The sequence below is a fragment of the Hemicordylus capensis genome, chromosome 3 (assembly GCF_027244095.1).
Source record: "Hemicordylus capensis ecotype Gifberg chromosome 3, rHemCap1.1.pri, whole genome shotgun sequence".
Lineage (NCBI taxonomy): Eukaryota > Metazoa > Chordata > Lepidosauria > Squamata > Cordylidae > Hemicordylus > Hemicordylus capensis.
The window spans coordinates 78,262,839-78,551,196 of record NC_069659.1 but is presented as its reverse complement, the minus strand read 5'-3'; the positions used below and the strand labels follow the sequence as shown (position 1 = coordinate 78,551,196).

Here is a 288,358-nt window from a genome sequence, read left to right as displayed (position 1 = left end):
ATTGGGTTTGATGGGATATTCAGAGATATACTATTTACAATCTTCTCTGCAGTGGGGGTAATGATATTTTTGCTTCTTGGCCTTGTTTAATCACTGGTGCCTCTGAAATCCCATCTGTAAACCTGTATGCATACTGATAATTATCATAAACTCAGTCCTATATTGCTTACTCAGTAGCAATTTATTTCTAAATCCAACGATATTGAGTGGTGCTTATTCCAAAGCAAGTGTATATAGATTGTAACCTTGAGATATCACTACAAGATCTGGTACACATTTGGAACATAGTTCTGTTTCAAGTTTGAACATCAGCTCACCTCCCATATCTGTTTCCAGGAGAAGGAAAATACAGACTTGAATCTTAATATGGCATCTGCAAAATGAAATAAAGGAATGAAAGTACATATGAATATTTGGAGATTTAATTTCTAGAGACTCTGGTAAGGAAGTTGAATCCTGAAGCATGACAACTCTAGAACGTCACATGAAAAAAAAATGAAGACATCCTCAAGAGGCAACAAAGGGACAAAATAGAGACAGTAATTTAACAGCGACAGAGTCCAGAAAATAGGTACTGTCCCTGGTAAATAGGCTGATTGATAAAACAGAGAATAATCTGCAGCCTGATCTGCAAGACCAAATGGCTTACTTCTCTGCCCTGCTGTCTTCTGTAGAATAGGGGTCTGAAACTGTGGCCAGGGAGCAGGGAAATGCTTGACTAACAAGCAAAAGGTTGCCGGTTCAAATCCCCACTGTTACTATATCGAGCAGCAGCGATATAGGAAGATGCTGAAAGACATCATCTCATACTGCATGGGAGGAGGCAATGGTAAACCCCTCCTGTATTCTACCAAAGAAAACCACAGAACTCTGTGGGCGCCAGAAGTCAAAATCAACTTTACGGCACACTTTACCTTTACCTTTAACACTTGCAAGGCTGCGGTTTGAGACCCATCATGTAGAGGGAGGAGCTGAGCTGAGCTAATATGTGTTGGTGTAAGGACAGAGAGGCTGAAGTTCAGCGTGGAGAAGTTAAACCCCAAACAATGAGCTTCTAGTTAATTACCACTCTATAATATTTATGACTTTTTAATACAGTTGGGATCCCTTTTGGATTTAATTTTTAATTTAACATAATTTTTAATTGAATCATTTATAGCCTATCTCTACCTTTTAAAATAGAAGCTTACTCCCAGGTAAATATGCATAGCCATTATCTAATGAAATAAACAGCTGTGCTGACCTCAGTCAGTGCTAGCTAAATTGTGTTGATGCTGAAGACATCATTATTGAATGTGTGCATGTTGAGTCACAAAATAGACTCAAAATGCACACACAGAGTGGAGGGTGGGGGAAGCAAGAAAACAAACTCTAGAATGGATAAAATGTCACCTGTTGTTCCCAAAATAAATGAAAAGATTCCAGCTTTGTACAAAGTACCTTGTTTGTACTATGCTTGCTTTTTCAATGAAGCAAATAATATGGGTTAACTTCGTCACACAAAACGTTTGTGTGATTAAAACAAAAACAAAAATGTTTACTTTGCTTATTTACTAGTTCTTACATTTATTTCTTTTATTTATTCAATGACATAAAGTTGTGATAAACTAATTCCAGCGCTGTTGAATATGGTAACTTATAATTTTGCTCATTAAGCAGATGTAAAACAAATGTACTTGAAAGTAGGCAACATGAATTGTATCCTGACTACTTTGAACCTACCCCCCACCACCTTAAAAAGATTTCTAGGGTCCCTGCCAACATATAGAGAAATATAGATATGCAGACACATATTTACATACAGATCTAGAAATATATTTTTGTGTGTTCTTATAGTTATATTAAGCAACTTACTGATTAAATTTCTGTCAGACTTGTTATAAGCTTAATGACTGATATACTAATATATATGCATTAGTTTTAAACAAACTTGGCTTTGTGATATCATATATCAGTGGATATTGCTATGCGTGTGTGGTGTTCTTAATGAAGAACATTACCTCACCTCCCTCCATTTTCTCTGAAGTCCTGGTAAAAGAGGAAATTAAGGGAGACAAGCTGAACTGTGGTGCTTAGGGAGTCCCTTGATTTGGTCTGTCACAGTTTTAAGCCTGTTTGGGGCCTCAGGGGAGTCTGGCCTCTCTTACTCCTCCTCTGCCAACCAGACAGTAACGGCCCACTGCTTTTATTCATTACCCTCAATGTAATGCACTAAATTTAACAAGTAACACACTCAGTGGGAATTTATTGGCCTTTTGCAGCATGACTGCAAGGTACGATGTGGATGTGGATTCCAATTACTGCAGATCCCAGCAACAAAGTCCATAAAGGATTTTCATTAATCAGAGGGGATATTTTGCATGAATTAAAGAAAATAATAATAATAATAACAACAACAACAACATTGATAATAAAATTCAGCCATCCCAGGTCCTTGGGAAGGACTCGATATCTGGATAAAACAAACCAGTCAATAACACCTGTCTGACTGTGTAAACAAGAAATAATAATAATATAATAATAATACAAAGATCTACAAATTGAAATTGAAAGGCTGTGGCAGAAAAAGACCAAAATAATCCCAGTGGTAATTGGCGCCCTGGGTGCAGTTCCAAAAGACCTTGAAGAGCACCTCAACACCATAGGGGCCACAGAAATCACCATCAGCCAATTACAAATAGCAGCTTTACTGGGAACAGCCTATATTCTGCAACAATATCTATAATAATAAAAGCAACAACATTGACAATAAAATTCAGCCATCCCAGGTCCTTGGGAAGGACTCGATATCTGGATAAAACAAACCAGTCAATAATACCTGTCTGACTGTGTAAACAAGAAATAATAATAATAATAATAATAATAATAATAATAATATAATATTAATAATAATAATAACAATAACAATAATAATAATAATAATACAAAGATCTACAAATTGAAATTGAAAGGCTGTGGCAGAAAAAGACCAAAATAATCCCAGTGGTAATTGGCGCCCTGGGTGCAGTTCCAAAAGACCTTGAAGAGCACCTCAACACCATGGGGGCCACAGAAATCACCATCAGCCAATTACAAAAAGCAGCTTTACTGGGAACAGCCTATATTCTGCGACAATATCTATAACAACAGCAACAACATTGAAAATAAAATTCTGGCATCCCAGGTCCTTGGGAAGGACTCGATATCTGGATAAAACAAACCAGTCAATAACACCTGTCTGACTGTGTAAATAAATAAATAAATAAATAAATAATAAATAGAGTTTGTGAAGTTACCAAAGATTAATGGGTTTCCATCAAATATGATTATCAACTGTAGAATTATTAACATAAATAAATCAAAGGACAATAGAAAGCTGATTTTAAATTATATACAAGAGACAGACTGTAAAACAAACACAGGGTTTAGTCCTGCTTCATGAAAGTCATCAGAAATTTTCTCATTCACTTATTCCAACTTACCCTTCTAGATGGTAGGGATGTGCACAAAACCATTTGGAGGTGCTTTTACAGACCTCCAAATAGGTTTTAACACTGGGAGGTTCGAAGACAAGGGGGGTTTTGGACATTAAATGCAGGGGAGGGTACACTTACCCCTCCCTCTGCTTTCCCCCCTAACAGTGATCAGTTTTTGTAAAGTCCTTCGGGGCGACAGCGTACTTTTCTACTGGCCCAGCTCCTATTTGGCCAGAAGTGCCTGGCACAGGTGTAAAGCCCCAAAGGAGCTTAACGTCCGTTCCAGGCAAATTGATGGAAAGCATCCTCAAGGATAAAATTGTAAAGCACATCGAAGAACAGGGCCTGTTGGGAGAGAACCAACATGGCTTCTGAAAAGGTAAATCTTGCCTCACAAACTTTTTGGAGTTCTTTGAGAGTGTCAACAAGTGTGTGGATCAAGGTGATCCTGTTGACATAGTGTACCTGGACTTCCAAAAAGCTGTCGACAAAGTTCCTCATCAAAGACTCCGGAGAAAACTCGGCAGTCATGGGATAATGGGACAAGTATATGTGTGGATTGCTAACTGGTTGAAAGACAGGAAACAGAAGGTAGGTATAAATGGAGAATTTTCACAATGGAGGGAAGTTAGAAGTGGGATCCCCCAGGAATCTGTACTGGGACAGGTGCTTTTTAATTCATTCATAAATGATCTGGAAGTAGGGGTAAGCAGCGAGGTGGACAAATTTGCAGATGATACCAAACTCTTTTGGGTAGTGAAATCCAAAACAGATTGTGAGGAGCTCGAAAAGGATCTCAAGTGTAAAGTGATGAACATTGGGACGAAAAACCTCAACTTCAAGTATACGCTGATGGGATCTGAACTGTTGGTGACTGATCAGGACAGGGATCTTGAGGCCATGGTGGACAGCTCGTTGAAAGTGTCAACTAAATGTGCGGCAGCTGTGAAAAAGGCCAATTCCATGCTAGGGATCATTAGGAAGGGGATTGAAAATAAAACTGCTAATATTATCATGCCCTTATACAAAACTATGTTGCAGCCACACCTGGAGTACTGTGTACAATTCTGGTCACCACATCTAAAAAAGGACATTGAAGAACTGGAAAAGGTGCAGAAGAGGGCAATCAAGATGATAAGGGGCCTAGAGTACCTTTCTTATGAAGCAAGGCTACAACACCTGAGACTATTTAGTTTAGAAAAAAGATGACTGCAGGGAGACATGATAGAGGTCTATAAAATCATGCATGGTGTGGAGAAAGTGGCTAGAGAGAAATTCTTCTCCCTCTCACATATCTCTAGAACCAGGGGTCATCCCATGAAATTGATTGCCAGGAAATCTAGGACCAACAAACGGAAGCACTTTTTTACACAATGCATAATCAGCTTCTGGTATTCTCTGTCACAAGATGTGGTGACAGTCAACAACCTGGATGGCTTTAAGAGGGGTTTGGATAACTTCATGGAGGAGAGATCTATCATCGGCTACTAGTCGGAGGCTATTGGTCATCTCCAGCCTCAAAGGCAGGATGCCTCTGTGTACCAGTTGCAGGGGAGTAAGAGCAGGAGAGGGGGCATGCCCTCAGCTCCTGCCTGTGGCTTCCAGTGGCATCTGTCGGGCCACTGTGTGAAACAGGATGCTGGACTAGATCGGCCTTGGGCCTGATCTAAGAGGGCTGTCCTCTTAAAATGACTTTGTAAAGTCATTTTACAAAGAGGAGGGAGCGGTAAGTGCACCCTCTCTCACCCTTAAAGTCCCCCCCCCCACACACACACACGCCTTCCAGCTACCGCTGCCCGTTTCCGTGCACATCCCTACTAGCTGGAATGAGTAACTACTTTATGTTAGCATCATTTATTTACTTATTTACTGTCGGATATAACCATACGCACTTGTTTCATCTTACCAGTTCTGTAGTAGGACAAAATCAAAAGTAGCAGCGACAGTCAGTGCTTTCAACATAGCAAATTTCAGTCTGATACAGGCCATTGGGATTTTACCTTACCCTGGTGCTCATACAGAAGCTAACCTTCTATACTAGCAGTAGCAGTGGTTTCACTGCTACATGGCTGCTTCATGACACAGCTGTAAATGGCTACTCACTCTTTAGCTCATTTACTTTATAACAGAAAGAACTGAGACAACATATACCCCACAGGTTGCCACCCAAAGGCATCTTCCTAGCTTTACCTAGCAGGTGGGCCAGGTGGCACATGACCCAGGCATCAGCATCCCTCCCTGCTTGGTGCCCTGGGTGACTGCCTAGTTTGCCTAATGGATGGGCTGGCCCTGGCCAGAACCTTATCAAAGCTGTGTCTCTAAAAGCCCTCAGACTGAGCATCTGATAGAGTGCAACCCTATCAAGAACAGTTTACAGTCTTTATCACCAATTAGCTAACCTACTGAGCACAGTCACCTCATCTTGATAGCCCCATTCTTCACAGCCTCCAGTCCATCACAGCCTCCAGATGCAGGATATTCCTTGCCTCCCTAGGTTTTGATGATATAATGAGATAGAGCTATGTAGAATACTGTATAATCTACATCATGATTAAACTGAAGCTCCTCAACACTTTCATGTAGATATTGAACAATATATTGAAGGACCCCAAAAGCCAGAGCCCCCCAGTGACACCCTCTATCTCCTCCCTTCAGGATAGGATTAGATCAAGTCTGGATCTCCCAGCTCCAGGACCCTGCAGAAGGTTACCATGGTTGATGAAAGCAACTGAGCAGTGCAGTAGAATCAACTGGGACCTACTCTCATTCTGTAATTACTCTACCAAACTCCCTTGCAGCCTGAAATAAAAAGTACCTGTCAAAGGGTCATGTTTCCTAGGGGCCAATATAATTTAGTACTACCACTGGGTAAGTCAAACCATGTGTTGTCTCCAAGCTGATTTTTTGGAGTATTTTATTAAGTTGTTTAGTTAACTAATTAATGCTCTGGACCCATTGGAACTTTGTTGCCATTAAAAGTGTTATACTTCACCCCACACTATGGATGAAGTTGGGCCAAACTGCAGGCTACATTAAATGTGGCTCTACTGTGTGTGTGGATTTTATTTATGTTTTAGTTTCAATGGCAGCCATCAGGTCTCCATCAGGACTGAAAGCATGGCATATAGAAAAAGGGCAATTAACCCTTTCCCCCATTGCTGAGATCCTAACAAAATGCCCCCAAAGCATCTAAAAGTTTTTATTATAGTTTTCATTGGCATCAAGGCTCCTGAGGCTAATAGCTTGGAGCAGGAGCATTGAGATTACAACACAAGAGGAAAGGTTCTAATAGCCCCATGCCCACAGCTTCTATTTATGCTTTTTAAAAAAATCTATCATCTGCTAGGTTACGATCAATATAATATCAATATATTATTTCCTTAGGGGTATATCCAGTCGACAAAAAATATATGTGTTCATGTGGACAGAAGTAATATGTGAAATTAAAATAAAATGGGAAATTACCACTCTAAGATGTTACAGATAACTATTTCCCCACACCATTTACTTAACATCTCTGTCTTCTGTGTGGTAAAATTCTCCTTACTATCTGTTAGTAGGGATGTACACAAACTGGTTCAGCGGTCCTTTTATGGACCACGAACCGGTTTGGAGATCACACACGTGCCACTTCCGGTACATTGATGAATGGGGCTGCAGGGAGGAATGCAGCAGCCCTGTGGCACAAGTTTTGGTGACAACGCTGGTGGGGGAAACTGGGGGAGGGTCCCTCCCTGCTCCTTAAAGGTAAACCCCCACATCACCAAACAGGCTGAACACAGGTTCTTACACATACCTAACTGATAGTATGATAAAGTTTCTTTAAGTACCCAAACCACCTTAAGTGATCCAGCAGACAAATGCTTGACTAACAAGCAGAAGGTTGCTGGTTCGAATCCCCGCTGGTATGTTTCCCAAACTATGGAAACACTTTTATTGGACAGCAGTGATATAGGAAGATACTGAAAGGCGTCATCCCATACTGTGTGGGAGGAGGCAATGGTAAACCCCTCCTGTATTCTACCAAAGAAAACCACAGGGCTCTGTGGGCGCCAGGAGTTGAAATCAACTTGATGGCACACTTGACCTTATTTACTTGTATGGACTCTTAGGCCTAATATACATTTTCAGGCATGCCACTTGATTAATGGATTCACCACTTCCCCATGCATATTCATTTAATTTGCATATTTGCCGTATTTGTATATTGAACAAGGAAATGGGGCTTTACTAACACTAACCCTAGACATGTGAAAATGTGTGTTTGAAAATTCTTTGGATTTTATATAATGTGACCATTCTATGAGGTTATATCTAGAGATGCTGGTGAAGTTGTATGAGCTTGGTATGGTGTGTAGAACCAGTTCTGTTCAAACTGGGCCAATTTGACTGGTTCAAACTTGAACTGGCCCAGTCCCCAAAAGGGGGTGCCAGTTTGAGTTCAAACCGAACTAAGCCCGGTTTGAATTGAACCGGTTTGATGGCTCAAATGGCCTGGCGGCCACCATTTTCTCCTCTTTATTTACAGCTTTTCTCAGTTGCTCATTGGTTTTCTGCCTTAATCCTGGTTGGCCTGTTGTCATTAATCTCCTTGATCCTGGTTGTCTTGTTGTCATTCAAATCTTTGTGTTGTTAGGGCAACTCTGTCCCCATTGGCAACGGGGGAGGGATGAAGGAGGAGAGAACAAAGAATAGGGAGTTTCAAAGTGTATTTAAATCCAAGCAGTGTCTTCCTGGATTTACTCTGCCGCTAGCTTCTGGAGGAAGAGAGTGCCTTCCTTGCTGCATTGGTGCTGCTGCCTGCTGTTTGCCTTATTGTTGCCTTGTGCTGCTGCTGCTGCTGCTGCTGCTGCTGCTGCTGCTGCTGCTGCTCTGGACCACTTCCCTTCCCTTTTTGGAATGCTTCTCTGCCTGTGGAGACTTTCACTGCCTACCCTGAGGACCCCTTCCCTGCCTGCCCTGAGAGCCCTTCCCGGCCTGCCTGCCCTGTGGAGACCTTTGCTGTTGCCTGCCCTGCAGAGACATTCCCTGCTGCCTGTCCTGTGGAGACCTGCCAGCCCTGTGGAGACCTTTTCTGCTGCCAGCTCAGCAGAGACTTTCCCTGTGGCCATCCCTGCTGAGACCTTTCCTGCCTGCCTTCCATGTTTGCCTTCCCTGTGGCAGAGGGAGGGGTGAGAATGTTAGCTGGGGTGGTGGATGTGGGCAAGAGCAGTGAAAGGGGCATCCACCTACTTCTCAAGTCTTTGGACCCACTGAGACCTTTGTGCACAGGCTCTCCTTTCCAGATTAGCCTGGTACCACAAAGCAGCTGCCTGTGGCAGCTGAGCTGGAAATGGGGGAGAGGTTGGGTTCCCTGTCAGGGAAGAAGGTCTTCCCTTGGTGGAATTGGTTTCGATGGCTGCTAGCCCAGCCAGACCTCTCTTTCCATCCTCATCATCACTAATCCCTCCTCTCAGTGCAACACCCACCCAATTCAGGATCGAGGGGGACCAGGAGGAAGTATTTCCTCTTGAGCCTTGACCTTTTTGGCCCCGAACAGTGGGTGGTGGGGGTGCTGGTGGTGGCCAACCAGCAGGCCCAGTAGTACCACCAGTATCCAAATGGTCCGGGACTGTCAGCAGCAGCACCACGTGGGACACTTTGAGCGCTGCCATGGTGGGCCTACACATGCTGCCTGCACCCACTGTAGGGCACATGTCAGCATGGGCAAGGATGCAAAGCACCCAGGCATGTCATCACAGTGTGGTGTAGTGGTTAGAGTGCTGGACTAGGACCGGGGAGACCGGAGTTCAAATCCCCATTCAGCCATGATACTAGTTGGGTGACTGCTTCTGGTGGCATGGCTAGCACATCTCATGTAGTGAAGCCCAGGTGGGCTGTGCTGCATGTGTTGCTGCTGGACACAGACCACATGGTGGATGAGCTGTTGGATACCTGGTGGAAGAATGACTGTCTAAGCAGCCAAGACTTCTTTGAGGTTTCCTGGTCACTGACAATGGGGCCAACATGCTGAGGGCAACACACCAGCTGCAGTTTGTGTCCCTGTACCTGGTCATGATGGATGCACTTGACTACAAGGAACATAGAGAGCTCCTCCCTGCAGGGCCTGCTTCCACCACGGCTACTCTTGTGGACAAGTGCCACAAGATAGCAGCTTACTCCACTGTAAGAAGGGTCGTGGATGCTCAAGAAGAGGCAGCATGAGCTCGGCCTGTCCCAACACACCATCCCTAGGAACTTCACCTCAGACATCCATGACCACTGGGGAAGCACATGGCCTGGTAGGTCGGTTGAGGACTAGAATGGTGGATTGGCTCAGCAGCAAGTTGGGTCAATTGGGAGACTATGTTTTGGCCTGCCTTTGTGACCCAATTTTATGAAGGGCAATGCTGTCACCCTGGCGAGCTTCCCAGGTGGAGGGCCCTCATGGTTCAAAAGGTTAGGTGGGCAGGGGAGAGGAGGCAGGGGCACAACCAGGAGGAGAGTGCTGGATTGCCTTCAAGTGCACATTCCATGCCCAGCAGCATAAGCACCGCCTCCCAGTAGGGGTGTGCAAGCTAACTTGGTTAGAGCTGGCACAATGTTGAGCCGGCTTGGCTTGATGTGTTCAGGTTCAAACCGGACTGGCTTGGGCTGGTCCGAGTTCAAACCAAGCCGGTTCATAACTCTACAGGTAAAGAGGAATCCAGTGAGGATACCCCTTTATGAGTAACGGGACAGGCAGGGGGCTTTTCTAAACCTAGAGGAGTCAGGAGGGAAGTGATGTAGTACTTACCAGTCCTGGGGGCCAAAAGTGAGCCAGGCCAGATCAGTTCGAATCCAAACCAGATTTGAACTGAGCCAGCCTGGCCAGTTTTGTGCACATCCATAGTTCCCAGTCCAGCAGTGTGGTGTCCCTGGCAGCACTAATGCAGCTGACATTTCCATCCTGTGGTTCATACGGGGGTGCCTTGTGGGGGGATGGGAGGCACTGCCCATGCCCTGTAGTAGTGCTGAGCAGAGCAGGAGCAGGTGGTGGCAGACCCAGAGACAGATCTGGTCCAGTTTGGTACAACACATTGCTAAGTCTAGATGGACTTGGCAAGGGTTTCCAGATGGTTCCTCTCCTACCCCCCAACCAGTCTCCAGAACTAGAGGGTCTTCTCCATGACACGCACCTGGATGCTGGTTTGATGGAGCAACTGGTCTTTCTTCAAGACCATTCTCCCATTGCTAGGCTATCCTGAGCTGGACATGGAGGGTGGTGAGTGACTGATGGCCACCCTCATCCACTGCAACACCATTGTCAGCTCACTCTGGCCAAATACCAAATGTGTCATAGTCTGACTGTTAGTGCTGCTGAAACATGCAGAAATACATGCACACCACTGGTCTGGTCTAGTGGTCTCTGTGCTCTTTCAAGATGCACACACTCAGTAAAAATGTAGCTGAGGATGAAGAAGTTGTTGTTCTGCTTGAGTGAGCTTTGCTTGCAAAAAGGTTACTGCTGCTGCTGTTGCAATGGGGTCATAATTGTGTGTCTCCGTTTGTGGGAGAGCAACTTGTGCCAATGATGCAGCATGGGCAGGGCACCAGGCACTGTGTGGCTGGCAGAATCTGGGTTTGTGTCAGTGATTCTTTTTTGGACTGCGTTTTGTGGCATCTGGCACTGTGTGGTTGGCAGAATCTGGGTCTGTCTCAGTGATTCTTTTATGGACTGTGTTTTGCACCATGTTCTGTGTTGGGATTTGGGAGATTCCCTTTTTTGGGGTGTGTGTGTGTGTGTGTGTTTTCACTTGTTTCTGCCATAGAAAATAATAGGGATTCGAAGTGGCCCATTATTCCCTGTGGGTAATGCCTAGAGATATCAAAGCGGATGGTAGGGCATGGTGGATGCTACCTACTACCCAACTCACAAAGTAATCCATCAATAGGGTGATTTTTAATGAATTTTTGAATTTTTTCTGGGTTGGTAAGTCAACCCTATTTTTTATTTTATTTTTCAAAGAAGGTTGGCTTATTTTCTGAGCCAACGAGAAAGCTGGGAGGAAGCTGCCAACTATAGTTCTACGCATCTCCTGAAACTGTAAACAGAATATTGTGCAAGCATGGTATAGGAGTGTTTTTTTTCTTTGAACTTGGTTGCTTTGTCTACTTTTTCATCTACTTTTAAGTTAAAATGAAATTGCTTTTGATTGGGGATACAATACAGCATCAGCAAATTGAAACTTGAGTATCCCATTTCTATATTACAATATGGCAGCCACAACTAAAAGAATTGTAAACAAAAGAGAGTATGACTGATCCTTGAACATGAAAGAATACTGATGCTGAAAAGGTAACCTGTAATGCCCTTTAATGTATAAGAATATATAATACAATATTCAAATTTGTCAAGTTGTGATATAAAACATAGATATTTTGAAACTGCTTTATAAGGCATTGTTTTAATCTGGATTTTGATTATCATTATTGCAGATTAAAATATCACTAATTTAATATAGCATTGATATTCTTTAGTAATCTTTTCAGTTCTTTGTTAAAATAGCACAATCTGGATTTGGACTCAAGAAAACATCCCTACTCAGCCAAGAAATTCACTTGGTGGTCACTGATATCAGTGTCAAGATCCTAACACTTAGCAACAAGCTGTGTATATATTATTGTGTGCAAGCAGAATCAATGTTGTTGCATTCAAGGAATGATGCAACTAGTGGGTGCAGATGCTTGGAAACAGCCTCCATCCCATGAGGTCTCAGACCTGAAACTGCTCTATTTGGACTTTATGCATATGCTGTATGAGCATTATTTCTCTACTAGGCCTGTGCACATTCAGAAAATTAGGATTTGGATTCAGATTTGTCCAAATTCAAATTTGACAATATCAGATGTGAATTCTATGGGCCCTGGCAATATAGGATATTGGATTGGATTTAGAATCTAAATCTGAATTCTGACTTAAATTTTGACTCCCCGCCCCCCACTTTAGGGTTCAAAGGAGAAATTAAAACAAAATCACTCAAAATTTGATAATTAGCAGTTGGCCTTAAAGCCTTGAAATATGCCACACATGTGGGAAAGAAGGTCAGGGCTCTCAGTAGTTAATATGACAAGAATTGGTCAATCCTATTATTTTTGGTGTTTTTGAATTTTTTGGAGGGGAAAGGTGGGAGAGGCAAAAAAAAAAAAAAGATATAATCTGGTTTGTTACAAGCTAGAACTTTACAAAAATTTCTGAAAATTGAAGACCCTCCTGGTATGATTATTCCACCAGTATGTAGAAGAATCTTCCCTTTTTTCTTAATGAAAAGGGGTAACAGCATGCTTCACCTTTTATATTTCCGGAATGGATAGGCATACAGTTACAAAACTGGGCACACATGAAGTCCACATTCACACAATTCTGTGTAATTTTGTTCAAAACTATGGCCAGTCCCTTGATTTTTGGTGAATTTTTCCTTTTAAAATGGCTAAAAATGGTGAACTCTGGCTTGTTTCAAGCCAGAACTTTACAAAAGGTTCAGGATAAAAAGCCCTTCTTTGGACTGTCATTCCACGCCTATGTGGAGGGGAAAGGACATTCCTTTGATTTTAGATTATTTTACCTCTCTCCTATATGCAGGAATAGGCAGATCTTTAAAAGGGATTAAAAGGACTTTACACATTTTAATCCCTTAATAGCTAGATGGAAAAGTGAGAAATTCTTTCTAACCCTATGGAGGGCTTCAGATCCTGAATGTTTTGTAAAGTTCTGGTTTGAAACAAGCCAGATTTCACCATTCTTAGCCATTAAAAAAAAAAAATTCAAAAATTCACAAAAAAAATCAGGGGATTGACCTATAGCTTTGGGGGGGAAATTACAGAGTCCTGTCAGTGTTGATTTCATGTGTGCCAGATTTGATAACTGTATACCCATGCATTCCAGAAATATAAAAGTGGGGAAAGGGCCTGCTGTTACCCCTTTTCATGAAGATAAATGGCAGATTCTTCCACATGCTGATGGAATGATGATACAAGGGGGATCTTTCATCTCAGAAGTATTTGCAAATTTCAGGTTTGAAATCAGATTTCACAATTTTTAGCCATTTTAGAAACATTAAAAAATTCACCAAAAATCAGGGAATTGACCAATTCACTTCTAATTCTCTACAGGGCTCCCTGACCTCCTGTTTTCCCACATGCTGGAGAAAACTGTTTGGCAAGTTTCAAGGCTCTAGGACCAACCAGTTATTTTTAGTGATTTTTTTTTTAAAAAAAATCCCCATTCACCTCTATGGGGGAAATCCTATTCTATCTTGATAATTCTAAAATTCTGAAGTATTTCTGAAATTAATTTTGGCATTATAGAATTAATTCCAACTTTACTGATCTATTTTTTTTAAAAAATCTGATTTGGATTTTAACTATTTTTACCGATTTGTGGCAATTTCAGATAAAATCTGATTTTTTTTCCCAAATCCAGATTTGCACAAGCCTTCACAGGGGCCTTTTAAGGGGAAGAGATTGCAGTCAACCTTCCTTTGTTTCAGACTATAGGTGTTACTTCCTCAGAGCACCTATATTTCTGACTATCTTACTGAATGTATACATTTAATGATGGCAGACAACAATTATATCCACCTCCACCTATGCATTTAAAGTATGAAGGCAGAATCACTTTGCTTTAAAAGGTGACTTTAATTTGTGTTGATAAAATTTCGTTATAAATATGTATAAAATTACAGCAGCTCCCTTAAATACTGTGTCTTTTGCAATTTAATCTAGAACATATGCAGGAACATACCTTTGAACATCATTAAAATATTTATTCCCCTGGAATTGCTCCCTCTAGATACTGGTTATGTTCTCCTTGCATCATGCAGTATTCTGTCATGAGTATCACCACAACTGGATAATCCATACAGATCAGAGTAGACATACAACTATTGCTGGATTAGAATACATATTTCTCAGCTAACCTAACATACAAGATTGTGTGTGGAAAATCAAAAGCATTAGTATATACAGCAATAGTTGCTAAATGATTAAAAGTAAAGTGTGCCATTGAGTCAGTGTTGACTCCTGGTGACCACAGAGCCCTGTGGTTGTCTTTGGTAGAATACAGGATGGGTTTACCATTGCAATCTCCCACGCAGTATGAGATGATGACGACGATGATGATAATGATTTACATTTATATCCCGCTCTTCCTCCAAGCAGCCCAGAGCGGTGTACTACATATAGCTTCTTTTCACAACAACCTTGGGAAGTAGGTTAGGCTGAGAGAGAAGTGACTGGCCCATAGTCACCCAGCTAGCATCATGGCTGAATGGGGATTTGAACACGGGTCTCCCCGGTCCTAGTCCAGCACTCTAAACACTACACCACGCTGGCTCTCAGCATCTTCCTATATCACTGCTACCCAATATAGGTGTTTCCCATAGTCTGGGAAACGTACCAGCAGGGATTTGAACCACCAACCTCTTGCTCCCTAGGCAAGTTACTTTCCCACTGCGCCATTAGGTGGCTTGTGCTAAATGTTACTGCTATTGAAATTAGGTTTTGCATAAAAATATGCAAATCAAAAGCACTCATTTGATTTATACAAAAGTAAATATCAATTAACTTTTTTTCTTCAATAAAGTATCATAAGATTTTGGTAGAAAGATTTACAAATGAAAGTTTACAGAAGTAAACGCCAGGAAATATCATGATGTTAATCCACACTGTAGTTTTAAATATGTGGCAATGTTCCAACTAGTAAGAGCCAAATACCACAGCTCATTCTATACTTTCACATATTATTTATTTATTTATTTAGCATATTTTTATACTTCCCAAAACTTACGTCTCTGGGCGGTTTACAAGATAAAAACAATATCAAAACATTGGTTAAAAACAAAAACAAGAAATTTAAAACACAACAATTTAAATTTTTTAAAACAATATTCCAAAACAACATTAAAAACAGTCAAAACAGTATCAGTTAAAAGCCTGAGTGAACAGATGTGTCTTTAAAGACTTTTTAAAAATTGTCAGAGATGCGGAGGCTCTTATTTCACTAGGGAGCGCATTCCAAAGCCTCGGGGTAGCAATGGAGAAGGCCCGTCCCCAAGTAGCCACCAGACGAGCCGGTGGCGAATGCAGACAGACCTCTCCTGATGATCTCAATGGTTGGTGGGGTTCATGACGAAGAAGACGTTCTCTTAAATACCCAGGGCCCAAGCTGTTTAGGGCTTTATAGGTTATAACTAACACCTTGTATTTTGCCCGGAAACATATCGGCAGCCAGTGTAACTCCTTCAATATGGGAGTAATATGGTCTCTCCTAGATGACCCAGAGACCCGCTTGGCTGCCGCACTCTGAACCAACTGTAGTTTCCGGACTACGTACAAGAGCAGCCCCACATAGAGCGCATTACAGTAATCCAGTCTGGAGGTTACCAGCAGATGTACCACTGTTTTCAGGTCATCTATCTCAAGAAACAGACGCAGCTGGCGTATCAGCCGGAACTGATAGAATGCACCTCTGGCCACTGCCTCAACCTGGGACACCAGGGAAGGACTTGGATCCAGAAGCACCTCGAGACTGTGTACCTGTTCCTTAAGTGTGACCCCATCCAGAACTGGCAAATCAAAATCGTCTCCAGAGTTTTGACCTTGCACAATGAGTACCTCTGTCTTATCTGGATTCAGTCTCAGTTTGTTATCCCTCATCCAGCCCATTACCAACTCCGGACAGGCATTTAGGGAAGTTATGCCATCTCCCAATTATGCTGACATGGAGAAATTGATTTGGGTGTCATCAGCATACTGATAACACCCTGCACCAAATCTCCTGATGATCTCTCCCAGCGGTTTCATGTAGATGCCATCGGAAACAATATGGAGCCCTGAGGGGCACCATACAAAAGTTTAGGTTTTGAAAAACAACAGTATCCAAGGGACACCATCTGGAACCTGCACGAGAGGCAGTAGCGGAATCACTGCAGAGCAGTGCCTCCCACTCCCAACCCCCTCAGACACTCCAGAAAGATTCTATGTTTGATAGTACCGAAAGCCACCGAGAGGTCCAAAAGGACCAACAGAGTCACACTTCCTCTGTCAATTCCCAGTTGGAGATCATCCATCAGGCCGACCAAGGCAGTTTCCACCCCATAGCCACCCCAGAAGCCAGCTTGAAATGGGGACATAGCTGCACTATGCAGATCTTTCCTAAATGAGCCAATATGAACACTTAGACGGATATCGAGATAGAGGAAATTTTGTCATTCAGATGTGACAGCTGCAAGCCACATTAGGATTTTGCCAAATGCTTTGTAGTGATGACCAATTGGAGTAGCCAAAGGAGTGAATGTCACAGTATGACCAGCATTGGTACATCTTCATGTGGGTACATTTGACTGCACTTTCAGGTTCACAGAATAATAAATTACCTATGGGTAAACTGCTAAGAGGAATCTTGTTGCAACCTTTCTGTTGGTGGCTTCACGCATATGCCATGAAGAAAGTAGGAGAAAACCGCCAGTTTCTGGCAAGCATGTGCTCCTAGTACTGCCAGGTGGAAAATGTAGGGTGCCCAGACAAAACACAAAAGAAGAGTTTTGGTATATATGAACCCAGTCATGGGGTTTGTTCATTTGATTTTGGTAAATATAGGGTGCCCTCCACCACCTAACCTTTGCCCAGCATGTGCAGCCAACATTTGAAGTTGGACAGAGAATGCTGGGCAATGGAGTGACTCCAACATTCATCACCCAACACTGGGGATTTGGGACATCATAGAAGAGTTGGCTGTATTAGGAAGATGCACTCATCAGGAACAGGCATTTTTCTCCTGCTTACTTGCTACCATTATATCTGAAGCCAGCCTATGTTTGTTTAGGCTGAAAGTCAGGTGCACTTTAACAAATTTCACAAAAATTGCTTTCAATGACTGCATTCTCTTGAGTGCATCCTTTCATGGAAGAACAGAAAATCAAACCATTACCAGCAGTTACTAAACTTATATGTTTATCCCCCCTATAGCACATAAAGAAAGATCAGTTTGCAAACATACCGAAAGAAAATAGGATTGATTGTGAGAGCTTCCTCAGAGAAGCAGACAAGGAAAAACAAGAATTGAATATGGTCATATATGGCTGGTTGCTCAGCTGTTGTCTTTTGGCAGAGTTCCATAATCATTTTGATTCAAGAACAGATGTCTATTTTTCCCTTCTTATTTTTACCTTATTGACAGATCTCCAATCATAGTTGCTGTCTGGTACCAAAACAGCCCCTCTCTTTATGTACTCTACCCTGGGAATATTACTGTGGTTTGTCTGCCTTCACGATCAGGATTAGTCTAACAAATGAACCGAAAAATGCTCCTGTATGATTAACTAAAATGTGCTGTGCCGAAGACTGGGGAGAAAGGGCTGGAAACGACCACCAGCAGCTGCCAATAGGCTTACAGCAGTACTGAGCCTCAGAAGGGTTAAAAGTTTTGTCTGTGACACTGAAATTGAGGCCAGCTGTAGGTCATATTCACGTCCCAGCCACAGGAAAATGAACCTGTGAGACAGAACCTAATTATCTGCTAAACCAAAAGCCAGTCTCAGTTCAATAACTTACGACAGAGCTGGCAGCCAGATATAGGGTTGCCATGACAACACAGGGGGGAAAAAACCCTACTGCTGCAGAGAAGAAGGAGGCAAAGGAGACTGTAACCCTAAATGTGCTGTAGCCATTTGATCTTGGGTATGTGACTATGTCTGAAGTCCCAGATTGCTGCAAGTGCCCATCTACTTTAATATCTTCTCTCATAACTGAAATTAAAGGAAATGCAATTAAAATGGTCTCAAGGCTAAAATCCAGAAGTAACTGCCTAACTGGGAATTAATTTTCAAGTGAATAACACCAGCTACATTTCTTCCCAAAAGATAATGTGATGTATGTGGAAGCCACAAAATAGGAGGGTCCAGTTACATAGTAGTTTAAAAGGACTTCAGGTCAGTTAAGACTTTGGTTCTATTTTGGCCTTTCTTTTCCAAAATAGTGATGCTCGTAGAATGGAATAAACCAGTCTTTGGGGATATCTTCTGGCACGTATTAATTAAAACCATGAGTGAAATGGCTTTAGAGGTATCAGTGGCAAAGGAACTATCACTTAAACAGAAAAGGTAGATCATATTACAAGTAAATCAAGGACAGATCTAAGAAAGCTTCCCCTGCCCCAGTAGTATTGGTTTCAACAAGCAGAACAAAAGAACGTTGAGTCATTATTATAACCTCTAGCTTTGTTATTTATTTATTTATTTATTTATTTATTGAGCACCTAAATGAAGGAGCAGTTGTTGTACAATAAATGAAGTAGATATGTCCTTGCCATAACCTTACAATCTATAAAAAACCATAAGTCGGCAGGGGAAAGGGAGGGGGCATACATTACAAACATCATACAAAGACAGCTAGAAACAGCCTTAGCACAAGGACTTGCCCCTTCAAAAGATGTAGCACACATCATTCTAGGACCTGGCAAGAGAATTTCCCCAGCTGCATCTTCTACATCTGGGAAGTGGTAGCACTGGGATGGAAACTTCCCACCACTAGGTGCCAGAATGACACAATGACAATGGCAAGTGGCAAAGGTAAGTTATCAGATGCAAGATGCTTCTTTGTATGATATCTGTAATGTGTTATTTGGTCTCATTAAGTTTATTTAACAGCGGTCCTATCCATTTCAATAGCATTTATACAGGTAAGTATGCTTCAGATTGCAGCCATGGGAATGGTAGCATACATGACTAAACTGAGAAACCACTCACATGAGACGTCAGCATGAGATGATGCCTGAAGTCAACACATTTCAATCCAGTTTTTGGGCTTGCCAGTTAGCTGCAATGGAGGCCTAGTTCCACAACTGTGGCTGAAATGGCTTGCTTCTTAACTTCAAAGTGGAGATGGGAGCTTACATGATTACATGAATGACCTAACATACAGCACTGCCGCCACCACCTGCATATCAAGCTCAAAGATGCCCAGCGAGAACACAAAGACAGAATTCTCCCTTCAACTGTTCTATAAGCAGCAAATGTTTGTATAGAGGTGTGAGATTGTAAAAGGGGTGTTTTTTTTAACCTACTGTTTGGTCAACTTCTGAATTTGGAAAAGCTGCTTCACTTCTTCAGTAGGGGATAAGAGTCTCCATTTAATTACGATATGATCTGCATTTTTTAAAAAAATGTTTTGCTAACTGTATGGCACAGAGATATTTATACACTTCATGGAACATTTTCTCAGTAATAAGACACAAGGAAAGATGAGTTACCTGGAAAACTATAGGGCAGTCAGTTGCAGGAAAAGGGGGAAATATAGAAATATTATGTTATAGGTCTGTGAAGGCCCAGTGCGGCATGCTTGAGTTCCTATAGAATGTATAGTTGCATTTTCAAACTGCATCTTTACTGCCATTGCTGAAAAAGAAAATTATCTTATATATGACCATCATTTGCTTTAGCCAATTGCTCTTCTCCTTGGTCCAACAGCAGAATGTAAAAAAAGAATTTTGCACGTGATCATGGTCTTGTAGGCTCAACAGAGGCACATTGGATTGTGGTCTGTGTCTTGTTTCAGTTGATAAAGTGATATAATGTCTTTTGATATGTGGAACAAATAAAATATATCATTTAGTGTTTTAATACTGGAAATTACAGTCATTAGTTTCCATGAGAGAAAGATTATTATAATATTTTTCTATGGATTATTTTCTATAAATTTTCTGTACAACACTCAGGAATTCTAAAATAAACAAGAGAAATATATTAAACTTTTTGACATGTGAAATGAATACCACACTCTGCCCATACAGTGTGTGTGTGTGTGTGTGTGTGTGTTTGTGTGTGTGTGTGTGAAGAGAACCTCATTGTAGAGGTGATAGTATTATATTATGAAAGTCTGTGTTTGCAGATTATCAGACACATGAAAATCAGCATCATGTCATTTGCACATACACTTTCCCCCAGCTTTCAATATATCCCATACACCTTCAGTAGAGTTACACCTAAACATTAAATTCATAGTATTGCAGAAAAGTGTAACAACAACTATTCATAAAAGCAAAGCCCAGCAGCAGCACTATCCTTGTAGCACTTTAAAGATGAAGAAATCTATCTTGCCATAAGCTGAACTCTACCACTAAATGTACTGACAACATGTGTGTGCTGATGGTGTGTGGATCTTTTTGAATGCACACTGTCCCAGCCTTAAGTGGCGCAGCAGGGAAATGCTTGACTAACAAGCAGAAGGTTGCCAGTTCGAATCCCCGCTGCTACTATATTGGGCGGCAGCGATATAGAAAGATGCTGAAAGGCATCAGCTCATACTGAGCAGGAGGAGGCAATGGTCAGCCCCTCCTGTATTCTACCAAAGAGAGGAGAAGAGAGCTGGTCTTGTGGTAGCCATCATAACATGTCCCCATAGCTAAGCAGGGTCTGCCCTGGTTGCATCCGAATGGGAGACTTGATGTGTGAGCACTGCAAGATATTCCCCACAGGGGATGAAGCCGCTCTGGGAAGCGCAGAAGGTTTCAAGTTCCCTCCCTGGCTTCTCCAAGATAGGGCTGAGAGAGATTCCTGCCTGCAACCTTGGAGAAGCCACTGCCAGTCTGTGAAGACAATACTGAGCTAGATAGACCAATGGTCTGACTCAATATATGGCAGTTTCCTATGTTCCTATGAAGCTGGAAGGGGCAGCGGAGAGCAGGCCTGCTCTCCTTTTTCTTAAACTTCCCTTTCTAATTTTCCTAAAAGTGCTCAAACTGTGTTCAAACCACAATCTGGGCACATGCCTAGTCTTTTAGAACTGGAATAGTTGGGAGTGCAAGAAATGGATTTTGCGTTTTTGACTTTGAAACAAAATTCAGATGGCTGACCAGTTGTTTCGATGAAACAAACTCAAAAGATTTCTAGTGTTTTTGCTTTGGGGAACAATGGGGGAACTCATGGGGACTTGGGGGGGAAGGTTAAAATGTTGAAAATCACCTGCTTGCCCATTTATTTTCTGGGTTGGGTGGTAGGTAGCATCCATCATGCCCGAGTTTGGTGTCCCTAGGACCTATCCATAGGGAATAATGTGGTGTTTTGGGTTTCCTCATTGTTCTCTATGGCCGAAACAAGCACACTCACAGAGTACACACACGTTTTGCATGTGTTGCATGCATTTGCAATGCATTTTGCAATCTTGCATTGAAAATCACTGCAGAAGCACACAGTAAAAGGAATCTGTTCCATCCAACACAGAACATACACTTCAAAACAGTCCAAAAATAACCAGAAGAAGAAGACTGACCCAGAATACACTGCCAGCCACAGTGCCTATGATGCACTGCGTTAATATCATTGGCACAAGTTGCTCTCTCACACACAATTATCGCTCCTTACATTACTTGCTAGCATTGCAAAAGCTGCCACAGCAGCACCCTTACAAGCAAGCATAGCCATAAGCTCAACTAGAGCAACTTAAGCCACATTTTGACTAAGTATAACTTGCAATGCAGATTGCAAAGCAGAACAGAGCAGTGAGTCAAGACCAAACATGGAGCTTATCACAGCAATCTCCAAGATTACAGAGAGGTGGAGAGGGAGATTTGCCACTGTCCATTCCTCACCACAACACTATCTCACAAATAAAATAAACCACAACTAAAGGAAGACACACACCCAAGATCAATCTGAGAACCAGCAAAACTAGATAGTTATAGCAGCAATAGAACAGCATATTATAGTCAGTGGTGAGGGGAAAAAACCCTTTTCCCACCAGGAATAATCACGAGGGCATTAGTAGCTCTGAAGCAATAGCTGTAATGCAATACAGAGACAGGACTTGCTAAGGATCCAGCCTATTTATATATTAAAGCTAGAAGATTAATTATTTTCAGACATCAATGGTAATGCAGTTCTAGAGCTAGACCTCTAGTGCTATATGCTGCCAGAAATCTGTGAAAAGATAAATCACAGTCTTTGGCATCTGTTGAAGCCTCTATATGGTTTTCAAGGACAATCAAATATACAAGGAATTGCATTGTCATATCTTGTCATATCTCTGGGTTTACAAATAACTTGAATGCCAGCCTACAAATCTGAAATCTGAAAGTATCTGAAAGATACTTCTGATTATCACTACAACCTCAAGATGCAAGATCTCACCTTAGTAAACAGAAAAGACTGCAGCCCAAAACTGATAAGAACCTGCATCCCCTTTGAGCCACAGACTTTCCAGCTTTTATTATATCTATCTTGTTTATTATATCTCTGAAGACCAACTCTGAATCTTTAGGGACAAAATAAGAAAGTGAATGAAGGAAAGTGCCAAAGCTATTATTCCTTACCCTTCAGCAAGATTTCAGTGGAAAAGAAGCTATATAGGCTTCTTTCTGCCTTACACATCCACACTGACATATGATGCACATGTTCTGCCTTACACATCCATACAATATATGATCTAGATATATCTCTGGAATTGTAAGATGTACATAAAGAAGTGAAATTCTTGCAACCAATCCCCTCTCAAAACCACAAGATCTTGGAATAAAACGAAAAGAACATGAAGTAGTTTGCAGTACCACCCAAAGATTTGTGAAATGAAATTGATTTTCATTCCAATCAGGTCTTTTGCTCTTCTTGAAAATGTCAAGGTGTCGGCCTTGGCTATTACCAGCCTGTGATTTATAGTTGAGACAAAGCAATAATACTCAGGTGACTGTCTGGAGCTGCTGCAATGTCTGGAAAGTCTACAGATGGCAGCCATCTCCTTTCTTAACCAACTTGTATTGCTTATCTAAGATCAGGGCTCTTTGTTTTCATCCTTGAGAAGAAGATGATGAAACACAGGCCTTGATATTTACTTAAGAGCTGGGGAAAGAAACAAGCACTGAGAAGAATAAGAGTCCAAAGGCCAGGTTAGACACTATCTCAGTTTAATTCTATCTCAAATTTGAAAATGTACATTTACAATACTAGACTAAGCAGTTTTGATCTTAAATTGCAAGACACCTGCCTAAAGGCAGGACGTACTACCATTCCTGCTGCATATGTTATTCTGACATGATACAGAAACAGAATACAGTTTTGGTCTCTTTTTGAAAGAAAAAATGAGAAAAAAAATCCCTTCAGAAAAAGTTGGTCAGAAACACAATGAACGATAAAAATGTCTTCTCTGCACCCTTTTCTTGTATTTGGGGCCTCCCCTTCTTCTCCCATTTATTTGTATTACGCCAGAAATTAGGTTTCAGACATTCATAATTCAGTCTATAACTCAATTAGGAAGAAGAACAATGATGCCAACCCAATTGCAGCCAATTACTTCAGAGGCTGTATTCACATAGTTTATATTAATTGAGGTTGATGAAGTGCTCTGAGAGGCGGCCAGTGAGAAGTGCTACAGGCATTGAGTGGGCGTGATCCTGGGTGGGTGTGGGCTGCCCTCTCTATGATTATGGTTCCAGAAATTTCATGAAACTGCAGTTAAGGCAGTGTCCAGGTTTGGACGAAATGCTGCCACCACAAAACCTCAGTTTCAGGTGGTGAATCTAACTACAAATCAAAGGTTCAAGTTGGAGTTTGGTGAGGCAAACCACATGTAGTGTTTGCCATCAAACCACGGTTGCACACATTTGGTCATACAGGTGTTCCAATCTCTGCCCTATTTAAGTGCAGTTTTTAGTTTTGTGCAAATGCAGCCATTGTGTGTTGGCAACACATCTAACTTTTTAATGTAATGCCTACTGCTGAAGAAAGATGCCATTCCCTTGCTGCATTCTCCAGCATTCTTTCACACTTCTGGTAGAAAAAAATCTTTTAGCACACACCTGTTTCCATTTGTGTAACCATAGTGGCAAGAATGTCGTAATGTATTTTGTCCTACTTATGATACAGTTTTTGGACACTGTGTGACCGAATGAGTGAAAGCTAGAGTTTAGTATAAGTTCTTTAAGTATAAAATGTTAAACAACTAGATGGAACGGAATTTTAAAATTATTATCTCCATAGGTATTGTGTTAATTTTGAATAACGGTTATTATAAGAAAATATTTATATGACTCAACGGTGTCCATAATTACTCAGTTTGCCACAATTTTATTTTCTATAAATTAATACTGTGGTAATTTGATTTTAAAAAACACCACATAATAAAAAGCATTACCTCACAAACAGTAAATGTATAGACATATGGTAGTTTAATCATAAATTGTAAATTTATTCTATTTGGCAATTGAAGATGGTTTAGGATACTGCAAGGCATAGATTAACATTTCATTACTTATAGTAAGTGCTCATCATACATCAAGATAAACTGCTTTGACTATTGATTATGGGAGACCTGAAAAAAAACCTAAGAAAATCACAAATATTTTCTATCAAACTGAGCACTGCTCAGGCAGTAAATGTTAAATATGCTCAGGGAGATTTATCCAGTTGACACATTATAGCTAAAACCCTTGACAATGATAAAAGAAACAGGGCGGGGGGGATCCCAAATGAGGGCATACATATATAATTAGTGTGTGGATCTTAATGATATCATGATTAATCTTCGGTCAGACATGGATTATTTGATCTAGAAGTACAGTAATCATCTGTACCTTTCAGATTCCTGTTATTTTCTGCTCTGTGGCAAAATAGAGTTATTCACACGTTATGTTACACACACATACAAGTGTCTGTACATGCATAGATGTTTTCATGCACATGCATTCATTTTAAAAGTCATTACTAGAATCAGGTACTGGATCCTTCAGATTGTGTATATTGCTACATGTGCATTAAATATAGTGTGTGAAAAGTTACACAATACAATGAATTACATAACAAGATGAAGGAGCTGTTCTATTTAATCAGCCAGGAGCAATTTCTCCAGGGCTTGAGAAGAGAGGATGAAGGGGTCAGAGGGCTCTCCCAGCTGCTCTTACGAAGTTCCTACTTGCAACATCTCCCATAACTATAATTTTTCTTGGAAAATTGAGAGACAGAATGCCCAGCACTTTTAACTCTCACCCATGTGCCCACCCACAGTTTGAAAACCTATGACCTACTACAAAAGTCATATGAAGTATATCACAGTTACTTGATAAAACATAACTGTTCAATCACATTAAAGAGAATAATGCACGTAGTGTAAGACAAACAGATGAAGAACTTGTACTAGCCCCTTGTGTACTAAACTAGTGAATGTGTCCAGGTTCTCAAGTACAGTTAATATATGGTTTTGAAATATATTAGTAGGTGGGCAGCAAAGCAGTGGCTCACATATTGTGCAGCAAAACACAGACAGATATTGATCTGCCCACATTGCTTCAGGCTCAACAAAGCACATTCACACTGCTGTGGGGGCAGGCTGTTCGCTTCCAACTAAGCATCCTACAATTGCAGTTGTGACACTACTTCCACTGGAAATAATGGGAGTAGTGTCACAACTGCAGTTGCTCAATGGTTAATAGGACTGGAACAGTCTGGCTTTGCTGCAGCACAGGTGGCCCTCTGATCATCCATATGTGAGCCACTGCCTCTTTCTCCAGTCACTGCATGTCAAATCAAGAGTAACAGTTAAAAATCTACCTTGTTAACATAGGTTCTAGAAGCTTTTGTTCCACTTCAGGTGATGCAATATTTTTCTCAGAATTGTGTACATTTCCTCCCCACCCCACCACCACCCCAATTCTTCTGCTTGACAGGAAAAGGAGGAGGGTGATCATGCTGCTTTCCCTGACAAACCAAAAATCAGAGAACAAGTCCGGCTAGCTGAATGAGGTTAGGCGAGCATTTCTGACACATCTGCTTCCACGACAGTTGAATCCTAGTTTTCCAGGGATCAAAGTCAATGTCTGCTCATCAACGACAAGAGAAGGAAAGAAAGAGTTTTGGGTCTAATAACCGAAGGTGAGAAAATACAGGGAACATGCTAATACAGGGAACACATTTGGAAAGAGGTACAATGTACAGAGGTTATATGCAAATTCTAAACACTTGTGAGCCAAGATGGAAGACCGGAAGTATTTGGTTGCAAATAAGAACATAGATATAGTGGGCATAACAGGAAGCTGTATGAAAGAACACTAGATTATTATTATTCCTTGATACAGACAAACTCTATAGAGAGGACGAGGAGGCACACTTGGGGTGGTATGTCAAAGAGGGCAGAGAAACCAACAAGCAGTACTTTCACTTGATCTTGATCATCAGCTTACAAAAGGGAATTGTCTTTCTTTTGTGAGAATGGACCGGGTTACCAAGAACCCTTTGCATTTAGTTGCTACAGAAAATGCTGGTTAGTCACTTAAAGATGCAGTTGAAAGAAGTGGGAATGACAAACTGCTTGTCAAGCTTTGTTCATCCATTGATCCTCAAGATGCAGGTGCTATTGACATTAATACCACAAATGGTGCTTGGCAACACATGTAACAAATGTTAATTGTTCAGCACTCAACCCACAAAAACCAAGCAAGGCGAATGAGGTCGCAGCCGAAACTGAATTCCTTAGTCTGCTTGAGAATACATTGTTGGATGGGAATATGGTCACCATGGCTCATCTTCAGAAGGCATACACAGTAATCCTTATAGCAAATGATGTGGACAGCCATCCCAGTGGCAAAAAATAAAGCAGCTTATACAGCATTATATACCAAGTGTAAAATTCCATAAGAGATGCTACAATTCAGTTAGCAGAAGAGAGCAACACTGACTGAAATGATGACATGAAAATACCCTATGCTGCTGCTAAGATTCTACCAAAAAATATATATATTACCAAAGCCAAGAAATGGGTATTTTCTGGTTCATTTACAGAAGTTACAGATTGGAATGTTCCAAGTGAATTGTATAGCTTCTTCCACTGGGTTCTCAAAGGACCAAACAAAAGCCTCTCCAAGGAAAAAAAGACTGTGAAGTCAACCAGCATGCCATGAGTTTAGCTCAGACTACAGTGTCTTTGTCTCTGTCCCAGGACCAGGTCCAAAACAAGAAATCACAGACTCTAAGGACTACCCATGAAATGCCTCAACAACTGGGAATTGCAATAGCAGTTTGCCATGCTTTTCAGAGCAGGAAGCTTATCAAGATGCTGCATTGGTTTGGCTTGTGTGCTGACTATAATAGGATTTTGAAACTTGAGGTACAGATAGGTACAACTGTTGTAGAAAGAATGCTGGTCAATGATGACATCTATTTGCCTCCTGTTGTAGTTGGAGTTCAACTAACTTCCTGTAGTTGAAGGAAGATTCATATTCTTTGCAATAGACAATATTGATTTCTCTGAAGATAATGCTATGGTAAACAAACCCTTCATGTAACAGCAAGATGTGAGGCTGAAGATGAGGCACCAATAACTGAGCTAACAGGGAGAACTCAAAAATGCTCACTGAAGAAGCTCCCAAGTACAATAACTAAACTTTTTTTTCCAGATTGTCATAAACCATCAGCAAAACCGAGTCCATTATATACCTTGTTCAATTTAAAAGAACACTCCCGACCACAATTACTAGAATCCTGTCTTGCAGGCATTACCTGTCTTATGAGACACTCAGTGGTTAGATCTCACAAACTGAATGTAAGCAGCGTTCCTTGTACAGGCGAAAACAGTGCAGTAGGTAATGAAACTAATGATGAAGTAATGGACTCTAGCAAATGCAACATTTGCACATGGTTTGGATACAACTCACAGTTAGAACATGGACTTTCAAAAACACAAGGTGGCACACCACTATAAATTGTAGCACCTGCACATGAGTGGAAGACATTACTGACTATACTCATGCAGGCACAGGATATCAATGCAAAAGTCATAGGTCCTGACCGTAAATTGGTCATCTCACTACACATGGGTCTCTACAAGCCCCCAAAGCAGTTCCAAATGGCTCGAAAGGATTTGGATAATATTGTACTCCGACCTGGAGAACTAGATATAGTGATGGCCCAGCTATGTTCTATTGGGGCATATATTGAAAACAGTGGACTTGACCTATGTTGGACAGAAGCTAATCTATATGAACCACTCACAGTAAAGCAGATAATCAAAGGCAAGCATGTGGAAAGTACAAGCAACAAACAAGGGGGCTTCCAAAATCAACATTCACTCATGAGACACCGATGTTTTTGTGCTAGCTCTTCAGCGGTACCCAGAATTATGCACTGACATGAATGTTGTTACTGGGAAAGGAGAGTTGTGCTGCACTATTTCTCTACTGCCCATACATGAAGCTCTTGGACCCAGCAAGGTTTCTGCTTTGCCTGGCTTACATGCTATCAGTGGTGCAGACAATACTGGAAGTTTTGCAGGGAAATGCAAAATACGTTTCTGGAAAGCTTTAACGAATGCCAATGATCCTATTATAAGTGCACTTGCAAGCCTAGGGAAGGATTTACTCCCCAGTGATGGTACATTTGCTGCTCTTGAAGAATTTATGTGTCAGGTTTACTTGCCTCGTACACAGATCTCACAGGTTGATAGGTTAAGGTGGTGGCTGTTCACCAAGCCCTATCAGAGAGCCTTCCACCTACAAGAGATGTATTACACCACACAATACCATGAGCACACCATCAAGCAATCATTGGGAATAATGATACAATCATGAAGCATGTAATCCCATCACCTTAAAAAAATGGTTGGAAAATGGAAGGGGATATCTGGATACCAATAATGACTGATCAACACCCAGCTCCAAAGGCTGTACGTCAGTTAACAAGGTGTGGAAAAGGAAAACAAATTCTGGCAAAAGAAATAAAAGCTGACAATAAAGGATGTGGAAAAGGAATTTGAAGAATATATGACAAAGTGAGCAATAAAAACTTTTTTAAACAATCAAAAGTTGCCAATGTCATAGTTAGACCAAAACCAGTTAGCTTAACATCTATTCTGGGTAAACTGAAGGAAAGCATAATTAAAGGTAAAATTATTAAGCATATCATAAAATAAGCCTGACTAAAGGAGAATCAGAAATGGTAAACCCTACCACTTACCATTTAGAGTTCTCTGAGAATGTCAGAAGGATTGGTTCTTTTATGGATGGTTACCTGGTTAAAGAACATAAAGCTGAAGTAGGAGTAACTTCACAACCCCAAGAGTATGCATGGCTCCACTGCTTTTCAAATGCAGTTCAATGTAAATAATGTGATGCACATTGGCAAAAAAAATAAACAAATAGAAAATATCTCAATTTTGCATATACATTGATGGGATCTGAGCTGTCAATGACTAAGCGGGGTGGGGGGGGTGGGGGTGGATCTCAAATCATGGTGGAGCTCAATGACAACATTGACTCACTGTGGGGCAGCTGTAAGAAGGTAAATTCCATGTTAGGGATCATTAGGAAAGGCACTGAAAATAAAACTACTATTATAATGCCCTGATATAAGTCTATGGTGTAGCTTCCTTTGGAACTGTGTAAGTTCTGTTCACTGCATCTCAAGAAGGATATTGTAAAACTAAAAAAAGGTACAGAAGGGTGAAACAAATACGATCGGAGGACTGGAACACTTTCCTTAAAAGGAAACTTTTTAGTTTAAGAAAAAAGGCAACTAACTGGAGACATGATTGCTGCATATAAATTTATGCATGGTATAACTTTGACTAGAGATAAGTTTCCCTCCCTCTCATACCACTACATCACTGCCATGATATGTGACCCCCACTAGCTTAGATATTTTTAAAAAGGATTAGATGAATTCATGGAGAACACGTCTATCAATGACTACTAGTCTTGATGGCTATATGCTACCTCCAGGGGTCAGATATGGCTACTTATCTTGGTTATGGCTATATGCTACTTCTAGGTTTGCTTTAGAATAATGGCAGATGGGGAGGTATGTCTTCTCCTGCTCGAGAGCTTCTCAGAGGAATCTGACTGGCCACTGTGGGAAACAGGATGCTGGACTATATACAGTAGGCCTTTGATCTGATCCAGTTGGGATGCTTTTACATTCTTTTCAGATAACAGACATTATCAGAAAAACAGTCCCCAAATCCACATTTTAGCAAACATTATATAGATTTAGAGTGTTGTTTAGTTCATTTGCTTACATCTGGAGCTTACCCCTATGTTTTTCAGGAAGCACTTCGGCATACCTACCAACATGTCCCTATTTTCCCATTCTGATGAAAGGGAAAATAGGGACATTTTGGCAATTATGCTTCAGTTGGTATACCAAGGAGAAAAAACTTTGTGCAGATTTGTAAAAGGAGTATATGAAAGAGTATGAGTAGACAATCTCATGTTCGTGGGATATTCTTTTTCTGAGTGGAGGAATATATATATATATATATATATATATATATATATATATATATATATATATATATATCTTGAATGATATGGGTTTTTTTTTCATCCAAACCTCAGTCCAGAGGATTGCCCAGTGCCATAAGTATATCTATGTACACATTGAAAATACTTCCATATTCCCTGAAGTGTTTTGATATATTTTCTTGCCTCAAAGAATGTTTGTGTATATCATAGGCTAACCACACTAGAGATATGAACCTAACCCACATACTATACAAATCAAATATTTGCTCAACACTGGAATGACTTTCAATCTAAATTACTGTTTTTAAATCCTTGAAGTTTTTTTAAGAAAATTTAATTGATTACACTGTTTAAAAAAAACAAAAAAAAAAATCAACACATTCTAATATGAGATACTGTAAATATTTGACATACAATCCCCAAGCTGACTTTTTAAAGGAAATGCATCCCTTCAATGAAATATATTTTCCTTTTATGTCCTATTTAAATCCTACTTTAAACTTTCCTCTCATTGTATACTCTAAGCTCCACTAGTGAATTTAAATAGGGTTTCACTATATGTTTTAGTGCATTCAGAATTTCTTTGTTACTGTTCCCACCCTGCTGCATTATGTGAGTCTGGCACGGAAGTCCAGCAGTCGGTTTGTTTTCTGCCATTAATAAAAGAATCTACTTTCTTCCAGTTCTTTGAAGAAATTGAAAAGGCGACATGTGAGGGAGGAGGGATGGGGAACAGATTGTGGTGTAATCCTCCAACAAAATGCTGTCTAGATAAGAAACCTCCCTGAAGAAAATTTACAAATGCTAAATCTACTTTTTCTGTGTGGAATACTAGAGCCAATATACTTAGACGCATACTGGGGTTTTGACTAACACTAGGGATCCCACTAGGCAAATGGAATTAAATAATAATAAAAGAACCTCTTTTCCTGTTCACTCATTGAACCAACACCATCCAGTTCTTTCACTGACTAGTGTTTGATTAAAGGAACTATTTTGTTATATACTGCATCAAAGCATTGTATTATGGTGATAGGGAATCTATTAAAGTCACTAAACAAATGGGATTTGCACATTGTAAGTACTTGTTCATAGCTCAAGGTTATTTTAATAGGGTTCAGATCTTTGTGTAGAATAGAAGTTTCTTCTCCTTGGATATCAAAGTATAAGAAATGTGGAAACACAGTTTCCAGAAAAAGTAACAACTTTATCAATACATTGGCTGACGAAAACCAATGTGTTTAATTATGTGCATAAGTCAAACTTGTGCCTTGCTGCTGCACCATCATCTAAGGGCTTAGGTCACAATGCATCCAAGGACCACCTTTTTGTCAACTTCACAAACTATTTAGGTTTGATAGCATTGCAGCAAAGTTGTATTGACTCCATGGGAGATACAACACAAATATTTAGGGTTAGGGTGCCATTCCCCAAGAAATTAACATACTTTCGTCTCATTATATGCAAGGACTAATTTTGTTCATATATGAAATGACATTCAATTAATGTATGAGGCTTTTAAAAACTGATTTGTGGGTTAGTCTGTCAGCTGACCTACTGCTTTTACCATAAGATAAAGAGTGAAACACAAATAACTAGTTTTGTGACAGCTCCTAATTAAACCCTTCAGAATTACATTATGCACACAATTAGACAATAATCCTAAATAACTGGTAACAAAAGCAATGAAGCCAAAATCATGAGGTAAGTTTCTGAACAGAATCAGCAAGATCAATTCCATGATCAGTTTTAAACCTGTTAGTAGGGTGTGAGAAATCCCACGCAAAAGTCAAATAGATGCACCAAATGCATGTTCACATTTTTATGGTTTTTATATTCTACCTATTAAGATAAGCAAAATGCAATTTGTTAGTGATGCTGGATGCTGCTGGCTGACAACCAGATTAGTGCTATATGGGTACTAGACATTCTCGTTCTCTGTTGCACAAATGAGGGAAGGGCAATTCTTGCTGATATCCCCTTCCCTCTGAAGCCCACAGTGCAACTCAAAAAGATGTCTTGAGCAACCTTCAGGGACATATCTTCATAATGCACTGTGAGCTTCAAAGGGAACAAAAAATCAGTGAAAATCATGCCTCCCCCCACTTGTGCAACAGTGTAGCAGTAGAATGGAACTCAGCACTGCTGCACCAGTACAGTGCTGGCATCCACCAGTATGAAACACCATGGATGCCAGCCTTGGTTTCATCTGATGAATACACTGATACAGAGCAATTAGCCCTATTCAGACAGTATGTTGTATGTGTCCATACATGTTTTTGTATGAATGACTGTGGGTGCATTCATTTCAAAAGTTAACATGGATGCAGACAGGAAGTGAACCTCAAATGCAGGGTACAGATAGGAAGTGTACTACTGCATGTGCATTGGACATAATGAGGCTCTTCTCATGAGTGCTGGAAAATGGGCTAAGGGAGCCCAGCCCACTTTCAGCGGTCATCAGAACCACTGAGCTCGCAGGCGAGCCCGGTGGCTACCCCACCTAATTCTCCCTCCCTTTAAATGAGGTTAGTGGAGCCAACGCTCTGCTAACCCCATTGCCCTGATCATGAGATGCCACGGCGCACCCCTGCTCCATGGCGACTCACAAGGAGAACCCCAACCGGGAGGCTAAAACAAGTCTCCCAGTGTCAGGGGCCTCCCCAGAATGCCCCATGTGGGGCATTCTGGGTCTTCCAGAGGCCCCCTATCCCCACTGCCTCAACCGGCTCAATGATGGAGCTGGAAATCGTGTGGAGGGCTGATCCAGTCACCCAGGGTGGGCTCCGTGCTCATCTGTGGGGAGAGTGGTCAAGCCTGATCTTCCCACAGAAGCCCTGCAGGCTCTCTCCACTGCTTGTGTGGAGAACCTCAGTGTCTGAACAACTATATTTGCAAACGGATCTGTAATCAGGGTTGCCAGAACCTAAGGGGTATATTTGTGGGTCAAATGGGCCGTAAGCCAGAATTTGGCTTTTAAAAAGCCAAATCTGGCCACCTAGCTGTATATGCATTGAACATAACATGTGAATAGGGTGACAGAATTATTGGAACAGAAGAAGGCACATCATAAGGTAACAGATAATGGCTGCATTTGCACATAATGCGAAACCACAGTTAAATGGGGCAGAGATTGGAACTCCTGTACGACTGAATGCGTGCAACTGTGGTTTTCAGATGAAAGTGACTAGCAGTTTGCCTCACCAAATTCCAGTCTGAACCTCCATTTTGTAGTATGTTTTATTGCTCCAATCTGAGGTTTGGGTATGGCGGTGTTATATCCAAATGTGGACGCTGCCATAAATGTGGTTTCATGCTGCTTTTTATTTGGAGCCACAATCATAGAGAGGTGGCCCAGACCTGCCAATGAATGTGAAGGCTCTATTCATGCCATGGTTCTCGATGTCCACCTCCATGAAAGTATCACTCCCCTCCATCCTCCTTTCTCTTCCCGCTTCTGCCAGGCAACAGTGATGCTATGGCCCCACATTTGCAATATTTAAAGTGATGCTATCCTTTTGGAGTTTTTCAGGTTTCTGCCCCTTTCCACAGGAACTGGGTGCTCCCCTACAAATGCAAGAAAGAAAGACCGTGACAGTGACAACTGGGCAAGCATACCTATGCGCCACTTCACACATCATGCTGTTTAAGCCATAGTGGTGGCCATTTCTGCTGAAATAGTGGTGTGCACATCACACTGCTGCACAGTATGAAAGCAATGAACCCCTATAGAGTTCCCCTCTTTGGGATTATGGTGTTCGCAATGAAACTTTTGCAGAGGTGGTGGCCATGAGGTGCCAGTGCACCCACAGCAAGGACACTCTTCTCTGGATGACTCATGGAAGATTTTGTTGGGTTTCGCTTTGCTCACCCCACTACATATTACAAGTTGTTTTTTACTGTCACATGGCCTCCTGGTTGATGTGAGATAGCTAAATTGCTGCGGGCTGTTGCTGGAAGGGTTCCTCTCTCGCAGATACATTCTACATTTAAGATTAAGTGGGCGGGGATGGTAAGTCCAAGATGGGTTAGGAGGCCCCCCTTAGCCTGCTGGTGCACCTTCTATTGCCCTTGCTCTACATAAGCCTCACAATGTAGGGAAGGCTACTTATTAATTTCAGCACCAGGAGATAAGGTGGGATGACGGGGTTAGTACACAAAAGGAATCTCATCCTTCTTCAAGAATAGAGTCTCCAAGGCTACCTGTTGGCATGCTGCGTCCCCCTCCCACCATTTTCCTTTGTAAGAACACTAGATGGATCTGTCATCAGTGCCCACTCTAGTTTTCCTTGGCAGTATCTGTTACCCTGTAGCTGCCCATTGGTTTGAAGCACTCTACTGTAGGGGTGCGCATGGACCCGGCTGGCTCGGTTTGGCTCTAGTTCAAATCAGACCTGAACCAGACCAGGCAACTTTGGTCCAGTACCCCCTCAAACTCCCCCCATCCGGTCCGGTTCACGGACCTGGTCCGGTCCGGTCCTGTCCTGGTTCACGGACCAAATAGTAAGAAAACAATTTTTTTCAATTTATTTCCACCAGGGGGCTTCTCCAAGGTGGCAGGGGATCCATGGAGGTCGCGCCCTCTGCTGGCCTCCATTTTTACAGCCATCACCTTGTTTGGGCAGTCTTCGGCCCTTTCCAGACCTTTCCCCCGGCATGTCAGGCCACACAGGAACCAATTGTGCATGCGTGACAGCCCAGCAACAACAACTACAGTGCCCTTCCAGCCATCCATGTCAGCAATGATTTCCAGGTTACCAGAGGTGGCTGCAAGCTCCTGGGCTCCCACATGCACCTATTGCTGCCACACAGCATACAGGTATGCCAAGGCCCAGGGAAACCTTAAGGGAAGGCAGGGGCACAGAGATCCAATGCTAGTGCAGGTTGTCCATTCCATTGGGCAGTCTGTATAATCTGGTCTGTATTGCATCAACTCTTGCAAAGTTTTTTTTTTCCAAATTCATTTTTTATTAATTTTAACAATAGCAATATTGTCATTCATTACAAATACACACATAAAAGATGGACTTCCCGCTCACATTTCTTCATGAATCATCAACTATAAGATTTTCCCTTGCTATAATAATAATTCAAAACATAAGTTCAAGCCCTTACGAACATAATTAAACTAACCAACCTGCGATTTATACTAAATTTCAAACCCTGCTGTCAAGTCCATAGTAGGGAAGTAATTTTTTAAATACAACAAAAATGGTTTCCAATCTTCTTTAAAACATTCCAAGTTTTGATCTCTTAATAGTGCTGTAAGTTTTGCCATCTCCACATATTCCAAAATTTTTATCAGCCAGTCTTCTTTTGAAGGCAGTTCACTAGACTTCCATTTCTGTGCATATATAATTCTAGCTGCCGTAGAGGCATACATAAAAAAACTCTTGCAAAGTTGATGATGAAACCAAGATCAGGGATCTGCATCAACTGACCCTTTCCAACCTTTTCGACAAGTACAGCCAGGCCTTGCTGCTGGAGTGTGAGATTCTGCAGGGAACAGGTCTTGGAACTAACAGCCCCTCTGGACGAAGGAATTCAGACTGGCCTTTCTGGTGAGCATTTTGCCCACACACACCCAGATGTGGCCTTCAGTGTGGGAGTGCCATAACTGCCACCATGAGATGGCAGAGGAAGGTGTGTGTTACCATCACTACATGCGTGGAGAACAACATCATGTGCTGGAGGATCAACCAGGTGAGTGGACATGTCTCCTGGCAAGGGAAGTGTGAGGTTTGGGGAGGGGGTGCTGGAGGGGCAGTGTTTGTGATGGGTAGTGGGATAAATGTGCTTTCCCCATGGTTTTGCTTATAATTTGGGTGTGGGATGTGGGTCCAGAGTGGTGGGGGGCTGCAGGGCGAATTCTGTCCCCTCCAAGAAAGCATGTGCAAAATCTGAATGGATGGTGGGGGGGTGGGGGTGGCGGAGACATGCACTGCAAAGCTACGCTTGATAAGCAGGATGCTTCATTAGCGGCCTTCAGCTCTTCTGCATTGTTTGGTCTCATGTCTCTCATCCTTCTCTTGGCAATGCCCCATAGATTCTCTATGGGGTCAGGTCAGGCGACTTTGCTGGCCAATCAAGCACAGTACACTGTATACTTTTCGGAGGTCCGATATTGTTCTATTCTACAATCCTTGTCTTCTTGGTTCCATGTAATATTCTAATTTTCTGGGATTGTGGATTTGGGGTTTTCATGAGCTGTACGCCATGATCATCACAATTATAACAAATTAAGGCTTGACTTCTCTCGCTTTGCATGTAATGCGTCTGTCTCATATATCAGTTTCACCTTTTAATTGCATTACTGAAATTAATGGACTTTTGCACGATATTCTAATTTTCCGAGTTTCACCTGTATATCCTTGCCTAGAATTGCAGCCCTGAGTAGAAGGAGAACACTAGGAGCTCCTTGTGGAGCCATTGTGCTGTGCTAGACAAGACAGCACACATTCTTGTGGCGATGAGGCATAGCCCTTATTTTGTGGATATTTTGTGGCACTCCCACACCTTCAGACAGGTTATGCCAAAGGGTTCTCTGAAGCTAAATTTTACTGGTGTTTTCTCTGTCAATACCACCCCCCCACCCATGCCACCTCAGCTTCCCCACTCAGCATCCCCAAGATCTTGGCCAGTCATTACCTTGGGAGGAAGTACCTACAAGACCTGTTGTGCCTGTGGAACAGCCAGAACCAACCCCACAACATCCACTGATCAGTGCAGAGCATGTGGCCTAGCTACGCAACCGGAGGTGTATGGAAGGTTTCCACCTTGCCAAGGACCTTATTATCACAAGCCACCTGCTCTCTGCTACACGAAATCGACGAAAGAGAGGGGGAAAGGCACAAAGAAGACATGCAAGTCTTGTAAGAGGTCTCAGATTGCACTGTGTGCATCTAAGAAGAGGTCTCAGATAAAACTTTGATGGAAATGGTGGGCACCATGGAGCATTCTGACACAGCTGCAGAGAGAGGGTTGAGCCTATCCCGAGTGCAAGACTGATTCTATATCTAGAATTGCCAACCAGCCACTACCCTTCCCCATCTCAACAGCCACTCTACCAACCTCAGTTGCTGATGCCAGGGCCTACCTGCCCACTCCTCTAGGCCATTCTCAAGCCACTCCAGCCTCTCAAAGTGTGCAGGCACAGTTATTGTCTCCTATACAGGAGCACCCACAGGCCAGGATGCCCCCTGCCCCACCACAAGGGACCTTCAGGGTTCCTTGGGGTGGGCTTTTGCCATCCATGCCAGAAACAACCTTAAGAACACCCCCTGTGGGTCCACATGCAGGGCCACTGGGGAGCAGCCCCACTGGCATGTCTGGTCAGCAAGCTAGCACTGCTTTGCATGTGGAGCACATTAACCCAGTGCCAGCTTCACAACAGCTGGCACCCAAGGCTGGTAGGCAACCTGAACAAGGGCCATCTAGTGTACCTCCACAGTAGCACCACGGAAGGCCCCGGATAAGATAAGCTTTTTACACCGCATGCAGCCTAAACCAGGAGCCTGGTTGCAAAGGAAGTCTGGGTGCGTGCACAGAAATACACTGGCCCTGCTCTCTCCTCCCCTTGAAAAAGAAAGGCACAAAACAAGGGAGTGCTGTGCATGCATACTCATGCTTGGGATGCACAGAGCCAAGACCAAGAGCTGAGAGATGGGAGGTGATGCCCATGCACTGGCCACTGGTTCTGAACAGCAGAGTGGAGAGCAAGCAAATCCTCACCACAACCTCCTCCACCATGTAGGCACATTGTTCTACACAAGTCTATATGTTCCTGCATATGTGAATGCCACCTTGCAGCCATTGCTGCACCCCACCTTGCTTTGCTTGGAATTTAAAATACATGTGATAGGAGCTGTATCACACGTCTGTATCCTCCCTAACCACAAACTTTCCAATCCATAGACACATTTGTGTTTTCTCTGCACATCTATTTGGTCTAAATCATCCCTGTTGGATGCTATTCTATTTAAGGTATGCCAAGAGGTTGTTGTTAGTGTGTTTCTGCAAATGAGGCATGTTTCTTTCTTTTGAAATATCTAACACACTTCTTTGTTACAGACCACAAATGACAAGGTGGTTTGTCTACAATATGTAGGAAGGGGGTGCTACTGCTGCTGGTGGTGCATCAAGGAGCAGCACGTGCAAGGTGGCATGCAAGCTCAGTGAGGGTCCCCTTAGTGGTTTGAAGCACAAAAATGGATGTGCAAGAACGTGGCAGAGAGCAGCCCCAAACAACCAAGTCCTACAACACAGTGCTGCCTGAGTACCTCTTCCACTAATATTACCACTAATATGCCTGCTTGCTTGGAGGGTCTGTTCTCCCTTTTTGGAAGCTTGTCTCTTTTTGGCAAGACCACCCTCATGAGTGACTGGCATGGGCACCACCTATGGGTAAGCCCTTGCTTTCTACACCATTGTGTCCAGATGCAGAACTACCTACATACACCCATCTTGGGGACAGGGACAAATGGACTTCCTCATTTTGTTGCAAAGGGAGTGAGGGAGAAAATTGACAAGGCAGACAGGTGCTGTCTAGGCTTCCTGTCTAGGTGGCACAGCTCCCCGTCCCCAGACAAGGAGGGAATTGATGGGCTTGGAACTTGGGTCATGTGGGAGAGAGCACAAACTTTATGACATAGTGTGTTGGTCCTCCAAGAACCTATGCAAGTTTGCATGATGAGGGCCATAAACAGGCCATGCCCACATGCCTCATGGCCATGAAGTGAAAGGAAGAGCACAAACTGCTGACTACAACCATGCTCTGGACAAGATTCCTTGTAGGAACACCACCCCTTTGCAGGGTACCTTACATGAACACCACCCCTTTGTTCTGGCAGCTGTGCGAGCTAGGTGGGTGGGCACTTCTGCTCACCACAAGGCTCTTAGATGCCCCAAGCAGGTGGCATGTTTAATTTAAGCTCCCACATGGGAATGAACCATCACCCCACCTCCCTTCAAGCTAGAGAGGGATAGTTTTGTTATGGCAGGCAAAGCACCCAGCATCACGGTCCAAAGCACAATGGAGATGGACCTGCACACCATGGAGGAGGAATCCAGAAACAGAGCCCAGAAAAGGACGTGCTTACTGTGGCACTTGGATGTTTGGGGCCCACAGGGGCCACAGCTGCCCGTGTTGAATCAGCAAGGTTCTTTGTGGTCTGAAAGAGATTCGACATACTGATTGTGTGCTCCAGGACTGCTGTCAAAACTGCCCAGAGAAATGTAGCAGCCCACTCCTCTACTTTCCATGTTCTGCGGGAAGACTATATGATAGCATCTGGAGGTCTATGGAAGACACAGATGAGTGGATGATGAGCATTTCTGGGGCAGCTTCAGGATTTCCCAATGAACCTTTGACTTTCTCTCAAGTGGGATGGATCCTGTGTTCCGCTGGCAAGACACAGTGATGTGCTGTGCAGTGCCAGCACACAAGCAGCTCACCATAACGTTTACAAGCTGGCCTCCAATATCAACTACTTGGCACTGAACAACTTGTTTGCGAGATAGTCACGGAAGTGGTCAACCTGCTGGTGGAAATGTTCCTCCAGTGGCAATCCGCAGAAGATGATGTTGGGTTCTTGCAGAAGGGGTTCTTGAGCATCATTGGGTGTATAGATGGCACACACATGGAGATTTTAGCATCCCCGATGCCACGAGGGGTACTACAAGTGGAAGCACTACTACACTATGACCCTGCAAACTGTATTAGACATGACGGGGCAGTTCATGGACCACACTGGGGGACCAGACTGTGGTGTTGGGTAGAAGCCACGACACAGCAATATTTTGGACCTCTCCACCCATCCCAAAGCTGAGCTTTGGTACCTGGGTGAACGTTGCACCCATGGAAGTGAGTAGGTGATGAGTGAAGCCAGTGATATTTGGGGACCAAAGATACAACCTCCAGGAGTGGCTGGTCACCACCCACTATGCAACTTGAGCGGCCATTGAGAGGAACTTTAACTTCAGTCACTTTACACTTTAAAGTTCTGAAGGAACTTTAACTTCAGAAAATCATGGACTAGCAGTCATTTGGGAAGCTAAAGGCCCGGTGGCACACCCTCTATACCTTGCTGGATATCGAGGAGGATCTTGTGACAAATTTAATCATTGCCTGCTGCATTCTGCACAACATATGCAAGTCCAAGGGAGATGTCCTGCATTCATAACAATCATACATCCAGAGGGCAAGAGTGGTGGTGGAGGACTGGCCGGCAGAGCTGGGGATGCTGTGCCAGTGGCTCCTGGACCCCACTACAAAGGATTGTTGGCGGCAGCAGTGAGGCACGAGCAGTGAGATCAGCTTTCACAAGACACATCTGGTGTTAAGACACGCCTGCTCTTAAACACAGCGATGGTTGCATGGGATGATCATGCCCAATGCAGCATCAGTGGGATCGGAGATAGGAAACACCTTTAAAGCGCCAGTTTAAAGGCTGACAGTGCATTGATGTTAACATTTAAAATGTCTGCAATAAATCTGTGTGTTTCTTTCCCAATGCAAATGCAAAGTTGCTCAACAAAGTGAATGGTCCAGTTTCAACACCTGTGTGTGGAATTAGAGAGAGAATAGCCCTGATTGGAGCCTTCTGTAAGCAGGTCAGTAGGTCTATATTTGCCCTGATCCTCCCAGCCTCCTCTGATCCTGGGACCCTTCTCTTGGTTGGAAATGGCACACAGAGTGCCATTTTGCCACAAGGGAGAAATAATAAAACATTCTTGCCAGTGTCACTGAAAGCAAGGCCAGTCCAACACGGGTGTGGAGCACCTGCAGTCACCTCTGCTGCTTCCTGCCTGCCTCATGGTAGGCTTCTGAGGGGCTTAGGACAGAGGACAGCAGTGGCAAAGAGAGTGTGAAACACCCACAATGGTCTCTACCATCTTCTCCTGCTCCAAATTAAGTTTCTGAATGCCATAAAGCAGGGGAGAGTGGAGGTAGTTGCTTGTGAGTGATCAAGGCACAGCTTCAAGGATATGAGCATGCTCACTATGTGCGAATTCTTGAGCATTTTCAGGGTGGGTGAAGGGATGGCCATGCATTCCTAAATGGTTATACTTCAGTGGTAAGTCCTCATCTGGCCAGAACATTGTCATGGGCATAGCTGCATTTAATTACCTTCCTCACTGGTAGACTCTATGCCAAGGAGAGGCAATGTGCGGCTCTCCTGATGATGATGAACTACAGCTTCTATAATCTTTAGCTTCAATAAATGGTGGCTGGGAGTGATGGGTGTTGTACTTCAGCAACATCTGGAGAGCTGCACATTGCCTACCCCTGCTCTATTAGATGAATAAGTATATAGCACATTTTATACATCGCTGCCCAGTATGGGAACCAGTACCTAATGGTAGCTGCTTTCCATGCAACTCTGGAAATGTGGTGGTCATAAGGAAGAGCTAATGAGATGTGACCCATGGTTAGCTCGATACCTACATGGCAGTCAGCCCTCTCACATAATCCCTGGTAGGCATGACAAAGTGACTTCCACATACCTCATACTATATATTTGGTATGCAGCAGCTGTGCAAAAGGCCAATTCCATGCTTAGAATAATTAGGAAGGGGATTGAAAATAAAACTGCTAATATTATAATGCCCTTATACAAACTATGGTGCAGCCACACTTGGAGTACTGCATACAGTTCTGGTCACTATATCTTTTAAGAAGGACATTGTAGAACTGGAAAAGGTGCAGAAGAGGGCAACCAAGGTGCCTAGAGCACCTTCTTTATGAGGCAAGGCTACAACACCTGGGGCGGGGGTTAGTTTGGGAAAAAGAAGCTTGACAGAGGTCTATAAAATCATGCATGGTGTGGAGAAGTGGATAGAGAGAAATTTTTTCCTTCTCTCACAACACTAGAACCAGGGGTTATCCCATGAAACTGATTGCCAAGAAATGTAGAACCAACAAAAGAAAGTACTTTTTCACTCAAAGCATATTTAACCTATGGAATTATCTACCACAAGATGTGGTGGCAGCCAACAGTCTGGATGGCTTTAAGAAGGGTTTGGATAAATTCATGGAGGACAGGTCTATCAATGCTACTAGTGTGAGGGCTATAGGCCACCTCCAGCCTCAGAAGCAAGATGCCTCTAAATACCAGTTGCAGGGTAGTAACAGCAGGAGAGAGGTCATGCCCTTGGCTCTTGACTCTGGGCTTCCCAGAGGAATCTATTGGGCCACTGTGTGAAACAGGATGCTGGATTATAAGGGCCTTTGGCCCAATCCAACAAGGCTGTTCTTATGTTCTTAGGTCTACAGACACAATTCAGCCAAAGGAAAGCACCTTTAAATGCCATTGATATAAATAAGGGAATTGAGCACTTGATTAAATCTTTCCTATTAGAATGCATGGGACTGAGAGAAGCTTGGTTGGGCTGTGTCTTGTTAGTCATGATATTACACACATCAGATGCTGTCAGCCTAAGACTCAACAATACTAAAGCAGCTTTACCTGGTCCTGTTGTATTATAATGGCCAAAAGGAATCACTGTAATAATATGAATGAAGTCTCATAACTCTAAAGTGTTAATGCCATTAAAGCTAATAAAAGGCCTTCCACAAAATTCTCCATGGCAAGATCTATAAATGTATTTTATATGATGGCATACATGAAAAGTGTTGTATTGACTGAACACTCAAAATGACATTTGGGAAAACAGATGCATCCCTCCTATGACAATTCAAAGTTAAACCACACGATTGTCATGATAATGAATAATCCCATTGTATATGGCAGACAAAAGAACAGTTATTATTTTTCTCATTATTTGACTGATGTTTGTTGGGAAATTGCTAAATAGCATTCCGGGTTGACAGTAAATTAACGAACAATAAAGGAAGGAGGAGGGGAAAGAAAATCATGCAAGGGTTAAGATATTTATGTAAAACAGTGGTTTTCCTCTCTAAAATTAAAATGTACAAACAAGCTTGTGTCAGAGACTAGGTGATCCTTCATTTCCACTGCACTGAGCACGGCTCACATCAGCAGCAGACAGCCACTAATGTATGCGTCTGGCTCAATCTGGTCTACCAACTAGGAATTCATCGAATTGTTAATATCTTTCCTTTTTTGTATGCACCACACATCATTTTGTCTCTTTCTCAGTGTTGCTAGAGGTTGCCTTGAAGAAGAAGAAAAAAGCTAGCTGGAGCATGAGCTGATTATACTGTACAGCATTTCAAAAATGTTATACTGTGATTTTAAAAAATCTAGCATGCAAATAGACATAACACAGCTAGCTAGTTATATATGCTTACCTACAATTGATTAAAAACATGATAGTTCATTATTGATCAGTCAATATAGGTTTAACATATATACCTTAAAGTTATGAAGACTGTTGTAGGACACAAGCTGAGTTTTTGCAATGCTTTTAATGTCAATGCTCCATGTTGGCTTAATGAAGTACTGCCTTGAATAATTGGCAGTGTTGTTCTGAGTCTTGTGATGGAAAAGGAAGGGAGCATGTTGAAACAGTTTTGGTATCTCTCTCTCTTGCTTTCTACAATTGATAATGCTAAACTCCACATAGATTCAAATCCCCTTCTTTTTTCCTCTGCTCACTACAATATAATAGTTCCTGTGGAACTATATTTAGTTCAATATTTAGTTCATATTTCATTCAACAGAAAGATCACTACAGCTGGTTTACATGTTCAGCCCATTCACATGACCATGCATACTTGGGCACAACCTTTGATCTGGGTATGTATAGTTTTGTGAATGTGTGTACACTAGGGTTGGGCACAAACTATTCAATGCTGAACTGGTTTGCATCAAACTGGGCCATTTTGATGGTTTGATCACAAAACGAAACGGTGGTTGTACAGTCCGTGTTTGAACCAAACCAAGCCTAGTTTGGGCTGACCAGTTCAGCATCGAAGGGTAGTGGAGGGACAGCAAGAAAAGTAGTTTAAAGTGTTTACTGGCCAGGCATGGCTGCCAGTGCCACTGCTTGCCCCTCAGGCACAGCCCAAGTGTGATGATCGCTCTTTAAGCAAGCTGCCCGCATGGTGGTGTCATGGTTCCAGCCTCTGTGCATCTGCGGACACCGCCGCAACTCAGGAGACTTGCTTAAAGAGGAATCACTGCTCTTGGGCTGCCAGATTAAACTATTTTTCTTGCTGCCCCCCCCCCCACACTTCAGTGGATTCCCCCACCCCTTTACTTGTTATGGGGTATCCTTACCACATTCCCCTTTTCAAATGTAGCTGCTTGAACCACCAAACTGATTCAATCAAACGGACTGGACCGGTCAGTTGATTCAATCAAACCAGTTTGGTGGCACACGGTTTGGTTAGAATTCAATCTGAACCATGATTTTGGGTTCATGCACACCCCTAGTGTACACACATGGTATTCTGGGTGTGTGAATGGGCTGGTTATCTTCTTAATGCAATATCATATGTATGATGGCCTCTCTCCCTGTACTTGTAGTAAACTCCTGTTTAACAGCCAGTACAGGCAACAGCAAATGGGAGAAAACCTTCAAGCCCTTACCGTGACCCATTTCTCCAGTGAGAAATGCCACCCACTCATCCTCAGAGGAATGTGTTGCTTCACTTTGAAAAATAGAAATAAATGCACCAGCTTCCTTCCTTCCTTCCTTCCTTCTCTATTGCAGTGGTTGCAATGTGCCTGCAATTGGTTGGAATTACAGAAACTAGCAGCTATCATGAGAGATAGCAAGGGTGTAAAACAGCTGCTATCAAATCATCCTCCATAAAAGGAGATATGTTTAAATGAACACAATTAATGGAATTTATGTAGAACAAGTTTATCAGTGGCTACTAGTCTTGATGGCTATATTATACCTCCAAGTTCAGAGGCAGCATGTCATTGAATAGTTGCTGGAAAGTAACAGAGGAAGGAGGTTATTAACATATACATTCTGTTTATGGGTTTCCCAAATGCATCTGATTGACTACTGTGGGAAACAGTGTGTTGGACTAGATGAGCATTTTCATCTGATCCAGCAGGGATATTCTTATGTTTTTATTGATGTGCACATTTTAAAATTTATTTCCACCCCTTGTTCATTCATTTCGTGTTTCTTTCATTATATTTATGCGGGTGGGAGGGGTTGTTGCCTCTAATTTTTCCATAACAAAAGGCAACTGAGTTTCTTACTTTAACTGTTGGTTCTGCAATGTAACATCATATCACAAAACAAAATGGCCACCAAGAGAAAGTGGGTGCATGCTAGAGCTTCAATTTAGAGCTGTAAGAAAGTAAGGATGCCTGTTTTTGTTATTTTTGCTTTTGAAAAAGAATAACACCATGACTCACAATAAATGAGGGAGGGATCTGAAAAATGTCATTCATTCTAGGGTACATTCATTTTTGAATGAATGAAAATATATATGAGTTGAGACCATTTGTATCCACTTCTATTCATTTAACAAATTAAGATACATTCCAAGTTTTTATTTTTAATCGTCTTTTCAGCAACAAGATGCTTCTGTACATTTCTGACAGCTCTCTTGCAAGGAGTATGGGGCCATGCAAATGCTGGAAGGAAGCTCTGCATTCAGTAGCGGCAGTAGAACATGGAGGCTACTACAGTCACATGGGAGCTTCAATATATGTATGTGCTCCTTCATTAAGAAAAAAACAGCATTCCTAAGAAACAGCAATGTATTTGAATTCAGACCATTCACACATTCTGATTTCAGTGGAAATGCAATTATTCATGAATATAAACTGAAATCAAGGCCAAGTTCAGTTATTTTAATGGGACTAATACAAAAATGAAGAGCAAAGAGACCTCAGAGATCCATTGAAAATATTAACTTGAGATAGTGAAGACAGCTTTTAGTTATCCTTTGAATGGATTAAACTAGTTGCTCCTGAAGAAGACTTGCAAAAGTATTTCACATTTTCCCAGACAGTACATCTTCAGTCCAGAGCCACGTGCACTCTAATGAGCAATCTGAGCTCTTGTATACTATATGCTGAGCCATTTGTTTTTAACATAAAAGTGTCCATGCACATACAAGCGCACGCACACACTCACACACAATATGGGCATGGCTTCCTCTATGGAAGTGCATTCTGTATTGAACTGAAAGGCACAGCCCCTATGGGCAGGTAACTTGAAGCACTTTGAATGCTATATGTCTAGAAAGGGATGAGGGCATCTGTAGTAATATGCAGTACCTAAGATTTTCCTTTTCAGATCAGATCAAAGGTTCATCTAGTCATCTACTTGGACTCCTAGTGAGCTAGGCCAACACACTTAGGCCTAACTGTTCTCTTCTTCTCAACTCAACTTCTAACTCTTCTCTGCTCTGTGTGGCCAGTTTTGACCCATATGAACACATTTATAAAGAATTATGGATGTTATAGTCTAAATCAAATAATTGAGCTACCTGTGTAGAAGTTTATTAGGTAAATTGAGCTGAATATATCTACTGCTGTCCCCCATTTTATTTTATTGTGTGGGGCAGTCTATTGAGAGTCATTTGATAGTAGGTTTTCACTGTCAGAGTCTGCAAGAACATTTAAATAAATATTATGCATTTTTATGATACAATTGTTTTGCCAAAACCACATATTTGTAAATTGTTCTTCAAAGGTTTATTGTTGTCTTGTAATGTGTCATTTGATAAATATGTATTTGTTCTTTTAAAAAAATTCTTTTTGTGTGTATGTGACTGTACCAAAAATGCCGACCTGGTGAACAAACTAATGAATTATTCTGCAGTACAAGAAATGTGTATTGTAATGGCAGTGTTGATGCTGACAGTACAACAGTTGCTCCCACACATGTGGAAAACAATCAACTAAAGCTAAAATATCACCCCAAATAGAGAATTGTTTGAATGCATATAATGCACAAAGCCTTTGTTTCAGTTTGCAAAGTTTGAGTTTTTCACAGTAGAAGGGAAAAGTGATGAAGCAAAGAGGAAATTGGCACAGCCATAAGGATTGCAAAGCTCTATGTTAAGAAGAGTGTTGCTATTCTTCAGCAGTATTATATCTAACACAACTTGTGAAGTATCTGTACCCTTATATAACTTCTTATCATGAGAATGTGAATGGTTTACTACATTAACATTGTGACCTAAAGGTCAACTGAGGTTTGAAACAAAAGTGGAAACAAACAACATATTCTACACAGAAGGTTAGGTATAATACTCAGTTTTTTTAAAAAATACAATAAGGAAAAATAAATTTGACATTAGCTTTATGTTATCATTAAAATGAGAAATTATTTCAAGAAACTGAAAGATTAAAATATGTTGTTGTGCTGCTTATAGTCAGAGAAGCAGGGAGACCTAGGCATTAAAAATCTTGGCACAGGGAAGAAAAGTTACAGGGAAGAAAAACATACTTATATCAATACTCTAAACAACAACAACAACAAAATAACGATCAGTTTGCTAGGCCTCACAGTCAATGTAAAAGTGGTACAAGAATCAACCGTAACTTCATCATGTAAAAACAAAGCTGTTTTATTCTCCAGATTTCAATCAATTCCGCACATTAATTCAAAACATTAAGAGTATGGTACAATATAGGTAGGTATATAAATATACAAAATTAAAGATTACATAACATCATATGTACTCTGCAATAATCATTTTTTATAGGCCAAAACATCTGATTGTCATTTCACCCACCTCCCCCACAGGCAAATGTATTTTTATGCTATCAGTATTGTAGATACATTAATCAATAAGTCCAAAGCTGCTGGTTCCCCTCCGCCTAGGTCCCAAGAGCCTGACTTGTGATTGTTGCTAAAAAACCTCACAAGTTAGGGTCTCAGGGACTAGGAAAAGTCCGAAAAGATCCAGTTGAATTCTTCTTCAATTAATCAGAATGGTTTTTGTTGTTTTATAAAACACCTCTTGCAGGAGATTTGGAAGATATAACATGAATAGGTAGCACGAAGACTGTCAAAATAGGCTTTCAGTTGCATGAGCAAGAGATTCCTAGGAAATTCAAAACTCCATTCTAGAAGGCTATCAAAGTTGTGCATGCAGAAAAAGTAAGGAGACTAAAAGCAGGTTAAAATCTGCTCCAAGCAGAATTGTACAGTGTCCTTCAGCTTGTTCCAGTGGCTTAAACAAAGATTAAACAGTTCAGCATTATATATCCAGTACCATTGTTACTGTGGGCCCTAACACATTTGGCACTTCTAAGCCATTCTAGAGCAAGAATACCCTTTGAGCACAATTCAAGCTTTTTCCTCATCCCCAAACTGAATATTTTATCTGTTGACTAATATGAAAGAAGCTTCTGCCTTCTGAATGCTCTGTTTTTCACTTCCTAAATTGTTGTACACAGTGACTTTCAGCAACTTGTCATTCTGTGCCGGATCACTTGAACCACATTTGAACTTTCAAAATATTCTCCATACAGTTAGAAAAACTGATTCTTCCCCAAATTATTTTGTTTTTTTAAAGGTGAAGACTTTTAACGACACAACCACAATGCAGAAAAGATTCACATCCCCCCTTCTCTGGCATGTTAGTTGCATTTGCGAGATGGAAAAGAAAATGTCTACTTTAGGAACAGATCCATGATGTTCGGCAGAAGAGCCAAAGAATCAGCAGCCATTCAGGTTCTGGCCACTGAAGGAGAGTCTGGTGTATATAACCCATTCATGCCTGTCTTCAAGGTGCAGTTCAGCTTTGAAAGAAAAAGTGGAGAGAGAAAATAACAGTAATCAAAATAATTAGAATCTCAAGAAGTAGAATATGACAATTCCTGTTTGAGAAATGACATAGAAAATAAATAAATAAAAGAAAATATTTACTGACACCTCCCCCCTCCGTTACTTCTTACTCCACCCCGTTTTAACACAATGATACTTCTGGATTCAGTACAGATTGAATTACTTTAAATACACCGCATGAGGTGGGGGGGGGGGAGAATAATGTCACAATAAAATCTTTCTTCTTCTTCTTTTTGTCATTTGTTCTGCAGTAGTCCAAACTCTTTTGCCCCAGGCAGGAAATAGTTAAAGCAAACCATCACCAACACAATAATTTAAGCAATTGTTAAAAACTTAATATCATGCTTTTTGTTATAACTGTAATATGGTTTTCCTCAGCAATTTTTGACCATAGCTTTCAAACCAATAATTAGGAAGAAAAATCTCGCCCCTCTATAAATATGATATTAACATAATTACACCACCCCCATCAGATAGACCATCCTCCTTAGGGAATACATCTGATGCTCAGTAGATGGAAATCAGTCAGATTTTAGCTGCTCTCCAACGTACCTTTGCTTCTCACTGACTGAAGGGGTTTTACCTCCCATGCATATGCGCGCGCACACACCCAGACAGACATGCTCACTCACACACACCCAGACATACACACACAACACACACACACATATACAGAGAGAGAGAGAGACAACACACAGGCACAAAGGCAAGGCAAAACAACGGATGCTGACTCAGAGCGCTTGTATGTGGAGGGGGTGGTATCGGCTGGCATTTTCACTGCACTCATCATTAACATTAACTCTCTCTTGAGCATCCACCCTCTGTCAGACCTGCTGGACTGCAGCATCTGCATGACGCTGTTACTCCAGCCCTTGCAGCAGGTCAGATGCTGGAGGAGGAAGGGAAAAAAAGAAGCAGCCCCAGGATATTCATAAGAAATGCCTTCATTTCTTCTAAAGGGTCCCTCTTCTCATTTTTCCACCTTTCTACTTCCTCTGTAGCTGTATCTCAGTTGTTTGACATCTTTCCGGAAGAAAATGTCTTGAGCTGCAATAAGCCAGTAGTCTGACGGTCCTCCCCTCACCTCACCGTTCTATTCCCACCCCTTTCTCCCCCTAATCAATAAGACAGATCTCCAAATGCAGTTGTGAAAACAGGCTCTGCACAGACTTTCATCCTCGATCTTCTGCCTCGGGAAGAGCAGACAAGCCAGGCTCACACGTGATATAGGGAGAAATAATGCCAGCAATTCTTTAACAGAATTCATTCTACGCCTTTTTCATTTTTTGCCCCCCTTTGCTGAATTCATGAGTGGAAAGGATTCCTCAGTATACACACAAACTCTCTCAAGCTACGAGGCTGCAACATTTCATTCTAATGAAAAACGAAATTAGTAATTCTAATGCTAATGAGAACCTTTGCGTAGCATTATTTCTTCTTTTTAATGAGTTGGGCTGTCACCTCATAGGAATGATACTTTTGTTGCCAAATTACTGTCTGATTCTGAGCCACTAATATGATGATGAAGCAATAAATTGCTGGATTTAAAATATGTAACAGAAAGAGCAGTATTAGAATTCCTAAAACAAAGTGTGCAAGTTTGTGTGTGTGTGAGCGAGAGAACAAAAGAATACTATAATACTAGCAATAACAGCTGTATTGCATGGTAGCAGTATCTTTGTGCTGAGGTTTATTGTAATCTGTACATGGGTTAAGTAGTCTTTATCACTGTATCTGTCTACATAAATATTAGACATAGACATAATGTCTATCATGGAAAGCATTAGCTAAAATACAGCAATTATGTGTGCTATACTAATTCTATAAAGCAACATTATTCACTATGCTTTAATATGCTTCTTTGTCTTGATAGAATTTGATAGAATTTGGTAGAATTTGTGTGTTGTACTGGATGATAGAACTTGAAAACTTTTTAAAGATACGTGATACAGTTGGAGAAGGCACAGCATACCATAGTAATCTGAAATATAGATTATAAATAGAGTGCCATTCTGTTCTCAAGAAGAAATTATCAGTTTTTGCTCTCCCTGTCTGTCTCCACACAGACAGATCCCAGCATGCAATGCAAGACTGCAGTACTAAGGTAGAGACTTGGAAACTTAAGTAAAACAGAAAACATGAAGGGCATCCATTTGTACAATCTTCAAACAAAAACAGCCTATACAACCATAAAAGAACAATAAAGCAAATATCAGCATATGTCTCATACAGAAGAAATTACTCACACATTCCTTACCAGCTATTACATATTTTTTTTAACCGACAAATGTTGATAATTAATCAGTTAAAGTAGAGAACAAGACAAACATACTCAGTCCAAAAATTCAAAAGAACACCAGACATGAAGAAAAAAGCTTAGGGTTGAAATCAGAACCATAAACATTACAAGTTTGTGGCATTCAACGCTGCACTTTCTGATTTATTCAAAACAAAACACATACATAGCATGACTTAAATTATGTATTGCTATCAACAACAGATGTGATAAAAACTGACTTTTTAACTGCCTCATATAGATAATATTGGTCTTCACCCCTTAATCTCGTTTTACTCAAACTCGTTCTTTTTGGGGGGGACGGGGGCTGTTCTAGCATCAGTCCTTTCTGTTATTTTTATTCACAATATTCTGAGTAAATTAATGTAATGACCTCACTGTAGCATCAGGTGGGAAAATGGACTATTTATTACTGAATCTGTTTGAATTGAAAATTGTTTCTCAATATCCTGGCTTATAAGGTTTCTCCAACACAGCTTATGCCAGCTGTGCAAATCAAAAACAACAGATGCAAATACTAGTCAAGCCTTTCCCCTTTCTTACTTTTCCCCTCAGCTTCCCCCACTCATCATCTTTGCTTTCTTCTGTATCCTCAGTGGTTAAAAATGTTAACCTACTGAGTATTAGAAGCATCTGAATAAAAAGCACGAGGGAGGAAAGGAAGCCGGGCGGGGAAAGAGATATGGCTGCACATTTTGTAAATTTATACCCAGGCAGTGAATTGGGAAAATGTACAGGTTCAAGTGCTAAGGCTTCACATGGGAGCACCTTTGGGGCTAGTGGGAAATGCAGACTAGATTGAATCAATAGTCAAGATGTCGTAATCAATCAGCTCAATGACAACTGTCATAGACTCAGGTTTAAGGTCCTTCTTGATTTCACTTTCTAATCATTAACCCATGGAAATAGCTACGTGGTCAGTCACCTTACTTTATAAAGCGGACAATGTGTTTAACATGTTTTGTCTAGATTTTCAATATATTTGTCTGCAAATTAATGGAATAAGGTTGGATTAGACACATTTCCCCCATGTGTGATTATACATTTTCCATGGCAGCATTTGTGTGTGTGTAAAATGTTTGACTGTGTATATGTGTACATAATTCCAAAAAGAGGCAGGGTGGAGCAAATAACAGTGATTAACAAACTATGCTGTGTGTTTGGAGATTATGAACATAATCACAGAATTAATCTTTCCCCACTCTCTATTAAATGTGTATAAAATAATTCTCGCCCACATCATCATCCACTTTTGTAGGATTTTGCACACATGGGCACCCACATTGTCAATCCAAGGATGTTTGGTTAAATAACCTATTTGAAACATGCCTTTCCACTCTGTGAAAAATTGTTGGCCTTTTCCAGGTCTATTCAATTCTTAAGTAACATCTTGTATATTTAAATACTAAGAACAACATGGGAAATAACAGCAGTGTTTGTTTTTTCACTGAACATTGCTTGTATATATCTCTATCTTTATCCATGCACACACACACACACACACACACACACACACACACACTTCCTTCACTACGTAGCAAGTATATTTTACTAAGCTCTAGGGAAATATAGAAAGCTTTGTATATTACAGAAGATTTAGTACATCATGTCTTTATTTCCTATTCAAGTTCCATGTGGAAATAATCTCAGGTGTTATTTGACAGAAAGATATACTTATATTTATATACCTTTGTTATATCAAATTATAATATAATGAGGGTATTATGGTATTTTTACGAACACCTGTCTTGAACAAATGAATATCCATTACCACTGTCTAAATATGAACTCGCAGCTCTGTCTCTGTATATTTTTGTATTTTGCAAGCCTCCTAATTACATCTCCCTCAAGAAACTGAGATGACAGTGTGCTCAATATGCATCTATGAAAAAAATGCAAGTGGTTTCTAATCCAAATACTATCTGTATTAAGATACTGCTAAGTAGCAGTATATAACATATTCTGATCTGTTTGCTGGCCAGTGGAAGATACATCAGAATGAGATAGCAGCAATGAATGCTAGGCATGATCCAGAAAAAATTAGGTGTGTTTGATAGCTATTTAAACAAATAGGACATCAGCACCTAATGATATGATCAAGTTTCATTCATTTCAGTCAGAGTGGGAGTAAGTGCATCTAACTTTATCAGGTTTGTGGCTAGCATTTCAAAAACTGAGCAAAATGAGGTTCAAGCTTATGCCCAATTACCTGGGACTAACCCCCACTGAACACAGAGGGACTTAGTACAAAGTAAGGATGAACAGGACAGTCCTGCAAGTGAAATAATTACATTGAAATTAATGGGTTTAATCTAAATGTAATTGAGACTAAGGTGTAAAAGCTATGATGAACATAGAGAGCCAAAGGATGTTAAATGCTCAAACGAGGCATTGCTGAGCTGCATCTTGTATACCAGATGACACTTTCTGAAATATACTATAATCCTAGGCACACTTGAGAATGGAACTTCCCTCTGAGTAAGATTGCTTATATTGAAAAATAGCCTTCCTTGTGTCCATTGCTAGCAAATAAGATTCTGTAAATGTGTGAGCCTGAAGTTATACCTTTGATAAAAGTTTATGTCCTGCAAGGTCAAACTCAAATGTTTTGAAAATATTTACCCTCTCAAACATTAATTTTTCAGTTGAAAATGACTGTTTCTCCATAGACAGCCTACATGACTCTATCATACAAGACCCCAAAAAACTGATATGCTTTTGAGGCCTTTTACTGACAGTAGCAAAAGAAGTAGAATGAACTTTGGCTCATGCCCTTTTTAGATGAAAGCAAAGAAATAGCATGAGACGGATATTAATTTCAGAGAGACGAATAAGAACTATACAGGAGCACCAGTCAGCTTGTTGAACAGCGTGACACATGCAAGGCTAAACATTGTTCTCATCATCCACAAGGGGACAGCACTTGCCTCCAGACTAGAAACACGCCATTTTCACATGAAGAGGGAAAAAGAGAGCAGCCATTGCTGCAGCTGCCAATACTGAGGTGATATTCTAGCTATTTCTTAGGTATGGGATCTAGGAAAAAGGAGTGGCAACACCTAGAGATAGATGGCTGTCAGGTGCTAGAACACATGCAGTTATGGGATGGTTTACATTTGAAGCTTATTTGCAATGCAGTGATGATATTTTTATTTCTAGAATTGAACATATATAAATACCATAGCAAGGAAGCATGCGAAAACTGCATTATTTCAGAAGTGAAAATGGACATTTTTTAAGGGAGAAAAATAAGGTGCAACAAATTTGTGATCTATGTATTTTGTATGCTCATGGTAGAGTAGCAATAATTCTGAAGCAGTACCAATAAACCAATAGCAAATTTCTTTGTAGCCTCTCAGTGTTTCTCTTTTGCAGTCTGTTCTTAGTGGGTATGTAAAACAATGTGAATCATGTCTGTAGCATAATCTCTTTACAAGGATCGATTTAGAATTTAGAAAGAGTGAGTAAATGAATGTGTATGTTGTATTGCTGTATGGATGTTCCTAAAATCTATGATAATTCTTAGAAACAAGAGAATAAAGGTTTTTAAAGAATCATTGCTAAAAATAAATGGAAAAAAATTGTTCTGTTTGCCAGATCCTGAGCTTCCCATCCTTTCCCAACTTGTACTCTTTTGTTTGCAACTGAGTTTATATATCATCACCATTTCAGACTACATACTTTTTCTTAAACATTCACTGCGTACTCATTTGAATCATGAAGATCAAACATAACACGGAACAATTCTTCAAACAGGTAAAGCAATTTTCCAACATCTACTGTGCCTGGGAGAAAAAACAATCTCCATACAAGGGGATGCTTTCTTGCTCAGTTTGCCCTTTTGTTTCCTCTAAATTAAAACATTCAAATGGCTATAGCTTAAATTATTTTAAATGTAGACATTACTGTGTTCATTCTGTATATGCAAATTTAAGTGTTATTATGTATGACACTCTTTTTTTCCTCATTCAGCTGTGGATATCAAGTTTTAAAACATGCTGCCCTGGTAAAATGGTGTGCTAGCTTTATATATATATATATATATATTCTAATCTGACAATGTTAAATAATGAATGTCATCTTAATCTTATTTGCTTGGCAGAGGCATGGGGTAGAAACTTGATATAGAATGTAAACAATGAAGAAAATTGTTACATGTTTGATTACAGTTACAAGATTACAGGAATTTAACAGCAGGATTTTCTTTGTATTAGAAATAATATTATTGCAGTTAATTATGTATTTATCTACTTATATATAGAACTTTTCAACTGAATGTATTTATGAAATGCATTATGGTTCTTTTGTTTCTTGAAAGGTCCAACTTTACTATATTAAAATACGACTTCCATAATATTTCCTGAGCACAATAAGCAGGACAACAAAACTGCAACATAAGGTACTTCTGTCCATATTTGAGCTAAAGTCTCTCCAGCCCCACTGAAATTTTTCATTTTGATTTGCTTATAATCTTCATAGAGATGACCCCACTTAGGAACAATTTGGTCTGACTGCAACTGCAGTTAGCTAGTTATACTACTGGAGGAAACAACTGGGTTTTTTTGGGGGGGGTTAGAAAAAGAATATATCTTTAGGTTATATCTCCGAAAGCGGTGAAATGCAACCTTATTTGTGGGATATTCAATGAAGAATGCTTTGAAGAATGCTTTGTAAAGTCTGCTTAGAGATATCTGTAATGATAGGTGTTTGGTTAGCAACTCAGCTGCCTGCCTAAGACCAGGAAATAGTTTAAACAATCATATACAAAGATTAAGGTATTAAGTACATGCATAAAATTAATATTTCAAACCTTGATATACAGTGAAGGTTAAAGCCCATCCTGCATTCTCATGGTTCATTCTCTTTCCCTTTAAATCAATCCAATTGATTTTTAGGGTCAGAGGCTATACCTTCATTGATCAAAGAAACAGCCTGACACAGCGAAAGAGTCTGCCAATTCCAGACAGATCAATCACACCTTTGTCTGCTTTCGATACATTATGGTTATTTATTCTGCATCTCCCTGGTTTTCTATCACATGGTTGTTCATGTAATAATGCTACTGAGGAAAATAAAAGGAGAAACATTCCATTAACAATATTTTAAGCACTTCTCTGGTATTTCTGAGGGTGGTTTACAATGGAACTTGGCCAGCTTGCTGGATTTTGTTTTTGATGTGGAACAGAATTCTTGTGCTGGTATTTAAGTCTCCTTATTGTCAGCATTTTGCAGAAGTTAATCAAGGATAAAGAATAGCCTTTGGAAAAGAGCTGATTAAAATATATTTTGAAAAGTAATTAGGTTTGCTGGAATAATACTTAAAACATATAATTGCAACAACCATCTTTTTTCAGTATTTATTCAGACATTTGTTTTTAAACTACAGTACACTTCTCTAGTTAAAAGATTAAAAAAAAAACTTCCAGCTACTGATATTTTTGTAACTATAAAACAAAACTAATTGTCTTCATGTAATAATTGTTCTAAATTATCAGCAATATACAGTAATACTTGTGGGATCTGTATTTCACATCTGTTGCAAAGAAAATCAGAATGCTGCAAATTATTCCAACTTTTTCTAATATATTTTATTTGAATTTCTAGATGGTCCATATGGATATTTGGGGTAGGAGAGGCTTCCAGTGCCCAGAAAGTGCCTTACTCTGTGGATAATGTTATTTATTGTAACAAAAGAATTTTCAAATAAATAAAGGCAGTAGACATGATTGCATTCACAAAATCCTGGCTCTCTTGTGACCATTTGGCATGACAATCCTCAGCTAATCAGAACTAGAATTTCATAGCCTAAATACAAGGCCAGATCCTGTAAAGTCCCCAGTGGTGTCTGCATGTCACTGTAGTTTACTTTCATGACTTCATGAAACATTATGCATATCATTTATAACATAATACTAGAATAAGATGCACTGCCTACTTCTAAAAACATTATTACATATTTTTAGCAATAAATCAATGTTATTTGCTAGGTCAAACTTCATACAATTAGTTTCACTTGTACTGTCTTCCACAAGTGTATGAGGTCTAGAACTGCCACATCATTTCTATAGAAAACAAAAAGCACATGAAACACAACTCTGGAATATAAAGCCATTAAGAGCTTATCAGTTTGATATAGGCTCTACGTGTAATTCTAGGCATGTCAAAAGATGAATTTTACAGCACTTAAGAGTTAAACTGAAGAAGGCGGCCTCCCACTGATAAACTACAAAGCCCAATAAGACAGAAAGTCTACTGACACTCTCAAAGATGGAAGACCTTTAAAACATTTGCAGGCTGACAAACAGTATCCAAAAACATACAGTTTCTTCTGTGAAAAAAATTAAAATTGAATGCACATTTCAAAGAAGTTTTGAATAAGACTATTTGTCCAGCTTCCTTTGCAAAGGCTGTGTATAAAACAGCACCATAAACACTTTCATTTCCCACACAATGGCTAAACAATGAGTCTTCTTTTAGCCATTTAATCTGGTAATTTATTTTTTCAACCATCACATAAATCGAAACACAGCTGTAACCAATGACTTGCAGATTCACTTCCCTGCCAGCTGGATTTTGTTCTGCTGAAGCAGCAAGATTTTTACATTGTTCACTACTGTGCATCTGGAGAAATCACTAAGGATCAAAGGTGACTAGAAAAGCTCTTTAAATAAACTCAACCAACAGTGAAGATCAGCTTCAGTATCTACAGAATGAACATACAATGCCATGAACTAACCCTTAGTTAGTCAGATTCAAAATCTATTGAAACAATTTGAAATTTGTTGTTACACTTTAGAATGAAAGCAAGTATTTCCTGAAAGTTTTATCTCAAAGTGCAGTTCTGCAAGACACTCACAGCTGATTCTTCTCCCTTACCATTTACCAAGACAGAAGCACTAAAATAATTGTTGAGGCTACCTGCATTATTGCTTACATAGCCATCTCATTTTCCAAAGTGCCGTTTAAGCCCAGCCCACCATTTCCAGCCATCATAACACTGCTGTTTGAAATAAAACCTCTTGGAAACATGGTTCCCACATCAAGCTATGTAAAGTGGCTCAAACAAGCAAGCATTCATGTGGTACAGTTCCCTCATGTGACAGAACTACCTGATTGTAGTTTATGTAGGACATAGATGGTGTGCTCCATCAGTGCCATCAATAAATGGCAATCCAGAAAACAAATAGTGTAATGCCAGATGATACCAGCAGAAAGGATAGCCAGGAAGTGCAGGCATCTTTGTGGTGACTCTACTCCCCTTCACTGATAAAGATGAGCCAGACAGAAATAGAACTTAAATCTAGGGATGTGCGAAACGTTTTGGATATAAAACGTTTTGTACCCAAAACAGCCTGTTTCTGGTGTTTTGTAGACCCATTTTCCAGATCCAAAAGTTTTGTATACAAAACAAAACGTCCCTGTTTCGGCTACAAAACGTTTTGTTGTTCCGGACCTCCATTTTGTGGTGATCTCTGAGTCAGTCTCCATTTTGTGTTTGACATCTCTTTGAATTTCCCACACTTCCAGCCTTCTGATCGGTGACCTAAATCATGGGCTGACCTGCTGACAATTCCCTCCTTGTTCCGCATTGGCTCTTTTGCTTCTTGCCACTCTTTACTGACCCCACATTGGCCAGGGGAAGGATTGCTAACCCATGGGGTGCTGGGTTCTGTTGATTCTGTGGTGTTCTGAGTGTAGATTTTCTGGTAGCATATGAGAGTGGATTCTTGTTTTTCACTGAAAATCTCATATGCTACCAAAGAATCTACAATGAACACCTCAGAAACAACAAAACCCAGTACCCCACGGGCTTGTGGGTATGGGGGTGGTTGGCACCCTATGTGCAATACACAACCCCTCACTCTGGGCAACCCCAGTGCCCCCCCAAGTGGAATTATGGGGCTGCTGAAACCTAAACCTCCATTATTCCCTATGGGAGAAATCTTAGACACGTAAACTTCATCAAATAACAAAAGATCAGCCCTTTGCCCAATTTCTTTGAAATAATTCTGGAAGTTTCCTTGCCCCCATTGGGCACTACCACCCACCACACTCCGCTCTGGGTCATCCCTTTCCCCTTGATTTGAAGCGATACATTTGCTGGAATCTCCATTATTCCCTATGGGAAAATTCTTAAAGATGTGTAAACTTAAAAAATTCACAAAAAATCAGCCCTTTGCCTAATTCCTTTGAAGTTTGGCTGCTAGCTTCCACCCATTGGACGCTACCACCACCACCCACTCTTTTTGCCCTGGGACCCTTTTTAAAAATCCAAATAGATTCAGATTCAGATTTGGAAAATTCAGCTACAAAACAAAACAGGGCTGATTCAGATTCAGAAAATTTGGGTACAAAACAAAACGGGGGTGTTTCAATTCGGATACAAATCAAAACAAGAAAATTCCAAAATGCACAACCCTACTTAAATCAAATTCACAAAATAAAATAATCAGATGTCAAATATCTGTCTTTTGGAATAAAAATTTAACATAAGAATTCAAAATTTGATTAAATTAAAGCTTTAAAGTAATGGTCACATTTGGGGGCATCTCAACTTAAAAGCATATTATAGACTGGAAAAGGTGCAGAAAAGTACAACCAAAACTACCAGTGGGTTGAAACATCTTCCTTATAATAAAGGCAAAAACATTTGCAGTTTTTCTTATTTGGAATAAAGATGACTAAGAGGGGATATGAATGACAGAGCTTTATAAAAGTATGCATACTGTGAAGAAATTGGTCAGACAGAATTTTTCTTTAATATTTGAATTTGGGGGGCATCTAATAAAAGTGACTGGCAGTTCAATTCAGACAGAGAAAGTGTAGTACTTCATCACAATTTATAATTAATTTATTCAAAACATTTGCTTCCTCAGTATCTGTCAATAGCCTGATAGCTTTAAATCACAGCCCTGATAGAAATCGGAGCTTCATAGACATTAAGGATTTGGAAGTGAGCCCACAGCTGATCACAGAACCAATCACAGACAATCATCTTGTCTTGTTGGACAAAAGAGTCACCCAGCCTGCTCTCCCTAGCCAGGCCAGCAACTTCACCTCTTGGCTCAAAGCAGGGCAGCCATCTAGCTCCCAAGCCAGCTTCTTTGCATGCTGGCACACTGGTGTCCGCACAGGCTCCCATTTACTTGCTGTTCTCTATAACTACAAACATTTATAGACTGCTTTTCAACAGACAGTTTCCAGTGCTTTTCAAAGAAAAATAAATAATAAGATGCTCCCCTGTCCCCAAAGGGCTCACAACCTAGAAAGAAACACCAGCATCAGCCTCTGAAGGACTGCTGTGCTGGGGTTGGACAGGGCCAGTTGCTCTCCCCGTGATAAACAGAAGAGATTCACCACTTTAAAATGTGCCTTTTTACTCAGCAGGGATAGCTGCTAATGGAGTCAAGTCAGTTATCTAACTGCTACCTTCTCACTGCCACCACCACTGCCACCACATCAAGGAAGCAAGAGGCACCTACCGGATCCACATATCCGTGCTCCTGCAGAATGTGATCATCATGGCTCTGTGACTTGCCACTAAAGTGGAACCTGAGTGGTGTAGTGGTTAGAGTGCTGGACTAGGTCCGGGGAGACCCAGGTTCAAATCCCCATTCAGCCATAAGACTTGCTGGGTGACTCTGGGCCAGTCACTTCTATCTCAGCCTAACCTACATCACAGGGTTGTTGTGAGGAGAAACCTAAGTATGTAGTACACCACTCTGGGCTCCTTGGAGGAAGAGTGGGATATAAAATGTATAACAACAACAACAACAACCACTTCCCCATTGGAAATCGGTAGGGAGAGGAAAGGGACAGAGGAAGAGAATCTGCTCATGAGAGCAAAGTGTTCTGAGCAAACAAAACATTCCAGCTACTCCCCAGAACATTGGACACCACAACACATACAAAAAAAGTTGTTTGGTCCCCCAAATAGTCGTAACCCTATCACTACTGGCACTTTTGCACTTGGTGCTCAGCTACATCCTTCTACTCTAGTAGAGTACTTCTGGAGTGCTGGTGAGTTCCAGAAAGTATTTAAGCACTTGTGCAAAAGTGCCCACCCTTTGGAGAAAGCAAGCAACAGCATGGAGGCTAACGCTGTATGCAGCCAAATGTTGGGAGCACTGGCGGTACACTGCTCTGGCTGTCATCCACTGACAGGAAAGTGAGATATACATTTTAGAACCAAATAGAAGTAAAGGAGATCTGCAACAAAATGTTGCAGTATAATACTATAGATCCGGCTCCTAACAGCCAGCCTGAAATAGGAGCTTTGTGATACTGTTTGGGCCTTGTGGGTAGTGATGTGCATGAACCAGTCTAGATGCCCTTTTATGGGGCCTCCGAACTGGTTTGAACATCTGGCAGTTCAGCTGGTTCAAAGATTGAGGGATATCTTTAAGGATAGGGAAGGGAGCTCTTACCCCTCCTGTCACATTTCCCATGCTGGCGCTGCCTTTTAAAAATGCCCGGTGGGGCAGCAGAGTACCTCCTTGGCACCCCAGTGGCTCCTCAGACTGGAAGTGCCGATGCACGTGCGCACATCATGTGTGCAAAAGTTGCATGTGTGCACAACATGCTCATGTGCACCGGGCACTTCCAGCCACATCAGGTCTGAGGAAGCACCGGGGCAGCAAGGAGGTACACTGTCCATGCACTGGACCATTTTAAAAGGCAGCACCGGCAGTGGAAATGTGGCGGGGGGATAAGAGCACCCTCCCTCGTCTTTAAAGATATCCCCCCATCTTTGAACCGGCAGGCGCCGGTTCCATGAATACCTCTACTTGTGGGATGTGTGTGCTCTTTTCCCATTCCTCCTTCCTGAAATATCACTGTAAATTAGGGATGCACATTTTGGAATTTCCTTGTTTCGATTTGTATCCTAATCGAAACAACCCCATTTTAATTGGGCAAAGGACTGATATTTTTTGTGAATATTTTAAGTTTACGCATCTTTAAGAATTTTTCCATAGGGAATAATGGGGATTCCAGCAAATGTATCATTTCACAGCAAGGCGAAAGGGGTGGCCCAGAGTGGAGTGTGGTGGGCGGTAGTGCCCAATGGAGGCAAGGAAGCTACCAGAATTATTTCAAAGGAATTGGGCAAAGGGCTGATTTTTTGTGATTTGTTGAAGTTTACATATCTTTAAGATTTCTCCCATAGGGAATAATGGATGATTCAGCAGCCCCATAATTCCACTTGGGGTGCACTGGGGTTGCCCAGAGCAAGTGGTTGTGTATTGTACGTAGGGTGCCAACCACCCCCATACCCACTAGCCCATGGGGTACTGCATTTTGTTCTTTCTGAGGTGTTCAGTGTAGATTCTCTGGTAGCATATGAGATTTTTCAGTGAAAAACAAGAATCTGCTCTCATATGCTACCAGAGAATCTTACACTCAGAACAGCACAGAAACAACATAACCCAGCACCTCATGGGTTAGCAACCCATGTGGGTGGTTGGCACCCTATGCGCACTACACCACCACTCGCTCTGGGCCACCCTGGTGCCTCCCAAGTGGAGTAATGGGGCTGCTGAAACCTCCATTATTCCCTATGAGGGAAAATATTAAAGATGCATAAATTTTAACAAATCACAAATAATCAGCCCTTTGCCCAATTCCTTTGGAATCTGGGTGGTGGCAGACTGGCAGGCACCCATTGGGGCACTACCACCCAACCCACTCTTCTGCCCCTGAATCCATTCCCAGGCTGACATGCAGTAGCCATAGCAGGCTGGGCTCATCATCGCAACTTGAGGAATGCAATGCTACAAACTGTTCTCTCTCTCTCTCTCTCTCTCTCTCTCTCTCTCTCTCTCTCTCTCTCTCTCTCTCTCCAATGAGGCAGAATGGCGACTACTAACTTGCTGAATGAGTTGAAAACCCCTCCTTGAAATCCCTCCATCCTTGCCCCTTCTTCGACTCTTCCCCTGGCCAATGTGGGGTCAGTAACAATGGCAAGAATGCAAAAGAATGGTAAGAAGCAAAAGAGCCAATGCGGAACAAGGAGGGAATTTTCAGCAGGTCAGCCCATGCTTTAGGTCACCAATTGGAAGGCTGGAAGGGTGGGAAATTCAAAGAGATGTCAAACACAAAATGGAGACTGACTCAGAGTTCACCACAAAATGGAGGTCTGAAACAACAAAATGTTTTTTAGCCGAAACAGGGAACGTTTTGTTTTGTATACAAAACTTTTGGATCTGGAAAATGGGTGTTTTGTCTCCAAAACACCCGAAATGGGCTGTTTTGGGTACAAAACATTTTGTATCTGAAACGTTTAGCACATCCCTACTGTAAATTACAGGAAGGGTCGTCCTGCTGTCCCTCTCCTCCCAACCCTAATACCTTTGCCTTCAGAATACTTCATTTGCAAAATGCAGGAACAGGTGGTGCAAAGAGCACCTCCATACATGCAAGATATACATCCACAGGCTCAATAAAATCAGATGAACGGAGGCTGGGAGTGCCAGCATGTTTCATATTCCCATCCACATTTTCACCTGATCATCTGAAAAGGTCTCTTGAACAAATGCATGGGAGGAGAGCTGGTCCCATAAGCTAAGCATGACTTGTCCCATAAGCTAAGCAGGGTCCATCCTGGTTGCATATGAATGGGAGACTTGATGTGTGAGCACTGTAAGATATTCCCCTTAGGGGATGGAGTCACTCTGGGAAGAGCATCTAGGTTCCAAGTTCCCTCCCTGGCTTCTCCAAGATAGGGCTGAGAGAGATTCCTGCCTGCAGTCTTGGAAGACCCGCTACCACCAGTCTGTGAAGACAATACTGAGCTAGATGGACCAATAGTCTGACTCATTATATGGCAGCTTTCTATGTTCCTTCCTATCAAATGCTGGTGCAAAACAGTAATTTTTCACTGAATAAGCATTCGTAGAGAGAATAGTCCAAGAGGATAATGGGGTGGAAGGAAGGGCAAACAGGTTTTAGCACTAGCAGTAGCAAATAACATTATATGAAGACAGATCAGAAAAGGCACACCATCTCCTTTCCACCCTATCATTACCCTGTCCCCTGCTAATTGAGCAAAGAGGCACCTTTTAAAAGTGGTGGTTCTCTTTATTTAGCGTAGGGGAGCAACTGGCCCTATCCACCCACCAGCACAGCATCCATCCAGTGATTGTTGCTGGTGTCTTTCTTATGTTTCCTTTTTTAGACTGTGAGCCCTTTGGGGTCAGGGAGCCATTTAATTAATTAATTAATTAATTTCTGTATGTAAACCACTTTGGGAACTTCGGTTGAAAAGCGGTATATTAATCTTCATCATATATATCTACTTCAATAGCAGATACATATAGTAGATCCTCCTCCCATTGCTGTTTAGTGACACTGAACAAGTAGTTCACCACCACTGCAACTGTGGAATAGATATGGGGGATCAGTTTGGTGAATGTACCACATAAAAAATGTCCCTCCCTAATTTGCATGACAGGCAGATCACTTTTAGCTGAACTCCATCTATCAATGGAGAATGAAGAACATGAATATGGTAGCATGAAGGAAATAACTAGAGCAAAGCAATGAGCTGCTTCATATATTTGCCTTATAGAGGAACTTCCACATGGTTGCTTTAAGATCACCATTATGCCACTGTTTGTCTATGGCAATTGGGCCTTCTATCTAGTGATTTTTATATCTAGTGACATTTATTTAAATATTGGTGAAACCATATCAAACCAGGAGACTCTTGATCACGAATACTGATAGTTACAAAACTGCCCTTGACATCTTGAATTTCACACAATAAATTGATTACAATGCACAATTTTGAAAAGGCAATCATAAAAGCAAATCAGCAGCTTCTCTGGGATGTAAATAAAAGCAAATGTCAAAGGCACACAATCTGTAGTTTGGATAACTTTTCAAATAAAGAGCAGAGATGGAATGTTTGTTTTCATCTGAGTGGTTTCATGCATACACTGGACTTGTATAAAAATATAAAATGATAAAAATTGACCAAACCAAACTATTAGTCTGAATCCTATTCTACAATCTATTTAAACTAAAGTGCCAGGATATTAAACAAAATGTAGTACCAATGATTTCACAAGGATTAATTCAATTTAAATCTGATAATATTAACTTAACTAAGTTGTTAAAATTTCTTTGAGATGCATGATAGGGCATATCTAGCTTACATAGATATGATGATGAATATTTTGAAATGTACTTTTTATCTATTAACATGCAGTTATTTATTTGATAAAGAACATGATAATAAATTAAAGTGCAAGAGTTTAGGAAAGTGCCAGAAAAAGCAAAAATATATAAAATGATGATTCACAAATATCAATTATCTGGAAATTCTGTACCAGATGGAAAGTAACTTCATTTTAACTTCATTCTCCTATTATTCTAAAGTAACTTCATTACGAAAGTAACTTCATTTTAAATCCAGTTCTCAGGATTATTTTTATCTCGGGCATTTTTTTTAATGGATAACCATTTTTCTCCTGATACATCCTGAGCTAATTACAGCATTTTCAAAATGAACAAACAAAGGTAAACACTATACTAATTTGTTTGCACTCCATACTCACCTAACTTTTCCTTGATGAAACTGTCTGGGAGAATATGTTAGGTTCAAATGATGAGCTGAAGCAAGTGAGACACCAAAACTAGATACGGCCAAGGACAGGTAAGCCAAGGAGTAGCTGTACCCAAGTCCAGATCTGGCGTATCTTCGCAGTTTAGGATCTCTGATGTGAGTGTGAACAAGGAACTGGAGAACTGTGAAAGTGGAGCCAACAAATGCAGTCCTCTATTGACCATGCAAAAGAAGAATGCCACAGTCCTATACAGGCATTTCCCAACTTACAAACACCTGACTTACAAACAAAGCTCCATAACATATTACATTAATGAAGTTCCCAACTTACAAACGCCAACCACACATACAGACAAGTCATCCCTGATAGGAACTATATGTGTTCGAAGTTATAAACATCCAACTTACAAATGAACATTTGGAACTTCTTGTTTGGAAGTTGGGGACTTCTTGTATTTAAACCAAGCCTTCTAAACAGAGGCCCTACATGGCCAGCTAACCAACATGGCTCAGGTCAATGTTTGCACATGCCTACCCACTTCTGCTGTTTAAGAGGTTTCTAAGGCCTAAGTATACAAAGCCCACAACTACTCAATAGACATTTTCCCATGGATGTCCACAGTGAGGTGCAGAAGAGGACACTTTCTCCTATTATTCTAAATTTACTAGATAAATAAAAGTGTGTGTGTCATATATATATATATATATATGAAAGTTCTAGCCTCACAAATTATTATTATTATTATTATTATTATTATTATTATTATTATTATTATTATTATTAACAACAACATTTTATATCCTGCTTTTCCTCCAAGGAGCCCAGGGTGGTGTACTACATACTTAAGTTTTTCCTCACAACAACCCTGTGCAGTAGGTTAGGCTGAGAAAGAAGTGACTGGCCCAGAATCAACCAGCAAGTATCATGGCTGAATGGGGATTTGAACTTGGGTCTCCCCAGGTTCAGCACTCTTGTCCACTACTCTAACCACTAATGAGCAGGGGGGCTACATAAATTTTTGTTACTATTCCTAGTAAAGGAATAGTAACTCTTGTTGCTAGGACGGGATTCTCTGTATTGTTCTAAAGGAGGTCCTAAGACAGTAGCCCCCTGTTCAAGTTAAAGTTCTGCTCTGTACTGGCTGCTTCTGATTTGCGCCTGCAAATCTTACAAGATATGGATACTCCAGGAAAAGAAATGCAAATTGTTACATGCAACTCTCAGTTCTCTGGGTGAACAGGAGTTCCAGGGGTACAGAACTTCTCAGATTCTGGCTTCCTTTGGAGAGGCTATCACTGGAGGCATATGGTGTATTTCTAACATTTGGTTTATGTTACCATAATAACATACAAGTTGAGTAATAGATGGACTTGAGATAGTGGAGTGCATCCAACAGCAGCAATGGGTTACATAAAAAAATAAAACCTACACCCTAGGATGTTTCACATCTCTGTTTTCTTATCTTTTATTTCAGTTTCTGTTCAAAATAATGTATAAGCACATCAGTCTGTCAGTCAGTCTGTTCCACTCACTCAGAAGCTGCCTGTCTCTGTTACTTTGGTTTTTTTCAATGCATGATGTAGAAATACATGCTATCTTACAAGAGCCGAATAGCTTCCTCATTCTAGGTAAGTGTCTCATTATGAATACTCCACAACCATTAGCTCACTTAAAGAAACATGAACGCTTAACAAAGTCAGCCAGCATTCACGGCTCATCACAATATATACATGATTGTTAACAAGTTTGTATAAACGTCTTTAACCATGACCTACAACTTAGCTTCAGTTTCTCCTTTGTTATAATGGGCTTGCCTGTAATTGCTCAGTACAGTCTTGCCTGAACCCTGGCCAATTTTAACTTGCACAGGTTGGGACCTTGCAGAAGGCCTTCAATTCCAAAGACTTTCCAAAGGCTGGTCTTAGTCTATGCTTTCTTCTTTCCTTGAGAAGAGACAACAGAAGACCTGCACTGCAGCCATTTTACGTCTGTTTTAGAGACAAGATCCCAGGTATGTGCTGGGATCAGGCCAGGGAGAGAAGGGAGATGATGGTTCATATGTTCAGAGCTCTCTGGTCCCCTAAATCTATGGCTGTTATAGTTAACTGGTGGTGATAGAAAAACACTCTGTTTATACTGAGCATTCTGCATAAGTGAGATTTCTGTGACTGGGGGCTATGGAATTCAAACTAGGATATGGTTCTAAACCAGGACTGCACAACTCAAATGACCTGGCGGGCCAAAACCAACCGTGACTTCATTCATGGGGGCCAAGGTCAATTCCTAGGGTGCTGATTATTAGAGTAACACTTAATATCAATCAATCAACCAATCAACTGAATTAAAGTGAAATGAATTAAAAATGAATTTAAAATGAATTTAACCAATATTTAACTTTTGATGTTCTGGCAGGCCATGATTGTTTTAAATTAATATGAAATAAGTTGAATTAAAATTCATTCTAATAATATAAATATTATACAATCTGTACAAAATACATAATAAAATGCATTGTTCTTCCTTTCCACCTCTGCCAAATCATCACACAAAACATGGAACACTTTTAAGGGGGGAGAAATGAGAACCTCTTCTCATAATTTTGGAAAAGAATAGAGAAGGGGAAAGAAAGATGGAAAGGATGCAGCAGGAGGCTTTGCCAGAGAGAGAGAGAGAGAGAGACTGAGAATGAGAATGGAGCAGTCTTGGTGGGTGTGTGAGAGAGTGAGCATGGAGCAGTCTTGGTGGAGAGAGAGAGAGAGAGAGAGAGAGAGAGAGAGAGAGAGAGAGAGAGAATGGAACAGTCTTGGTGGGAGGGAGAGAGAGAGAGAGAATGGAGCAGTCTTGGTGGGAGGGAGGGAGAGAGAGAATGGAGCAGTCTTGGTGGGAGAGAGAGAGAGAGAGAGAGAGAGAGAGAATGGAGCAGTCTTGGTGGGTGAGAGAGAGAGAATGGAGCAGTCTTGGTGGGAGGGAGAGAGAGAGAGAGAATGGAGCAGTCTTGGTGGGTGGGTGAGAGAGAGAGAATGGAGCAGTCTTGGTGGGAGGGAGAGAGAGAGAGAGAATGGAGCAGTCTTGGTGGGAGGGAGATAGAGATAGATAGAGAATGGAGCAGTCTTGGTGGGTGAGAGAGAGAGAATGGAGCAGTCTTGGCGGGGGAGAGAGAGAGAGAGAGAATGGAGGAGTCTTGGTGGGTGAGAGAGAGAGAATGGAGCAGTCTTGGTGGGAGGGAGAGAGAGAGATTGAGATAATGGAGCGGTCTTGGTGGGAGAGAGAGAGAGACCCGAGTGTCGCTCTGGTTTCTGCCGCTGTGCGCCACTGCTGCCGTGGGGGAAGGTAAGGAAGAACACCCGCACCCCTGCAGCCATCTCCTCGGCCATGCAGCGGCTGGAATTTTTTTTTAAGGAGATGTTTTTTAAGCAGCAGGGGGAGGAAGAGGAAATAGCCCCGGGGGCGGATAAGGAAATAGCCCCGGGGGCCAGGAAAAAAGGCCTCGTGGGCCGCATCCGGCCCCCGGGCCGCATGTTGTGCAGGCCTGTTCTAAACCCTGGGAACTTCTTACTGAAATCAAGCCTTTTCTTAGGACAAGTTATTATTAACTTAAAACTTAATAATAAGGTAATTCATATGACCACAAGGGGGTGGGCTGGCGAAGGAGACTACCTGCCTTTCCCCAGATGACCAGAGCCTGATCAGCGCTTTGCCACCCGTGCACTCACACATGCAGCACAACAAGTGACAAGCGGTGATGAAGAGGAATGAAGCCGGGCCACCAGGTATCCCACAATGCACCACACAAGCATTGCTGCCTAGCCGCTCCTTCCCCCAAGCTCTCTGGTGAAGATGGCTGCTGGCAGCCTAAGGAGCAGCTGCGGGCAGTGCAACAACCCATATAACCAGGGAGCATGGTAGGAGAGAGATGCTTGTTGTCCTACTTCACTTTTAGCCTGGGTTTAAATTCAAGGCTACCCGGGAGAGGAATGGAGGGACTGGGAACGATCCCAGTGTTTCACAAGACTAGCCATGTCCTACCAAGGAACGACCTTACTGAATGACCTTACTGTGAACGACCTTAGTGTATGGTATCCATACAGATCTGGTATCAGGTTTGTGTTATCATGTTTTATGTAGTTACTTATCAATAACTTATATAAACAGTTTTATTACCTGCCTTCAGAAAAAAAAGCTGTATATAAATATTTTAAATAGATAAATAAGGCACAGTTCTTAATTAAGATTATTTTCTCCCGGGGTCATCTTAAGGATTATTATTTATTTATTCTTTATTCAATTTCTATACCGCCCTTCCAAAAAGGGCTCAGGGCAGTTTACACAGAGAAATAACAAACAAATAAGATGGAACCCGGTCCCTAAAGGGCTCACAATCTTAAAAGAAACATAAGGAAAAGATGGATGACGAAGATTAGGATGAAAAAGATTAAATGCTATGTCCTCTCTGAGAAATATTGATTCTTCCCCTTTCCATCCAGTCTGAGGAAAGAGTTTCTGTATAGTTCAAAAGCTCACATAAATATTATGAAGTTTCATCCTGATAAGGGTTTTGTTTTTCTGTATGTCATTTCCCTCCTCTCTAAGTTTACTTCAAACGTGTAAACTTATTTGGTCCATTTTAAAAAACTAACTGTAGGTAACAAAAACATTATTCTACTAATCCAGAGCAGCCTTTAGAAGACCATTCTGTGGTTTATTATTTATTATTATTATTTATTTAATTTATAGCCATTTATAGATGTGATCCCTGAAGCAGGGTTGATTATACTTAGCTTGGTTATTCAGTAGTGAGGGAAATTCACTCTGCATATGTCCAGAGGCACTTTCCGGCATGCAAAGTCCCAGGAATGCTAATGTAGCTGGTGAATTTATATATATGCTTTAGAGATAAAGAAGGCGGATATCATTGTGATTATTCATAGGAGGAAGGCTGCTAAATCCGGAAGCAAGCACTGGCACAATAAAAATGCATAAATATGGAATTGATATGTGCTACACATACAAACAACAACAACAGCAGCAGCAGCAGCAAATAATGTTTATATACCACTTTGCAACAAAAGTTTCCAAAGCGGTTTACATAGAGAAACAATAAATAAATACATAAATACATGAATGAATGGAATGAATGAATAAGATGTATCCCTGTTCCCAAAGGGTTCACAATCTAAAAAGAAACATAAGGCAGATACCAGCAACAATCACTGGAGGTATGCTGTGCTGGGGGTGAATAGGGCCAGTTGCTTTCTCCCTGCTAAATAAAGAGAATCACCAGTTTTAAAAGGTGCCTCTTTGTCCAGTTAGCAGGGGTTATACAAACAGTATAAGACACACATAGGACACATGAAGCTCAATTCCAAAATTCACCAGTGGCCACTGGAGTTTGTCCTCCACAAAAATTATTCATTTCAATGCCCTTGGGGGCCCTTTTCCATAGCATCCAATTCAGGAGACTTTCTGATTTCAGTGTGTGCTCTTCTGTTATCTGCCTTATTTGTTTGTATGTATGTAATATTTATATCCCGCCCCTCCAGTGCACTACTGCTCGGGGTGGTTCACAACATTAATAAAAGAGGTAAAAAGTAAAATAAGATTAATACAGTTAAATCAGTTAAGTTAAAATACCAGGCTGAAATCCCATTTAAAATTTCAATTTTTAAAAAAGTTTCAAATTAAAAGTTATTTTAAAAGTGAAAATAGAGGACTATAAAAAGGACAACTATATAAGAAGGAGAACTATAAAACTAAAGAACCAACCAGATATAATCAGCGGACAACTTACAGGGGACCCATGTATTTCCTACAGTGTTAGGGACAGATATAACTTATTGCTGTGAAACATAGCCCTACTCAGACAGGAATGCATCAAGGGAGGCAGTAGCAGGACTGTGTATGTTGACTTGTGCCCAACTTATACATCAGCTAAATGTCTGCATGAAGCTTGTGCCAGGGGTGGCCCAAGGTACCAAATGCTGATGGGTGGACAGCCGCCTTTCAAGTTTTGGAAATGGTGGGGGATGTGGGGAAGGGATGGCTGCCAGCAGCCTCGCCTTGGTCTTTCTACAAACTATGTAAAGAGAGTGAAGAGACAAGGGCAACCTTCTCTCTTCCACAAGCTCCTTGCAAAACTTGCAAGGGTCAGTTCAGTCCCAAAGAGTGGCTCCTCACTTCTAGTCCTGAAATGTCTGGCTCTGTGCCTGCATAACTAGTTGTTGTTGTTTCTTCTTCTTCTTCTTCTTCTTCTTCTTCTTGCCTGTTATTATTATTGTTGTTTACACAGTCAGACAGGTGTTATTGACTGGTTTGTTTTATCCAGAGTCCTTCCCAAGGACCTGGGATGGCTGAATTTTATTATCAATGTTGTTGCTGTTATTATTATCGATATCATCGCAGAATATAGGCTGTTCCCAGTAATGTTGCTTTTTGTAATTGGCTGATGGTGATTTATGTGGATGATGATGATGATGATGATGGTTGTTGTTGTTGTTATATTATTATTTTGCACAGTATGGAAATTCAACTCTATTTAAAAAGAAAAAGCATCTGGTAGGGGCAGGGGGGGTTGCATTTTCTAGCAGAGCAGTGGGGTGTGAATGATGATGTCCTTTATGTCTAAGCCATTTTGGGGGGGCTCAAAACTTTTCTGCAGCTGTTTTTTTCTCATGCACATTTCCAAATGCACATTTATACACATTTAAAGGTTAAACATTTTTAAGATTATGAATTTAATCGTATAAATCAGGTAGTCAGAGACAGAAGAACAGTTAACAGAAAGGATAAAGAGTCCATTTTGCTCATACTTCTGTGACCAAAACTGCAGCCTTCTTCATGAAAGAAAAAATTCAGGGGTTTGCTGAAGACATTTGTAATGCATAATTTCCCTCTTAAGACTGAGGGCCAAGTGTCTTAAGAAGCGACTTAATATACAGATCATTTGTTTGTTGCCAAAGAGCATCCACAGGGGGCACCAATATAGGTTCGGACCATAGCACTGGAAGAAGGGGCAATTTGAGCCTTTCCATTGACCACAGTCCCAATCTGCCCCCCCCCCACCTCTGGGCTCTGGCAGCTGTTTACCAAAACAAACAAGCAAGCAAAAAACCCAAAACAAACATATATTGAGGGCCAATGTGTTTTAGATTGCCTTTAAAACAATCTGTAAAAAGAGAAAACATGCATATTTGCTTTCTACAGATTGTCTTAAAGGCAATGGTGTAGTGGTTAGAGTGCTGGACTAGGACCAGGGAAATCTGCATTCAAATCCCCATTCAGCTATGAAACTCACTGGGTGACTCTGGGCCAGTCGTGTATCTCTCAGCCTAACCTACCTCACAGGGTTATTGTGAGGATCAACATAACCATGTACACCACTCTGGGCTCCTTGAAGGAAGAGTGTGATATAAATTATAATATAATATAATATAATATAATATAATATAATATAATATAATATAATATAATATAATATAATATAATATAATATAATATAATATAATACCCTGTCCTATATTATATTATATTATATTATATTATATTATATTATATTATATTATATTATATTATATTATATTATATTATATTATATTATATTACACAAGGCTTAATATCCTGCCTCAGATCAGAAACACCAGGAGGTTCTTCAGACCTGTCTTTTAGTTCACATCTCCTCCCAAATGGAGGTTTGTGTTCATATACTGGCGAAATTTAACCCAGTCTCTGCTATCAGGGAGCACTTCACACACAATTTTGGTTTTTCATTACATGTTAGTGTATGGCCCAATTTATATCCGGAGTGAAAAAATTGACTGTTTGTGTCGGTTTTTTGGAGCAACTTTGAACTCACAATAAACTCATGGTAACGCCTGCTGTCTGAAAATGCCCGTTTTCCCTTTAAAACAATGCTTAAATACTAGTTTGAGGGGGGAAATGCCATTCAGAAGGTATTATTGTTTTAACAGACTACCCAAGTTTGAAATGTCTTCAGGCGACACTGTCAGGTTATGCCCATGCTCTGTAAAACCAATAACCAAATATCTGTCTTCTGATTTTTGAGAAAATCTCAGTTTTCCAATTTCAGAGAAATGACATCAGGCATTCTGGCTGATATCCAGAGACAGTATCAAGCACAATCCAGGCATTATGGCAAAGCCCAGAAGTTGGAGTGCCAGAGGAGTCACACAGATGATAAGCCTCACTAGGTGAATGACACTCGCTTACATTTTGTGCAGAGGTTTGCAAGACCAAGGACGTGCACTGACATTTCTTCCGTGCCACTCTGCATCCCATCTGCACTGCTACCAAAGTTGGGCAGACTCCATACCTACAAACGAGTGCATCATCACACTTATGGTGGTACCTATTCGTCTGAGTAAAAGAAATAAATCAGATGTTGACATCTGTTTGGTTCATTGCATCACAAGTGTGATGATGCATTCTGTAGTAGGCGCGGAACCTCCCCACCTTCAATAGCAGCATGGGTGGGCTGCAGAGTGGTGCAGAAGCTGGTCTCTTAGCCCAATCATTGGTCCCACTCCCTTGGACCTACAGATCTCTGTGCAGAATGTAAGCCACTGAATTCAGGATTCATGTAGGGCCACCGGAACAAAGAAGCAAACTTGGTTGATCCCCACTTTAAGAACATATATGATTTAGGACATATATGATTTACTTTGTTGCCTATGCAGTATTCTTTATTCGCTTGAATTTAAGTCCTCCCTTTCCCATCCATTTTAAGAGAGGAGGGGTGTGTGTGTATGTATCTATATCTATATCTATATCTATATCTATATCTATATCTATATCTTGTGTATTTCCTAGGTAGAAATATCAGGCCAAAACTACTTATTAATTTTTTTTCCTTTTTTCCCCACTTACATTTATATACCACTCTCTATAGCCGGAGCTCTCTAAGCGGTTTACAATGATTTAGCATATTGCCCCCAACATTCTGGGTACTCATTTTACCGACCTCGGAAGGATGGAAGGCTGAGTCAACCTTGAGCCCCTGGTCAGGATCGAACTTGTAACCTTGTAACCAGGATCGAACTTGTAACCTGGTTACAGGGCGGCAGTTTTACCACTGCGCCACCAGGGGCTCCTCCCAATTTGATTATTGTTACTATTATTTATCATATTTTTACACCGCCCAAAACTTACATCTCTGGGCGGTTTACAAGAAGATTAAAAGTAAAACATTAATTAAAAACAAAAACAAAAAATTTAAAAGCAAGAAATTTAAAACACAATTTAAAATTTTAAAACAATATTCTAAGAACAACATTAAAACAATCAAAACAATATCAGTTAAAATGTCAGTTCTGGGTGAAAAAAGTCTCTTTAGAGTCTGGGTGAAGAAAGTCTCTGGTGAAGAAAGTCTCTTTAGAGACTTTTTAAAAACTGTCAGAGATGGGGAGGCTCTTATTTCACTAGGGAACACATTCCAAAGCCTCTGGGCAGCAACGGAGAAGGCCTGTCCCTCAGTAGCCACCAGACGAGCTGGTGGCAAATGCAGAAGGACCTCTCCTGATGATCTCAATGGGCGATGGGGTTCATAACGAAGAAGACATTCTCTTAAAAACCCAGGGCCCAAGCTGTTTAGGGCTTTATAGGTTATGACCAACACCTTGTATTTTGCCCAGAAACATACTGGCAGCCAGTGTAACTCCTTTAAACAATCATCATTGTCTCCTAAGATTTTAATAGGGGCTGCTTACTGTAAGGTTGTTCACATGACCATTGGTACTGGGGCTGGGGAAATCTGGAATCCCACAATGCACCATACAAGTAGTGCAGTGCCTTGGGTAAGTTCCCACTGCCAGGCTGCTCCTTCCCACCACCTCTACGGAAGTGATAGTTGTCGAGAAGAAGCTGCTGGTAGCTCAAGCACCCACACAACCCGGGCGTGAAGTAGGAAGAGTACACACTTCCTCCTACCTCATTTTTTGTCTGGGTATAAAACCTGGGCTACCCAGGGGGTGGGGTGGAGAGCTGGGATCAGGAATTATCTCTGCACTTCTCACAACCAGCCCTACCTGGGCTAGCGCTATCCTACCTGGGTAGGCTGGTCATGAGAATGACCTTTGTGTAAATCAATGGGAAGCATATCAGTGTATGAAGCCTCTATGATGCCAAAAGGGCTTCCTGGGGTGTTATGGGATGACCCATCACCCACAGTGCAGATAGAGTATGAACAATTGAGATAACCTGCCCTCATTCCTGTATCTTGATTATTGGGCTAAGGGACAAAAAAGGATGAAGAGCATGGATAAGACAATGAATAAGTATTTCTATATAACTTCTTACCCTGTTAGATGCATGACAACTGATCCACTACAGAATGAATATTCTTTGAAATCAGTTCTGCAAGCACAATCTGAACAGTGTATCTAAAGATCTGTTGTACCCAGATCTTCCATTTCAGTCCTTAGACATGTCTAATGATAAGACTCTTTCAGATCAGGTCACCTATTTTGTGAAGACATTTGGAAGTGTCACTTTCCTTATGAGGAAATCTTGTTCTCCTTCACTTAGGAGTATGCCCCCTTTAATTCAATGGAATGTTTTTCTTAGTAAACATGCATACGGCCTAGCTGTTCTTGGACCTATTTAGATGTTATATGCACATAGAATGAACACACATTAAGAAAGGCAACAAGCTCTACTACCAATTTACATGTGTTCTTTCCATGTGTTTAGAAATTCTGCATGATGTGAAGAGAGGCTTCCAAGTGTACAGTGAAGAGAGCTGAATGCATGGGGCTCTGTGGAGGTGTTCTAATGTACACACAAAGATTGATGCAGAGCCTGCTGTCATTTTACTTACCAAGAACCCAGCCCACCTCACCTCGCTCTCTCTCTCTCTCGCTCTCCCCCTCTGCATTCATTTTAAGTTAATGGAACAGACATTTAGGCTAGCCATTCAGAGGAACTTCCTAACTGTAATACCTGTTCAACAATTTGCTGATAAAATTGGTACACTTATTGTTGTGAGCCGCCCCAAGCAGTAGTGCACTGGAGAGGCGGTGTATAAATATTTTAAATAAATAAATAAAACAATAAAATACACCTATCATCTCCGACACCTCAACAAAGCCCAACAGATATGTAACGTTCAAAGCTGTGATGTTCTCTTGCAATCAAGGACCGACATGAAATTTTAAAATGATATGGTACTTTAGTGCAACACACACATTTTCATATCATCATCACATTTGGAGGCAAATAGTCTTCAACATTTTCAGGCCCAGGAAACATCTTTAACCTTAACCTGGACTTAATTTTTTACTATCAAAGGAAAATGAGGGCTCCACCCCAGCACATAAGGCAGGCATGGCACTGCCATCTTGCCTCCCCCTACACGTGGCCATGATCAGCCAATAAGGGAAGCGGTAAGTCGGTTAGTGCATCAGCTGGCCTCTATTCGGCCCAGTTGCTCTGCAGCGTGGCACGGGGAGGATTGCTGCCAAGGGTCCCTGCTGTGTGACCACGTAGAGCTAGGCATGGAGGCCATGGAGCAGCCGTGGCAGCAAAAGGGGTGAGCAGCGGCATGGTGGCAGAAGCAGTGGCGGCAGTGCGGTGGTAGAAGCAGCAGAGCTTTGAGGCCCTATGGTTTGGATATCTTCCTCCACCACATGGCCTTCCCTTTCCTGGCTGAGGAGCCAGATCACTTCTTGGACCCCTTTTGGGCCAAAGCACCGAGAGGGCCTGGCCCACTGAACTCCTGTCCCCTTCTTTCTTCCCTTTCCTTCCGGCGACCCCGTCCCCATAACATCAAGAGAGCTCCCTGCCTGGCTCACCTCTTGCTTCGGCACTGGGTAGGGAGTCACTGCCCGGGCTGGAGTTCCATTCGGTAGAGCAGAACCTGGTGCCGCTCGTGACACAGGTACTGGCTCTTTGTCATTCTGTCGTTCTGTTCTTCAAGAACCAGAAAGAACCCCAGACCTTCCCCGGGACCGGGGTGCTGTCTCCCCTTCCCGTAAAACATGGCTTTTTCTAAGTGGTTCTTGGTAACACTTTCAGTGGCTTCTTTCTCCTGCTCACCCGAGTGGAGTTTTTATGTGGATTGGCGATGTAGCCTGGGAAGTGTTTGGTGTGAAGCATTAAAGACACTGGAAGAAAGGAAGTCTGCAAAACCCCACTGAGCACCCGCCCCCTTTTTGCAAAGAACTCGTGGGCTCCTGCAAGAAGCACAATTTGGAACATTGATTTGGCTACCAAGTTAGCCAAGCTAAATTAAGCCCTTCATTTGAAGGCTTCAGCATTCTGCTCTGAGGGCTTCACTGGCCAAAGAAAGCATTTCAGTGCAGAAGGGAACATTTTGGCATTTGAGACTGGCATTTGTTGTGCTTTGCTTTGTGTTTCCTCTGGACCCAGAACTTCTGCATCACTTGTATACTCACCGTGTGCTGTAATACTTCTAGGAGTTTTAACTAACTTCTGGAGGATTAGCAACAGCGGTCAGAGCAGTCTCATATGACTTCTGTAGGTGAAGTTAAACTGTATTTTTCATACCACTTACACCTGAAGTCAGCCTATAGACTTCTGTGAGATCACTCTAGAGCAAATCTTGCATCTTAGCTGCCTTTAGTATCAACTGCTTCAGATTGAGATATATTAATGATTAAGTGATCGTAATTCTGTAGGCTTGACGTGCCCTGAAGACTTTTGCTTTGTAGTATGTGCTTTTGAAACTATACTTGAATAACGGGCACCTATCCCCTTAGCTATTGTTTTTAGGAAGCTACAAGAGTACTATGATTGGGCTTAAATGAAGGGGGAGTATTGAGAGGGTAGGGTTTCTTTGTGGATTTCAATAGGGGTTTCCTTTATTTTCTTCCCAAAATTCAAGCACTGCTTGAAACCAGTAAAATGTGTTCCCAGGTAAATGTGTTTAAGTTGAGAATACAGGTAAGCACAATTCACCTGGGAATTCTCCTGCATGATAATCATTAGAACGAATAGGTGTTGTTCTAGAGCAGGGATTCTCAGTGTTGGGTCCCCAGATGTTCTTGGACTTCAACTCCCATAATCCCCAGCCCCAGTAGCCTTTACAAGCTATTTACAAGCAACGGCTTGTAAATGATAAGCATGGAGATTTGTGTAAGGTTAAATTAATCTACTTTATTCAGAAGTACAGGAATATAGAGAGACACCTACATCTAACAACTGGCTACATGTGGATCAGAGAGAGACCTAAGGAGGCAGGGAGCTCAAAGAATGAGCTGGAGGCATTCTGGGAGCAAGAGCAGTGAAGCTATGGGGTGCATTCTATCAGTGGAGGGGTTGAGGAGGCAGAGATGAATGGGGGGAGAAGGAGACCCTGACAGGCTATCTCTGCTCCCAATGCCCCTAGTGGTTATTAGTATATGGGCGCAATGGGTCAACACTAGTGGGAGCCAGAACTCCACACCCCTTCTCATTGCCTGTTACGCCAGGTCATGACTTCCTCTCCTCATGAAGCATCTGGCACCGATCTCTTGGTGGCAGCTTTGTCAGTCCATCTGCCACCATCTCTTCGGTTGGGCAGTACTTCAACTTGGCTGGCCTCTTCTCTGGTACAGGCTTTATCCATAAGTGAGAGCCGAGTACAACTTTGGTGCGCTGCAAACAATCAGTGGACTTTGGTGCTTCAATCCCACAGTCCAGGGGTAACAGACCTTCTGGTATGAGTGGATTAGATTAATTGGAAAATACATCTTATTTCTGTGCTACATAACTGCAGAATCTGAGTGATACAACAATACAGTCATACATGCATTTATACCTACATTTATAGTGCCCATCTACTAATATTATTAAAGGATAAGCATAGCAACACTGGACTTTTGGGTGGGACCCTGTTGTTGGGCCTCCATGAATGGCTCAGTTCCAGTTCAGGCTGTGCAAACCCTTTTGAATCTGGTTCAGGTTCACTGGTTGGCAGGTGCACTCACCTGTCTTCTCACAATATTGCAAATTTCAGTTGCACCCGTTTCAACATTAAGTATTCTGGAGCCTTTGACCACAGTTCAAATGCTTTGGTGGCAATCCGTTTTGTAAATTGCAGGTAGTCCTCACAGATTCTCACAAAAACTTGTTTGCCAAACCTCCTCTCTGCCACACCATTCACTCCTGGTTATGGGGGCATAGTCTCAGATTCAATCCCCTGTTCCTTCAGGAATGCATTCATGTCATTTGACATGTGCCCGCCTAAATTGCCAGACCTTAGTCTCTGAGGCTTTTCTTCCAAATTTGTTACTGGTCAGTGCAACATACTCTTTAAACCTCAAAAAATGTGCGTTTATAGCAATTGCAACCTGGCTTTCTTCCAGCGGATCACAACGTTCACTGTGAATCACCCCTAATGGGCATTGCTAGGTTCCACAGATTGTGGGCGCTGTGACACATTCTCCTCTCCCTTATGCAATGTAGGCTCTAGAGGTAGCTTGATGTTTTTATTGCCTTGTTATTGTATGTTTTAACTTTTGTAAACTGCCTTGGGATTGTCTTTTAACGAAAGGCAGTATATAAATGCAAAAATAAAATAAAATTTTTTTAAAAATAGAGGTGTGCACAAAACCGGTTTGCCCAGTTTGGTTCGAATTCAAACTGGGTTCAAACCGGGGTGGTGTGGTTCGGTCTTGGGTGGTGTGGTTCAGTTTTGGTTTTGCTCGAACCCCCTGGTTTGGTTTGAATTTGAAGCAGGTTTGAACCAGTTTAAGCCTCCCAAACTGGCTTGGGTGGTAGGTGCCCATGGGTGCCAACTAACACCCAAACCCCAAAACAATCAGACACTCCTATGAGTACCCAGGGGTCCAAAAGGGGGCATGGTAGGCACCCAGGGGTGCCTACCACCCACCAAACCCCAAGGCAACTGGGTATCCCTACTATTAATGGTGGATTTCTTTTTTTAAAAAGCCCAAGAGGTAATAATGGGGATTTGGGGCTGCCCTGAACCCCCCTCTTTGGGGGGTGGTAGGGCACCCCAAAGTGGGTCTGGGGGCAGGGCAGGGATGGCCTCAAGCCATCCCAGGCACCACCAAGTCCCTGGGATTTTTATTTTGTTTGTTTGTTTGTTTGATTGATTGATTGATTGATTGATTTTTATACCACCCTTCCAAAAATGGCTCAGAGCAGTTTACACAGAGAATGAATGAATGAATGAATGAATGAATGAATAAGATGGATCCCTGTCCATAAAGGGCTCACAATCTAAAATAGTTCTTAGGATATGGATTTTTAAAGGTATTTATATTTTCCTTCCATTTTGCAGGTTGCTGCTGCAGATTTTGCAGAAACATTTTCACTGACCTAATTGCTGACCTCAGGTCAGTCATTTAGCAATTAAGGTTATCAGTGTGCTGTGCACCCTACCAACCACCCTCCCTTTTGTGCCCTTGTGTGCTCCACATAGGAAATAATGGACAATAACTAATGGACAATAACTTTTAAAAAATCAAAAAAAATTGGGTTACTTTGGGTGGAAGTTGGCACCCATGGGTGCGTACCACCCAAACTAGTTTTGTAGGTTCAAACCAGTTTGAACCAGTTTAAATCAGTTCGAATTGAACCAGGCTCAGTTTGGTTCGAATCCGAACCAGCAGGTCGAACCAAATGCCTGGTTCGGTTCTAATTCGAACCGTCAAACTGAACCAATTCTAATTCTAACCAGTTTTCGCACCCCTAGTAGGCTCCACATCTTTATTTTAAAGTCTTTAATTAATTCCCCCTTCTCAAGCTCATGAATCACAATAATTAATATTACAATGAGCATGGTGATGGTGTCACAGTAGGTCACATGACTTGTGATTGCGCCCTGTGACTAGATTGCTCTTTCCTTTATAGATTCCAATTCAAACAATCCACTCTCTTTTAAGGTGGCAGCCATAAATGAGTCATTTCCATCTGTAACATAACACTTCTTGTCTTTGCACCATGCATGGCGGAGGGTGCGCCTTAGACCGGTGGAGTATGGCCTCCACTTCTTCAGGATTGAAGCAGTTTCTTCAGCAGCAGCAGGGAGACCACTGATGGCTCCTTTCTCCTTCTTCATGTATTCATCTACAGTCACAGCTATGTGTTTTGGGCACCCAGCCCTTCACCCAGAATCGGCACCCAGCCCTTCACCCTGGTGTGAGATGGTCCTCTCTAAGAGGTTGTCTCACACCAGAGGTTGTTCCACACTCTGGTTATTTAGGTACCTCATTGCAAGTCTTATTTCTGCTGTACATCAATAAAGTGGCGCGATTTTACTCCATATAAGTGTGTAGAATAGCGTTAATCTGCATTGGGGCCTGGGGATGCAACCCTCATTACTCACGGTGGTTCCGTTCCCCACCTACTACCACAAGTAACAAATCCACATTATGCCTATGGGGAAAGGGGGGTTAGATTCCTGGATCGATTAAAAAGGACCAAAAAAATCCAAAAAAGTGGGGGGAAACCTATTTATGGGGGTATACTTATGCCCCCCAAATAGCTAAAATAGGACAAAAATTGGCAAAAAAAAAAAAGGCTGAAAAGGGTTAAAAACAACTATACTGTGCTCTCCAGGGTCTCCTTGTGTCGAGAAATGCCCCCCAAGCAGCGAAATGCCCCCCCAAACTGTGAAAAATCATGGGGGAAATGCCTGTTTTTAACAGAAATGAATTACAAAATGACTCCTGCTTACATGCTATTTTGAAATGAATACAAAATGGCGGCAGAAAGTGACCTAGCAGTCACTTCCAGCCCTCTAGGAACTAAAGGTTTTTAACCCATTAGTATCCACAGATAATGAAATCAGGTGTCATTTAGACACCCACTGATATCTGAAAACACGGATTGTGAGTCTACAAATAGCAAAGTTTCCCAGTATTATTGAACTGCCGCTAAGTCTTTCTGTTTCTCTTATTTTAAAAACCCCTCTGAAAAAATACTGTTACAATTCATCTTATGCCAAAGAGTAACCATGTTATGGTTCCTGATATGAAAACTAAAGGCTGATGATTTAAACCCAGATTGTCTGAGCGACAAAAATAGAAGTAAACCAGCTGCTGACATTTATTTGACTCTGTAAAATAGAACTATGGAAAACAATAATACATTTACATAGAATTCTGCTGACTACATGAGAGAAGGAAAATGAATTTGGATAATTGGGAATATTAATAATTGAAATTTAAATAATAGATTTCTCAAACCCAATATTAGGTTTCTATAATCAGATACTAAAGCTTTTTATAATCAAAGATACACAAACACACAGAGTTAAATTGTTCTGATCGGTATTAGTATGTGTTGACTACAGTTAAATCAGTTAATTCAATACACATTCCTAAAAATACTTTAGAGCTGGTCATAAACAGTGGCTGGCATACAGACTAACTAAGTGTGTGTATGGTAAGCCTGTGCATGCACTCCAGGAGAGGGCTGATATTAGTCATTCTCCCCTTAACTATGAAGCCAATTGTGACTCTCCAAAATTTGTTCCAGAGGATCATGCATTCCTCAGGGATATAGTTTCAGGAGCCAAAGTTGGCTTCAGAGTAAAGCCACAAAGCAAAAGCAAAAGTTGGCTTCAAAGCAGTCATCCACAAAAATCGCCCCTACCCGGAGTATGTGCTACATGTTCACATGCAAACTTTGATAGTCAGGATGTTGGTTTAGTGATATTATTGATGATCAAAGACCGCAGTACACAATCATGATGCATGCCCTTGAGGGAAAGTTGAGTGCTTTCTATTGAGGAGGAACATTGAGAAGGAACGTTGAGTGCTTTCTCTTTTAGTTCATGGGGAGAGAACTAAGGAGGATGTGGAACAAAGTAATTGCTCAGGAAAGTGGTCAATCATGTTCAACAGAGCTCGAACTGTTAGGAGCAGGAAAAACTCTTCCAGTTGTCCATTGGCTTTGTGAATCATAAATGGATCATAAAGGCAGGATCACTATTTTATTGTTGTTGAGGGTTTGGTTTTTTTTTTAAGAAGGAGAGAAGAAGGAGAAAGACAACTACAGAACACTATTTTTTTAAAAAAAGAGACTGATTTTGACAATGAAATTAAAGATGGATACAGAATATTGAAATTAAAGATGGATAAAGATGGAACTACAGAACACTTTTTTTTTTTTTTTAAAAAGAGACTGATTTTGACAATGAAATTAAAGATGGATATGGAGTCCAAAAAGATTGAAAACTAGCACCCTATTCTATGACATGCAACAGAAGTGACAGAAATGTAACTATTTCCAGGTTCAATGGGAATACTCTGCTTAATAACATATATACAAAACTGAGATGGAACAAGTAAGCTTGGAATAAACTTCAAATGCCAAACATTCACTAGGGCTGAGCTGAAATATTCTTCTGCCACTTTGCTGTGCTGTTGTCAGGGCTGCAATAACCCTTTTGGGGCAATTTTTCAGCAAGAGTGTCTGCAAAAAGGGGCAAAGTGTTTGCTAAAACACTGGTGTGATGACTGTGCTACTTGCTTCAGCTAAGCTCAACCCCACCCCCCACGCACACACACTTTTTATCCACCAGATGCCAGAGTTTATGGTAGAAAGCATTCTCCTCACTCTGATTTGGCTTCATACATTATAACATAACACTGATAACTACAAAACAAACAGAGTAATGGCTAAAATAACACAACTTTGTTCAGATCAGTCATCTGCTTCACTGTCCAAATACCTGATGAAATAAAAACATTGGCTGACATTCAGACTACTTTACTTCTTTCAACTGAAATTAGACTGTCCCCTGATTATCTGGATAACAACCATTGTACCTACATGGTAAGAAGGGAATTGGCCTGGCAGGCTTCCTTGGAGAGCATGTTGCCATTTTTGCTTGAATCTGTATATCCTACACACATGTCCACCTAGGCTTTGAGACCAACAGGGGCGTAACTATAATAGGGCAAGAGGAGACAGTTGTCTGGGGGACCACTGCCTTGGGGGCCCCCGCAGAGGCAAGTCACATGACTGACTCCCCCAGCCACGCACCCACCTGGGCTTCCTTCAGTTGTATTCATCCTCTGAAATTGATGTGAGTGTTAAGACCTGGAGCTACCAGAACAGCATGTCTTTCTCTAGTACCATTAAATGTCTTGCATCGTCCACAATTTACAAAACCTTTTAAAAAATAATTTAGGATGATGTTCTATTGTGGCACATAGGAGATATCAATATATGTATCTATCTATCTATCTATCTATCTATCTGTCTATCTATCTGTCTATCTATCTATCATTTTACTATGCTTTTTCTTACCACTGTTCAGCCTCATTTAAGATTTCTTTACTTCATGAGCAGAGCTTCAGTGTGTGTGGGGGGGTGTATTTTAAAATCTTGTCTCTGGGCCCACTCCAACCTTGCTACGCCCCTGGAGACCAAAATGGGGAATTACTGATAAACAAATTTGCAAGTGTGAATAACAAACAGATCACACTCCAGACAGTTGCAAGCATGTTAGAATATTCCATAGGGCAGACTTACGAGCAAAGACTTTTGAAAAATGATATTTATTTTGTTTATGAAGTGTATTAAAGTACAGAACAGAGGACATGGTGCAAAAATATGGTATTTGGCAGCATTGGTAATACAGGTAGTGAAGGCTGGTCCAAGGAGAGGGGACGGGGCAGAGGCCTGGATAGTCTAGCAGTTGGTGGTTGATGAAATGTGGGTGGAGAGGAGGAAAAGAGTGAGAGAAAGGAAGAGAAAAGAAGAGTTTTCATACCTGAACATTGGTCTGCTGTTTCATGACTGAAGCCAACAGGAGGGGGATCTCATCAGGAAGATCCAAAGTGTCCTGTCTGCAGAGCAATGCCAAAGTGGTAGGCAAGGAGAAACAACAAGGTGCCAGGTGAATAACATTGTGTGCCTCCAGCACACAATGATAGCTGGGGATAGTGCCGTCGATACAGGAAGTTGTGATGAGTGGCGGAGGAGCAGGTATGCATCTGCTATCCTCTATTTTAAAGATGCCAGAGATGTGCTGAGAATCACACTTTGAATTGTGATTTGTGCATATCCCTACTTTAGAGGAGCATTGGGAAAATACTGCTTGTCAAGGGAGGTTAAAATTGAATATTGTCCTCATCTGAATGTATGTGTGTGTGTGTGTGTGTACATTCACACACACACACACACACACACACACACACACACACACACACACACAGCAAAATTGTGAATATTGGAATTGGATCAGATCCAATAATTTTCTCTGACCACAGCCCTAGCATCTGCCTGGTTAAAAATAATATGCATCTTTTAAAGCTATTCAATGCCCAGTCTTTGAGGAAGCTCACACTTGTTTAATTTTTAATTAGTTTGGATGAACTTTTGAACAATTTATACTACTATGTTCTGGAAGTTAATTTAAAATGTAAGTACTGTACTCATAACCGCAATTACATGTATCAGTACCTCTATAATGTTTCTGTTAGAACATATTTCACTTTGTAGCAGTCAATAGCTCATTTCTTTCATACAGTCTTTTATTAAGGTATGCTCATTGAATAGTACTATGTGAAGTCTAATCATCCTTTCTGAGATAGTAGGTGTTCTCTGACAAATAATCAAGATGAGCCTCAACAGCCCAAATAGTAAGTCCTCAAGGGACATTATGATAGAAAATTGGGGGAAAGATTATATTGTGGTTTCTATATTACAGAATGAACAATTTGAATATTCCACCTTTTTAATATATATACCTGGTTCTTGGTGGTGAGTTTTGTTGATAGTTACTTGTATGATATTAGTTTCACATGAAGCCTGATTATTCCTTTTCATTCCACAGATCTATTAAAAATGCAAAGATATTCTGGGACATAAATAAAGTGTCTAAGCATCTAGTGAAATATAGCTGCTCATTTTCCATCATTCTGTTGTCTCTAATATTACATTGTCTGATTTTCTTTCTTTCTTTTACTAACAACTCCAAAGCATATTTTAAGATTAGTTTATATTTTTACTATTCAATTTTTAATGGTAAATATGTTCTGGAAAATATTTTGTTCTGTTAATCTAGACCTTTTCTCCATATGAAATGTTCACCCATTTTGGTTTGGGGGATTATGTTGGGATAAATATTTCCAGAATATGCCCACTGCAGAGAAGATTTCCTTCTTTCAGATTTGTACAATAACATTTCCCCGCCCATATGACACTGCTACTGGAACTTATTTTTTCCTTGCTTGGACTTAAGTTTTCTTCATAGAGTGATCTCAGTTAATCAGATACCATGTAATGACTGTAAGAGCAGTCCTCTGGGGGAGGCCAGCGGGGGAGGAGCAGTCGCCCCTGCCCATGGCCACTGCTGCAGCTGTCACCAGCGGTAAGTACCTATTTACTTCCCTCCCACCCCCTCTACCCTTAGGAACAAACCCTTGTCCCTTTACTAGTAAAGGGGAATCTCCCCCATGATTCCCCTGGCCCCAAACTGGGCCAGGTCAGCTTGAATCCGGTCTGGATGCGAACCAAACCAGCATAACTGGTTTTGTGCACACCCCTAATATACATACATGTTTTTGTGTGAATGACTATGTCTGCATTCATTTAAAAAGTGAATGTGGGTACAAGTCCCTCAAATGCATATGTGTATTGCAAATCAGTGTACTGCTGTATCTGCACTCAACATTACATGTGCATACCTACCTACAGGTCTGTACCTGTGTACATGGTACACAGATTATGCAAGTGTTGAATTTAATGTGGGAATTGGGTTCATGTGTTGATATCATTGTGCACAAACAATGCCAACACAGAATGAGGGCAATGTTTCCCAGCCATATGAGTGATCCTGCATAGTCAGAAATATAAGGGAAAACAAAATTATTTACAATGCTTGTGATCAGGCAAACATTTCCTTTCGAAGTATTTGTAACGATTAACCTCATCCCCTTGTTGGCTCAACCCCATTTCCTATGAATGAGTCAATTTCCTTTTTCTGTAGCAAGCGTTTGAACATAATCCAGCACAAAATTAAGTGTGCACAATAGAATTAAATGCACCCAACTCTGTGTTCTGTTGTAGATTTTATCTTCTTTTTAGTGGCTATTAGCTTTTCTTTCATAACTATCTTCTGTTATAGTCTGTGTGTAAATATTTCCTTTTAATTTCGTGTAATTTCAATTTCTGAAATTACATAGGTTTGCAAATTTAAAATCTTCCCTTAAGACTTAAAAAATTATAAACAGAAAGCAGTTTATCTGTGCTGGTTGTGGTGTATGCCAAATTACTTGACCCGTTTATCCAAGGCAGTAACTAGTAACTGTAATTTTCTCAAGATATTAGATATTTTCTCAATATATTAGTCATATCCATTTTACATACCACAATATATTCCTAAATATTGCTCATACTTTAAATTAAAGGAGCAAAAAGGAGCCAGCTTCTTAAGTATTGGGGATGATTGAAAATTGACTTTCTTTGTATACAACCCACATTTCTTACCCTCACAACAAGAGTAGTTTCTCACTTTGTATTTGAGATTACACCAGTATAAATAAATCAAATACAACTGTTCTTGCAGCTTTGTAATCTCTTGTGCAAAAAAGAAGTGAATTCTCATAAAGGCAGCCTATTGTAAGCAAGGTACATTGCTAGTGGTGCAGTGGGTGCAGTTGGTGGGCAAGTTATTTGGTCAGCCAGAGTTTGGTGTCATAACCTGGACCACTGGAGAGATAATTGCTCTTGATGACCAGCCATTCCAGTTGGTGGAGAATGCTGGCTTCTGCTGGCTATGCTGCTTGCATACGACTACAAGATCCCCTCACGGACCACCTTCAGCAGGCGGGTGCTGCCCTCCCTGTACTGGGCATGCAAGGAAGTTTAGTCAGGACTGCTGGATGCAGCAGGGCCTGACACCAGCATGCATTTTACTATGGATCTGTGGACCAGCCGTCTGCACGGTGCTTTCTTCTCCCTCATGGCACACTGGTGGAGAAAGCATAATGAGGGGACACCTGCTGCTGGTGGCATGGCCAGCTATTCCCATGCAGCAAAGCCCAGGTGGGCTTTTAAGGCAATGAAGACAGTTCAATTTCTGCAAGTCAGGTGAAGGCTGAAAAATTCTTAGTTTCTCAGCCCATGTTTTTCTCCAGAAGCCCCTGTGGAATAATACATGTGGGTTCAGATGAACTGTCCTAGTGGCAGTCCACGGCATGTAGAGAAGTGAGAGTGTACCTCTTTGGCTCCCTACATAGAAACATAAGAAGCTGCCTTCTACCGAGTCAGACCATTGGTCCATCTAGCTCAGTATTGTCTACATAGACTGGGAGTGGCTTTTCCAAGGCTGCAGGCAGGAGTCTCTCTCAGCCCTATCTTGGAGATGCCAGGGAGAGAACTTGGAACCTTCTGTATTCAAACATGCAGATGCTCTTCCCAGAGTGGCTCCATCCTCTAAGGGGAATATCTTACTGTGTAAGTCTCCCATTCAAATGCAAACCACAGTGGACCCTGCTTAGCAAAGGGAACAATTCATGTTTGCTACCACAAGACCAGCTCTCTTGCATGCCATACTCCAGCTTGCATAATCACATGCAGCTGGAGCACCCAACCCAGCCCCTAACTGGGATAGGGGGAGAGTGGAGGAGGTGAGCTGTGGCTTTCTACTATCAAGCCTCCTTTGTTGGACAACTGGGAGCCTTGGAGCTGCCCCTCCCCACCCTTCATTTGCTGGACAGACCAACTTAGCCCAGCACAATCCTGCTGCCTAATTGGGTTCCTACCTTCCCTCAAGTGCCGACGTTTACCACCTGCAGGCACTGACTGACCACATCAGACCTACCCAGGGTCTTCTGTGAAAGGGAGGACTCTGGAGGCTATTTAAGGAAAGGGCTGTGGCACACGGTGCAACCAGTGGTGTGGCCAGCCTGCAGGCGGCCGGCCTTTGGTGCCGGGCTGAGGGTTAGGCTGCACTCTATTCAGTTTGGCTGTTTGAAGTGTTGCAGTAGTAAGTGTGCCAGCTTTGTTACTAGATTGGGTAATGTGTTTGGGTCTGCCTGGAGATGGGGGGATAGGGGGCACATTCATTGAATGTGGGGCAGCTATTCTGGTGGTGATGGGGAATAGAAGAAGTAACATTGGCAGGTCAGCAGGCCGTTCCAGGGGAAGGGTAGTCAGAAATTTAATACCTGTCTCCCCTTCCGGCTGTCCTACCAGCTCTTTGACCTCGGGGAGCATTGCCAACAATCCACATAGCCTCATCTTGCTCCTCTGCAATGCCAAATCAGTCCAAAATAAGCCACAGCTCATCCAAGATTTGATTATGGATGAAGGGGCTAACCTGGTATGTATTACTGAGACTCGTTTGAGGGAAGCTACTGGCCCAATTTGGTCCCAGCTTCTCCCTCCAGGATATTTTGTAGAGGAGCAGGTGAGGGGAGGTGGGAAGGGAGGTGGAGTGGCTGTGGTCTATAAGGATCACATCTCCCTTACCAGGGTCCCTGTTAGGGTATTGGACCATATTGAATAAATGTACTTAAGTTTGGGGACCAGGAATAGATTGGGACTTCTGTTGGTGTACCGATTGCCCTGCTGCCCAACTGAGTCCCTTACTGAGCTCAGGGACTTAGTCGCAGAAATTGTGTTAGAGTCTCACAGACTTTTGGTGCTGGGAGATTTCAATGTTCGTTTCGGGACCAATTTGTCCAGGGCAGCTCAGGAGTTCATAGTAGCCATGACAACTATGGGCCTATCCCAAGCTGTCTCTGGACCAATGCACACTGCAGGTCACACACTTCATTTGGTCTTTTTCTCTGATCAGGGTGGTGTTCCATAGGTGGGGACTCCTGTGATTTCCCCATTGTCATGGATGGACCACCATGTGGTTAAGGTTGGGATTACAACCACTTCCACAGGGGTGAGGGGCCTATTAGAATGGTCTGCCCGAACAGGTTATTGGATCCAGTAGGATTCCAAGAAGCCTTGGAAGGATGATGATGATGATTCCTCTGTAAACCGCCCTGAGCTATTTTTGGAAGGGCAGTACAGAAATCAAATTAATAATAATAATAATAATAATAATAATAATAATAATAATAATAATAATTTGATTTCTATACCCCCCCTTCCAAAAATAGCTCAGGGTGGTTAGCTCAGGAATAATAAAAAAATAATATGGATTCCTGTCCCCAAAGGGCTCACAATCTAAAAGAAATATAAGATAGACACCACGATTGAATAAATCAAATTTGATTGACCCAGATTTGAGGACAGCAGATTCAAGTTCAAATTGAATCAGGCTGATGCTTTTTGAACTTGAATCACAAAAATCAAATTGTGCACATCCCTAGCTGCATATTCACACAGCCATTGGAAATAATGGCTGTGAAATTTCCTTGCACGTCATATGTGAGTTAGTGTCTGAACAGGACTGCAATTTTCCACACAGCAAGCAAAGAAGGGTAAATAGGATAGATATACTTGATACTGTGCAAATGTACTGTACTGTACAATATTAAGCAGTGTTTTTATTGCTTATTTTGGTAAATTAGAAGAAGGCACTCTCTGAGTAGGAGTGTGCATGGAACTGGTCCGGGGCCATGTAAGAGGCCTCCAAACTGGTTCGGAATTGGGCCGTGCCGGCAGTCGGGGAGTATCTGACTTTAAGGGTGGGGGGTAGTACTTACCCCTCCCGCCGCTTCCCCCCTCCGGTGCTCCACTTTGGTGCAAAGTTTTTGGGGCTGCAGAGTTCCTCCCTGCCCCCATTGTTCTCCAGAAAAGGGGGAAGTTGCTGCCACGCATGCGCTCATTGTGGCCCGTGCGTGCCCGTTGTTGCCAGGCACGTGCCCGTCACCACCGGGTGCGCGCACGCCACACACGTCACACATTGCGTGTGTGACATCGCAACACAACGTGTGATGTGTGACGTGTGACATGTGTGGTGGAAGCAACGGGCATGCACGCGCCGCGGCGGACACATGCATGGCGGCAACTCCCCCTTTTTCCGAACAATGATGGGGGCAGGGGCGGCAGGGAGGAACTCTGCCGCCTCAAAAACTTTGCACCAAAGTGGAGCGCTGAAGGGGGGAAAGCGGCAGGAGGGGTAAGTACTACCACCCGCCCTTAAAGCCAGACACACCCCAGTGCCGGACTGCGCCTCCGTGGTTCTGTGCATATCCCTATCTCTGAGGTAACTTGGACCTAAGCCGTTCAGGGCTTTAAAGGTAATAACCAGCACTTTTTATTTTGCCTAGAAACATATCAGCAGCCAGTGCAATTGTTTCAAAACAGGCATAATATGCTCTCTCCGAGTTACCCCAGAGACCAATCTGGCTGCCGCATTCTGAACTAATTGAAGTTTCCGAACTACGTACAAAGGCAGCCCCATGTAGAGCACATTGCAATAGTCAAGCTGGGAGGTTACCAGCTGATGCACCACTGTTTTGAGGTCATCTTCTTCAAGGAATAGGCGCAGCTGTCGAATCAACCGAAGCGGATAGAAAGCACTCCTGGCCATGGCCTCCACCTGAGATACCAGGGTGAAGCCTGGGTCCAGGAGTACTCCCAAGCTGTGCACCTGCTCATTCTAGGGGAGTGTAACCCCATTCAGCACAGGAAAATCTGACTCACCCCTCAGATTCTGAGCCCCCACAATGAGCACTTCTATCTTGCTTGGATTCAGGTTCAATATGTTGTCCCTCATCCAGCCCATTACTGCCTGTAGGCAGGCATTTAGAGAATGAGTTCCATTTTCTGGAGAAGAAAGGGAGAAGTAGATTTGGGTGTCATCAGCATACTGATAACATCCAGCACCAAATCTCCTGATGACCTCACCCAGAGGTTTCATGTAGCTACTGAAAAGCATTGGTGACAGAATGGAGCCTGGGGGACTCCATATAACAGCTCCTGCTTTGAGGAGCGACTGTCACCAAGCTCCACCATCTGGGATCTACCCGAGACATAGGAACGTAACCACTGCGAAGTAGTGCCTCCTATTCACAACTCCCCCAGGTGACCCAGAAGGATACCATGGTCGAAAGTATCGAACACAGCTGACAGATCCAAGAGGACCAACAGAGCCACACTCCCTCTGTCAATTCCCCAGTAAAAGTCATCCACCAGGCTTACCAAGGCTGTCACAACACCATAGCCCACTCTAAAGCCAGTTTGAAATGGGTCTAGATAAACAGTTTCCACCAAAACCACCTGGAGCTGGTTGGCCACCACCCTCTCGATTGCCTTGCCAAACCAGGGGAGACTGGAGATCAGCCTATAACTATCCATTGCTGAGGGATCCAGAGAAGGCTTCTTAAGAAGAGGTCTAACTATTGCCTCCTTCAAGCAAAGAGGCACCCTACTCTCCCTCAGCGATTCATTTATGATATTAACTAGGCCATCTCCAACAATCTCTCCTCTAGATCAAACCAGCCATGTTGGGCAAGGATCCAGAGAACAAGTGGTAGGCCGTAGCGCTCCAAGCAGCTTGTCAATGTCATCAGGAGTCACAGATTGAAACTGATCCAACATAACACTGCAAGAGGGATCGCTGGACCCACAGACCCTGCAGAAATAGTGGAGTCCAAGTCCAAATACAGGAGATTTTATCGGCAAAGAACCCACTAAAGGCATCACAGCAGAGTATCTCTGGAGGCTGATTTGAGGCAGAAGGAGCAGAGATTATACTCCTCACAACCTGGAATAACTCTGCCGTATGCGAACCCGCAAACGCAATGCATGCTGAAAAAAACCTCTTTTTTGCTGCATGTACCGCCATCGCATAAGTCTTCAAATGGGTTCTGCGCTGCATCCTGTCAGATTCGAGCCAAGTTATCCTCTACTTGTGTTCCAGTTGCCTACCCAGCCTACCTATTTTCTAGAAATTCCCTAGAACTTTTTAACGTGGTGATTCTCTTTATTTAGCAGGTGGAGAGTAACTGGCCCTATCTACCTCCAGCACAGTACTTCCAGTGACTGTTGCTGGTGTCTGTCTTATGTTTCTTTTTAGATTGTGAGCCCTTTGGGGACAGGGAGCCATCTTATTTATTAATTATTTCTTTATGTAAACCGCTTTGGAAACGTTTGTTGAAAAGCGGTATATAAATATTTGTTTGTTGTTGAGCAGAGAATTGAGCATTCTGCTGTCTGTGCCTCTCAGGATTTTTTCCTATTGCAACAGCTTGGCCATGCCAGCCTGGACAGACCGCTGCATAGAATGTCAAAAATTATGAGGCCATGAATTTCTCTCTCAAATATTACAAGAAATTTCTTTCTCTATGTAGATAATGATTCAATATACATTATGATTTCCCTTCCCCTCCCCATATCTTTCCCATTTATAATTTGCTATTCACCCACCTTAGAAGTCTACAAACAACCCCCAATTGTTATCCCTACAGTTGCTTTAGAGTTATGCCCATGGGGAGAAAAGGTTGTTATGACATATGCTTCAATTAAATTCGGCATCCTATAATAATCAACAGGAATAATCCCTCAGTTCTGAAGGAGTTACTGCCCTGGAGTGGGATATCCGCTAAAGCAAAAGCTGCTTACTCATAAGTAATACAACTAAGTAAAGACCAACAATATTGATGACAGACTGTTGTTTTTCCCTCTCTAGCCCCAGGTAACAAGGGCTTTCCAAATATCTGATCACACTAGTTCCCTGGTGATCTGATAAAAAATTAACTCCTCTTTTGGTACAACTTCCTTTTCTATATGTTTCTTCTTAAAAAAAATTATAAAAATTATACATCTATGTTTTTTACAAAATCTTAAAAAGTAAGGTCATATTTTCAAAGGATGTCAGATAAGAATTCAAGTGTTACCCAAATTTAGACTTCTTATATTAAAGAAGTGGGGAAAGGTCTTAATTCTCAGAGCTTTAGATAAGAACTGTAAAGCATCCTGTTAGAATCAGAAGTAACCTTAAAACAGATATTAGAACACCTGTGCTAAATATTTGGAGGATACTGAAAGCATATAGTGACCAAAAATGACAAAGAAGAGGGTTTTAAAAGTAATATCATTTTTTTAAAAAAATAATCATTTCATTTTATTGGGAAATCACACCCAATATATGACTCGAGATATGGACAGCTTCTTGAAAGCCATGGCTTACATAGTCACATCAAAAATCCTATTAAATCCCAATAATATAGGGGAAATAACTTGCTTTCCTTAATAGTTGTAAAGCTTACTAATAATAATGTATGTGAGCAATCTGAAAGGGGGTTACCACTTTGGACACACAGTAGTCCTTATACCCACTCAATAAGGATTCAATTGCTTGAATTCTATGCACTTTTGTGCTACCGGCCTTTCAAAACAGAAATGTAGATTTTTTCTGAAATTTTCCCCTCAGACAGAGAGTTAAAAATCTGCTGAGAACAATAATAGTTAAAATAAGATATTTGGAATTTTTCTGAAAAAGAAAAGTCTTTATTAAAAAGAATGCTTTTGAAGACTTTTGTTCTTTATGTGATCCAGTTATTCCAGATCTTGTCTACTGCATGAATCTAGCACTATTCCCCGAGAATTATCAAATTTTGATAAGTGACAGAGAATATACTAGAGTAGAGCAAGCAGGAGCCTAGCCATATCAAGAAGACGCTACTTTCAGAAAAGTGCAGACAGAATAAATTTTGTCTTTATGGAATTTTAAGAGCTTGGGTTGAAACCAAAAGCTAGCATACTTAGTTTGGCACTATAAAGCTATAAATCCAATTTTATAGATAGCATAAATATTATTTTATAAATACAATAGAATTATAAAATACACTTCTTTCCTTCAATCAATCAATCAATCAATCACTCTCTCTCTCTCCCTGTTGTATCTATAGTGGCCCATAATAATGCTTATGTATATATACTGTCTTGATACTGCTGCTCAGAACCAACCTCATTCTGCTTACTTATGAAAAAAAAAATAGAGGGAACACACTTACATAGCCATGTGATGCAAGAGCACGCATAGGTAGACCCAACAGGTGCAGGTTGCTTCCTTCATGTGGGGGCAGCAGTGAGAGGTTAGCAGTTCTCTCACTAACTTTACTCAGTTAGCTAACTGACTTTACTCAATTAGCAGCTACCCCTGCTGAGAAAAAGACACCTTTTTAAGTGGCAAATCTTTTCTGTTTATTAAAGAGGGAGCAACTGGCCCTGTCCAATCCCAGCACAGCAATCCTTCAGCGGCTGATGCTGGTGTTATCTTTCATTTCTTTTTGAGGATATGGGAGCATCTTATTCTTTATTTTTCTTTGAAAACCTCTGTGAAACCTTCTTTTGAAAAGCACTCTATAATGTTTTAGTTGTAGAGAACAGCAAGCAAGTGGGAGTCTATGCACACACTGCTGTGCCATCATGCAAGAGGCTGGCCCAGTAGCTTGCTGGCTATCCTGCCTCAAGCCAAGAGGCTTGGCCTGGCTGGGGAGATAAGGCTGGGTGATCCGTGGAGAGGAGGACAGTGTGTCTTGTAAACCTAAAACAGGAGATGAATTTACGGTTAAGAAGCAAGGGTCTTGAGAACTCTGCGCCTTGACAGCAGACTGAGCAGACATACAGCTCACCAGGTTATCAGCTTCACAGTGGTAAGCTGTATTTATTCTCAAATTATCTATTTTAAAAATTCCAATATGCATATATATTATACCAATAAACATGCAAATTTGATGCCAAGTGGATACTTTTTGGAGACTTTTTGTGTGTGAAAAGCATCCAATTTCCAATTTATTGGTAAGGGATATCAACATTTTTCACCATCTGGATTTGGCAATTCTATTTGAATTGTTTCAGTGATTCAAAGTACCTATAACATTGTTTATAAAGCCATTTTAAAAGTGTTTATGGCTGAGCTGTGTTACCAGCACAACTCTTAGTAACGAAACCATACTAGTAAAATTGACCCATGTCTCTTAACAAAATAGCATCATTTCTAAATGCAGGGGGAGAAATCCAGAATGTCCCTACAGTCTTAACTTTTAAGGAGATCCACTACTTCTTGATCAAACAACAGCACTGGCATGAGACCTACTGAAGTAAACTGAGTATGAAAAGGTGAAATAGACTTGTAAATTACTCTATTGTAAACATATTATGAACCGGTGAAAGGAGCCTTCAGTGGCTCCTGCATGATGTTGGAAACTTTCGGGTCAAAGTCCAGGGCCTCCACCGGGGGCCCCCAAATCCTTTTTAGTCTGTCCCAAGTGGTGTGATTGCATTAAAATGTGTTAAAAATACTGTTTGTGTGGGTGTGAGGGGCCTCCAAAAGCCTTTAGGTCCAGGCTCCAAAATTACCTAGGTGCACCTCTGGTCATCCCTGTCCTTTAGAAAACAATGATATAAATATTTGAGCTTGTGTAACAAGTACAGGTACAGTGTACGTACTATACAGAGTGCCAAGAAGACAGCAATTGAGACCTAATCTAAGAGCCAGTTCAGACATTTATGAAGAACACATAGTAAAGTCCTCATGGGAGTACAGCATTTCAGAATCTAGGTCGTAGATATTATGTCAAGAATATTTTTCTTTGAGATACTAAGGATGCAACAAGACAACAAGGATTGGTTCAGTGATCTGAAATGCAACAAGGATTGCTGTGATTGGTTCAGTGAACAAGGCTGCTTACAGCAGATTGCCAGTTTCTATGGCTGCTGGATGCAACAAGCTGTGATTGGTTCAGTGATCTGAAATGGGCTCTCTCACAGTTTCTTAATGTCTAAGAGGCTCTGAATTCTTTCAGTGCTGTGATGTAGGAGGTGGCAGCATTTAACCATTTTATGCTGCCCTTTAGATTTTAAAAAAATCTTAAAAATCGGTTCTAGGCCAAGCTTAGGTTTCTGCCAATGCAGATATCTGAGAGGGACACAGACCTTGGACGGCTCCAAGGACCAAAGGATCAGGCTTGGAAAGCTCCAAGCAGGAGTCCATTAGAGCTAGGTCTAGCAACAAAAGAGGGATGTGACTCCAGCGGCTGCTTACAGCAGATTGCCAGTTTGTATGGCTGCTGTCCAGAAAGAATGATTTGGCTTCATCCTTCACTGATGAAGATGCTGCTCCTTAAATGAGCCTTGCTTAGTTTTCTAAGTGTTAGGTCTGGCAGTACTGTGGGGAGTGGGGACACTAGCAGGTCCTGTGAGTCAGAAGATGAAAACAAGACCCTGTCGTGCCATGATAGAGGTTCTGGCTGTAGTTCCTCTGGTTCTTCTGGGGTGGAGGATCCAGCAGCATGGAGTTGGCCAGAGTCTGTGTTATAGGGTGTTCCCATCTGTCTCATCCCTGAACTGTCTGCCCTATCCCCTAGGTAGGGAATCTGGAATCCTGACTTCATATAATGCCATCTCATCTAGTTTGATCCTAACTTCTTGCATGCTCTTTGAAGGACATATGAATGTTTTCTAGGCTTGTGCATTTCAATTTGGGTACAAAATGTTTTGTGCCCCAAAATGGCAATTTCAGAGGTTTTGTAACCAAAACAAAATCAAGAATTAAAAAACAGAGATCTTTGTTTCCAAATTGAAATGACTGTGTTTCGGACAGAATGCTTTGTTCTTTGGGAAAGCATTGCAATTGAAATTGACTTCTCTGACTCTCTCCACTCCAGCTGTGGCACTGAGTGATTAGTAGAAGATAAGATATGCAAAAAGCTGTTGAGCATCAATGGTTTAGTTAAGTATGTGTTGTATTCAGTGTGATTGAAATGCAAACTGACCTTGCAAAGGGATTTGCAAGACAGCATTTTGAGACAGACATACTCAAATATCTTTGGGAGCTCAATGCAATTCCAAAGCTCTTGCTAAAAGCCATGGTATAAATTGTGTGCAGAAGCTTTTTGAGAAGCTGGTTAGAAAAGTTCTGAAATTACACAGGTTTTTCTTTCCAAACGTTTGGAAAGAATCTCTTGACTTGTTCAGGGGTCTTTTGAAGAGCTATTTTGATTTTCTTCTGATTTTTATGAGTTATAGTGGTGTCTAAGTTTTGTTGCCCAAGTTGAGCAGTCTAATGTAATTTAGAATACAGTGTAATTTGGTGGGACATGATGTCTAAGCCAGTGGTTCACAACATTTGCCATTGCAGGGACAGGTCATCCACATGGGACTACAGGAGACAAAAGGAGTGGGGTGGGCAATACCCCTGTCAATCTATTGACATCCCCAGGAATCTTAGTTGCTTCTGTCTTTCTTGTAACCGTGATCCATGGTTTCGCACTTTCTTAAATGCAGTGATGATAAATTTCAACAATTCTGAACAGTAGGCTGATTTGTTTGGGCTATGACTCACTCTACTTCAGTTAAATGAACATTTGAAGCTGTTCTATAGTACCAAGGCAGTTTTATTTTTTTTTTTTTTTTGACATTTATTATTTCTTGTTTACACAGACAGGTGTTATTGACTGGTTTGTTTTATCCAGACATCAAGTCCTTCCCAAGGACCTGGGATGGCTGAATTTTATTGTCAGTTGTTATATTATTATTATTATTATTAATTCAATTTCTATACCACCCTTCCAAAAATGGCTCAGGGCGGTTTACACAGAAAAATAATAAATTTGGATCCCTGTCCCCAAAGGGCTCACAATCTAAAAAGAAACATAAGTCAGACACCAGCAACAGTCACTGGAGGTACTGTGCTGGGGATGGATAGGGCCAGTTACTCTCCCCCTGCTAAATAAAGAGTATCACCATGTTAAAAGGTGCCTTTTTGCCCAGTTAGCAGGGGTTTAATTTTATATCGCACTCTTCCTCCAAGGAGCCCAGAGCGGTGTACTACATACTTGTTTCTCCTCACAACAGTCCTGTGAAGTAGGTTAGGCTGAGAGAAGTGACTGGCCCAGAGTCACCCAGCTAGTATCATGGCTGAATGGGGATTTGAACTCGGGTATCCTCGGTCCTGGTCCAGCACTCTAACCACTACACCATGCTGGCTCATTGGTTTATCTTGCTATCTCAAATGACCTGTGGTCACTGTTCCATGGGGAGGGAGTGTTTTTATTGAAAGATTGCTTGAATCCACAAATGGGTTGTGCTGCTGTGCTAGTGCCACAGGGACAGGCTCACACCTGCTGCAAAATTCTCAAATAACTGTGCCAAAAAATTAAGTGTCGTTCATCATTCTCTTCACTCTTTCAACTTGTGGGCCTTCAGGGGCAAAACAGTGGGTTGGGTGGCAGTGCCCCAAGGGTGGTGCACCCAGATTACAAATAGGGCAAAGGGCTGATTTCTTAGGAATTTTTGAGGTTTACGCATCTTTAAGATTTTTCCCCATATGGAATAATGGAGGTTTCAGCAGCCCCATAACTCCACCTGGGGGACACTGGGATGGCCCAAAGCAAGTGGTGATGTAGTGCACAGAGGGTGCCAACCACCCCCCTGGACTGCTAACCCATTGGGGTACTGGGCTTTGTTGTTTCTGATGTGTTGAGTTTGGTAGCAAATGAGAGATTTTTAAATGAAAAACCATGAATCCACTCTCAAATGCTACTAGAGAATCTACTCTCAGAACACCTCTAGAACAACAAAACCCTGTACTTCATGGGTTGGCAAGCCATGTGGGTGGTTGGCATCCTATGTGCACTCCACCGCCATTTGCTCTGGGCCACCCCAGTGCCCCTCAAGTGGAGTTATGGGACTGCAGGAACCTCCATTATACCTTATGAGGAAAATCTGAAAGACGCGTAACTTCATTAATTCTTTAAAAATCAGCCCTTTGCCAAATTCCTCTGAAAAAATTGTGGTAGCTTCCTTGCCACACTCCACTCTGGGCCACATAACCACCACCACCCCCCATGTGAAGCTATACTTTCCCTGAAACCTCCATCATACCCTATGGGGAAAATCTGAAAGACGTGCAAACTTCAACAATTCACCAAAAATCAGCAGTTTGCCCAATTCCTTTGACATTTTTGTGGTAGCTTCCACTCATTGGGCACTATATCCCCCACCCACTCTTTTCAGCATGTGACCCATTTTTTAATCTGAATTAATTCAGATTTGGATTTGGATTAATTTGGATACGTAACAAAACTGGGGTGATTCAGAAGGCTTAATTTCGGACAAAATAGAAAATGGTGTTGATTCGGATTTGGTACAAATCGAAACAGTAAAAATACAAAACGTGCAACCCTAATGTTTTCAATGTGGAAGAAAAAATACATTTGGGTATATTTTATACATTCTGGATATACTTTATGTTCCGATAGGCAAATTCAAAAAAACATATGTAAAAACAGCCTAAACGTTTCTGCATGTGGAAAGCATCTATATCTGGGAGAAGAGTACCTGCCTAGACTTTTCCCTGATATTGTTGTTTGTCATATGTTTTTATGCTGAAATTCATTCAGACACATTAATGCCTCTTTGCACGATTTCAGGGATTCAAAGTATCTATAAAGTTGAAACAGGAACACTGGATCATTTGCTTTTTGTAGAATATTTTGAACTGGCTCTAGGACATTATAAATACATCATTAAATAAAAAGAATTGGAAAAACAGCATTTCCAGTAGTGGTTACAGGCAACAATAGAGCCAAAACCTCCTCAGCAGAACGAACAGGCAAAGCTGAAGAAAATCGGCCAAAAACTAAGCAGGGGAAAGGCTGGCAAAGTGCTTGAGATCAAATTTTGACTCTTACTTTTGCTTTATTACACAGGTGGGTAGAGATGGGTAAACCCTAAAGAACTTGCCATGGACTAGACTGGAAATGATCCAAGGTCTTTCCATGGATTCTAAGCCAACTCAGACAAATTATTCAGCCTTCACCCTTTCTCGGCAGTAATGGTGTAATAGGAGAAGCAGGAGTTCTGTGCAGAGGGAACTGAGACCTTTTTCCTCTTCCCCATAGCACCCCAGGATAAAAGAGGAACTAGAAGGCTTTCTCTCCTCCCCCATTGTTATCTGAAACACTACTCTGGAGAGCACCAAAGCAAAGGAATGGTAGTCTTTGGGATCTGGAAGCTTTTGGGAGGAGGAGAAAACTCTCTCCTCTCTGCGTGGTGCCACTGCTGCTGCTGCTGTTTCTACCACTGCCAAAACCAGTAAGAAAATGTTGGCGGACTGACAGGGAGATTGGCAAAAAGGATGGAGAACTTGGAGGGGAAAGCTGCTCTTGGGACTTCTGGGATTGCATGCCCTCTTGACAGCTTTTATGATATCCAAGAATTCTTCTCAAAGTCTGAGCTCAGAGAACATCACTGATATGTTGCCACACTTGCTAAAAGAAAAGAGACCTGTGCCCTACGTAGATAGTCTAAATGTACTGATTGTGTGTGATCTGGATTACTTTCATTAGCACTAGCTAATGCCCCACCTACATGTGTTCAAGTTCTTATCTGCAGAGAGAAACCCAATGTGTACCACAATGCATGTGGATGCTGTTCACATTATATGTATCCTCAGTGTCGCCAGTATATTGATCTGGGCATTTATATATTTGGAGTCTACATGAACTGGAGTATTAATGGTCCTTAACCATCATCCAGAATTTGGAGTAGATTTCCACCCCCAGCTGCATAAAGGTGCATAAATAAGCAACTGCACTCCCAGCTATGCCCTTATTGTCACTCTTACCTGCACTCTGGTATACAATACATTTACAAGTATGGCTGCTCACCAGTTATATTTATGTTATTAATAAAAATTAGGACACAGGGTAAAAAACCACCCCAAAATTATTTTACTCCCTATGGTGCGGTAGTTTCAATCCCATTCCCATGTTAAGCCTTTGGGGATGGGAGAGAACATCCTGTTTCTCTTTGGAAACATCAGGTTTTTTTTCTCCTGGCAAGCTCAATTGTCCTTGAAAGATGCAGCCCCTTCCACAATGTCATACCTAGTGTTGGGAACAAGCAAAACACCCAGAAGCATCTGACCATGCAGAAGCAGGAATTTTAGCTACCACAACAAAGCCATGCAGAAGCATCTGACTATGTAGAAGCAGGAACTTTAGCCACTACAACAAAGCCAAAAGGCTCACAAAAGCAGTAGTCACAACATGTCAGTTTCAATATGCCAGGTCTACATACAGACCAGTATGTCTCTGGTCTTTTCCTGTTTCTCTTAGTGGGATACAGCCCCCAAAAGGGCAGGGGATTAGAACTTGGTTCTAGTTGGAGTTAGCAAGAAGATGTAGAGATGGGATGTGTGGCACTGAGCATTATGCTGAACCACACACATCTGACAGTTAAGATACTGAGATTAGGGTTACATGACAAGCAGAAATGGCAAAATAATGTCCACAGTCAGTCCATCACTAACCCTGCCCACATCACATGTGAGCACAAAGGGATAGCATGTGAAACAATCAGAGACACCATCAGTCCCTCACACCACACCCTCTGCCTAACCCACCCAGAAAGGGGTGAGGAACGTTGGAAGTTGTCCAGAGTGGTGCAGTCCTGTCATGCTCCGCAGGCCTACCCTGAAGCAGAAAGAGACCTGGCCAGAGTGAGTGGTGATGGTCAAGTGATCAAAGGAAGTTGGACAATGGCAGGACTCATCAGACGCTAGTGTAGCAGCCAGTGAACAATGACAGTGAGATGGAGATTCTGATGCCTGAAATGGATCCGGGATATTGGGAACTAGGTCCAGGAAACACCAAAAGGAGGATGGGCAAGGAGGTTCATTGCATGGGGTAGAGACTGGAAATGGAGGAGGAAGTGAGAGGCCTTTGAAGGATGTGTGGGTGAAATAAATGTATTTAGTATCAGTGCACAGGTCAGGGATGAGGTAAATAGTGTTGAGGTAGGATACTCCAGTGAACAGCCAGACAAAGAGGAGTTTAGTCCCAGCAGGAGGAGGCAGTGAGTGAAGAAACATTCTCCCCTGGAGTTCTGAGATGGGGGTGGGGCATGAGGGAGGACTTCAAATGCCTGGACCTCTGGAGAATCACTGCCAATAAGAATAGACAGTTTTCTCTGGATGGAGCAATGGTCTGACTCAGTAGGCTGCAGCTTCCCATGTCCCAATGTTATTCCTATGATCCAATGGAAGCACCTCCTTGAACTAATATGTTTTCAGAACTGAAAGCGTATCTTTGTCTACTAGTTCTGAGTGGTATGATTCATGCCAATCATGGGTGTGGGTGTGTGCGTGTCCTACTTCTGTGCCATGATGCAGCTGAGATGGTTTGACTGAGCAAGTAATCTAAGGTTTGATGACAAAGCCACATAACAGGAGAGAAGAGTGATTGCCCAGCTGGCACCATTAGGGGTATCTTGATCTCTGCTTTGTACAACAGTTGCAGCACAGCTACATTTCTGCATCTGACCTAATAGTTAATGAGCAGCTATTAGGTTTCCAGGGTGCTGTCACTTCTGGCAACACATGCCAAGCAAACCAAAGAAGTAGAGCTTGAAAATATGGTGCTGATGTAATACAGAAACATCCTACCCACTGACAGGCAATGTTGACCATGGTAAGCAAGCTTGAGGGCTGCAACAACAACAAGTAGACCTGCAAGATGTGGAGAAATGTGTACAGCCATGGGCAACACTTGGGGCTGCTTCAGCTGAATCTCCCCTCTACGTGCACTCCAAAACATTGTTGGAGCATATGTCAGGTGAGCATGCCCCTCATGCAATTAACGAGTGCATGGGCACATCCACCAGTGATGTCAGGGCAGTGCATTCCTGCTGAAGGGCTGTGTTCATCTGAACCATATAGCCATCAGATTGTGGGTAACTTTCTTTCCATGGGACAGGCTCTCCTTAGCAAGGGACTGACCTGTGTAGGCACTATGAGACACAACATGTCAGACGTACCACCAGAGATGCAACCACATTTACAAATGAATTATGATTATCATCTGCATTTGGCTTGGATGGACAGCAGGCAATGGTATTGGGTATACCCAAGAAGTGTGTGCCCAAGAACAGCTGACAAGAAACTAAACAAAAGATTTGATTATTGTGGGAAACTGGCCTGTAGAATACACTTGACCAGCTCCCAGATTGCCTTTAGGACACTCACAGTGTTTCCCTTCAGCTGAAATGAGGAGAACAGAGATGTTGAAGTATGGCTCCTCATTACTGTGGGATTTGAAATGTTCATTTTTGTAGCTCACATTCTCAGTGAATCATGATACAAGTCACCACTGCACTCCCTGAAAGTGAAATATTAAATGATTGTAGGTTTGGTAAACTGGAAAAGTTGGGAGCCATACAATATTACCTCAGGCATATTTGGGAGTAGGATGTCCTTCCTACCATGGGGATATTTGGGAGTAGGAAGAATAAAAAGCATAACTCCAGATTAGGGTTAGGGGCCATTTCTTTCTTGTAGACCTGCTGAGGTATTGTGACCTACAACCCATTTTCAGGTTAAATATCCCCAAGTTTAGATAGGCCCAAGGCCTTTCTAGTCTAGCATCCTGTTTCCACCAGATGCCTCTGAGAAGCCCACAAGCAAGAGCAGAGGGCATACCCTTCCGCCTGCTGTTACTCCCCTACAACTGGTATTTAGAGGCATCTTTCCTCTAAGACTGGAGGTGGCATTAGCCATCAGACTAGTACCCATTGATAGACCTGTCCTCCATGAATTTGCCCAAGCCCCTTTTAAAGTTCTCTCACTTAGAGGAGACACAAGTGGTGATGAGAGATGGGGCCTTTTAGGTTGCTAAGGTTTTTCAGATTTTAATTCTCTTTGATGTTGAATTGTTATCAGCTGTGCTTTTAAATTCTTTCTGTTTGTTTGTATTGTTTTTATTCTAAGCCACTTTGGAAGTTTAAAATGGGGTAATGTGTGTTAAGGGAAGAAAAAGAAAGTAAGACAGACAGACAAGACAGGCAGACAGACATGCATACATCCCTTTGCAGACAGAATATGAAAAATGTAGTTTCAACAAGATGTGAGGCAATGGGCAAAATCCAGCTCACCACCACCATATGTACAGCCTACCCAATTAGAATGTCTGCACAGGGATACAGTTGTGAAGTTAACAGGTCAGCCATAATTATTGATACCTCAAGATTAATAGTATGGGAATGGAAAGATTTGTTGCCACATTAGTGATTTCTTAATTATGTTTTGAATCAAAATAGAAAAGATAATCCCTTTTGTGTTAGTGGGGGTGGACCAATTTCTGTATTGTTTAGCTAAAGGTTAGCATACTCAAACAGCAATCAAGTAACAGATGTCTCTTTATAATTTGTATATTTTATATTTGGGAAGGGCTTTGTATTAATCCAGATATGAAAGAGCATCAGAAGTGCACAACAGGACTAACGTGACTATGTGAAAATACATATCAAAAACCAGATAACTAAAAACTAAGCAACTGACCAATACAGTAGGAAGGAACCAAGGATGACAACACCCTTAGTACTGCTGACTGTTGACAAACCTCAGCTGTACTTCTTGGGCAATTCTCTTAATTCAAGTAGTCACTGAGGCTGTTCTGGCACCCCAGCCTGGATGAGGCTGCTCGTGAAAACCGCTGGGATCGGGCCTCACCCTGGTGGGGCAGCACCACATAGCCTGTCTTTTTATTCTGGCTGTTAGCCTAGGTTAAGAGAGTGAGCACTCCCTTAACCCAGGCTACCTGCTCATGCACAAGCATGGGCTGTTTCCAAACCTGGATGCAGAGACGGGCACCTAGAGGACCTGTCTCTTGGGGGGACCCCCCAATTCATCACATGTGGTGTGTGGTGCATTGTGGCATTCCTGGAAGCCGGGACGCATCATTCCAGCCTTTGGAGTTGCACTCTGTGCCATACAGCGCTGCTTGTATGGGAATGCAATTTGCACTCCCAAAATAAGTATTTGCTCATCTGGTGAATAAAACACGCCTCCTCCCCCGCCCCCGCTCCACCCAGTTGTGTGAATGACCTCTTTGTGTCCCAAGTAGTTTCCTTCTTGGACCAGCACACAGTCAATACTCTTCTTATTGGCCAAGAGACAAAGACACATGAAGAACAATCTCACATGATATAATCTTTTGTGGAACTATATCAATTCACACTCCCAGTGGGGCAACACTGTTACCAGTTGTAAAAACAAAGCAAAACACCCTACACAATCAAAACTAAAAACTGGCCTCTCAGAAAAAATGCAGAATAGAAACTCATCCAAGCCTGATGTGTAACTAGAGAGGAGCAAACATTTCATTCCTCACATGCAACTTAATCCAGCAACAGATACATCATTCAGGAACTGAACCTTCAATGTTGATTAGCTGAAGAATAACCCATCAGCCATTGTCCTGCAATGTGGGAGAGCTTTATCTGTGAGCTCCTGCATAAATGAGAACACCAGGATATGGGCTGGGATGCTAATCACATGAGTCCCGGAATGACAATTCTTGTGAGAAAGTCCTAAGATCAGCACCCCAGCTGGGGCGCATCGAGGTCATTTTGGCACCTGGACCACCCCTGGTGGGAGTCCGCCCCCCAGCACAAGCCCCCCCTGCACAAGAGCCCCCAGTGTGAGCCCCCCCAAAACCTACTTTGGGGGGCCTCCTACGCCCATCCCACCGCGCTGAACATTCCTTTTAAAAAATACTTCCAGATGCCGCACGGCCGAGGGGGTGGCTGCCTGGGGTGAGAGTGAGCCCAGCAGTCCTTCTCTTCCCACCCTCTGCTGGTGGCAGCAGCAACCAGAAAGCAACGCTGGGCCTGCCATTCAGCCCAGTGTCTCTAACAAACTGTGAGGTGCGCCTGAGCAGTTGTGAGAGCTCGTTGCAAGCCCATGATGTCATGAGCTTGTGATGAGCTCTCACAACTGTGCACCTGCATATTTTTACCTCACATATTTTTAGAGACACTGGGCTGGACGGCAGGCCCAACATCACTCTCCGGTTGTCATCGCCATCACTGTCTGGGGGTGGGGGAGAGAAGGACTGCAGGGAGACTGCCGCGGGCGGCTGCAGTCTGCCACCATATGGAAGGAAGGAGCATATTGAGGCCTCCAGTGAGGACTGGGGCAGATCTCCGTGGCCTGGTCCTAAGAGTGCCTCTGCACTCCAGTCATGTGATATGGAATTGTTATTGGAGTTTGACACCATGGGTTTGGCACCCCAGTCCAAGGAGTAGGGACAATTAAATATTCTCCCAGCCTTATGAGGAATATTCATCAATCTTACACAGCTGGAAGAAAATTTAAAGGCAGCTGGAACCTGAGTGAACACATTCAGATTGAGACTGTTTTGTAGGCTGTACTCTGGAATCTCTGTTCTGATGTTTTAATTTACTAATTTCTCTCTGTTGAAGCAGACCTGTATGGAACTGGTCTAATACGGAGCTAGTTTTCTATATGGGTTGTAGTTACAGAGCAATAACAAAGCATCAAATTTAAAATATTTCAGGTAACTCCAAAAAGAAAAAGTACAGGATGAATATTTTACAGTTTATGTATGTAGTGATTAAGTCAACTTTTCAACTTTATTGTTAATGTAATTAAAGTATCCATCAGTCTTTCTCAAATATCTGTGGTGTGTAGTCACAGTCCATTAGGAAACCATGTTAGCATCATTTCTAATAAGTTGAAAATGAAATAATCATGTAATGGGGAGTATCTGAGCATCAATAAAGCCTTAGAGTACTCTATATACATTTACTACACAGAGTTTGCTTTATCAGATTAAAATGATGATGAATTCCTCGATGGTTCAAGTGTGCTCCAAGGAAAGCTAGAAGGTTGTACAGTTAACTCCCAGGGTGTAACTCTAAACCATACAACCTACTACCTCAACCCGGATGCACACAGCTTGCAATGTCTTCTTCTCATCTTCTCCAGCTCTTTCAAATAAGACAAGCACTTAACCGTTATCAGTTTTCAGCATGTGTAATGTGAATATGGAAGGGTTATTGAGGATTTTGCATTTCTTTGTTTTCTTTGTATATGTCTCACAGTCTTATTTACTCTTGTTTCAGTTGTAAGAGTAAAACAAAAAGACAAGCTGTTCTTAAAATACATATGAAGTGTATTCAAATAAAAGAGGTATGTAAGGCATATATCTGCCAGACTTGCCAGGAGCATTTCACATTATATTTAAATATGATGCTTGAATTTTCATGGTGAACACAGCAGAGTGTTTCTATGGTTATACAAACATTGTACTATTTAAAATGAAGGGGTGGATGCAAGCACACTATGAAATATATACAGAAGCCTTAACTAATCACTATTCTTGGCTCCTTGTTTAACATGTGTTTACAGACACTTGCCTCCTCTTCAAATGTTACAATGTTCAACTGTTGGGGGCACATGGCAGATATGCTGCAACGTCTCTTTTCTACCATCATGCAAGCTTGTAAATGGGATTTAAGTGCTTGTAAATATTTGTGGGATTGCAGCTGAGGGACACAGTCCAGAGCTCGGTGTGCACATGGACATTTTTTCCTGTTGCCAGCTATGGAATGGCAAGTCCTTCATTCAAGGGCAGTTTCAACTTTCATAGGTGATAACAGGAAAGCCAAATTGCCTGTCTCCTTTGCTAGATCTCAGCCCCTATCATTAGTCAATACTCATACTAAACTTCTTAGCATATCTATATACATTCCCATAGAAGTATTATAAGAATGATTTTTTACAAGTGAACATGTATGCCATGTACACCCAATGATGTCAGTGACATGATGAATATATGAATTTGAAAAATAATATCTGTTATCTTTGAAGATCAGGAAACATACTCTTCCCACCCCCTCCAGGGTAAACTTGTTGCAGCTTGCTATGTACACTTTTGTCAGATCACCAGAATGACACAGACCCATAGAAGCGAGCTTGTGCAGTATACTTCACCACAAGATCGGATCTACGGGTTTATGCCAATTGGCACCAGCAGCTAGCATCACCTTTCAGATTAAGTAGTGTGGAAGCAAGTTAGGACACAGCATTGTTAAGCATATTTGCTGATGAACAACAACTTTTAAATTCACTTCAGAGAAAGAATAAAAAAAACCCCATATTTAGACAGTATAGGTTTGGAATATTTCAAAGCTACACAACAAAGACACACATATACCAATTATAGCAGAAGTAGTCCACAATCTTTTGTAGCAACTTCCAGAGGACTTCTTCATGATTCTCTAGTCTCACAATATATATTTAAAAAAATACACTAAACTAATTAAGTTGCTGAGGAATGAACAATATGTTACAAACACAATGAAAATCAAACTTCTAAAGCTGAAAAGTCATCAAGCACAAGAATCTAAGCATTTCTGCTCCAGATGAAAAGATCTGCAGATCACAAACTTTGTACCATATGCTGGTACTTGTTGTTAAGGTAATGGTGATTAAGGCAATATTTACTTAAACTTCAGAAACATTTACTCATACAACAACAACCAGTGCCTTCACTGTTAGCTATTTAAAAAAATTATTCTGTGGCTCTCATAAAGTACACTATTTTTTCAGATTCAAAATTTGAGGACTAATATAGTACGCAGAAAACAACCTTTCTGAAGTATCAACAGGTGAAGACAGATACACTGAACAAATTATCATCTTTGTGTAGAGAAATATATGGATAATCCTAAGTAAACTACAAACATGGTTTCAATTATTATCATAGAGATATTTCAGGAAAGGAGCTATATCTTTATTCTTTAAAAATCATAATTCAATAAATCTGCTTTAAACATATAGCTTTAAATCCATTGCCCTTCACAGATTAGTCTCATGACATACCAGTTCTGTAGATATTAATCAGACAAAACTAGTTTCTGGCAATTATCGTTATTAGTTTAATATTTACAGATAATTATTTGGATTATTTGGAAATTTAGAAAGAAAATTGCTCTAGTTGTGTATGTTTAGAATATTAACCATACACAACTAGTATGTATGTTTCATGCATACATACTAGTTAGAGCTGGATATTCTATATTTTTTGGAGAATAATTTTCATACCCTATAGGTCTATGAGCATTTCCATTATTATTCCACAGAAATTTTAACAGTGTTCTTCACTTTAGGAGCAGCAATCTTACTATAAAAATATGTGCTGCTTGATCCAAATAATTAAAACTTACTCCTAGAATTATTAACCCTTAAATTATTTCAATAATATATTTTAAAATAATAATTTTGAATCTCGATACCAACTTACGCTGTTACAGGTTACTACCATGGGAAAATCTTTATCTGTCACCTTACCAAGAAACACAAATGAGTATGGAAATATGCTTACTCTGCAAAATCCATTGTATTGCACACTACTTGTGAAAAAAAACTCACATTGCTTGAGTCACTTTAACTCTAAGGTTGCAAGCAACTCTAATCTGAGTGGTGACTTTTCACGGAGATAAACGAAAACAGAATATTTACATAAAAACTGCAAGGAAAATTAAAAGCATCAGAAACCATCAGCATTTTCAACAATTATTATATAATAAGCCTTTCATATGTGAGTATTGAATTAAAATATGAGAGGACTTGTTAAAAACAGTAAAAGAACACAACACAAGTATGAAAATATGCATGTATGCACTTAGTTCTTTATTACCTTCATTCAGTTCTTACAAGACCAAATTCTTCATTTTTCTTTTCCATTTAAATTTTTCATAGCACTATAACAAAATTAAGAAATACAACATTAAAATATTCTGCAATAGGAAATGTTTTAGAGATTTTAGAGATCATCATAGTCAGTATAAAGAAATCCTGATAGCCTACTTCCGATGCTCCTTGAAAGACACTTGGCAAAGTTAATTTGTTAAGCAATTAAAAGTCATGTGTGTTTGTCTGTCTGTCTACCTACCTACCTAAAAAACTAGCAAGAGGTACAATAAACTATAAAGCTTTTGGAACATGCTGGTTGATTTGGTTACAAAAGCAGTAACTCTAATGAGTTACTGCTAATTCTATAGAACAATTATTTTTTCCATTACATTAATAAGAACTATTGGTATATTTATTTTAATGTCAACATTCAGTTATTCTCTACCATAACAAGTATGGAAAGAAAGTCCAATTGAGCTAATTAATAGATTGGAATAAATATGAGTTAAGGTCTTATATTTGTCATTGTGCATGATTTTTGTTTTGCTTCCCACAGTTCTTTGCAACGAACAAAGAAAAGTGAACTTCAGATCAGTATTTTGGAATCTACATTTTACACAAGAAACGGCTAGAAACACTTTGACTTCATCTACCTGGCATATGTTCCTTGTAACTGGCCTTTTTACAATATTAAAAATGTAGAAATTAAAATACATTTTGTAAATCTGAACCACAGCTGAAGCTGTTTTCTTACAAAAGAGACAGACATGACTGAAAACTGTAGAAAGGCTATAATATGACACATAGATCTTAACAATTTCTGTCCAAAAACACCAGATGAAATGAATTTTGATTATAAATATCAAAGTTGTACAGTGATAACATTGATTGCTGGTGTGGTATTATCCTTGATGCCAAGAATCACTCTGCCCCTTCGTAAACAAATATTGAGTCTGCATGGCCTCACAGTACCCACCCCGCCCCCGCCAACTATTCTTGGACAAGTGCCGTTTTACTAAACATTAAATACAGACACTGTTACTAAAAGGAAAATGGGGTTGGTGTATGAAAGTTCTAATAAGATTTTTTTTTATTTTTGCCCTTATGACACAATTCTTTTTAATGCAGTTATATAGAAATCTGAAAAACTTCCATTCTTGTTTTCAAATGCATCAGTGGAATTATAACCTTGTTTTAAACCACAGGCTGACAATACTAATCCTTTCTATTAGTTGTATGATGCATGAATAAAAATACTCTTATATTTTAAGAAAATTAACTTGTGTCACTTAGGAGCCAGCCCTATGTAGCCAGTATCACAGATAGCCAACATTTCTACTGAATACATATAATCCAGAAGGACTTTGTATTACCCTGGTACTCAGACTTTGACCCAAAGACTAATCATAACACTCTTGAACCATTGATTACTTTTGTATTCTTAGCAGTATGAAAGAATGGAAGAAACAAAAAGATCGTTTTAAGCAGAGTGATTGGTCAAGTCCGGTAAGGTAAATAAATACAAGCATTTCAGCTTCAAAAGGAGAGAGTCAAAAACAAAAGTAAAACAAAATAAAAATATATGCTATACCTGTTTGGAAAGGTGCTTTATCACCCAGTGCAACATGTTATTTAAAGCAATAATAAAATCACTTTTAAATACATCAATTGTTTCAGCTTATTTAGTTATGTCCTATGAAGCCCTAACTCATCCTGAAAGCTCCTGTTGTTAGACATGCCAGTTGCTTATTATTTTTGTGAACAAGTCAATTGACTTTCTTCCAGACTCTGGCACGGACAACAAACTCAGATTTTGTATCTTCCTTGACTTCTGCTATATCCAAGAGTAAGGACCAGGAAGTCTGTCTTCATTTTTCTTCTTCTTGGAATTCCAGGCACACAGCACTGCGCAAAAATTGCACCAATCCTTGTGACAATCTCCTGTGTAGGACCAGAAGCAGAAGAAAGCAGGATAAAAAGTCATTGAACCCCTGTGCTGATTTTATAAATGAGGATTTCACAAATCTGCCGAAGCAAAGGGGCAAAAAGGCAGGGTGCCAATTGGTTACACTGTGTTCGCAATGATCTCATGTTCAATGCTGTCGGGTTTGTCCAGCTCAAACGCCTGTTCATTAAAACACTAGTAACTTTTATTCTTCAGATGATCAGAAGGGCTGTCGTAAACTACAAAAACATCCCGCTTTAGAAGTTGTCCTTCTCAAAAGCAGTTTTTAAATCCTAAATATTCGGTTTAGGTTTTCTCATCCCCTCTCATCTATTTGGAGAGATAAGCAACAGACTTTATCAGGCGTGAAAGGGACAGCCTCCTGGTGGCCTGCCAAAAAAAAGATAGAATAAAGGCAAAGTTGTGCTCCGAGGCTCTGACTGCTTTCTGAGTCTGCTTAAAGTCAAGTATTAAGATCCACCATTTTCTGAGCTCATATAAGAAACGAGTCAGGATGGGTGCAGCTTTCTAAGTCTCCATTGGCACCATCGCAAAATCTCAGCCGTAAGGTCACATGGTTTTTTTCTGCCAAATGTAGAGTGCATTCCCATAAACCATTCTGCTGATACTGCGAAGGCAGCTATTGTCTAGTTTATACCCAAAGTTCAGCCCACTCTTCATTGAATTAGCTGAAAAATGCATCACCTTTGGGGGTTGGGAGCCATGGAAACGTCTACCTGGCAAGCTGCCCACTTTCTCTGCCCATCAACCAGACATGGAGTTGTGCTGCCTAAATGTAATGATGACTGGGAATGTGAAGAGTCATCCAAAGTGAATCTGATTCTTATGAAGCCTGTTCATTTGTACAGCTGACTCTGGCTCCTTGTCATTGAAAGGGGGTGGGCAGAGAGCCGGGACATTCTTTTAAATGTAGCAATTAAAGCCCTAGGAAACTCGCCTGCTCTTAAAATGAGTACCATAGCACACCTAAATGGATCTAGAACTGAAATAGTTTTTTTATAATACACATTTATCATTTAAAGCATTGTTCCCCCCCTTTCCTGACCAATGCAGCATTCCCTAGATGTTTCCCTGCCTAGTACCTAATATATATTAGATCTCTTCAAGCTACTCCCCAACCTCTCCCTATTGCTGTTATTAGCTTCTGATTATATCTAGCACAAATTATAGATGTACACAACTACACCACAAGCAACACTGAGATTGCAATATTGCTGCAATCTTCTTCAAAGCAGTCTGCAGAGAAAGCCACTTGAATTTATGAAAGCCTTCATCTTAACCCTGTTTTCCAGCTAAGCCACATTCAAGTTCCATACCAACAACTTTGCTTTATTAAAAGCAATGTACTCTTTCTTATTCTGAAAGCCATATACTTGTTGCAAATCCAGACACTATGTACAAAACATATAATATTTTATAAAACAGAGATAGAAACTACTTGTTCCCATTTTTTATGCCACAAGGAGACTATAAAAGAGAGACCTGAAGTTTCATGAATAGGCCTTTATTTCTGGCCACACTATCAATGCAGAACCATGAAGTATCTGGATATCAGTCAGTTGCTATTAATTTAATTTTAAGTTTTAAATTTGCTAAGTTTTCACTATTACCACCAGCCTATGGCTTAAAGGAATAGACTACATTTCCCTATTCCTGTGCAACATGGTTTCCGAATTACGTTTAAGCCAAAAAACCCACTCATTTTTAACCTTTTTAGGTGCTTTCCTAGAGGTGCTAACATAGCAGGATAAGAATGGTTCCTTTCATAGTTCTCTTTATTATTTGCATAGCCAAAGGAAAGATGTGTGCTTCAGGAATCCTACCTGCTGGGTTGCTGTTTCATTTGGAATTGGAGGGTAATTCCTAATAAGAACATAAGAACAGCCCTGCTGGATCAGGCCCAAGGCCCATCTAGTCCAGCATCCTGTTTCACACAGTGGCCCACCAGATGCTGCTGGAAGCCTACAGGCAGGAGTTGAGGGCATGCCCTCTCTCCTGCTATTACTCCCCAAACCATTAGGAATTGGAGGGTAAGTACTATGGTTTGACCCCAGGCTCTTTTATTTTCCACCATTAGAAGAATCCTGAAGACATACCCACTTGAAAGCATCTTAGATCCTGCACTGAATCCATCTCTAGACCCATTTATTCTTACTTTTTGCACTGTATTTGAAAACATTCAAACTGCAGGTTCTGATTCTGGTTACAGTCAAGCTCAAACCAGATAATTCAAATGTAATGACAATCAATGGTTTTCAGGAAGTGAGGGAAGAAATTAAAGGATGCAAGAACAGAAGGTAGTGAAGGAGAATAGGAAGGAGAGTGTACAAAATGTGAGGCTCACTCATGTAATACAGTGAACAAACCCTTCAGGTAAGCAAGTCCATAATCATTTATTAACAATAGTTTTGTGCCATAAACTATCTTTACATCCTTGCTATTATAGATGGGACAGGTATGTACCGTAAATATTTGCCCTGTGTTAATTTCTCTTCTTTAAAGCAAAGAAATGTATGTGTGTATGTCTGCATGTATGTACATGCATATGAATATAAATATGTTCAAATATACTATATCTGAATAGATGCATAAGTAGTGAAAAATACTAGACATTCCACATTCTAAGAGCATTCTCTTAGGGAAAGCGCAGATTGATTTAAGTTTTCTTTTAAATAAGAAACCTAAGAAACCTAACTTAAATAAATTTAGCCTTTACCCTTAAACAAAGGGTAGCCCTATCCACCCCCAGCACAGTACCTCCAGTGACTCTTGCTGGTGTCTATCTTATGTTTCTTTTTAGAATGTGAGCCCTTTGGGGACAGGGAGCCATCTTATTTATTTATTATTTCGCTGTGTAAACCGCCCTGAGCCATTTTTGGATGGGTGGTATAGAAATCAAATTAATAACAACCACCACCACCACCACCACCACCTTGGCGTGGTTGTGGGTTTTGTGTGCTCTGAGGAAGGTGAGAGCTATGCCAGAGGTCCAACCATACTGGACAGATCTCACCAGAGGAGCCAGACAAAGAGTGCCTCTCCCATCAACAATATGGTGAGACGTAACTTTAATAAATCTATACCAGATCGGTCGTCGCCCGGGTCAACAAGGACCGTGCCAGGTGCTGGAGTCCCTGGACATCTGGTGGCAAGTGGGCAACAGGACTAAGGATCTTCAGTTGAGCAACCAGGGCTGAAGACAGCAAAGCTACTGGAAGAAACATCGCTTAACCGAAAAATATATACGAAAAATGCCAACAAGGAAATAATGATCTGCTATTACAAGTCTAGTCCAACTAGAAGAGGTTATTTAAAAAGAATGTACCAAATTTGGAAAGAGAAGCATCCAGATACAGAAATAACAGAACAAAGGCTAGCAGACCAGAGAAGATACATAATAAGAAATAAAGTATTCACAGGAGTTGAGCTGGAAGAACTGCAAAGAGCAACACAGGCTCAAGATATGGAAGAAGAATTACCAACAACTGAAGAAGTTGCTCAGGCGCAGGTGGAGGAGGTGTTGGAAATAGAGGATACCACTGTTGCTGAACTGTTTCAAAATCAAAACCAGGCAACCTCCCCTTTGCCTTCACCTCAAAAACCCAAATGCCGTTTAACAGAAAAGCAACAAGAACTAAAGCAAAAAATAACTGAGCACATGAACCAAACAACCACCAGGGTTCGACTTCCAGCTCTAAAAACAGTTGCTAAAAAACAACTTGCTCAGGCATTAAAAGATGTCAATGCTGCACTTGCAGAACTAACAACCAAGAATTTGCAAGAAACAAACCAACTAATGTACAGTGCAGCAACAATAACAACACAAGAGCTCGGATATAAGATCAGTGGACCTGTCAAAAAAGAAAGTAGAACATCACCTAAATGGAAGATTACATTAGAAAATAAAATCTCCAGGCTTAGATCAGATGCTAGTAAATTGAAAGATATGAAAGACAAGAAGCTGAAGAATGAAAACACCAAACAGTATCTGATCCAAAAATACCACCTAGGTTCAAGGAAAATTAGAGAAGTCCTAGAAATAATAAAGCAGCAAATAACAGCAGTGTCAAAGAAGATTAGCAGATATGAAGCCAGAACTACACAACACAGGCAGAATCTCCAATTCCAGTCGAATCAGAGACGTTTCTACCAAAGCATAGAAGGAGAAACTGCAAGGAACATAGAAACACCAAATAAAGAAGAAACAGTGCAATTCTGGGGGAAATTATGGGACAATCCAATAGATTATAATAAAAAAGCAGGCTGGATGAAAGAGGTCGAAAAATGTAACCAACAAATGCAAGATCTAATAATAACACCAGAACTAATTAGTGAAAGAGCAAAGAAAATTAAAAATTGGACTGCTCCAGGCGACGATGAACTGCATGGCTTTTGGCTTAAACACCTAACAAGCCTTCATAAACAACGATCAAAACAGTTCAATCACATTTTTCAAGGAGGTGATATTGAACAATGGCTAACAACTGGGAAAACTCATCTCATCATGAAAGAGCCAGCAAAAGCCTGCCAACCATGTTCAAATTATTAACCGGAATAATAGCAGATGAAGTGATGCAACACTTATTAACTAACAAACAGCTTCCATTTGAACAGAAAGGAAATTGCCCGAACACCAGAGGCACAAAAGACCAGCTGCTGATTGACAAAATGATTTTAGAAAACTGCAAGAGAAGAAAAACCAATCTAAGTGTTGCATGGATTGACTACAAGAAAGCCTTCGATTCATTGCCTCACACATGGATACTAAAATGTTTAGAAACAACTGGTGTCAGCAAAAACATTCAGATATTTATAAAAAAAGCAATGAGCATGTGGAGTACACAGTTAACAATCAATGGCGAGACACTTGGACAGGTTAACATTAGAAGAGGCATTTTCCAAGGGGACTCACTATCCCCTCTGTTGTTTATAATCGCCATGACCCCACTTTCACAAATACTAAACAAAACAGGCCTCGGATACCAAACATCTAAAACATCAAGTAAAATCAACCATCTGCTGTACATGGACAATCTGAAGTTGTATGGAAAGTCCCAGTCAGAAATTGAATCACTGCTAAACACTGTCCGTATATTCAGTGCGATATAGCAATGGAGTTTGGACTAGACAAGTGTGCTGCATTAATGATGAACAGAGGGAAAATAACAAAAAACAGAAGGAATAGAACTGCCCAATGGAAGCAACCTCAAGAACCTGGAAGAGAAAGAACATTACAAATACTTGGGCATTCTCCAGGCTGATAACATCGCACACAAGGAAGTTAAAAGAAAAATTGGAAGTGAATACATCAGGAGAGTTAGAAAAATCCTCAAGTCCAAACTCAATGGCGGGAACACCATACAAGCCATAAACACCTGGGCTATGCCTGTTATCAGATACACTGCAGGAATAATAGACTGGACCCAGGCAGAGCTAGAGATCCTAGATCGTAAGACTAGGAAAATCATGACCATCAATCATGCTCTGCACCCCCGCAGTGATGTTGATAGGCTATACCTCCCTCGCAGCTCAGGTGGAAGAGGAATGCTGCAAGTCCATCAAACAGTAGAGGAGGAGAAAAGAAGCCTAGAAGGATATATAAAGGACAGTGAAGAAGATGCACTTCAAATGGTCAATAATGCGAAACTATTCAACACCAATGAAACAAAGCAGGCCTACAAGAAAGAACAAGTCAAGAACCAAGCAGAAAAATGGAAAAATAAGCCACTACATGGTCAATATTTGCACAATATAAGTGGAAAATCAGACATCACCAAGACCTGGCAATGGCTTAAGAATGGTTATTTGAAGAAAGAAACAGAGGGTTTAATACTGGCTGCACAAGAACAGGCACTAAGGACAAATGCAATAAGAGCAAAAGTCGAAAAATCAACCACAAACAGCAAGTGCTGCCTTTGTAAAGAAGCAGATGAAACCGTGGACCACCTAATCAGCTGTTGTAAAAAGATCGCACAGACTGACTACAAACAAAGGCATGACAAGGTAGCAGGGATAATACACTGGAACATCTGCAAAAAATACAAGCTACCTGTAGCCAAAAATTGGTGGGACCATAAAATTGAAAAAGTTGAAGAAAATGAAGATGTTAAAATATTATGGGACTTCCGACTACAAACAAACATCTGCCACACAATACACCAGATGTAACTGTAGTGGAGAAGAAAGAAAAACAAGTCAAAATAATCGACATAGCAATACCAGGGGATAGCAGAATAGAAGAAAAAGAAATAGAAAAAATCACCAAATACAAAGATCTACAAATTGAAATTGAAAGGCTGTGGCAGAAAAAGACCCAAATAATCCCAGTGGTAATTGGCGCCCTGGGTGCAGTTCCAAAAGACCTTGAAGAGCACCTCAACACCATAGGAGCCACAGAAATCACTATCAGCCAATTACAAAAAGCAGCTTTATTGGGAACAGCCTATATTCTGCGACGATATCTATAACAACAGCAACAACATTGACAATAAAATTCTGGCATCCCAGGTCCTTGGGAAGGACTCGATGTCTGCATAAAACAAACCAGTCAATAACACCTGTCTGACTGTGCAAGATAATAATAATAATATAATAATAAAAAATAATAATAATGCAAAAATATTATGGGACTTCTGACTACAAACAGACAAACATCTGCCACACAATACACCAGATATAACTGCAGTCGAGAAGAAAGAAAAACAAGTCAAAATAAAACAAGTCAAAAAATAGAGAAAATCACAAAATATAAAGAACTACAAATTGAAATTGAAAGGCTGTGGCAGAAAAAGACCAAAATAATCCCAATGGTAATTGGCACCCTAGGTGCAATTCCAAAACTACTTGAAGAGCACCTCAACACCATAGGGGCCCCAGAAATCACCATCAGCTAATTACAAAAAGCAACTTTACTGGGAACAGCCTATATTTTGCGATGATATCTATAATAACCAACAGTATTGATGATAAAATTCAGCCATCCCAGGTCCTTAGGAAGGACTCGATGTCTGGATAAAACGGAGCAGTCAATAACACCTGTCTGACTGTTTAAAAAAGAAATAATAAAAAATCTATTTCAAACTATGTCCCAGTGAAAAAGATATAGTTTACTTGTGAGGAAAAGAAACTTAAGTGTGGAAAGTAATAAACAGCATGAAATAGAGCCAGCCGGCAGGACAAAAAGTCAGGGATGATTCCAAGGGGTAGCAGGCACTACACCAAATATATTTCTCACTCTCCATTTTGCTCCCCCATCAACCAGACTGAACTTTAGAGTGAAGTGTCAGACAATACAGTCATATTGTCTGGTACTAGCTTTAAAAGGCCTTTCCATCATTTAAAGATGACTCCATCTTGTTAAAGTCTCATTCAATCACTGTTCTATCCCAGAACAAGCAGCAGCCAGCACAACCAGGTAGATAGGAGAATCCTTCAGCCTCCCAGGCCAACCCCTCAGTTTCCTTCCTGCCATGGAACTGACCAGGTGAGACCATGTATGCAGGGGAGGAGAGTCATCTTCCCTGTAGATGTCAGCTGGCCTGTGACTGGCCTCTCCCTCCTCACCCTGTCTTTTCTGCCACAGTTTTGGACAGGAAGAGAAAACTTGCCTGGAAAGCAGTCTCGAAGGTTTAGCCTAATTCAAAAAGGCAGTATTTTCTAAGTGGAATCTGTACCATGTTCTGGATATGTCAAGCAAACTTATTTAGTAAGGTAAATAAACAATAACATTAATTACCTTACCTCTATCAGTATTAAACGTACAGCAAAATCCTCACTCCCCCAATAAAGTTCTTTGCCACCCCTTTGTTTCCCCAAACTAGTTGTTCTAGAGTTGACCCTGCAGATAGCAGAAACACACATACATACATACATACATTCATTCATTCATTCATTCATTTTTGCATTTATATACCGCCTTTCGTTAAAAGACAACCCCAAGGCGGTTTACAAAAGTTAAAACATACAATAGAAAGACAATAAAAACATCAAGCTAAAAAGTATAAAAACATATAAAAACAGGTATAAAAACAATACAACAGATAAAAACACACAGAAGCAGCAGTAAAAACGATTATGTAAAAGCCTGGGTAAAAAGCCAAGTCTTTACAAGCTTTCTATAATACACATCTCATCAATAATACAAATACATGTCATTTGAAATGCTTACAAATTGCTCTACTTAGACATTGTTCAAGTAAGCACCATTGGAGATAAAACTTCGACTCATGCTTCAAGGCTACCCGATACCCATTGCTTATATTGCTTATATAAAGTTTTCATCTTTTCAACCAAGCTTTCTCAGCCTTTTAAAATTGGTTGGTTTTAATTTTGTGATTGATTTTAAATTGTTGAATTGTTTTAAATTTTATATTTGTTTTAATTGTTTTATGTTAACCGCCCAGAGACGAAAGTTTTGGTGGTATATAAATGTGATAACTAACTAACTAAATACATAAATAAAGATACCTTATACAAAGTCAAAGTTCTTGATAGGTATGACATATATTATAAATATCATACAATGTTTAAATGGGAAAAAAGAAGAACCATAAGATGAATGCAAGTATTCTTAACTCTTTATGCTCATATGCTCTTCATATGCTTCCCCTCTCAACTCTTTTTATCCTCTGTCCAGTTAGGAGCAGGGCTGTCATTGGAAGAATTGAGGTTATCAGCCTAGCTCTTCCCATCTCCCAGAACTTAAATAACTGCCCTAATTTTAAAATAACTTGCTGTTATCCCAGAATTTCTGTCTGTAATTTGAGAAATCCTGGAGAATGGGTGACATGCCACAATAATGGAGACAAGCTAATGGTATCTCAATCTTCAAAAAGGGATAAAAGGAGGATCCAAGAAGCTACAGACTGATTAGTCAGTCTTTGAGATCAAATAAAATACTAGAATAGATTATGAAGCCATCAATCCGTAAGCATTTTGATTAAAAAAATACAGTGATCAGTGGAAGCCAGCATAGAATTGCCTGATTTTACCTCTTTAAAAAAAATCAATTTATACCTTAGTGAATTGTGGAAATGCTGTGGACATAATGTATTTTTACTTGAGCAAAACACAACAAAGCTGTTGGCATGTCATCAAAGATGGCAAAATTCAGCCTCTTTCCGCCCAACTAGAAATGCGGCTCATTTGCCCCAGCCCCCTTCCACCAGGGAGCATGCGACACCGGGCAAGAGCCTCCACTGGTTCCCCACATGCTCCTGGGGTGAGGCTGAGGCACAAGTGATGGAGCGTGCAGGAGCCCGCTCAGTCTGGCTCTGAATGTATCCCCCCTCCCATCCCTCAGATATAGGCCGGGCTTTGCTGGTTGCCGTTCAGGGCTGGGCGGGCATTTTTTGGGTCCACACCTAATTGACCGGCAGTGTGCGCCTTTTTTCGCCTGTCTCGGTCTATATCTGTATGGCCCGGTAGTCAGTTAGCTCCATAACTTCCCGGTCACATTGGGCAGGTACCGTGCGGAGAGAGAAACACCTAAGGGTGATGCACCTTAGGTAAGTGTTTGGCATCAAAAAGGAGGAGGGGATCCCTTGAGGCTTGACAGATCATGGATGCCATTCAGCCCTTCTTTTCTGCAAAAGTGACATCCTTCCGTATGGCTGTGCAGCGTCAGATGGGTGTCATTAGTACCAGAGGCCTGACCTTAGGTCGGCTAGGATGGGCGGTGCCTGCTTTAGAGTGAGGGAGCCACTCGGAGCCAAGGTGCTAATGCCACCATCTCTAGGCCAAGGTGACCATTCTGTGGCCAGCCTTCTACAAACCACACTGTGGTGGGTGGAGCGCCAATTCCAGCTGAGTGCCATGTTGGCACACATTGAATTACAGTATGTCTCAATAAATGTGGCCAATGTCACCAAAGAAGCAATGTGTCTGGGTCTCCTTGGGTCTGGGCGCAAGTTGCCAATTATATTTTGGTTAACAAACAGGTAAAATGTGGGCTAGATGATAATAGCATCACATCGCTCCAGAACTGGTTGGAAAACCATACTTAAAGACTTAAAGGCATCAATGCCTTCTCATCAAAATAGAAGAAGATTCCTCTTCGGACTGCAAAGCTCTGTCCTGGGTCCAGTGCTTGGCAGTAGCACATGTGAAAATGATCTTGGGATTGGAGACAGTCACAAACCGCACATGAATCAGCAGTGTGATGCAGCTACAAAAATGGCTAACAACCAGTTAGACTTCATTAACAAAACCATAGTTTGTATGTCACAAGAAATAGTAGGTCTACTTTTTCCACATTAGCTAGATCTCAGTTTGAGTACTATGTCCGGTTCTGGACACCACACTTTAAGTATGTTGTAGACAAATTGGAAAGGGTTATGATTGGGCCAATTTCTTCTCAACTCTTTACAAGGGGTCTAAAAAACAAGCCAGGAAAAATTGATTGAATAGGGTATGTTTAGCTGGGGAAGAGAAAACTAAGAGTGGACATGATAGCATTCTTCAACTACCTAGTAAACTGCCACACAGAAGAGGACAAAGAATGTCCCTGCTAACTGGGCAAAGAGGCACCTTTTACCATGGTGATTCTCTTTATTAGGGATGTGCAAAAAATTTCGGGCACAGATCGATCTGTGCCTGAAATGAGCAATTTCGGGTGATTCGGGGCCGAACTGAATCACCCCCTATGTCCCCTGATATTTTTCGGGGCCAAGCCGAATCACCTGATTTTCGAGGCTGAAAAATTCGGGTGATTCGGCTCATGGCCGATTTTGGGGGATTTTTTGAAGTTTTAGTGACTTTGGGGCAGTTCGGGGGCATAGAATGGGATCTGGGCAAAAAGAGTGGGGTGGGGTGGTAGTGCCTAATGGGTGCAGGCTACCACCCCAATTTCAGGGGGATTGGGCAAAGGGGATATTCCCTCAGAAAATAAGGGAATAACATCCCTTCAGAAAAACTGTGTAAACTGTGTAAAGAAATTTGTAAAGGAATTTCTGAAGTTTTCATGTCTTTGGGGCAGTTTGGGGCAGATTGGGGCAGAAAGTGGGGCCTGGGGCAGAAGAGTGGGGTGGGGTGGTAGTGTAAAGGAATTTCTGAAGTTTTCATGTCTTTGGGGCAGTTTGGGGCAGATTGGGGCAGAAAGTGGGGCCTGGGGCAGAAGAGTGGGGTGGGGGGTTCGGGGGCATAGAATGGGATCTGGGCAAAAAGAGTGGGGTGGGGTGGTAGTGCCTAATGGGTGCAGGCTACCACCCCAATTTAAGGGGGATTGGACAAAGGGGATATTCCCTCAGAAAATAAGGGAATAACATCCCTTCAAAAAAATTTGTAAACTGTGTAAAGAAAATAAGGGAATATCATCCCTTCAGAAAAACTTCTGAGGTGTGAATTCTCATTCAATGATAGCAAATGAGATTTTTTTTCAATCAAAGAACTCTCATGACCCCACTTTCACTTTTTTCACACTCTCACTTACTATGAATATAATGAATGAATCAATCTGCCACAAAGCACTTTATGAAGAAAAACCTCAGAAAATCAACAAAATCCAGCCCTCTGGCCAATCACTCTGAAATTGGGGATGGGTGGTAGCCTCCAGCCATTAGACACTATCTACCAGCCCACCCCACTCTTTTGGGGCAGATCCACTTTCTGCCCCCAATCTGCCCCAAAGACACCAAAACTTCAAAAATTCCCAAAATATCAGCCCTCTGCCCAATCCCCCTGAAATTGGGGTGTTAGCCTCCACCCATTAGGCACTACCACTCCACTCCACCCTTTTGGGGCAGATACACTTTCTGCCCCCAAACTGCCCCAAAGACACAAAAACTTCAAAAATTCCCCAAAAATCACCCCTTTGTCCAATCCCCCTTAAATTGGGGTGGTAGCCTCCACCCATTAGGCACGACCACCCCACTCTTCTGCCCCAGGTGCCACTTTCTGCCCCAAACTGCCCCAAAGACATGAAAACTTCAGAAATTTCCCAAAAATCACCCCTTTGCCCAATCCCCCTGAAATTGGGGTGGTAGCCTGCACCCATTAGGCACTACCACCCCACCCCACTCTTTTTGCCCAGATCCCATGCTATGCCCCCAAACTGCCCCAAAGTCACTAAAATTTCAAATATTCCCCAAAAATCAGCACTTTGCCCAATCCCCCTGAAATTGGGGTGGTAGCTTCCAACCTTGGGCACTACCACCCCACCCCAAAATATTGCCCCTGGGTCCCTTCCCCCCCGAATCGATTCAGATTCGGATTTGGGTTAAATCCGAATCCGAACCGAATCAAGGGTGATTCGGGTGGCCCATATTCGGGCACAAAACAGAACAGGGGTGATTTGGTTCGGGTCCCGAACTGAATCACCGAAAATCCGAATTGCACACCCGTACTCTTTATTTAGCAGGGGGAGAGTAACTGGCCCTATCCACCACAGCACAGTACCTCCAGTGATTGTTGCTGGTGTCTATCTTATGTTTCTTTTTAGAATGTCAGCCCTTTGGGGACAGGGATCCATCTTATTTGCTTGTTATTTCTCTGTGTAAACCATCCTGAGCCATTTTTGGAAGGGCGGTATAGAAATCGAATAATAATAATAATAATAATAATAATAATAATAATAATAATTATTATTATTATTATTATTATTATTATTATTATTATTAAGCAACAATATCTGTAACAAAAGCAACAACATTGACAATAAAATTCAGCCATCACAGGTCCTTGGGAAGGACTCGATGTCTGGATCAAACAAACCAGTCAATAACACCTGTCTGACTGTGTAAACAACAACAACAATAACAATTTATTTTCTGTTGCTCTAGAGGTAAGAACTAAATCTCATGGGCTTAAGTTACAGGATGGCAATTTTTAGATGAACATTATAAAATACTTCGTAACAGTAAGAACAGTCAATTGTTGGGGATGTTCTGTTGTGGATTTCCTGCATTAAGCAGAAGGCTAGACAAAATGACCTACAAGATTTCATGAACCCAAACCCACCACCATACCAAGCATTGGCAGACAGTTATTGCTCAGATGTGGCATCATGCGGGACTCCGAGTCCCCTGGAGACACCCACACAATCCAGCCCTGAGGCTCTCCTCTGAAAACCATGTGTATCACCAGCCACATCGGGACAGAGTGAGAAAATCTCCAAAGATGAGGAAACTGAAGAGGCACTTGTTCCTGAAAAGCCTCCACCAATGCCTCGCCCTGACTCAGAAGATGACTTTGACTCTTCTAGGTGATTCTTCCAGGGACTCCTCTCTCTAGGAGTTTGCGGTTAAGCAAAAGAGATTGGCTCCTTTAAACAGCCACAGTGATCAGTGGAAGCCAGCATAGTCTCTGGAAAACAGGGCAGAGCTACAGACTCAGACAGACTATATAAGAGCTCAGTCTGCAATAAGCATTTGCTGAAGCAACATTGTTGCTGAAGTGCCTGTCTGTTATTCCTTCTTAGTCTTGACTCCTGGTTCCTGATCTTCAGCTGCCCTTAATCACACTGTTGTCTGCTGCTCCATACAGACTCCTGGCTTTTGACCCTTGGCTTCCCTTGACCACGTTCTTTGATTGCCCCAGTATGTGTCTTTGTACTGACTTCTGACACATGGCTCCCACAGACTACACCTCACATCTCCTCCTGAGTGGTTCTCTTGGCTCCATACCATGACCTCAGCACAGAACACAATTCAAGGCTCCCTATACTGTAACTCTATGGCCCTGTTGAATGTAGCACTGAATCTCAGATAGACAAAGCTGTAGTTAAACTGTGAAGACGGGGATCATACTGCAGATGATTGATCAATTGCGGTTTGGCAACCTCTGGCTTCTGGACAAAGGGACCCTTTCCTCTTCCTAGACCACCCAGGCTGCATCCCAGTAAGCTACATTCTGCTCACATCGCCATACTGTGGGCAAGGCATCGGCACATCAGTAAAGCTGCAACAATTGGCTAGGATGTTAGAGAGGGTGTGCTCAGTGTGGTCATGCCTTTTCGGCATTGATCACCTGCCTTTGGCAGGGTACACATTTTAACTCTTTCTTCACACCACTTGCACCACTGCAAGAACTCTCGTGCTACACAGACATACAGAAGCCCAATTATTAATACCCAAGGATGGTAAGGGGCACTTCCAGATGGCAATGGGGTCTTGGGGATGGGATGCAGAACAGCAATTGATAAATTGGGGCAGGGGATTGTAGGTTGTTGGCTTTGAGGGTGGGAGAAGGGACAGCCCACTACAAAAATTGATGCTACGTCATAGCGTAGCACCTGCTTGGAGCCTAGGCAGATCTAAGGCAAATTAATTGCAGCTGGTGTTTCTGGGAACTGTTACCTGCCCAGAAAAGTGGTGCCTGGCAAAGTCATATGACTGCCATATTTCGTTTGGAGGAGTGGTGTGCTTTTTATGCATCCAGACTTAAAGAGAAGGGGTGACTTGTGAATGTAGTTTACAATCATTGCAGTTAAAAGGCTGTTGTTAAGTCTCCCCTCAGTAGTGACTGCAGTGCAAACCCATACCCCACCATTAGATGGGAGACTAAAATCAGCAAGTGGACTCTTCCTGGGGATGGGATCTGCTTGCTGCATTGAAATTATACATCCAGAAAAATAGCCTCACATCTGGCTGTGAGGATCCCTGCATTCCACGTGGTGTGTGTGTGTGTGTGTGTGTGGTGTGTGTGCTCTTTAAATCTCCCTGAGGAAATACAGTTTTCCCCAACTGGGGAGGAAGGGACTTGTGGACTCTTACTACCCACACCTCTCAGGTGCTACTCTGGCCCCTTTCTTCCAGAACAGGGGCAGGCAATGGCTTGCTCCTACACCTAGCCTCTGCAACTCTCATTTGCCTGAGGGGTGGTCTGGCAGCAGGACATCTCCCCTCGACTCGCAGATGATGTGAAGGATTCAGCAAGCCACTATGGCCTGTGGAACCAGCTCCTCCTCCACATCCAGCAAGTTGTAGATGGTACACCAACATGAATGAAGTCTCTCAAAAGCCTGCTCCACAACTATTCTTACTCTGCTGTGGCAGAAGTTGTTGTTTCACTCCATGGTGCTCTGAGGTGTACAGTAGTGGGTGATGAGCCACTGCTGAAAGCTGTATCTCTGGTTTCCAAATATCACAGCTTGGCTGCAACACCTATGATTCTGTGATTCTATGAATCTTTCTAGTTCTTAGATCTTCCATATGGAGGAAGGCACACCCGGCTTTGCCCATCACTACCCTCTCTGACTTTGTCTATTGTCCCAAATCAGAAGCAGCACAAGATATTTCAGCACCTGAGCAAAGCACTAAATGCCACCACCCCTTATATCCTCTCATTCTTCTTCCCCAAACTCACTCTCTTCATACAGTCAACTTGAAATGTAGAAGGATGGGGACAAAGAAGAGATGGAAGCAGAGAGAGGAGAGAGCTGCGTACAGAGATGGGCTACAGTGCTGATAGAGGAAGAGAAAATAACAAAGATGAGATGAGTGCCAGCCACAGAGTTGGGTTAGGAAGTGAGGCGAGTACAAGAAAATCCTGCACACAGATCTGGACTACATAATCTCTTCTGTGCTGTTGATGTCAGCAGCTGCAGGAGTAAGTAGCAAGCAAGCAAGTGGGCGAGCGGAAAGCGATGAACCTCCCCCTCCCTCCATTGCTGCTCCATAATTATGCTGATTGGATGATCTGGCTCTGGTCCATATCAACAACAAATCCATCTTAGGAGTAGGGCCCAGAGGGTAGCTGCCTACATGCTCTTAAACAGCAGTAAATGACGCTGGACACTGAATCACTAAAAGAAGATATAATAGGCACCACACAAAAATGTGAAAACTTTGACTATGCATTGATAACAGAAATATATAATTGGGATGCTTTTTATTGTAAGTTGTACTGAGTTTCATGAGAGAAGCAGGGTAAGATGTTCTAAATGCCAGATTTCAAAATAATAAAAATATATCTAATATATTTACTTGATATTAAATAATTAAGATGATTGCTTCATTTTTGGCATGATGTCCCAATCATGAGAAGTAATTGTTCCAAAGAAATAGACAATGTTTATAAGGGCGGGATGTAGAGTAGAGAAGATCATGCCAACATCTAGCACAGCCCTTGGATAATAGAAGAAGCATGTGAATCCACAAGAAGCTTCAGGATCCCAGCACTTGAGGCTTCTTTGTGCAGCAGACCAAATGTGCAGGAGGAGGAGGAAGTGATTTTTGTGGCTCTCCACTCCCTTCAAAAGCCCTGTCCACCTGCATAAATATGTTTCTGAATGTTGCACATCCTCCTTCTGTGTCTGGAGGGCTCTGTTGGGTATCAGCCAGTGACGTGCTATGATACCGTTTTCAAATATCTGAAGGAACTATGCAAAGAGTAGATTTGTTCTCTATTGCCTTAGGGCAGGACAAGAACCAATAAGAAAGATGATCCAGGATAGATATTAGGAAGGAGAGGAGAGTTGGTCTTGCGGTAGCAATCATGACTTGTCCCCTTAGCTAAGCAGAGTCTGCTCTGGTTGCATATGAATGGGAGACTTGATGTGTGAGCACTGTAAGATATTCCCCTTAGGGGATGGAGCTGCTCTGGGAAGAACAGAAGGTTCCAAGTTCCCTCCCTAGCATCTCCAAGATAGGGCTGAGAGAGATTCCTGCTTGCAGCCTTGGAGAAGCCGCTGCCAGTCTGTGTAGACAATACTGAGCTAGATAGACCAAGGGTTTGATAGCTTGGCAGCTTCCTATGTTCCTATGAAGAAGTAAAGGTAAAGTTGTGCCGTTGAGTTGGTGTCAACTCCTGGCAACCACAGACCCCTGTGGTTGGCTTAGGTAGAATACAGGAGGGGTTTACCTTTTCCATCTCCCGTGCAGTGTGAGACGATGCCTTTCAGCATCTTCCTATATCGCTGCTGCCTGATATAGGTGTTTCCCATAATCTGGGAAACCTATGAAAAATTACTTAACTGTAAAATCTGTTGAACAGTAGAATGGTCTGCATCACACAGTTATGAGCTGCCTCTCACTTGAGGTTTTCAAACATAACCTAAACATGTCAGGGATGCTATAGCAGATTCCTGTACTGAACAGGGGATTAAACTAGAAAAATTTCAAGATCTCTTCCAACTCTAAAATTTTGTTATTCTATAAGTCTATGCAAATATTATACAAAGTAGAGACGCTGTACTCACACACCCTAAAAGTGCAGTCTGGCTGGGATAGATCCCTGTCCAAAACACTGGGGAGCCATTGCCAGTCAGCATAGACAATACTGAACAAGATGGACCAACTGAATCAGTGTTTCAATTTCCAATGTTCCTAAGCAACAATGTAACTTCCTGAAAGTATGGAGACAGGCTACTCCATCACTTATTTCAATACCACAGACAATCAGTTCCAGTTCCAATAGGTTCCCATCACAGTGACTAAGGAGTGATGCTATAATGGAGAAAAAATTGGTTCCTCTAAATGTGGGTATTTATGTGGGGCCATAAGATAGTGAACTGTAATGTCTCATCATTATAGCTGATAGTAGTTCAGACAGGTGAGGATGCAGCCATCAGGTGACCAAAACTGCAACTATTCTCAAACAAATAATGCAGCACGCAGAGTCAACATTTGAATAATGAAAATTACTTTTCTATTAAGTTTATAATTATTCCTGAATAAAATGCCAAATGAATAACCAGATATAAACGGTAAAAATATCTCGCAGTGGCAAACCAGCTAAAATGGAATAACTAGACAAGGCTTTTTGTTCAAGTAAACAAACAATGCAATTAAGCAGGTCATGTTATATTGTTGATATTCATGTTGATAATTTCAGTGTTTCTCTATTGAGAAATGTGTGGACACTGTTGACCTGTCATATAAGTGAATAGTTAGAGTTTCCCCCACTATGTATTTTATCTGCTGTGTACAAATCATATTAAGCCAAATAAGTCCTATTTGGCAATGTGTGTAGCATCTTCAACTCACCTGAAATTGATAAAAATGTGATATTCACATTGCATTCTTTATTGTGGGAAACATATTGAAGCTGTTCTCTCAACATGAGATGCCTAGGTTACCCCAGGCAACTCATATCATCTTGGGTGCCAGGAGAGGAGGGCTCCCAGCTGCTCCAGAGTGGGCCACTGTGCGAAACAGGTGGGCTACTGTGCAATAAAGAATGCTGGACTAGATGGGCCTTGGGCCTGATCCAGCAGGGTTGTTCTTATGTTATGTTCTTATTGTTTTACCTCAGTAGGCAATCATGTGAAAAAGGCTTCTGCCAAGCCCACCACCATTTCCAAAAACATGCTGGCAGGGGAGGAGGGGAGCAGCCGTGCATGTGGCATGGGACACTCTGGCATGCAGGAGGGAGAAGTTCCTGCTCCCAGCTTTTGCCTTTGCTGCACTGTTGCTCGTGTGGGCAGACAGTACAGCAAAGGCAAGGGTTGTAGTTTAATGCTAGTTAACCATAGTGGTGGGACTACAATCACTGGTACAGCACGGATTTTTCACATTTAAGTTCCTCAGGATCATGCCTGGATTGGTGATCAAAGCTATCCCTTTAACTACAATCACTGGGATCATAAGTCTAGGCCTAGAGCGTCAATGAGTGACATTACTGGAGACATGTGTATCTGGAGAAATAGTAAGCAAGCTTTAGCTATTATGAATTTACAAAGTTGCTCGATTGTGCAGATAGATATGATTGATGCCTATGATGAACACACATGAAACTCTCTTATCTAATTCATCTAATTGGAATGCCTGTCTCTAGATTTAGGAACCCCAAATATGTTTTGGTGTGCACTTCAGCATGGGATATGCAGCTTTAAAATGAAAATGAAAATTATGGTGCATGTTACTAGTGCTGACAAGAAACTATATTTGTCTAGTCAGTATGTATAGTCACAAGTGATGATGTAAATGTAAATGGATGAAAGCTGTTTTCAGTATTAAATACATACAGATCATACTATCTAGTTGAATGTAATGAATTGGCTAGGAATTATATAAGGATACCACATGAACAATTTGTAAATTGCTGCAGCAAATATATGAAACACATAATGCTGATTTTGAAATCATGTTCAGTATCCAAGATATTTGTTCACCACTGACCAGACAATGTGCACAATTCCCTGCTTATCTGCATGTTATTCAGGCCTTTGTGTTACTGTGAAATATGCACATGTGTTAAACTCATATGGACCACAATACAAGCCAACGATTTGATTGATTATCACTTAATAGGACATTTGATTAGCACATCTGATTGATTTTCATTTGACAGAACATTTGATTCTTTTACTAAATATTTCAAAATGTAGTTCCACCTTTGCTATAGAGGTACCATTATTTCCTATGCAAATTTATACATGGCAGATGTTTTCAGGTTCTCTAGCACTCTGTTAACATTTTCAGTACAGAGATATTCTTGACTGTCATGGTATTAAATCTCCTTCCTGTTCTAGTAATACCAGGAATCCTGAAAAGAGCAGAAGAGCCTTTTTATTCTTTGCTGAAATGGCCTATTCAGTGTGCTCTTAAGAAGCAAAAACATACTGATCCATCCAACCTCTGTCTGATTATTTTTAGTGGCCTCTCAGTCCTCAAATTGTTTATATATTAAGCTATCAGTTTATTGCTTATATTGAATGAAGCTTTTCACCACTTATACTTGAGGTAGCTGAATTTGAAATGTGATTAATCTATTCAGTATATGTTTGCAATTATATCTACTGGCTCACATGATGCAGAGCAGTACGGGGCTGCTGCACACAGCATTGGGACTGCTGAATAGGGATGTGCAAACTGGTCCGATATAAAACTGGTTCGATAGTGAACTGCTTTGTTTTGACGGCTCGACATCAAGCCGAACACACCCCAGTTCGGTTTGACATTGAGCTGAACCCCCTGAACTGTTTGAGGTTTCGGTCATGATCTGGCCACACAGAAGCCCATTGCACATGTGCAGCAGCCTTCAAAATGGCCACCACAATGGGGATGAGGCCCGGAAAGGGCAGAAGACTGACCGAACGAGGTGATTTAACCTGGTGAGGCCAGCAGGGGCAGAGGGAACCTCTGGAGACCCAAAGAAGCCCCCCTGGAGGAAGTAAGTAAAAATTAAAAAATATATTTTTAAAAAATATTTGTGAAACCCCCAAACCAAACTGGGGGGGGGGAGTGTTCAATGGAGGGTAAACCAAACAGACCCAGTCCAGTTTGGGTCCAGTTTGGACTCAAACTGAGCTGGGCCAGCCAGTTTTATGCACACCCCTATTGCTGACTGGATTTCGCAACATACTGAAGGACATCATACCGTGTAAATAGTGTGAGTGAGGCTTTTGGTCATGTCCAACCAGCTTGGACATATAATGCATTTATATATATATATAGAGAGAGAGAGAGTGAGTGAGAGAGAGAGAGAGAGAGAGAGAGAGAGAGAGAGAGAGAGAGAGAGAGAGAGATTGTTCCAGAAGTTTTTGTAATTTTCTGCCATGAAACATGCCATTCGTCCAAGTCATTCCAGGTGATTTAAAGACTGTGGCAGAAAGGGGGGTGTTCTACCCTTTTTTATGAAGGCAAAGGGCAGATTCTTCCATATGGGGGTGTATAATGGGGGACTTAAGTTCCAGACATTTTTGTATTTTTCTGCCATGAAACAAGTCATTCATAGGGCTTTTTGGATGGGTTTTGTAAATTAAAATAATACTATTAAAAACCAATAATTTGTCCAATCCACTTCAATTTAAATATACATATTCCTCCCACCCTGCCGTACAACTCTGCTTAATACCAAAGCCTTATGGCAAGCCAATCCCTAAATATTCAATGGAGGGAATAACCACAAAAAGGAAATCACATCATACCTCCATTACTAAGCAGGCAAAGGCAGGGCAGGGCAGAGAAGGTCTGTAGAGAACTGTGGTGGGCAAGGGCAGCCTCTGCCTCACTGCCTGCCTCCCTCCTTCCTTCCTGAGCTTCAGGGTTCAGAGAGGCCTGCATGGAGGCTTCTCTGGAAGTTCCATGCATCAAACAGCTGAGAGGCGGAGAGAGAAGGAGCTCCAGCAGCTTGCCTGGGAGCCTTTCAATCCTGTGCTGCCCATCCACACAAAAGATCGGCTCCAGCTGGGCTGCGTATGGGGAAAGATAAGTGGCTGAGACTGGGGGGGAGAGGAGGGCAGGCTGCACTGCAGGGTGCCCAGCGCAGGGCTCAGGGCAATTGTCCCGTTCGACCAATCCTAAGGACAGCCCTGACTGCCTTAGTGCTGCTTATTCGGGATGTGCGAATAGATTAGGATACAAATCGATTTGTACCCAAATCTAGCTGATTCGGGTGATTCGGAGACAAAACAAATCACCCCTGTGGTCCATTGGCTAGATTCAGGTACAAATTGAATCGCGGCTGATTCGATTCAAATTGATTCGGGTTTCAGATCCATCCTATTAATTCCCTCAGATTCCCAGCTTTCATTTTTTAAAAAAAGCTAAGCTCTAGCCCTTATAGAAGTGGAGTTATGGAGCAAAATGTGTGGTCACTATTTTTCAAGTGTTCGGATTTGTTGGTGTATAATAACTTTCACTCAATGAATCCTTATGAGGATTCATTACACACCTTCATTTCTTCTATTCGTTTTGACTGTCTTTTAGACAGTGCCAATTATTATTATTATTATTTCTTGTTTACACAGTCAGACAGGTGTTATTGACTGGTTTGTTTTATCCAGACATCAAGTCCTTCCCATGGACCTGGGATGGCTGAATTTTATTGTCAATTGTTATAGATATCGTCACAGAATATAGGCTGTTCCCAGTAAAGCTGCTTTTTGTAATTGGCTGATGGTGATTTCTGTGGCCCCTATGGTGTTGAGGTGCTCTTAAAGGTCTTTTGGAACTGCACGCAGGGCGCCAATTACCACTGGGATTATTTTGGTTTTTTTCTGCCACAGCCTTTCAATTTCAATTTGTAGATCTTTGTATTTGGTGATTTTTTTCTATTTCTTTTTCTTCTATTCTGCTATCCCCTGGTATTGCTATGTCGATTATTTTAACTTGTTTTTCTTTCTTCTCGACTACAGTTATATCTGGTGTATTGTGTGGCAGATGTTTGTCTGTTTGTAGTCGGAAGTCCCATAATATTTTTACATCTTCATTTTCTTCAACTTTTTCAATTTTATGGTCCCACCAATTTTTGGCTACAGGTAGCTTGTATTTTTTGCAGATGTTCCAGTGTATCATCCCTGCTACCTTGTCATGCCTTTGTTTGTAGTCAGTCTGTGTGACCTTTTACAGCAGCAGATTAGGTGGTCCACGGTTTCATCTGCTTCTTTACAAAGGCAGCACTTGCTGTTTGTGGTTGATTTTTCGACTTTTGCTCGTATTGCGTTTGTTCTTAGTGCCTGTTCTTGCGCAGCCAGTATTAAAACCTCTGTTTCTTTCTTCAAGTAACCATTCTTAAGCCATTGCCAGGTCTTGGTGATGTCTGATTTTCCACTTATATTGTGCAAATATTGACCATGCAGGGGCTAATTTTTCCATTTTTCTGCTTGGTTCTTGACTTGTTCTTTGTTGTAGGCCTGCTTTGTTTCATTGGTGTTGAATAGTTTCGCATTATTGACTATTTGAAGTACATCTTCTTCACTGTTCTTGATATATTCCTCAAGGCCTCTTTTCTCCTCCTCTACTGTTTGATGGACTTGCAGCATTCCTCTTCCACCTGAGCTGCGAGGGAGGTAGAGCCTATCGACATCACTGCGGGGGTGCAGAGCATGATTGATGGTCATGATTTTCTTGGTCTTACGATCTAGTGTCTCTAGCTCTGCCTGGGTCCAGTCTATTATTCCTGCAGTGTATCTGATAACAGGTATAGCCCAGGTGTTTATGGCTTGTATGGTGTTCCCACCATTAAGTTTGGACTTGAGGATTTTTCTAACTCTCCTGATGTATTCACTTCCAATTTTTCTTTTAACTTCGGTGTGTGCAATGTTATCAGCCTGGAGAATGCCCAAGTATTTGTAAGGTTCTTTCTCTTCCAGGTTCTTGATCTTGCTTCCATTGGGCAGTTCTATTCCTTCTGTTTTTCTTATTTTCCCTCTGTTCATTATTAATGCAGCACACTCGTCTAGTCCAAACTCCATTGGTATATCGCTACTGAATATACGGACAGTGTTTAGCAGTGATTCAGTTTCTGACTGGGACTTTCCATACAACTTCAGATCGTCCATGTACAGCAGATGGTTGATTTTACAAAGGCAAAGGGAAGGTATTATTACTATTTTTACATTTATATCCTGCTCTTCCTCCAAGGAGCCCAGAGCGGTGTACTACATACTTGAGTTTCTCTTTCACAACAACCCTGTGAAGTAGGTTAGGCTGAGAGAAAGTGACTGGCCCAGAGTCACCCAGCTAGTTTTATGGCTGAATGGGGATTTGAACTCGAGTCTCCCCAGTCCTAGTCTAGCACTCTAACCACTACACCACGCTGGCTCTTGTCAACTGCCATGTGCCAACTACACTACACTCCCACCCACAAGGCATTGGGGTACTACTCAGTTTAAGTTAAATGCCTAATGGGTAGAGGCTACCACCCAAATTGCAGAGGAATTGGGCAAAGGGCTGATTTTTGGTGAATTGTTGACGTTTTCCATAGGAAATCATGTAGGTTTCAACAGCCCCATAAGTGCACTTGGGGGGGTGCTGGGGTGACCCAGAGTGAGCGGTGGTGTAGTAAACAGAGGGTGCCAGCCACCCCCATGGGTTTCTAGCCCATGGGGTTCAGGGTTCTGTTGTTTCTGAGGTGTTCTGAGTGTAGATTCTCTGGTAGCAAATGAGATTTTCAATACAAACCATGAATCCACTCTCATACAAACTAAGGCATGCACAGTAAGTAAAAATGCTGCTGCTGCCGACTTTTTCTCAAAAATTCAGTATTTAGTCTGAAACATTTTTGGCAACCAACACTAAACATATAAACAAAAATCTGCCAACTAGTCCAGATATAAAAACCCAGTTAGATTGGTTTATTCCCCCCCAGTTGGTTAGCAGTTACCTACTGGTTGCCAATATTTTTGATAATTATGCTTCAAGCCAAGTCCAGACTAGGACACAGTGCCATAATTGTGGAGCAAGTAGTGTGACAGAAGTACAGGGCTGACTCAGTGCTGTAGAATCAGTTCCAGAAGGCACCTCTTCTTTCGAAGTAAACTGCTGCTCTCTGGGCCACTTGTAGCACATGCATCTCAGGGTGTCACAGGATTAGTTTTGTCTGTTTTCTAGGAATACTATGGTTCAGTCAGCAGGGCTATCAGCATGTTAAACAATATAATTTTAAATAATTATTCCAGCACTCCACTTGTTATATAAAATGGCACATACGCCACATGAGTTTTTAAAGGAATAACAATTCCTATATCTTGTATCAAGACCCTGTGGTTAGTTATAATCTAATCTGTCTCAATAAATTATATTTCTCAACAATTTGATTTATTCAGACTTTGTGAGACAACATTGCTTCAGTTTGGGGGCCATCTTCAGGCATTGCAGGGTGCCCTGATTCTACTGGATGCTGGCGTGGGGGGCAGTGTGTCTGCTAAGGCATGCACATGTGTGTGCGTGCTCACAAATTTGTTGATGTCTGCTCAGTTAATTTTAGATTCCACTCAGGTTGAATCAGGAAGGCCCCACTCTGAATGCACATGCACACACACTGCCTTGATACTGCCACCCAGAACAAAACTCATTCCACACACAGTTGTAAAAAATTAGACAGAACAGTGGCCGTGGGGGGGGGGATCTACTTTGCTTCAGCCCAGTGCAAAGTGGTCTCTTCAGGCCATTTCCCCCTCTCCAAAATCTGTACTAACCCATTGAATCAGGCAGGAAATTGGCTAGCCTCCCAACAGCAGGGGAGCAGCAGTTTGGAAAAAGGCTGTTGTAATTTTTAAAAAATATATCCCTTTGGACATGTGGGAAACAACAGTGCAAGTCTTTTCTGGAGTTAGAACTTTTCTTTGTTTCTCTGTGCGTGGAGCACAGAGAAATATATCTTAGGGACTTCTCTGAAGAGATCAATGCTATTTTCCCCCCACTGGGAACATCAATTTTAGGAAGGGGAGGAGCTTATTATTTATTTCATAAAGTTGTATTGACTGAGTAAAAATACCCAGAAATAGATCCAGATTGTATAGGTTAAATTGACAAGGAGCAGATGCACAGGATGTGTAGCCAAGCTCTTTTAAAGAATAGGTCCCTTTCCAAGTGGAATAGTTTATAGTGGATAAAGTGACAGTTAATGTTGAAAGTCTCTTTACAGGGGAAATAAGAGAGTGAATTTGGGGGACACAGCCAAAAGAACAAGCAAGGACAAACTCATCCACATGAGTTCCCTCATTTATTTCAGTTAGTTATTTTCCTTTGAGTTATTTCAGTGATAAGTGCCAAAACATAATATCTTGCATTGGGCTTCTACAAAAGGATAAAAGGTCATTTATCTTTATATAAATGCACTTAACTCTCACTACAACAAATATATCCTTTAACTCTATTAGGTTTAAAGTCTTTATTTGATTTGATAACATTTAATGATAAGATATATTACTTTGCTGAAAAATATTGATGTAATATTTTAAAAGGTAAACCACAAGAATTCTTTAAGAAATCCTGACATAACATTTTGGTAAGATTCCAACAATTGGATAAAATCATTGCTAAAAATGTAATTAGCTCTGAACATTAAGAATATGCAACATAATTACAACCTTCTGGAAACCTACAAGTGACTGCTTTTTGCCAAGGTGATGACTCACAATTAAAAAAACAAGAGGTTTGAAAAAGATATGTACATAAGGTTTTATTTCTGTATATATGCCGTAACTAATCATATGCTTAACATAGGCTTTTATTTTTATTGGGATTGGGATATAGAGCAAAGAGGTTGAATGGTCTAAAGAAATTATACAAACAAAAATCAATACCTCTGCCAAAGAAAGAAGCATACTGTACTTTTCTATGGGCTGTAATGTTTGTCATTGGACTTTCTTTTAGTAGACAGCTGTTATAATGTTTTTGTAAATTTTGCTTCAGTTATACAAAAATATCTAGTTTCATTTCCAATAAACCCAAACCAAACCTTTGTTTGACTCATTAAAAGCACATTTGAGATCCTGCTCAAACTCTCTACAGCCATTAGGAATGAAACCATCTACTTAATATGTAAGAATACAGGCTGACATCCTGACGAATTCAGCACCCAGAGTCGTGGGAGAAGCACCAGTACTTTTGAAAAGTTCAAATAACTTGGCTCCACTGCTACCTCAGTGGTGGGAGAAATTTTTGATGATCTCCTCTTCCCCAGGAAGCACTATTGTGCCTTCAAAAATATGTCCCTGAGAGTCACATAGCTCTCAAAGACATATTTTGGGTGTCATATAGAGCCCTAGATGCCACCCAAAATATGTCTTTGAGAGCTACTTCTGGAGGAAGTGGAGACCCCCACATGCACACACCAGCACCAGTGCAACAATAGTCTGGAACTGTTCAGAGCATTGGTGCTGCACAGGCGCTTCTCCCATTACACTGGTACTTCATGAGGATGTCAGCCACAGACTTTAGATTTACATACTAATGTAAATCTAAATCTACTACCAGAGTGTCCTGGTGGTATGCAGACTGCTGTCTAATAATTTTATAAATTTTCTGATTTTACTGGGTGGGACTAGTCCCCCATCAGCAGCAGTTGTTTTCATGAATGGAAGAAGTGCTGCACTCACATAAGGACCCTCTCCACTTGCACAGAGAGACCCTTCCCTTTGTTCTTTGTGTGAGGACAATTCTCCTTCCTTTCTGGAAGCAGCTTCTGCTGACAGACTCAATTCTGCAAAAAGTGTAGATGCCATCTATTGTCTTTGGTACTGTTTATGATGCTCTCCCCCCTATGTTTATTGTTGTTGTTGTTTTCATGTCATGGTGTTAACTGCTTTGGATGAAAGGTAGAACAGAATAAATAAAATATTATAATCCCAAACCCAATTCGGCATGTTTTGTTGCAAAAGAAGAAAGAATCATTGTGTGCTTAAGTTGAGACTTAAACAAGATCACCTAGTGTTATCAGCTCATTTGGGAGGAGGACCAACATCTTTTGGGTCTATAGTTTATTAGGTATGATCACAAGTACATACATACACAATCAAGCATGTTCAGAAGGTGATAAATGAAAATATACCATCAATTTTTGAGATATATATTAGGGATGTGCAAAACGATTTGGGTACACAATGATTTGTACCTGAATCTGGCCAATTCAGGTGATTTGTAGACAAAACAAATCACTCCTGTCCTCAATTGCCCAGATTCGGATACGAAACAAATCACCCCCAATTCAGATCTGAAAAATTTGGAGATTTGGACATCCATTTGGTGGCCAAAGTGGGTTGGGTGGTAGTGCCAAATGGGTGGAAGCTACCACCAAAATTTCAAAGAAATTGGGCAGAGGGGTGACATTTAAAGAATTTTTGAAGTTTACACATCTTTGGAAGCTACCACTCAGATTTCTGCAGCCCCATAATTCCACTTGGGGGGCACCAGGGTGGCCCAGAGCGAGTGGTGGTGTAGTGCACATAGGGTGCCAACCACAGCCAAAGCCACAAGCCCATGGGGCACTGGGTTGTTTTTTTCTGAGGTGTTCTGCTACTCTCAAAGCATGTCAGAAAAAACAAAACCCAGTGCCCCATGGGATTGTGGGTTTGCGAATGGTTGGCGCCCTGGTGCCCCCCTAAGTGGAGTTAAGGGCCTGCTGAAATCCCCATTATTCCCTATGGGGGAAAGCTTAAAGATGCGCAAACTTCAGAAATTCTTTAAAAATCACCCCTTTGCGCAATTCTTTTGAAATCTGGATGGTAACAGGCACCCATTGGGGCACTACCACCTGACACACTCTTCTGCCTTGGAAACCCCCTTTCTGCCCCCAAACTGTCCCAAACACATGCCAACATAAAAAATCATTTAAAAATCACTCCTTTGCCCAATTTATTTGAAATCTGGGTGGTAGCTTCCTTGCACCCATTAGGCACTACCACCCACCACAACCCACTCTGGGCCACACTGATACCCCCCACGTGGAGCTATAAGATTGCTGAAATCCCCATTATTCCTTATAGGAAAAAGCATAAAGATGTGCCAATTTCAAAAATTCTTTTAAAATCACCCCTTTATCAAATTTCTTTGAAATTTGTGTGGTAGCTTCCACCCATTGCACACCACCACCCACTCCATTCTTTTGGCCCCAGGACTCTTTTTTGATCTGAAAATTCAGGTACAAATAGAATCTTGGGTGATTCGGGGGGTCAGATTTGGACACAAAACAAATCAGGGGTGTTTTGATTTGGGTACAAATCAAAATGAAAAATCAGTTCATGCACACAGATATATTCACAGGTTTATATATTCTGTTTTGTAGCAAAATGCAAGTCAAACACATAGATTTCAAAAAAATAAGTAGATGTATGCATGCTTGTCTGAGTAGGTTGTATGTAATGCATATTGAGCTGATTTCTGCTATCAGTTTATCCCATTAAAAAGACAGTTATGGACTCTAAACAATTAATATGTATTTAGACCAATGTCAATACACTAGATAGCAAAGTAATGTAAAAATTGGCAAACTAACTCAAATTATTACCTAATCAAGCAACTGCAGTAAGCAGTAGGTGGAATTTGTTGGTGTACCATATTTATAATTTATGCATTTTGAAACAAAACAATGAATTGCAAAATAAAGCCTGCTTCTTTATTTGGGGGAATTTAATTTTTCTAGCTTCTGTGTGTGCACCGCAGTGCTATAGATGGCACTGTGTGTGGCACACACAGCATAAATAGACAACTCCCAACCCCGATGCCCTTTTTAAGTACACACCTTAAAGGCACTCTTCTCCCCCTCCATTAGGGCTTCAGTTTTTAAAACCCCAAGATGTACAGGAGGGTGCAAGGCAGAGCCAGGAGCAGATTGCCAGGCAGAGGGAGGGGTGATGCAGCTGGTCATCTTGGGCGAGAGAAAGAGGGGACTACTCCCCAAGTCATCCACACTGCTACAGAAACATGTAGAAGGGGGGGTTCCTCCTCTGTCAGGAAGAAGCACTTGTTCCTGTGGCAGCAGAAGAGGTGTCATTACCTGCTAGGCCATCCAGATTGCTCTCTCCATCCTTCACGCCAATCCCCATTGTAAGTGTGACACACACACCCGTCTGAAACTGAGGAGGATAAGCAAGCACTTCTTGGACCTTCTCTGCTCCAGAACAAGGGTGATGATGGTGGTGCCCCCCAGAACAAACCATCAGCCTCAGTACCACCGCCACTGAAATGGTCCTGAATAAAGCTTGGTGTAGGACCACTTTGAACACCACCTTGGTGACCCACACCATGCTTCCTGCATTCATTCTGGGACACAGGCCAGCAGGGGGAAGGATCCTAAGCAGCTTACAATGATGGGGATGCTGCAGAACCTACAACAGCATCATCCATAAGTCCCTAGTCCTGCTGGCAGTAATAGACCTGGTGTGTCCTAAAGTAGCGGCAAGACACCTGCCCCTGCTACCAAGAGGGGGAAGTTGCCTGCATAATGGATGCAGTCAGTGGGCAAGCAATCTGGTCGCCCAGAGCCTCATCTCATCACCTGGGCCATTGCTGAAATGATCACTTTGGATGACCAGCCATTCCTTGTGGTAGAGAATGCCGGCTTCTGCTGGCTGCTGCGACTGCTTGCCTGTGATTACCAAATCCTCTCATGGACCACCTTCAGCAGGTGGGTGGTGCCCTTCCTGTACCAGGCATACAAGGAGGTTGTGTCAGGGCTGCTGCATGCAGCAGTACCTGACATAATGTGCATTTCACTGCAGATCTGTGGACCAGCCGTAGTGGGAGGCATGCTGTTTTCCTGTCCCTCGTGGTGCATTGTTGGGGTCAGGAGAGCGAGGGGACATGTGCTGCTGGTGGGATGGTCAGCCTCTTCCATGCACAGGTAAGCTGTTCTGTATGTGCAGCTGGTGGACACTGACCACATGGCAGAAGAGCTGTTGGGGACCATGGATCACCAAGTGGAGGGATGGCTGTCCAGGCAGCCAAACCTTTGCTGAGGGTTCATGGTCACTGACAATTCTGCAGTTCCAACATAACTAGGGTAGTTGAGCAGGTCATTTTGTCTCCTTACATTGTGTGGTGCACACTCTGAACTTGGTACTGTGGGATGCACTTGGACCTTCTGAGGTTGTGGCTAGGCAAGATATCCCCACTGCAGGTGCTGGGTGCTAGATTGCAGCTTACTTCCACCAGAATGAAAAGGGTAGGCATATGCTCAGGGAGTGGCAGCTTGGCCTACCTGAACACTGCTGCAAACAGGAGGTTCTGAACCAATGGAACTCCAACTTTCTCTTGCTCCAGTGCCTGCAGGAGCAAGAGCTGGCCATCCATGCCCTGGCAAGGAAGAGTGGCTTGGAAGTGTGTGACCTGTCCAACCATGATTGATTGCTCCTTTCCGAGGTTGTCTTGGCACTCAAGTCATTCTTTGTTACCACAAACAGCTTGTGGGCCCAGACAGCAACCCTGAGCCAGGCTTTGCCCACCACTCTTCTCCTCAAAAAGACAATAGGTAAGCTCTAGACTATGCTGACCATGAAGCAATCTCTTGGCAGGTCAGCTGAGGAATGGAGTGGTGGATCGGCTCAGGACACACTTGGGTGCATCGGTGGTGCATGTTTTGTCCTGCCTATGTGACCCAAGGATGAAGGGCAAAGCGGTCATCCCCGACCAGCTATCCAGGTGGAGGAACCTCCTGTTTGCAGCAGAGGTTAGGTGAACAAGGAGAGGAGGCTGGGGTGCAGCCAGGAGGAGGTGCTGGGCTATACCATTCAAAACAATATACAGCGGTGACACCCTGACTCATAAGGAGGGACTGCAGGGACATTCGGGGAGCCCTCACACAACTCCCTCAGTCTTTCTGTGCACGCAAGAGCCGTTAGAGTTCAGAGAGTTACCAGCAACCCAGAAGTGGCTATGCTTGCTGCTAAGAGTGCTGCTGTGGCAGCTGTTGCAAAGCCGAAGTGAGGAGTCATAATTGTGTGTGAGAGAGCAACTGGTGCCAAAGATTTTACTGCAGCATAGGCATTGTGGATGGCAGTGGATTCTAGATCAGTGATTCTTTTTTGGCCATTTTTGGACTGTGTGTTTGGCAAAATCTGTTGTTCTATTTGGAGGGACTGTGTGCTTCTCTTCTGCAGTGTTTTTCAAGGCAGACAGACTTGCAGAATTTGTGCACTCTGCTTGCTTGTTTCGGCCATAGGGAACAATAGAGAATTAGAATTAGAATCACCACATTGTACCCCATGGGTAGGATCCTGGGGGGTTGGGGAAAGGTTAAAAAAAATTACCCGCTTGCCCATTTCTTTGTTGGTTGGGTGGTAGTTAGCACCCATCATGCCCTGCTCCCAATCCACTTTGGTGTCCCTAGGTGCTTGTTCTATGGGGAACAATGGGGTGATCTGAGTTTCCCATTGTTCCCTATCCTGAATCACTTGAACAGTTTCAAGTTCTTTTAAAGAAACAGCTGGCAATGGCCACTGTTTCAACAAATCGTTCTGGTTATTTTCCAATTTGATTCAAGCTCCAATTGAATGGCAAAATCCGATTCATAAACATATCTAATATCTACTACTATATTCCACTTGCAGTACCATATAGAACAACCCTGACGACTATCTTTCGTACATTTTACTGTCTTATCATGGAGGCTTGGCACACAGTGGACTTAGTTTCTTAAATGTATAATAGCTTGGATGATTTCAAATAATCAGTTTTACAAACTGATGGAAAATATTTTATCATCTTGCCCATAACAGAAGTATGCTTTTTACCCTAGGTTGTTTGCTTAAGCAGTCATAATACAACTGAGCAGAAGAAAGCATTCTTCAGTGTCCATGACTTTTTAGAAAAATTAGTGCTACAGTATGAAACAAAAATGGTTGAGAGAGGTCCTGAACCAATTAAGTAATTAAGTAAAGTCCTGCACCAATTAAGTCCTGCACCAATTAAGTAAATTTAAATTTCAGTTTGACAGGATATTTATTAACCTATGACTTTTCTTAGATATAATATTATATTTGGCTTAAGTTTTGAATTTCTAGCCCAGGTTTCACTCTGTGGGTGGCTCTGGGTAAATCATTTTGGGGTTTATTTCTGAGCAAACTACAAAATGATAGCATAATATATGAAACAATGGAATAATAGCTGACAGTCCAGTCTAATCCTGGAACTAGAGCCTATTAATCTCAAAATTACAGATGGACTGTTAATCAGTAAGAGAGCACATATTTCCTTATAAGAGCTTCCAAGTTCAATCCCAACTATTTCTAGGAAGGGCAGCAAATGACCCCTGCCTGAGGTGTTGGAACGTTTCAGGCAGTAACTGACATCTCAACAACCTTCATGCATAAGGAGGGACCGTGGTGAGGGGTATGTTGGGAGACCTTGCGTAACTCTTTCAGTCCCCCTGCATGTGCGTTGCTGCACAAGACCCATGTGGGTCTGGAACACTGCCTGTACTCTGGACATGCTCTGTAAGATCAGTGGCATATTGCTAGTCTTATAGAGTTCTTCTGAATTGCAGGCATCTCTCTGAACTCTAATGGCTCTTGCATGCTCACAGGGATGGAGGGAGTTGTACGAAGGATCCTGGGATGCCCCTGCATTCCCTCCTTATGAGAGTGCTTCGTCAGTCAGGGTGTCAACACTGTATACAGTTGTGAGTGGTATAGACCAAGGTCTCAGGCAACTTCGTTTGTGTGTTTTTTTAAGCTTCTGCTATTTACACATGATGTGAATGTAAACGGATTTTACAATATGAGTCTAATTTATACTCATTTGGAATACAGGATTCTTTCTAATGTCATATTGACAGCATGGAAAGCACTATAGCACATTCTTGCCACTCCGCCATGAAAATGTGAGATGTTTCAAGTTGTAAAGGACAAGTCTATGCCAAGCTGCCACAATGCCCACCCACCCTCACAAGACAGCATTGCCCTAGATTCTGGGAAAACCAAGAATCATAAAAAGGAAGAGAAAGAGTCATAGGCCCTAGTCACTTGCGAAGTTTGTAAAATATGTGACTGTGTGGACACATACAGATCTGTATATAGATAGAGTTATTTACACATTACATTCAAAAAGTGTACAGTAGTACACTTGTTATCTATATCTTGTGCTTGAAAGGCTGTGTACCGCGGTTCACTTCTAAAATGAAAACATGCACATACAAAAACGTGTGTGTGTGTGTGTGTGTGTGTCTATATCTATATCTACATCTATATCTCAATATCTATCTATCTATGAATGAATGAATGAATGAATGAATGAATGAATGAGTGTGGTTTCCTCCCATGCATGGGAAACAGCCATACATGCCATACATGTTGTCTCATACCAACAGTGTAATGTAAAAGCAGAGGGCACCAGTTGTGTAAACAGCTGAATGTGACTGCAGAAGTGAGGAGAAAAACACACTGGCTAATATACTGATTAATGAAACATACACATAAATAGCACATCCAAACACACAGTGGGACAACACCTGCAGCTCCATGGTTGCCTTATGCATGCATTTTTGTACCATGGATCTAGCGGGCACTTCTCCTACAGTTCTACACTCCCAAAACCCTCTATCACAGCAGAAACATGTTGCTACCCTCAGTAATGTGTTTCTGCATCGACAAAGGGCTTTGGGAGCACAGGAAAGCACTCTGGGAGAAGTGCCTGCTGACTTCATTGTATAAAAATGTGTATGTAAGGATACTGACAGAGCTGTGGGGCCAATCCCACTGAATGCTCAGAGGTGCCATTTATAGCCATGCTTCAGTAGTCAGGATGTCAGCTTCTGAGGGACAAAGACTACTGGGAAAAATCATATGAAAATATGAAGCTGCCCTATGCAGAGTCAGACCTTGGTCTACACTTACCACCAGCAGCTGTCCAGTGGCCAGAGCTCTAGAGAGGAGTATTTTGCTGCCCTGTGTGAGAAAGCTGTGTGAAGAAGGAGGGTAGCTTCTGCCTTTTAGGATTGACCATCAACAGTAAAGGATCCAGCAGACAAGAAATATGACACAGACTAGCACTTGGTAGGGTTGCAATGAAGGCTTTGGCAAGGATATTTAGATGCCATAATGTGTCTATACCTACAAAGATTAGAATTGTTCGGAAAATGTTTTTTCTCATGACACACTATGGATGTAAAAGCTGGACTTTGAAGAAGCAAGATAGAAAAAATATTGACGCTTTTGAACTTTGGTGCTTGAGAAGACTTTTGAGAATACCATGGACAGCCAGGAAAACAAACAAATGGATCCTAGAACAAATTAATCCAGAATTGTCACTCGAGGCACAAATGACCAGACTTAAACTATGATACTTTGGGCACATTTAGCGAATACCCAGTTCCCTTGAGAAAGTCCGTAATGCTTGGGAAAGTTGAAGGAAAGAGAAGAAGAGGACAACCAGCAGCAAGGTGGATGGACATGTTTTGTCTAATTTGTGAAGTTAAAATTTTGCTTATGTACACTGCCTTTTCTCCCCTGGATGGATCTCCAATTGACATCATAGGAACATATGAAACTGCCATATACTGAGTCAGACCATTGGTCTATCTAGCTCAGTATTGTCTTCACAGACTGGCAGTGGCTTCTCCAAGGTTGCAGGCAGGAATCTCTCTCAGCCCTATCTTGGAGAAGTCAGGGAGGGAACTTGAAACCTTCTGCTCTTCCCAGAGCAGCTTCATCCCTTGAGGGGAATATCTTGCAGTGCTCACACATCAAGTCTCCCATTCATATGCAACCAGGACAGACTCTGCTTAGCTATGGGGACAAGTCATGCTTGCTACCACAAGACCAGCTCTCCTCTCCTAAGGACATCCATAAGGGCAACTTCACACTTCACTGTTACAAAGCAGCAAAGACATGTTCCCTGTCCTGTAGGAGCTACTTCCAGACCTAGTTTCTTTGCATGTGTTCCCATACCACAACAGTGGAAAATTTTTTATCTACTATGTGCTCATGTTATATTTTAAACATGCTTTACATATATACACTGGAGGGGAAACCCTAACCCTAACCCTAACCCTAACCGGTCCAAATTGAAATTAGATGTACACTACATAATATTCTGCAGTACCCAAAGGCTCTTGAAGTCTATGGAGAACTGGTGCATGTAGTGCAACTGTGAACTACACAGCAGAGTTTTCTACCTTTCCAAACAGAGTACAACAAATAAATCCACTGGAAAAATATTCAGAACTAGCTTAATACACACAGAGCATCTGCATGCTAGTACTTGATTGCTCCCCTCACCCCCTGCCACAGCCTCCCTCACCACAGAGATCTCTCTATCCACACCTGAGCCACACTCCTGTTGCTCCTCCTCCCCATTCCTTCTATCCCCCTCACCCCTCTTGGTCACTCTTCCATCCTTTTACTCCACCCCTTCACCCTTCTTAGTCATAGCTGCAGTGTTGTGGTGCCTATTGGCCAAGCAGCTGCCCCCTATCCCAGAGACCTCCACACCATCACCCGTGCACCACTCCTCCTCCTCCCCACAGGCAGCAGCAGAGTGGTTGACCGGGCCCTTCCTCACTGCCACCACCACCATGGCCGCTCGTTCCCCTCAGGCCGCTGACAGGCCCAGGTCTATCCTTTGCCTGCCTCCCTCCCTCCACCAATGGCTTTCCTCCCTCTCCCCCATTGGCCTTGGTAGCCCCAAACAGCAGTTGTGGTTGTCTGGGCCCTTCCTTGCTACAGCCATGACCACTCATTCCTCCCTCCCTCTGCCAATGGCCTTGGTAACCCCAAACAGCAGCAGTGGTTGACTGTGCCTTTCCTTGCTGCCACCGCCATGACCACTTATTCCCTTCAGGCTGCTGACAGGCTCAGGTCATTCCTTATCCTTTCTTTATTTCCCTCCTTTCTTTCTCTCTCTCTCTCTCTTCTCCACTCACTTTCCCCCATCTTCCCCCCCCCCACTTATCTCTCTTTGTCTCCCCTGCCCTCAAGTTAACAGATCTTGTTTCCTAATCTAATTCATACAGCAGCAGCCACCTTCTCCTGAAGGGGCTCTTTGCTCCTCATGACCTCTCTCTTTGCTCTTTGCTCCTCATGACCTCTCTCTCTCCTGCCCACTATCCTTTGATATATAGAGAGTCCTCTCCTCTGCAGTCAGGAACATCTTCCAGTCAGTAACAGTTGCATACCAACTAACAAGAGCCAGCGTGGTGTAGTGGTTAGCGTGCTGGACTGGGGAGACCCGAATTCAAATCCCCATTCAGCCATGATACTAGCTGTGTGACTCTGGGCCAGTCACATATCTCTCAGCCTAACCTACTTCAGAGGGTTGTTGTGAGGAGAAACTTAAGTATGTAGTATACCGCTCTGGGCTCCTTGGAGGAAGAGCGGGATAGAAAATGTAAAATAATAATAATATGTCTGCTGCCCGCCATTTTCCATTATGTTTTGGACCCAATGAACTGTCCTAGGAAGATCACCTGTGTGTCTAACTTGTCCCTTGGCTTAATTTTAAAACTTGTCCCTGCCTAAAGGTTGATTTAGAACATAGTCACCATGTGTGGCCCACCTTGAAATAAAGACATGCACACATCATGAGTATGCACATCCCCCTACCACAATGTGCTAGGATAACATTTCCCTAATCACATCAGGGTGGGGGTTCATCAGCATGGGAATGTCTTTCTCCAATTGCTTTATTTCAACTAGTATTTCTAGTATGTGTAGCAGGATGGTCCGATGAGAAGGCCTTGTGGACCAGAAGGGGAGCACATGCACACTCACAGAGCACACAGAGCATCACTTTCAACATCATGTGTGGCTGGCTAGGTGAATGAAGTATCATCTGACCAGACCTAAGAATACTGACCTTTTCATCTTTACTCCAGAGCAAGTCCTACTATTAAAGGCAGGAGTGGGGGAAGGAAAGATTCTTGTAAAAACAGGGGAAATAATTGGCAACCCTTTAAAATGGGGGTGTGGGGCAGAATAATGGAACAAGTCTTGTAAAATGGAATGGGAGAGAACAATAGAAAGGTTATTTTAGAAATCTGGGAGCAATAATAAAAAGCAGGTTATAGAACAAGTGGTGTTTGGGGAAAGAATTGTGGCTTGGAGAAAAATTTATTGTGCATATCTAGCAATGATTAAGGAAGCTGCACCTGTTGGTTTTCTTCCTGGACACTCCCTGCCTTGAGCTGAAAGACTAAGAGAAAGTGTGAGTGAATGGAGTCTAATTTGTAAAGTCAGCATTATATTCAAGACTGTACAAAATCACCTTAAGTGACACAGCGGGGAAATGCTTGATTAACAAGCAAAAGGTTGCCAGTTCAAATCCCCACTGGTACTACAGTGTATATCGGGCAGCAGTGATATAGGAAGATCTCAGACTGCATGGGAGGAGGCAATGGTAAACCCCTCCTGTATTATACCAAAGAAAACCACAGGGCTCATGATGAACCACAGGGAACCAAAGGGCTCAGGAGTCGAACTCGACTTGATGGCTTACTTTACCTTTTACCTTACAAAGTCTTCACTGATTACATGGCATGGGATTTGACCACTTTAACTTGCCACACATTTTACAGCACAGGTGAAAATTGTAAGTACCTTGACTCTCATCTTCATCTTAAACCAACTTTTAAAATATTTCAATTAGTTAAGTAGTTGCCCCAAGTGTATGGGCAAGCTAATGTTTCCTAAGGATAATCACCAAATTTATTCAGTTTATCCAGAATTTCTCTTACAAGGGAGTACTCTGATAGGTCCATGGAGTTATCTAATAAATTATGTACTCCTTCTTTAGAATAATACTTACCATGGGTTTCTCAAGGCATGAGAACAGCCTCAAGGTCTATGGCAAAATCCCAACATTTCCTTTCTCATTGTCTTGTTTTTGAATTCTGAGTCCCATGTTTTGTTTTACGGTGTTATGCAATCTATTCTTTTCCTGATTGCAGCAATTTATCTGTCTCTGAATCTGACATGCCCTCAGTTTTCTCCCAGTCTGTAGTTTCTGGCATTTTCCCTTCTCTGGCTGCCAGTGACAATTTTTTTTTTAGGTGGAATTCCATTATTAATTCTCTACGAGCATCTCACTTCTTGTTCCATCTCTCTCTCCTTTCTGGATTAGATTTCTTTGGTTCCATCTCAGACTCCCCTTCTCGGGTTTCTCTATTATATCATAGTCTTGTTCCTTTTCTGCTGTGGTTGCTGTTCAGCCTTTTTATTTATTGGAAAATCCAGGTCACAAAATTTGCATTTGATTTTTGCCTTTCATCAAAATATGCAACACTATGCAGTTAACAGTCTCTGCAATAGGATCAAGTATTTTGTATTCTGTAGCTTTTGCTGCTCGGTGCATTTTCTATTCCTCCTTTAGTTCCACAACTGAATTTTCCTCTTAGTTCTTTAGAAATATATGTATATGCTTTGCATCCAAATACTCTAATATGTTTTAAGTTAGGTTTGTTTTATTTTGTACCATTCCAAAACTCAAAAACTGTTACTCCTTTAGTTTTAGTTGGAAATCTATTGTGCAAAAAAGTTGTAGTCTACCCAGTATTTCTTTTCTAGTCCTGAATCAAGAAGCATACTTCTAGACATTGCAGTCAAAGTTCTGTTCTTGCTCTCTGCCACTCCATGTTGATCTGAAGTATACAGTATTGTTATCTCATGTTTAATTTCTTGTTCGTTCAAGTATCGCTCAATATCCTTCCTAGTATATATTCCGCACCATTATCAGTACACACAGTCTTAGGCTTTCTTCCAAACTTGTTGCTTACCCTAGCCACATTATTGTTGTTGTTGTTGTTTACACAGTCAGACAGGTATTATAGACTGGTTTGTTTTATCCAGACATCGAGTCCTTCCCAAGGACCTGGGATGGCTGAATTTTATCATCAATATTGTTGCTATTAGTATTATAGATATCGCCACAGAATATAGGTTGTTCCCAGTAAAGTTGCTTTTTGTAATTGGCTGATGGTGATTTCTGTGGCCCCTATGGTGTTGAGGTACTCTTCAAGGTGTTCTGGAATTGCACCTAAGGTGCCAGTTACTACTGGGATTATTTTGGTCTTCTTCTGCCACAGCTTTTCAATTTCAATTTGTAGATCTTTGTATTTTGTTAATTTTTCTGTTTCTTTTTCTTCTATTTTGCTATCACTTGGTATTGGTATGTCGATTATTTTAACTTGTTTTTCTTTCTTCTCGACTACAGTTATATCTGGTGTGCTGTGTGGCAGATGTTTGTCTGTTTGTAGTCGGAACAAAGTCCCATAATATTTTTGCATCTTCATTTTCTACCACTTTTTCAATTTTATGGTCTCACCAATCTTTGGCTGCAGGTAGCTTGTATTTTTAGCAGATGTTCCAGTGTATCATCCCTGCTACCATGTCATGCTTTTCTTTGTAGTCAGTCTGTGCGATCTTTTTACAACAGCTGATTAGGTGGTCCACTGTTTCATCTGCTTCTTTACAAAGGCGGCACGTGCTGTTTGTTGTTGATTTTTTGACTCTTGCTCTTATTGCATTTGTTCTTAGTGCCTGTTCTTGTGCAGCCAGTATTAAACCCTCTGTTTCTTTCTTCAAGTTGCCATTCTTAAGCCATTGCCAAGTGTTGGTGATGTCTGATTTTCCAGTTATATTATGCAAATATTGACCATGCAGTGGCTTATTTTTCCATTTTTCTGCTTGGTTCTTGACTTGTTCTTTCTTGTAGGCCTGCTTTGTTTCATTGGTGTTGAATAGTTTCTCATTATTGACCATTTGAAGTGCATCTTCTTCACTGTCCTTTATATATTCTCATATTTTTTAGGCAAAAGACCAATTTTTGCTCATTCAGACCTATATATCTCCTGCAGTTCCAGCTCTTTCAGTATTCCCCAAAATGAGCATAAGTGCCATTGCAAACCTTCTCCCTCTTTGAATCTTTTCTTACACAACTGCAACATAAGAGAAACTTGACTATTCATTGTTGAATGACCACCTTCAATCTTTCTCACATTTCACTTGCTCTACTTTTATCTTCTATATGATAGATTAACTCATCACTTACAGACAGAGATGTGTGTCCCATGGCTTGTTTGTTTGTAGAATCCCATTCTTGTTGTTTCTCTTCATTCTCTGTTCTTTGTTCCTCCAGAACATGATAGTCCAAGTGTACTAACCAACTACTTTGCTCTGACAGTGGGTTGGCTTCCCACAGATGCAAAAGTAGTCATCTTGTCCAGCTTTCTCACCTACAAACTCTTTGATATCTCACAATTTATTGCTTCACAACTGAAACCATAACGCAATGTTTTAGAAAGATTACTTATCCTCTATAAGTAACTGAGCAGGAAGCAACTTTAACTGATAAACAAGAGTTTTATAATTATTATTAACTAAAACATAGGCTAAGAGGTGGGGACAATAAACCAACTAACAGTCTCTTATGCAGAGAGAGAGAGAGAGAGAGAGTTTGAATAATGTTTGAATCAAGGCAGCAAGTGAAGAGCAGACAAACTGTAACTCCACCCCAAGCCAGTCCATAGAGAATTCACACAGAGCAAGCCTGCTCAACTTTGCCCCCCCCCCCAGCTGCTTTTGGACTACAACTCCCATAATCCCCAGCCACAGTGGCCAATAACCAGGTAATATAGGAGTTGTAGGCCATCAACTGCAGGAGGACCAAAGTTGAGCAGCCCTGACACAGAGAATCATGTGGACGATTTGCATGCCCCATACAAAGAACTGAGACAATGTCTATGGCAAAATCCCAATACAAAATGGATTATAAGTCCTGCCTTGGCACATCACTCACCCCCTCTTGCTAGACTGCTCATGGTTACAGAAGGTGGCCTGAAGAGGCGAACATTGTTTGTAACCATGATGGCGGCATTGGTCTAAACCGGGCCCTAGCCTAATAAAATTTCAGCATAAATTCCTGTTATTTCTGCACAGATTTATAAACTCAGTATGATAATTGTGTAGCCATATAAGTATATTTTTGATACATCAGAACAATAATGTCTGTCTTTTTAGATAGGTCCTTTAAAAAAAGCCCATTATGTACAACTTGAAATTTAGTTATTCAGAGGACCCTCATAATGTGAGGTCCTAAGCTGTAGCTTACTTAGTTTGTGCCTAAATCGGGTATTGTGCAGACAACAAATTATTCAATAAAATTCCAAACAGTTTTTGAAGAGCTACTAAAGGCTGTCTAGAATCTCTCTCACAACTGTTTAGACAGGCAATAGAATGAGATTCAGTGTTAAGTGGACGTTATGCACCATTAGACAAATTCATGAAGGACAGATCAATATGGTTAACAGCCATACAGCCAAAACTGGAATCTTCATCTTCAAAGACAGCATGTTAGACTAAAATAACAATAACAACAACAACAACCAACTCTATTTGCTGGAGAACATAAATTGTTCTCTGGGCAGCTCACAACATAGCACTAAACACACCTTTGGGCTGACCCACCAAAGTACTGTTCATGTGTTGCGTGTTTTTTTTGTTCAGAAGCAAGTTTCTTTAGCATTTAACTGATGATGTTCAAATAATAAGACTATCAGAGTACGGTATATAGGCTGGATGTTTTAACAGGAATGTAACTTAATTTGCTTTTCTTATTATTATTTGGAAATCTATGAGCAGATCCACAGATAGCGAACCCCAAGACTGTTTTTTTGCTCACTGTTATACCTGTATTATATTACATACAAGTGAATTTTGGCCCGTTGAATAACGGGCGCTAGTAATGGCGCTCCTGGCCCCCTGCCGCCATTCCCCCTCCCTCCGCCGTACGCCCCCCTACCTTTAAGGGCCAAATCGGCCCAGGCACTTGCCCCCGCCAGGCCGGGGAGACGGAGGCCGGGACCGGGGGCGGAGCGGAGGCCATGTAACTTTAAAAAAAAATTGCTCCCGCCGCCGACCGCCCACCCTCCCTCCCAGCTGCCGAGTCCCCCTTACCCTGCCCGACTGCTGTCGGCCGAAGACTGCCCTCAATTTAAGAGGCAGAGAGGAGCTCGCAAGCAGAACTCCTCTCTGTGCAAAGCCTCTTGCCGAACTGCTGCTTTGGGCGCCTCTGCTCCGCCCCCGGCCTCCATCTATTTTGGCCGAGGCGGCGGCTCTGCCGCCGCCTCGGTCACTTTCCCCCACCGCCGCCTCTCCGGCTTCTTCAGGGCGGCCGCTTCTGGCCGCCCAAGATGGCTGCCGGTGCTGGCGATCGTGTCTCCCTTGCCCTGTTCTGGGCCTGCGCTTCACGCAGGCGCAGAACAGGGCAGGGAGGCACGGACACACGCTTGGTGTCCGTCCACGGACGGACACCAAGCGTTTTATTAAGAGAGGATACCTGCATTATATTAAAATTAAGGGTGTTTATACCAGCATTCTATTATATTAAGGATTTGGCCTTTTAAACGGGCAAATTTTGTGCCTCATTTTCATTCTTCTTCTTATTGTACCATTCAAAATGTCTTCAAGCAAGGCAACAATTATAGTATATACTACTGTTCTTCTGAGCATAATCTGCTGGTTGACCTAAGTGAAGACTGCAATCTCCATTATTTGTTTTATAGGTTCACCGAACAGAACTAAATTATTCTCCTAGTGCTAAATTTTGCAGCAGAGAGCTACTGAAGATTTAGGTAAAAGCAATGACTGCAAGGCAAATAGATCTTGCTTACTAAGGAACCCTACAGTGCTTTATTTAGCTATTTGGTCTGCTTTCAGACAGGCAGACCTGACAGATGAGGAAAAGGCCTATTGATCTGCAGTGGCTGTACCGCAGTCAACAATCACTAGAAGAAGAGATACCATTATGAATCTCTCATAATTTGTATATTTATATGAAGTTGTCATTAGCTGAGACTCCAGGACTACATAGCACTTTCCCAACCAACAATGAAGTATCTGCTTCTGCTGCTGTTATAATTCAGCTACAGTGCAATAGACTCAAATATTATAAATACATCTTAGTTCTCCAGTGCTAGACTAAGTACATATTAGAGAATACAAGAATACATTTGCAAAATAATATTCAAACTTGCATGCTTTAGAAAGATTTTCTCTTGTAGTTCATTGGCTTAAAACATTCATAGATATGTGTTAATAGATCAACACTAATATAAAAGCAATGATCATCATTGTAATGAAAACAAAATGATAATAATTAATAATAACGGCAATGATTCCAATAGGAACAATAATCAGGTGACATACAATAAACTAATACCAGAGCAAATATAGTGCTTACTAATATAAAGAAGATAACAGGATTAACCTAAATCATTATAGCCTTGACGTTTTATAATTAAAATTGGAAAACAAACTTTTTACAAAATTTGTGGAATGTGCAAATAAAAGGTAAAGTAAATATTATTCAATTATACATATCAATTAACATGATGTTGTTATCAAAGAATACTAAAAGATTCAATGAAAGAAACTAGTATCCAAATTATAGTATCATATATTATAATATTTTAAAATGTTAATTGTCAAGATTATATTTCATCTATGAACTTCAGCTTTACTTTAATTTGAAATTTGGCTTTAAATAATTAACTGAACAACCAAGAACTAAGGTAATAATTTTATAAAGATAAGTACCTTATTTTCCAACAGTGGTGAAAGGCTTTGTAGCAATGAGCTCAGTGCACCAGATAGATCCTGAGGCTGTTCTCACACATAGCCTAACAAAGGCTAGGGAAGCCTGGACTGGATTAGGCTGCATGTGAGAACCACCAGGATCGGGCCCAATCCCAGTGGGGCAGCGCCATCTAGCCTGGCTGTTTAACCTGGCTTTTTAGCTTGGGTTAACGGTGCCAGTGTGCCGTTAACCCAGGCTCCAGGATAGGGCTACATTCAGCCTGAGAAGACACAGAGACGAGCGCCTAGAGCACCCAATCTCCCATGGGAATCCCCAATGGACAGTGCTCAGCATGCAGTACATTGTGGATACCTGGAGGCTGGGACACATTGTCCCAGACTTTGGAGATCAGGTCATGTGGGAGTAATACACAGGAAGGTAAGGACTGCACAGCCTTTCCCCCGCTCCCCCACCTGCGAGGTCATATGAATAGCTTCTCTGACTAGGCAAACCACAGATTCAAGTGCAAAGTGTTGTTTTTTCCCCTGACTTGAGTGATTTTCCCCCAATGTATCTGCAAATACGTTAGAGGCTGTAGCACAATACAGGCAAGAAAAAGCCTGGGTTCAAGAACAGATGTTACAAATAAGCTATGAATTATTTAGAAGAAAATAAGTATTTTTTAGAGTTGCTAAAGTGTTGTGGGAGCAAAGAATTAAACTGATTCCAAGACAAGGCTCCATCTATTTATGAATGATAACCTATGATGTTTGTTATGCTACTTCCTTTAAGACTGGTTCACAAAGGGTATTTCTCCCTGTCTTGAGGTCATTCATGCAATCAAAAACTGCTTCCTACCCAGGTTTGGGAGCTGTGTGGGCTCCCAATTTTCAGTTGCGTGGAAGCAAGGTAAGAGGAAAACCTGAATAGCAGTGTTTGTGTGGAAGCAAGGTAGGAGGAAAAACTACCCAAGTCTCAAATCTGGGTAGAACACAGTTTTTGATTGTATGAATGACCTCATTATCTTGGTATTCTCCCTCGGAGACAGTAAGAACTGCCATGACTCAGAATACACTGTAGTAATAGACACATTATGCGAAGATGCAGATCCCTTGAGAAGTCCATAATGCTGAGAAAAGTTGAAGGAAAGAGAAGAGGATAACCAGCAGCAAGGAAGGTGGATGGACTCGATCACGACAGCAATGAATTTACGACTTAGAGACCTTAAAGGCCAAGTTGAAGACAGAGTATTCTGGACAGAATCTATCTATGTGGTCGCTAAGAGTCGACACCGACTTGATGGCATTTAATCCAGTCAATAGCAAAAAGAGTACTACATGCCATATTTGTTCCCTTCCAACAGTATGATTCTATTAAATGAGTCTAAGCTTTCTTAGACTGGGCTCATGGAAGACTTGGCCAATTCATATAGCCGGTGGTCTTCACAAAATCACATTTGTGCAACTGTGACAGTTTCCAGTTCATAGGCACCTCCACAATATTCTGGTTGGTTCACAAGGCTGGTAGGAGTACTAAGTACTTCTGGAAGTAAGAACACAAGCTTTATGAACCACTCCTTCAAATATGGATATCCAGATAATACTAAAAGCCAATGTCAGGCATCTTTTTATTAACAGGATTTGAATTTTAGTTCCTTAAATTTCTTAGAACAGAGCTGAGCTTAAAACACAATCCGAAAGTGTCTAAGGAAGACAAGGAGAAAAGTCACATTGTTATTCCTTCTATCTGGCTAGGAAGACTCTTATCGATATTACAGTTTCCTGTATCAAGGTCAGACTCTTTATCAGAGCACTGTTGCTCTCACCAATGAAAACCAGCTTTGCTTGCTTGCCTTATAAGGCTCTTCTTCGGGAACAAACCAGAACCAAGAAATACTTACCCATACATATCCATAACATATATAAATCTCAACTCAGTGTTGCTCTTTTCTGATATACAGTGTTTTGTGGGGGTCCACACACACCCCACCCCCACATCTATTAATTAGTGTAGTAAAATCTGAGAAACTCATTCTGATGCAAAGAGTGTGGTTGTGTGTTCTAGAAAATCCTCTACAGTAGTAGTAGGAGAAGCCAGCGAGGTCACCACTGCATCTCACATGCTGTTGCTTCTGGTTGAAACTGGGCCCTTCTTCCCTTCACAGTAGTGGGTAGAACCACCAGATGCACTGTGGGGAGGAGTGGGAGTCACAGAGGCAGGAAAAAAATGTTAATGTCATAATGATTTGCATTCTTTATCCATTTTTTGAAAGCCACTCTGAGAGCTTTGTTGACTGAAGAGGAGAGAATGAAAAATAAACAAACAGTTTTCCCAATTTGTTTTAGTTGTATCTTGAGTCTCAGTACCGTGGAATTTGGTATGTAGACTTTCTTGGGGCTCAGCAATTGTTATTGTTGATGGTTTTCATTATGTATATGAAGCAGCTGGAGAAAATTACTCATAGTCTTGGAGAATATGTGTTTATGGCCATCAGCACCAGATTCTTTAAAAGATTAACAAGATCCAAAAGCAGTCCTCAGTCTAGACCTAAAATCAATCTCTGTGATATCTTGGCTGCAAGATATGTACTGCAAGCAAGGTTCTACAGAACAGGCTTTATTCTTCAAGCATACACTCAAAAGAACAAGGAGGGCTGAGTCAGGGTTTTGTTCTTCTGAACAAATTAAGTAAGCCCCAACAGGACAAAACTAACAACAAGCAAACTTGACAGAACAATGCCCCTAGAGATCATTCACATTATTACATCCTACCCCCATTAAGAAATTACATATATCAGTAATCAACAGTAAAGTACAAACACCACTAAAACATAGTATTTCAAATAAGCTTGAGTTTGTTGCTAATGCCAGATTGTTTCACAGTCAGGACTGTAGTGGACATAGGACTCCCCCAGTGCAGAATCAGCTGTCATTTCTGGCTATGGACCACTCCCCTCTCCCAGTTTGTGGAAAGTTCAGATCCTGTGGAGGTGTCCTGTATATCCCCTTTAGGCACAGCCAAATTTCCAACTACACTACCTGCACCCAACTATGGATTCTTGTTGACTATCAGTTTGGACAGCTCCCAAAATCGGATGGTTCAATGTTGGAAGGCAAGGTAATGCTCTGTTGCATATGATCTACATGTCTGTGCACCACCTGACCATCAGTCAAGGTGACCAAGTGATATACTGAGCCTGCAACCTTTAAATCACCTTCCATTGTGTGAGACAGCTGTTATAGAGCAAACTGATGACCACGTCCTCTTGATAGGTTGCACTGACAAAAAGCATCCACATTTCCATGTTTTTACCAGGTCTGTACACAATAGTATATTCATAGACCTCCAAGGTTACTGCTCATTGTTGGATCCATGGTGAGGCCATCTGCATTACTGCTTTCAGCTCATTAAACAATGAAATCAGAGGTTTATTATGAGTGCATATTGTACATTTCCTGCCATATTTGTGAAAACTTTATACTCCAAAAATAACAGCTAGTCCTTCCGTATCCAACAATGAATAATTTCATTCAGTTGGGGACAAAGTGTGTGATACAAACCCTATGGGCCATCTTCTATCCGGTGAGCCAAAACAGCGTCAACATTGTAGGGTCAAGCATCAAAAGTAAAAACCAAATCTTTATCCAGCTGGTAATGCAACAAAACATCAGAAGTCTGCAACAGCTGTTTAGATACCTCAATGTTTTCTTTTGTGATACTCCCCAACGTAATTGCACATTTTTCCACAGCAAGGTGTACAAGGGTATTAAGCAATCCCAAGTATGCTTTCAGTTCAGTAGCCTTGCATGGCATAGGAGCTTCTTTGAATTGCCTTCATTTTGTCCCACGCAGGATAAATGACTTTGGCATTTACCTTATATCCCAAGTAGGTGATATCTGATGGCAAAAAAGAGCATTTACTCTTTTTCAAAATTGCAATCCTGCTTTCTCCAATCTGTCAAGGACCTCAGCCATTTTTTAATGTGCTCTTGTGTGGTGGTTTCTGTAATGAGTACAGTATATCATCCCAAAATACCACCATCCGAGAGATCTCTTGTATGAGCCCCTTCATTGTCCTTTGGAAAATAGCAAGTGAAGATGACACCCCAAATGGTAATTGATGACAATTAAACAATCCCTTGTGTGTGATGACACCTAAGCCTAGGTATGTTCTTGGATGCGGGTCTGCTTTCTAAGAGCTGGTGTCGGTGGTAGACAGACTCATTTTCTCAGCTGCATTTATTTATGTATGTCAGGCTCACAGTATAGCGATCAGCCTTCTGCTGCCAAAGAAGGATGAGATGGCCTCAGAGTTTTCAACCAGAGGAGCTTTAAGGCTTACAGACAGGGCTTGTTCCATTCACCAGGCCTGCCCTAGCGTTACTACCCCCAAGGCTCAGTCTGGGTCCCAGGGCTGCTTCCACATCAAGCCCTCCTCCTGGACTGGCCAATCCATCACTGGCAAGCCCTCCCTTATATAGCTCTTGACAACTGGGGCAAGTCTCGTGAGATCTCACCTTGAGATCTTGGAGCCTCTCCAAATCCTGTGAAGCTATGCAATCCGTTGATGCTGAGGCCACATCACCCTGCCGGGGCCAGTGTGAATGCCTCCAGGTGGCCATATTGATGTCTTCTACTTCTTCCCCCCTCCCAATAGGGGAAGAAGTTGCAAGACCTGGGCGGGGGAAGCCCTGACAAGAAGCTTGCCACATTTACCATTGGCAATCAGCTCCACTTTGGAGATTCCCCTACAATTTATCTATCATATATATATATATATATATACTGCCTGACATGTGCATCCCTAAGTGGTGTACATAAGTTAAAATACAAGTATCAAACAGGATAAAATGATTAAACCAATTTGATGATATAAAACAGACCACTTCAAATTAATTAATTAAAAGCCTGAGAAAACAGGTGTGTCTTAAGGGTCTTTTAAAGGCAGCCAGATATAGAGAAGCTCTAATTCTGACAGGAGTGCATTCCAGAGCCCCAAGGCAGCCACAGAGAAGTCCCAGGCCTGAGTAGCCACTAAACAAGCCAGTAGCAGCCATAACTGCCTCCTGCTAAATGAGAAAGAGCCACATTTTTGAGAGCAGCGGGGGGAGGAACTGGCCCTATCCAGTACCTGCAGAGCTTCCCTCCAAAGGCTATTGCTGCTATTTTATGTTGTGTGTGTGTGTGTGTGTGTTTGAGACTGTGACCCTTTAAGAACAGGGAGCCATTTTATGTACATATTTATATCTATGTAAATCGCTTTGAGAACTTTTGTTGAAAAGTACCACATAAATATTCGTCATATTTGTATTTGTAACTGGACTTTCACAGATGATCTTCAATACATGCCTGTCTGAGCCCAATTAGGGTGCTGGTGTTTCAGATCTTGTGGCCTGCACTTCAGACCACCTCTTTGTATCAGTCCCCATGCCAGTGATGTTCTGCAAATCAAGCACTGCTCATGTTTCTTCACTGTGGTATGAAAATTTCTTTTTCAACTATAAATAGGGACTTTGGAGATTAAGCAGCCACAAGGCTGTTGAATGATCTTCTGGCCTTGACTATTTTTAGGTAAGGCTACAAGAATTTTTTAGTGCAGTAGATTTACGGGCTGTTTCATACTTGCCAAGCTGTGCCTTGAGCTGATTTTTCTTTCTTGATTATTCTGTTTCAATGTTTTATCTATTGGACATTTTTATTATTCTTTCTAATTCAATGTGTGCATATGGGAAAGGATCTGATAAGTTTTAATGAATATATATCATAATCCTGCACCGGGTTTTCAGATACACAGCCCACTTTTGAAGTACAGGTGAAACTCGGAAAATTAGAATATCGTGCAAAAGTCCATTAATTTCAGTAATGCAAATTAAAAGGTGAAACTGATATATGAGACAGACGCATTACATGCAAAGCGAGATAAGTCAAGCCTTAATTTGTTATAATTGTGATGATCATGGCGTACAGCTCATGAAAAACCCAAATCCACAATCTCAGAAAATTAGAATATTACATGGAACCAAGACGACAAGGATTGAAGAATAGAACAATATCGGACCTCTGAAAAGTATAAGCATGCATATGTATTCAGTACTTGGTTTGGGCCCCTTTTGCAGCAATTACTGCCTCAATGCGGTGTGGCATGGATGCTATCAGCCTGTGGCACTGATGAGGTATTATGGAAGACCAGGATGCTTCATTAGCGGCCTTCAGCAATTCTGCATTGTTTGGTCTCATGTCTCTCATCCTTCTCTTGGCAATGCCCCATAGATTCTCTATGGGGTCAGGTCAGGCGAGTTTGCTGGCCAATCAAGCACAGTACACTGTATACTTTTCAGAGGTCCGATATTGTTCTATTCTTCAATCCTTGTCTTCTTGGTTCCATGTAATATTCTAATTTTCTGAGATTGTGGATTTGGGGTTTTCATGAGCTGTACGCCATGATCATCACAATTATAACAAATTAAGGCTTGACTTATCTCGCTTTGCATGTAATGCGTCTGTCTCATATATCAGTTTCACCTTTTAATTTGCATTACTGAAATTAATGGACTTTTGCACGATATTCTAATTTTCTGAGTTTCACCTGTAGGATTGGGAAAGATATATAGTCTGGTTTTGCACATAACACAGAACCAGCAGTTGGGGACACGTGCGATCCCTCCTTCCGGTACTGGAAACAACATGCCAAGATTGGGCATGACATGAATTCACTAATTGCAGCATATTGTGCCCCACTTGGAGCACAGAACCAGATATCTGTCACTCACTTCAAATCTCAGCTTCTGTGTTGCAAGTAGGTTAGCATATGTCAAGACTGGTGAGTTCATACATTACACCCAAACTGAGCATCTTGTTTCAGAGACTGGAATTTGGGCTCATGTGTATGTCCAGGGTTGCAGCAGCTCAGCTGAACTACCAGTTCTACTCTTTGTGTGAAGCCGGCCATAGATTAATATTTCAAGGGCAGTTGTACTGCAACATCTCATAATACACATTAAGACCAAAACTGGTCCAAAAAAAGGTTTTATTTATTGTGACAATTACATATAACAATTTGAGCCCCAACTGTGAAATGCATTTCATATATTTTTCAGTGAGGTACAATTAGAAGACCAAAACAAAACAGCAAAACAAAAAACCTTACTGCAGATAAACCCTCACAATATGCATTTCCATTCCTTTTAAAAAACATTCTTTCAAAATCCAATTTAATCAAATCAAGCTGTTTTAACACACTGTTACAGATGATGGAAATCTAATCTGAATTAACAAATAAAGTGAAGTGATATATTTTTGTTGTTATTATTAGGAGTAGTCTTCATGCTACGCACTACATGGTTAAAGTGCTAGCCAGACAAATTGCTGCTGTTCCTTTGACCTGAACATAAGATGGCATAGTTCCAACCAATCTGAAGGAAGGTTTCTAGGCAGAGCATCAAATCTCAGCCCCCTGGGTCTTGGAATGATGGATTGAATTTTGAAAGTTGCAGCAGAGCAGCATATAAGATTTCAGTACTGAATTTAGTTATTTGTGAATAGATTAAACATATTCATGCACACTTGAGCTTTCAAACTCATTTTCAAGCATTACCTGAAAAAATAGATCCACTCTACTCTTTACAAATTGTTATAGAAAAAACAACGAAAGACATAACAAAGAGAAAAGTCAGTAAGCAGAGTGTATTTCCCATCCTCCCATGCCAAAACACTTCTGAGGTACTTCTTTTATTTCCATATATTATATCCCTATATTCTCAGCAATTATATTTGCTTTATACGTGCTCAGTGACTGGAGATATTACACATTTCTAAATCTCTTCTTTTCCTCAGTACACCCAAACAAGTAATTTGTGACACAGTTGTGGTTCGTTTGAACCAGTTGTCAGAGTTATAACTATATAACGCATGCCTTTTCAATATTGGTAAATACTAATATTCATTAAAAACAGATTATTATATAAATTGATTATATACACGTTATAGAAACTAAAATGATATGAATTTGCATGTTATATAAAATATGAACAGTTAGATACTATTGTCTTTTAAATATAAATATTTGAAAATTCATAGGGATATATTTCCATAATCATTCTAGATTTGCCATATACTATTATGCTGGTGAGAGAAAGATATCAAATAGTACCTAACATGAAACTGTCCTGACGGTACTGCTTTGTCATAATGCCTACCAACCAGAAATCACCAATGCAGGCAAGAACATCCCACCACACTGCAGCCTGAGCACACACACGATCCAGAAACTTGGGTTGAGGGTACACTCACACCCTCTTACGCTAGTTAAGGGCAGATGTTAAAGGTTAGGCTATCCTGGCACTCCACACAATCCTGGCACTCCACAGCTGGGCTGCCCTAGCCTGGGTTGGGCTGCTCATGTGAACAGCCTTATTCTCTGGACCTCTGATCATATTCAAGTTGTGTCTCAGCTTGAGATTTTAACAAGGCTGTTTGTTGCATGGTCTGAGAATACATATCATAGCATTCAGAATGATCTCTTGAGGATATCTAAGGCATTACGCCTGCTTAGTAGTGCTATCAGAATTCGCCCAGTAGATTATCTATTCCTCTTTACCTTCCCTAAATATAGATGGGCCTTGTCGGAAGCTCGGATGAATGCCTTCCCCTTGGACCTATTTTTGTTATATATATAATTATTTTATTTAACATTTTTATACCGCCCAAAACACAAGTTCTCTGGGTGGTTTAGAAGACAATAAAAACAACCAATAAAAAGATTAAAATATTTCAACAATTAAAATTTAAAAAGTTAAAACTATTAAAACACAATTTAAAGACAATTAAAACAGTATCTAATTAAAAGCGTGGGTAAACAAGTGCATCTTGACTGCCCTTTTAAAAGTTGTAAGAGAGGGTGAGGCTCTTATTTCAGCAGGAAGTGTGTTCCAAAGCCTCAAAGGCATCAATGGAGAAGGCCCGTCTGGTAGATAAAGGAGAATTCTTACTGAGCAGAGATATTGCCCCTGTAACTAAGATGATATCGAGTTGATTGTATAAGTGCACCTTTTAAATAGGACTTGGGCAAATATTAATCGAACCTGTTCTACAAAAGTTGCCAGGACAATCTGACAAACCTTATGTTAAATACTTGCTAATTGACACAAATCTGTCAATTACACATGCAGTTGTGAAATTTTGTTCTTCTGCAATACAAGTTTGATGTACTCTGCTTGCTAATGGCTAGAACTAATGTGCAGATATGTTACTAATACACAATTAAATTATACAATTGTTGTAAGTGTGCTGGTATTGGTCAAAGAATGTAATGAAGAAAGACTGACTAACATAGCAATCAATGAGAGTTTCATCAATACCCTATTCAGACATTTTTAAAAGTGCCGCTGTAACCAGATACAGTGGTGCAAATGGGTCAGAAGTCCTGCCTCCTCATTCACTGTTACATCACACTGCTCATGCTTACAGCAGCATTTGTCTGAACAGGGAAACCCAGTATCCATGATGGTGGGTGCTTCCGTGATTATGAAGCTGGGGTGATTCAGCCTAATGGAGTAATATGATTACTCCACATGCCCCTAAAAAGAAACCAGAACAAAGGATTCTGAACTAACTAAGTTTTTGAATCCTAGTCTCCAACCATCCCAATCAGTTGCCAAACACACAGGGAAACTCAAAAAGCCTGCAGATGGGAACACACATGGGAAAGATACAAGGGGCCAATCTGAACAGAAGAGATGGGGATGAGGGTGAGCTGGACAATGATTGGAAGGGCATGGTGGAATTCGAAACAGAGGGAGAGGATTAAAGGAGAGACAGGGAGAGGATGAGAAGGCAAAACATTAGGAGAAACTACCCCACAGGTTGGGAGGAGAAAAAGGGGTCCAGATCAAACCTCCACCTCCATGATACTAAGGCTTTGAGGAAAGCTGAAGTTAGCCAATCTTCCACACAACGACCTTCATAACGCATGTAGAGCTCAAAATCCAGCTGTTGTTCCACCAGACTATTACCAAGTCATCTTCTTATACTTATGATATACACACAACATTCAATAGTCATTCTAAACATGGATTTATGATGTTTTAGGATTTCACCAAGTTTCTTTTCTTTTTTCTTTGTCTTTGTTCTTTTTTGTCTTAACCTCATTCACACATCATACACATTGTTAACGTTTGTGATGCTGATATCCTGTTGCAAAGGCTGACATAACTTCACTATCTATCTAATTTAGAATATTTTATAATAATTTTGAACCTGCATTTTAATAGTTTGTTTACCACTGATTTCATATTTGTTTGTTTGTTTGTTTAACACATTTGTATACTGCCCAAAATGCAAGTCTCTGGGTGGTTTACAACAAAACAATAAAAACAACAAATAAAAAGATTAAAACATGACAATAATTTAAAATTTAAAAGGTTTAAACTATTAAAAACACAATTAGAACCATATCTAATTAAAAGCCTGGGTGAACAAATGCATCTTGACTGCCTTTTTAAAAGTTGCAAGAGATGAGGAGGCTCTTATTTCAGCAGGAAGTGTGTTCCAAAGCCTCGGGGCAACAATGGAGAAGGCCTGTCCCTGAGTAGCCACCAGACGAGCCGGTGGCAACTGCAGACAAACCTCTTCAGATGTTTCCAGTGGGTGGTGTGGTTCATAGCGAAGAAGGCATTCTCTTAAATACCCAGGACCCAAAGCTGTTTAGGGCTTTATAGGTTATAACCTATAGGTTATAATTATTCACAAAAGATGTTGCAAGCAATATATTATCAGATTGTTAATAACTTTCAGAGCTTCAACAGTGAATAAAATGATAAAATAACATTAACAAGTAGGCATTTTATAGTTCTTTTATTTAGTACAGGCATTTTACCTGTTACATTCTCTCTAAAAAAAATAAGCCAAACTATATAACTAATTTTAAAATTCTATTTTAAAATTGCTACACTTAATAATCTACAGGAAATTTGCAGTTTCCTCATAATTTTGTGTAAGGATAGATTTCTATCTATGCATGTTTAGTTCTTTAAAGCTCTATCAACAGAGCTGTACAAGAAAGAATCTGAGTCTCAAAATGATAGAATAGAATTTTAGACTTGAGGGTGTCCATACATAAAAAGATCTACTCTAGAGATTGTGTGGCAATCTAAGCAGTACAGGAATTCATTAGAATGTTCTGACTGCATTAAAGGATTAAATAGAAAATATGGCTTCCTGTAGCACTATTATACTTGATATATTTTAACGCCTGTCCCTTTAAGAATCTTAGAATATTTCCATTTCAGCTTGCAACTGCCCATTTTACTGTGTTTCTCTGGCACCAACCTAGCATCTGATGGTGTGTTGTTAAGCCCACACGCCTATGCAACATTTAAACTTCTTATTATTACCGTATTATTATTAATTCGATTTCTATACCACCCTTCCAAAAATGGCTCAGGGCGGTTTACACAGAGAAATAAAAAATAAATAAGATGGATCCCTGTCCCCAAAGGGCTCACATTCTAAAAAGAAACACAAGATAGACACCAGCAACAGTCACTGGAGGTACTGTGCTGGGGATGGATAGCACCAGTTACTCTCCCCCTGCTAAATAAAGAGAATCAGCATGGTAAAAGGTGCCTCTTTGCCCAGTTAGCAGGGGTCTTATGATCTTTTCACTTAATCTATGAGTGCTACATATTTCTTTACACTTACTTCTTAGAAGTGATTAATCTCCAATTTAGAGTTGGCCTTCGTGTAGTCCAACTCCTGCTCAGTGCAGAAAACTTATGGCAGTCCCTGACAGATGTTCACCCAGCCTGTCTGAAAATATCCAGCAAAAGAGAAACCCACGACTGCATGAGGCAGATGGTTCCACTGTCAAATAGCTTGTAGAGCTAGGCAATTTCTTCTAATGTCCAGCCTAAATCTGCTTGTAACTTCCTAATATCCAGGTTAAATTCTTGTAATTTCAACCCAGCGTATTTAGTTCTGCCCTCAGAAGCAACAGAGAACAAACCTGCTTTTGCTTCTTCTATGTGAGAGCCCTTCAGATATTAGAAGATGGCTCTAATTATCTCCCTTAGTCTTGCTGCTGCTTCAACTGTTCCTCATGGGGCTTGGTTTCTAGATCTCTTGCCAATTATGGGCTGGTTCAGAGGAACAATGGCTTTTGGGAGCATTTATATGAAGAAACCACAAAAATCACCCCCAAAAGAACCCAACTATAAAATAAAGATATATGAAGAAATGACATCATTCCCCATGTTCCTACTTTTAAGAGTATGCCATGTAGCAGCAGAGTGCAGAAGGGTTAAGTTTTAATTTTTAGAACACTTCTAAAGTGACCTCTCATGGAAGCAGGAAGGTACAAAAATGTGATTGTTTGCAAAGAGCAAGCAAGCAAACAAACAAAAGTGGTCTTTAACAGGACAAGCCTTAAGCACTGCTGATACATACCATATCTGACAACAATATTCTTCGGAGACTTACATCAGGCACAATGAACAGATTCCGATTAGGTACAAAAAATTGAACCACAAGTCTTGTGGGACATTTATGTCTTTCTGGAGACAGCATACTTGTAGTGCTGATTGGAATGATTATTGTGATAATAAAATAAAATAATTTTAAAAATTCAGTGGAAACAGGAGATTTTGGGAAAGGAATTAATCGACATTTAAAAATATTTCAATACTAATTATGGGAGTTCTTTCATTTCCAAAATAAATGCCTTATGAGCCAATCCACAGTTAAAATGTATCAAATTATGTCGTACTTTGTCTGTTAAAAGTATGCCACAATATACCAGTTTCTCTAAGATGTGGCTTGTTTCAGGAACTATAGAAATCTAGGATAAACTCTCCATATAAAGGTAAGAAAAACTTTTCTATCTGAGAAAAAATTTGGATCTTCTCTATCCAAGTCTCTATCCACTTTGTTATTGTGAACCGCCTTGAGACTTTGGTTTGGGGTGGTATAGAAATGTATAAATAAAATGTATAAATAATAAATAAAGTCTTCAGTCATTCTACCAGTGTCACTAACATTGTTAGTGTTACTAACCAAGTAATCACACTAATACCCAGGTACCCAAGACTCAGTTTTAAGATCTTAAAAAATATGAAAATGTATCTTTGGTTGCAATAAATTGCAATAAATGCAATCAATGGTACATATGCTGGTATCCTCTAGGCTTGCCTACTGTAAAGCACTCTACGTGGGGCTGCCTTTGTATGTAGCCTGGAAACTACAGTTGGTGCAGAATGCAGCAGCCAGACTGGTCTCTGGGACAACCCAAAGGGACCATATAACACCGATTTTAAAAGATCTGCAACGGCTGCCAATATGCTTCCCAGTTACAAAGTGCTGATTATTACCTATAAAGCCGTTAATGGCTTGGGTCCATTAGTCCAGACTCAGGACTGACCTTCTCTGTGGCTGCCCCAGGGCTTTGGAATACGTTCCATCTCAAAATAAGTCTGATTGCTTTTAAAAAAGACCCTCAAGGCACACCTGTTTTCTGAAGTTTTTAATTGAAAATAATTTTATACTGTTTAATTGTTTTTATCGTGTGAAACTGTTTTAATTGTTTTTACTTTGTTTTATATTTGTTCTGTAGACTGCCTAGAGATATACGTACCGGTGGTATATAAATATGATAAACAGTATTTTAAACTGATATATTTTTATTGGTTTCTTAAAGGGGGTATTTGGTCCCCATATCCTCCAGCTTTGCTGACTTTCTTGACAGTCTATTAGCCTATCTATACGTGCTCAAAAGACGGCATGTGTGTATTCAGTTGGTTGAAAACTATATCCTGACTAACTTCATTTACAGGCTGTGCCTTCTGATTAACTATTTATTATTTATTTATTTATTTACATTTATAGACCACCCCATCCAAAGCTCTGGGTGGTGCACAAGTTTTAAAAGACATAAGAACAAACATCATTTAAAACACACTGCTTAAAAGAATATAAAGATAATTCAAAACCATTTAAAACCAATTAAAATACTTTAAAATTTTAAAAGCCTTGGAAGGCCAGGCCAAATAAGTAGGTTTTTAGGGCTTTTAAAAAGACCAACAGTGAGCCTAAACTACACATATCTGCTGGGAGTGCATTCCATAGGCCAGGAGCAGATACAGAGAAGGCCCGGTTCGGATTCGCCACCTGATGTACCGATGGCATCTGGAGACAGACCTAGAAGGAACTTGCCTAAATTCTCTATTGATTTCAGTGGATCTTATTTGCACATATGTTATTTCAAAGAAATTTAGCAATAACATTTTAATACTGAAAGATACAACAATAATCACAGTATTGAAAATCTGTTGTCAGAATGGTGTATAAAAGAATAGCAAAAGTCCAGCATGACAACTACATTTATAGCCACAGTGAGCTTTCAAAGATGCAAGAGCTTTCCTTGACAATTTTGCAGATGAATGCCAGCATCAAAATAGCATCCAGGAATAACGTTATTTCCTGTTTTTTGTGCATATTAACAGAAAACACCTGTAGAAGTTAGGAGAACCATTGTACTAAGACCCATGTTTTCATGAACAGGGCCGGGAAAGAGGGTGAGGAGATTGGGAGGCAAGCTGGGGGGACTATAGAGGTGCAGCAGCCCTCTATAAAGCAATAGGAATTTTACCAGCTCATTGGCCCAAAAATGTTTTCCAAGCCAGGAACAAAAGCTAAAGACTGTTTGGGAACAGAGTCTCACAGGTGAGAGTCTACATATAAGTACAAAGGTGAGAGTAGAATAAGAAATGGATGAAGGCTAGGAAATGAAGGAAGTATAGCAGAAAATGGAGAAATGCCAAGAACGATGGATATTTTGAGCTCCTTTCAAAGCCGGGGAGAAACAGATACTAGGAGGAATGTGTGACTGCAAGCTGTTTCCTTCCTTCCTTTTGGGGTATGTATGGTTCTGTCAGGAATAAATGTTTTAGGGCCTCTCAGGACCAGTACAAAGCACCCCACATAAAATCTCACACAGCACCTATAATGTTGGTACTCTTCCAGCAACTCAATTTGGTATTTTGGCCACATCTTTCTAGTGTATGTTTATGCTGATGATATTAACATACATATAAGGAACGAGAAACAACAACATACATTAGTGGAAGCAGCTCAAGCCAATTACTTATAGCAATTTACTACATAGTATCATGGGATATAGTATGTTAAGATGTTCCAACACTAATTCAGAGATTAGAGTTGGCTAAAAATAGTCACAATACCTGTTTGTTTGTTTGTTTGTTTGTTTTAATTCCTGGGGAACTTCATGTGTTACAAAGACTGATATTTCCCAGAATAAATTGTCACTTCCTTAAATCATTTTGAGCTCTAAGATGTTGTTGATGAGAAAATGTCACACATCAAGATTACTAAAAAGAAACTAGTATCACTATAGAATTTAAATCTACATTCAACCACTTAATTTTCTCATTAACACAATTTAATGACAAATATAACATAGCTTAGTTTTCATTGGCGAAAGATACCTATGAAAACCAGTTGTGTGCCAGCACATCCGGAATCCACTTTTAATTGTACACTCCACAAGATGGAAAGCAATAGCTTTTATCCATAGTAAAATTTTTCTAACTGACCACAAAAGTAAAACAATCCCTCTGTGCTTTATATCATTTTTCATTGTAACTCAAAGGTGAAACTGGATAGATTTTAAAATAATAATATTTATATAGCATGTAGAAGTGTTCAAAGTGCATCCTATACATAATATGGTTTTGTAAAGATTATTTAGATAAGTAGATGAGCATTGCTTACTATCCTGATATTGCAGATGAAAAATTGAGAGGAATTAGAGTGCCTAAGGCCACCTTTCTGAGTTCACAGTAGATGTGAGATTTGAACCAAGGACGTGTAGGGGAAGAATGGCAATTCAGTCCCCAAATAGCAAAGCAAAACCAATTTGACGAGAAAGCAGCAAAGTAAGAGGTCTTGAGACAGTTCTTTAGTATTGAAGAACTACAAGGATTTATTTAAAGAAAAGTTTACAAATGGATGGGGAAAAGCCTGCAGCTTAATTTCAGCTGTAGTTCATGGCTGAAGAGAGAGACCAAAACAGCCAGCCATCTCTGGAGAGACAAAATGGAGACGAACACTGGAAGAACAAAGAGGAGAGGAGTCCAGCACTTTTATCCATGACTCTAAAAAACCTCAGGGGTCACTATGAGACATTGTAGCTGAGAGCTGATGCTGCCAGGGTCCTAGATCCAACACTCTTTTTAATTGGCTTGTGTTGCTGCCTGTAAGTCTCAACTTCTCTCTCAAGGTTTTGAAACGATCCCTTGGCAATGGCTTAGTTAGCACATCTGCTACCATTTGTTCACTTGGACAATACAACAATTTTACAAGTGCTTTTTCTTGTGCATTCTGCACATAATAATATTTGGTTTCAATGTGTTATGTTCTAAATTTAATTTTATCCATTTGTGAGATCAGGATGCAGCTTTGATTATCCTTGAACATCTCAGTGGGTTTTGGTTCCTCTGTGTTGAAATCCAACATTAGGTTGTGCAGCCACACCACCTCTTGACATGCTTGAGTGGCAGATACATATTCTGCCTCAGTAGATGAGAGAGCAACTATTGCTTGCTTGCTGCTACACCAACTGACTACTCCACCACTATAAAAGAATACATACCACTGGTTGACTTCCAGTCTGTTTGATCCTCAGCCCAGTCTGCATCCATATAACCTACTAATACCAGTGTGGTGTAGTGGTTAGAGTGTTGGAGACTAGGGAGACGTGAGTTCAAATTCCCACTCAGCCAAGAAGCTCACTGGGTGACTCTGGGCCAGTCATGCATCTCTTAGCCTAACCTACCTCACAGGGTTGTTGTGGGGATAAACAACATAACGTACATAATTTGTACATAACCATGTACACTGTTCTGGGCTCCTTGGAAGAAGAGCAGGATATAAATATAATAATAAATAAAATAAATAATTTGGGTCCACTACTAGCAGGCAAATTTAATTTTAGATGGATTGTCCCTTTTTGGTACCTGCCTAGTCTCTTTACTGTAGTCCAGTTATCTTTGCTGGGTGTGCTTACTTTCCTATCCAAGATTCCCACAGATGATTATTATAAAGGTAAAGTGTGTAGTCGAGTCAACTCCTGAAGACCACAGAGCCCTGTGGTTGTCTTTGGTAGAATACAGGAGGAGTTTACCACTGCCACCTCACATAGACTGGGAAATATATCAGCGGGGATTTGAACCAGCAACCTCTGGCTTGCTAATCAAGTCATTTTTCCGCTGCACCATAGCTACATAAAAAAGTTTTCCAATCACTGTCGTGTACTCACTGTCCTGTACTCACTGCCTGGCAGAAGTTCACTCTCCTCCTTCTGTTTTAGGTGACCTGTTTCCATAGGTGTACTCATTTCTTTGGCTTCTGTAAGTCCCAGATTCTCTAGTAAATCATTTATTTTTTGGTTTTGGTTAAGCAAATAGCTCCCATCCTCTTCTCTCTCTATGTGTATCCCAAGATAGTGTGAAAGAGGCCCAAGTTCTATCTCACTATTCAGGTGCTTTATTATTTCAAGACTGTCCCTTCTATTTCCATAACAAATTATCAGCACATCAACGAAAGTATGTATATAGGTCCATCTGTTGTCTCAAGTACAGGCAAGGGTCAGCCTTTACTTGGGTAAATACCTCATTGACTAGTAACTGGTTTAATTTGATATTCCAGGCTCTTGCAGCCTGCTGTAGTCCATAAATACTTTTCTGCAGCTTACATACAAGCTTTTCTTTACCAGGTTCCACAAATCCTGGAGAATGCTCCATATGAATATCTTCATGGATGTCTCCATGAAGAAATGCAGTTTTCACATCTATGTGATCCACTTGTATTTTCTTTGCTGCTTCAATGCTTAGGAGTGTCCTTACTGAGGTGTGTTTTACAATGGGAGCAAATGTCTCATCATAATCTTCCCCACATATTTGCAAGAATCCCTTTGCCCCTACTCTTGCTTTGTAATGCTGGACATCTCCTTCTGCATTGTGCTTAATTAATTTTTAAAAAATCCACTTGCACTCCACAGTCTTCCTTCCCCCAGGTAGCTCTGTGCGTGTCTATGTGTTATTTTTGTGCAATGATTCCATTTCTTCTTTTGCAGCTTCCTTCCAGTTGTGTACTTCAGTTGCAGGTAAGTTATCAATTTTCCCCCATGTGCTTGGTTCTTGAAACATTTATCCCTTTGCAATGTAGGAAAGTTTCTTAGATGGAACTTAGATGGAAAGTTTCTTAGATGGAACTTTTGTCATATTGAACGCCACAGCCTTTGTTCATCATTAGCATTTTCTTCTGCTGAATCGCTGCCAGGTGTAAAACTTACAGTGGATCCTTCTTTTTTGTAATATTGCCATGATTCTTTCTCCAACTGAGAATTGGGCTCTTAGTTTGGCAGTTCACTAGTGGTTGTTTTTTCATTTTCACTGAAGTATGCTACATTGCATGTTTTAATTGTTTCAGTGGCAAGATGTAAAATCCTAGATCCTTTACATCCTATGGAATAGCCAACAAGTATTCCTTCCTCAGATCTACAGTTGAGTTTGGTTCTTTTGGCTTTTGGTATATAGGTGTATAGTCACCTTAAGTGGTGCAGTGGGAAATGCTTGACTAACAAGCAGAAGGGTGCTGGTTCGGATCCCTGCTGGTATTATATTGGGCAGCAGTGATATAGGAAGATGCTGAAAGGCATCATCTCATACTACGCAAGAACTGTATTCTACCAAAAGAAAATCACAGGTTTCTGTGGGCGCCAGGAGTCAAAATCAACTTGACAGCACACTTTACCTTTACTTTATATAGGTGTATGCTTTAGAACCAAACACTCTTATATGACTCAAAGTGGGCTTGTTGCCATGCCATAACTCATGTGGCATTGTTCCTGTAGCCTTTGTTGGCAATCAGTTTTGCAGGAAAGTAGCAGTCATCACTGCCTTTTCCCAAAATTTAGTAGCCAAACCAGCATCTACTAGCATGCATCTGGACATTTCCATATGAGAAATTTTCTTTCTTTCTTTCTTTCTTTCTTTCTTTCTTTCTTTCTTTCTTTCTGCTATTCCATTTTGCTCCAGAGTATACGGAACAGACTTTTGGTGTTCAATGCCCTCCTCCTTTAGGAATCTTATGATATCATTTCCCATGCATTCACCATTATAGTATGTATTCACCACTATTGTCAGAGCAGAGGCTTTCACTGTGGCTTTGTCCCAAACTTGTTGCTCACTCTTGTTACAACATATTAGCTCTTTTTGCAATGTTGCAACATATTCTTTTAGTCTTTCTAGTCCTTATCCCTTTTCACTTAACAGGTATGTATATGTGTATCTAGAATAGTCAATAATGAAAGTAAGAACATATTTATTCCCTCCTGATGTATTAACTTGCATAGGTCCACAAACATCACTATAAATCAGATCCAAAGGATGCTGTGCGAGAAAAGCGGGTTGTGTTGCCTTTGCTCTTATACAGCATGCACACTTTGATTCAGTGCTGCAAGGGGCTATTCTTAGACCCTTTACCAAATCCAACTTTTCAGCCTGACTTAGCATTTTGGCATCTCTATGGCCTAACCTTCTGTGCCACAAATTCAGACATCCTTTGTGTGTGTGTTCCTTCAGAGATTTGGCCTTTTCAGTCACATATTCTACTTCAAACAAGCTTGTAAAACTGTCTTCATAAGCAGTTCATGTTTATGAGTAATGAAATAGTGCTGCCTTCCTTTAAATTTTACTTCATAGCCGCTTTCTGTAGCATATTTTACAGACATCAGACTTGTTTCTAGAGTAGGCATATACAAAGCTTCTTCAATTGTTAATCCAATGGTTTATCCTTTCTCCAGTTTACAGAGCAACTGTGCAGATCCTTTCCCTTCTGAATACATCAGTTTTGCAACTGCCAAATATATAGGGATTTCACAACTTGTATCTAGGTTTATAAATCTCTCCCTTTCTCTTATCAGGTTGCTTGTAGCACCTGAGTCAATGCAAATGCCACTGCTGTTCTCAGACTTAGCTTCCAAAACTTTATCTGTTCTTGCAAAGTATATATTTTGCTTATGATAATAATAACCATGTAATAATAACCAAGCTAATGCAATAATAACCATGGAGCACGCTGAAGCAGTGCATGAACCTTGGTTCATGCACATCCAATAATATGCAATAATAACCGTGCAGCACGCTGAAGCAGTGCATGAACCTTGGTTCATGCTCATCCCTAGTGGATATATCTGGATATCCAAAGAATCTGTCTTTTTATATTTCTATTGTCTCAGCATTACTTCCCTCTTCCATGCACCCAAGAAACCACTTACACATGCACCCAAGAAACCATTTTTGAAAACTGAATAATTGCCAGCATGGGCCCTTGTTGTATGTGAGTAAAATGAATAATCAATTTTAGCTCAGCGCACTTAATTGGGAATGAGTATAGCAAGAAAAGCCACCTAATGGCGCAGCAGGAAATGACTTGACTAACAAGCCAGAGGTTGCCGGTACGAATCCCTGCTGGTATGTTTCCCAGACTATGGGAAACAATTATATTGGCAGTAGTGTTATAGGAAGATGCTGAAAGGCATCATCTCATACTGTGCGGGAGGAGCAATCGTAAACCCCTCCTGTATTCTACCAAAGACAACCACAGGGCTCTGTGGTCACCAGCAGTTGACACCGATTCGACAACACACTTTATATTTATTACAAGAAAAGTAGTTCTTTTTTTAAAAAAAAATTAAACAACCCTGTAAGAACCTGACAGAAGCACACTGCAGGGCAAATACAAGAGCCACATGGCTTCTGCTGAGATTCCTAGCAGATATCCTAATAAAGTATGTTCATAAGGAGGGACTGCAATGATGAGCCAGGGGCCAATGCAACTCTCCCATTCCCCATGCACTGTGCTATTGCTCCAGAGCTGAGTTTGAAGTGCTGTTAGTGCTCTGGAAAGCCTCTACACAATCAGAAACATATTGTTGATAATCAAAGCCCATCCAGATTGTAGAGAGTGCTAATGGCTCTTGGACAACAGTGTCTATGCCAGAAACTAGGAGAACTGCACAAGGGCTTCCTGTAATCGCACCTTACACACATGCTTCATTAGTTAGGACATCAGGCCCTGACTTTAGTTCCTTCTTCATTGTGTAATCCCAGCCAATCAGAGACCATGTTGTGAAGGTGATGATGTCAAGATACCACATAACATGTTTCTTATGTTTTTGTTCTTAAGTCTCTTCAATAATGTCTAGATTTTTTTTTTAAAAAAACTGTGACATAGTATCATCATCGGTATAAATTTCCCAACCCCACTTCATTAGCTGCCACTAGTGAAGGTTGGGTAAAGGCTTAACTTCCAATATTATTTCATGGCATGTATTTTCTTGTAATAGATACTGCTGAATAAACAGATGAAAGAAATGGGGAATCCTATTCCCAGTGGCATCCACAACATGTAAATCTTGCTGCAAATCATTTAGAAACTCTTCTAACATTCAAAAACATTTCTTTCCAAAACAAAGACAGAAGCTAGTCCCACAGTCAAAATCCCTGGTGGCTAGGGAGGGCTGGAAGGCCTCCCCCACATGATCAGATGCTTTTTAAATCTATGCTGTGCCGTGAACCCACATGACCAGCACAGTGGAGCTGGATACACAGGGGATCTTGAAGAGGAAGTCCTCCAGTACCCCAAAATGCATTGCAAGGAAATGCTGCAGTTTCCGGCTGGCTGCCTGGCCACTCTTTAAGCGGCACTTTGTGATCCTCAGGGAGCTGGGCTGCCAGGAGCTACAGAACACAGCCATTGCTTTCTTACCCAAAACATTATGGGAAGGTTTCCAGGAAAAAAAGTGGCTATTTAAAATGCTGCTACTCTTGCACACAGAGAAAGCAGCTGACTTGTGGTTAAAGAAAGAAGGGGAGCCAACTGCTGCCAGGTTAAATCCCATCCCTGAAGCATTGAATTTATCTGATGCACCCCCTCACAATTCAGTAAAGGCTCCCCCACGTGCATTGTCAACCAATGCACTTGACTGATATAGGATACAATCCTGATATGTGTAGTGATTTACAGCCCCATTAACTACAGTATGTATGCCTAGGGCAGAAACTTTAGATGGGAGGCAAATTAAAAGCCAATGTGGCTGCCCAAAATCCTTAGTAATAAACTGATTTTTTTTTAATGGCACATACAAATGGAAGGAAGGATGGGTTACCAAGGCTGAATAAAATTGACATGGACTGTATTTATTCCTGCATTTGAAAAATAAAGATAGTTTTAAAGCTCATTTTTTGTGCACCATTGATATTAGCTATTTATCAAGAAAACGAATTATCACTTTGTAAGTATCACATTACCATACACAATTACTGTAAAGGTTCTACATATACTGATATATTGATTTCCACTTGTTCAGGAAATAATTCAGTAAGTACTATAGAGTCTATTATATACTGGACCAATTATTCTTATTCACATCAAAACACATACTGAGGCGAGTCTCACGATCAGTGAGACCTGCCTTAAGAGGGTTTGTGGGGAAAGCAGGCTTAGCCCGCTCTCCCCGTAGACGATCACAATTGCAGCCCTGGGCGGTCGGACCAGCTGCCCACATGACTGCCGGCTCCATCACGGAGCTGGCAGGGGCTGCGGGGATCAGGGGCCACACGGCCCCTGGAAGTTCCAGGATACCCCGCATGAGTTCCAGGATGCATCCTCGTCAAAAAGATGAGGTTAATGGAGTGCTCACTCTGTTAACCTTGGCTAAGGGGAGGGGTACTTTGGGAGGTTTGCTGCTGGGAGCTGCGCGTCTTCTGTTGCAGCACACGATCTTCAAAAAGTTACTAGGCTCCCTTAGCCCGCTTTTTGCCAATCATGAGAATAGCCTCACTATTATAAAAATGGTTGCTTGAGAAAACGTGCTAGAATTAACCAAGCTTTTAACAAAATATGAATCCATGAAGCCACAATATAGATTCTTAAGGAGTTATGGTCCAGGAGTTTTACATGTACACACTTAAACTTAGCGATATAATTATTTTTTAATTGCATAAAAATTGTATAAAACAGAGATTCTTGTCTAAAAACTTGTACTGACTATTATATGGACTGGCTATTGAAACCTGAATTAGAGGGTTATGCTAAAAAAAAACAACCCACAACTTTATAAACTAGGAAGTTGTTCAGTATCTGACTCAGCACTGGTCTGAAGTCCACACACAGACACCAATAAACCCCAGGTCCAAATATCTGCACAATTCATAGTACAATGAGGACAACCTATTCAAATATTTTTACAAATTAAGTCATTGTAGGAACATTTGGTTTTGAAGAGCCACACAGTATGAAGGAAATTAGCCTTACAGCATGATCCAAGCATGTTTGGCATGATCCAAGCCTCAGTGGTATCCCCACTGAGGCTATTCCCACGAGTGTGCAAAACTGGGCTGAGAGAGCCCAGCCTGGTTTTGTACGCTAGTGTAAACCACCGGCATTGGGTCCAGTCCCGGTGGCTACACGGCAACAAACTTGCCTAAGCAGCCACCCTCTAAAAATAAGTTAAGGGAGTGAGCGCTCCCGTATCCTTATTTTTGTATTCGTGTGTCAGCCATGGCTGCTTGCGCTTGGAGGTCCCCATAATGCACCATGCACTCGCTCAGTACATTATCGGAGCTCCAGGGGTGGGGTGATGTATAGCAGCATGTCATGGCACCCCAACCACAGAGCTGCCAGGAGCACAGCTAGTCATCTGGGAAGGCAATCCACTCACCCAGGGAAGAGAGCTCGGTCGTCTGTGGGGAGGGTGAGTCAACAGACCTCCCTACAGACCTCCACAGAGTTCTTCTCACTGATTGTGAGAAGAGCTCCACTGAGTTCAATTAGACATATTCCATAGCAAGAATGATTAGGAATGCAGCCAAAGTCATGCTGAAGTATACATTATCATATTGCAGAGTATTTATATCATTAAAATGATCAAATATTACTGGGGCAGCTTGCAATAAAAGTAGCATTTTATTTTAGCTCATCATTTGTTTTCTCCCCACTTGTTTTATCTATATTAAACTTGCATAAGAGAGATAACTGAAGTTCTACCCAAGTTAAATAGTTATGTCCCCTGCAATGTAACAAAATATTCATCTGATCACTGTAGATTCTATCCAAACTCTTAATTTATAAAAATTAAATTGTGTCTAATACAAAAGTAACCATTTCAATGTTGTGAAGTAATTGGCTGAAAGATAAACCTGTGCCAATCTGTAGAACTGAAAGTGCTCTAAGGAACTTTATTAATTCCTTCGCAAAACTTTAAATCTCCTAATATTGGAGAGGACACATTTGTAGGTTTGCCTTTGGTGTGCAATGTCTTAATCTGCCAAAACTATTGTTAACAGTATTTTGTAGAGAGGATACATCATTTTATCAAAAAAGCAGCTGTTTTATGGTACAGTGAAGAGCCACAATTTTGAACACATTATGCGGAATCAAGTTCTCTTACACATTTGGAATCTGAATGTCTGAAAGTACATGGCCAAAATTAGTAATAAGTAACTGTGTAAGTATGCATTTAAAAGAATATAGTATTGAAATATCTCAGTGTGCTTCCTCAGAGGGTGATTTAAAAATGAATTTCTAGTCAAAAGTACTTGTTAGTTCCTGAGGAAATTAATCAGAATTGAATTTTTGTTCTTAGCTACACAAGCATATGACATGATACAGAAAGATGAAGCTATTGATTCTGGGATGCTCTTATTAAAACCAATGGTACTGTTTGGGAGTATGTTATTGTATTTTGTACCTAAATTCAGAACCATGTCATACAGAAACTACACTTGTTTCCACTTTAGAAGAAAGTTGTGACATGATGAATATTGTTCCATAATCTAATTTAAACTGAGAATTTTAAAAACATACTATGAGAAAAGGTTTGTCTGTAACTAATAGTTAGCAAGGAACAAACCTTGCTAGGATGCCCAATATTTTTGTGAGCCAAAATGTGTTACCTTCTTTAGCTTATAGTTTTTTAAAAAATTACTAAGATAGGCAGGAGCAATCTTCATTGATTGTCTCTAGTCAAACAGAACACCTGTCCCTTGTTTACAACATTTCAATTTAAGCCTGAAGTCCATAACTAACTGTATTGGATCCTTCACTGAATACAATTTTTGGAAGCTGAAGTATACACACCCATACACATTCCTTTTTCAATGGACATTGTTTTCATAACTATATCCAAATCTATACCGCTAACAATTTACATGTTTCTTTGGGGTACATATTTTTCCTTTTCCTTTTCTGGAAAGGCTTAGGAGCAATATTCCCCCCCCCCACTTAGCAGCTTTTAAAAAATCCCTAGTGAGATCTACTGAAACTTATATGTTTTATGCGCTTTATTAACACCACAACTCTATTAGTTCAACATATTTTAATGCTGGATGTTTTCATCACTGTAAAATCCATGTACTACACTTTAAATATTGCACTTAGGAAACAGTTTACAGTATCATAATTCGGACCACAGCTATATAATACTGAAACAACCTCCACTCATGGTGAAATGACAAGAATTTGCAGACCCTCAAGGTTTTATAAAACATTTCAAGCTGTTCCAGGTGCTTAGTCTTCAACCACTATATTGCATTATTGGAAACAGATGAATGTATGCATGCACACAAATATTAGTGTACAATGCATCCACATACACTATCAATTTTGATTATAAAGGTATGAAAAACAAGTCCTCCAACTGTTAGATTTGTAAAAAACATAGCTGAGCATTTCCAGATTCTTTGCTAACAATTAAATTGAATTCCACGAGCCAGTTATAGCAGACTAGTACAACAGTAACATATCTAAAGTGGTTTGCAGATGTCAGTCTTAAGCATATTTATGTTTTTCTGTTGTTAATGTACAATGAATACATTCTGCAGAATTTGAAAACTTCAAAATTAAATACATATTCAAAGACTCCTAAATCCCCCATACACTATTATCTATTTAGAACTTTAAGAGGGGAAAGTTTTTCTCAAACTTTTTCTCAAACTTCTTGAAAAGACAAACTTCTAGAAAAGCTCAATACTTACTCTTTAATGAACTTAAAGAGTTTTAAGAATTCCTCTGTTCTTTATCCAGAAGTGTTTTAAAGCAGACCTTATCAGTGAAAACTGACAGAATGAGATAGTTACACTTGTATTGATTTTCTGAGAAAGTGTGCACAAGTACAAACCTTCTGTATGACTGAGCTCAGCGGAACCTATTCTGAATTTTGAACAAGCTCAGGGAAACATAAAATAATTCCAACAATTTTGCATACTAGGAAAAAGAAATCAGAATGAAAAAGACTGTTTCACGTCCAGCGTATAAAGTCATTTTGACATGCCTACACAACTGGTTATGGCAGCTTTCAGAGTGATCCTCATCACAAAAAAAGAAAGAAAAATGCTCCAGGTTCTTTTAGAGAAAGCTCTCCGTTGGGAAGTTGATTTTGGACAAGTGCCAAAATCATGTGCAAAAGGGGCCCTCATTACCAATTCATGACAGCCTTCAGCGCTAACAAAAAATGTGACCCAACAGGCTAAAGCAACAACAAAAATTAAAAACTAGGAGACAAAGACAACTTACTTAATATTCCCTCCATAGCTACATTAAACTTTTTAGTAATTCAAACCTTATTTGTTCAAAGCTGTTCAACTGCTTTTACATTATTGCAGAGGCATTCTTTACAGCTTGAAAATCACATTCTCTTCCCAAACCATAGAATCTTTCAAAAGTATTTTTATATGACAGCTGAACTTTGTCAACGGCCAAAATGTGCCCAAACATATTTTATTTCTGTAAACTTTAGAACTAAACAGAGCAGTGCAACATTTTGCCAGCTTTTAAAATGAAGCAAAAGAGCTACAACACAAGAATCATTCTTATTTAGACTTTCAGAAAATGTTCATGCAAGCAGGATGATTTCAAGCATTTGCAATTAGCTGAGACCTCACTGCACAGTTTCTCATAAAAGTAGATTTGATATTCAGCCTTACCTACATGTCGTCTGGCTTTTCTGTGGATCAAAAAGTTTCCTGCCTAAGCACACAGATATTCTTTCACAACCCATAAAGGCCCCTTTTATTAATCCAGCACGGTCACAAACTTCTTTCTGCACCACGTTGGGAGCAGGATGCATCAGCTTTCAAGACAGAACTCATTCTTAATACACAAATGTTGGCAGATTGCATAATACTGGATTTATCTTAAAGAGGGAAAGCGCTTTTAAAAAAAATGAGTAAAGAGGGTGCGGTTATATGTTAGACTATCCCTGAGAAAAGGGCCTAGGCTGCACTAGTACCTAAATGCTAGCAGAAGCTTACTGGGAAAGGAGCCAATGGAATGACTTTGTTTGACCCAGCTGCCAATCTCTCCTGAAGCAGTGCGCCAGACTAAACACTCACACTATTTTAACTCAAATCAGGCTACAGCAGCTGTTTGCTTTCCGGCTCTGAGCTATGCACCATGGCTGTGATGACTCTGCATGGCACACATGATAGAGCTAGGGCCGCACAGTTAAAATATGTTCCTTGTTTGGTTTTGTCATATAGCAGTCATTATGTTTAACCACTTCCTACCTCCTGGTGCAATAAAAGAGAGATGAGTGTATGTGGCTGTAGAAATGTTAAGTGAAGAAGAGAGGCTACCATTGAGTACCGGAGACCATTCATAGGCAGTAGTACTGTGGTACAAGGGGTAAGTAAATTGGAAGAGTCTGCTATGCTATGACTGCAGTATTTAGTGGCACATCTTGCAATCCCAGAGCAAAATGTATGTTCTGAGATGGTTGTCATTCAGTTTCTTTAACAATAAAACATCTTATTTCCGTCTCATCTTAATTTTCCCTACGTTGGTTTTCAAAGGATGCTTCTGTCATCCAGAAGGGAATCAGTAGAAATTGATCAGGGGTCCTTTCTCAGAAGGCAGAAAGGCAGAAAGGTTCACCTGAAGGATGACTAGACCACACTATTGAGAAGTTTTTGCAATGCACGCCTGAAGGAGTGCATTCTATGTTGCTCTCATGGGGAAAGTGCCCTGTATGAACTAAGTGCAGGCTCTAAGAATATGCTCCAGAACTCTCTGCAGTGGGGTTCAGTGGAAGAGATGCAGGACTTCCTTGGCAGATTAAACAATGAGGAAAGAATTGCCTGAAGGTAGAAAAATTGAAAAACACAGCACTTCTCCATCTGTATGTTCACAGTCTAAGTTAAACATTACTAGCAGACACACAAGAATATGTCACTCAGGTTCTATTAATGTTTGATGCATGGGACTATAAGATTGATATTTACAGTGCCAAAAGTCAGATTCTTCTTGCAGTTCACTGGCACAAATATAAACTATGCCACTGTTAATTAGGAGAGAGATTTCATAAATGAATGAAAGTGAGTGGTAAGAGAATTGCATCCATTCACTGATGTACTTTAAAAAACATCTACTTTACAGGATTCAAGGACATTATTATAGGTGGGTCGCAACATTTTTAGAAGGACAAAGGGCTCTGCAGAAGATAAATTTTATGGTTGAAGAGGGTAATCTAGTGTGTTATATGAAGATCAGCAATGAGAAACTTATACTCAGTGGGTTGTATCCTTAATTGATTTTGCACAAACAGAAGGCATTTCAGTGTTCACAGGATGATAAAGATTCACCAATCCATACTCGCTCACAAGCCACCACCACCCCCCCCATGCTTCATGCCATTCTATTCCAGAGGCTTCCCCAACCTTTTCAGCTGCTTTAGGGCCAGCTGTGGGGGGAAAGGGGCTGCAACATTTCACTTGCTAGAATGTTCCGCCCTGAACAGAAACAAAAGTATTTGGGAAATTGTGCAGAAGTCCATATAGCCTGGACTTATAACAGTATTTTGTAGCACATTAGTGTGTTTATGAATATGAGAAATTTCGATAAAAGCTTTGTGATCTGGCAAAATTAACAGCTTTGTACACCAGGCAAATATATGGATCTAGTAATGGCTGGTTTAGCAAAATAATTTATATATCTTCATCAGTATGATCAATCATCATCATCATCAATCAGAAATTACAACAAGCAATCAATACATCCCTGTCCCGAGTAGTCCACAATGGCCACATTCGTATGTAAGGTGAAACCATGGTCGAATGGACCCGCCATTCTGCACCCACCCCACTCTCATCTGAATTGTTTTACACTGATTCTGTTGCTGTTCAAAGTGAGAGCTTTTATATGGAGTCCCACAGGGCTCTATTTTGTCTGCAATGCTACATGAAACCACTGGGAGAGATCATCAGGAGATTTGGTGCAGGGTGCTATCAGTACACTGATTGCACCCAAATCTATATCTACATGTTAGATTCATCAGGAATTGGCATAACTTCATTAAATGTCTGTCAGCAGGTGGTAATGTGATGGATGAGGGATAACAAACAAACTGAATCATTGTAGGGAACTGCAACTCAGAAGATGGAGTAGATCTGTTCTGGATAGGGTTACATTCTCCCAAAAGTTTGGGAGTGCTACTGAATTCAAGCTTCTTTCCTTATAGCTTTGGCTGATATACTAACTGGAAGGGAGTCTTTTCTGGAAGAAGGTGACTCTAAAACATGCTGGTAACCTCCAGGATTGACTACTGCAATGCGATCTACATTGGACTACATATGGACACTACAACTGGTGCAAAATGCAGCAGCCAGATCAGTCCCCAGATTATTCCAGAGGGAACACATCACTCCTATTTTGAAAGAACTACACCAGCTGCCAATAGGTTTCCAGGCAAAATACAAAGTTCTAAATATTACCTTTAAAGCCCTTAATGGCTTGGGCCCAGAGTATTTAAAAGAATACCTCTTTTGTCATTAACCCTGCCACCTATTAAAATCGCCTGAAGATACAGGTCCATACCTGCTCCTCCTTTGCTGGCCACCGTTTTCTTAATTGGGGAACCAGCTATCATCATGTGCCAACAATGATAATTGCCCACCAGCTATCTTCGTGTGCCAACGACTCTTTTCCCCAGCTGTCCCAGTGTGATGCCATCACAAACATGGCCTCTGTACATACACAGAAACCATGTGCATGCCAGCATCGCACAGGGCCAGAGTGCTGTAAGCGCAAGATGATATCTGGGGGGGGGAGGCACAAGGGAGCACAGAGATTAAGGAACTGGCCTGTGCCACTTGGACCTGCCCCCCTCCATGTTAAAGAGATGTGCTGTGATTCAGCATCCAAATCCTGTTTCGTACACATCCCTAGTTGAAATAGTATTTGAGTTTAAATAAAATTCAAAGGTAAAAGAGTGCTGTTGAGCCGGTGTTGACTCCTGGTGACCACAGAGCCCTGTGGTTGTCTTTGGTAGAATACAGGAGGAGCTTACCATTGCCTCCTCCTGCACAGTATGAGATGATGCCTTTCAGCACCTTCCTATATCACTGCTGCCCGATATAGGTGTTTCCCATAGTCTGGAAAACATAGCAGTGGGGATTTGAACCAACAACTTCTGGCTTGCTAGTCAAGTCATTTTCCCACTGCACCATTAGGTGGCTTAGCTTGATTTTAAATACAATCGGTTTATTTGTTTTTAACTTATTTTAAATTATGGATATTTTAACTTTTTGTGAACCACCTTGAGACACTTACAGGCTATATAAAAATATGTTAAATAAAATATAACAATGGATATGTTGATAAGCTGACAATACTCATTCTAAACACTTCTTCCATGCAGACCTCTTTATTACTCAAAGATAAAAGATAAAACACCATCCACTAGATGTTGCAGGTTAAAAACAAAACCGGCTTCAATGTCAATACACAATCCTCAGTTTCTTACACAAACCAAATGTCTCAGAAGTTCTTAAATGCCTTTCTCACAAGGTAAGCAGTAGGTGGGGAAGAGAAAAGGGAGCGGACAACATAACAGCTGCAACAAGGAACAATTAACTCAGCTGCAACAAGGAACAATTAACTTAGCTGCAACAAGGAACAATTAACTCAGCTGCAACAAGGAACAATTAACTCAGGGAAAAGAGATGGGAGAACAACATAACAGCTGCAACAAGGAATCATAAACTCAACTTCTGTCATCCAGTTACTAATCAATTTCATAGCCCAAACCATCTCCTCCTTAGCATTAATATCTGTTTTTAATTTCTCTATATACATTGCCTTCTTTATGTTTTTGCAAATCTCTTTCCACTGCGAATACAGTAATCTTAGTAATAGTTATCTGTCAAACAAAGTTAAATCAATTCTGATTTAGGCTGCTGCTGCTGCCTCCCTTGTTCCATCGATCTGTCCTTCCACTTACAGTTAGAAATGGCACCTAAACTTGCTTTGTTCTTGAACATATAAAAAGATATGCCATTACTGTACACACTATCATTCAGTTCCACAAGTCAGCTGGTAAAATAAATGTTTGATTTGCTGACACACTATTAATAAATAGTTTTTCAGATTTGAAAGAAGATCCTCTCAAACGTTTGACAGGGATCAAAGACTTGATCTACCTCTCTGTAATTTTTCCAGCGGCTGATACCACTTTTGGCTGAGGTGCAAGCAATTGGTGTCAACCTGGATAACTTTTCAGTGCTTAAAGTGCCTGTATAATCTGATGCTGGCTATTTGAAGACCACAGCTGAATGTTGTTGGAATACAGATCTGCTGCAAATTATTGATTACACATTCTCTAAGTAGTCCATTAGTGGGATGATGTGGATAATGTCGCAGTGCATCAGGAAGAAATCTCTCAGGTGCATTTGAAGCAAGTGTGGGTGGATTGTAGACCTCTTGAATTTCTACCCAGACATTTAATATAGCAGGTGATGTTTTGTGGAAGTATTGTGCCCTGCAAAGATGCATCAGGCTGACCATATTCAAGTGCTAGCAAGTCAATGTAGAAACTGTGCTTGATGAATGTAGAAACTGCACCTGTTGAACTTAAGCCTGAAAATGTACCTTCAGCCCATGTCAACCTGCAAGACCAAGTCAAAGTGCATGCAACCTAATTTGTAAGCCAGCTCAATATATGAAATTGAACAAAATCCAAACTGCTTACCCAGCATGGAAGTTAAGGTAACCATACATTCTACAGGCAGGCAAATGACAGATGAGCAGGACCACAGCTGGCTGACAGAGCAGATTCAGATTTGGAGAGTTCTGGTACCAACTGAGACTTCAAACTGCTCTGCTCTCCAACTCCTGTTTCTAGCCTATCTCCTATAGAAATTGCCAGACTTAAAAGGGGCAACACTCTTTTCCGCAGGCAGTGATTCCAACAATGAAACCCCACCCTGGCAGATGGGTTTTCAGAGGGGTCCTCCAAGTCCGAATATGAAGGCAAGGACATCTCTTCTGGCAATGGCACAATGCTTTCCACCCTAATCTCCTTGTGTCTTCCCCCAACTGAGGAGTGTATGGATCTAGGGTAATGACAAAATAACTTGCAATTCATATTTTTTGAGAGCACAAACAAAACTGTAAGCAATTAAAACCAAGGGTTGTTGTTTTTTTTTTTTAAAAAATCTCCTTATTCTTTTTTAAAAGGTACTTAGTCCATTATTCAGGCCCACAATTTTTGACCATCTCAGGGAATGAATGCTTATAGTTATTTTTAGCACTGTCCACCCCGCTAGAGATGGAAAATAGGTGATCACATTGTTGTACGATATGTCTCCATAGCTGAAGTTGTGCCAGTTCAGTTTTGAGCACTAACAAGTAAGATGCTGTGAAGAGCTGAAGTAGGTAGCGTACATTCATTTAGGAGTGGGGCAGAACCAATAGCTGAATGTGGAAGCTTAGACAAGGAACTGATAAAAATAATAGGGATGAAAAGTCATGAAAGATGGCTTTAGACTTGTAAAAGAATATTCTTCAATGCATTTAAAAGAATGGGTAAAATTATTCTTGGAATCATTCTCTCCTATTGTAAATAATGCAGGAGAACATTCTTCAAGTCTAATTAAAATGTACTTATGAGATATGGTAGCATTAGCAAGGAGTGGGTACGTGACACTAGTTAATTTTCTTTGATCATAGGTAAAAGCTGACTCCTGCAAGATAGATCCTTATCTGAAAATGGGGGAAAAATGCTTATGGATGTTTCTTCCAGGACAAAGAGCAGCTCTGTGAGGTAGCTGTGGTCCCTCTCAGCATACTGTGATTCTGATTCATGGAGGGATGCAACTGTCTACACCAAGCCCAAGCATGTCCTTAAAGTAATATCAAGTTTGACTGCTATAGAATTCAATGCACCAATAATTTCTCCATTTCTGAAATTGACAAGGCCACTCATTGAAAAGCTCAACATGTCGGTAGATAAATTCCAATATATTAATCAATGGGACTTAAATTTGGCTGGACCATGCCTAAATTTATAGTTGAAATACATGGCTATAATATATCATAATATATGATATATGTATAATATATATATTTCTACATTCTGAGCATAACCATATGAGAAGAGGAAGGAAGGAAGGAAGGAAGGAAGGAATTTTAAAAATCCAGATAATACTGGAATGGGTTTTGTTTTGTTTAAACCCACAGAGTATTTCTCAAATTATTACGTTTGATGACCATTACAACCAGATAATCAACTGAGGGAATGCAAAGCAGCACATGTCAAAAATCCATGCAATACATGCAGAGATGGCTCAGGCAGAAATTCACCAGGTACACTTCTATCAACTTATTGGGGAAGCTGCACCTGTTAATTTATGTCTGGACATACATTTCCCCAGCTCAGTGTTGGGCTGAAAGACAAAGGCATAGTGTTGGTGCGTAGATACTATAGGAGACTGTACAAGTATTTCCTGCTTACATGGCACAGAAATTAAGGCGATCACCTTAAGTTAGGATGACTGATTTCCACGCTTAAAGCACAAGTGAAAATTGTATAAACATTCCTTCTCATCTTAAATTGAAAGGGTATGTGTGTGTGCATGGTAAAAGGTATCCATATATGAGAATGAGAGAGAGAGAGAGTCTTTGATTGCTTGTTTTAAATATATTTTTGTATATTTGATAGAATTTGGTCTACTGCTTTAACATCAACATCCGTCCTTGTGAGCAGACATATATAAACTCTTCATGCACTATATTTTTTGTTACACTTGGAAGCATTTGAGTGATTTAAAATCACAATATGATTAATATCACTCAGTTTAAGAATTATAAATAACATTTTCCCCCAATCTGCTACCATAATATTAACTAGGGATGTGCATGGATCTTTTTTTAAAATTTGATTTGAGCTCGAATAGAATAAGCCAGATATGTTTCAAGTCCGAATCTAACCCCCCTAAATCACCCCTGATTCTATTTGGATCTGAATTAATCCAACTCCAAATTGATTCAGGGAGGAAAGAGGTTCTGGGGGCAGCTGAGTAGGTTGGGAGGTAGTGCCCAATGAGTAGCGGCTACCACCCAAATTCCAAAGAAATTGGCCAAAGGGGTAATTTTTAAAACAAATTTTTGAAGTTTGCATATTTTTATTCTTTCTCTCATAGGGAATAATGGGGATTTCAGCAGCTCTATAACTCTGCATGGGTGGTGCCAGGGTGGCCCAAAGTGGGTTGCAGTGTAGTGCACATGGGGTGCCAACCCACAACTCTATGGGGAACTGGGTTCTGTTCTTATTATCAATTTTTGCGGTGTTCTGAGTGGATTCTTTGGTGCAAAATAATTGTGGAGCTATTCTGACGATCAGTGGAAAGTGGGCTAAGGGTATACATACTTGTAAACATACATACTTGTAAACTACAGTTTATATGGTGACATCAGTCTACAACAGCTGGGGTTAATTTCTTCATTGTACTATATATTCTACATCAGAGTTGAGCACTTACGCTTGCTTCTTTCTGAGGAGGATAAAGGGTACAGACCTACAATTTAAAAGTACTTTTTTACTTGGAGAATGCCATGTAAGTAAGGATGTTTTATGTTTACAAGTATGTATGTACAATTCAAGATGCTTAGTAAGAATGAATATACTGTGTAGTAGCCTCATGATATGATATTTCTATAATGCTGTAGTGGAGGAGGAAGCTATACAAGGGTTGCTACAAAAGCCACTGAGGAAGATCAGGAGGATCAAAACACGTTTGGCTGGCATAAAGGAACAACTTCAAATACACACTCTTCAGAGGAATTCCAACAATAAGAGCACAAACTTTTGGAAAGCTCCAATTTGCACAATTGTAGTGCACTTTTTTACTTACATGTTGTAGGAATAGCAGTATAATTATTTTATGGAACTTCATTTAATTAGTGTTTTTAGTGTTTTTATTAGTGTGACTTCACATGTTTGCAATTTACATAGTGAAAATAAAATTGTGGTTTCTATATTCATAACAGATCAGGATTTATAGAACGTTAGATGTGGTGGGTGGGTTTCTTTTCTCATTTCTTTTGGTTCTTTTACCCACTACAGATTCCTTGTTGTTTTGTCCCAGACTATGGGAAACACCTATATCAGGCAGCAGCAATATGGGAAGATGCTGAAAGGCATCATCTCATACTGCTCAGGAGGTGGCAATGGTAAACCTCTCCTGTATTCTGCCAAAGAAAACCACAGGTCTCTGTGGGTGCCAGGAGTCGAAATCAACTTGATGGCACACTTTACTTTTACTTTAGCCACTGGTCATAACACTGATCATAACACCATAGATAGAAACATTTATTTTTTTAAAAAAATATCATAACCAAAAAGATAGCAGTTCAATTAAGCTTCAACCTTAACACTACGTATTTAATCATAATTACATCGTAATACAATAAAATAAGCAAATACTAAGAATTATCATCTGGCCAAACATTAAGAAGAATTGGTGTTTGCTGATTTCTTTCTGATCCAGCAGGCCAAAAATAGCAGTGCGATGGTTTATCTAAGGTATTGTGTCCACCAATAAATAGCTCACATGTTCCACCTCAAATCCCTTAAGTTTATTAATAATATGACTCACATTTTCCTTCTTATTTTATCATAAAGGGGACAGTATAAGTTGTGGCGTTTAAGGCCCTCCATCTGCCTTAAAGCACCAGGTCAAAGATGCTGTTTTATCAGGATTTTACAGCAACTGCCTCAAGATTTTCTGATGGCATGGTCTGGAACTGTAAGCTTGTAAAAGCTCTTATTAAAGATGCACTAATTTAACCAGATCATGCAAACAGTACCATGCAAACTGTATCTATTTTTAAAGGAGGGATATCATGTAGAAAATTTAGAATTTTGAACCAAATCAATACCCCTGCAAGCATCCTGTTTGAAAAGCCAATCATGTATCCTTTTTCTATCCCAAAGCCTCAGCTTCTTCAGTGGGGGTAAAGAATACTGCTGAAAGATTTTGGACAGCATGCTAGTCCATTGGTTCCCAACCAAATAATACAAATAACAACTTTTCACTAAGTCATTTTCCAAGAACCCATTGCGTTTCTTATGCCAGGTGAATTCTTCCAGAAATTGAGGACAAACCCAACTCCACTCTTAGACGTCTGGTGAGGGTGCCCTAAGGCAGGCTAAGAATCTTCCTTAAAAATTATTCTGGATAGTTTGCAGCTGAGTGGCCTATTTCTCATTCCACCCCCAGATCTCTCCCCCATACAAAAACTGGGCAATTACTTTTTCCTGAAAGATTTTGAGTGCAGGACTATAAGCTGGCCATGCTTAGAACAAAATTCTAATTTAAAAAAATAAATAAAATTAAAATGGCTCCAACTGTTTGATGTGTAGTTCTAAGCACGTTATTCAGATGTGCTCTCCAAGAAAAGGACCACATGACTATATTTCAACATTTAAAATACAGGACTCCAAAATGTAAGTTAAGGTGTGCACAGTGTTTCTTGCAGTATTCCTTCATCCAAACAAATTATAAAGTTGGAGTCCCCATAGTCCCCCCAACAGCTGAATGACTTTGAAAACAATTCTGTTATGAAAAGTGGGATTATCTTCAGGGTTTAAAAAGTGGAGATGGAGAGGAAAAGAAAAAAGAAAAGGGGGGAAATCAACTATAATGTAAACCAAACATCTGACAGTAGAACCTTTAAGCTCCTGGTTATGAAATCTAGGCAAAGAAAATAAAATGGAGTAAGTATCCAATAAATCTAGGATTTACAGTATTTGTGTGGGTGGAAGCTTGTTGCTTAATAGGCTTCTGTATTCCAGAACTGAGGAGCTATATTATGATGCACATAATATTCCAATAGTTTAATAAAAACAACATCATAATTTTGTTTCCAAAGTAAAATATATTGTATCAATGTATATGTAGTGACCACTCCTTTATTTACGTATTTTGTTATCAATAATATTGCTGTTTTCTACATAACATGATACAACTGAAAAAGAAACACATGGATAGCTTGTACTAGCGCTAAGCCAAAACGGCCCTTCAGCACTCAGAAGCTTCATGGGCTGCAAAAGGGCCATTTTGGTAATACTTATGAGAGACCTTGAATAAAGTATTCATCCATTGTACAGGAAGACCGAGGAGCATGCCCCACATTGTTAGGCAAGCAACATTTCATCAGTCTCAGCACAGCATTGCAAGGAGAGGCCATGTCCCAGCAATGCATGGGTAGACCGGAAGACACTCACTCTGTTTTCTAGATAATTCAGTGACACATTCCATTTTTAATCTGAGTGTGTCAGTTTCATTATCTGTGTTCTCAGAAAAAAACTGGAAAAGAAGGATCACATTCCCAAGTTCCTTAGGGCAAATATATTTTTAGCTTGAAAATAAGGACACCCTCCACCCCACTTTTAAAAATTATAACAAAAAGAAAATGTACAGAGACGCGGTCTACCAATTTACTTCAATTCAGCAGCTACAGACCTAGGCACTAGAGTGGTGGAGGCCAGGTCTACCAGTAGACTTTAGTGGGCTAGTGGCAGTAGTAGACCTAGCCTCTGGAGCACTGGGTCACCAGGTCCACCCATTGTTTGGGCAGGGAAGTGCACTGAGCTCCCGACTGCCTTGTAGACTTGGCCACTGAAGAAATGGCAGCCAAGTCTTTCCAGGGCCTCCTGCATGAACCAGGTAGGCTTGTGCTCCTGTGCTGGGGCAGCACTGACTGTAGATGCAAAGGCCGACAGATCTGCCTGTCAGCTTTCTTTCTTGGACTGGTAGCCCTGGTCTCCAGGAACTGGTAGACCCTCTGCAGGACTGAAGAAGGAGAGCAAATAACAGACAGTATTTGCCTTTCATCAAGGATATTCATCTTTTTAATGGAAATAGGAACATCGGAAGCTGCCATATACTGAGTCAGACCATTAGTCCATCTAGCTCAGTATTGTCTACCTACACCAGCAGCGGCTTCTCCAAGGTTGCAGGCAGGAATCTCTCTCAGCCCTATCTTGGAGATGCCAGGGAAGGAACTTGGAACCTAGATGTTCTTCCCAGAGTGGCTCCATCCCCTAAGAGGAGTATCTTACAGTGCTCACACTTCTAGTCTCCTATTTATATGCAACTAGGACAGACCTTGCTTAGCTAAGGGGACAAGTGATGCTTGCTACCACAAGAGCAGTTCTCCTCCCTATGAGGACATGTCAGGGTAAATGAGGACTATGGAAGCCATAGCTAGGCAATCCAGTAATCGTGACTGCTATGTAGTCAGTCTGATTGTATAGATAGTGGCATGATGTCACCATGTTGTGTCACTCACTATATGACCTGACTGGCTGCGATTATGCAGTGATGGAGATGGGAAAATATATCAGCAGAGGAAGCTCACAAGGCTGATAACTACTATAAAAAATTAAGTTTGGTCAGAAGGTTTTGTGTCCCATGAAAATCCCCTTTATGCCCTGAAACGTTTTGTGAGCAAGAATTTGGTTTAGACCTAGTTTTGCTCAATTTCTAGTCATATTCTCTAATAAGATTTTGCCTTAGTTGGCCTGGTTCTTATTGTAATAATCAAACGCATATGGTAATACCATGAGCTCTATTTACTGAATGACCATTAAATGCTCACATATGCTAAGTTCAAATTCTTTCCAAACTACTTGTCCATGGTTAAAATCATAAAGTTGAAACGAATCTCAGTGTCAATACCGTATAGTGAATTATGTTAAATTTGGATGAGAAAGACCTGCGTTCAATTCCTGCTCCACGATGAACTTCACCACCTTACTGAAGTCCAATTATCATCTTTAGACCTTATCTACTTCCTGTAGTGCTTAAGAGAATAAAATAGATAATTTACCTGCTCACAATTCCTTCAATGGAGAGAGAGTGTGAGTGTGTGTTAGGCAGAGCACACACGCACTTGATTCCCTGGTTAAAATGTCTTTGCTGCCTACTGGCCAGATTTCTGAAGAACTTGAGTGTGTGAGCAAATACCTTCAAATGCTATCACCATCCTATGATATTCAGTGCTTTGTTGGCGGAAACATAGTCACTCATTCTATTATTTGGTTTCATACTGCAAATATGCATCCTGAATTCCAGAGCAGCAGGCTTAGGCTAGGGTCCTTATTGTTATCCAGAATATTTATTGATAGGCAGTGCTATACCTAGTTTCCTTTTGTCTGCTTCATAATACACAATATACTATTTAACTGTTCATAATACACAATACACTACAAGTAGCCCTCATAATCCACGGTCCCTGCACCTGTGCTTTTTGTGTATCCACGATAGGGCTATATAGACCTGACCTGGTTATACGTGGTTCAAAAAAATACTCAAAATTCACCTTTCTGCGGTTCCTGGGTGGCCGGAAATGACTTCAAATGTCATTTCCAGTCACCATTTTGCACCACAGAGCCATTTTGTGGCTCTTTCTAAAAAAACAACAACCCAGGGATGTTTTTCACAGAAGATCAGAGAAATTGGGGAGAGGGGGCATTTGCTGAACAGCTGGAGAACATGATACCCTAATTTATTTCTCTTATTCCTGCCCCTCCCTGCTTTTTTAGCCCTTTCTAAAGTTCCAGGAACCTAACCCCCCAATTCCCATTGACTCAAGGTCTCATTATCCACTACTTCTTTATCTGAGGTTCTAGGGCAGAACAGAACCCGTGAGGATAACAAGGGCCACCTGTATTGCATCTGATTAATAATAAATAGGGATGTGCAAGTTTACGCGTCTTTAAGGTTTTTCCTCATAGGGTATACATGGAGCTTTCAGCAGCCCCATAAGTGCACTTGGGGGGTGCTGGGGTGGCCCAGAGCAAGTGGTAGTGTAGTGCACATAGGGTGCCAACCACCCCCATGGGTTTCTAACCCATGGGGTACACGGTTCTGTTGTTTCAGAGGTATTCTGAGTGTGGATTCTATGATAGCTAATGATTAGCTATCATAGAATCCACACACAGAATACCTCTGAAACTACAGAACCCTGTACCCCATGGGTTAAAAACCCATGGGGGTGGTTGGCACCCTATGTGCACCACACTACCACTTGCTCTGGGCCACCCCAGCACCCCCCAAGTGCACTTATGGGGTTGCTGACACCTCAATGCTTCTCTATGGGGAAAAACCTTAAAGACACGTAAACTTTAACAATTCCCCAAAAATCAGCCCTCTGCCCAAATCCTTTGAAAAAATTCAGGTAGCTTCCTTGACCCTACCTGGCACTACCACCAACCCCACACTGCTCTAGGCCACCCCTTTGCCCCCCGTGTGAAGCTATCCATTTGCTGACACCTCGATGCTTCTCTATGGGGGAAACCTTACAGATGCGTAAACTTCAACAATTCCCCAAAAATCAGTCCTCTGCCCCATCACTCTGAAATTGGGGTGGTAGCCTCCACCCATTAGGCACTACCACCCCACTCTTTTTGCCCAGATCCCACTCTATGCCCCCGAACTGCCCCAAAGACACTAAAACTTCAACAATTCCCCCAAAATAAGCCCTTTGCCCAATTCCCCTGAAATTTGGGTGGAAGCCTCCAACCATTGGGCACTACCACCCCACCCCACTATTTTGCCCCTGGGACCCATTTTTCCTTCCCGAATCGATTCGGATTCAGATTTAATCCGAATCCGAACTGAATCAGGGGTGATTCGGGTGGCCCAGATTCGGGCACAGAACAGATCGGGGGTGATTTGGTTTGGGTCCCGAACTGAATCACCGAAAACCTGAATTGCACACCCCTAATAATAAACAATACACCATTGCATCCCTTTCTGAAAATAATTGTTCACTCTGTAGATATCTCCCATTTAGATTATTCCAGCCTTCTCTTTTCTAGCCCTTCATTGTAAGATCTCGGTCATCTCAACTCCATCAAGAATTTGGCCACCAAAATAATTAATCCCTCACTCAAATCACTGAGTAATTTAGTTACTCGGACTCTTTGATATCACTTCTTCCACCAAGAACAGCTGTGTCCCTATCTTCATTGAACTACCTCTTCAAGAAACATATTTGTCTTAAAGAAACATTTCAGAAAACTCCTTAGTAATCTCCTACTTACACTAAGTAATGTAACTAGTAGGCCTGTGCATCAAATTGGAACCAAATTCTATTCATTGCATCGCTATCGCCAATAATGCCATCATATTGGTTTCAATGCAAAATGGCTGATATCAGCACTTCCCAGTACAATCTTTTCTATATTGTCCTGGATTGGGAAATGCTGATTTGGGACAAATCCAATCCAGTATGGCTTAGCATCCATTCAAAGGTTGGATGCTTAAAATGGATGCTTCAAAGTAATATTACTTCACTGTACTGTGAAGTAATATTACTTCCCTGCCATTTTATCTGCATAATATTATCTAGTAGAGCTGCTCTGGGTTTTTAGAAGGCTTAGACAACTAGAGAAGTTTCCAATAGCAAATAACCTGCTGACTTTTGGAGTTCTGAATTAGCTGGCCTGGTTTCTGAAGTCCCTTATTTGTTTCTAAATGTTGTACAAGATGTTGTGTATTTGCAGTTGTAGGAGCCTTCAATTCATTCATGCCTTCTTCTGCATTACTGCTTTGTTAGTATGCATTTCTAAAATATTGCAAACATTAATATGAGCCCAGAAGCCATCAAGAGGTGATCAGCAATCTGAGAATACTAGAATAAGTTTAAGCTGAGGTCTAAGAGAATGGTTGAACCTTTATGATCTCCTAGGTCCAGAAAGACAAGGAACCATGCATAATCACCAGTAAGTTGTACTTGTTATTTCACAAAAATATGTTCTTCTATCATGGTCCTTCCTGTGAGTTGTGGAAAATATATAGTGGTGGTGTTAGAAGAAGTCTAGTATGTACTGCTGCCCTTATATATCAAAAGGTGTCAATTTAAAACTTTATTTTAGATAAGGGAGCCAAGAGGGTTGCTTGATAGACAGGTTGTGAAACACCACCTAACCTTGCCATATGCTGTGATCTCATTTTGCTTTCCAAAGTGTTTTTGCTTTTATTTCAGCTGAGAAGTCTATGCTGTCCTTTCAGTAAGATGTGATACTTATCTAATAAAAAGTATGACCCACTGAATGCTAATTACAGGCTCGGCATCTTCCTTTTTGTCTTTGAGGGCAAAGGGGAGAGGAAGCCGATAGTGATTTGAGGACAGATTTGCTACAGTCAAGCAGTAGACAAACCAAATTATTTTTCTGGCTACAACTGTGGGAAGAAGTGTCTGTTCACATGAAAGAAACATGAAAGAAAAAAGCATTCCTGATTACTCATTATGTATATGTGAGGGATGCAGCGTTATAAAGGAGGAGGATGTAAGGGTGCTTATGGTAAGTCTGATATTTTTCATAATTACGAGTTACAAGTAGTGCTTTGCTTGATCTTAACCACAGAAATGTCATATTAGGTGCCTCAAATACTATTACTACAAAAAACAGTGGCTGGCATCCTAACAAAGTACCAGTGTAATGAGAGTAGCAAAGGTGTTTCTGAAAACATCAACTAATTGAGCTCCACATCTAGCTTAGTGGTGGGAGTAAATTTTGAAAAACTCCCCATTCTCAATATGTGCTTTGTGCCACCTAAAAATTTGGCTCTGGGCACAAAGCTCTCAGGGACATATTTTTGGGTGACTCAGAGGGGAAGGTAAGGTTTTTGAAATCTCTCTCCCCCCGCCCGAGACACACACACACATACACACTAACACGATCACTGGTGCAGTGTTAGTGTGGAATCCTTTAGAAGCACTGGTGGCTACACCCGTGTTTTTTGAGATGCTTCGTTAGTCAGAATGTCAGCCATTATCTGTAACTAGAACCTTGGAAATGCAGTTCAGTCAGCATAACCATCACTAGTGAGTACTTAAATGTTGCACTGATGTCCCAGGAATTTATTCCACTGTGAATGATGATGATGATGATGATTGCTATTGTTATGAATATTTATATACTTCTTTTCAAAATGAAAGTTGTCAAATGGCACACATAGAAAAAGAAATAAAATGGTGCCCTGTCCCCAAATGGCTCACAATCGAAAAGGAAATATAAGGTAGACACCAGCATATTAGAGAGTCACCACGTTAGAAGGTGCTACTTTGCTCAGTTAGCAGGGCCTGTAGGGCTTGTGCCCCCCTTGACAACAAAGAAACAAAAACCTCAGGCAATTAAAACAGTCTTCACTCTTGGTGACTGTATTAACCAAAGGTTGTATTTCTCCCTTTTAAACACTGCTGTGCTGTGCCTCTTTCAGTTCCAGCAGGGAATAGGAGAGGACTAAAGAACACCTACTCATTGCTTCATTCGCTGACTGTTGCAAGGATATTTTCAGAGATAATCATATGACAAGACTGTTCCTTTTATTAGTAGTTTTAGACTTCAGTAAGCTCTATTGTCTCTTAGCCCCTAGCCCAGAAGCTTATTCCAATGATTATGTTCCTGCATTGCCATCACATCACTTTCTCCTCATAGCTTTCCATGACAACATCTCAGCTCTCTCACCTCTGTCTAGAACTCTAGTACCAAAATTGCTCACCATTCTTTTCAATCTGAATAAGTGACACTCTTCCTTAATCTCCTACTGTAACATCCAGTCCAGCAAAATGCATCCTTGGCTTTGAAGCCTTAACATACTTTTAATAGTTGCATACACATAGCTCCCAAATCCCAACATATTCCTCCCATGACGTTTGGTCCTCCAGCTCCACACTCTCCAAAAATTTGCAGCTCCTTTAAATAATCCCAAAATTTCTATTTTACTGCACCTTGTACCTGGAACTGCCTTGAGAACATCTATGAGATTCTGACACTCTCTTCTTTCCAATCCATGTTTAATATTTATTTTACCATGAATTCTTTGAGGACAAAAGAGGAATTCTGTAAACGTAATTTATTGCTGAAAGCAAATCCTGATGTGTTTTGAGGATGACCTCTTCCTCAGTGGAAAGTATACATAGATCAAAATGCAAATCCAGACCACATTCATTTAGGAAGAAGCTTTGCATTTTGAGCTATGCATAGTTTTCTGTGAGGAAGAGGTCTTATTCTTGAAACACATCAGGACTTTATTTCAGCAATAAATTACTTATTTTACTTGTTTGTTTGTTTATTTGTACACCACCCCAAACTTCCATCTCTGAGCAGTATACAGCAACACGAACAAATTAAAAAGGAAATTAAAACCTAGCTTAAAAGCTTGGGTGAATAAATGTGTCTTTAGATTAGAGACTTTTACAAAGATGTCAGAGAGCAGGAGGCCCTTATTTCAGCAGGGAGTGCATTCCAGAGTCTCGGGGTAGCAACAGAGAAGCCCCATTCCTGTGAGTCATCAGACAAGCAGGTAACAACTGCAGACAAACTTCTCCAGGTGATCCTAATGGGCGATGGGGCTCATAGTGAAAAAATTGTTCTCTTTTTTTTTCATGGTTCCTCTTCTTTGTCTTCCTGTCCTCACCAGTGTGGTGCCTTCCCCTTTAGTCTGTTGCCATGAATTCTTTGACACAACTCCTTAGTCCTAAACCCTTCCCAATTCTATGTATCTTTACTCAGAAGTAAATCCTTTTGCTTTCATTTTCTGAGTTATTTTAATCAAACTCGAAAGAGCAGGACAGATTGTGCCAACGGCGGTCTTGAGGGCTCCTCAAAATTCTGGCACCAGAATAATGGAATAAACATGAAGGAAAGTTTCCAGATACTTATGTGCAATATATTTCAATGTTTATATGTATATAAAAGTTATATTCTGGGGAGAAAAATGTTACTAGTTGAACCCTGAACTTCATGAATGTGGCATTTTATAGTGAAATTTCATCCAAAATGAATCTGTTCCAGATTTCTCTTGACAACTTCAGGTTTTGACTTATCGCTGCATATAATCAGCAACTTTTATAGCACAAGAAAAAACTTAGTCCACCAAATAGTTTAATTTGGCATGCAAGTGAATGTAAAACCACTGGCTAACATCCTAATGAAGCACTGGTACAATGGGGAAAGCCCTGGTACGTCTGAAAAGTCCAACTAACTCAGCTTCACTGTTGGATCAGTGGTGGGTGCAAATTTGACAAACTTATCCCTTCCCCAGGAAACACCCTTTGCGATCTGGAAATATGTCCTTAGGGCCATACAGCTTTTCAGATGACACAGAGGCCTTCCGGGGGAAGGGGCAGTAATTGATATTCATTCATTCATTCATTCATTCATTCATTCATTCATTCATTCTCTCTCTCTCTCTCTCTCTCTCTCTCACACACACACACACACACACACACACACACACACGGAACTCTTCTGAAGCATTTGTACAATACTGGTGCTTGCCTGTTATACTGGTACTTTGTTAGTCAGGTTAGCCTAGGGTTCCCGACAGTCCTGTACTGGGCAGGACATCCCGTTTTGGAGCCAAAAATAGATTGTCCTGTATAGGACACTGTTTTTCCCATATTTTGGGCATTCCCTCTCATCCTTTCCCCTTCTCAACTGCCTCCTTCTTGCTCCTTTCTCACTCCGCCTTCTGAGTCAGACCCCTCCCACAACAAGGGCAGCCAGTGCTAGACACTAATCAAGCTCTGTCCTTCCCTCTCTCTTCTCCTGCATCCTGCCCTCCCCTGGAGCATGTTCTGTTTGTCTCATGGCAATACCATCCTCCACTCCTGTCTTCCCCTCCAGGAGAGATGCTGGAGTGCAGAAAGAGGAAGGAAGGAAGCTTCAGCGCTCTTCAGTGGGGAGAAAAAAACTAAACCAGTAAGTTATGCATGTGCATGAGCTAGGCCTCTTCTCAGTTTGGCGAGCCAGGGAGGAAGCCGGCTGAAGCCCTCAGCTACTCAATAGCTTTCTCCTGCAAGGCACCCAGATAGTCCCCACACCAGCAGTCTCACACTGGCAACTAGTGAGTGCCTTTCCTCACTTTCCTCTTGAAAAAAAGATGCAAGCCGTGGAGGAAGGCTTCAATGCCGGCTTTGCAAGAGACCATTTTGCTGCCTTTTCATGGAACTTCTAGCAGTAAGGTCAAGGTTAAAGAAGATGGTGATCTTTTTTTGTGAATGGCCCCACCCCTGAGATGACCCCGCCCCCAACTTGTGTCCTGTATTGGGGCAACAGAATGTTGGCAACCCCAGGTCCGCCACTAATTTAAATTGGACTGTTGGAGCTGTAGATCAAGGTAGAGCAAATGACACAACTTTCCTGAACTTTCCATGCATTTTAGAGCACCTTATCAACATATTTGTTCAACTGCTGAACAAACTTTGTTTAAACTGGCACTTGACATTATTACTATTTATATCAGGGGTGGGGAACCTTGGCCCTCCAGCTGTTTTTGAACTACAACTCCCACCATCACTAGCCACAATAATTGTGGTTGGGGATGATGGGGGTTGTAGTTCAACAACAGCTGGAGGACCAAGGTTCCCCACCCCTGATTTATATGGTGTTATCCATGTACATGTACCTTTAGAACAGATGAGATCCCTCACTTGATACTTATCACTAACTGGTTTAAAATTTTATCAGATATATTATTGTGTTCATTTATCAGAATTACAACCACAATTCATCTCTATCATGAATTGCTACAAAGAAGCCAACTATCAGTGCAGAGAGAGAATGTAATGTATTAGAAGACTGGGGGTGGGGAGAAGAAGGTTGCTGAGTCAGAAACTATGCACTTTTGGATCCTGAGTTCGTTGAAGAGACTTCTACAATATTTGATTAAGTTAATACAGTAAACACAGTAGGCTATAGCCTTTACCGATGTCTTTGTTGTTTATACCTTTTTTTAGTAACTTGAGATAAACCCAGATTTTAAGTCTGATAGACACTCATTAATAATGAATTTCTATAGTGACAAAATGTTGATTTAACAACAAAATATCATTATAACTCTCATTTTAATTTTCCATCCTGATCTGTAAAATGGAATCTATTAATGCTATTAAAATGCTATGCTCCTGTAGAATGAAGTCATTAAAATGTTTATCCTACAGGAAAAAGAACTGAAAGACTTGCAAACTTATTAGAGACCCTCATAGGAAATTCATAGGAATTTCATTTAAATAGTGTTATACATACTTATTACAGAACGTTAACTACAAATTATAAAGAACAACCAGAAAACAAATCAGCTCTCTCTATTTTGGGTAGGTTTGTGATAAAAGGAAGTGTAGGTATTCCAGTCATTTGGAATGTCTGTGTACATAGACATTGTACATTGTTGCACCCACACCCCAAGGAGACATGAGACACAAGAGTGATAGTTTTAAAAGGACCACAATTTATTGAATAGAAATCAAACTGGAACTGTAATGGAAGCTGGGATTGGTTCTCCACCCCCACAGTGTGGTTCCTAAGAGCATACCACCTCCATGTCAGTCTTAGCCTAATGGACATGGGCAAGTACACCTTGAGTGGACTAGGTCAGACCTGATCCGCCAACCTGTTAGGGATCTGACCGACTGCCCTATAGCCAAATAGAGAAGTGTATGTTCCAATTCTGGCTTACTAGGATGTGCTTAGTAAGACTGGAAACTGGTCCAGAAATGCTTAGTAAGAACAGAAGCATTTCGTGGAGACTCAGAGGTGTCTTTCCTATCTCACTAAATGCTTCCAGAGAAGTGTGAAACACTTCTTGTGCAACATTATGAGCATAGAAGGACAGGAGGATGTTTCACAAGGAGTGCTGCAGCATACCCACACGTGCGCTTCATTAGTCAGGATGTTAGTCTCTGTATGGAACATGGCTGTTGGGACAAAAGCTCCGCCCCCAGATAAGGAGGTTAACTACTGCTATGAAATGGATTAAGATTTCATTTAAGCAAATGCAATGTTTCTGTCCCTTATAGACTTACAATAACTTTTTTTTTTTAAAAAAACTTGCAATTATTATAATCTAAGCAGAACCAAACAATAGCAGTCCATTGGACATTACAACATTAATCTATAATAATACAGTTGTTGCTGGATTTTCTTTGTTCTCCAAATTCTAAATCACATTCCAAACAATTCCTCTTAATATTTCAGCTGGGTTTTCAGCACAAGCACAACCTAAAATTAAGTATTTTCAACAGATGTATTCAGTTATAAATGTAATTTAAAACCACATGGAAAAAACTCTAGAGCTATTATGGCCATGATAACTAAAAACTGGTTTCCTAAATTTTGGAGATATTAACTAAATAAAACTGAAAACATGTTTAATGCTGCTTCATATTAAGGATGATGGGGCCCATTTTATGCAATCTCATTGTGTGTCCTGAATTGTTAAGACATCACATGTATATCTGAACAAAACATTTAACTCATTCCACATACTGATTATTTGTGTTTTACTTTTTACCTATATTGTATTTTAATTCAGAAGATGTGATAATTTTGACAATGCCATGGCAGTAAAGTATGAAGAAACATAGCCTGGCAGAAGCTAAAAGGCATATGACTAGTTACGATTTCTAAGACGATGCCCAATCCTAAGAATTTCAGAAGCCTCACTGATTCTGGTGAGTCATATGAACTAAACAAGATTAGGATTGCTGTCTAAGGCTTCTTTACTGGTTGGCCTTAGTGGAATTTACCTCAAGCTATAGAGTTTATAGAGCACAACTTACAATGCAGGCACAAAATACGTTCTTCCTCCGGTTCCTTCCATGATGGATGTAGTGTCCTTTTAGTGTCACCTGGTGAACAGTCCTCAGGGACATCTTTTCAGGTGGCATGGAGTACATCTGGGGAAAGAGGAGGTCATCAAAATTCACCCCTCTCCACTCAAGCACCAATGCAGCATTAGTCTAGAACTTTTCAGACCCGGTGCTATACCAGTGTGTCTCACAAGGTACCAGTGCTTTGACTGAGTGTCAGCCAATAACTTCTGCTGTCCCTACAGAAATTGTTTTTAGCTGTGCATAGAAATTTTCTTCAATATTGTTAAGAAAGTGGAAATAAATGTTGTACACATTTCCTTTGTCTTGTCATTTTACTGCACTTTGCAGTACAGCACAGATGGTATAAGCAGTGAGAAAATGATGTCCAACTGTAATTGATCCTGTCAACAGCCAAAAAGTTAATTGCCATGGATCACCTTACATCACATTTGGTTAATTAAGTCAGGAGAATCCAACTATGCTAAAGAGATTTTTATGTTTATACTTACAACTCTAGACAGGTGGCAATCTAAAGTTAGTATAGGCCACCTCCAGCCTAATAGACAAGATGCCTCTAAATATCAGTTGCCAGTGAGCAACAGCAGGACAGAGGCCATGCCCTCAGTTCCTGTCTGAGGGCTTCCCAGAGGCATCTGATGGGCCACTATATGAAATAGAATGATGGACTAGATAGGCCTTGGGCCTGATCCAGCAGGGCTGTTCTTATGTTCTTAGTACTTGTCAAAGGTGAAATACTCCATATGTAACTTCCCTATGGTGTATGAATAAATATGGAACTTGTTCTACAAATACTCTTGATAACTTGTATGGTCATGTGTTTCTGCTACAATCTGAGACATAATTTAACACAGTTAAACTATGAAATATTTAGAATAGATTTCAGTACTAATCCCTTCCTTGTTTTAGGAACTATTGTTATAGAACTGGTACCAAGATTGCATGTAACATCCTACTGGAAGACACCTAGGCCAATATAGATGCTATTGAAATGGGTATATTTTGAGACATATTATGAATATGAATATAATGAATATTTATATACTGCTTTTGAAGAAGCATTTACATAGATATAAATACATTAATAAGATTGTTCCCTGTCCCCAAAGGACTCACAATCTTAAAAAGAAACATAAGATATACATCAGCAACAGCCACTGGAGGGATACTATGCTGGATAGGGCCAGTTGCTCTCCCGCTACGAAATAAAGAGAACCGCCACTTTAAAAAGGTGCCTCTTTGCTCAGTTAGCAGGGGGTAAGATTTCCATCTGGTATGACTCTACAATTTAAGAATATATTATTTTTAAATAATAATATCAATATTATACTTTTTAGAATATTAACAATGTCAAACGATATATGTATATGTTAAAATCTGTTGAATATTAAATTATCTGCTTTTTCACACTATTGCAAGTCTGACACATTCATCCTATTGCACATCTAAGTGTTGACATAAGGAAGGATGTCTCCAGTCATTAAGGAACATACCACTTTAGGCATCCTAAATACATGTGTAGGGCAAAGCCAAGTGGTAAGCAGCTTGGAACTACAGGGAGTGTTCAGAAGATAGAGAGAGAGCGAGAGATGCTCACAGGGGCAGAGATGCAAGCGATGGTCCTAAAAATCGTTCAATACTTGTTTGATCATGGATTAATTCATACTTGGAAATCTTTGAAAAATAAAGGCTGTTGATCTTCTTTTGTTCTCTTTTACGTTCCTTCGTTCACAATGTAGTCCATGCTTAACCAACAGAAAAACGCCAGTTCTGTATTGTTACCTAGTTAATCTCCTTTCTTCTCTATCGTTAGTTTATCAAATCTTTTTCTTGCTTGGATATGTAAGGGCAATTGGCAAGCACATTAATTCTGATATCTTAAGAAGGACCTTGCTGAATCAGATCAGGTGCTGGCTGGTGACATAATTATACCATGTGCAAACCACAGAGGCTAGCAGAGGCTGGTAGCGAATGCCAGGGCAGGTGGGTGTGGTGGAAGGTGGTGAATGGCAGAGCAGCCAGGGGGTCTGAGGTGGCGGGAGGTGGTGTATGGAAGGGTGGTCAGGAAGTGGGGTCCTGTGACAGCTTCCCTGGCTTCCTCCTACCACAGCAGGGCCCCTGGTGGCCTGTGATCATAGCATGCAACTGCTCAATAATAGATCTGTACCTGTTTAGAATAAAGAAACTCTTACTCACTTCTTATTCTAAACAAACAAATGCGCTTCCTTATCACTGAATGGACAGAGAACACAACTGAAACTGAAACTTGACAGCAGAGGAAACTAAAGACCAAGGAGTGGTGTGTAGTCCAGAGAAAGTTCTAATATTTAACTCTGCAATTATTACATTCAGTGGGGTCCCCTAACCCCCCACCCAGGATCATAGGTAATTGCGATCTTGAAAAATCCACTCTGAATTAGGGAAAAATTTGAGTAAGCAGACTTTTGGAAACTTCCTCCTGCACTTTTGAGGGGAGCAGCAGCACTACCTGTCACACTTGTAAACAATTACTTTAGTACTTAAAACAAGCTGTCGTTCTTTAAATAAAGGCTGTTGTTCTGTCACAAATATAAAAGCCGGTTTAGAAAAAAAATCCTAGAAGGGGGGGTGCACCTAGTGGTCCCAACTTGGCTACAGGGCTGCTCACATACTATATCTATAATACTGAATTTTGGAAAGGTAAGTGGTGACAGTGATCAGCTATTTACAATTGTAGAACTGAAGGAACATTATGGAATTCTACCAAAAGATTTCGCTCACCACCACCACCAAATATTTATATACCACTTTCCAAAAAAAGTTTCCAAAGCAGTTTACATGGAGAAATAATAAATAAATATGATGACTCCCTGTCCCTGTCGTGGAGGAGAGCTGGTCTTGTGGTAGCAAGCATGACTTGTCCCCTTAGCTAAGCACGGTCAACCCTGGTTGCATATGAAAGGAAGACTAGAAGTGTGAGCACTATAAGACTATAAGATACGCCCTCAGGGGATGGAGCCGCTCTGGGAAGAGCATCAGCAGGTTCCTAGTTCCCTCCCTGGCATCTCCAAGATAGGGCTGAGAGAGATTCCTGCCTGCAACCTTGGAGAAGCCGCTGCCAGTCTGTGAAGACAATACTGAGCTAGATAGACCAATGGTCTGACTCAGTATATGGCAACTTCCTATTTTTCCAAAGGACTCACAATCCAAAGTAGAAGGATATGTAGAAGAAGGGTAAAGGAGACTGCACCTTTAAGGAAGAAGCAGGGGCGTAGCAAGGTTGGAGTGGGCCCAGAGACAAGATTTTAAAATGGGCCTTCACCTCAATGAAGCTTAGCTCATGAAGTAAAGAAATCTTAAATGAGGCTGAATAGTGGTAACAAAAAGCATAGTAAAAGTGTGTGTGTGTGTGTGTGTGTGTGTGTGTGTGCATGCCACAATAGAACATCATCCTAAATAATTTTTTAAAAGGTTTTGTAAATAGTGGATGATGCAAGTCATGCAATGGTACTAGAGAAAGACATGCTGTTCTGGTAACTCCAGGTCTTAACACTCACATCAATTTTGGAGGATGAATGAAAATGAAGGAAGCCCGGGCAGGTGCACGGCTGGGGGATTCTGTCATGTGACTTGCCTCTGGGGGGCCCCCCAAGGCAGTGGGCCCCCAGACAACTGTCTCCCCTTGCCCTATTATAGTTACGCCCCTGGGAAGAAGGCTGATTGGGGCAGGGAGAGAAGCATTAGAATCCCTTCAGGTACAGAACCAATTGCTCCCTATTCCTTACTTCACAGTCATATTTATTATGCATCCTGAGCACAACAGTACCAAGTTGAGAGTAATGGCAAAATGTGTAATCTACTTTTATCACTGCATAAATTTTTGCAGAAGTAGTATGAAATGGAGCTTCACAAATACATCAACAATGTTACAGGGATGTTTGTGCTGCCTTCAGAGTTTTCTAGACAAATTTGTCTCATTTCTTTGTGGTGTCCTCAAAGAAAACCCACAATATACTTGAATGTAAGAGGCATCATTCAGACGAAGTTAGTCATAACTAAGTCCCATTGAAATTAGTAAGACTATATTTAGCAATGACTAACTTGTTTCCTTGATTTCCACAGTGCTTAGGCATGAATAACTTGTCTGAATGCTGCCCTGAATAATCTGAGTTATTTCCAAAAATATTGTTGGGGAGCCCCGTTAGCTGCAGTGGAAGAAATCGACTATTAGTGAATTATAAAACAGTTCTGCATATTTGCATTTTTGCCGGAACAAATAATCATGCAAGTTATTAAAAGCTTCAGTATGTTTAAAATGAAAACTTTATATACACACACACACACACACACACACACACACACACACACACACACAGTACTAACTTTATACCCAAATTAAACACCAATAAAGTTATTCATTGTATAGTATTTTACTACTTTCAAGTTAATACAGAAGATGACAAACTGAGCCATTTCAAGTTATTTCAACATTTCAAGTTGGCTAAAAGTATGAGATTCATTTTCAGGTAGATGATATTTGATGCATTCTTATAATAACTAAGTTGACAGAATTCTGGAATGTAGCTTAGGGTTTTGATGAAAACCACTTGGATAGCAAACAGATAAGTGATTCTCCATCTTCATTTATTTTGCTTAAATTCTTCTGGAAAAAATAATATTCATCTTTCACACTTCATTTACAAGTATGGCTTTTTTAAAAAAATTGATCACTAGGTCTTGTTGTCCAGAAAGAAAAAGTAGATGACTGACGCACCACTTCAGTTTAGTTAATTTATAAACTAGACTATTCAATCACCTGACATAGTTTACTCTTGAAACCAGAAACTCTGCTATGGAGAAGTGGGTCTATCCTGCATCTTCTAGGTAAATCACTTAACTATGAATTTATACTTAAACATTATTTAAAAGCAAATTTTAAAGAATTTACTTTAAATTGTACCTTGTACCTTTTCAAGTAACTCTATTTTCAACATAGTATTTATTACATTTTCGGGGGTGGGGGGGACTTAGTAAAGCATGGCACATATCCCTGAGAACAAACTGCTATATTAATTATTTCACTATTATATCTCAGATCAAACAAAAGTCTGACTACCATATGAAGAGATTACCATCACACATAAATATTCAGGGCAGATCATTTCATCTACACATTATATCTTGAAAACAAGCTTGAAGTTTTCATAATTGTAATGCAGTTGATGTGCTCCAAAACACAACCCAGAAATAACAATCTATCTCTTTACCTCTATTACATATGTTCCCCCCACCACCAAATGCATCTAAGATATGTTACCAATAACTATTATCCAAAAATATAATCAGTGTTTCTCACAATCAGTGTGAAAGGACCCTAGCAAGGGGAGGAAGGCAGCTAGATGAGGAAGGCTCGAGGGAGAGGAGGAAGGCAACTAACACTTACCTCCCTGCAGATGATCCCTCTTTTCTCCATGGGCAGGTGGATCACTCGCTCAGACAATTGCCGGCAGCTTCTGACAGCATGGAAGGTCGGGGACTGGGACACATCGTCCCAGACCCCAGAACTCCCATAATGCACCCCGTGAGTGTGTAGTGAATTATGGGGATTCCCCATAATGTGCAGTGCAATGCATTATGGGAATTGCCCTGACAGAGCAGGCTGCTGCTGTGTTGGCGCCATGCAAACCCAAGTAGCACTAACACACGAATTAGCTCAGGCTAAGGGCGTGCTTGCACCCTTAACCCTGATTAACAGGGGCTCTTTGGCAGGTTTGCCACCACACTGGCAAAACTAGGCTTGGCTTCCTTATCCTGGTTTTGCCTGTGACTGTGTATGAGAACAGCCTCTATGAATAATAAACTGCTATATCAAATTTCATTGGAAGAGCATTGTGTTCTTTAGGTTCTTTTTATCTTTAGGTTACTTTGACATGCACTGTCCCCCATGTTCAGCAGCCAAAGGAGGACAGAAAGGATGCATTGTTGCCCCGAAGCTGCAGAGTTGCTGTATATAAGGCTTCTTCCACAGCAAAGCAGACACAGGGAGGGAATGATGTTTGCTTTTCTGTCCTCCCTCCAAAAGTCCTTTTGACTTCAAGAAATAAGTCCTTGAGATTCATGCAGCTATCAAGGATATACTTTTGGCAGCAAAAAGCACTCTTCCCTCCGCATCCATGCATGCTTGGCTGCAGAAAAAGACTTCTCTCCAGTTATTCTGCCCTCCTTGCAATGGCACAGCCTGTCTTCTGTAGATCTAGGGTGCAGAACATGTGGGCCACTATAAATGAGGAAACTTTTATTATGTACTGCAGGTCAGGCACTCAACTTCTAAATGTACTAGTTGCTTCTGTAGCTTGATTCTAATGAGGAGGGCACACTAGGCAGGCTGAACTAAAAGCTCAGTTTTCTAACCTCTTCTATTATCCCCTGCCTTTCCCCCTTCCACCATAGTTCATCGATTTCTTCATGAAATTTCTTTCTACACACATATGAAAGCATAGAACAAAATTTCTCCAGATTTCTATTAAGATCCTATTAACAAGTACAGTAAAAATGCATACCAGGTATACAAAATGAACAGTGCAACCATCCCCACAGGTCAGCTCTTGAGCACCAGAAGTGTAGCAAGCATTTCTTTCATTGTGTGTGTGTACATGTGCATGCATACATGCGTGTGTCAGACATGGAGGATGAATAAGAGAGAAGCAAAGCATGTGCATTGTTGCAGCTATAAATGAGGAAACTTTTATTATGTACATTTCCAGCTATCCTGAAATGCTCAAAACTAGACTGACAAAACAATCAACTCCCAATTGTTTCCTGATATATTTACTCTTTCTAAAGAAAACACCCTCTTCACCAAGGGAAATTCCCCTTCATTTACAAATACTGTTTCCACTCTTTCCGAGCATCCTTGGAAGTGTAATTATCAGTGTCAGACTATGATGAATGTGGAGGGACAAACTTAGAAATACCAGGAAGGGGGAAACTGACAGTCATTAGGACAAAACACAGTTCTTTCAAAATGTATCGTAATACGTAATATCTCTCACATACTGCATGTCAGCTTTTGTTTTACTGCTGCCTTTTGAGTTGCAGAAAGAAAAAATTTCTTTCTCCCACTAGATGGCAGTCACCTCAACTTAATATAAACACAAATGGTTGCCACATGTGAAGGAAACAACGGTAGTCTTTGTGTTTCGAAACTGTAGCAAGAGAAAAATTGATATTAACATTCAGAGCTTTTCTGGAACTTGCCTAGCTAATGTAGATCAAGCTACACATTGATAGCCATACTTACACCAAACATACATATTTCTTTCATCATACTAATGGCCTGTAAAACTTTTATTTTACGTATTCTAGGACACATAGAACCATGCCAAACTATTTTTTAAAAAAATTGAGTTAGATGAGAAGTAAGAGTAACAGATGATTATTGTCTACATATTATGTTTATAAAAATCAATATTAGAATATGTAAAAGAATAATAATAAACAACAAACCAGAAGTTGCCATTAAGGATATTCATCTGTCTACCTTTTTGAAAATTATGTTTAAACACTGTTAAGAATAATAACTGTATATACCTATTACTACATGAGAACCAAACCATACCATGATCTGTTCCAAAGAGTAGTAAAGTCATTTGCTAAGACACCAAGACTTTCAAAAGTACACCGACACTTTCACTTTGCACAGAACATTCAAGAAATATATGCACCTGTGGAAACTAAACAAAAACTGGTTCACATCCAGAGCAGTCACCCAGCAGTCAGAATCTTGCCAAGTGGCAGAGTGCACAAATGGTGGAGCAATTTTGCTGCTCTCCCCTATCCCTGTAAGTGCTCCTTCCCTTCCAAATATATGTCCGTGAGTGCTACATGACCCTCAGGGACATAATTCTATAAGGCAAGGATCACTTATGGAGGCAGAGAAGATCAGCAAACATTGCTCCCCCCTGCTCTCATGTGTGTACTTTGTTGCTTGGAAAGATTCTGTCAAAGTCAGGAGCAGCCTCTCCACAGCTCTGCAGATGCCTGCTATGGATGCCAGCCACTAGGTCTGTGCATGGGTGCAAAATTCAGAATCAGGTTGGTCCCAATCTCATCCAATCCCAAAAATGCTGATTTGGGGTCCTCTGAAATTCGGGTTTGGAGTCGGGGTCGGAATTGAGATTTGGGGTGGGATTGGGATCAGGAATGGGTTCAGAGTCAAGCAGATTTATTTATTTTTTAAGTAACTGCTATAATTGCTGTGAACTCGGAAGAAAACTAACACCAGAGAGTTGCAGGGGAAGTGAGGTAAAATCAATGTGTCTAAAGGGAAGTTACCTCACACCAGAGACTCTCAGGAAAAACCTGGAAATTAGCTGGCAGCTGCAAATATAAGTGAAAAACTGCCCAAAAAACTGGAGGGGTGTGTGTGTCTTAAAATAAGATAAGGACAGGTGGGAAGAGAGGGTGGAAGCTGGATTCCCGCCCTCCCCTGCAGTTGTGATCACATATAAAATAAAATAAAAACCCTCTCACTGCTCACAGACAAATAAAAAACCACTGGGATCTGGTCCTGAACCAACTCAAGGCTTTTTTATTTGCATGGGTTTCAGTTCAGGCACCACACAGATACCAAAGTAATTTATTTCAAGAGTTGCTAGCCTCCAATCTTCATGGCAGGGCTATGGGAAAGAAGATTTTTCAGTTAGTATACTTGGAATTCTTACTTGAGGCCCTCAAAATGCAGGAGCTACCACAGCCCATAATTTTAAATGTGATTATAAATAAAGGATTATAAATTTAGCCCTAGTTTCTGAAAATACAGAAATCTACATCTTCTAAAAAAAATGTTTGCTAGGCAACCAGACATCTAAAGAAGTCAAATGAATCCAAGTAAGTGTAGATCTGCAAAATTACAATCTGGCAAAGTTCTGGAAATATAAATAAGTATAAACGGGGTACATATATCCCTCCCCCAGATCCTCAAGTATGACCCATGGACCTGTACCCCATTATTTTAATTATGATCAAGGAAAAAATGGAGAAAAAATAAGTACTGTATGCAATTATAAATAATGGCCCACATCTTTTGCAGTACAGCAAGTGCAAAAAGCGGACATTTCAGAGTGGCTGTAGAATAGCTGCAGTGAAGCCAGTGCAGTGCAGCAGTGTGTGTGTGGGCGGGTGGGGAGTGATTTTTGATGCCTGGAATATTTCCTGAAAGGCTGAGTGAAGGCCTTCTTCTGCCCTCATAGTACTGTGGAGAGCCACCACACAGGGAGAGAAGCCGGCCAGTGAAGGAAGGTAACATTATTAGCTTGGCTTGTAGGGATGTGCACGTAACCGGCTGGCCAGGATCGGTTCGAGTCCAGACCAGACTCGAAACTGACTGGACCAGTTTGGTCAGCACCCCTTCGACACCCCGCCCCCGGGGTTGGTTCAGTCCGGAGGGGGAGGATTCGCCAACTTTTTTTTTACATTAAAAAAATTATTTACCTTCTCCGAACAGGGGGTGGTTAGGTTCAACCCTGGACCGTCGAACCAAACTGTCTTGACGTCGAATTCGTTTGATGTCAAGCCCGTTTGCACATCCCTATTGGCTTATAACCTCACATAAATCCAAAAAAACACAACAGAAGAGACAACTAGGGCTAATGAGGTAGATGAATCATTCACCTCTGGAACAGAAATGGCTGCCCGCATGGCCCTGGTGCTGCTGCCTACAGCCCCACCCAACAAGCCACCACCACAAATTATTTCATTGCAGTGCTCCGGTCACTGCTGCCTTCCACCCTCTGCCTATTCAAAAGGCTGAGAGTGGAGAAGCTGGAGCAGCAGAAAGTGTGATGGATCACTGCCTGATGCTCCATCTTCCACACCCTCAGTCTTCTGAACACAGGCAGGGAATGGGGGGACATGGCAGGTGAGAGGCAAGGTCACTATAACTACCTGGTGGGGGGAAGTTTGTAAAGGTGCTGAATAGGGAGGGAAAGTTGTGGGCAGCCCTCCCTTCTTGCCTTGAGTCTTTCAGGGCCTTGTAAGGCTCAGACTGGGAGCTTATCATCCAAGTCTTACAATGCTGGTTGCAAATTTGCTGCACAAGGAGGGGTGCTAGTAACCTTCCCTCCTCCTGGAATACCTTTGAAAAAGGCTTCGGAAGGCTCAGATTTGGCACTGTCTGTCTGAGCCTCGCAAAACCATTGCGTGCACAGGGATGGGGTGGAATGCTGGCAAACCTTCCTCCTCATGAGGAGGCTTTCCAAAGCACTGAAAAGTTTGGCTGCTAAAGTCCAACTTTTTCAAATTGTTTGGAGAGGCACTGCATGGGGAGTGAAAGCTGCTGGCAGGCTTCTGTCCCTGAGCAGCACCTCCCCTAACACTTTACAGGGTCTGGTGGGGACATTCCCACCTTTCCTTTGCAACGCATTGGAAAGGTGCTGTGTGAAGAGAGAAGCCTGCCAGCAGCCTTTCCCTCTCACTCAGCATCTTTCCAAAGGATGGCAAAGGTTGGGTGGACATGCATCTGACCAGACCTTAAGGAGAGCAACATATTATTCTTGATAGCAGCATATTTTCATTGCCCAGTCCCCTTTCTAGCCTAGAAAGGTGATGAAAAGAAGCTGCCTGGAATCAGCCAGGAAACAATCAGATATCCTCAACCTGCGCACGTGCATGCGCGCGCACACACACACACAGGGTAGCATTTTTAGGTTTGCCTCAGGTAGGCAAGAACTTAGAGCATGAGTGATTGTATGGGAGGGCTAAACATTTGAGGTCCCAGAAGACAAGAGATTTAGGAGATAAATTGGTTAAGGAATAGTCCATTGTAGGCAATGAGCTGAGAATCAGGAATTCAAAGAAAGCAATGAAGGAGAAGGAAATGGGAATAAAGGGCTGAGAAGGGCAGACACTGGGGGTGGGGGGGGGAGAAGGCCTTGTAGAAGCCACACAGCACTACAGGTCAGAAACAAGAATAGACTGTGGGGATGGAAGAGAGAAAGCTATGATTGAGACTAGGGAGGCTAGTTAAAAGAAGTTGTACAGAAACTGAGAAGAGACTAGACCAAGGTTTCTTAACCTTGGGCCCCCAGATGTTGGACTACAACTCCCATCATCCTCAGCCACAAAGGCCATGTCTGAGGATGATGGGAGTTGTAGTCCAACAATATCTGGGGGCCCAAGGTTAAGAAACCCTGGACTAGACAAAACATTGAATGTTGAGGATGAAGGAAGGAGCCAAGGAGGACGTAGGGCAAAAATCTCATATTTTGGGTAAAGACAACAGGCAGAGGAAAGACAGGAAAGGTCTGGAGAGGAGGGGAAAGCGTTCATCATAGCACAATGTTGTTAGGTCTAGAATTCAAAGCCTAGAATATGACAAATCTCTGTGTCTTTAAGAGTTCTGTAGGAAGCAAATTATATCACTGGTGGCATCTGCTTCTACAGCTTGTGATGACTTGGCAACCCTAAGGAAGCAACAAGAGAATGGAAACAGCACTGCACTCTGAACAGTTAATTTACACTAAGAAGTCAATTCTTTGATTAAAGGTTTCTGTTTTTAACTCTAAGGAACAGTTCTGTCTGTCTTTTTGCTTTTCTCGCTTTATGTGTTTGTTTCTAGGCTTTTCATGTATTATTTACCTCTTATAGTGTTCTTCAGTCTGTTTTCTCTAGAAAATAGCAACTCTCTGTGTCTCAAGGGAGACTCAGAGAACCTCAGCACTAGCAAAAATTACTCTGTAATGAACAAGGTTCACAGAAAATACAGGAAAGATAGTCAAGGTTAATAGGAGATACATAATATTAACATATATGTAGAAAATGTATTACAGTGAAACTTAAAAGAAGCCTAAGCAAATTTAGGAATGCCCATAGCCCACTCATAAATTTAACAGGTTAAACAACTCTAATACAAGTATTTTATACTTTGATCTAACATGTTCACATGTTGTATCAATATCACTTTAAAAAGCCTTTGTAAATTTTTCAGTTTCTAAAATAAGAGGAATCTAATCTGCCTGGAAGTCATGATCTGTGACTTGCCTACCACAGGTGTTGACTGGTTGTATTTGTAAAATGGCGAAGAACATAGACTCTGGATATGTGGTTTTTTAAAAATATTAATTAATTAATTACATTTCTATACTGTCCCATACAAAAAAGTTCCTGGGTGGTTCACAATATGTTGACGGCATTGTATGTTGAGTTCTGCCATTCAAAACAAGTTCAGAATAAATTCTAGAGTTCAGTGCTGCTGAACCTCACAGTTTAAATTAAACTGTGACATTTTGGACTGAAAATACAGTTCCATTTAGGCACTGAACTTGGGTTTTATCCATAAAGTGTTCTGCAAAGAATATGAGTGTGAGCATCCAAATATTCAGCTCAGTGCAGAGGTGAATTTTTGCTGATGGCAATTTGAATGGTTGGAGAGGTGCAGCATGATATGTCCTCTCTCTCTCTCTCTCTCTCTCTCTCTCTCTCAACTGTTAATGAATAATAACAACAACTTTATTTGTTAGCCACCCCGTAACCAATTGTCTGGGTGGCTCACTGATCTTAAAAAAGTGGTGAATATGCTGGCAGTCTCCAGGCTTGACAACCGTAATGCACTCAATGTGGGGCTGCCTTTGCAGGCGGCAGCCAGACTGGTCTCTGGGACAACCCGAAGGGTCTGTATAACACAAATTTTAAAATAAATAAACTGGCTACTGATATGTTTTGTAGTGAAATACAAAGTACTGGTTATTACCTGTAAAAGCCTTCAATGTCTTGGTCCAGGAGAACACTTTCTTTGTCATGAACCCTGTCACCTATCAGCTGGAGAGGTTTGGTTACTGTTGCTACCAGCTCATTTGGTGGCGACTCAGTACTGGGCCTTCTCTGTGGCTGCCCCCTGGGGAGTGGGAATATGCTCCCTGTCAAATAAGTGTATCTCCATCTCTGATTGCTTTTAGGAAGACCCTCAGGACACACCTGTTTTCTCAGGCTTTTAACTGAAATTAATTTTAAATTATTTAATTGTTTTTATCCCCATGAAATTGTTAACTTTGTATTATGTTAAATTGTTATGTTTTTACTCTGTTTTATATTTGTTGGGTTTTAAATTGTGTATACCACCTAGAGTAGGCAGTATAGGCAGTATATAAATATGATGGTGACAGTGATGATTATGATGATTAATAGAATACAATAAAATATACAGTTAAAACACAGAAAACAAAAAGTTACCATAAAATACAAAACATAATAAAATGCAATAGAAAAACGTTTTTAAAACGTTTTTAAAACACTCTCTCTGATGCTTCTTCGACAGCATTTTATTTTGTCTCACTGTGTGAGTCAGCCAATCAGAAATTATGCAATGACTTGTGACCAGTGATCACAATGCTATGGAGCCAATCAACTTAGACTATGTGGTGACATCACTGAGAGCAAATGAAGGCTCTTGGGGGAGGGGCACACATCCCCATTGTCAAGACAGAGAGCTAGGCCAATGTCCCCTGTTTTTCCATGTTGAGTTAATACCACTGCTGTGTGGCAAGACAGGGTGCATTGACTTAGTTGCCTTCCTAAATGGGACACTCCTTTCCCAAAGACTTCCAAATACTTTCATGCCCTTTTTGAAAAATCAATGGGAGGGGTGTGAAATTTTTCATAAAAATTGTCTCCCAAAATAGTCTCAGCTCAGCCAAGAAAGAAGAAAAATGTGTACTGTTAAGAAATGTATGTAAAGCATCCATGCAAAAAAATGTTGGGTTAGCTGAGGTTAGTGGGTTTAGATTAATTCCAACATCCAAGACTTTAATGGATTTGGGGTTCCAGGCAGACTCCCAATAATTTTTCCTACATTATAAAAATTTCAGGAAACTGGGCAAATGCCCAGAAGTAGTATGCAAATGCCAGAAGGCAAATACCTAGCAGAAGGAGAAAAGGATTCTCATGTTACTTTTTGACAAGCTCAAGTCCCTATGAGATATTTTCACATGCCAATTTTGTGAGGTGAATGTTTTGTTTCATGTGATCTACCATGACAAAACTCTGTACTCATAGTGAACTCTGGTATTAAATAGTTTGGCTTGACACGTTAAATACCAGCCTATACTAAATGGGATCATGCTCAAAACAGTGCACTAAATGATCATGTTCAATACAGGGCACTAAACTGGCATGGTGAAATTATCTCATGATCTCTCCTTTCTCTGTGAAGGTCTTTTAAGAATCTGTTCTGGGTCCCATGCTGTTTTTGCTTTCTGCACACTGTTCATGAACTAGATCTCTTCAAGATCACCCATGGACACTGTCAAGTCCCATGGGACGCTTCAAAAGCCATGGGACTCTTTCAAGTCCCATGGCTTTCAGTACCACTGTATATTGCACCCTCTTCTGTACCCCAGAACATTTTCTATCCATTCCTATCCCATATCTCCACTGTATGCCTAATATTTCTGCTTGGATGTTTCATGATCATACTAAACTCAAAGACCAACATACAGCCTAACAAAGTGCTGTTTCAGCTAATGTTAAACTGGTAATTTGATTTTAATCCATCTCCCTTCTGATATAGACTATGACTCTTGAAAATATGGCCCAGAGAACTACATGAGCCTCAAGGGCATATTTTCAGGAGTTAAAGTATCCTTCAGAGTGAAGGGGAGAAAAATCACCCTTCTCCCATAGCACTGGTGCAGGAATCTGAATGCTGGCCCATAAATTCAAGACTCATCTTTCTTCCAAAGCCTTCTCTCCTCAGATCATTTTCTTAATCCTTTCCTTATCTATTGCAACCATCCAGCAGTCCTTTGCCAAAATACCATTTTTGTTTCTATTATCATATTACATATTCTGTGAATCTCGATTCTGTGAATGAGAGCTCATTAGGGATGTGTGAAATGATTCAGGTGCAAAATGATTTTACCTGAATCTGGCTGATTCACATGATTTGTAGACAAAACAAATTACCCCTGCCCTCAATTTCCCAGATTCGGATATAAAATAAATCACCCAATATTGGGACCCCCCAAAATTGGAGATTCAGACCTCCATTTTGTGGCCAAAGTGGGTAGTAGTGCCAAATGGGTGGAAGCTACCACCCAAATTTCAAAGAAATTCGGCAAAGGAGTGAATTTTAAAGAATTTTTGAAGTTGGCATGTCTTTAAGCATTTTCCCATAGGGAATAATGGGGATTTCAGCAGCCTTATAGCTCCATGTGGGGGCATCAAGGTGGCCAAGAGCAGGTTGTGGTGGGTGGTAGTGCCCAATGGGTGCAAGGAAGCTACCACCCTTACTTAAAAGGAATTGGGCAAAGCTGTGGTTTTTAAATGATTTTTGAAGTTTACACGTATTTAAATCCCCCCCCATAGGGAATAATGAGGATTTCAGAAGCCTTAGATATAATGCCCCGGGGGGAGGAGGGCACCAGGGTGGTCCAGAGTGGGTTGTGGTTTTAAGAGTGTTTTTTCTGAGGTGTGAATTCTCATTCTATCATAGCAAATGAGATTTTTTTCAATTAAACAACTCTCATGACCCCACTTTCACTTTTTCACACCTCAATTACTATGAATAATATGAGGAAGTAATCAATTTAGCACACTTCACCTTATGAAGACAAACCTCATAAAAATAAATTCACCAAAATTCACCCCTCAGCCCAATCACTCTTAAATTGGGGATGGGTGGTAGCCTCCAGCCATTAGGCACTATCTACCAGCCCACCCCACTCCTTTGGGGCAGATCCACTTTCTGCCCCCAATCTGCCCCAAAGACACCCAAACTTCAAAAATTCCCAAAAAATCAGCCCTCTGCCCAATCCCCCTGAAATTGGGGTGGTAGCCTACACCCATTAGGCACTACCACCCCACCCCACTCTTTTGGGGCAGATCCACTTTCTGCCCCCAAACTGCCCCAAAGTCTCTAAAACTTCAAAAATTCTAAAAAAATCACCCCTTTGTCCAAACCCCCTGAAATTGGGGTGGTAGCCTGCACCCATTAGGCACTACCACCCCACCCCATTATTCTGCCCCAGGCCCCACTTTCTGCCCCAATCTGCCCCAAAGACATGAAAATTTCAGAAATTTACCAAAAATCAGCCCTTTGCCCAATCCCCCTGAAATTGGGGTGGTAGCCTGCACCCATTAGGCACTACCACCCCACCCCACTCCTTTTGCCCAGATCCCATGCTATGCCCCCGAACTGCCCCAAAGTCACTAAAACTTAAAAAAAATCACCAAAAATCAACCATGAACCGAATCACCCAAATTTTTCAGGTCCGAAATTCGGGTGATTCGGCTCGTGCCCGAAAAATATCGGGGGTCATCGGGGGTGATTCGGTTCGGCCCCGAATCACCCGAAATTGTTCATTTCGGGCACAGATCGTTCTGTGCCCGAAATTTTTTGCACATCCCTACTATATATTATTCTATTAATAGATGGAATCCAACAAGCTAGAAAACCTAGGCGGACAGGAGTCCTCCAGAGAATTATTATGGGTGACAATACAATGACTGAAAGAAAATGTGTTACTGGGAATGTGCTATTGCCCTCTAGATCTAAATGCCAAGTGACATGGAGTTGGAGAAGCAAATCAGAGAACCCTCACATAAGCTGGGCAAATTCACGTTGGGTATTGATGGAGACGCAAAATTTCTAGACCTGAAGGTTGATCACTGAACCAACCAGAGAGAAGGCAACCTTGGACTTAATCCTGAGTGGTGCCCAGGACCTGGTGCAAGATTTCAGAATTGTAGAACCACTGGGGAATAGTGACCATAGTGTGATCCAATTCAGCTTATATGAGAATGGAGTTCTGCCAAGAACATCCAACACAGATGTGTTGGACTTCAACTTCTCAAAAATGAGGGAAATGGTAAAAAGGAAGCTGAAAGGGAAAGTCAGGGTCAAATTACTTCAGAAAGGATGTAGTTTATTCAAAACCACAATAATAGGAGCTCAGTTCGAATGTATACCAAGAATGAGAAAAGGTACCACCAAGTTCAGGAGGATGCCAGCGTGGCTAACAAACAGATTCAGGGGGAAAGGGAAGAAAACTTCCTTCAGAAAATGGAAGTCATGCCCAAATGAAGAGAACAGAAAGGAACAAAAACTCTGGCAAAAGAAATGCAAGGAGACAATAAGGGATGCAAAAAGAGAGTTTGGGGAGCATACTAGCTAGAAGTGTTAAGGGGAATAACAAAAACTTATTTAAATATATCAGAAGCAGAAAAACTGTCAGGGAGGCAGTTGGAACCTTAGTTGAAAGGGATTATTAAGGAGGACAAGGAGATTGCAGAGAAGCTGGATGAGTTTTTTGCATCTGAGGATACTGACCAAATACCCACAATGGAACTGCGCTTCTCAGGTTTGGAGGCTGAAGAACTGCACCAATTTGAGGTGACAAGAGAGGATGTCCTAAATTGTCTTGAAAAACTAAAAATTAACAAATCGTCAGGGCCAGATGGCACCCACCCAAGAGTTGTGAAGGAACTCAAATGTGAAATTGCTGATCAACTAGCAGAAATATGTAACTTGTCCCTACAATCATGTTCTGATCCAGAGAACTGGATATTAGCTAATGTAACTCTGATTTTCAAAAAGGGATCCAGGGGAGATCTGAGAAACTACAGGCTGGTTAGCTTAACCTGTGCTGGGTAAATTGATGGAAAGCATACTTAAGGACAAAATTGTTAAACAATTATATTTAAACAAAATATAGGCTTTGCTGAAGGAGAACCAGCTTGGGAATGTCTGGCATCACTAACGTTTTGGAGTTCGTTGAGAGTGTCAAAAGCTGACCTGGTTGACATAGTATACTCTAGGGATGTGCACGGAACTGGTTTGGCGCTCCTTTTCTGGAGCGCCGAACTGGTTTAAAGGTCCTGCATTTGAGCTGGTTTGGAGAGCAGGAGGGGCATTTTAAGGGACAGGAAAAGTTCTTCCTACCTGCATATCCCTACCCCTTCAGTTCCCTTCACTGACGTTCTGCTAAACAGAGTGTGCGGACCTGCAGTGTACCTGCTTGCAGCCCCATTCAGTGTCACCACACCATGGCCAATGTGCATCCGTGCCATGTGTGTTGGCCATAAGGATGGCGACACTGAATAGGGTTTCAAGCAGGAATGCTGTAGCACTGCACCCATGCTGTTTAGGAGCATGTCGGTGGGGGGAAGCAACGGGGCAGGGATGGACAGGTAGAAAGCACCTTCCCTTTACCTTAAAGTGACCCCTCTCAGGAGTGCATGGACCAGTTCCATGCACATCCCTAGTATACTTGGACTTCCAAAAAGCTTTGACAAAGTTTATTTTTATTTATTTATTTAATACCACCAAGAACTTGTGTCTCTGGGCAAGTTCCCCAGTAAAGGCTCTTGAGTAAACTTAGCAGTCATGGGATAAGGGGATAGGTTCATGTGTGGATTGGCAACTGGCTAAAGGACAGGAAACAGAGGGTGGGAATAAATGGACAATTCTCTAAATGGAGGGAAGTAAGGAGTGGGGTCCCACTGGAACAAGTGCTCTTTAACTCGTTCATAAATTATCTAGGTTAGGATAACCAGTGAAGTGGCCAAATTTGCAGATAACATGAAACAATTTAGGATAGTGAAATCCAAAACAGACTGTGAAGAGCTCCAAAAAGTGAGTGGGCGACAAAATGACAAATGTGTAGGGATGTGCACAAATAGATTTTTTTGATTCAATTTGTGCCCAAAACAAATCACCCCTGATTTGTTCTGTATCCAAATCTACCACCTCAAAATCACCCCAGATTCGATTTGTATTTGCTTTGATTCCATTCGTATTCAGCCCAATTCAGACCACTTAACAAGTTCCTAGGGGCACCAAATTTGGGTGGTGGGTAGGTCACCATGGGTGCCACCTACCACCCAAATTTCAAGGCAATGGGATACTTGGTTGGTTTGTAATGATATTTTTTACATTTTTACTGATTTTGAACATTTCCACCATAGGAAACAATGGGGGTTTGAAGTTGCCATATCCTGACCCTAACATGGATCCGCAGCTTTCATGGTGGGGGGGAGCTAAGCGCTAACACTTGAAGAAGTGGAGTTATGGAGCAAAATGTGCAGTCATTATTTTTCAAGTCTTTCTATGCTTTGGTGTATAATAACCTTTCCTCATAATGAATCCCTACGAGGATTCATTGCATACCTTCATTTTTTCTGTTCATTTTGACTGTCACTGGACAGTGCCAGTTGTCAACTGCCATGTGCCAACTACATCCCCGCCCCACCTGCAAGGCAGTGGGGTACTCATTTTAATTTTTAGGAATATGGAAATGTTTAGATTCTTTGGTGTCTAATAACTTTTCCTCAGAATGAATCCCTATGAGGATTCCTTATACGCCTTCATTTCTTCTGTTCATTTTGACTGTCATTGGACAGTGCCAACTGACAACTGTCATGTGTCAGCTATACCACTCCACCACCCCAAACACACACACTGGGATACTAAGTTTATTTTTTAGGTATTTTTGAAGTGTTTAGATTCTTTTGTGTCTTCATTACACACCTTCATTTCGTCTGTGCATTTTGACCCCACTGCTTTGCAGGTGGGGGTGGGAAATTGGTGGCATCTCATGTTCCAACTACCCCTCAACCCACAAGCCACTGGGTACTCAGTTTATATTTTAGGAATTTTTGAGGTCTTTAGACACTTTGGTGTGTAATGAATCTGCACAGAGATTCACTATGAGGAAAGGTTATTAGACACCAAAGACTAAACACTTGGAAAAAATCCTAGAACATAAACTGAGTAGTATCCCACTGCCTTGCGGGCGGGAGTGGGGTGTAGTTGTCACATGGCAGTTGACAGTTGGCACTGTCAAAAAGACAGTCAAAAAGAATAGAAGAAATGAAAGTGTATAATGAATCCTCCTAGGGATTCAGCGAGGGAAAGTTATTATACACCAAAGAATCCAAACACTTGAAAAATAGTGACCACACATTTTGCTCCATAACTCCACTTCCACAAGGCTAGAGCTTAGCATTTTTTTAAATGATAGCCAGGAACCTGGGGAAATTAATAGGAGGGATCGAAATCTCAAATCAATTCAAACTGAATCAGGCGCTATTTGATTTGTACCCTAATCTAGCCAATGGACTACAGGGGTGATTTGCTTTGTTTAGCTATATTTGAGTACAAATATATATAGCCCGAATCAGCTACATTTGAGTACAAATGGATTTATACCCAAATCTGTTTGCACATCCCTACAAATGTGGTTCAGTGTCAGCAGTGTAAAGTGATGCATACTGGAACAAAAAAACCAAACTTCACATATACACTGATAGAGCCTGTGCTGTCAGTGACTGCCCAGGAGAAAGAAAGGTCATAGTGGACAGCTCGTTGAAAGTGTCAAATCAGTGTGTGGCAGCTGTGAATAAGACAAATTCCATTTTTGGAATCATTAGGAAGGTGATTGAAAATAAAAATGCTAATATTATAATGCCCTTATACAAATCTATGGTGCAGCCACATTTGGTTCTGGTCACTGTATCTTAAGCAAGACTTGGTAGAACTGCAAAAGGTGCAGAAGAGGGCAACCAAGATGATCAGGGGCCTCAAGCACCTGCCTTATGAGGCAAGGCTGCAGCATATTGGGCTCTTTAGTTTGGAAAAGTGGTGACTACAGAGAGACATGACTGAGGCTTATAAAATTATGCCTGGAGTAGAGAGAGTGGACAGAGAGAAATTCTTCTCCCTTTCCCACAAACTAGAACCAGGGGTCATTCCCCAAAACAGGAGGCCAGGAAATTTAGAACCAAAAAGAGGAATAAAAAAGAAAGTACTTTTTCACACAGCGTATAATTACTCTATGAAATTTTCTGCCACAAAAAGTGGTGATGGCCTCTAATTTGGATAGCTTTATAAAGGGCCATCAAATTCATAGAGGACAGGTATATCAAAGGCTACTAGTCTGGTGGCTATAGGCACCTCCAGCCTAAGAGGCAAAATGCCTCTAAATACCAGTTGCTGGGGTGCAACAGCAAGAGAGAGAGCATGGCCTCACCTCTTGCCTGTGGGCTTCTCCGAGGCATCTGGTGGGCCACTACATGAAACAGGTTCCTGGACTGCATAGGCCTTGGGCCTGATCCAGCAGGGCTGTTCTTACGTTGTCCTTGAAAATTGTGAAAACAGAGGACAAAGGCAACCTACCACTAGGGACTCTCTGGCCCTGTGGATCCCTCATTTGGGGCTCCCTTTCTCCCCGCTACCCACTATTTCAAAAGTGCAGTTCCTGAAAATCACCAACATTCTTTCAATAAAATGTTGCAATTCCAATCCAATTCTAACCAGCTGACAATTTGGCTAGGTGCATAACAGCCCTCCCAACAGTTCCTATGTCAGTTCTTGTTGGATTGGATCAGATCTGATATTTCTCATCGTGTAAAGGCCTAATAAATATATTACCACATCCAAAGATAAATAATATCATTGTGCAAATGCATACATACATACTCAATGGAAGCCCAACTGCAATATTTTTTTTAAAAGCATGGGAAGCAGGATCCTTTTTAGTGGAAATGTAGCAAGATTGGATGCCTAATCCTTTCCCCACTCACTATTTCACTATTTTTGCACTCAAAATTACCAAAGAACTATCTCCCCATGGGATTCAAAATGCAGTAATTTGGGGGCATACCATTGTGAATAATGTGGAGTCAATGACTGACATCCAGACTAACACTGCACTAGTGCAACGACTAAAGATTCACACAGACAATAAGGTCACATAGCTAAATGAATAAGGTGACACAGCTAAGTTGCACAATCTCTTGTGGTATAGGATTGCTTGTGCAAGCACTGCACTTGTGCAACAAGTGTAGTGGTTAGCTTTGCATGATTCCCTGCATGGACATTAATGAATAGTGCAACACTGGTCAGAAGTGTTAGCTCCCAAATTAATTGAACTAGCTAGCAACACATTGTACAGTGTTTATCTGGATGGCAGCCAGTGATTCCAGAATTATTCTCTACATCAAATTTTAATCCAGATTGGAGATGGTTGAGATCTTACATTTGGCCAACTATCTTTCTTCCACCCCCAACCAAAAAACTAATCTGTATGGCAGCAACATTACCAGCAGTGGTTAGTGGAAAGCTGGATCAAGGAAGAGCATTCCTTTTTAACACCAGGTGTCATGTAGCAGTGTTTAGCACCTTGGCAAAACTACCTTTAGCAGTGTTCCAGGCACAAAGAAAGAAGGGGGCAGAAATCTTTTTGTCTCCCTTGCTATGGCTTGCTGCCAGAGTGCTGCAATCAGCAGAATGGTCTGAGAGAAGAGACCTCCTCCCTCTGCCTGCTCCAGAGGATCACCATAGCCATTGTGCCAGCCCATGAGTGGGATAGGAAGAAATGGGTTGGGGACAGAAAATTTTTCCTGAAGTCAGATTGGCTAAAAAATTAGACAAACTATTTCATGATATTTTGGAAATACCTCACCTTATTGCCCAAAATAATACATGCTCAGGGGTAGTCACCAGTCTCTAATATACAAGATGATGTGGGCAAAACAAGTGATAGTTTCATGAATTAACTGAAGCATAAAGGGTCCTCATTATGACTGAGTAGGTTTTTTCTCATTGCAAAAATTGCCTCTATTATTATTAGTAGACCTCCTTGCTCTCCTGATTGAAATCAAACAATATGACCTGTGTTCTGCCAAGTAGAGGTGTGTGTGTGAGTGTGTATGTTATAGGCTTCCATACTGCACAGTGAGCTCCTGATCCAAGAGAAGTGTACTTGCTGCTTCAGAGCCACTTTGTAGCCCACCAGCACTGCTTCCAATTACAGGACTGGCCCATGGCTACTAACAATTGCAATTTTGATGTTAATCCCATCATTCCCAATGGGAGTAGCATCTGTAGCACAATGGCACACTCCTTAGTATCTATCAGAAGTTCCTTATCTATCAGAAGCAATCGGGAGTGTAGATTGAGGACAGGGGGCCCATGTTCATCCCTCTCCCCAATGGCCCCTTGGAATGAGGGAGATAATGAAGAAATGGGGAGGGGTGAAGCTGAGGGGCCTGGTTCTTTGAACCCATCCACACAATTATAGCTACATCTCTAGAAGCAGGCTGCAGAGTAGCTAAAAAGCAGCAAGTGGTACAGTCTTTTGGATAAGCACCTCACTGCACAATATGGGAGCCATAGACAGAAAAATAGTTCAATTAAATTCTGAAGAAAGAAATGTGGTGGTGCAAGGTAGAGATGTGCATGGAACCGTTGATGGCTGGTTCAGCGGTGGGGGAGGGGTTATATTTAAGGAACAGGGAGAGTGCTCTTCCCCACTGCCATCATTCCCCCAGCAATACTGGTGCACTGCTTTAAAACAGTCCTACGGGTACCTCCTTGCTGCTCCAGTGCACATTGGACTGGAAGTGCCCAGTACATGTGCATATGTGTGATGTATGTGTGCACAAGCATGATGTCGCATGTGCACTGGACACTTCCAGTCCAATGCACACTGGGGCAGCAAGGTAATATGCTGCCGCACGGCAAGACCATTTTTAAGCACAGCACCAGCAGGGAAAATGCGGCGGGGGTAGGTGCACCCTCCCTGCTCCTTAAAGGTAACCCCCCACGCCATTGAACCAGCCAAACCGCCAGACCTTCGAACCAGTTCGGGTCTCTGAACAGGTTCATGCACATCCCTACTGCATAGTGCTGCAAGATGCAAAATGTGGTGCTGACTGATGGTTCTGTTATCAGGGCTAACTCACAAAACCACAGACATCCAAGCATTATTCCATGTTATGCTGCCAAACAAAAAAAGGGGGGCAGGAGTGGGGAGAGGATCTGCTATTGCTGTTCCCCCCAAAAGAACATAGTGGAGGAGATCATGATCCTATTATGTGTTTACTTACTTCATAAAGAGGACTGCAGAATTACTTCAGTATTACCAGCTGAAATTGGATAAGATTATCTTTATCCATGTTAACATAGAGAGCAGCTTCAGATGTTTAAGAACTATAATCCCAAATGATACACTAGGATATTACAGAATTATGCACCACTTTTTAATTTCCAGTGTAACATCTGAATGGGAGTGCACATTGGAATGTGTATGTTGTTCAAGAGTCATGTCTTTAGACTTCACTGAAGACAAATGTATATCACTTGCTTCTCTCCACTACAAAGTAGTCACCACATGGCAGAGAATCTCAGTTTAAGCTATTTTTGGATTAGATTGTAAAGCTCTTCAAACATCAATAATTAAATTAATTTTATCTCCTATGCAACTCTTACATATAGAAACCCTTTCAGATTCTTGAGAAAGCAATCTTAAAATCCACCCCAGTTACCTTCTCATGGCCAATTGGAGATAAATGTTCCTATTTTTGAAGAGAATGGACATTAGGAACAGCATGCCAACAGTGATTAGGAAACAATACACTTCCAGGAATTTACAGTGTAGCTACATATCACACTAACCAGGTGAACAGTATCCAGGCTCCAACTGTCATTCAAGGAAAGAATGAAGGTATTTGCATTGATGTTGTGCTGAGATAGAAGGGAAAGCTGCTAGATCATCAGCTTTTACAGATTTTCCCTAGCAACAAAGCAAGATGTGCAACATGCATCTTATCTCTGGATTAGATCATTTACTTTTTATGTACTCCCAAAAGGAAACTTACGAACAACTTTACACAAAAGCATATGGCTACCCAAAGTACAAAGTATATGGCTGTCAAAATGCACTCACCTTCCACAGAAAGAGAGCTAATTGGCCTATTCAAATAAATTACTGATCAAGCCTTGAGATTATTGAGCTCATATCAGTGACTGTTGATTTTACCACACATTGGATATTGATGTGTGGTAAAATTGTCCTTTCCATGTTAATGCAGATGATCAAGCAACTCCTAGATCTCACTCAGCGATAGTTTACCTGCCTGTATGGGCAATACAGTTATCAAGAAGCAACTGTAGGCTAGAGGAGCATGCATAAATAGAAAGTGTACATGTAGTAAAAATGTTTCTTTAGACAACAAATAATCCTCTTGACACCAATGTTGTATTACAGATATATGCCAGAAATGTCTAATTTACTTCACGATACTACTTTCAGGGCTGGACTGAATGTGCAATACTAAAATGTTTCTAATCATGACATCAGCACTCAGTCCTTATTTTTACCAAATATTATTAAGAATAGCAAAAAATGCTGCCCATCCTTCACACACACACACACACACACACACACACACACACACACACTCTTACTTGTGAATTGGGAATTTGGTTGTGTACAAATTGCATTTAAAAGTGCGCCCCCCAAAATCCTTCACTTGTGGGCCTTTTGTTTAAAGATCCTTCATTTAGGACTAACAATATACAACTAACAGAAAGCTTCAAATGGAGAATAAAAATTGTAACTGTCACAGTAAATAAATGTCTTTGTTTTAATAGTACCACAATGGTTCAAGTCTAAATAGTTATTTTATACGGGATAAAAATTAGAAGTACCTAATGTCAGCCAGTAAAATACGAAGGTTTATTTGTAATTTCCTAATAATACAAGCATAATACATAAATACTATTTTGTCATAATTAGTACATTAGACAACATACCAGTACTTCTCACCGTTTAAAAAAAAGGCCAGCCAGCCAGGAAAAGGAGGTTTTTGTCTTAAGCTAATTAATCACCTGGGAGGAAAAAAATCTGTACAACCGCAATCATGTTGAGAACTAAATAATTAATACACAGAGCATAAACTACCTGATGAATACAAATGGTTCTTTTCTAAGATAACATGTCTTAATCATCAGTATTTATGTTGTAATTAGTAATTTTTCAGAAGAAAATATGTAATTTGTTTCTTAAATGTTTTGGTATTTTGTTTCCCCTGGTTTTTATCTCTCCTAAATGATCCAAAGTATACAAAATGCATCATTCCCCCAGAAAAGTATATTACTGCTCAGCTGTAAGAACATCTACATTTCAGATAAACACCATGGTGTTACAAATCATAAACATCCTAACATACATTAATGTATCCTTGGAAATTACACTACTTTCTTATGTAACAATTTCACTCAAATTCCATAAGCAAACAGACCATAAAACACCAGCTTGAATAAATAACAGCAGAAGAAGAATGTAAATCAGGTAAATCATAATTATATTGTAAGCTTTACAAATTCCCAATAAAGTTCTATATTCTGAGAACCTGTTCTCCAAAGTAAATATTTCCATATTATGAACATGCATTTACAGGTTTGATAACTAAAACATAAACTATCTCTCCTAATAGTCCAGCTACAGAAATAAGTAGATGTTGTTTCAAAAGTACTGTCATACTAATACTATTGTAGTACTCTAAATACAAAAAATTCTACAGGTGTTACCAATAGCTGATTTTTTAAAAAAGATAAATGTGCTGTAAACAGAGATACACTGTCTTCCAAAAGTATGCTGTATATTATAGTGGACTAAATCATATTTACAATATTCAAACGAAGAACAAAAAGGTGTAAATGTAAAGTAGTGAAAGAAAAAAATAGAAATAGTTATTTCTAATATTTTAAAGAAGCAAATCAATGTCAAAAAATATTTTAAAGACCAATGTCCAAGTAAAAATCATGAAGAAAAAACATTGTGAACAAACCTTATGAACCTTATCAAGGATAATTCATTCAAAATGGCATAGATTAAGTATTTTCATGCTTATCAACTGTGTAATAATAGTCCAGATTGAAAGAAAAGCCAAGTCTTATTTTAAAAATGCTAAAGCTATCGAAACAAAAGGGATTGTTGCCCTTTTACAAAACATCCTTAACCCTTGGCCTTTTCGCAGTTAATAGATAAGACCACTGAAAGTGTTATGTAACATATGAACTTTGATTTCGCACACTATTCTTCTCCATCTACTCTTAGGTAAATGAAAAGCGCTCTATTCTGAAATAGCACAAGCCTCCTTCCTAACAGTCATGTGACCTTTTTTTTTGCTAACAGCCATGTGCTCGCGTATCATTTTACTCTGAAATATCTATGCGGATTTCAGCTCAACCTGCCTTTGCTTATAATGCATGGCATAGGCTGTGAGGGAGCATGAGAACCATCTCTCTTAAAAGCAAGGTTCTCATAGTTGGCCTGTAACCATGGAAGCAGATGCCTTTTTTTTCTTTTTTTTGCTTACCCCTGCTTACCTCTTTGCAGCCACGAGCTGCTCCCTATTGTTAAAAGGGGTGCGCCTTGATTTTTCTTCGTCATGACCGAACTTGCCTCGTCTTCAAAGGGCATGATGCTGCAGGTCATCGGTCTAGACTATTTGCACGGTCCAGAGAACAGCCTTGATGTAACCCTTGCTCTGTCTGTGCCACACCACCAGCCGTGCAACTGCAGACTGTGGGGGGACATTGGAGATCTGTATTTGAAAAGAAGTCCGTCTGATTTTGCCATTGTGCCTTTTCACTCATCGATCGAATGAATATCGAACCTTCTGTCTTTGCATGTGTGAAATAGATAGCTTAGCAAGCACTTTTGAGCCCAAACCTGTGCAAAGGGCCGAACTGTTTTCTTTACTACCAAGTAGTGTTCTTAATTAAATATTTGTTTCCCATTTATTTTATCTACTTACATACTGATGTTAAGAAACAAATTCATTTTCCTCAGACTGCATAAACCCACAGCTTTATCTTTTCATTTTTAAAAAGTTATTTTCCTTATGATCATATTTGAAATCAGAAAATTTTAGTAGGCACAAGTAGTGTGTTAAGATCACAGTGCTAATCTTTTGATCAGCACTGTAATAAGTAATACAGCTAATTCAAAATGTGGGGAAAAGGAAATACACCTTATATAAGAATCAGAAAGTAACTGCTTAGAAGAGAAAACACTGTTTTGATGTGGAAGAAGATAGTACAGGTTTCACAGAGATATGAAAAACAAAACAAAAATTGAATGGTTGTCTAGTCTAGATAACAACTTATTTGTCTTGCTAGTTATTAAAACAGATCTGGAGATAATGGACTAATATCCTTTTAAAAAATATACTTTCCAACTATGTGTCCATTTTTTGAAAGAGTGTCTTAAGGAAGCAAATATAATAACCAAAAACTGTATGAAAATTATCTGGAAATGCTTCAGACCTAATCTCTGCAGTCAACTATATATATTCAGACCTAATCTCTGCAATCTATCCAGCTATCTATCTGTCTGTCTATTTATCTATCTATCAACCTATCTACACACACAGAGAGTCCCCACAGACATAAAATGACGTGTTCTGAAATCTGCTGATAATCATGTTTTGCTCATCCTCAAGTACTATGACCAAATAACTGTGACCACTGCCTGTCAAGGGGGGAAAAATGTTAACCCACTAACAACTATCAGGATCTGCTCACTGTAAAGTATGCTTGCCTCTACTCTGGTATAATAAACTTTGGATTTTAAAAAAGGCGTATATATTCTTCAGGACATTGCTCAGCAAGCACTGTCTATATATGACATCATATATATGTTTTTAGATACCAGTCTCTCTAATACTTGAAGACATACCTATTTTCTCTAATTGCCAAAGGCAAAGGGGAGGTGCACTAAAGAATAAAGAAGGTTATTGTGACAGATGAAACATAATTCACAATGAATACTCTTTTCATCCATTCCTAAGTAGAAGAGGATTACTCCAAGCAGAATACTCTGACTCCAATAATATAAAGACAGGCCACAGACTGGAAAGGCAGTGTAAACCCAAATAGGATTTTGCTCAAGATTTTGGATTTCTCCATACCAGAAGAAATATTAAACTCAAGAAAGTCTGAAGACAAATAGCCAATGCAAAGCAATAAGAGATGGGATTTTCTGAAATGGATAATGATGAAGATTTGTGCTGTATTTCTTTTTCATTTGACATAATATTAATGAAATGAAACCGTGCTATTTCTTCAGTATACTTGTTCTGTAAAAGTAGGTACTAATTTTCATATACTTACTAAACTTATCCTGCTTCATAAAAGTTAAATTGTTAATATTCCTACTAGACTTTGCTTTGTTCAGTATTAGAAAGTTTAAAATTATAAAAATACTAAAAACAGGATAATTATTTTACAAGCTATAGATGAATACTAGACCACAACTTATTATTTAAATATAATTACATGGGGTTTTTAAAAAAATGTTTTGATTCTTCAGAAAGAATTCAGCTAAACTGTAAATTAACAACTTCATTAACACTTCATTATAATATTCTTTTTAATGAATTTCATCTCTTTTAAAAATACTTTTTAAGAAACTAACTACTTAAATTGTCATGTCTAGCAATGAACTTGTAAGGAATTAAAAAGAGTATATTTTCTGCATTTTCATGTCCCTTCCTTGAAATATGTTTAGATTAACAAATGTGCTTTTAAAAGTCAGCCATAGTTTGTTAAAAAAAAACAATGTTGTGGATATGATATAGGCTAATCTCTGTAGAACAGTAATAAACGTAAATTGAAGAATCAAAATGTACTTTTGTGAGGAAAATATTTGAGGTTCTTAATCACCAGCGTTCGGCCAGATTGTATAAATTATAAAAAATATATTTGAAGAATTTTAAAGAGCCAAATGTTTCCTAATTGAGAAAAAAATGGTTTAAATAATACATGTAATAGAGGCTAGTTATATTATTTACTTGCTTACTATATATCATAACAACTAAATAGATTTAACTTCTGAACATCACACCGAACATTTCATTAGCTGTTTCCCCATACATAACATTACTGAAGATTAAATAAGCTTGCAAATTAATATTACTGAAGGGAGTAAATACTGAAGGGAAACACTATCCATTAAGTCACATTCTGAAATTTTATGACAGACTGAAATCCCATTTTAAAATCTGTCACTTCAGAAAATTCTTCTGTACAGATGCAAGATAAGATAATATTCTGACACACATTTCAATATTTAGATACTCTGTCTCAGTTTTTAAAAGATTCAAGGAATGAGCCAATATTGCTTCAACCCTTTCTCAGAAAACACCTCAGGATGTAAGTAAAAAGTGCAATACATGCTGAGACGTAACATTTTCAAAACAGTGTAATAGGTATCACTCAAACCAAGAGACAAATAAAACAGAAAATAACTTCCTTTTAAATGAAATCCTTATCTATGTCTGCTATAAAGTATATGTAAAAAAAATATGTGTTAAGATCCATGAAACAATTGTTTTTATATTCATTTTAAAGTTTATTCATTATCTGTTCAATTTAATTGTTATGAGTTTACTGGATGTAAACATTGCGTTGCCTTGGTATCCATATTTTAAAATTTTCCATTTAATTCTTAAGAAGATATCTTTTTGAAGACTGTGTGTGACTGCTGTGCTATTCATATCATACCAAGGCATGCTTAACTAGAGAATATTAAAAACAACCAATCTTGAGTAGCAAATCACATTTCATCATTCCATTTGAATTGTATCTTTTACAAATATACCACTCTACAACCAAATAAATTAATATTGCATACTAACATTTTGTGTCACTATATTTAAGCCATACAAATACTGTAGGTCAATATATTAATGAAAAATTACTCTGTAAAATGTAACAGTTGCATGTTCAAGCTGCCCCACATTATACACTAGCTTTTCATACTAACATACAGACTATACATTTTGCACTTCATTTTCATATCTTTTACTGAATATGAGTATTTCTAACTCACTATGCAAACTGCTAGCATTTTTTCTTCAAAGACAAATTTATTTTACTTAACCCTCAGTTGTTACGTCATCATTAAATATTCCAAATAACAGCTAAGACATATTTAATGAAAAATATTTATATCCAATAGATCTAGAAGCAACACTCTGAATCCTAAAAACCCCCCTCAAAACTTTGATTTTATAAGGCAAGCTGGAGAGGAGTCAAATCTGCCACATGCTGCGTGAAAAAATGCCACCCTGGTGTGAACAAAGGGTTTAGAATGGAGTCAAGAAGCATGCAAGCTCAATGTCTAAGCTTTTCCTGTGAATTGTTCTGCCACAACCTGCAGGATATCAAGTGGGCTGGGAAGAATAGGGAGCTCTTGGAAGCTACAACAGAGAAACACTGGCAATCCAAAGTGTGAGAGAGCGTCTTTTGTTTTGTGCTTCATTACGGCAAACTGTTTTACCCAAAACAGAAACTAAATTCAAGACAAAAATACAAGTCTGAAACTGGCTGAAGAACCCATGGTATGTACCTCATTATCTTGCCTCGGTCTGGAATAAAGTGATGGAATTTACAAATCAGATAATTCATGGCATGGGCCTTAACTCTCATTACAAAATAGAAGAATAACTTGTACTGGCCACAGAAAAAGGCTCCATGACCTCTCCTGAACTAACTGCTGTGACAGGAAAGGAGAAAAACATTAAATTTGTTGTCCAATTGAAAATAAAATGCATTTTCAACTTAACTTTACTCAATTGGGACTTTTTTCTTCACATTATATGATTCAAATAATATGATTTTTTTAATTATTTAGCAACAAGACTTCATATCATGCTTGGAAAACAATCTTCTGAATAATTTTATAAGGATATTTGACAACTTCTACGCTTCTTTAATCACCTGTTTCCAGAATAGTGTTTAGTGAATGCATGAATCAACTTCGTTTAGATACATTATTTCACATTTGTATAATTTGGTGTGGGAAGGAATTAATTCTGAAAGCAAGTATCTAAATTGTAGTTTGGGAAATAATTTCTAATGTTCAACTCAAATAAGATAACCACATTTAGAAATCTTTTAGGAATTCATAAGTTCAGTTATGACCATTTTGTCCATAAAAGAGTATAAATTTACATATTGCATAAAGAGTTATACAATCTGTAGAGGCACATCAAGGAAGAAATAGTTTTCCACTTATTCTTTCCAACTATTAATACAGATCAATCCATTACTTTCATTACATGAACACAATCAATTTTATTTAAAGTATAATGCAATGCTAAGTCCAAGGACAATCTAGATCTCTTTAAAATTGCCTTACCACCTATAGAATGACTTTGGCATGCATTATAAAGTTATTACACAATTAACTATAAAAATTATTAAGATAAACAATCAAAAACTAACTTGCAGAGTATTGTACTGAATGTTAAACATTAATACCACAACATAATGGAAAATAACTGAGTAAAACTACCCTGAGCAAACTTTCACATCATCTGATAATATTACATATTGTTCTATTATTTTAGATATTGTGAGCTTACAGAAATATGCCCTTCAACAGAAGTTGGTAAAGAAGACTTGATTAATTTGAAAATCTCGCCGCCATCCAGACTAATGGGTTGCCCCGCTAACTAATCAAGGAGGCACCTTTCAAAGAAGTCATTCTCCATATTTAGCAGGGGTAGAGCAACTATCCCTATTCAACCTCAGCATAGCATCTCTGGAGGTGCTGTCGCTGGTGTTTACTTTGTGTGTATTTTTTAGATTGCAAGCCATTTGGAGACAGTGTACCATCTTTTTATTGTTGTTCTTCTGTGTAAACCACACTGAGAACTTCTGTTGAAAATGGTATCTAAATCTTAATACTAATAATATTATGCTCACAAATATTATTTTTCAATGTGAAAAGGGTAGACACGTTTCCTGTGATCACCTCCCTCCCCATTCCATCTTCAGCTCCCTGTGCTCCCTGAAATTATACCCTGTTCTGGGACCCTCAAGAGCATATTTTCAGAAAGCAGAGGTGGCAGAAGGCAGAGGTAAAGGGTTTCTCGTTTTGTGCCAAAAATCACTGCTCTCCCCCTTGCATGACAAAGAAAAATCACTTTTCCATGAGTGCAACATCAGTCTGGATGTCATCTAGTGACACTAACATGGGCAATAGAATATTCTATTCTGCTGATAGTTACTCAACAGGTCAATGTCTTAATCTGCACAGCACATTTTCACTTCAAAGAAGCACAGTATGTGGGGGAACATCTCATTCTGCAAAAGCACCAACCTAGTTGCAAGATCAGACACAGCCTAAGTGCCAGACACAAATTTAGTAAAATGATTGCAGTCTAACTTTATAAGAGCCAGTGATATGCCCATAGTATCTTTTTAAATCCTTCACTGAACTTTATAGATCTTTACTGCAACTTGTTACTGTAGGTTCAGTCCATCTTAAGCAGAATAGGGGTATACAGAATGCCTCCAAACAGGCCATTTGGGGGTTTTAAGCTTGGAACAGAACAACCTAAAAAGGGGCCTGTTCTAAACTCAGAACAGAACAACCAGCTCCAAGGAGGAATGTTAAGACACCGCTTCGAGTGCCATTTTGGAATCCAAAATGGTGGTTAGAACGGAGTTGGTTCATTCCAACTGAATGGGGCCATTCTGTTGGAACACCCGGCTCACCCGATTGTTCTGATGGAATGTTTTGCGCATTTTGCATTCTGTTCTGAGCTTGGAACAGAATGCAAAATGCATTTCATGTACATCCCTGGAGAGGAGAGCTGGTCTTGTGGTAGCAAGCATGACTTGTCCCCATAGCTAAGCAGCGTCTGCCCTGGTTGCATATGAATTAAGCCGCTGCCAGTCTGTGAAGATAATACTGAGCTAGATAGACCAGTGGTCTGACTCAGTATATGACAGTTTCCTATGTCCCTATGTCCCTATCCCTAAAGCAGAGAAACCCAGTTCAAATTATTCTGCGGGCCACTTTTTTCATTTTTATTATCTCAATGATACTGTGTTAATGGGATTTTATTTTATATTTTGCAATTCTAAGTTTAGTGAGATCTTTAAAAATCATTATTTTTTAAATCCCCCCTTTCACTCTTTGCATCATAGCATTGTCTCTTCTGTTTGAAAGACAACTCTTTGTTGGCCCTCCTTCTTGTCTCTTTGTAACCTATGCACATGCCACCAACCATGCTCTAAGTACCACCATAGGTTTGCGCGACTATCTCTCAGTTACTCTTTCATTTGCTGTTTCCCCACCTACTGTGATCTGCAGCCTACCCTTTTTCTTTCTATACCATATAGCACTATTCTCTTTTCCAACACAGATAACTCTGCATCCCATCTATTACCTCTGCATCATTTCTTGGTCTGTCTACAATCCATATTATCTCCCCTTTTCTCTGAACCACCATAGTTTTCTGCATCCCAGCCATATTAAACCCTCTTCTTCTTCTTCACAGTTCCACAGGTCTCTGTAGATTCTTCTCTCCGTTCCACCTTTTCTTCCTTCCATCTCTGTTTTTGTTCTATTCCTTTTCTCCCCTTCTCCCCTCTTTCATCACCTCTTATTTCTCCTCCTTCTTATTCAGTTTGGTGGTAACAGCACACAAACAGTTAACACTCTCAGCAGTTCTGATACTTAGGTCTAGGTGCATGAAGGATTTCAGTGTGGCTAGCTACAACAAGCTGGAAAAACTAGTGCCAACTTCATCAGACATCCCTGAATGTAAGGAGAGAAGGAGCACTGCAAACAGTGGAACATAGGAAGCTGCCATATACCAAGCCAGACCACTGGTCCATCTAGCTCGGTATTGTCTACCTAGATTGGCAGCGGCTTCTCCAAGGTTGCAGGCAGGAGTCTCTCTCAGCCCTATCTTGGAGATGCCAGAGAGCGAACTTGGAGCCTTTTGCATGCAATCGTGCAGATGCTCTTCCCAGAGAGGCTCCATCCCTTAAGCCGGGGAATATCTTGCACTGCTCACACATGCAGTCTCCCATTCATATGCAACCAGGTCAGACCCTGCTTAGCAATAGAGACATGTCATGCTTTCTACCACAAGACCAGCTTCAGTGACATGAGCATTCTCCAACAATTCTTTTTGATGGGATTGGATAGACCCAAGCTCTTCCCACAATATGAGTAGGAAAAGGACACAGACAATGCATATGTAGGAATCCTCCAGGAGGCTACAAACAGATATCCAAAAAGAAGATCTTGTTTTAATTTATTGCATGTTAATTTCTACTATTGTGTAAAAGAGTAAACAATTATTCCCAGTTTGGTTTTGTATATTACTATCACATTCTTTCCCTTTTCTAACCTGAAACCTTATTGTTTTAGCATACCTCTTTTCTGGAAGGCATTCCAGACTCACATAATAATTGTTGGAGAGCTTTCCCATTGTTGTTTCAATCATCTTAATTCCTAACAGGGTGGAATACTGTGGAGCTCTTCTCACGATCAGTAAGGAGAGCTCCATAGAGGTCTGTGGGGAAAACGGATTTGTCTCACCCTCCCCGCAGATGACCGAGCTCTCTTCCCTGGGCATGAGGACCACTCGCCCAGATGACCAGCTCTGCTCCTTGGAGCTCCAGGGGTCGGGGTGCTGGGATTCACTGCTACATGTCGCCCAACCCCTGGAGCTCCAATAATGCACAGCACAAGTGCATGGTGCATTATGAAGAAACCCCCTCCCCCCGAGTGTGCCAGCTACAGCTGCAAGCAGCTTCGGCTTACACATGATTACAAAGATGAGGTTAAGGGAGTGCTCACTCCCTTAACCTCATTTAAGAGGGAGGCTACTTAGGCCGGGTTTGCCACTGTGTAGCCCTGTGTAACAGGGCTCAGGCTTTATTCCGGTGGTTGACATAAGCATGCAAAACTGGGCTGGGCTCTCTTAGCCTGGTTTTGCACACTCATGTGGATAACCTTGGTGAAACATATCAAGAGCTGTAGATAATACTCAAGGTGTAGATTCAATAGTGAATTACACACTATACTGTTCCTAACAATTCCTGAATATTCTATTTCCCTTTCTGCGTGGGTGTGTTTGAGAAGATATCTACAAAACTCTAATGCTAATAGTTGAGAACAAAGCTTTTGTTATCTCTGCCCTTTGGCCTTACAAGTACATCTTCTCATTAATTTTGTTTTTTGTTTACTATAACTATAACCAATTTTCAATAAAAATTCAGATACACAAAATACTTAGTCGTTAGGCATAAAACAGAAGTGACATGAACAATCTGTGATCAAATATCTCTACTTTTTCCTTTTACTTAAGAACAGGCACAAGAACTGAATTTGATCAAAACAGCAGCACTACAGGGGACCAGTATTAATTCATTTACCCTTGAATTTTTGCCTGATATAATTTTTGCCTGATACCCTCCTCCCCTGCCCACTGCTATTAGTGCTGTAGGGGTAAAATGCAGATACAGATTCTATACCTGCTCTACAGATTTTATTTCTGCATTAAGTTGAGCAGTGCAGGTTTCTGTCAACTGGTTATAAGACAGCCGATCAGTTAAGTCCTCAGTTAAATGGCTAGAATAACTAGGTATGTATTTCTTCTCCTCAATATATCAGCTCAGCTATGAGTCTTGAACTGAGTGTCTTCTGATTCTAACAAGTAGGCAAGTACATAAGCCCCTGATAAATTTAACTTGTCTTAAAGAACCTTGTTTGGATTTCCTTCAAAAAAAAGTTTGATGTCTCACCTTGGAAAAATCTGATATTAGCTTATAATCTTACTTTTTTGAAATCAATGCCAAGACTATTAAGAAGCAGAAGTAAGCTAAAATAATCTATCCAATTTAGTAAGACTGTGGTGAGTTTTAGACTAGACTGTTTACATTCTTTCAATAAAAGATATGATTGATAGACAGAAAGACAGACAATACCAACATAAAGACTGACACCTTTGGAGTGGAGGAGCTGATGTACAAGTTGTATATAAATAGAAAAGAAAACATGTAGTTGTGAGGTAAGTCTATATATGGCATAACACATTTTTTTTTAATTTAGCATTTTTATATAGATATAAGAAAATATAGTTGCTGTCCAGCTCTATATTCTAACTGGACAAAGAGGCAAATTTTTTAACCTGGTGACTCTCTTTATTTCGTAGGGGGAGAGTAACTGGCCCTATCTACCTACAGCACACTACCTCCAGTGACTGCTGCGGGTGTCTATCTTATGTTTCTTTTTAGATTGGGAGCCGTTTGGGGAAAGGATCCATCTTTCTTACTCACTCACTTATTTATTTATTATTTCTCTATGTAAACAGCTTTGGAAATTTTTGTTGAAAAGCAATATATAAACGTTTGTTTGTTATCTCTATATGGGAGAAAATCTTGCCACTACCCACACCCATGCAACACTGAGAGGGCAGGGCCCAAAGCAACCTGGCCCTGAATGGATGGTTACATCTAGAAAGCCATGTGGGATATATAGCATGCCTAGAGGATCTTGAATGACTCTGACCAAAATGTGACAAAATGCTTCAAACACGTACTGAAAACATTGTGGTACTCTCTGTGAGAAATGCAGCACTGACAGACTATAATTTACCCCCAATGCAAATTATAAATAGGCAATGTAAACACCTTTTTCCTCCTGTTCAGCTGTGTTTACTTGCCACTGTTTCCCTTGCCTGCAGCAGCACTGATTTTTTTTCAAAGCTTCTGAACCTGTTTATTTTCCTATTGCCTGTTTGCCAGCAGTGGCTTTGCACAAATCAATATGTCTTCATTCACATCAGTCTTAAACAATGCTGAGTTTTAAGCTGCCCTTGTAGGTGAACAATGTAGGAAAAATATGCTGCAGATTGCATATACAGAACACAGGTTGGTGATTCCAGCTGTGAAAATGGGGTAAAATTATTGTGGTGGGGAATAAACTGTCGTTAAAAATGGAGGTATATTTTAATGAAGGCAGGGTAATTAGAATAATAAAATTTGTTCCAACTGCACAAAGGTGGAACAAGGTTTTGCGGGGGGCCCTGTGGAGATTGTCAAGACAGAATCTGACCATTATTGCGATCCAATATTTGGAAGGAGTTACTCCATGAACAACTATATGGAATATTCAGTAATTTATATCTCAGCCACTGTTCTCTCTAAGGCGTGCGCATGTGCGCATGTGCACACGCGCACACATTTTCTGATGTCCACTCAGTTAATTTTAGATCCCACTCAGTTGAATCAGGTAGGCCCCAATCTGAATGCACATGCACACACACTTCCTTGATACTGCCACCCAGAACAAAACTCATTCCACACACAGATGAAAACAATTGAGAGGGAACACTGATCTCACCTTTCCATAACTGTGTTCAAGGCAACTAACAGCAAATTGGTACAAAATATAAAACTGAGGGCTGGCCCTCTTCTTCCTGCTTCTGGACATTCCTGAGGATAAAGTGGCCACAACAGCAATGACAAATGGCAGTGATGGCTTGTGGCTCCAAAAAAGTGGAGTGCCCTCCTCACTCTGTTCAGACCCTAATCTACTAAATCAATTTTCATTGAATAAACCCACCCAAACCTTTCCCTACCTCCTCTTCTGATCTGTCCTCTTTCCCCTCCACTTCTGATCTATCCCTGGAAGATCCATCTATCCCCTGGTTCCAAAAATAACATGCAGAATTTTATTGCCCCCATTCCCTAGTTGAGGGCTTCCTAGACATATTTGGCTGGCCACAACTGAAAACAGAATGTTGGACTGTTTGAGTGCAAGGCAGAGCTAGGGCCTGAGCCCCAAAATATTACCCCCACATCTGCTGCTGCCACAAAACATCCATTCTATTTCAAACAAATTAGTAAAGCTGAGAGATATGTGTCTTCCCCAAGTCTAAAACTGAGTACAAGGCAGAATTGGGGTCTGAATCCCAAACATCAGATTGCCCAAATCAAGTACTGTTCAACTAATTTGCCTCAAAACAATAATCAACCACCCACATCCCACTTCATCAAGCTTCTCCAGTCCAATGACCTCCCTTGTACCTGTTAGATGTCCCACCATCATCAGAAGTTGCCAGGTTAATGGGAATGAGCCTTCACTATAGTGTCCTAAAGACTCACCTCACCATCAACCTATGGCATTACATTGCCAGGTTAAAAGTATATTTAATTTTTTTAAAAACCCATTACTTGAGCAGAACAATCAAATCTGTACACGAATATGTTATCAGTCACATTAATTCTACATATTATTATCAAATTATAAATTAGGATGTTAGCTTGTAATTCAGTTAAAAGTATTTTTGACAAGCCTATGGACTCTGAAGTAAAACTATCAAAACTAATGTTTTCCTTTGTTGCTGTTCAGAGGTGCACTTAGGTAATTTTGGAGCCTGGACATAAAGGCCTTTGGAGGCACCCATCTCCTGCAAATTAAGCATGTTAAGCAGTCTGGAGGTTACCAGCATTTGTACCACAGTTTTAAGGTCATTCACCTCTAGAAATGGGCGTAGCTGACGTATCAGCCAAAGCTGATAAAAAGTGCTGCTGGCCACCGCCTCAACCTGAGAAACCAGGGAGAGTTTGGGGTCCAGGAGCACTCCCAAGCTATGTACCTGATATTTCAGAGGGAGTGTAACCCCATCCAGAACAGGCAGATCTAAACCATCTCTCTGGTTCCATCCCCCCACAGTCAGTGCATACGTCTTATTTGGATTAACTTTAGTTTTTTATTCCTCATCCAGCCCATTACCACTTCCAAGCAGGCATTTAGGGAAGATATGCCATTTCCTGATGAGGTCAACATGGAAAAGTAACTCTGGGTGTCATCAGCATATTGATAACATCCAGCACCAAACTTTCTGATGATCTCTCCCAGCAGTTTCATATAGATGTTAAAGAGCATTGGAGATAGTATGGATCCTTGTAGAATTCCATACTTCAGTTCTCACTTTGCAGAGCAACAGTCTCCAAGAGACACCATCTAGAATCTACCAGAGAGTAGGGGTGTGCACGGAACCGTGGAGCTGCGGTCCGGCACTGGGGTGGGGGGTTCTTTTAAGGGCGGGGGAACGTTTACTTACCCCTCCCATGCTTTCCAACCCCGGCGGCCATATTTCTTTTAGCTATGGGGCTGCAGGACACCTCCCTGCCGCCCCTTCCCCCGCTTGGCTGCACGTGCGCCCTTATTTCTTTAAGCAATCTGTTTCCTCTGTCGGAGGCTGCCTGCGGCGGCTGGATGAACATGGGATTCTGTCAAATCCCCCTGCCACCCCCTCCCCAAATGTAGCTGCAAAAGGCTTTAAGAAGCCTTTTGCCTTCCGCCCGCTCTCCAAACGTAGCTGCAGCAGCAAAAGGCTTTAAGAAGCCTTTTGCCTTCCGCCCGCTCTCCGAACGTAGCTGCTGCTGCAAAAGGCTTCTTAAAGCCTTTTGCTGCAGCAGCTACATTCGGAGAGCGGGCGGAAGGCAAAAGGCTTCTTAAAGCCTTTTGCAGCTATGTTCGGGGAGGGGGCAGAAGGCAAAAGGCTTCTTAAAGCCTTTTGCAGCTACATTTGGGGAGGGGGCGGCAGGGGGATTTGATAGAATCCCTTGTTCATCCAGCCGCCGCAGGCAGCCTCCGAAAGAGGAAACAGATTGCTTAAAGAAATAAGGGCGCACGCGCAGCCAAGCGGGGAACGGGGCAGCAGGGAGGTATCCTGCCACCCCATAGCTAAAAGAAATATGGCCACCGGGGTTGAAAAGCGCGGGAGGGGCAGGAGGGATAAGTAAACGCTCCCCCGCCCTTAAAGGAACCCCCTACCCCAATCCATTCAAACCCAAACCACCCATGTCCGGACCGGTCTGGAGGCCTATAGAATGGCCTCCGAACCGGTCCGGGCACATCACTACCAGAGAGGTTGGAGTGGAAGCACTGTAAAACAATGCCACCCAATACCTCCTCCCTCAGGTGGTTCAGAAGGATACCATGTTCGATGGTATCGAAAGCCACAGAGAGATCCAAGAGAATCAGCAGAGTCACACTCCCTCTGTTGATAGCCAATTGGAGATCATCCATCAGGCTGACTGAGGCAGTCTCAACCCCATAGTCCACACAAAAGCTGGTTTGAAATGGGTCTAGATGATCTGCATTGTCAAAAACTGCCTGTAGCTGAGAGGCCACCACCTGCTCAATCACCTTGCCCAGTCATGGAAGGTTAGAAACAGGTCTGTAATTAGCTAACTCCGAGGGATCCCGTGCAGGTTTCTTCAAAAGTAGTCTAATAATAGCCTCCTTAATCCTGCCCTACCTCAGAGAAGCATTTATAATATTTACCAGACCCTCTCTGATAATATAATTATTGAATGAGATAAGCCAAGTTGTAGGTTGTAGGATGCACAGTCCGAAGCAGTTTGTCCACTTCGTCAGGAGTCACGAACTGAGCAAGCATAGCGTAGTGGTTAGGGTGTTGGACTAGGACCGGGACGACCTGAGTTTGACTCCCCATTCAACCATGAAACTCAGTGGGTGACTTTGGGCCAGTCATGTATCTCTCAGCCTAACGTACCTCACAGGGTTGTTGCGAGGATAAAAATAACCATGTACACTGTTCTGTGCTCCTCGGAGGAAGAAAAGGATGTAAGTGTAAAAATAAAAAATAAAAATAAACAAATAAAAATAAAATGATATACTTGATGACTGTAGAAAAATAATTTCATATATTCTACTATTTTATACTTGAGGAATATATTCTAAATTTAGAATTAAAGGAAGACAAAATTATTCAGACAAGGTGAAAATGTTTAGATTATGAGGGCAGGATTTTGTTACAAGTAATTCACACACATACAATTCAGACAGCTAGGTAAATGTATCAGAAGAATCCTAAGTGCTTGGAGAAAGTGCTTCATTTCGAAGTACTTTTTAGGAGTTTAATGTAATTTCCTTGGGTTTATTTGAATAAAGCTCATGAGAGTTTAATTTCTGTTTCTTTATTACATAATGGAAAAGGAAAATAAATGTCTAGCACTTTCAACATACAGAAATAGTGAGAATAGTTTGGGAAGCCTTCTAATAACTAGGGAGTTTAAAATGCATTCCATTGAAATAATAGTAGGTCGTTATGGGAACTCCAGTCATGTGATGAGTTATCTCCTCAAGGTTTATGGTTTATGTATTGATAATGAACAACGGTTTATTTATCTCAATGTAATAACATCAACATTCTTTGAATAAACTTGTGGTGAACAGGCACATTGAATTCTACCACCCTGCAGGATGTTTTTTTCTCCCTTTTTTTTGTTTTGGCATAATAATATGGATATTAGTTTCAAACTTGTAAAAAAATAATCTCTATGCAATGCTTTTATTGTGGAGTTATGTTTTTTTTAAAAAAACACTCAAAAGCACAAGGTTTTGTGTTTGAGAACATGTGATTGTTTAAACAAATAAGGTATTAGTTTGCTCTGAGAGTTGTCACTGAATAAGCATCAATCAGATTTTTTAAAGTGACATAATTATAATAACATAATTCTACCACACACATTATGCCTGCTGCCATTTTCTGTGTCCTTTGCTTTTTGTGTTTCTGGTTATGATGATTACAAGCCAACTGTTTCCCAATAGAACAACTCCTGACAAAAAGTATTCATTTAGTCTCATATATTTATAAAGTTGTGACAAGCAGGAAGGCTCTCCAGGTATAGCAATGAACATAAGAAAAGCCCTGCTGGATCAGGCCCAAGGCCCATGTAGTCCAACATCCTGCTTCACACAGTGGCCCACCATGCAGTTTGTGTGTGTGTGTGTGTGTGTGTGTGTGTGTATGTGAGTGTGTGCGCACACGTGTGTTATTTGGAGACAGTGCACAATCACCATCTTTACACACACATTTGATGAGATAGGATGCTCTTCACAGAAATGTCATTTGCAAGCAGACCCTATAGTGGATAACATGGCGGTGTGGGGGTGGGGTGTCTTCCCAGATGGTGGTATACTCCAACATAACCATTGATTCTTGTAGGCAATATTGCAAGCAGTCAGATTACATTTTGCACAGCACATAACTTCACAAAGCAGTGTCTTTTCATTACTACTTTTATTTTAACTTGATCATAGAAGAAAGTTGTGTAAAGGGTGGAAACTGGTAGATGGACCATAGGGCAAATTGCAGGAGTGAATACTTGCATCGGTGGTAATACATGAGAGTTGACTTCCAAAGGTTCACCCACACATGCCTCTCACTTCTGCACCTAAGCTCACTTTTCCCCCCAGTTCTCACCTTATGCAGTTTTCCCTCTTCTTAAAAACACAAACTCAGTAGATCAATATTATGACTTCTATGCCCTTTTCATTATTTAAAATTGTACTGACTTATTATACAATAGTACTTTTCTTTAGCTTTTCGGGAAAGGAGCTCTCTCACTCTCTGTATCCCTCAAAATGACTGCTCCCATTGCCCTTGATTAAGGGGTCACTCACACAACCAACTGGGCAGCTGGGTAGCCAGGGGGGAAGCTTCCCAAACCTTGCCTTCCTCCAGACAATTGTTTTTTCATTGCACCTCACTCCCACACAGTCAGCTCTGCTCCATGCAGGGCAGAGCAGGGTGGATTGATCTGAGGCTGGGATTCATCATCCTGGCCCCAATGAATCCCGCAATGCAGCAAGTGACACACATGCTCTTTTTGGGGGATCCCCCAAGGATGCCCATTTATGTTTGTGGCTGGGCTGGAAGCAGCCCATGCTTACACACATGAGTAAGTAGCCGAGATAAGGGAGCACTCATTCCCTTAACCTCAGCTAACAGCTGGACTAAATAGTGGAGCTAGACAGCCTTGGCCCACTGGGACTGTGCTCAATCCTGCTGGTTCTCATGCACAACCTAACCTGGGAGAGGAGAGTTTTGTGGTAGCAAACATGACTTGTCCCCTTAGCTAAGCAGGGTCTGCCCTGGCTGCATATGAATGGGAGACTTGATGTGTGAGCACTGAAAGATATTCCCCTCAGGGGATGGAGCTGCTCTGGGAAGAGCAGAAGGTTCCAAGTTCCCTGGCCTCTCCAAGATAGGGTGGGAGAGTTTCCTGCCTACAACCTTGGAGAAGCTGCTGCCAGTGTGTGTAGACAATACTGAGCTAGATGGACCAGTGGTCTGACTCAGTATATGGTAGCTTCCTATGTTCCTGGGCTGGGCAACCCTAGCTTGGGTTAGGCTGAGTGTGAGAACTGCCTGTCAGTGTTGCAAAGAAGACACTCAGTAGCCACTTCAGTTAGCAACTTCACCTCTTGCTCCTCTGAGATTGCAGAGACTAGGAAGATTTTAATGGCCAAAAGTCAAACCTCTAAACTTTAAAGTGTGCCTGGATAGAAACCCTCATATCAATCTGGCCAAAAATTGTGTGGTATAATGGTCTGACAATGTGTGTGTGATCTTCATCCCATTCTCTCAAGAAAAAATAACTTATAAACATTATAGTGATTTCCCTTATGAATGTGAATGAGTCTTTTGTAAACATGTCTTTGATATTCAAAACAATAATGGGAGAGAAGAGCTGGTCTTGTGGTAGCCAGCATGACTTGTCCCCATAGCTAAGCAGGGTCCACCCTGGTTGCATATGAATGGGACACGATGTGTGAGCACTGCAAGACATTCCCCTCAGGGGATGAAGCCGCTCTGGGAAGAGCAGAAGGTTTCAAGTTCCCTCTCTGGCTTCTCCAAGATAGGGCTGAGAGAGATTCCTCCCTGCAACCTTGGAGAAGCCGCTGCCAGTCTGTGAAGACAATACTGAGCTAGATAGACCAATGGTCTGACTCAATATATGGCAGTTTCCTATGTTCCTATGAGAAAGGTGTGAAGACAGCCTAGTGTATCAGCACTGCAGCAGCCATTGTGCCTTCCTTCTCAGGATCACACCTAAATGATTCACTTCCTTTTACTCTTCTGTTTTACTGTTGTGTTACCCCTTTACACACACACACACACACACACACACACACACACACACACAACCACCCAAGTAATTGAAAAAGTGCAAAAACAGCAATTCAACTTCAAAAAAATTAAAAGGAGGCAATTGTGGCCGCAGCAGCAGAATAAATACATTTGTTCAGAATTAAGTACAACTAAGTTCAATGGACTTATTCCCAGGAACGTGAGCATACATTGTAGCTAAGTCATTAAAGGGTGTCCATTGGGCAGGAGCAAGGCAAACAATTTGGTGTATTTTCAGGAACTGATTCATTGAGACAATGTTCAGAGAACATGGAAACACTGAAAACCACAATTAATCATGCTTTATTTGAAAGTGAGCACCATAGCAGTTTCAGCAGAAAGATGTGTGGGAGGGTTAATGCTGCAGAACTTAGGTTTGTGGTAACTGTAAATAATAATAAAAAGGAAATGTTGCTCTCTGAATATCTGCACATTAAGCACCTTATAGGATCGCCAGCAATGATTCCACATGCAATTTATTGTGCAAGCATACACAAAGCAGAAACTCATCCAGGGTGGGGGGGGGAGAGCCCTCCATCTGGAAATACGCAACATTTGCAGTGCCTTTCAGTGACCATGCAAGTTCAAATTACACCTGAAACATAACCCACTTCCGTGGTGACACTGACTGGGACATAGGGAAGGACACTGCAGTCCTGCACACCCTCTTTGTATGAGAGCACTGCCTAGGGGAGTGGCAGGGCAGGGGCTGGCAGGTAGGCAGCACCTCCCCTGCCCCTTAAAGAAACCCCCACCTTCCAAAACAGCTCAAACGCTGGTCCAAGGAACTAGTTCAATGCTCCTAGAATGGGGCGCCGAACGGTAGAGATGTGCAAACAGGTTCAACGTCAAACACGTTCGACATTGAACCAGTTTGATTTGACTGTTCAAGAGTAAAACCAACCTACCCCCTGTTTGGTCTGACTCTGGACTAAACCCCCCTGGGGGTTCGCAAGTCTTTGTGTTTTTTTAATTTTTTTTTTTAAAAAAACTTATCCCCTCCAGGGGAATTGTTTGATGCAGCGGGGGGGGGGGGTGTCTCAGCGGAGGTTCCCCTCCCACCGCCAGCCTCTCTTAGTCCATAAATCAGCTGTTTGGCCATTCTTTGGCCAGTTTTCAGCCTTTTCCCCTGGCGTGGTGGCCATTTTGGAGGCCGCCACACCTGTGCTATGGCCTCTGTGTGGCCTGGCAATTTTAAAAAAATTGCTTGTGAAGCCTCCCTGGACCAAACCGGGGGGGTGTGTGTCTGAGGGGGTGCCGGACCGAACCGGTCTGGTTCAGGTCCAGTTTGGACTCAAACCGAACCAAACCAGCCAGTTCTGTGTACACTCCTAACGAACAGTTCCATGCACATCCCTACAGATTACCGCATGCACTTTTTAATATACAAATTAGATTACCCATCCCATTTTCTAGGTGAATGGAAAAAGGCCATGTTTGCAAATATGGTCTTTCCCTATTCACATGGAAGTTTGTCCCAATATCTAGTTTGACCTTAAGAGAATGATTTCCACATTAATTTGTTTCCTGATTAGACATGTAAGCATACACAGTGGAATTCCTGCACATTACATAGAGTTGTGGAGTGTGTTCTAGAGTGCACTTTAAAGCAGGGTAAGAGCCAAACCATTTTGTCCTACCTATTGTGTTCTTGTGAACTAAGAAAGTGTCTTCTAGATTATACCTGCCATCTCTAGGAGCTATGCATTCCATAAACTCCTGCTGCCTGAAAGCTGCCTGTGTTTCAGGCAGCCTGTCCACCATCAACCTTCTCAATTAAAAACAACTGATAAGGTAGGAAATCAGTGGTGTAGAGACACTGGTGACTTATTTGGTAAATCATGAAGTAGTTCAGTGTTCAAATTTACATTAAGAACCAATGGTAATGTTACTCTGTGATGCAATTATGCACTGATTTTTGCTGTGGTTCTGATGCTTTCTCTCAAGATTTGGAAAGATGAAGCATGATGGCTATATCAAAACTGCTAGGTCTTATTCCACAAAAGTTTTTTCCTCAAGAATGACTGGTCTGGATATATGGAGAGGAGAGCTGATCTTGTGGTAGCAAACATGACTTGTCCCCTTAGCTAAGCAGGGTCCACCCTGGTTGCATATGAATGGGAGACTTGATGTGTGAGCACTGAAAGCTATTCCCCTCAGGGGATGGAGCTGCTCTGGGAAGAGCAGTAGGTTTCACGTTCCCTCCCTGGCTTCTCCAAGATAGGGTTGAGAGAGATTCCTGCCTGCAATCTTGGAGAAGCTGCTGCCAGTCTGTGAAGACAATACTGAGCTAGATAGACCAATGGTCTGACTCAGTATATGGCAGCTTCCTATGTTCAGCCTTGAATTTTCCACTCCTGCTTCATGCAACAAGCTTGTTATTGGTAGCTTAGAGTGATGCAATTTGATGAACACACACATCTACCAGTTAATTATCAGATTTTATAACCCACATACTAGAAGTAAGGACTACCAAATTCTGGAAAATGAACCTATCTAGTTTTAATTTGTGATATGCGCTAAAATGCAAATATATCATTGTGAATAAGGAATAATCTAATGATATACTGTAAATATGCTTGTAAACAACAGTAAATGGAGATTAGAGATAACTCTTGCTCTGTCAGTGTGTGTCTATTAGCACACACATACACACACTAACATCTCTCTAAAAGTGCCAGGTGAAAGAAAGTAATGATTGGGGCAGGCGGGCGGGGGTGGTGGGAAGCAGAGCCTAGAAAAATTGCAAGGAGGAAAATACCATAGAAGTAAGATAAAAAGTAAAGAAAAGCAAAAGTGTTTGAGAATAATATTCTTGAAGCCTTGATTCATTTCCGACTTCAAGTGGTGTTAGTACAGTCTGCTTGGTAAGAGTGGTTGTCCTAATATAGCTTGACAAAAATATGTCCAAAACTTTCTACATTAATTGCAGATGGAGACCAGTTTACTTGGAGATGAAATCTTGTGAAAGATTTCACAAGTATCTGCTTCAATTAGCTTTGACATGATGCAAAATGATCAAATAATCATTCGGTTTCTTGACATAGCTACAAAATTAATCTTTGAACAATTAAAAATAAATAATTGGTACAACATATAAAAAGTACCTACCTTCTAAAAATGAAACCTACATAAATCTCTGAGAACATATATTAAGATTACATCAAACAAAAAGGATGCACTGAGCAGAAAACAACAATGCTTAAATTGAGTATTCTGGACAAGATTTAAATCATGAAAATTGAGTTTTCCTGATGAATAATTTAAACTGTGATTTAAAAAACTATTTTAATTTATTTGTATTGGATGGCCATGGATGGCTATGTGTGTTTAGTTTTCATATCAGCAATTGAATCATTAGATAATACTGGGAAAGTCATATTTCATCCTTTGTTCCCTAACAGTGAGATAGAAAGAATGGCCACCCACTTCAACTGTTTGCCATGAAGATGAATGTGGGGGAAAAAATTACCTAAATCCAATATATTTATTTATTTAACATATTTCTATAATGCCCAAAACTCAAGTCTCTGGCAGTTTACAACAAAGCAAGCAAACAAACAGAAAAAGTTAAAACATTAGTTAAAATAATAACAACAGAAAAATTAAAACATTAGTTAAAACCAAATAAATGATACAGAAATAGTTAAAACATTACACCAATTTAAATTTTAAAACAATGTTGAAACTATTAAAAAAATATTCAGTTAAAAGCCTGGGTGATTAGGAGCATCTTTAAAGACTTTTAAAAAGTTGTCAGAGATGGGGAGGCTCTTATTTCAGCAGGGAGCAAGTTCCAAAGCTTTGAGGCAGCATGAGAGAAGGCTTATCCCCAAGTAGCCACCAGACGAGCTGGTGGCAACTGCAGATGGACCTCTACTGATGATCTCAATGGGTGGTGGGGTTCATGATGAAGAAGATGCTCTCTTAAAGATCCAGGGCCCAAGCTGTTTAGGGCTTTATATGTTATAACCAGCACCTTTTATTTTGCACGGAAACTTATCGGCAGCCTGTGTAGCTCTTTCAATGCAGGAGTAATATGGTGTCACAATGTCAACAGATACAAGTGGAAGAAGTAAGGATAAGGGAAGTTTCCAGGCTCAGGTTGTGCTTGAATTCACGCCTTCACTTTAAGACAATCTCACCCCAATCATTCTATTCTTTATTCTATAAAAACAATATAGGCAAACACACTCATAGGCAAACACTCAAGAGTCAAGGAGTGTTTTGCATACTCTTTAACTGTAATGAAAATAATTTCACAATATCTAATTTTAGGTCTTTTAAAAAGATTTTAATGATCTTGTACATAGTTTCCCTACTTAATGGTTTAAGCTGATGTAGAAGAAGGTGGGTTAAAAAAAAAATCCCTCCCTCCCGCGTTTGTTGTATTCTATTATGTTATGTCATGTTATGGTTTTTTTCCTGTCCCACTTTCCCCCCTTTTTATATTGACATTATCATTACCATCCTTGATTATGTCTATATATTGTAAGATTATTGCAATAAAGAGAAAGTGGGGGGGGGGGAGTTGATGTAGAAAGGACACCTTTCCTATCAACAAGTGGAAAATTCAGTGGCTATCGTCCTTACTAACAGAGCCAACTCCCCTGTGCCCCTGCATGAGTGCAGTTGTACAAGAGCTTTTTGATATGTTTCCAGAACCCTGGAATGTGTTTCCAGGAACTTTGTGTTTCCAGAACCTTTTGATATGTTTCCAGAATGTGTCCAGAACCCTGCCAGAGCACTGGGAGTTCTCCAGAGTAGAAAGGCTCTTGCATAACTGCGCAAATGCAGGGAGACAGAGCAAGTTGTATCAGGGCTCCCCTTGCATCCCTGCAGCCCTTAGAAGCACAAGCACTTCATTAGTCTGGATATCAGCCAGTGCAAATGAGAGTCTGACTAGTGACAGCATTAAAATATGGCTATCAAAGATTGATGACAATGGCTGACATCCAAACTAACTTTGTACATGCCAAGAAACATGGAGCAGGTGAGGAGCAATTGTCATTGATGTCCCTGTTATTCTGAAGTCTGAGGGTTGCAGAACCCTCTGGGACTCATTTTCAGGAGGCATAGTGGACGGCACTGGAAATGGGAGATCAGCAAGAATTGCTTCTCCTCTGTTACACATGTGTTTTGTTTTGCTTTGCACACATTCGTTTGGATATTAGCTAACATTGATCAGAAGTCAGGTAAGAGTGGACTTTCTGGAAGAAGCTAAGAAGCTGGAGCTCGAGAGAGTTATAGAGTGATCAGCATATACAAAGAAAAGGGGGTTGAAGAGTTGATGAATGATTATAGGAATGAGAGATATGCTCCAACAAGAGATTAGAGATCACTGAAACAGTACCTGGTAAAAACAGGAAACCTACACATTGAGAGAAAATAAGTGATGGTGTGTTTGGCAATGTAGGAACAAGCAAAGGAAAGAAAAAGTTGAATTCTATGAGTGATGTGTAATTCCTGCTTAAAGAGAAGTGCTTTTGGCAATAATAATAGGCCTCCAAAAGAAATAATAATTTTAAGCATGTGTAAAACTCATCATGTAGCTCTTGCTAGAAAAAGATTTGTATCCTAATTATATTTATTGGAATTAAACTTGTTTCATGTCAATGGAATTTCTTTCCTGGTAAGTAAATTTAGGATTGCAGCCTTAGGCTACAGTTCACAATTGAGTTAGGCTGGAACATGATCCTTAGACAATTTGGTTTGGTTAGGGCCCCAGCTGCCATTTTTCTTCTACAATGGAGAAATAGATGAAATCTGTGAGGGGAAAACTGACGGTATAAGAAAGTGCACGTAACCTGTCCTCTGCTCACAGCTTTCCCTCTTCAACTTCCTCCAGCCATTTTTTTCTACAGTCAGAAATCCAGATGTATGTTAGTTATCCTGAAGTCCATGACAGGGGGCGATTATCAAGCACTTTGTTATCCGGCACTTTGAATATGTTTTGTTCTAGATCAAGGGACATGTCTTTTGAAGGTTGAAGGAATATGACAATGATGTATCTCTCTTGATCCTTAAGATACTAGATAGTCACCAGGAGGTTGGACTGAAGTGTCATCAATACACAGATGACACTCAGCTCTACCTCTCTTTGTCATTAGATCTTAGGGAAGCAGTGGATGTACTGAACTGGGGGCTGGAGGTGGTGATAGGCTAGCAAACTGATATTAAATCCCAGAAAAGATGTATGTTGGTCAGTAGGGGAGCCAATCGGGGGATTCAACCAGTTCTGAATAGGGTTGTACTCCTCTTGAAAGACCAAGTACTCAGCTTGGGGGTATTGCTAGACCCACTCCTGCTTTTGGATGCTCAGATGGAGGTGGTAGCCAGGGATGCCTTTGCACAGCTTTGGCTAGTGTGCCAACTGCGTCCCTTTCTTGAGAAGGCAGATCTGGCCACAGTTACCCATGCATTAATCATGTCACAGATGGATTACTATAGTGTGGTTTACATGGGGCTGCCCTTGAAGAATATTTTTAATTTTCTTTAATTTAAAATATTTATATCCCACCTCTCACTGCTGCTTGGGGCAGTGGATATAATACAGAGTAAAATATTAATAATATTAAGTTAAAAGGTCAGGCTAAAACCACATTTAAATTACAAATTTCAAAAGTTTCAAATGAAAAATTATTAATAAAAAGCTAAAAACAAAGAACTAAAAAACTAAAAAACCTACCAGATATAAGTAACAGAAAAAACATTACAAAATCTCATTTAAAATATGCCTTTAATTTAAAAAAAAAAAAAAAACACTGAGGGAAGGAGCATAGGAAGCTGCCATATACTGAGTCAGACCATTGGTCCACCTAGCTCAGTATTGTCTACACAGACTGGCAGGAGCTACTCCAAGGTAGCAGGCAGGAATCTCTCTCAGCCCTATCTTGGAGGTGCCAGGGAGGGAACATGGGGCCTAGATGCTCTTCCCAGAGCAGCTCCATCCCCTAAGGGGAATATCTTAGTTATCACATGTGGTCTCCCATTCAAATATATCCAGGATGGACCCTGCTTAGCTAGGGAGACAAGACATGCTTGCTATCACAAGACCAGCTCTACTCTACAGACCAGCTCTCCTCGGGTCTTTGTGTTCCATGAAGAGGATGGCAAAGCTTTTCAGAGAGAACAATCCAAAACAAGGGGCCACAACTAAAAAGTCCCCACCAAAAAGTCCCCATCTCTAATCCCCACCAAATAATAGTAACTTTTATTACTTTTTTTATTACTACAGAGGCCCTGCCTCTGTTAGTGGTGGGACCATGAGCAGGGCTTGAAACAATGAGCAGAGGGTCCTGGCAGATTCATATGGTAAAATGCAATCCAATAGGTATCCCAACCCCAAGCCATGTAGGACTTTAAAGAACAATGTAGGACCAGCCCCTTGAATCTAGCCCGGAAGTGGACTGGTAATTAGTGAAGCTGCAGCAGGATGAGTGTAACACTCATGTAGCAACTTGTGCCTATCAGCATCCTTGCAGCAGCATTCTGGACGAGATGAAGCTTTCGAACCGTCTTCAGGGGCAGCCCCACATAGAGCACATTGCAGTAGTTTGACCTGGATGTCACCAAAGCATGAGTTACTGAGGTCAGGTACATCTTCTCCACGTAGGGTCATAGCTGGCATACCAGCCATAGCTGGTAAAAAGCACCACTGCACATTGCCACCTGTGTCTCCAAGGACAATATTGAGTCCAGAAGCACCCCAAAGCTGCAGACTTTGTCTTTCAGGGGGATTGTAACCCTATGCAAGACCAGATTTACTTCATTACTTGGATGATCAGTTTTACCAACCCAGAGCACTTCTGTCTTATCTGAATTAAATGGGATATTTGAAATCTTCATTTGATGCAGAATACAGCAGCTAGGGTTCTTTTTGGACCCTTTCATTCAGAGCATATGACTCCTATTTTGAAAGAGCGCCACTGACTGCCCATTAGTTTCTGGGTCCAATTCAAGGTGCTAGTTACCACCTCTAAAGCCATTAACAGTTTGAGCCCTATATATGTGAAGAATTCCCTGTTCCCAAGAGTTTCTGCCCATCCAACAAGGTTGTCAGAGGGGGCTTGCTCCATGTGCTGGGGATGTGCGAAACGTTTTGGGTACAAAACGTTTTGTACTCGAAACAGGCCATTTCGGGTGTTTTGTAGACAAGACAAAATGCCAGTTTTCCAAATCCAAAGGTTTTGTACACAAAACAAAACGTCCCTGTTTCAGCTACAAAATCTTTTGTTGTTTCAGACTTCCATTTTGTTGTACTCTCTGAGTCAGTCTCCATTTTGTGTTTGACATCTCTTTGAATTTCCCGCACTTCCAGCCTTCTGATCGATCGGTGACCTAAGGCATGGGCTGACCTGCTGACGATTCTTCTTGTTCCCTATTGGCTCTTTTCCCTCTTGCCACTCTTTATGACCCCACATTGGCCAGGGGAAGGGTCGAAGAAGGGGCAAGGGTGGGGAGGAGTTCAAGGAGAGGTTTTCAGTTCATTCAACAAATTAGTTACTTATTCACCATTCTGCCTTTCTGCCTCATTGAAAAGAGAGAGAGAGAACTGGTTTACATTGTGTGGCATGCCTCAAGTTGCCATGATGATGCCATGCCATTGCCTATCCCTGCCTGCCTGCCTTGTTGCCAGCCTGAGCCCAGCCTGCCAGCCTGCAATGGCTACTGCATGCATAGGTTTACCTACATAGAAATGTTTCACACACCTTTCCTAGAAATTTGAATTTTAAATTGACTATGTAGTTTTAGTATTTTGAGGACATTAAACATGATGAAATATTTTTTTAAAAAATGACAAAAACAACATTTAAATAGCTATTCATAAGCACGGACACTGCAAATATCTATTAAACTGCTGGGCCAAATAAAGCTTGACATAAAACAGAACCATATTACTGAAATCAAATACATGTGGCTAATTTACATTAGCTAGCTTTCTATGTTTAACATTTAAAAAACTATTCACAATAATTTTTAAAACAGGGAGTTTTAATGTTTAAATCACAATAGACAAAAACCAGGGTTTTCTTCAGAATTTTTTAAACTTACATTTTATGTCCTGAGGCTCTTGTCTGTATGGTTAGACAGGTAGCCCATTTAATTAAAACTGCATTGACCATACTGTGTTTGCTGTTGATGAGTGCTGGCAAGACAAAGCTGAATGCAAACTCAGCAGATATTGCTTCTCAGAATTGTTTTTAAATGTCTTTAATCTCTAATTCAGATCACATAGTATCTTTGATTTGTCTTCCTCCTTCATCCCCTCCCCATAATCATCACTTCAAAACTGCTTTATATGGAGTGGGCTAGAGAGCAAAGTGGGAATCTATGCAGCCTATCCATCACTTTTTGTCTTAATTGAATGACACCAGAATTAGATCGATAAAATGAAACACAAGACAACATTGCATTTCCACACTCACTTATTCTCCCTTCTCTATTACCCCCAGCCATCATCGTGACCAGAAACATTAAGTATGGCATTTGAACATTGCTGCCAAGTGCACAAGCTGTTAGTATATGAATAAAATTGTCAGGAAAACAATAAAACTTTTACATTAGAAGAGGCCAGGAGTCAATGCAAACAACATTATCCATGCTCATTCTGAAGGGAAATGCTACTGACAAAAGAGAGAATCTACAATTTATGTGTTTTGTTGCTCCAATGCAAGTCCACCCTTCCCTACCTCCCTTTCCCATTTTTTCCAGCTGTGTCTGATTGTGTGAAAAGCAGATGAGTTGACCTCTCAGCTCAATCCTGCAAGTTTCACAATAAATCCAGACCAGCTGTGATTTCCTTGTATACAAGGTTCCTAAGCTTGTCAATGCATTATTGATAACCTCATCACTGTGCAAAATGCAAAGGATGACACCTTTATAATCCCAGTCTGTTCTTGAAAACTCTTGTTTCAAGCCATCAGTTGCAAAAAGGCAGCTAAAAATGGATATTGCAATATTAAAGTTGCATTCATGAATGTTATACAACTAGATATTGTGTGTGTGTGATGCATTTATTCCTGACAATTTATTTATTATGTATTTATTCCTGACAATTTTGTTGTTGTTATGCATTTATTTCTGACAACTTATTCCTGATAATTATTTTTGAATATGACTATGTCAAGATTTCTTACCCTCCTCCGGGAGACAGGGTTGTTTACCCAGTCAAATGGCAGTGCCAAGAGAAGCAGGGGGCTCCAGATGCCAGGACAACCCCAGTAATTACCTTGAAGAAGTCAGGAAGGGCTCAGAGAAGTGGGCAATGGCTGCTATCAATTCCACAGCTGCAGACGTGTGTAGAAATGCTAGTGAAGAGGGCTGAGTTGGAGAACAAGTCCTCTTTGGAGGCCAGGGACTGGATGGCCTATCCACTTGCTTGGCCAGGGAAGAAGGAGCAAGCTGGAAGTGGGGAGGAGTGTCCTAAATGTTGGGCTTTATTTAGGCAGGGGCTGCCGAAGACAAGATGATCAGCAGGGATGGGGTTTGTTGGTCTAGTGAACTCCCGGAGAGGAGCTCCTGCTTTTGGCTCCCGCTTATAGGTGAAGGTGTGGAGTGAATATACTTCCCTCCTCCTCCAACCCTGAGTCAATGTCCATGCCTATAATTTAGTGCGAGAGGGTGGGAAGGTTAATTAGAGAATTCCTGCTCCCTAAACACGGACAGACTATATGCACAGAAATGATTCAATCAAATCTATACATTTACAGAAATGTGATTGATTGATTAAGTGCCATCAAGTCAGTGTCGACTCTTAGAGGCCTCATAGATAGATTCTCTCCAGGATGATCTGTCTTCAACTTGGCCTTTAAGGTTTCGCAGTGGTGCATTCATTGATGTCCTTATCAAGTCCATCCACCTTGCTGCTGGTCGTCCTCTTCTTCTCTTTCCTTCAACTTTCCCCAGTATTATAGATTTGTCAAGGGAGCTGGGTCTTCACATAATGTGTCCAAAGTATGATAGTTTGAGCCTGCTCATTTGTGCCTTGAGTTAAAATTCTGGATTGATTTGTTCTATCTTCCATTTGTTAGTTTTCCTGGTTGTCTATGGTATCTCAAAAGTCTTTTCAAGCAACAAAGTTAAAAAGTGTCAATACTTTTTCTATCTTGATTCTTCAAAGTCCAGCTTTCGCATCCATTGAGTGTCATGGGAAAAACTATTGTCTGAATGATTCTAATCTTTGTAGGTATAGATACGTCATGGCATCTAAATATCCTTTCCAAGGCCTTCATTGCAACCCTACCAAGTGCACAGAAGACTATTATCCCAGTGTAGTGATTTTGTTAGCCAGCTTGCTAAACCTATGAAAGTCATTTGTAGCATTTCCAATGGCCAGGAAGAAGGAAAAAAAAGAAACTAAAGTTTCTTCTAGTTTAAAAATTGTTATTGCTAAATACCCCACATGGTTTTTAGAAAATTTCCATCCCCGCCACTTTTGCAGTTTGTAATGTTTGGGGCCTCCCAGAGAAAAAGAAAAATTGATTCAACAATTAAAAAACCTCTTCAATTCAACTTGAGACTTAAGGTGCTTACAGTTTTCACTGATGCACCAAGTAGTGTAGAAATTGCAAAACTACAAAAGCATACAACATTTGGGCAGATTAGGGAGCAGCTTACCACTAGCAGTGGGATGGCATTTATGTCATTCTTTGCTCTTTAGTGTGAAAATGCTGTAGTGTCTGTAGATGGTAGTGGCAGCAGCACTTCAAATACAGGTATTGTTTCCAGTAGTTTGTAGGCACCATTCTTTCTTTTAGAATGCATCGAGAAAACATTATTCCTACTCCTTCTGCCCCCACCACTAAGCCAATGGGAGCACCCTATAGAGATTTCATAATGATGCAGAAGCATTTGGGTGACACTCACATTTGGAGATGATGGCAGCAAGCAGTGGTGGCCCAAGTCTGTCAGCCAACTCATGTCATTGATGGGTGGCCACTGGCCAAATGGGCAAGTGGTTGCCAGGTGGATGGCCAGTGGCTAAAAGATGTACCTGTAGACTATGGAGCCCCTGCCTCTTTTGGCCCATTGACATTAGCATAAGGAGGTTCCCCCCACCCCCCCCAAAAAATCTGAATCAACTTGGAACTCAGTCGGGTATGTAAATAATTGGTATGAAAGTCTATCTATTTAGACATTTTCTCTCCTTTCAGCCTGCAGAAACAAAAGGCAACACTACAACTGGCCATGGTGAAGATGATATTAAGCATTTCTGGTACAACAGTATTGTGTCAACACATCTGAGAAAATTTGGCAGGATTTCTACCATTTATGGATGAGCCTACAATTTAACCCTCTTGGGCTTGCAAAGCAAGAGCACAGGAAGAAAGTGGTCCTGTGCACCACGACAGAGAGCACCAGGACAGAGTGGTTATGGAGTATTAGGGGAATCAGATGGTTATCTGCCCCCTTGTAAATAGCAATAGCAATAGCAATAGCACTTACATTTATATACCGCTTTATAGCCGGAGCTCTCTAAGCGGTTTACAATGATTTAGCATATTGCCCCCAACATTCTGGGTACTCATTTTACTGACCTCGGAAGGATGGAAGGCTGAGTTAACCTTGAGCCCCTGGTCAGGATCGAACTTGTAACCTTCTGGTTACAGGGCAGCAGTTTTACCACTGCGCCACCAGGGGCTCCAGGAGCAACCTGGAGTAGAATGGGCATATGTTGCAGCTCTGGACCAAGGTGGTGAGCCCAATATGGGCTGCTTCAAGATGATGTCTCCTCTTCATCACCTCTTAGCCTATAGAGTTTGAATACTGCGGATGGGATGCAGATGCTTAGTGAAATAATAAATAGGGAAAGATGTCCCTGCTCTCCAAAAGAGAGAAAACATGCACTCATGGGGGTGCAAACATCCCAATCATGTGTGCTCAGGCTGGTCAGACACGTGTTATCCCAACTGATCCAGTGTTGTCTTGTGGCTCAGTGCGATTTAAAAAATAATGCTATAAATCTTCAGAAGTTTTTTAAAGAGACAAATGATTTTAGTGTGTACAGTTCACAGTTGGAGGTGGGAGTGTGGATGCAGGGCATATTAACAAGACACATAAGTACAGAATTCCTGCATTTGTTTTAATGTCTGAAGAAGGCTATGAAGTTATGGACACTGGTGAGTTATCTAAAGCATCACTTTGAGAGTGAAGGTCAGTATGGTCATTGATAAGGGAACCAAGTTGGGAATTTGCTTTGCATCTGACTCCCTGATTTACTTGGAACTGCCTGATCTGGGGCCAGGTGTGGGCTGAGAGCAACCTGGAGTAGAATGGGCATATGTTGCAGCTCTAGACCAAGGTGGTGAGCCCAATATGGGCTGCTTCAAGATGATGTCTCCATCATCACCTCTTAGCCTATAGAGTTTGAATACTGCGGATGGGATGCAGATGCTTAGTGAAATAATAGTGAAATAATTGTATCGCAGCAGAAGTTTATCTTAACCAATAAAGTTATGTGCTTTTTAAATTCCACCAGCTTTCTTATCTCTCCATCCCCAGTCCATGCATTAATGTTAAGATCCATCAAATGGAACATATAGCCACTTAAATGTTTTAAAAAAATAAATACTGACCACTGAGGAAATATATTCTTTTTATTCCTTCATACTAGAAAGCAATATTTACATTGGGCAAGGCACCCTATAGTGAATTTGAAGGGAATTAGTCAATCCCCTGATATTTGGTGAATTTTTGAAATTTATTGTAAAAATGGCTAAAAATAGTGAAATCTGGCTTGTTTCAACTGTTTGTCCTCCTTTTATATTTCTGGAATGGATAAGCATACATTTATGGAATCTGGCACATATGAAGTCCACATGGAGTCACAACATTGATTCAAATTCCAAATCTTACTCGATATCATCAGAACCCATATATTCCGAATCTGGTATAGTCAATTTTGGATCAGTTCAAATCCTATTCTGAATCCAATTTTTCTGAATTCACACAGGCCTTATAGACCATAGTGAGCTAGTGATATGGACTCCCATTGAGTAGATGCCAGCCACATAGCACAACCTGGCCACTGTGTAACAGTTCATTTTCATGAACTCAAATCCTATACAGACTCAGATTTGAAGGCAATTAACAACTCCAAACCTTCACATCTCCATATGTCATTTGCCTCTTCTCAAAGTCCCTGTTATCAGTTGACAAGCTGATAGGCATTTGCTTTGATGGAACGGGGTCGGACTCAGCTACATAGTCAATGACTTTTTATCTCAGGTGTTCTTATAGGTGTGTTGTACTGGTTAGAGTGCTGGACTAGAACTGGCGGACCCAAGTTAAATCCCCATTCAGCCATAAAACTCACTGGGTGACTTTGGGCCAGTCACATGCCTATCAACCTAACCTACCTCACAGACTCATTGTGAGGATAAACATAACTATGTACACCACTCTGGGCTTCTTGGAGAAATAGCAGGATATTAAGGTTAAAATAAATAAAAAAAATGCTATTGAATATGTAGTAAGGGACCAAGTAGATACAAATCACATGGTGGTTTACGTGCTCCACAGCTATATGAGGGAGGTTCAGAACAACCCAGGTCACTGTGTGCATCTAACAAACATGCCCACAGTACTGCCTGACAGGGCTGTTACTACTTACTCTTGCACAGTCTCAAGCATGACACAATTTGCATTATTCCTAATGAAAGTAGCAATTCACATGGAATTGCACAAGGAAAGTAGCAGTGAAAGAGCCCATAGCACGGTGGGTATGTTTGTTAAATGTGGTGTAGATCAGTGGTTCCCAAACTGGGAGCCTCCAGATGTTGCTGAACTACAACTCCCATCAGCCCCAGCTAAAATTTATTGTGGCTGGGGATGATGGGAGCTGTAGTTCAGCAACACTGGGAACCACTGGTGTAGATGGTTTTGATTTCCTCTGTTTTTCTCCAACTTATAAAAGAATTCCCAGTTCTTCTTCAACAACAAACATTTATATATTATTTTATGACAGAAGTTTCCAAAGCAGTTTACATAGAGAAATAATACAGAAATAAATAAGATGGACCCTTGTTCCCAAAGGACTCACAATCTAAAAAGAAATATAAGATAAACAGCAGCAAAACTCACTGGAGGGATACTGTGCTGGGGATGAATAGGCCCAGTTACTCTCTCCCTGATAAATAAAACCACCATGTTAAAAGGGTGACTCTTTGTCCAGTTAGCAGGGCAGCCAATCAAGCCCCAGTTTCCTCAAGCCTTTCCTCCTTCCCTTTCAACCATCTTTACTGGCATCAGCAGAAGGAGCAGTAAGTACTCCAGCCACAGTGAATAGGAAGGAGGGTGATCTGTGCCTTCCTCCTGTCCAGCTAAAAGGTTCACACTAAAATGCTGTGTAGACCTGCTACTACTCCACTACTCTGTTGACCACCTTAAGTGGTGCAGTGGGGAAATGCTTGACTAACAAGCAGAAGGGCTCTGTGGGCACCAGGAGTCGAAAACGACTTGACAGCACACTTTACCTTTACTTCTCTGTTAAGTGTAATTTTAGTACACTTAACAGAGGAAGGAATCATTTGTACAACCGGGAAAGGCAGATAAAAGGCATGACCATTATGTCAATGAAGATGAGGAGGAGCAGATGTTATGACACTCTGGAATTATACTAGTGCACAAACTAGGGTGGTGTATATAGGAATTGAGGATGTATATAGCTAAAACACGGTCAGGCCCGCTGGTTGTTTGATATCCTTTAAACTGAAGCTGGTTATAAGAACATAAGAACATAAGAACAGCCCTGCTGGATCAGGCCCAAGGCCCATCTAGTCCAGCATCCTGTTTCGTACAGTGGCCCACCAGATGCTGCTGGAAGCCACAGGTTATTTCAGAGTCCTTAGCACCCATGTCATCATTGTTGCCAACAGCATTTTTACTGGGCATGCAGGACACACACACACACACAAGCACCAAGTCTAAACAGCCCTCAGCAACCTTCCAGCCCACACAGCCCTAGCTTCTCTACACAGTTGAGTCATTAGCAAAAGGCAATGTTTGGAAATGTGCCTCAAGGTCTAAACGCTGACAGACTGCAAAGGGTGTTACGGACAGCTCTTATTTTTTTGAGTGGCTGGCTGATAGACCTCAAGGCTGTTGCAGGAGGAAGATTCCTTTTGTGATAATGACATGAGTGCTTTGGCCAAGATGGGCTAATTAAGCAGCCATTTTCCCCCTCGTTAGGTAAAACAGGAGGTGGCCAGATCAGGAGGAGAGCTCAACCCTAAAGTACAATTTTGCATTTGCACCTGGTATGCCTAGTTTCATTGAAGTAAGCAAACATAGAACCATTCAATCAAATATGTAACCACCTGTGAATAACTTGGAATCACCTTTGTCACTTTCCTTAGTCTATGCAGCACCCACACTGATTAGTTTAACTTAGCAATTAACACTATTGTAATCCCTTGATTTCCTTGCCGTCCAGAGAAGGATAGCTTCTTCTTGATTGCCCTGTCACAGCCGAGGGACAGGTTTTTGAGTATACAGTATCTACCTTTCGCAGGCCACATTAGTTACAGAGAGTTAGTGAACAGACTCAAACAGCTAATTATGACTGCTGCTTCCCCCTTTCCCCCTTCATCGCCTCTCCTCACGCCCCTTTTCCAAAGGATCACTGGACGGAACTTCATGCACCAAATGCACCCTAGGAAGGAGTAACTTCCAGCTAAGATCTATCCCTCTCTTTCTGGGTTTCTTTTTATGTCTTCTCCTTAACCCTCCCTGGTCTCCTTCACCAAGCACTCAAAGTGCTCTTTTACTTTCTGTGAAACACCAGTCAATTTATTAAGATTCTTAGCCAAACCTCCTTTTACTTTCTGTAGCTCCTTAAGTTTGCTTTAATAAAGCTTTGAACTCATAATCAAGTCTCTCTCCTTCTTTGCATTTTTCCAATACACCTTGCTTGTTTAAATCAATGCTGTCATAGCTGCACTTCCAATTTCAGTTAGTTTCCCCACTTCAGCCCAAAAGCCCAAAAGCATAGTTGAAGCACTTAGCCAATAGCTTCTGTGCAGTCTTGGTAACATCTTGTGCACCCATTTGTCATTAGGGATGGGCCCGGACCGGTCCGGAGGCCATTGTAAAGGCCTCCGGATCGGTCCGGACTGGTCCGGACCTGAGTGGTTCGGTTCGGGGTGGGGGGTAGCTTTAAGAGCGGTGGGAGGGTTTACTTACCCCTCCTGCTGCTTTCCCGCTCTGGCGCCGTAATGTTAAGAGTAATTGGGGCAGCAGGATACCTCCCTGCTGCCCCTTCCCCGCTGTTGCTCTAAAAAACTCCCAGTAGTCCTTTGCACGTGCGCACATCAGAAACGTGGAGTTCTAAAAGGACTACTGGGAGTTTTTTAGAGCAACAGCGGGGAAGAGGCGGCCGGGAGGTGTCCTGCTGCCCCAATTACTCTTAGGATTACGGCGCCAGAGCGGGAAAGTGGCGGGAGGGGTAAGTAAACCCTCCCGCCGCTCTTAAAGTTACCCCCCACCCCAGTGCCGGACCGCAGTTGGCAGTTCCGTGCACACCCCTATTTCTCATCAAAAAATAACTACATTATCGCCTCACCAACACTGACTTACAGTCAAAAGTGTCTGGAAACTCTAATTTTAGAAATTAAGCAGCAATTCAAGGCTTAAATGGTACATGAATGTGCATGTCTTTAGAACAGCAGCATGGGTTACAAGCAACACAGCTATTCTCAATTCACTTCAAATGCATTTATTGTTGTTATTTGTTTAAGCTGAAGGTTATGACCAACACAGCAACCTATCTAAAACTTTGCCAGAGTTTAAAGAAATCATAATAGTAGAACTTGGGCTAAAGTTCTGAAGGACCTTGCTGGATAAGACCAAAAGCTCATCAAGTGCAGAATGCCTTTCCAACTCACTGAACAAAGTGAAACTTGTGAATAATGCATAGGATTGTTCTAATCTGCAATCCTAAACACTTAATAAGCAATAAGACCCATTCAACAGTGTGACTTACTGCCAAGTAAGCATGTATAAGAGGTTAGTGGGTGGAACAGGTATTTTGGCTATTTTACATATTGGTGTGAATATTATGACCTCAACACACATTAAGTTGTATGTTTATCCAGACAGCTAAACTCACATCTAATCCACACGCCCATGTAAATTAATCTTCAAACTATATTGTTAGTACCACCAGTGGTGCACCTAGGTCCAAAATCAGCATGGACCTGAAGGGTCCCTTAAATTATTTTTAAAAAATAATTACCTGCCACCACCCCCGTCTCCTGGGGGCCCCCTCAAAATGTTTTGGGGGGCCTCCCCAGAGCTCCGCACACAGCCCGAAGCAGGCAAGCAAATGGCAGTTCCAACTAGCATCCCTTTCTACCTTCACTCACCTGCCTGTCCTCCTCTCCTTTCCTTCTAGGCAGAAGACTCATCTGCAGCCCATTTGGAGGAATGAACACTGGCTTCCGAGAGCAGCAAGCTGCTCGACGTTCTTGCCCACTCTTTCCTGGGCAATATGGGCAGGTGTACCTAGACATACAGGCCCACCAGCCGCTGTGCCTGCTGCCACCATGGGTGGGGGTGGGGGTGAGCCAAGTAGACTTCCGCTGCCACCACGTGGGAAGCCTGCTTGGCTCACCCCCACCCCTGGCCGGCAAATGGCAAATATCGGCACAGCAGCGCAGCAGGCGTGAGGCAGTAGTTGGGCAGGTGTGGGGCAGTGGTGGGGCTCTGGGGAGGTCCCCCAGAACACTTGAAGCCCACCCAGAGGCAGGAGGCCACAGACCAGATCCCCAAGGTCCATGGCACCTCTAAACACCAGTTAGAAGAGTCAGTAATTCACATAACTGTAGAAAGAAGACTTGTGGAAGTTTGAACCAGATAAACTGAAGGGTATGATGGGGATGGATGCATGAGGTGAAATGACAATAATAGGCTAGGCCTTAAAGGTTCCTACTCAGGCTGGTGGCTTTTTCACTGGCAAAGAAAAACTGGCACATATGGGGAGGGGATCCTAGGTGCAATCAAAAAATGCATTAGAACATAAGAACAGCCCCGCATAAGGCCTATCTAGTCCAGCATCCTGGACTTAGGGATCCTACAGGCAAGAGGTGCGGGGAGCCCACAGGCAAGAGCTGAGGGCATGCCCTCTCTCCTGCTGTTGTGCCTCTACAATCTGTCCCCTTATCCCATGACTGCTACATTCACTCAAGAGCCTTTGGTGGGGAACTTTGTCAAAAGCTCTTTGGAAGTCCAAGAATACTATGTCATCCAGAACACCTTTATCCACATGCCTATTGACAGTCTCAAAGAACTCCAAAAGTCTAGTGAGGCAAGACTTTCCCTTACAGAAGCCATGCTGGTTCTCCTTCAGTAAGGCCTCTGTATGTTTAACAATTTTGTCCTTACATATGCTTTCCAGCAATTTACCTGGCACTGAAGTTAAGCTGACCAGCCTGTAATTTCTCAGATCACCCCTGGATCCCTTTTTGAAAATCGAAGTACATTGGCTACTTTTCAGTCCTCTGGTACAGAGCCTGATTGTAGGGACAAGTTACCTATTTTTGCTAGGAGATCAGAAATTTCACATTTGAGTTCCTTCAGAACTCTTGGGTGGATGCCATCTGGCTGGGGCAATTTGTTATTTTTTAGTTTTTCAAGACAGTTTAGAACACCTTCCCTTGTCACATAAAATTGCCCAGTTCTTCAGCCTCTAAACCTGAGAAGCTCAATTCCGGAGAGGATATATGGCCAGAATCCTCCATCGTGAAGACAGATGCAAATAACTCATTCAGCTTCTCTGAAATCTCATCTTCCTAATAATCTCTTTCATGCACTCATCATCTAAGGGGCCAACCACCTCCCTGGCAGGTTTTCTACTTCTGATATATTTAAAGAAGTGTTTTGTTATTCTCCTTGACACTTCTAGCTATATGCTCCTCAAACTCTCTCTTTGCATCCCTTATTGTGTCCTTGCATTTCTTTTGCCAGAGTTTATGTTCCTTCCTGTTCTCTTCATTTGGGCAGTACTTCCATTTTCTGAAGGAAATCTTCTTCCCTTTTATAGCTTCTTTGACTCTACTTGTTAGCCATGCTGGTGTCCTCCTGAACTTGGTAGTACCTTTCTGACTTTCCCTTTTAACTTCTTTTTTACCAGTCCCCTCATTTTTGAAAAGTTTTCTCTTCTGAAGTTCATCTGTGTTGGACTTCCTTGACAATTCTCCACTTGCATATATGCTGAATTGTATCACACTATGATCACTGCTCCCCAATGGTTCTGCAACTCTAACATCTTGCACCAGGTCCTGGGCAACACTCAGGATTACCATCTCCCAAGGTTACCATCTCCCTGGCTGGTTCTGTGACTAACTGTTCCAAGGCACAGTCATTGAGCATGTCTAGAAACTTGTTCTCTCTTTAATTAGCTGAATGTGAATTTACCCAGTCTATGTGTGAGCAGTTGAAGTCACCTATTACTACAGCCCCCTCTCTCTCTTCGACTCCTCTCTGATTTGCTTCTCCAACTCCAGGTCACTTGCAGTGTTTTGATCCAGAAGACAATAGCATGTCCCTAGTAACACATTTCCTTTCAGTCCTCGTAATGTTATCCATAATGATTCTGTGGAAGATTCTGGTCTACCTAGGTTTTCTAGCTTGTTGGAATCTATCCCTTCTTTAATATACAGTGCTACTCCTCTCCCAAACCTCCTCTCTCTGTCACTTATGTAGAGTTTCTATAAAAGAATAAATGTTTCCCATTGGTTATCACTGTTCCACCAGGTTCCCGTTACACCCACTACATCTATGTTTTCATTCGTAACCAAGCACTCCAGCTCAACCATCTTCACTCGGAGGCTTCTGGCATTGGTATATAGACACCTATACACCAAGTCCCTTACCTGGAGTTGGCGTGTGCTATCTCCCTTACCGTGTTTCCTTCTGCTCCTGGCTGTACTCTGTCCCCTTCTGGTTTATCTGAAATGTGTGCACCCTCACACCTTAGGAGATTTTGCTGGCCGAACCAGATACCACCCAGTTCCTGTTGGCAACCCCCCAGGCATCATTTTAAAAGTTGATCTGCAGCCTTGTTGATTTTAAACCCCATAGGTTTGATGGTCCCAAGTGGAGACCATCCTTTTTATACAGGCTTTGGTTGCTGGGGTGTGCGTTTCGTTTCAGATGCAAAACGTTTTGTGCCCCAAACAGGCCATTTTGGCTGTTTTGTAGCCAAAACAAAACACCCAATGCTCAAAACAGAAATTTTTTAGCCAAAACAAAACGTCCCTGTTTCGGAAACAAACATTTTGTTGTTTCGGCTGTTTTGGAACTCCATTTTTCAATCGCGAAAAATCTTTCTCCTTCCGTCTCCATTTTGAGTTTTGACATCTGTTTGAATTTCTAGACCTTCCAGACTTCAGATTGGCCAGCGAAAGCATGGGCTGATCTGCTGGCAATTGCCTCCTTATTCCTTTTAAGGAAATTTAAGGGTAAATTTTACCCTCATTGGCCAGTGGGGCAGTGTGCACACTGAGTGGGGCAGTGTATATTTCATTGTTGTTGTTTCACATTGTTGTGTGTTGATCAATTGCATTTTGCGGGGGTGGGGTGGGCATGTGGATGTACATGACCTTTGGAAATATGCCTGGTTCTTTGCAAAGCTCTGCTGTTGTTGTTGATGTGTGATGTTGATGTTATTTGGGGTGAATTCAGGGCAGAAAGGGCTGCCACCCAGATTCCAAAGGAATTGGGAAAAGGTCTTTTTTTTAAAGAACCTCTGAAGTTTACATGTCTTTGGGGCAGATAGGGGCAAAACAGTGGGTTGGGTGGCAGTGCCCTAAGGGGTGCCTTTTGTAGCATATGATATTTTCAACAACAAACCATGAGTCCACTCTTGTATACTACCAGAGAATCTACACTCAAAACTTCTCAGAAACAACAGAACCCAGTAGTCCATGGGTTAGCAACCCATGGGGATGGTTGGCACCCTCTGTGTTCTATGCCACCACTTGCTCTGGGCCACCCCGGTGCCCCCCAAGTGCAGCTTTGGGGCTGCTGAAACCTCCAACATTCTCTATGGGAAAGAACTTTAAAGATGCATGAACTCCATCAAAATTTTAAAAATCAACCCTCTGCTCAATTCCTTTGAAATAATTCTGGCAACTTCCTTGCCATCACTGGGCACTACCACCCACCCTACTCTGCTCTGGGCCACCCCCTTTCCCCCCCAACGTGGAGCTATACTTCTACTGAAACCTCCATTATTCCCTATGGGAAAAATCTTAAACTTCAAAAATTCACCAAAAATCAGCCCTTTGCCCAATTCTTCTGAAATTTGGGTGGTAGCTTCCATCCATTGGGCACTACCACCCCCACCCACTAGTTTTGCCCTAGGGCTGTTTTTTAAAATCCAAAACGTTTGCGATTCGGATTTTGCAATTTCAAACAAAGAACAAAACTGGGGTGTTTTGGATTGGCTGATTTTGAACAAAGAACAACATGGGGATGTTCCAGATTTGGGCCAAAAACAAAATAGAAAAAAAACAGAACGCACAACCCTATTGCTTGCCTCAAAATTCCAGTGCCTAACAAATCTAAACTGCTGCTCCCAGTACCTCCGTCTCATCCACACATTGAGACACCGCCACCTGTCTCGCTGTCCCTGCATGTGTAACAAATAGCACTTCAGAGAATGCTATCCTGGGGGTTCTGGCTTCAGTATGCTACCTAGCAGCCTAAATTTGGCTTTCAGGATCTCCTGAATGCGTTTCCCAACATTGTTGGTGCCAAAGTGCACCATGACTCCTCCCCAGCATTGACTAACAGCCTATCTAGATGCAGTGTGACATCCGTAACCTTTGGACCAAACAAGCAAATTACCATGCAGTCTACAAGAGGGTTGCAGACCCATCTTTCTATTCCCCTAATGATCAAATCACCTACTACTAGAAGCACCTCCACCCCCTGGATAATTGAAAGGATATGGAGGCATAACCCTATCCATAAGGAAGGGGTCCCTGCTAAGGGAGTGTTTCCCTGTTTGAGTGTTTCCCTGCTCCTGAGAGTTCCTCCTTCCCTGAAACCCTCATTCTCCATGACAGCAGAACACTGTAAGCCTGGGAGTGGTATGCCTTTATCACATCCCTGGGGGTCTCATCCACACTCATAGACTGCCTGTGTTTCCCCAGGTTGGCCACCTTGTCTTTGAGGGAACAATCCTTTCCCCTGAAAGCCAGGAGCTCTTTGCACCAAGTGCAAACCCAGGACTTCTGGCCCTCAGGCTGATAGTCATACTTGCAACATTCTCTGCAATACACTGGGAAGCACCCCCTCCCCTGCTGGCATTCTACCTGCATTACTGGTTTGATTGAATATTTAGAATATATAGGACTTGTTTACCTGAAGCTATGTATCGGGTGCAGTTGTCAGCTAAATAAAGGTTTTAAGCTTTCTTCTCCAAGAAAACTACAACAGTTGTGTAGTACTCACTTTGTCCTTGTGCTGTTTGTCTCCTCTGGGATGAAGGCGGACCACTTGTGTCCCTCCCCAAAGAGTTCCCTGTCAATCTCCCTCTAAACTCCCGCAAAACCCATTTGATATCTGTTTGCAAACTCTTGTTAGCAAATTCCCTTGGAGCAAAGCTCCTCTGGTCTTAGCCTTGTCTTCAAGATCTGCTGGCAATCTGACTCTCTTCAGGAATATGACCCTTTCCACAAGCTGAGTCACACACCTGGCATTTATCTTCCACTCAGGCTAACTGGTCTTGATTTCTCAAAACACACTCTTCCAGCCAGCCATAAATCAAACTCTCTCCCTAGCCCTAACAAACTTAGCTTCTCCTTTCCGCTTTGTTTGTTTGTTTGTTTCCTTGCTGTGTTCCCTGGCTTGATATCTTCTTTAGGAGAGAAATACCAGCTGGTTGCCTCCTCTGTCCTCAAGATCTGCTGGCAGTCTAACAAATTCTAACAGATAGTAAGGCCTGAGCAGTTGCTAAATAGGGGAAAATATGACAGTCCTAAGAACAGAGACTAAGCAATAGCAATAGCTAGCACTTACATTTATATACCGCTCTATAGCCGGAGCTCTCTAAGCGGTTTACAATGATTTAGCATATTGCCCCCAACATTCTGGGTACTCATTTTACTGACCTCGGAAGGATGGAAGGCTGAGTCAACCTTGAGCCCCTGGTCAGGATCGAACTTGTAACCTTCTGGTTACAGGGCGGCAGTTTTACCACTGCGTCACCAGGGGCTCCTACTGCGCCACTAAGGGCACAATAACAATTAATAAAAAGTTCAATTGGGACAGAACAATGAGAGATGGGCTGTATTCTCCCTAGAGGAAAATATATTACCCGGATAACTCATGGAAACCTGAAATAAGCAACAATATTCCTAAATGAAGAACATACCTAAAAGAGAACGAAGTCTCAAAAGCTCCTCAATATCAAAAGATGAAAAGTACTGAACTTTCTGCCCTTGGTTTTAAAGCATGGAAGCTGCTTGTAAAAGCTGAAGATGAGTTAAATAGTCCTTATTTCTTGACATGAAAGAAAATCTAGTGGATGACTAGAGCTGAAGGCTGTTGTGTTACGAAAAATAGTCCAAAATGGGGTGGGGGGGAGGCTTTAGAAATTTGGACATGTCCTTCTAATATTTATTTATTATTTATTACAAGAGCTATTATTCTGTCCAATCCACAGTCTAAGGGCGGTGTGCAAAACAAGAACAGCATATATATATATATATATATATAAAATATTATATTACATTATTATATTATATTATTTTAAGATTTAAGGGGAAATACCTGGTAGAAAAGAAATGTCTTCAATAAGGTTTTAAAGGCTGAAAGGGAGGAGGCAGATCAAATCGGGGCGGGGGGGGGGGAGATAATTCCAAAGTTAAGGGGAAGCAACAGTGAATGCCCTTCCACGGACCCTAGGACTATGGACCTCTCTGAGACCAGGGACTGAAAGAAGGGCAACCTAGGAAGCTCTTACAGGACTAGACAGGACTGGACAAAAGAGGTAGACTGGAAGGTAAACAGGTGCTAAGCCCTGAAGGGTCTTAAAGGTGACAACCAGGACTTTTAATTGGACCTGAAAGCAAATAGGTAACCAGTACAGCGACCTCAAACGAGGTGTCATACTATCATATCTCCTGGCGCCATAAGCAGGTGGGCCACCACAGTTTGTACTAACTGAATCTTCCAGGTCATCTTCAAAGACAACCCCAGGTAGAGTGCATTACAGTATTCCAAACGAGATGATGAGGGCATGAGTTACCGTTGCCCAGGCCTGCCAGTTGAGATAAGGCCGCAACTGGTGGACCAGCCGAAGCTGGGCAAAGGCACCTCTGGCCATCACCTCCACCTGCTGTTCAAACAGGAGCCATGAGTCCAAAAGGACTCCCCCAAGTCACGGACCACCTCCTTCATGGGCAATGCAAACCTGTCCAGCAAGAAACTCAGACTCAGCAATTGGACAGATTGAAGAGTAAGCAAGAGCAACTCAGTCTTGGAGAGATTAAGTCCCAACCAGGTCCCAAAAGTAGTTAGATATGATTATCAGTTCAGACTTGGGTCCAAGAAAGCAAAACAGTTGTCAGAGAAAATGCAGCAGTGTCTGGTGGAGGTCCAGGATGCTTGCTTTTGAAGTCTTCTCAAAGTAAAGAATCATATTTATTAATGGTCATCAGTTGACCTGAAAACATGGTACACCAGCTGGTAATCACCTGATTGGACTACTGCAATGCACGCTTTGTAGGGCTTGCCTTGTATGTAGTTTGGAAACTTCAGTTAGTTCAAAATGCAACCACCAGACTGGTCTCAGGGGTATCCTGAAGAGAGCACATGGAGGCCCTACATAGCCATTATAACTAATTGTCAGACCTACCCTCCATGAAGCTGTTTAAACCTTTTAAAGCCATCAGAGATACTGGCCAACACTATAACTCATGGCAGAAAATTTCATAAATTAGGCATTGTTTTAAGAAGTATTTATTCTTTTGACTCTCTCTAATCATTTACATGAATGTCCATACATTGCATGTCCATTGCATGCTCTAATATAAGAAAAAGAGAGGGCGGGGGAAATCTGCTACGGTATTAACTTTCTCCAAACCATGTACAATTGTATAAATAACTCTATATTCCAGTTTTACAAGACAGTCTTCAAGGAAAAGTAATCTTGTGGTATACAAGCTAAACAACACTTGCTAATGACTTTTCTGAGAAACTTTAGAAGAGAAGCAATAGGATGTGAAGTCATGAAAAGCATCAAATTGTAAATGAAGTCAGTCAAACTGCTGATTTAGAAATATGTAAAAGATATTCCCCTCAGGGGATGAAGCCGCTCTGGGAAGAGCAGAAGGTTTCAAGTTCCCTCCCTGGCTTCTCCAAGATAGGGCTGAGAGAGATTCCTGCCTGCAACCTTGGGGAAGCCGCTGCCAGTCTGTGAAGACAATACTGAGCTAGATAGACCAATGGTCTGACTCAGTATATGGCAGCTTCCTATGTTCTTAATTATAAGAATTATATGGACAGACCAGAAAAATGGAATGATGAATTAAATATAACTGAACTTCAGTTGAAGATACATCCTAGAAAACATTATATAAAAAATACTTATTCACTTATTAAGTGAATGGTGTAAATATAGGATATTTGACAATTGGTGAAGACCAATATACTACAGATAATGGTTATGTAAAGTTTGCTCCGGGTAAACAACTGAAGTGTCAAAGATGCAAGGTTAACAAGATTTAACACTGAGCATCACTTGCCATAAGCTGGTCAGAATAAGATTTATTATTATTATTTATTATTATTTTACATTTATATCCCGCTCTTCCTCCAAGAAGCCCAGAGCGGTGTACTACATACTTGAGTTTCTCTTTCACAACAACCATGTGAAGTAGGTTAGGCTGAGAGAGAAGTGACTGGCCCAGAGTCATCCAGCTAGTTTCATGGCTGAATGGGGATTTGAACTCGGGTCTCCCCGGTCCTAGTCCAGCACTCTAACCACTACACCACGCTGGCTCTTATATATGATCACAGGAGTCATTATTGGCTAGAAATGTACCAAGAAGTGAGGACTTCAGTATATTGTCCAAAACATTATCTGAACCTGTTATTCTGTTTACAATGTACTGTTAAAAATCTCCTGAATTATTCTTAATGCCGTCATTTCAATTATCAGTTTTCAATAAGCTATTAAACACTGAATACTGTATATATTTGGGGGAAAGCAATAAGCTAGAATGTTTATATTTATTTATCTTGGTATCTATTTTATTATTGTTTTTGAGGATATTCACTAATTAGCTTAATGAGAGAGAAAAAGTAATACAGCAATTTTGTCACCAATTACTGCTAATGATAATTAATTTGGCAGAAATGGCTCCTATAACATAGAAACAAGTGAAAATTATTTTAATTAATACCTATTACCATCTTTGTTTTACAGTTTCTTCCAGCTTAGCTATTATCAAGTACGATAAAGGAAAAATCCTGGTGTTACGACATGAAATATATATATTAAAAACAGAATTTTTTCTAGTGTTTTTTTAAAAGATACAAAATGCACATTGGGGCAGGGACATAAAGAGGAAGTATCAGTGTCATATCTTTAAATAACCTAATTTGGTGTTCTACAGGAAAAATTTGTTAAAAGTTATTTGTTAAAAGAGTTATTTGTTAAAAGAACTTATTTGTTATTTGTTAAAAGAACTATGAATAATTTGCTCAAGTTATTGCTCAATAATAACTTATTGAGTTATTTGTTAAAAGAACTATGAATAATTTGCTGGAAATTTGTTCAGCTACAGAATGGTAAATGCTAATTAGGAATAAAAACTATAGTTCAATCTCAAAACTTGTTTTTAATTTACTTATTTATTTGTTCATGAAACAGAAATCAAGTTCCTTCCTCCCATTCTTGTTCTGATCTCAGGCAGAGTTTTCTTTGCACTGATTAAATGCAGCACCATCAACTGTCATTGGTGAGGAGCAATATCAGGGCAGATGCTTCCACCACAGCATTGCCTCATGCACTCTTGATGCCACCAGAGCTTTGTATGTTTCTGGCTTAGTAGCACAAGGTCATTCAAGCTTACTCAACATTTTAATTGGTACAGCTACTCAGAAGCAAATCTTCACACATGAACTCGCCTCATCTCAAACCCGCATGAGCAAAATACAAAATCAGAAAAGCACCCTCCATCTACTGCCAAAACATCTACCTTTGCATCAATCAAGTTTAACAGTCTTATCCTCAGCAATCCATGTGTTTCATCATACACATTAAACATCTTGATTTAAAGAAAACTGTTCTATATCAACCTTGTAGGATATTTTTGTGTTCTTAAAAGTGCTGTGTTTTATTATCACTTTGAAGGCCTATTAATAAACCTACATGACTGAGAAAATATTTTAAGAGATCTTCCAAAACATATCACAGAAGCAACTTTAAAATTTCCATATCAAATTATAAACTTTGAATGCCTGAAGCACAAATAAACATTCTAAAGGCTTTTAGCCACAAGGAGATAAGATCTCTCTCTGGGGAGACTGCTCGAAACTGCTCCATTGGCTTTGTGCAGACTACTGGAATGTGCTTGCTTTTCATTTCTTTCTTTGTGTCTGGCTCTCAGGCCTCACAGGCAGTGTCTTAAGCCAGGCAGGGTCAGTGCAAACAGAGAGCAGCATTCATGGACAGATCAAGTTTATGTGAGAATCTGCTCCTCCTGTGCCCTCAATTTCCATTTGAATTGTTAATAAAATCTCAGCCTGAAAAGCACATGATCCCATCAGTGAAGAAGTCATGCAGAGAATCCTCCAGCTCGGAAAAAACAAAATTTCTTTATCTCTCTCTCTTTTTGGTAGTCATCCTTTCCCCAACATTCATGGGAATTATGCCATCTAACCCCTCCTAAACTTAGCCTTCCAACCCTATTGTAACACCTGATAGCCATTGAGGACACCGTCTTTAAAAAAAAAAGTAGCAGACACAAAAGCAAGCATTTAGATAGTCACAGAACAAATAGAAGCAGAAATATTTTACATTTATCAGAAGCTACTGCTTGAAATATCTTTCAGCAAACAACACCACAAATAAATTTTTCATATTTTAAGTGAATTTTGAATAGCTGATAATATTACTTGGATGACTTCCCCACTATTTTCTGTCGCTGCAATAGCTGTGGGTCTAAAGGATAATACAAGGTCATGTATAAAGCAAAAAACAAAACAGAGTCATACCCCAATTAACTTGGTCGCCCATTGCAAATATGGTACAGGAACAAGAGCCGTTCTTTGCGTCACACATCAGACTTGCTTCTTCCTAACCTTGCCACGAACTAACTGGGCCTCTTGTTTATTCTGGCTTTGCTCCTTGCAAACTGTTTGAATATATTGAACGCTTTTCAGAGGGATGGGCTGATGAACGAAAACATGAATTTCCTGCTTACCCTTTAATAAGGGTTAAAGGGGGTGCCAGTGATCAATTGCAGAACAAAAAGAGAGTGACTGAAGATTCTAAACTATATACTTTGAGCCTGGCTCTCTAAATTGCATTCTCCATTTCTCCCCTAAAATAGCTCGCCATTTAAGAACAAAATGTTACTCAAGTAACTGGTGCATAAAATATGCATGACATCCACCAGGTTTCCTCAAATTATGAAACAGTCTTTATGTAACATTACAGGTTTGAGTGGATATACCCCACAGGCTGAGGCTTTTGTTCTCAAATGTTTTTTCTTCACAGTAACTTTTTAAAATCTGTATGTAATAGCAATTTGCATAAAGATTTTTTAAGATAGAAACCTGAGTGATATCTTAAAAGTGACTAATACTGATCATGAAAGTTATTCTACTTTTAAAGTAAGGACTGTAGCATTTCTTTTTTGGGACGGTTCAAATTATACTTTTTCAGCTCATGCAATTTAAAGAAGAACATGCCAAGAGCATGCCTGTTGTGATGTATTTCACGTTCATCCAATACCACATTCTACAGGGAGATGGGTCATCCAAACCACCCCTCTACACAGCCTGCAAATATTAGTTGAAACTAGTGTTTGGACAGCTTGTAGAGCATGGATTCTGACAATCCACCCCTCCAAACAGTAAATGAATGCACCAGAATGATATTGGGATGTCTGCAGAAGACATCACAAGAGAGGGGACACATTATTATTGTTATTATTTATTATTTATTACATTTATAAACCACCCCACCCAAAGGCTCTGGGCAGTGTACATGTTTAAAAAGACATAAAAACACACACCATTTAAAACACAGTGCTCAAAACAATATAAAAACAATTTATAAAACAATTCAAAGCCATTTAAAACCAATTAAAATATTTTTTAAAAACAATTAAAAAACTGCTAGGCCAGGTCAAACAAATAAGTTTTTGATAATAGATAGATAAAAGGTTGGAAATCTGGCCCGAAATATGCTACAAAATCAGAATCTTCAAATGGTTTAAAAAACCTTAAGATATGATGGAGTGTAGTAGGACAACATAATATGACACTTTTGATATATTGGAAGTTTACAGGAGTAAGGAATATGAAATCAAGGAATGTGTGAAGGTATCAGGAAATCTTGGATAATAGCCATTGAAGATGAAAATGGAAGAATGGAAGAACGTAAGATCAGCCTGCTGGATCAGCCTGTGTTTCACACAGTGGCCCACCAGTGCCATCTCTCCTACTGTTACTCCCCTGCAACTGGTATTCAGAGTCATCCTGGCCTATAACCCTCAGACAAGTATCTGTTTATAGACCTGTCCTCCATGAATTTATCTAAACCCCTCTTAAAGCCATCCAGGCTGTTGGCTGTCACCACATCTTGTGGCAGAGAATTCCACAAGTTGACTATGTGTTGTGTGAAAAAGTACTTCCTTTTGTTGGTCCTAAATTTCTTGGCAGTCAGTTTCACGGGATGGCCCCTGGTTCTAGTGTTATGAGAGAGGGAGAAAAATGTCTCCCTATCAACTTTCTCCACACCACACATGATTTTATATACCTCTACCATGTCTCCCCTCAGTCATCTTTTTTTCTAAAGTAAAAAGCCCCAGATACTGTAGCCTTCCCTCATAAGGGGTACCCTGATCATCTTGTTTGTCCTCTTCTTCACCTTTTCCAGTTCTACAATGTGCTTCTTAAGTTTGGTGACCAGAAAGTACACAGTATTCAATGCTCTGTGTGCAAAGTATTTAGTACTCTGTACGCAGTAAATCACAAAAGGTGCAGAAAAGGTAGGAATTCAGGAAATTATTCAGGTGTGATATCCACATCAGATTCCTCCTCTTTTCCCCAGGCAAATTGAAATCTCCTCTTCCTTCTGAAGCACTGTGTGCTATTCAAAAATATACCCCTAAGAGCTGTGCATCCTTCAGGGACAAATTTTCAGGTGACACAGAGTGCTTCAGAGGGAAGGGGAAATTAGAAAAAAGCACCTGCCAACAGACAAGCACCCAGGTTGTTTTAGTCCAGAATACAGTGTGCTGTATGCACACTTTGTTAGTCTGGATATCAATTTCTGAGATTAGTTACCTATAAAGAAGGGTTATAGAAGGGTTACTATAAAGCAGAAACTTAGTACCACTATTTGGAACCAACAACATTGGTATCCTACATGGTGTGTAAAATCACTTGAAGGTGATTTTAATAGCAAAAGACTTTCCCAGAGAAGCCCACCCAAATCACCAATCCTTCTCTTAAGTTTTCCTTTAGTGAAAAGTGGATAAACTAATTTCTTCAGGTAAATTGGTACCTGATGGTACCTACAATATACCTGATATAGAAAATGTAGAATAAATGATCAAAATTACTGGCTGACATCCTAACCAACCAAGTGGGAACAACGGGAGGCTGTTATAAACTTCTATCACATCAACAGTTAAGACAGATAAATTTGAATTTAAAATCAGATTTAAAAATCAGCTAAAAGTCTGTCTGAACAGGTGTGACTTCAGTGCTCTTCTGAAGGCCATCAGAGATGGTGTAGCTTTTATTTCTACTCACATTGGTTTGGATTTAATCCAGACTGCATGCAGAGTGCATTAGGATGAACCATCCTGTATAATTAGGCAGTGAAATGTTTTATTAGATAGATAGATAGATAGATAGATAGATAGATAGATAGATAGATAATTGTAGCTTAATTCCAAAAGTACGACACTGTGATATGAAACATACCATGCCAAGTATGTTTCATAAAATATTTTATGTACAAACCAATAATTTTGTTATATAATGTATTAAATAAATACTTTAACAGGTATATGCTACCATGAGTAGGATGTGGACTGTGCTCACAAAATTTCCATGTTCACAGGCTTTGCACAAATAAGCCTAAAGTGCATTACAAAGGCTATGTAATCATTGCAAGGTAAGAATTCTATTCAGGCCTACAACTTTATATTTAATTCCATAGTTATTTTTTGTAAGTGTCTGTTTCTCTTGCTCATATCTGACAAAACACATGCCAATGAACATTACTTCTCTGCATATATTCTTATTAGACTAGTTTTCATAATGCCTCCCTTTTTGTTTGAGGTAGGCCAAAACACAGAAAATGATTTAAATAAATTCTAGCCACCAAGATAAACTTAAGAAGTCAAATCAAGCGGACACGTAAGGAAGGGTGATACAAAAAGCAAACAATACCACAAATTGAATTAGAACACTTAGTTTCAGATAAACAGAACAAACTGAGGCAAGCCCAGATTATTCAGAACACTCCTTAAGGTGTTATGTTTTCTACTGACCCTCGCCAGGAGAGCAAGTACAAGGTCTGTGCACTTCAAGCATGCTTCTCCCTCCCTCCTCAGTTCAATCTTGGGCTATTCTGAGGAAAACAAATGCTTGAAGATACAAGCTTTGCACTTGCTTTTCTAAGAAAAGTGTTAGACTCGAAGGACTGTTCTGAATTCCCGTGCAAATGGACTATATATAGTGTTAACTTGCAGGCTCTCAGCTCGTACTCTCTATTTGCTTACTCTGGACACAATTTAATACACTGAATAATAGAAGTGAAAGGCTTGAGTAAGGTAAGTTGTTGTCATATATGTTTAGGGGCCATTCTAGATGAGCCTGAATTTAGAAGACAGATGGTCTGCTCTGTCCCTGATTCCTGGCTCTTAATTTCAGCAAAATGTTCTGAGAGCAGATTGTGCAGACAATGGGAAGGCCTTCAGTTCTACGGCTTCACACCTAATGAAGTCTGTATATTATCAGTAAGCAAACAGATGACAACACCATGCCCGTGAGACAGTCTGAGGCAAAACCTGCTAAGAAAACACAACCAAAACAGAGGTTTGTAGGCAGCATAGAGGAAACAGAACCCTCGAATGAGCAAGCATGACGGACACTTTAGCAGAGCATCAAGGAAAATCAGTGCTCTGGCTTATCATTATTAACAGGCTTCTTTACTAGTCTGGCTGGTCTCCCTGTAGTTTCCTCTGCAGATTCTTAACTATTGTAAGAAGACAAAAAGTATTTCCTGGTTCCCTGTCTAACCATTCAGATGAAATTGTGTGACCACATTTGAAAAGGCAGCTTCACCTTATGCAGGCATTTTTCAAAATTTACATCAAAACGGTGCATTTGCTATCCTTGAAATTATTATAGATCATCCTTTGGCAATGTTTGGAAATGGCCTTCTCTGTAGTTGCTCCTGGGCTCTGGAATGTGCTCCCTATACCCATTTGTGATTAAACATCTTTATTTAAAAGAGCCGTTAAGAAACATCTTTTGAGCCTAGATCCTTTGGAATCAGGTGGTATAGAAATCAAATAATAATTTCTGTGTTTAGGGAGGAGGAATTCTCTAATTAACTTTCCTTTCCTCTCACACAAAATTATGGGCACAAGCATTGCCTCAGAGTTGGGGTAGAAGGGAAGTATATTCACTCCACCTATCAGCGGGAGACAAAAGCCTGAGCTCCTCTCCAGGAGTCCACCACACCAACAAACCACATCCTTGCTGATGGTCTTGTCTTCGGCAGCCCCTGCCTTAAATAAAGCCCTACATTTAGGACACTCCTTCCAGCTTGCTCCTTCTTCCCTGGCTGGACAAGTGGATTGGTCAACCAATCCCTGGCCTCCCAAGGGGCCTTTTTCTCCAACTCCACCCCCTTCATTAGCATTTCTACACCCATCTGCAGCTGTGAAGCTGATATCTCTGCTATTCCATCTCCACCATTCTGCTGGCTCTTGGGCTGCACCCGAACATCCCCCAGCAGCTGTTGCCTGCCTCTCTGAGCCCTTCCTGACTTCTGAAAGGTAATTACGGGGGTTGTCTGTTACCTGGAACCCTCTGCTTCTCTCGGCACATTGCCGTTTAGACTGGGTAAACAAGCCTGTCTCATGGAGGAGGGTAGGAAATCCCAACAAATAAATTTTATTGATTGATTGATTGATTGATTTGATTTGTATACCACCCTTCCAAAATGGCTCAGGGCAGTTTACAATTAAAACAAACCACTAAAACAGTAAAGAGCTAAAACAAATTTAAAAACAACATAACAATTAACAATTTAAAAACATTTTAAAACAACAATTAAACAATTACAGTGATTTAAAACTCTGAAATTGGGTTTTGAATTTTAAAATAAACGAGATATTAAAACACCCAAAACTTAGGAAGCTGAGAAAGCTTGGGTGAAAAGATGGGTTTTCAGGTGTTTTTTGAAATTTGCCAGAGATGGGGAGGATCGTATCTGAGCAGGGAGCACATTCCACTATCTCGGAGCAGCAACTGAGAAGGCCCGTCTCTGTGTAGCCACCAAACGAATTGGCGGTAACTGGAGACGGACCTCCTCAGATGACCTCAATGGGCAGTGGGTCTCATAATGAAGAAGATGCTCTCTTAGATACCCAGGGCCTAAGCCGTTTGGGGCTTTGTAAGTTATAACTAGCACTTTGTATTTTGTCCGGAAACCTATTGGCGGCCAGTGTAACTCCATCAGTAAAGAAGTAACATGGTCTCTCCGAGATGACCCAGAGACCAACCTGGCTGCTGCATTCTGAACCAACTGAAGTTTCCGGACTACATACAAAGGCAGCCCCATGTAGAGCACATTACAAAAGTCAAATCTGGAGGTTATCAACAGATGTACCACAGTTTTGAGGTCACTGATCTCGAGAAACGGGAGCAGCTGGCGTATCAGCCGGAACTGATAGAAAGCACCCCTGGCCATCGCCTCAACCTGAGAAACCAGGGAGAGGTGTGAATCCAGAAGTACTCCCAGACTGTGAACCTGCTCCTTCTGGGGAAGTGTGACCCTATCTAGAACAGGCAGATCAAAATCGTCTCTAGAGTTTCGACCCTGCCCAATAAGTACCTCCGTCTTATCTGGATTCAGCTTCAGTTTATTCTTCCTCATCCAGCCCATTACTGCTTCCAGGCAGGCATTTAGGGAGGATATGCCAGCTCCTGAAGAAGTTGACATAGAGAAGTAAATTTGGGTGTCATCAGCATACTGGTAACACCCAGCTCCAAATCCCCTGATGATGTCTCCCAGCGGTTTCATGTAGATGTTAAAAAGCATTAGAGAAAGTACAGAGCCTTGAGGGACACCATACTTAAGCTCAGATTTTGAAAAGCAACAGTCTCCAATCGACACCATCTGGAATCTATCCAATAGGTAGGCGCAGAACCACTGTAGAACAGTGCCTCCCACTCCCAACCCCCTCAGATGTTCCAGAAGGATACTATGGTTGATAGTATTGAAAGCCACCTAGAGATCCAAAAGGTCCAACAGAGTCACACTTCCTCTGTCAATTCCCATTTGGAGATCATCCATCAGGCCGACCAAAGCAGTCTCCACCCCATAGCCCGCCCGAAAACCAGTTTGAAATGGGTCTAGATAACCAGTTTCCTCCAAGACCACCTGGAGCTGAGAGGCCACCACCCTCTCAATTACCTTGCCCAGCCATGGGAGGTTGGAAACGGGCCTATAATTGCTCAACTACAAGGGATCTATTGCAGGCTTCTTTAGAAGAGGTCTAATGATTGCCTCCTTAAGACAAGGAGGCATCCTGCCATCCCCCAGGCTGTTTACAACAACCTCTCTGCTAGATCGAACAAGCCATGTTGGACAAGGGTCAAGAGAACAAGTGGTAAGCCTCACTGCTCCAAGCAGCTTGTCCACATCCTCAGAACTGCTGAGTTCTAAAAATTATTATATGGAACAGTTACTATGGATGGGGTTTGCTTATTATATGAGCAACGCACCAAACAATAATAGGGCTAATTGGTCATTTGAAGTGGTCTTAAGAAAAGCCTGTAATTAATTACACATGAAGCAACCAATGCCTGGAGTTGCATACAAAGGAAACAAAATATATGAGCCAACTCCACATAAGTATCAGTTTAATTTCTTTAGGGATAAGGTACACAGCAGACACATAGGAACATAGGCAGCTGCCATATACCAAGTCAGACTATTGGTCCATCTCGCTCAGTATTGTCTACACAGACTGGCTCTTACAGTGCTCACACATCAAGTCTCCCATACATATGCAACCAGGGTGGACCCTGCTTAGCAAAGGGGATAATTCATGCTTCACACAATTAATAGTTCACACAAGAAGTATCTCTTTCTAGATAATGCTAGTTTTAAAGTCTTTCAGAAATTCTGTTTTGTGCCAGAGGGGTATTTCTACATAGGGAACATTCAAATGCCTTGACCCATCTACTATCTAAAGACATGATACAGTCCAGCAACCTAGGAATTAACTGACTGTTCAGCTTTGCTCACGTTAATGCTGCTCTTCTTGAAATCAGCACAATATGGACTATAGGAACCATTTTAGTGAATATGTTTACAGAGCTCTCCTTAGGCAGGACAAACAGGGTGACCACCTGGTCAGCCCCGCTCTTGTTGCTGCCATTAAAATCAAATGGAAGGGACCCCCACACTGGTTGATTTGCCACAGGTCCCACACCCCACCAAGTGTTTCTAAGGACATCTCTGTGTTTTGATGGTGAAGAAGGAAAAAGGATCCACCCCCCTCTTTCATGGGCAGAGCTCTTGAGACAGTCAGTCACATGGGGTTGAGCTCTCTACAACACCTCTTTCAGTGGCCACGACTGGTAGCTGGTGGTGGTGCTGCTGCTGAAGACAAGCATTCCAGCAGCTGTTACTTAACATCTCTACCTCAAGAGTGACCATCATCATCACAGCTGAGACTGAGGTCTTTTTTGTTGCTGTTCAGGATTTTGTGTCCCTTGAGAAAGGACTATTTTTAAAATGTTCTGGGCCTGTGGATAAAAAAGGATATAGATAGATAGACAGATATATAGATATGTTTATTTATTTATTTATTTTATACTACATTTGTATATTACTCTTCATTAAATCTCAAAGCAGTTTACAACTAAAACAGGTAAAACAATGAACTCAAGTAAATAAAAGGAGGAAACAAAGGAAATATAAAAGTAATGGAGGATAAAGTGAGAAGTGACAAGTTTCTGAGGGGTTCTCATCACAAAATGTCCAAAAGGCCAAAAGAAATGCTGGCACCCCAACAATGTTAAGGTGATGGAGCAAACAAGGTAGCCAATAAATTATTAGAA

The 288,358-nt window shown here is 41.0% G+C and overlaps 3 long non-coding RNA genes across 7 annotated transcripts; 2 read left to right on the top strand and 1 right to left on the bottom strand.

Moving 5' to 3' along the window:
- Positions 1–48,144: 48,144 nt before the first annotated feature.
- Positions 48,145–280,164, bottom strand: LOC128350672 (uncharacterized). Of its 4 annotated transcripts, none has more exons than XR_008319376.1 (4): positions 280,028–280,164; positions 206,156–206,272; positions 111,603–111,666; positions 48,145–49,340 (listed from the first exon to the last, which is right to left on the bottom strand). It is a non-coding gene; the product is annotated as an uncharacterized LOC128350672 (long non-coding RNA). The 4 variants fall into 4 exon arrangements; XR_008319377.1 differs by lacking the exon at positions 280,028–280,164 and adding an exon at positions 233,355–233,580; XR_008319375.1 differs by lacking the exons at positions 206,156–206,272; positions 280,028–280,164 and adding an exon at positions 184,228–184,533.
- On the top strand, positions 54,596–57,422 carry LOC128350671 (uncharacterized). Of its 2 annotated transcripts, XR_008319374.1 has the most exons (3): positions 54,596–55,438; positions 56,001–56,081; positions 57,287–57,422. It is a non-coding gene; the product is annotated as an uncharacterized LOC128350671 (long non-coding RNA). The 2 variants fall into 2 exon arrangements; XR_008319373.1 differs by having other exon boundaries at positions 54,596–56,081.
- On the top strand, positions 234,598–237,602 carry LOC128350673 (uncharacterized). The gene is made up of 2 exons (XR_008319379.1): positions 234,598–235,116; positions 236,992–237,602. It is a non-coding gene; the product is annotated as an uncharacterized LOC128350673 (long non-coding RNA).
- Positions 280,165–288,358: the final 8,194 nt, after the last annotated feature.